Source organism: Brienomyrus brachyistius, chromosome 25 (genome assembly GCF_023856365.1).
Source record: "Brienomyrus brachyistius isolate T26 chromosome 25, BBRACH_0.4, whole genome shotgun sequence".
NCBI classification, from domain to species: Eukaryota; Metazoa; Chordata; class Actinopteri; order Osteoglossiformes; family Mormyridae; genus Brienomyrus; species Brienomyrus brachyistius.
Window position 1 is genome coordinate 2,177,626 of NC_064557.1, and position 235,029 is coordinate 2,412,654.

The 235,029-nt window shown below is 46.4% G+C and overlaps 1 protein-coding gene and 2 long non-coding RNA genes across 9 annotated transcripts; 1 reads left to right on the forward strand and 2 right to left on the reverse strand.

Annotated features, from left to right (window-relative positions):
* The first annotated feature begins 2,937 nt into the window (after positions 1 to 2,937).
* On the forward strand, positions 2,938 to 180,294 carry LOC125720558 (peroxisome proliferator-activated receptor gamma coactivator 1-alpha-like). 7 transcript variants are annotated; one of them, XM_048996102.1, is made up of 13 exons: positions 2,938 to 3,324; positions 156,309 to 156,488; positions 165,831 to 166,043; positions 166,975 to 167,097; positions 167,710 to 168,031; positions 169,497 to 169,542; positions 169,675 to 169,748; positions 172,116 to 173,055; positions 174,532 to 174,630; positions 175,584 to 175,704; positions 177,407 to 177,528; positions 177,799 to 177,950; positions 179,353 to 180,294. In XM_048996102.1, the coding sequence occupies exons 1-13, from the start codon at positions 3,244 to 3,246 to the stop codon at positions 179,454 to 179,456; spliced, it is 2,577 nt and encodes an 858-aa protein (XP_048852059.1). In that variant the 5' UTR covers positions 2,938 to 3,243; the 3' UTR covers positions 179,457 to 180,294. The 7 variants fall into 7 exon arrangements, with proteins under 7 accessions (XP_048852059.1, XP_048852057.1, XP_048852056.1 ...); XM_048996100.1 differs by lacking the exon at positions 2,938 to 3,324 and adding an exon at positions 28,122 to 28,335 and having other exon boundaries at positions 165,834 to 166,043; XM_048996099.1 differs by lacking the exon at positions 2,938 to 3,324 and adding an exon at positions 28,123 to 28,335.
* On the reverse strand, positions 144,697 to 145,703 carry LOC125720599 (uncharacterized). Its single transcript, XR_007385518.1, has 3 exons — positions 145,447 to 145,703; positions 145,284 to 145,366; positions 144,697 to 145,018 (listed from the first exon to the last, which is right to left on the reverse strand). It is a non-coding gene; the product is annotated as an uncharacterized LOC125720599 (long non-coding RNA).
* On the reverse strand, positions 164,587 to 212,284 carry LOC125720597 (uncharacterized). The gene is made up of 4 exons (XR_007385516.1): positions 211,996 to 212,284; positions 177,371 to 177,483; positions 177,023 to 177,081; positions 164,587 to 164,629 (listed from the first exon to the last, which is right to left on the reverse strand). It is a non-coding gene; the product is annotated as an uncharacterized LOC125720597 (long non-coding RNA).
* Between the last annotated feature and the right edge of the window lie 22,745 nt (positions 212,285 to 235,029).

The window sequence follows — 235,029 nt, forward strand, 5'->3', positions numbered from 1 at the left end:
GCTGTCAGATTTAGAAATTGAATATTATGTGCGTTGCGTAAGATTCAGGCTGAGAAGATTAACTTTTTTTCCGCCCTAATATCTTCAGCCCACGGAGAAGCATTGTGTACCCTTGGTTAGATTGCCTTTTCCGATTAAACCTAAATTTATGTGTGAAATGTAAGAATTATTTCGGTAGTAAGGAATTAATCTTGATTAGAGTTCCTGATCAAATCAGTCTATTGCAGAGTCACAAAGGAAAGGGTTTTTGCATTTTAATTTCAATGCAAAATGTACAATGAACCAATGGAGTGTTGATAAAAATAAATCTAAAAGAAGTTCCATATTTTTAAATGAAGGTTGATTTAATTTCCTGTGAAACGTTAGTCACCTGACCATCTGTTAGCGATGCAGTAAACATTTTATACGAGTTGCAATTAAATCCGTTAATTATCCATTGACTTACTAATTCAAAGGACTATAGTTTTGTGGCTGCTCTAAAGCTCGGGGTGGCTTCTGCAGTTTGCATATTAAGTCCAAATATTTTCTGGATTCACACAGCCTGCAAAATGGTACATTTGTATCAGGTCCGGTCTGCCCTATAGGCGACATTTGGTTAAGGGGCGCAAAAGTGAGTGGGGAAAAAAGCTGAAGGATTACGTGATGTCGCAGTTTTTTTACACTGAGGTTTCCCTACATTTTTTTTGTCAAACACGCCAGCGAGCTAGTAGGCAGCTAGACACACTAGGTCCCTGAAATGTGTTTAATATAAATGAACTTGGGGAGGGGGGCAGGAGAATCTCACCTATAGGGTGCCAGAACACCCTGGGTCGGGTCCGATATGACGCTTAGAGTATTTCTTGTTAACTGCAGAGGTATAAAAAAAGTGTATGAGTCAGTGTTGGTTAGGATTGGTATCCCTGTAATACTCTCGGAAGTTACAACAGTAACCCTAATACTATTTTAGGTACTTGTCGTCTTATTTAATGCAATTTGAATTGTTCTTTGGAGTTTTACTTTAAAGAACCAAACTTAATTCTATATCCATTTTACCTTTTCAGTTGCATTCGTTCTCTTGGGTCAACTTGAGTCAATTCAATTGACTAAAGTACAAACAAACACAGTCATTCTGGGAACTCAACCTGCAATCTTTCAATAACGTTTCATATAACAGCAAATGCTTGTTTAACACAGGGAAAGTGTAGTTCGGGGACATTTTTTTCTGCATCTTAAAACTCTCAACACCTCACGAATACTTCACACCTTAAAAATATTTTATTTTTTTGCGGTCATGAAACTGGTATTGTGGAGTGATGGATAAGCATTTCCTGGCCAGCAGGCACGCGGGACTGAAGCGCCCACGATGAAGCTCTTATTTGCTATTTTTCTGTCACACAGGAACAAAAATCCCTCTTGGCGACCGCTGTCTTCCTCGCAGGTACGACATGTGAAGCTACATTCTTCTTATCGCTCCCTCCCTGCATTGCTCCCTACAAAACAGCTTTAAACGGGTCCGAGATGAACATGACTGGAGTGAAGAATCCATATCAATACTGCGAAAAAAAAACCTTAGCTATAGTGTTTATTTTCACATTTAGCGGGAAAAATGCACATTGGTTTACATGAAACAAAGTATCAGTTTAAAAAGATAAGCAGTAGAACTGACAATAGTTGTATCTAAATATACGTAGGCGCCATCAACAAGAAAGGCAGCGCATCAGAACTTAAGGCACACTGCCACTCCCCTTTATTCCATTGCGTCATCTTCTGAAGTGGATGTGTCGTTTTGTTTTAGACCGGGTCCTTGTTCTCTATGAAGCCACTCAAGCAAAATTGAAAGGGGTTTAAAGTAACGCATTATGCACACCAGGAAAAATCTGAATAAAAGAGACAAAAACCGGCTAGGACAAAAAACATGCCCCCCGCTCAAAATCGGGTCAGGCTTCTTCATTATTCCGATGCCAGATACTAAAAATGCACCCCATTAGGAAGGGCCAGATAAACACCTCCAAAAGGACATAAACGACCATTCAGAATGGAGCCCGGCCGAACCGTGTGAATGGAGCTATAAGGTTACCCGCAGCAGCAGCAGCCCATGCTGGGGAGGAGAGCTGCACCCCGCTCGGCACAAGCAGGTGTTGGCGTGGCATCCATCTTAAAAAGGACGCGGAGCCTCCAAAGCCCTGCTCCAAGCCGTCATGCATCAGCCTTAATCTCCTCACCTGGAATTTCAGTCACTTTAAACAGGCGCCCTTTCTTAATTATCACTAATTAAGCAGGGAAGCTCCCCAGAAGCATCATTCGGGCTGTTTTGTAAGTCGACACGGGACCTCACCAGGACCAGGTGGAGGCACCGCGGTCTTAAATGATTACCCGTATCTACAGTTACACTTCCATTAAATTAGGACACCGGGAGTCAGTCAATCCGCTTCTAATTTTGCCTTTGGGCGATAACCTGCCGCTACTTGTGCTCCGATAGCAGCAGCTGAAGCGCCATCAAGCCAAGCGCCTCCAGACAGACGCAGGGGCGGCGGGGTTTAAACTCCATATATCATCCCGCTCCTTTCGCTTGCTTTAATTTGACCAATTATCCTTTTACCTGCCTGTGCTATTTATGCTATTTTCCTCTAAATTGCAGCACTTTTATAGCGCTGCAGGGCATTAAATTGTAAAACGGGGTGGTGGTGTAGGTGTGTCTATGAATATAGCCAAGGGAAGGTTCAGCGTTTAAGTTAGATGGTGCGTGAATTCAGGTACTCAGATTAAACACGGACTTAAGTCTCTGCGTGCTGGTGTGTAAGGGATCGGGGCGGGGTTGTCAAAACAGCCACCAAGTTTCATCACTTATTCTGGATTGACGTATTTCACAGCATACCCGCAGCGGAGGGGAAGCAACCTCCCATTAAAAGGGTGCAAAAACGCACGCCCGTCGCTGTCTTCTCCGGTGCGCCACCACGCCGAGCAGATTCAGAAGCCCATAGCAGCGATCGCTCCAGCCGCCCCTGCCACCTGTTGCTGCCACCATTGAATTATCGCCTTGACTGCCGGAGTGTGCATCCATAACCCGGGTTGCACGGCGGGGGAGCGCGTCCCGAACGCAAAGCGAAACGCAAGCCGCCCCGCCGAAGGCATCAGCCGGTCCGGGGAAGGAGGCGCACACGTGACAGGCGGCCGGTCCCAGTTAAACGCGCTGCGCATCAGACCGCACATTCCCAGCCCGGCGACACCGGTAAAAACGTCCGATCACTCCCAGAACCGTACGCGATGGAGGGCTATGCGCTGTCCGAAGACACCCTCATTCCCTCCTGTCTTCAAAACTTCACCGGGGAAAATGCGCACGACCAGGTAGGACGGACACTTTCTCAATTAAACTAAATGCCTATGACTTTTGTTACGGCGATCGACGTAGTGCCTTATTTGGATAAACGCGATATCTTTACTAAGGGGAAAAAGTCAGCCGAGCCCGGTGATATTTATACGGGTTAGGCAAAAGCCCCGCATTACGGCTATGTGTTCGCCTGGTCAAACAGACGGTTCACACGAACCGTGGCAGATTTTTCGACCGCTGTCAAAAAAAATGACACAAAGCGGTGACATGCGGGATCCTCGATTGTTCCCGCGTCATTAATAATGCCCAAGCGGTGTCCCCAAACAGGGGATCACCCCAGCCACTGGTTGATACGTGAGACGATGAGGTAACACTGCCTATGACAAAAAATATTTGGGTGAACTTATTTTTAATTTCTGAGAATTTACAAACATTTGTACCATACACGATCAATTCATGAATTTAATTCATTCTTTTGGAAATTAAGTGCTCATAACCCACCATAATGTATTTTCTACCAAATATGCACATTTATGAAGAAGAATAAATTACGGCTTTAATAAAGTTACTTTGTTTTCCACGTTTATCGGAAGCTTTGATGTTAGGTAAGTAGTTGGCAAGCCCTCCAAACCGTGAAGGCTGCCAATGAAGCGTTACACGGAGGAACTTTCAGGGGTATGACGGGTGTGAAATGATGCAGATTCCGCGCGGAGACCCAGAACCGCCACTCCGGGAGATGCGCTCCGCATCAGGACAGTGCTGTGAAAGTTCTTACTAAAATAATGTTATTATCTGCGGAATCACGCTAATGAACACCACGCAAACAAACGCACATCCAGTTTTCGTCTTTCAGCTTTTCATTGTTTATCCAGTGCTTGGCTGGGATGTTATTTATAGTGCAGACTGCAATTTAATGACTAGATAGGTGCATATGTAAAATCTCTCTGCCTGAAACCATATTTAATAATTTGTGCTCGATATTGCGTAAGCTCATTCCAAAGAAACCGGTCCTGTTTTTGAACGATAACAATATTATGATTCTGTAAGACGTTGCTTTCTTAAAAATGCATTTGACTCAGGTTGAAGCGCCCATCTTTCATGTACCTACCTGATATTCTAAGACAATAACGTCAATGTAGTGGAAAAAAAAATTAAAATTAAAAATTTAATTAACCTTCAATGATTGTTAACCTGCTGTACTGCACTCATGGAACAATATGAAAAGTCAAAGACCTTTGTTTTACAGCCATGTTTAATTGTAAGCTTGTTGCTCACCAAAGCAATTTAATTGTAAATAGAAAATAACTTCATTCTGCTGGGTATGGTCTGTAGTAACACGTTAGCTTGTGAACGCACCTCACGTGTGTCACAAGCTGGCAGGTCACTTTTTCAACGTGTTTTTTGACATAGCTAAAGTCAGAATGGTGTCGAGAATTTCCACGAATAAGGGGAATCTTTCGCCAAGAGAACCTGAGTTATGGGCATGTAACTCACAGTAAGAGATTGAAACCTGTATGAGGGAATGCGCTCTGAGAAGAGTCTTGAAGTTAAGCAATTTTGACACGAAAGCTGTGGCAGGAAACCAAAAACGAAGCGAAGTGATTTACCTGTCAGGAACGTGAGTAGGAATCTGCACCAATGATCTCAGTGAAATGACATAATTGCAAGAAGCAGAATATTCCGTGTCACACATTAAGGTAGCTGATGGCTTAATTGGGCCGAACGGTCAACGCAACGACTGAAAAAGCCTTCATTTGGTTTGAGAGTAAAACTCCTGAATGTGAGTTGTGGGTCAAAAAAAATTGCCATCCTTCTGCCGAGGAGAAGGGAGTAGCGGTTACAAGATGGCTCTGAGAGCCACGCTCCTTCACTGAGAGTGGATGGACAAGTACAGTGGTTATCCCGGTAAGTATCCGAAGAGCTCCCTGCTTCCTTCACTGAGAGTGGATGGACAAGTACAGTGGTTACTCCGGTAAGTATCCGAAGAGCTCCCTGCTTCAGGAAGGAGGGTGACAGAGCAGTGGTTGAAACGATGAACGTGTGTTTGAAATGCCCTTGGCACGGAGCCGGCCATGTCGGTAAGGCCGCTGTCCGCGGTGCTGATCCATCATCGGTCGCTCGCCCATCGCGACTTCTGAAATTCACACCCATCCGCAGCCTTGCACTTCCCCAAAGTCAGACAGCCCCACGTTGCTGCTCGGGGGGGGGGGGGGGGGGGGGCTGTGCTCGCAGATTTTAATCTGCCCTTACTGCAGTTTCATCCACTCCTTAGTTAATACTGTGACGTTCAATCTGTTTGTGTTAGTAGGGTTCGACATCACATTTTTTCCCATGTGTAGTTTTACAGCATTTAATATATACCTGAGTGACTTTTTTATTAAGAGGAAAATGTATAAAGTGATTTCAGCTTCATTTAAGTACCGGAATATAAAGGCTAATATTATGCGATCTGGCTTGAACGTAATCATATTGTCTCTTTCTAGCAAATTGCTGTTTGTGGATGATAAATTATCTAATCAGACTTGGTAAGAGTGTGCTTTATTTTATGGTGTAGTGCGACAAAACAAATGAGAGCGCTCTCTGACTCGCGTGTAGGTACACAGCTTCAGTAAATAAGGGGTGGGGGGAACCATAGCTCAGCAGCGATCCTTAGTGTTATAAATGACATTAGCAAATTTGTGGTTGCTTTGCGGATAGGAAATGACACGTAGCTTGTTGAGGAGCTTAAATTATGGCGAGCGTCTCGGCAAAGAGTAGGTTGAGACAGTTCTTTAATGCGTGGTGCGCCATACTATCTGAGCTCCTACACGATGATCAATGGATCCAAAACCATCTCCGGAGCAGAAAATGGTAATAATCCATGCTTAGCACCTCACTGAAAGCGTAATGTAGCATAACAGCGGATTCCGAAAGATGGATTGTTCTGGACAAGAAAAACGGCACCGCAATCAATTAACTTTTGAATAGAAAAACTACAATTGGATATGATGTTGTTGCCCAATGCATTAAACTTTGGTTTCTTCTGGGTTTGCGAAGTGGGTTTTTGGTTCCGTGAAATGTAAACAAACGATTTTTAAAAAGAACCTTAAAATGTTGTAAATCCCCGCTAGCCCCCGAATGTTGGGCTTGCCAAACTGAACATAAAAAAAAAATCTTATGGGGGGCGGTTCATTTTTATTTTTATTTTTTTAAATAAGGATTTTACAACTTGAGCTTGTTTTTATGATAACGTATCATCTCCGAGCAAATGTACAGCGAGCTCTTGTGCTCTGATCATGGAGCAGGCGAGTCCCACCGGGCTCGCGTAGTCTTATGTACGATGTATCACTGATAACGGCGGCCTATTTCTGGAGAGTGGAGATGCCTGTTTATCACTGAAAATTGAACCGGTGGTTCCTGTAAGGCCACTAAGGTAATTAATGTCGGGAAATGATGCAGGTGTTCAGAAACAAAATACTGTAGTTAGATTTGATTGAGTCGCTCTGTGTAAAAGCTTTAAATAATTCAAGCGTTAATCATTATCCAAGGTTGAGAATATAGACGGTCCAGTGGGAACTCTTTGTCTTCGGGAACGTGTCTGTAGTTTGTGGCCCGACTCCTAGGCAGGTGATTTAAATATTTGGCAGGATGCATGAGGAGTTACTGCCTTTCTGTATTGGGAGTGAGGTGAGAGGTTTGCTGGGGGGGAGGTACTTGTTTAATGGCTCCGTGTTCATAATCTGTGCCAAAGCAGATCATGGCCCCCATTTCGGCTGCTTTGCACAGGTGTTATAAACTTTTACCCACTCCGTTGCGACATCTGCCCTCGTGTGGGTCAGAGGTGGTGCCCCACCCTTCTGGTTGGGAAGCACGCCAAGGACAAACCCACTTCCAACTGAATGGTTTGCTGTGGTCTCTCAGCTTGTGTGTATAGCTGTATGCTCTTTGTCATCACATTAGCATCTCCTTGGGTCCCCCAGAGCGCCCCTAGCTTGTGTAATTACAGTCATCTTTTAGGTGGCATATTGGCAGAGATAACTGGCTGGGTTTGGTGGGGAGTGGCCGTGCACAGACATGGAGGCGGGGGTGGGGAGGCAGGAAGATGCAGTCTGGGAGTCCTTCTTTCTCCTCCCATCAGCAGAAAGTCTGGGTGTAGGGAGCTAATTGAGCTGGGAGGTCCTTCTGGAGCGGGGGAACCTCCTGAGAGAGGAGGCGAGTGGAGCAGAGCTGACTCCACTGCGCTGGCTGCTCCCTCAACGGTGTCCTGCAGATGAGCAGTTTGTGTCCGCATGTGCGTGTCTTTGTGTGTGTGTCCCTGTGTGGTGTCTGTGCGTGTCTGTGTGTGTCTGTGTGTGTCCTGGGTCTCTGCGTCTCTGTGTGTCTGTGTGTGTCTGTGCGTCTGTGTGTCCCTGTGTCTGTGTGCATGTGTGTCTGTGTGTCCCTGTGTCTGTTTGATGTGTGTCCGTGTGCATATCTGTGTGCATGTGTCTGTGTGCATATCTGGTGCATGTGTGTCTGTGAGTGTCTGTGCGTGTACCCTGCGTGTCCCTATGTCTGTGTGTGTTCCTGTGTCTGTGTGCATATGTGTGTGCATGTGTGTCTGTGTGCATATCTGTGTGCATGTGTGTCTGTGTCCTGTGAGTGTCTGTCGGTGTACCCTGCGTGTCCCTATGTCTGTGTGTGTTCCTGTGTGTCCCTGTGTCTGTGTGTGTTTGTGCATGTGTGTCTGTGTATGTGTCTGTGTGTGTGTCCCTGCATGTCCCTGTGTGTCTGTCTGTGTGTCTGTGTGCGTGTCTGTGAGTGTGTGTATGGGTCCTGTGTGTGTCTGTGTGCGTGTCCTGTGAGTGTCCTTGTATGCGTGTATCTGTGTGTCTGTCTGTGTGTATGTGTCTGTGCATGTCGTGTGTCTGTGTCCACCGTGTCATCGTGTTCGTGTGTGTGTCTGTCTGTCTGTCAGTATGCACATCTGTATGTGGTATCTTTCTGGGTGTCCATGTGTGTCTGTCTCTGTGTGTCTGTGTGGTCCATAAGTATGAATTTCTACATTTGTGTCCGTCTGTGTCTTTGTCTGTGTGTGGATCTGTATATGCATATTTGTGTTGTGTCAGTAAGTAGTGTGTTTGTGCATGTCTGTGTCCACCTGTGTGTGTGTGTCCATGCATGTGCAGGTGTGTATCTGTGTTCTATCTGTGTATGTGCATCTGTGTTTGTGAACGTGTGCTTTTTCCCGACATGAATGGCAGAGGACGGCCACGATAGCCGGCAGTTTCACACAGCTGCATCCTTGCATTCCTCGTTTCTGGGCTAATGTATGTAATCTGTGACAGTCACTTATTACGGCCGTTTGTGATGCATAATACGGCCGGCAGGCTTCATGATTAAGAAAGGCCCACGGTGGTTTATCGTCTTGTGGCGGGTTCGAGATCGTGGTTAGCGCTGAACTTTGTAGCTCTTCAGTTCAAGACACAATTAGGAAGGGTCAGCTTGTTGTTGCCTTTGTGGTTTGACAGTCAGGGGAGCGGAACCACGCAGATTGTTAAGGAGGGAGCCGCGGTGCTGATTGAGCGAAGACGTCCTCATCCTGGCAGCATGAGGCCCGCCCCAGCCCAGCCCATGCCTGTCAGTGTCGACGCACATCAAAAGCAGCAGTTTGAAGGGCTTGGGCTACGTGCCCTAATTGCTTGTGCATGGTGTGTGTAAATGGCCATCAATGCAAACGACTACGAGAATATTCAAAAGCCGTGCTGGTCACGAAAACTCAAAGAAAGCACTTTGTTTCCCCCTCATAGTTATCTCATGGGAGGTTTACCTCTAAAAAATGTTCTGAGGGCAGGAAGAAAATTGATTGGTTATCTCCCTGAACCAATCACATTTGTAGAGGAAGTGGGTCCAAGCAACTAGAGGAGGAGGGACTAACCAATCAGATGTCTTGGGCCCCCCTCCTCTAGTTGCTTGGACCCACCTCCTCTACAATGTGATTGGTCTGAACCAATCATTTCTCGTTCTGCCTTCAGAATATCTCGTTCTGCTATAGTAAAACTCTCACAAGCTCATAGTCAGGGGTGTGTACAAAGGAGCCCTAGCTGAATGCTGATTGGCCCCTAGACTGCCATTTCCCCTGTCATTCACTGATAGATAACACATTGTTGGCTAATGACAGAGATGCCCCCTCTGTATGAATAACGCCTGCTTTAGCCTCTTGCATTAAAAAAAAAAACACCCTAGAATCACCCTTGCTTAGAGTCATCTTCATAATGGTGCGTGAACTTTCACCTTCACCTTTCACTTTCACTTTCACTTTCACCCCCTGTTGTTTGCGTGAAATTGTCCCTAGATGTGACACCAGCCACCATGCAGTGCGTTTCCTTCGAGGAAGATATCCTGTATGCTTCAGGGAAAGCAGCTCTCTGTGTGAGGAGCTGTTGAGGTGGGAAATGGTTTAGTTATGATGCTGGAACATGTCATATCAGCCCCCCCCAGTTTGCTAAGGCTTGTGAATTGGATCTCACTCCCAGAGCAGGCGAGTCACAGACAGTGAGCACGTCTAATCACATCCGCTTTACAATAGGACATAATTTCCTCAAAGTTATTGCGATATTTTTGAGTCGGTGCCGAATAAAAATCTACCATCCGTAAAAAAATGAAAAAAAAATTACTTGTAGTTAAAACTTTGTATCTGCGACATTATTTGCGACACTGTAATTATTCTGTTAGCTGTTCCGTCCCTGGGAAAGACAGCCCTCACTTTAAAATTCATTGGGTGTAACAAGTGTTTAATTTATTTTGTCATTCCACGGCCGTAATGGAAATGTGAGTTTCGATAATGCATTTTGATGTTCTCAATTAGTTGCAATAAATTTAATGGAGTAAAATGAGTTAAGAATATGCCCATCCCTGGACTACGATTATTAGTGTTATTTGATAATAATAATCAGCATTTATACAGTACCACTGTAGTTTAGCAAATGTGACTCACCGCAGAACACACTGCGCAGAGATGGATGGATGGATATTCAGCAGCTACATGAACCTTCTGGCTGATGTACTACAGAAACATTAATCCAGTTCATTAGACAGGATGCTGATTAGATGGCCTGGTGTTTTCCCTACAGTGGCACAAGTGGGAATTTAGTCAAGGCACCGTGGTTAAACACTCCTACTTTTTTAATAAGTGATAACTTTAATGACAGTGGTGGCTGAGGACCTTGGTGCAGCATCTCAATTAAAGTCTGAGACCCTTAGAAGTTCAAAATCCCTTCACTACACTGTGATACGGGTTCTTTATTTGGACTAGTGGAAGAGCGCCCCCTTCTGGCCACGCTGATATCAATCCTGACGTTACCCCCCCCCCCATAATCCACTTCTCTTTGTATCCGTCCACGTGCAAGTGATCTTGCACATTCTTTGCCGTTTCTAAAGTCTGATGCCTATAAATGAGAGTCTGTTTTTCATGCCTCACGGCTACCCAGCTGCTGAAAGTTATGCCAACATGTTGATATCACTTCTATATTATTAATCAAACCCTCAATAGAGACTGCGAGCGAAATGAAGAGACGCGGTTCTTTTATTGATAGAAAAAAACTGGTATTTTCCCACAGATCAAAGTATCCGTCTTGTCTCGCAAACGTTTCCCTACGTGATGTTTTTTCAAAGACTTTTACAATGAAGATGTTAGGAATATATAAATTGCTCTGGTAAATTTGAACTTATGCCTTTGTTTATCTCATCTAGTTTGCCTTAGTGCTATTTTGGCTGCTGTTATTTATTAATTTCCATATGAATTATAAATGTGCATTTTACCTAATTGCACACTCGGGCTCTAAATGGGGCTTTACTCATCGTTGTAGAGGTGGGAGGTCTGTTTTAGGGTGAAAGCTGGGTATGAGATCCGATTGGAAACCGATGTCGCATCTTAATGCTGACATGGATGAACCGTTTTACATCATCAGATCACACGTCAGGACAGCGCAACCCCCATTTTCTCTTCGCTTTTACCAGTGACGCAGATGACGTTTCGTTAGCAATCTCGTTTCATAAACCGTGTCGGTTTGATATGTAATGGCTTGTTTTAATAAAACGTTACTGGTATAAACTCTAACGGCTCGTTCAGCTTTCCTTGGCTATTTGGGCGGCTTAATTGTCTGTTTAATTCAAAAGATATGCAAATTACCGTTTCCGGAATCGCGGTTTGGGACTTGACTTTTTTATTTTTAAGGTTTTCTTCATGGTAGCTATTTGTCGACCTGATTAAAGCCTTCCCCCCCACCGCCCCCGCTCTAGTATCTAGAATAATTTGACCCGGTCTAGCCTCGGATGTGTAGCGCTAAGCCTCAGCTTCTCGCGGCGGGCTTCGGTCCTCCGCTCCGATTCGGATTCGGATTCGGATCCGGATCGAGCGTTTCCGCGAAGCGACCCACTCCGTTTCCCGTTGCTTCCTCTTGCCCGGCACCCCATGCCAAGACGTCGCAAGAGTAATTTAAAAAAAGAAACCGTGGGCGTCTGGTTGAATACAAAACAGATGTGTTGTTGTGTCCCACGCAAAGTGAATTTAAAGTGGCTCCATTCGCGGCGGAATACGTCGAGCATTAGCTTTATTAAGGCACATTTTAAGCGCTGTGGAGGAGGAATTTATTTCAGGTGCCTCTCGGTGTAATTTACAGCCCTGGCAGCAGGCTGCTCTAATAGGGACACATTCGCTCGTTCCTCGGAGGGATGTTTTTTTCTACAACAATGAAGGTGACACAGCGAACCGGATCACATTTGATTATGAAAGCTGCTTTAAAGAAGCCTTTTGTGAGAACTGGGGACTGCAGCCAGTGTCCTGCCGAACAATGATCAATTCTCCCCCTTTTTTTTTACCCTCCATGCAGAACCTCCCGAGGAGTTTCTTTACCTTCAGCTGCTGTTAATGTCTGCATTGATATATTGGGAGCTCTGATCCCAAAGACCCCCCGCTTCGGTAAACGCAGGGAGCTGTCTGTTGTCACATTTTGCGAATTTCTGTAATGAAAAATAGACCCTCGCGTGGTCTCGCCTGATAGGCTGACTGATGGCTGCTTGGGTGTGGTCGTAGGCGTGTGGACAGCATGTTGGGGAAACCTGGTGAGATTCGGAACCGGTCAGTAGTGCGGATACTGATGGCAGGCTAAGCAACCACAGACTGGCACCCCCACTTCCTCTTTGGTGCCTGGTTGTTTCTGTTGTGGGGGGGGGGGATTCCAAAATACCCTTGTATGAGTGAGGTAATTGGGCGGAGGTGTGTGGCCCAGCTGGTTTGGGGACTCTACCTGTGATAGGGCGGTTGCCGGTTCAGATCCTGTGGTCAGCAGAGTGATGTCACCATCGTGCCTTGAGCAAGGCCTTAACCCATAATTGCTCCGGGGTCTGTCTGACCCCGCTGTCTCGGTTATATGTTGCTTAATATAAAAGCATCTGCTATATACAGATTAGACCTCTTGGTCTACTGGTTGATAGCATCCAGTTGTCCTGGCCTCTCTAGCGTCATTGGCTGTGTCCGAATTCAGGGGCTGCATCCATTTGAAGACCCAACACGTCACGGCTGTGCGACAAGACTGTCCTATTTCGAAAGCTTCTTCAGATGCGGTGTAGAAATGCGTCCTTCTTTTGCAGATGCAGCCCAACATATCCCGAGATTCGTCGCACGGACCTTCGAAGGACGCAGCCCCTGAATTCGGACACAGACACTTTTACTCTGTACTGGAGAATGAGCCCAGAATTCCCGTAGAGGAATCAGTCGTAGCCACCATTATCTGCAACACGCTCCAGTTCCTCCCGCCAGCTCATGACTGCATTGATCATGAGATTAAAGGCTGCTCCCTGAAAATTCCGTATTTTCTACCTCTTACAGCTGGAAAAATGTTAATATGGCCGTTCATGCATTGTTAGTAGTGACACGATGGGGCTCATTCTTCCCGGTGAGTCATGAAAATGACAAGCCGCCTCCTTGCCGTAGTTTTTAATCAGTGTTTGTGTTCTCTTTTGAAAAGAACGAGTCTGCTTATTGACTCTCCTTCAAGCTTCCTTTTTCAAATTTAGCTCCCTCAGATAAAGCCCCCCGTAATTGTGCCCATCTCTGACAAGGAGGGCCGCTCTCAGAGCAAAGAAATTAAACCTCTTAAAAGTCACTTAAGGCTACCAGACGAATTGTTGTGGCTTCGCCGTAATATAAATATCTGAATAGCGACACAGTTGAATAGCAAGGGGAGAAGGCCCACAATCAGCAGCTCAGAAATGATGCGCTCTAAAAAGCTGATTTACGATACTAGGATTTATGAGACGGCAGATTTTCCGTCACTTCAATTAAGGGGACAATATATATTGTCTGTCTTTCGTTGGCGCTTGTAGAAAAAAAGGCTTTACATTGTTTTTTTTCATACTGACTAAAGACTTAATATCCTTGCAATACTTACTTTCTGAAGGATAGATTACAGAAATTGCAGCTTGCCTACAGATGGCTAATTCGAATCACCCTGGTAAAGGCGGGCAATGGAAGCTTCTGGTCATCCATAACTTGGCTTGGCCCTACCTTTGGAGATGACTGGATCTTCATTGCATCTACACCCTGACCGACAGCATCTCGCTTCTGCTCGGCGCCCCAGGAGATGTATCTTAAATAGATTAAATGTCGATATTATCATCCCCTTTATGTAACGTGATGCATTATCCCAGCGGAAAATATCCAAGGGGGACCCCCCTCCGTTCAGAGTGAAAATTATTCAAGGAGGACCACAGAAAGAAATATCGTACCCCGCCGGGCCTTCTGACTGTCACATGGTAGCAGTGGGGAGTCCCCAGCTCTGCTCTGTTTCCATTTATGGGCAGGGGGGGGGTCTCTGGGTTAAGAACCTCTGGCTTGTGTGATGGTGTGAGTCTCTGCCTGTTTCAGAAGGATGTGAGGAGTTAAACCTGGAGGCTGCAGGTTAAAGTTCCAGGAATATTCTGAAGGTTTATCCTAGTGTATGAAGTTTGTCAGAGGTGTTGGGGGGGGGGGGGGGGGGGGGTTAGGGTTAGGGTTTGCTGATGGTAAGAGTTGTCGACTGGGGTTGTAAGATGTTTGTTTGAAGCCCCACCCCCCTGCATTTTTTGTCTCCTTTGGGGGTTCTCTGGTTTCTTATGGGAATCCCCTGGATCCTCCTCAATTCGGACACTGGTTTAGCCCAAACTTCCGCAGTGACTACGCAGAGGTGAGTAGTTCAGGTCCAGAAAGTAAAAGTCCAGACCGGGATTTTGTTTCAACCAGCCAGTTGAGCATAAAGAGTCACAGTCAAGGAATACTCAACTGGTTGGTTGAAACAAAATCTCGGTCTGGACTTTTACTTTCTGGACCTGAACTACCCAGCCATGTGAATATGAGCAGCTGTGTAAATAGCGATATAAATCACTGTAAAGGCGACCAGAATCGCTAATTCGATCATCTCGTGGTGTGGCGGTGATGAATCCAGCCGGGAGGTCACATGGGGTTCCCCGCTGGTCGTTTGCAGAACTGCTGGACCGGAGTCGGGCCTCTGGGGCTACGGCCTCCAGCTTCGGTGAGTCTCAGACAGCCGTGGAGCGGTGGGGGGGCAGTGGGGCGCCAAAGCCAGCCTGTCTAGGACCACATGCTGGCATCCGGGCCTCTGGCCCGTGTGCTGCATGCTCGGAGTGCGGCTTGTAGGGGGCGCCGGCCCACTTTCCTGTGCCCTCGGCGGGAGATGCCAGATGTGCTCTTTGAATCCCCCCCCCTGCATGGGTGGGTTGGGGGTGGGGAGGGGGGGGGCGGTGGTATAAATAAGTTTCTCCTCAGCCGGCTCAGGAGGAAATGAACAATTTGGAGGCCCAGCTGAGCTCCCCTTTTGGAGGTGCCGCCTTCCATCAGTAGGTCCCCCCCCCCCCCCCCCCCCCCCCCCCAAAAAAAAAAAAAAAACAGAAGATTGAGCGTCCCGTTGAGGGGATGCTCTGTGTCCTCGTAAACGTTTCGGAGCCGCCTTGCTCTCAGCTTCCCCGGACGCCGATGCCCCGTTACGCTCCGTTTGTTTTGATGGCGTGTTCGGCGCGTAATGGAAAATGGCCGTATGGAGTGTCCTTCCCATTAGAGACGTGTATTCCTGTCCTCATCCTGTCCTTCCTGTGCTCGCTGACTCGCCTTTGGGTCAGACGCCGCTCCGTTTGGGGATGGCCGAAGTGGAGGAGGGGTGGCAGTGTGGATTGAGCTCGAATATTACTGTCATCTTATGGTCACACTTGTAAGGTCGCACTCAAACGGTCCTACTCCTGTGATCATATTCACACAGTCACACTCCTGTGGTCAGACCTGTAAGCTCACAATTCTACAGTGATACTCAAATGGTCATACTCCTGCGGTCGCCAACCGTATGGTCATACTTGTACGGTCACTACCGTTTGGTCACTTACACAGTCATACTTGCACGGTCACGCTTGAATGGTCACACTTGCATGGTTACACTCATGGTCGCACTTGTACGGTCACACTCATATGGTCATACTTGCATGGTCCCAATTCTACGGTCACACTCATGCGAACGCACTTTTACGGTCACACTCATATGGTCATAATTGCATGGTCACATTTGTACAGTCACACTTGCATGGTCACACTCATGCTTACGTGGTCATACACGCACAGTCACTCTTACACGGTTATACTTGTACTCCTACTAATGGATGCCAGCCTGATGTATGAGTAACATGTGAGTCCAGTCGCTCTGTGATTGTGCTGCTGTACTGCACCAGACCTCAGCACTACATACTCTGATTGGTCGGTTTCCTCTAGTCCCGATTAGTAAGGTCTGGCTCCATGTTTGTCTCCATCCAGCTAAATGTGTCAGATGCTTCCAGTACCACTAAGTAGAAACGCAAATACTGCAACCTGACTGTCACACCTGACTCCTTGTACTCATTTTGTCTGTTTCGTCTGCTGTTTACCTCTTTTGCTCATTCATTCTTTGTTTATGTTATGGTATAGATTATGGTTCTATGTTATGGTTCTATGTTATGGTATAGATTATGGCTCTGGTCTGAGTGTGTCTCTAAATTACACAGTTTCCTGGCACAAATATTGCTTTTCCTTTTTTACACACACACACACACACACACACACACACACACACACACACTGAAGGTTCACTCTACAACATCCTGTATGTTCTTCTCTATGGGCTTTTGTGCTGATGACAGGGAGTCGTCCTTCCTTGCTGTTTTCTAGTCAGTGTTTTGGGCGCCCGGTTTCCCAAACAATCTTGATTATCTAATTGTTACATTGGCGACTGTTCCAGGAAATGGTCTGAGTCTCCCTCGCTTGTCCAAAAACACGCAGATTTCCTCTGCGCCATGAAAAAAAAACCAAAGTGAATTAGCACAGCGCCTCACGGTAGACTGAACTTATCTGAGTCATAACGAACTATTTAAGAAGCAGATGGCAGGTAGTGGGGGTCTGTTTTAAGCGGCTCTCAGCTCCATCTCTGCATATTAATGCTTCGCCGCTGTCACGACGAGCTGCCGCAGAAGGGCGGTATCTCCTCCCGCAGAGGACTGCTTCCGGGGTGCTCGACCCAGTGCATGCTGGGAAGGGTCACTCTGCACCCAGGCTTGCTGACCCCCCCTCTGAGGCCTAGCTTTCAACATTGTGACCGACAGGTCTTGACGCACTAAGCTAAACATAGAGCTTGTGATATTTTGCTATATTCGATGCAAACGTGATTCTAGATTTTTAAAGGTGGGGGCTTGGGGGGGGCATACTTCATATGGAAGGGACACCCTTATTATTAACCAACAATAACCAATAATAAGTGACAAGGGAAGGGGCACACTGCAGGCCAATCAGCTTTCAGCTGGGGCCAGTGCCCTGTGTAGCTCCGCCCCTGTATATGCATGGGTGCTTGTATATGCTGATGTGATGTCAAGAGGCCAGTAATGATTTCTCATCCTCCTGTTAAGGAGCCAAGCTGGGCGAATGTCTCCCAGCTCGATTCAGCCGAGCTGCTGGAGCGTTCTGGGCATCCAGCCTTCTGTCAGGAGGTGCTGAGTGATGAGGACGAGAAATGTCAGTGTGCGGAGATGGCCAGGCCAACCACGGGGGGGTGTCTGTCAGGGGTGTATAAAGGGGCGGGGCCACAGGGATACCGGCCCCAGCTGAAAGCCGATTGGCTCCGGAATGTCCCCTCCCCGTCACTCAACGAATCAAAAAATGCCATCAGATATGGTATGAATTATGCACCTCCTATGCCTCCTGTCTTTAAAAATCTTAGAATATCCCCTGATTTCCATGGGCGTTAAGGGAAGCGTCACATTCTCCTCCCTGAAATAGCCCAAAATGAAGTGGACCCTCGAGAGGAGGACCAGCGAAACCCTTGCTGCCATCACCTTATTAAATCATATTCCTGCTGATATGTGACCATACTGTTGATACATACATCTCCCGCCAAACGTGGAGGCAGTTGCCTTTTTAATTGGTTGTTTCTCTAATTCCTCCTTTATCTCCAAAAGGCTTTGTAACACTCTTAAGGTTCGCTGTCAGAGGAGTTAAACAAATAAGCCGTATGAAATCTAAGTCCAATTTAAGTATATCTTAATGGAATCTTGTGCAGAGGAGAATGCGTTAATATTCTTAAGCAGCCGGAACGGAGACACAGAGATAGGCCAAATCCTTTGTTATATTTCTTGAGAATATCAAAGAGGTGTGAAGGGTGAGATGTTGTCCTGCAATGAAAGTAGGTTTATGTTTTTTTTTTTTTTTTTTTTTTTGTTCTGAAAGTTTGGGTCAACGGCTTTTCCGGTCTGTGTTGCACAGTTCATCGGCCAGAAAGAGAAGCTGCTTATTTTCTTTCTGCGCAAATAAAAGGATGAGCCCGATGTGGGAAATGATATCTGGCTATGAGTGCACCCGGGCGATGTCCTTAAAGCGGGCATCTCCTCATGCAATGCGGCGGAGGCGTCCATCTTGCTTTTTCGTGGCAGGAATTGCTGCAGCACCAATGCATTTTTTACGGCCTGTTGCGAGGTTGGCTTTAATTTCACGGACGCTCGTTTCCCCCCCCGCATGTTTGACGAGCCACGTCTGGAACGTGTCGGACCATGGGTAAGTACGTTTTTTTTTTTTTTTTCTAGTGGAGGTACCCCCTGCTGGATGTGTCGAGTATGGCACGTGCGACCTTGCATCCGCCGAGGGCAGCCCCCGAGCGCGACTCCGTCACACGACCCTGGGAGCTTCCAGGTGGCTTTCATGCGGAGTCATGGAGAGGGATGATGAGGCAAACAGAGGAGGCGAAATGGGGTGACGGAGTGCACTGCTTGGGTGATTAGGAGTAAGTCCCCCCGAGGAGGGCACTGCCATCCATCAGCCACCTGTGCCACCCTCCTCTCCTCCCTGCCCTCATCCAGGCTGCATCGGCCCAAACACGAGGACACTGTGTTCCATGGCCCCGGTCAACGTGGCCCAGCTGCAGTAGGATTCCAGTACTGTGGACCTGAGTTTTACAAATGGGTCATGAATAACCATACCGACACCCGAACTTGGTACAGCAGACACAGGTCTTAAGGCACGCTTGTCAGGCATGGTGTGGATACCCAGTGGCCTGTATAGGGTATATGATTCAGGCCCACTGCTCCCATGACGCCCATTCCTGCTCCCCCTACCAGGCCTGGTACAACATTCCCAAAAAAGTGAGTGTGTTTGGGGGTACGATGCGGGGCAGTTTGGAAACACGACGAGTGGCTCTCGTGTTCCCCAGGATGCAGCGTCGCCTGCTGGCAGACCGGGAGGACACCATGTGGTTGTCGGATTGCGCGCGGCGTCCTAATGGCCACCCCCCCCAAGTCGTGAGCCCGTGCAGATGTTGCCGTAATGATGCGGAGGGCTCTGACGATCAGACAGAATGGGCGAAATTAGTAAAAATTAGCTTCTCATTACCCCCCTCATTGCTCCTGTAAGTGGGCGGCATTCTGGGTAATTAGAGAGCGAACTGAGTGCGGCTCTCGTGGCGCGTCGCCGTCACAATTGGTTGGTGGTAGTGGGCGGGGCCTCACAGTATCTCCCCCCTGCCGTGCTTCCCGGCCCCCCCACCTCTCACCTGATTGGGGGATGCCGAGGTGTCACCGCGACTCTGCCGGTGATCCCCGCCGAGGCTGATTCACGACTGTGCCACCTTGCATTTTCATGCCGCTAAACATTCCGCGTTCTCTATGAGGCCTCCGGGGAGCTAATTACCGCTCGAAGTGCGTGGGGTGTCGTGGGCTGAGTTTATTCCGACCTGAGAGGCATTCATCCATCTTTTGATGGGAATTACTCATTGAGGTCATTCTGCATTGCCTCGGATGCCTGTCTTGGACGTCGGGGGCTGAAAGGGATCATCGTAAAGTAAATATGATGCGTTTCTAAGATTTTGCCTTTAAACTGTGTTTTTGGACATTTTTTTAAGCCTCGAGACTGATGCCTGAGGCAGAAATGCAGCAACCTTTTAATCCAGACTGCAGAAGGGAGATTTTTCCAATCTATCTATGGGAGGCGAGGCTTTGGGGGTGGTGGGGGTGTTCTTACAAGCTGCCTGGGTGTGACTCTCCTCGGTCTCCTGGCCTCCTTAGTCCTACTCCTTGGCTCCTGCCGTCGTTCACAGTTAATCAGCCAGCACATGTTCGGAGTCCCTGTGGGTGGAGGGGAGGGGGGGGGTGTTTCTGAATTCTGTCGCCGAAGCCATGTCCAGATTGAACGGCGACTCTCTGCTTCTGTGAAACCCCAGATGTCGTGCCACCCCCCCCCCCCCCAAACCATGCCGGCCATTGACTTTCAGACTGTCACCACTAGCTAGTCAGCCAATCGCTGGGTTTTATAACGCTGGCAGCGAGAAACTGGGCCTTATCTACAAACGAATCCTAATTCCGTTCCCACTGGTCCTTTAGCCATCAGCAGACATGACGTTCACCTGTGGGGCCGCGCATTTAGACACCGGGGACGCTTGTGAACGTACACATCGAGAGAGAAAACAGTAAATAGACCGAGGAGGAGGATCACCAGTGAGTCACCGTTTGGCACCAGTAATGTGGGAAGCGCTTGTAGCGAGCGAGTGCGCTGGGGACCTTGCGGTAAGCCGGGGGGGGGTTAAATCTTTTCAGCTGGAAGAGCATCATGGGAAATCTGCTTTACGGCTTTTCTGAACTCCGTTATTTTGTTTTTATATTTTATTTTGTTTTCCTTCCTTGGCCAAGTGGTGGCGACATGGAGGGACCCATCGGACGTAGATGGTGCGTCTCTGGGAAGAGAGCGGCCTTGTGTTGTTCAACGGCAGCGACTCTGAGGGTGATCTTCTGCCTCTTTGTGAGCCATAACGCTCCTAATATTCAGGACGGGAGAGACATCGATTTCCACTAAGCCCAGGAAGTGAGACGGCGGCCGAAGCAAAAGGCGCGCGATGGACGCCCCATATGTGCGAGAACCTCAGCACATCATGGCCCAGGAGGAATCAGATTTCACAAGGCAATCCTGCGTCATGCGACACGCCCTTAGGGGGGTTTTCTTGGAGAATGACATGCTTTTGTGGACTCATGTAGGGGATGGTAGCAGCACGATATTACCACCTGCATTGCTGAGTTCTTTTCAATATCGATGAGGATCGATATCTCGGTCAAAGGGTTTAAAAGAAAGGCTTTGAGGAGGTACGCCTCCCCTCTGGGTCTGTCGATCTCTTCGATTTTCTATCCACGCTCAAATGACATGATGTGAGGACCTACAAAGGATCCCTGGATGAGCTGGACTGGACCGAGCAGGTCCAGCATGGCCCAAGAGCTCCTCAGAATCAGGCGAATCTAGGATGTTTTAAGGTGTTGTTGTTGTTTTAAAGGGGTCAAAATTCATATTCATATTAGCCAATGATATGTTTTGAATCAGAGAGTGACAGGGGAGGGGCCAATCAGCTTTCAGTGCACCAGTAGCCCCGCCCCTGCTCAGAACCCTTAGCTAAATGTGAGACGTGGAAATGAGAACGAGCTGCAGTTAATCCTGGCTCATGTTCCGTTTTTGTTAAATGTTTATCCTTGCGTGTGTTGATACGGAGAGACCTCCTCATAACCTAATGTGCTGTTTGCGTTATTTGTAGCATAATGCTAACAGTATAAAAGTGACACATATTTACCCTGCAACCAATGCCTTGATGCTTTTACCGCAAAGCATTCTGGGAAGACTGATTTTCCTTTTTATACACACACACACACACACACACACACACACACACACATATATACAATATGAAGATGCATCACATGCATGTTGCCCCTGTAACCTCAGTGATGTTTACCATCACCAGTGTTGGGGGTTTTCCACAGGACTTTATCATTACATTGTTGCATTTCTACATCATACTCAAGTGTCCTCATTTAACACTGTTGGAAACCTTTTTGCCGTCATCGCGATGTACGAGGCTGCACATGTTTTTTGAACCATTTAATTTCTGGTTCTGCTGGTTTTTCTGCAGGCCGCAGTTAATTGGACGTGTGTCAGTCACGGGACGCCGCAGCTGAGGGCTTCTGCCGTTTTTAAGTCTGCTGTCAGCTGGACGTCGCTGAAAATAGCTTTGAGCCTTCGCCAAAAATCTGTGTGTTATTTATCCGGGCCCAAAAGGACAGCTGATTCCATTTTATCTTAGCAGACAATCCCGTCGTCACGTTTGTGGAGCGATGACTTTTAAATGACATTTCCTGATTTTTTATTTTTTTTTAAGTTTTATTTTTGTGACCGTTGCCTCGTAAGCCGGCCCGGCTCAAAGACGGCTCTGACATAGCTACTTTCCGATGCCGTGCTGAGTAGGGTGGAATCTCGCCTATCCGGCTATAATTATCCCAGAGTGTTCAGCAGAAACCGGCGTAATGCTGTCCCGTCTCCAAAAATACATCCCCGTGCCCACGTCAGAAGAGACGGGGGCCAGACGCCAGCACGCACACTCTTGGCCTGTGGCGGGGCTCTCTGGAACTCTCCGCCAACTCTCTCCAGTGTGCATCAGCCGGCACTGAAAGGGAGAGACGGTGGCGAGAGTCCTGATGAGCCTCCTCCTCTGTTTAGGAGAACGTGAGGTTTATTTCGGGCCTGCCCCTACGGGTCTTGTGATGGCGCAGGCGTGACCGCCTCCAAACCCCCCCAGCACGCTGCCAGCGAGGCGTGGTGAGTCAGGCCTGAAGTAGCGTGGCCTCTGTCTCGCTCCTGCACGTCACGGCCGAGCGGGGACGCAGGTGTCCGTGCTCTGCTCAAGAATAGATCCGTCCACAGGACACACAAAACCCCCGACCCATAGCCCCTGATATTAATGCCCCTCCCCACTGGATTTAATCATGGCCCGCAGCCGGTGAATCAGGTCGTCCGAAAATTGTTTCCACTTCACGTGGATCACTGTCAGATGTGCGGCGTCTTGCTGAGGTCCACGTCACCCGCTGGTCGCGTGCTTGGAAACGATAGCAAATATAAATTCACACGTTGGCATAGTTGCCGTGATCAGGTTTAGGGTTACCCCTTACTTTATTAAAACCATCTTCCACCGTGCATGCTGAACCGCTTTTGGGATCAAAGTATGATGGATAGACGTTGCGGGATGGCCAGTGCGGAACCTTCCGGAATCTGCGAGGACTGCGGCCGCCTGTCCTCAGGGGAGGTCTGCGCTTGCGGAGCCGCCGCCGCAGGACCACAGGTGGGCGAGACTAGCATTAGCGCATTAGCATTAGTGTGCGCGCTGCAAAAGTTTCAATGTCACAGGGACATTTTTATTTATTCCGGAATTCAGGCTCCTCAAAAGTGTGAGGTGCCTGAGGTCCCGGGGCCTGGACAGTTTCCATCGCATTCACTTGATTAAGCGTCGTAAATTTAGCGGACATCAGTTTTTCATAATTGATGGCGCGGTATAATGGGAACTGTAGAGGACACTGTGTTGCGTAATGCTTCACGCTGATAGGTGATGTGTGGCTTTTAGAGAGTGAATTGAAGTCATCACGGCCCTTCAGGTAAAGGGAGGATTCCTGGTCGCGATGAGGTTCCTCGTTTCTCCCAGAGACCTTTTGAAGGGCTGTGATGGGGTGAGCTTCCTCGGAGAAAGTCTTCAGTGATAGCTGAGCATTCGTAAAGTAACGCTTTGAGGAAAATGGGCACACATTTAAATGCGTCAAACGGAACTGAGCAAAAGTGACCATTTTCTAGTTTTAATGAACCCAGATGCAAAAGGATGGCATATCTGTGTTTGTTTTCATTACATTTTGCATGGAGAATTCAGTCTTAAAGGGTTAGGATATCTTTGTGATGTATATTATGTTTAGGGTTAAGGCAGTGTTTCTCAGTAATTGTTTTTATTTTAATATTTTAACTGTGACCTGTATCCAATTGTGGCTTCTCCGTTTGAGTGCGAATGTGATGCGTGTCGTGCAGGAAAGTCTAAGGCAGTGCATTTCTATTCAGTCCTTGGATACCTAGAGAGTCCACATTTTTGCTCCCTCCCAGCTCACAATACACCCGAACCAAACAATCAAGCAATGAAGAACACAGAATACTTGGTTCAGGGAGCAAAAATTTGGACTGTCTGGGGATTTCTAAGGATTGGGATCAGAAACACTGAGTCGGGTTATCTGTGTGTTGATGTTTATTGCATTTGGGATGCGGAGATACGTCTTTATGAGAGATAAACACACACGCTCACACTGTGCATAAAATCCTACTTTGTACTCAAACTCCTACGCTTGCGGAAGAGGTTCAAAACAATGTATTACACCTGAAAGAATCGGTCTTATTTTGTTTCTTTCTGTCGTTCATGTTTGTTTCTGGCTCACACTTGGCCAGCCAGCTTCCAACAGCCAAACCCAGAACCAATGGACTAGATAATTAAAATGTAATTGGGACATTGTACTGTTCCTACTCAAAGCTTCATTCTGACTCATTATGTTAGGCTGTGGAAAAATGCAGACCCCTCTTCTCCCACAAAATGCGTGGTTGAAGACTAACAAAACAAGCCACAGAGTTAAACAGGCATAACCTTTTCAATTCAGACGTCGGATGTTTGTTCTTCGTTTCACAGTCCCTAAGTAATTATAGCTTATTTTGCATTTAATTATTTTTATTTTAGTTCTTTAGCTGAGACCTGTATCCAAAATGAATTGTGGCTTTCGTTTCAGTGGGGATATCATATGTGTCGCGTAGGAAGGTCTAAGGCCGCATGGGACACACTTGATGTCCGGACTGGTAAACGAGACACACTACAACTTCGTTATCATTTATGTTAGTTGTGTTTGGGGTTGTCCTTCACTGTAGCCTTGGCTATTCAAACATTCGTTATACACCTTTGCACACTTACATTGAAACTTCGTTGGAGGCATATTGGGCTCTGATAAGCCAGCAGACTTCCTCATATTTCATGTAAACATTAATCATCACTGCTGCAGTGCATTGTGGTCTATATACTTATATAGACTGCTTCCATGCTTCCAATCTGAATGATATGCGCGTCAAGTGTGCTGCACTTGGATTATGGAACGGGACACCCTTGAATACTTGTGCTAAGTGCATGCCAAGTGTACAAGTGTGTAAGTGTGGCCCTAGTGGGATAAACTGGGCAGAGCTATTGAATACCTGGTACAGGGTGTGCAGGGAGGGGGCACAAATGTAGACTGTCTGGGTTGTTCCTGAGGACTGGCAAAGGGCCGGTGTGTGTGCTGGTTTTTGGGGGTAACCTTTAGGTCAGCTGTTCAAACCCAGGTGTGAGGACTCTTCAGCCAATCAGTCCTCTAATTAGTAATCTAATTAGCGAGTTGCAGCAAAAGATTGGCCACCCCTGGGCTAAGGTGATGCCTCCACTGAAGTCTGCGGAAAAGTTCATGGAGAATGTTTAGTTTCAGCGGCATCGTAGATGGAAAAGGTGAGGAGCGTATAGGAGAGTTAGGATGCCATGACTGATCTTAAGATGTGGCCGTGCAGTACGAAGAGTGAGCACCTGTGTGTGTGTGTGTGTGTGTGTGTGTGTGTGTGTGTGTGTGTGTGTGAAGGCCACCCCCGGCTGTTAAATGTGTCCTGAGAGTCGGTGTCACCACCGATAAACGTGTGCTTTTGTATCCTAGGAGACGAAAACAGAATCTTGGCAAAAAATAGCAGTTTGGGCTAAACAAGATGAAGTGGCGAGCTTGTAAAGCCGTTCATTACAGTGACAAACGCGAGCGCTGGGCTTGGCCCGGCCCGGCCCGGTGGAGGGAGGTGGAAGGGAGGGGCTGGGGTTTATATGGATGTTCGGAGTGTTACTGTGAGCAGCACCTGCTTCTGAATGCAGCCTCGGGGTAATAACCGCCTGCTTAGTGTTGCTGTTATTGGCGTCCATTTACCCTGAGGCCTACATCAGCATACAGCACTCCTCCGCATCAACAATACCGAGGCCGGTTCACCAACTGATTAAACCTTAAATGGGACCATCTGCTTACCCCATGACAGCATTTACTCATGATGGAGAGCTCAGATAAATGGAATCAAATATTACAATATAGAATATTGATACTTTATTGATCCCAGTAGGATCGATAGTGTTTTCACGCACCACAGATACAGGTGAGAGGAAGCTTGGGGGTCAGAGTGCAAGGTCAGGCAGCATGCTGTGCCCTGGGAGCTTTGCTCCGGCGCCCGATGGTGGCATCAGTCCCGCTTCTTGCCCTTGGCACCGCGGGAGCCTCTTACGTGACGTTATCAAACGAAACGCTCCAAAGACCTCGGGAGCAGCTGAACTAAAAATGCGACAAGCCTGCGATTCGCGCTAGATAAACACAGGCTCCCTGGCGTGCCACAAGATCTACTTTTTTTTTTTTTTTTTTTTTGTCGTTTTCTTAATTGGGAATTTTATTGCTGATAATACAGCGAAAACAATGTGGCGGGATGGTTGAGCAGAATCCCGGAATGACATCGTCGCTGGGCCGAAGACGATGGATCCCGGGGAAATAACGGATGTGAGTGGGGAGGCGAGCGAGGAGGCGAGCGAGGAGGCGAGCGGGGCGGGGAGGCGCAGGAGCGCCGGGCAGATTGGGATCAGAACAGCCAGCCCTCGATTTGCTGACAGCGATGGATTATAGGACCAGCGCTCTATGCCGAGAATTTAAATGCTGCCCGTAACCATGAAGTAATTATGTGTGACGCGGGCACAGAAATGCACCGGAAGGCGGAAGGCTTAGCTACTGGATTCATCATCATCATCATCATCATCATCGTCATCATCATCGTCATCATTATCGTCATCACCATCGTCGACAGGCCATTTTGGAGGACAGATAAGACATGCTAAGAGGATGCGTCAGCTAAAACGGAGCCTCAATCTTTAATTGGTAGTAATTAGGGATTCAAGCACTAGGAATGCTGGATCTCTAATGTTTTTGTAATATGAATTTTGTTCGAACGATCTTTAAGGTTTTAATAGGAAGCGGTTAGCCTCGCCGCCAAAGCGATTTGCATAGCAGCATGTCTCTCTCTGGCCTGGCTACGTTTCACAGGGGACCTCAGCGTGGATACTGCATGAATCAAATGTCAAAAAGGCTTCTAATTTGTTCCGCTGTCTCCTTGGCGACAGACGCTGCTTTGCAGGGCCCTGTCAGTGGAAGCAGGGTCTCACTCACTTCCTGTTTTATTATTTATCAGCGTACCTGGGGAGGCGAGGTGGAATCCTCGCATCGAGCCAGCAAATCGGCACCCTGCCGGCTCATTATTCCAAATGATCTTGTTCACTTTGTGCTGCATGGTGCAACAGAGAGTCGGACTGAATTGGGACCCATTTAATCTCATATTTACATAATAGAAAACAAACAAAGCTGTCAAGAATGTCAGAAACAACAGGAAAGAGTCACTGCCAGCATCTCCTGTCTTTTTTATTAATGCCGGTTGCACGATAAATGTTATTTATATGTGTCTGGCGAGCATTGCAGTAATGCACGATTCTACAGGAAAGGAAGGACTGTTACCTCACCAAAAGACTGAAATTAGATAATAGGAATAGCAGCTGACTGACTGTCCATTGTCTGTCCACCCAGCCAATCAGAACCCAGGTCATATTCCATTCTAGATTCCTCTTTTCACACGAGTACATAGGGATTCTATATCAGTAACATATAACATCCGACACGATTAGACAGCACAAAATAAGGCAAAGGCACTATGAAATATCAAAGTAGACAAGGAACTGTTGAGATACTGTTAAGAAATATATGAATATATTATTATTTGAATATAAATATGACTGAAATAGCTGAAGCAGAGTACGGCAGAGTAAAGTACTGTGTGCAAAATGTTGCTCAGTCCAGTAAAGTGAACCGTGGATTATCACTTGGTATTGTGTTATTGGACTGCAATGGGGTAGAAACATGATGCTAATGTATCTTGGGCAAGACCGAAGGATCCCAGGTTATTCTGGAGGAACACAGTCCAAGATGTTTTAGGTGTGTGTTCGGTGTTGACCATCTCTGACAGTGTAGCTGAGTCCAAATAGAAAGTGTCGTCAAGTGCCTGTCTGCCGGAGAATAACTGGTCATAACTGAATGTAGACTATCCTGATGCAGAAGCTGACATCACTGTCGACCGGAATGTAAGTGCCGAAGCTGGCGGGCAGGAGTCTCCGGGTTGTGGGTGTCCTTTATGCTGCTCTGTGACACCTGCCCACACACCTACTTTACAAGACCTGATTGACAAGGCCCCCCCCCCCCCCCCGCCACATTTTACGGGTCACGAGTCACCTGTGTGACGAGAGTAATTGGAGCCGTTGACTCAGACGTAGGCTGTCAGGCGAGCCGGCCCGACCCCTAAGCGTTTGCGAGCGTTAAACGGCTTGGACACTTCATCTCCGCTGTCGTGCGAGAGAGTACCTCTGGGCCAGAGGTCCTGAGACTCCCAGGGCCAGTGTCCACCGGACCAGGGATGATTATCATCATCACCCATTGTGCCAACACTTCCCCTTCAAGCTGATTGCATGTTGAAAGGTGCTAAAATCAGTCCAGGGCAGCAGAGCAGTAGGAAGGACAGCGATGATGGATCTGTGCAAAACCCCAATGTACAGGTACGTTCCAGAAGAACCGTGTGCAACAGGCAGGCTAATGAGCATCCCAGAATAGCAGGTGGAAACGGAACCCCATGCTGGTTTGCTTTCTAAATATGTTTATGGGAACGTCTTGCATCTGCAGCGTAGTCGGAGCTCAGACGTAAAGCTGCCTTAGATCATAAATTGAGCAGTTAAGGTCATCTGGGATGGGTTGAGGAGACTTAGTCCGCCTGAAGGTATGTTTCACCTGGAGTCTGCAGTCTGACCTGCCGGAGAGATGTTAAAGTTTAATCTTAGCGGTGTGAAGTGTGCATCACATGCCGGTCTTTGATGAGGCTGAACTAACCCTCCAAGAGACGAATGCAGGCGTTTACTCAGCGGTTCACAGCGAAGAACCTTGCCGATGAGTGTGATGACCTTTCATTTTCATGTAGGTTGAGGAATAAAACTCCCTGTAGACCCCGTGTTAGTGTAAGAAGCTGCAGATGGGGGACTAACCTATACCCTTTGTCTCTAACCCTAACCTATACCCTTTATCCCTAACACTAACCTGTACCCTTTGTCCTTAAGCCTAACCTATACCCTTTGTCCCTAACCCTAACCTATACCCTTTGTCTCTAACCCTAACCTATACCCTTTATCCCTAACACTAACCTGTACCCTTTGTCTATAACCCTAACCTATACCCTTTATCCCTAACACTAACCTGTACCATTTGTCCCTAAGCCTAACCTATACCCTTTGTCCCTAACCTATACCCTTTGTCCCTAACCTATACCCTTTGTCCCTAACCCTAACCTATACCCTTGGTCTCTAACCCTAGCCTATACCCTTTGTCCTTAACTCTAATGTATACCCTTTGTCTCTATTTCCTTTGTTCCTGTACATGCCAACTACTATGTCAACACATTTTCACATTTCAGAATCAAAATCGTTATGCACTTTATTACATAAACAGTCCCAAGTACAAGAATTTTTTTCAATGTTAATGGTCACATTCAAGTAAAATATAGTTAATCACAAGCATAATGTAAGAGTATTAACATAGAGCAGGGCTCTTCAAATCTGGCCCTTGATTCCAGATCTAGGCTGTGTTTTCAGTTCTCTTAGGTAGTCAGATTAATAATGAATGACTCTGAATGGGCACAGAGGCCTCACACCTGGGTCACAGGTGAAGGAAGGCTGGAAAATCACCTTGAGGTCCGTGATTTGCCCTGCTCTGGCATAGAGCCACGAACACAGAGTACATACAAGTAAGCAAAACCAGATATTTGGATGAGGTGCAATTGGAAAAACTCCCCTGACAGTTGAGTGGTGATTTTTATAAATCTTCATTAAATGGAAATTAAATTATTATTATTATGTACACGGTGCAGCTCCATCCATTAACAGATATTTTTACTGGGGGAATCAGGTTATCCCGGACCTGCAGCCTTGGTTGGCAGATTGATTCCTGTAATTGGGCCCCTATCTGATGTCCTCTTCGTCTCAGACATGCCGCTCTGCTCTCCCCTTAGCTTCCTGTAAACCGGCAAATGCCTGCATTCGCTTCCCATTGTTTGAGTTTGATTCTTATTGGCCGGATGGATCTTCCGGTGCGGATCCTTGGCTGAGCCGGTTCTTACTCGCCTAGGCTGCCATCGCCGTCATTATATTAGAGGGCGTTGGGTCTCTGTTACCAGCGGCTAGCAGCAGCATGCTGACCATCCCAGGAGGAGATCCTTTCCATCGGCGTGATGTCACTGAATTGTTTTAGACACCGATATCGATCACGGCCTGTAACTGGATGCTGCGTCGGGGGAGATGTCGTTAGGGACGGTCCACCGACGTGTGACTCCGTGCTCGACGGGGCTGCATGGCGGCGTGGGCTGGCAGGGATCAACGGTACCGAGGTGGCCCGGTTTGGCGTCATCGCTGTGCTGAATGTGCGCATGTCCAGCTAGATGTTAGTGAGCCAGGGGGGTATACAGGGGTAGGTTATAAGGTCACTGACCCCCAGCTGAAAGCTGATTGGTCTGCTCCTCTGTCACTCACCGATTCAAGATGTATCATTGGTTAATGATAAAGGTTGCCCCCCCGTATAAATTATGGTTCTTCTTATGCTCCCCTTATTAAAAATATCCTGGAATTGCCCCCGGAGCCTGCCCCTTCTTAATCCTGGAATTGAACTTGAGTCTAAATCTAAAGTAGATAGGTGCTAACCAGACCCTGGGGCACCTATAGACTTTATTTGCTGTCTGCTAGCCTGTCGCTTTGATGTGGACCTCAGGATCATGGTAAAGATGAGAGTGTTGGACTTTCCCGGGGCTTAAAATACATCGATGCTGTCACTGTGAGGCCGCTGAGAGGGAGAGACCCTGTTTTAAGTTTAAATTTGCGTCGCGTAAAACAAGCCAACACTGTGATGACTGAGGAGTCGGATCATTACGGCTGTCGCTGATCTCAGAAATGTGGCAGGAAAACTGGAGCGATAGATAAAACCGTCGGGCTGGTTTTTTTTTTTTTTTTTTAAAGCTGTCCAAAGATTTAGTCAGAAATCCAATCGTCTTCGTTCCTGATAGAGCCCTAAAAAGTTGCAAACGGTGAGTGTTTCTGTCCCTGCTAGGTTACCCTTAGCATCTTTTCAGGAAGTTGTTTACAGTGGACTGGCAGTGATGTACTTATTTCCCTTTAATGACCCCGTGATAAACAAGGATGCCTGCAGTAATGAGTAAATGGCCTCAAGCTGCTCAGGGGTGGGTCGGCTTATTGGGGAGGTCGGGCCTCGCTGGCGTGGTGTGTTTTACAGAATTACGGTTCGGGAATTGATTTAACGGTTGGGGACAGAGGTGCAGAGTCGTGCATCCTGGCGCCCAGGACACGTTCCATCCCTCTGACGTCTCCTTCCCTTTTCATGGATGAAGGTCACCAGTAACGATCGATCGTGCCGAGCGCCTCTGGTCATAGACCTTTTGTGGGTAGAGCTTTTTGGACGAGTTGGTCAATTCTTGCTCTCAAAGTCATTCCAGGTTTGTAGAATCCCAAGCATTGTTCTCCAGCGGCAATCGAATAAAACGCAGACGACGTTTGTTATTTATGAGCGCTGACATTGGTTCCATAAGGGCTACGTGACGCGAATCGACGCCGGCGTTCAGGTCGTCCGTGGGCTGCGAGGATCTGCCGGAGACATCACCTGTGTGTAGCTGGGAATTTCTTCAGGAAAACAAGCGTTGTGTGTTTCCTCTGTATTCTCCCTTCATCTGCCGCTCCTGACTGCCATCTCATTACCCGGCCGCGTGCAGAATTTTCCGGGGGCTCGTGAAGCAGATCCCTCTTACACGAGCACGGGAATGCGGGAGACGCACACTCCGGACCGACCGCGTGAAGATGACCGGAGCTTTTTGTCTCGCTAATTCGTTCGAACGTATTTTAATTCGCGAAGATTAACCGACCGTCGTGACGTAGCACCTTTTTCCTGAAATAATAGAAATGAAATCTCGGGGAAGGATTAGGGAGGATGTGATGGCTTCGGCGTCATTATAAGGGCTACGTCACTGTCACTGGTGACACCTTGAACAATGGCGACAGGGGTATTCAATGCTCTGTGTCAGCAACCCCGTCTCTGCCTCTCCCAGAAGGTTCCGGAACCTGGCTGCCGGCCACGCCAGAAAAGGGGACAATCAGTCCGGCCTAATGGAACTAATTTCATCTCTCCTTTCATGCCGCTCCACTCGTCTCCTCCTCCTCCTCCTCCTCCTCCATGGGGCCTTCAGCTTTGCAGTCACGTTTCTTTCCTGCGCGTGATTCATTCTGCGCTATAAAGCCCCGGTCTGCCTGTCTTCCTGCTTTTCTCTACCTCCTCTGCCTATTTTGTCGCTCTCGTAAGAAGGGGACTGCCGTGTATTCGCCCGGGGAACCCGGGAGACCTATATTTTCCAGCCGATCCATGCGTGAACGCGTGTAAACACACCGTATTTGTGCACAGGCTGAGGAATGCGTCCTGGCCCTCCCGGAGTGAGCTTCCGGGGGCTAAGGCTGCAGATAAACTGATGAGCCTTCAAATGCGGACAGAAAATGAGTTTTCCCACAGATCCTTAAAGGGGTTTTTCACGTCCGCTAATTCTGAGATCAGTTTTACCGGCTTGTGAAAGGAGGGGTGTTCTAAAAATAGCGCCATAAATGCACGTATACGAATGAAGCTGGAATTTCTATTGAGAGTCTTCAATACTGCATGACTGAACGGCGTCATTCCTATTAAAAGCGGTTTGATACCTTCCCATCCATCTCTCCCTCTTAAACCCCCTAATAATAATTTGTATGGCATTACTGTGTGAGCGAGTGGTACATACTGAAAACATGAAAGCTTTCAACCTTTTCCTTTCCTAAGAAACCCAAATGGGATGTAAATGCACAGCTCTTCTGCGCATAAATTAGGTAAACGTGTGCTCCGTAAACACAGCGCAGACCGTTGCAGCGCAAGTGCATCTTCTCACAATTATAGAGCTGTCCTTTACAGGTTTACTGACAAACAGGAGAGACGCGAGTCATTTATTTAAAGGACAGCGATATTTATTACCTTAGACAATGAGCACTGCACCGGAACTTACATATGAGAAAAAATTGAAGGGTTTTGATTAAAATTGATTTCTCTGCCACTCGGAACGTGAGAAGTTAGAAATATTTTCTTGCGTGCCTGTGAAACAGAATAATTCATTTGACACCGAGGCTTGCTTGATAAACAATTAAATCCCCGTTACTTGAGACAGAGGTGACAGCGAGCGGGATATATGTTCCCTCTGACCACGTGGTTTTATAGAAATGAATATAGATTTCCCGCTGTTGTGTTTGTTATTGAGATGGTGCTCGGATGATCAGGTGCTAGAAAGATGGATTCGGATGTGAAGATGAAGCTCGTTTGGAAATGTTGACGCAGACCCAGTGCCAGACTTCTTTCTCTTTTCATAGGCTCCCATCGCTAATGATGCTATGGTTGTTGGTTCAAAACCTTGGTGCAGATAAACTGCAGCCCTTCTTTCTACTGTAAGTCACTTTGAATAAATACATCAATGAATAAAACATACACACAGAATGTTTGTTTATTTGTAGGGACTGTTTGTGGTCAACAGGGGGCGCCACGTAAATGTGCGGTTTTAGCGGTGATAAATTCTACTGCTGTGCAGGGAGGACTCGCCCCGGACCAGGTGGCATGGAGATCCACTTGTGGGGCAGGTGGGTTTAGGGGCCAAGGCGTATCTGGGTGCAGGTATCCGGAAGCTTCAGAGGAATGTAGAGCCTGAACGGAAGCGCGAGCGCAGCACCATCGCCTACGAACAGGAGCCCGGCCTGCCGCTGATTTATCTCCGTACAAAGAAGCTGCTCTGAAAGGCGACGCATCCGTCAGACTCGAGCTGAGACCTTGAGCTTCTCAACCTGCCGCCGCCACATTCATCACCGGGGCATCGCCCAGATGTTTCAAACCCTAAATCGTGCCGGCTGTCAGAAGTTTTAATGCATATTTTAACTCACTTTTTATTTATTTATCTGTCCGTTCACTCATTCATGCCATCGCGTGATGCAACCATGTTTTAGTCTATAGGCAATTGCTACAGTGTCCGCTCATGGTGTGAGGGAGTGGATGGGCTCTCGATATCTAAGGTCTGTCTTAGAAGCGTGTGTGTTTAACGGCCAAGTTTGGCCGAAGGATCTTAGGCTGAGTGAAACTGAGGGACCAGGTTTTGCGGCTCTCTGGGTTACGGTGCTGGTCAGAAGGTGGCTGGTTCAAATCCTAGGGTCGGCAGAGTGATGTCATCGTTGGTCCCCAGAGCAAGGCCCTTAACCACCAATCGCTCCAGCTACCGGCTGACCCTGCCCTAATATTTCTGGGAAGGTCTGTCCGGCTTTCCTGACGGGATTGAGGAATGACGTTTGAAGCTCAAGGCAACGTATGTACGCTGCCTGTGTCTCAGAGCTCCCGGATCAGCCAGCAATCCTGGTTAGCAAGAGCATGTTGATGTTCTGTCATTATCTTAGTTTTCTTCCACCCTCTAATATAAAACCAAGAAATAATAACGGAATTCAGCTGAGGCATTAGATTATAAATTAGGTTTGCGGCAGGCAACATAATGTTATTTAGATTTCTGTGTACGAAGACCTTGTTTCAATTCCCATCAGCAATGTGACAGAATCGAATGTGAATTTGAGCTGATAAAAGTAAATTGGTTTGTAATGTGTGATGCTAAGGAGACCTCTGTTTCGTGTGTGTGCGAGAGAGGCGATGTTTTAATTAATAGGTCTGGAATGATAACAATATTCCCTTCTCAGAATGATGCTAATTTAATAGGGTAATTGCTTTTTTTTCTTTCCGGAACATTCTGTTCTCTCAAATCGTGCTGTGTTTGTTTTTCTCTCCCCGTCTCTTTTTCGGATAATTTCAAAATGTCCAGGGGGGGGCGGGGGGCCTCTTAAAGAGGAGGTGGTTCCTCGTCTTCAGCTGCATCTGATCAAACGGCGGCCGTTTGGAGGGAATCTTCCAAGCAAATCGCTTTGACCCGCCGGAGTCATTCTGAGGATTTGCTCCTTGCTGTCTCATCCCTCATCCTTTGGGGTCATGAGGGGTCAGTTTTGCCCCCCCCAAAGACCCTTTTTATGTCTCCTGTTGGGGCGTCTTCTCCAGGGCCGGCATGGGCCTGAGCCGGCCTCCTTGCAGAGGCTAATGAAGCAGGATGACGACCTTGATGGCTCCCTGCCTTATTTACGCATTCCCTGCACGCGCCGCGCGCCTCGGGCTCCACAGTGAGCTGTGACTAAATGACTGCCATTTAATCAAAAGAGATGAGCATGTGAGATGGAGGCGGTCACCTCGGCCCGCCGTCCGAGTGTTCCAGAGCGATGACACGTGTCCCCAGGGTGTCCGTCGGAGTGAGAATCATAATAAAGAGGATACGGCCGCGTGATTGGTCCTGAGAGGGACAATCCGGAACCCGCTGCAGCTGGCTCCGCCCCCGTGATGTCATGCCTCTCGGCCCTCACCCCAACAGCTGCTGGGATGTCCTGCAGCTCCTTTTTGCTGTTTTATGAGCTGCAATTCATCATTGATCAAATTTCCGTTGGGACACTGGGGAGCCTCTGTCCTTTCCCTTTGTGTCCTTTCACTTTTTTTGGGGGGGGGAGGGGTGGGGGTGTCACATGTCCCTTCTGCAGGGATTCCCCCGGCAGCCTCTGTTGCCGTTCATCTTCTTCCTTGGGTTTTGTAAACTCATGCTGTCCTCCTTGGCTCCATCCGCGCTCAGCTCCATCCCTATTGGCTCCGTCCGTGCTCAGCTCCATCCCTATTGGCTCTATTTGTAACTGGCTGTGTCCCCATTGGCTCCGCCCGTGCTTAGTACTAAATGTCACTCCGGGGTCACGGATACAAACAAAGCAGCATTTCTGTTCTGATATTATTGCGTTGTGGCCTTTCATTTTCTTTGACAATAATATAAATATAATAAATTAAAATGACTATATCTTCGACCTACAGATTTTGGATGGTACCTTGTAATTTGGTGTCTTATTGCAACCAGAAATGTTCTGAATGTTTTGCATGTGTCACAGCTCTGCATAGGTCATTAGAAGCATTTCACAATGTGCCAGACTGTTAGTTGGGGAAACCTTTCAGTGTTTGACAGTGACCCAGTAATCCAGTTGATGCACCTTGTGCGCTTCGTGGTCAACACGCTGCTCTTCAGCTGCAAGATGGAACGTGTTGAAAGGCATCCCCTGTTCTAGAGTTTCAGGTGTCAAGTTTGGGTGGTTTGTGTTTTGCTATCGCGTAGGTGAAGGTTACCCTTGTTACCCTGGATTATCCCGCAGATTCACATCTGAGTCTGACTCGTTTGCAATTTTTGGTCTGCTTAGGAGCACGCAGGAGACCAGCTGTGCTCCATACCCTCCATAAAGTGACCTGCTGACTAACAGCGGTTCAGAGGCTTGTGTCATGAATATTTACAGCTGTTTGTTTCCCTTGACTCTTGAAGTTACCCTTCACATTTACGTTTGGAATTGTGCTTTTTTTTATGTGTTTTAAAAATTGTTTTTCATGCCTCTCACACTGGATCATAATTAATGCAAAACAAGAAAATAAATCTCCCGGACGTATTACAAAGGCTGTGTATGTTGCACTTTGATATTTAATGTGTTTAGTCAGCGCAACAAACTTCAAACCCTACAGCTGGGCTTGGTACAAACTCATTAATTTCTCTTCCATTGGGCAGATAAGAACACAACGTAATTCATGAAGCCGTAGATCTACAGGGATAAATCTCCTTCCTGTGGGTGGTGTTCTTGTCAGTAGAGGAGAACTGTGTATTGGTTTATGTTAATGAGGAAAGCTCTGATTGGCTGCATTTGCGGCTAGCAGGAGGGCAGGTCTGTGCAGGAAGCTGGTTGTGACCCTATTTTCTTTTGTTGGGAGACAAAGACCAGGGAAGAAGGTTTGCCAATTAATTAGTGGGCAGTAGTGGTTTAATGGTTAGGGAAGCGCGCTTGTCATTGAAAGATTGCTGGTTCGAATCCTCGACCAGCAAGGCACCACCCCCAAGCACTGCTCCCCGGGTGCTGAATTTGCTGCCCCCTGCTATGTCGTGGTTTCATTGTTGTGCGGTGTGTCAACATCGATCACTAAATTCTAATTTGTTTTCCTTCTTCTCTTTAAGAAGGCCGTGGTATGGGCTGTCTGGCCACACCGCCAGCGGCAGCTAATTGGAATGTGCCATTTGGTGCGGTGCATTCGATCTCGGGGGGGAGTTTGCGTGGATCGATCCCGCGGTTAACTCCCCCGGTTGATCTAATCGGAAGGGTCAATTTGGGGAGGACAGGTGCGAGCCGAGCGGGGGGGTGCGGGCCATGGGTTCGGTCAGAGGCGCGCGGCGAGGACGGCCCTCCTGTCATTTTTTTTATTCTTCCAGATGGTCTCTTCTTCACGTGATGCTCCCCACCATGGGGGGCGCATGTCAGCACGGGGGCTTTGTAAAGTGCCAAAGCACCAAAGAGATAGTCATTCGTTTATATTTCCTGTGAAATTAAATGCTGCTTTATTCACCATTTGTACAAGCTCAGGTACATTGGAATCTTCTTTTCACATATCCCATCATGCTCTTTTCACATATCCCATCATGCTCTTTTCACACATCCCATCATGCTCTCCTTTGAGGGCCACACACAGATGTATGTGCAATTCTCACGGAAAATCTTGCAGTACTCGCTTATTTCTGTAAAAATGTTGCAGGTTTGTTGGCTTTATAATAAAAGTCCATTGACTAGCAGTGTTTAACGTGTCTGCACCTTCTGCACAGACATTATTCTTATTGTCATAATTTTTTATGACTCATTCAATTCTGTTTCTCCCATTTTGCTATTGTAATCAAAGGGATACAACCAAACATTTGTGCTTAGTATGTTACTGCGGTCTTATTCTGTTAATTGTTAATTGGTGTTACTGATTAAAAAGCACCCGAATGAGACGGCTTGTCAATGAACTTTTATTTTGAAACAGTTATAGAATCATAATTTCAATTTATTAGTACATGAAGTTAACGTTTATATAACTACGGGTTGTTGCTAATGTGATATATATTTCTGTAAACAAATAATGATTTTTGTTGTAACACGAATTAGCAATATTTTTACTGCATTAAGCAAGCGTCCCAAGACTTTCTGTGAGCACTACACACACACACACACACACACACACATCATTAAAAGTGAAACTTCGGCTCTGAGCACAGGGTCAGCTGTCCATTCAACACCCCTGGAGCATTTCGGGGGGGGGGGGGACGACAGGGACATGCCTAACAGACATGTGACCTATTCTGCTGAGGACTAGAGTTCAGCCGGTGACTTTCCAATCGCAGGCACAGAGACCTAACACTCATAAGCATACACTGCCTACTCCAATGTGTACTTGAAGATGTGTGTATGTGTCTAGTCTACGATGGATATTTAACGGCAATGTACGCAATGGTGGAGTTAACAATGTGTGAGTTATAGAGTCTAGCTTGCTGGGAAATCCACTGGGATTCATACCGAACTCTCCCTCACTTTGCAGAGCAGCAAAAAATAAGCTTTGATTAGACGGCAGGGGATCCGTGTGGAAGGTTTATCTCGCAGATCCCGTCTCGTTAATGATATGAGGAGGTCTGCCTTTTTAGCGGAATACACCAGCGGATCCGAGGATGCGTACGGACACGCGCGTGGTTGAATCATGAGCCCGGTCTGCGAGGGCCTGTCTCGAGACACCGTCGAAGAACGTCGTCTAGCTGCTAACGCGATCTTTTTTCCTGCTGCCGCTCGGCGGTCTAAGCAATCATGGTCTGAGAAGGCTCTTGATTGCATTTCAGATCTACAAAATTATTCCTTGATGTCTAATGGAAAGATATTCTAAACGTTAATACCGCTAAGACTGATTGAGTCTCCCCGTATGGTGCTATACGCCCACGTGTACGGTGTGGTACCATTGCTCATTGAATTCCTGGTCCCAAAGTCGAGATTTCTGTGCAAGAGGTAGATTTAGATACCTATAGACCAGCCCTTAGCTGTGATGTTGCTGCAGGCCATCAAATCAGTGTCTGCTCTTCCCCAAAGACTAAACACTGCTAACTACCCATGCTACATGACATAGCTAATTGCATTTCTGGAGTACAAGGCCCCGTGAATGAGACTCAGGTTAAATCATTCTCATCTCAATTTGCAAACTGGCCTCAGACTCACTTGGCAGATAATTGTCCTGATGAAAATGACCCTCAGTTAAAGTACAGCGGGGTTTCGGATTTTCCCATGTGATGCTGCTCGCACATACATCTTGCTGTCTTTTTTACAGTATTTATCCAAAAGAAGACGATATCGAAGTCGACACTTTTTATTTTTGTTCCAAACTCTCTAATATTTCATCTGCACTTGGTGCCATATAAAGCACGCTTTAATTCTTCGAGGAAATTTGCATTTTTCGCCAAAGACAACATTCCAGAACAGTTCGCCTTGTGACTGACAAATGAGCGACAGTTTTGACCACTTTTTTTTTGCAGCTGACATACATCTCAGCTACCAGAAATGTACATTTTAGCTACATAAACTCTCAGCTGATTTGACTTCCACTAGATTCGCCTAGTGACTCCGTAGACCACAATAAGATCCAGACGGCGATATCACCGCTTTCCTTTTTACCTGGCTGGGGGAAGGGGGGGGGGGTCTGGCCCACTTTCCATCTGTGAGCCAAGGTCACTCATTACGGCGGCTGTATGTTCAGGTGAGGAATTGAAAATCCCCGTTCGGCAGCTCAGTTCCCGTGAGTGTCTTGTGGAAAGGAGATGTTGACACTCAGTAGCGGTTCCAGCCCTTGGCTCCTCCCCATTACCTGGCTCTATTTCCCTATTGGCTAACAAACATACTAGTGTCATACCAGTTTATCTAAGTACATGCAAAATATTCTATTCATAAAGCTATGAAATGGCTGCCTACCTTTACCTTTTGCATGTTTCTCCTCTGCTTCCTCCTTTTTCTAAACTGGGCACCTGATACCCGAGACCTTTCTTTATCCATTCGCATCAATCTGACACTCGCGCATCAATACATCACCCACCCCGCAACACTGCCAACCAACGGTCAGGACTAAACCAATTCGCCGTGGTGGTGTGCAGGCCGACTTTATGTTATTCTGAACGATGTTTCATATATCAGAAAAGAAAATGTCTGTGAAATTATATATGCGCAGTGTTATGGATGAATTTTTGTTTATCTCATAGTGTGACTGATTTGCTAATTGCCTTAGTGCCGGACAAAGTTAGAGATGCACCAGGTTCCCTTGCTCCCCCCACCTCCAGCTTCCAGTGGGGTGACCTGAGGCTCATAAGCCCCGCCCCCCTCCTCATCTTGTGTTTCTCAATGGTAGCCGGTCGAGGTCTCAAATTAGAACCAGGGTGTCCACTCCGCCAAGGTTTACTGACCCTCACAGTGAACGTTGACGAACGATAGAAAGCCGATTATGTCACAACTGTTTATTTTTTGTTTGCGGGCGCCCTGTGCCGCCGCCTGGCAAGATCCCGCCCTGGGCACCTGCCCATGTCCTCCATACCAAAATCTGCCACTGTGGAAGCTGGTTGGAGAAATCAGACATTGTGTATGTTGCAGACTGACTTGCTTGAGAAAAGTGAAACAGTGTTTTCTTTCACATCATGTTCTGCAAGGTTATTGGCCCCCTTAAAATCTCTCTGATGGGAAATTTTAATTAAACTTATATAACAGTGTAGAAGTTAGGTGTTTATCTTCATCTTTGACTGATCAAACGTATAGAAGAGTCAAAAAATGCGTGATACATTGAGAGGAACAGCTGTTCGGCATTAACTTAGGGCTAATACGTTGATGCGTTCAAGAGACTGTCTCCGTTATATTAACTGATAAATCGCAAGACTGCCTTCCGTTTATTTGCCCACAACAAAATCAGTCGTGGAAAAAGTCTGATAAAATAAAAGCAATTAACTAGAACAACATTAGCGGGGACTCGGTGCAAACACATGCCGACGGCTGACGGTCTGCTCCTGAGAGGATGCAGAAATGCAGGTCTCTAACATCCATTCTTTGCTGCTTTTATGATTTGCTCTAAATTATCGGAAATTATACGCAGTTCTCAGCTTAAGCGAACTCAATCAGCAGATTATTCCATCCCATTTTCACTACCAGTGTGCAGTCCAGTTGCTGTTTTACGGTAAATAATACATTTTTTAATGAATAACCTGAAATGTTACCATTTTAAGTGACTGCTGAAAAGTGAACAGTATTCCTCTCAGTTTTCTGAAGAATACTGTTTTACTTTTTTATGTTCGCCTGACTCTTAAATCGATTTATGAATAAACAGTCTAAAATCCCTGTAAAACATCCCGATTCAAGCCTCACATTAAGCTCTAAACCCCGGCCAGAGTGAACTTCCCCGGATTGAGGTCTGCGTCTGCATTTTCCTCCACCCTGCAGGCAGCATTCGCGTGCTTTCATTCATACACGCAAGCGAGATGCGCAAAAATACACCAGTGTGAATTTTGATAGTTAGGGCTATTTAAACTTTAAATAGTCCTAAATGGAGCTTGTAAGGCTTTTGATTCAACACTAATGACCATTCGTTAAAACGTCTAAAGCATAAAACTTCCTCCTTTTGTAGCATTGACATTTTGCACAAATGACGTCATCATGCATATATTATAGAGAAGTCTATCCATCCATCCATCCATTTTCCAAACCGCTTATCCTACTGGGTTGCGGGTGGTCCGGAGCCTATCCCGGAAGCAATGGGCACGAGGTAGGGAACAACCCAGGATGGGGGGCCAGCCCATCGCAGGGCACACTCACACACCATTCACTCACACATGCACACCTACATGCAATTTAGCAACTCCAATTAGCCTCAGCATGTCTTTGGATTGTGGGGGGAAACCGGAGGAAACCCCACGACGACATGGGGAGAACATGCAAACTCCTATAGAGTCTTTCTTGCATTTTCAAAATACTTCGATGTTCAGTATTTTTGTATTTTGATGCAAATTACATAATTTTTTATTAAGTTAATCAGATAGAAATTACAAATTGCAATTTTATGTTTAAAATATATATTTTAAATATATGTATCAGAAATGCTGTCCATCCCTGTGCAAGCGTACATTTCAGGTTTGGTTGTAATTGTCCTTTAAGGCCTCTTGACTGTGATTGGGCTTCGCGATGCTGTTGAACCGTTTCCATGTCAAGATCTTTCTAGAATAATACCTCAGATAATCAATGGCGCTGTAAACCGAGCGAACGTAGCTGCGAATCGATCGGCGACAGCAGGCCTATATGTACAGGTGTGTGTGGGAAGGTTTAAGACCCGTCTCCCAGTCTCCCAGTGAATTCTCCGCTTGGTACTGCCCTGAAATGCACATATGCGCTTTTCCAGAATGAGACACTAACATTTGATGAGGAGCAATCGGAGATTGAAGCCCAGGGTGCAAAGGAGGCGAGTAGAGGCAAGGTAGAGATGAGACGTAACCGCTGATCTGAAGCCTGCATACTTATCAGGAGCGCAGGTGCGATAACACGTAGCATAGCTGGGTTTACAATTGGTGTTTTTTTTTCTCTCCCCATTTCGGTTTTCAAAACCCATCCCGAGATTTCTGTCTGTGTAGACTTCAACTGAAATTTAAATATTCAGCAAAACAAGCTTGTAGAACGGAGAAGCATCTCCGGGGTGATGAAATATCCCTTCAACCTCAATTTTAGGGAATTTAAATAAATGATAATTTAGAGATCTCCCTGACAGAGGAAAGGGTGGGTTTCGTAACCACAGTCCTCGTCCGGATCCTATAGCTGTGCTAATTGTTTATCGTTTAGACGCCCATCTCAGTCCAGTCACTGCTGGTATTGACGTTAATCTTTATTCCCTGCTGTTGCTGTCCTGTCTTATTTGATTTTCGTTAGTAGGTTTTACAGCTGCACCATGTACTCTATAAATACTCACATTTGCTGAATCTATAGGGATCCTCGGGGGGAAATAAACTTCCCAAGCAGAGTCGATGATCCTTTATCCGAACGATTCCTGATTTTTAATTGGTGCATGGACATTCCTGCTGTTCTGTGTACGCTTGTACTGGTGCATACTGTCCATCTTTGATGCTGCCGTTTGCTCGGAGGCTGCAGCAGATTTTGTATTATGGTTTTTATTTTTGCGGTCTGCCATAAATATCAATACGACTCCATCCTGTGCACTGAAAAATCTCATGTAGCTTCTCCCAGCTATTGGCTTCTGCATCTTGCTAGGCGACGCGGGATCCCGCATCCCTTCCTGACCGGCTGATTTCACCCATGGATGCCGACAGGTCAGCTGAGATCACACACAAATCGATTTCCTATTTGTGTCGCCGGACATCAAAGCCACCGGAGGGAAAAGTAAAAGATGTTTAGTGGTGAGCTAGTCCTCTCATCAAAGGAACGGGAACGTCATTTATATTATGGAAATGCAATCACGGTAAATGGAATGTAAAGATCCTTATTTCAAGTACTGGGTGGCCAGTACACATTTATGGCGATGAGGACCTACAACCAGTTAAAAATGATCAGGACTGTCACAAAGTAGTATTGTAGTATTATGTTACTTTGTCTACGCTTGGTTGGTATCCTGGGGATACGATATACTGTGTTATTTTCGCCACACCTTGGTATTTGCCACAAAATTCTTCCAATCCCCCACCCCCCCTCTTACTACCCGCTTGGCGAATTTTGGCGCCAAGATAGCAAAACACAGAAACTGTGTTGTTTACCATCAAAACATTGTATGTACCAAAAATGTGATGTCGTCCATGCCCAACTTGTTCCAGTGGTTTACAGCATTCTTGTGTTTGGTATGATGTGCTTTTGCATATAGATGAGTGTATGTAATATATATCCAAGAGGTCCACTGCTGAGTGCAGCCTGAGTGGTTTTCTGAGCTTAGTGAGCTAGCGGGGGACCTCTGAGTGGATTTCTTTTGATGCCGATCCACGTTAATGCGATCAAGCCGCCTGTAAGCATTGTATTTGATTTCATGTTTTGTGTTCTGTGTTATTCAAATATCTGGCCTAATTACGGTAGATATCAAAGGTTAACTCCCTTTTCCCGGCGGCCCGGAGTGTTCGGGAGATTATTTGTGTTTCGACTGATGATTGTGGCGTGGGGGCACGTTACGCCGACAGCCACTGGGGTATCCATCCCTGCTATCGAGGCGGACACGCGCGCTCCCTAATAAGCGGACTTCAAAAAATGCGGACTCTGTGGGAAAATGGCCCCGCTGATAAGGGAACCAATCAGGGGATATAATTGTTGTCATGTGGTTTTTTTGTAGTAGCCTTCTGGCAAAATTAGCCCACAAGGAATATACCTCATCCTGGGGAAAAATTCCTGTAATTCTGCATTAAACCGTCCAGACCTTAGTTTTTCATCTGGAGGGAAAAAGGCAGGGTTGTTATGAAAAGGCTTTTTACGACGTGTGAAAGGGGATTATTATGGAGATGCTGCAGTCCACTCCCAGTCAGGGCTTTCTCCTCCAGTCTCTCTCCAGCTCTCTCTGCGGGAGCACAGAGTGAGTCCGAGGACAGCAAATGTATGGCGTGATGCTGTGACCCGCCCTGCCTGCTTTACTGTGCCCGGGGATAGCATAGAGTAGGTATGAACTGTTATAGATGTCTCGGCATAAATATGCAGCAGCGACCCATTCCCGACTCCTGTCCGGGTCACGCTGGTGCTGATGGGTAATTCTGTTAGACAGAGCACGCACCGCGACTGGGGAGAGCGAGGCCCGGTGACGACTGACACCCCGTCGCTGGGTTGGCTCTGTTCTGCATCACCTCCGTCCTTCGCGTCTCTCGCATAGTGACTCCGTCACAGAATAAGATAATGGTTGACGCGTACGTTTGCGTTTCTCGATGGTGGGTGAGGCATCCCCCGAAGAGAGTATACTTTCAGTCATCCTAAAATGGACTTATAACAGATGCATCGAATGGGGGCTGAAGCGTCTTGTGATAAAGTTGTAACATTTGTTTGACCATCTCTCCATTACTCATTTAGAGAAACCCTCTAAATGAGTTCATCAATAAGCCTGTCTTAATCTTCCCCCGCCTTCGAGCTACATATTGAACCGGTCAGATCGCCGCCCCGTTTCATATCAAGGGTCTAATGCATGGGTTTACCCAGGCTTCAGCCCAGGGGCCTCTACTAAAGAGGGGCCTCATTAACCTTGTTTAATTAAATTCTAAACCCACGCATATTTTATGGAATTGTCCGACGTTGAAAAATATGCAAATATCTGCAAATTTTATATGTCATCGTTGACACCCCTCCATTGGCCAATTTTTTATTTGGGTGCCCCCCTCCCCGCAGTTGACAAATAGTAGTAAGGGACCCCCTCCCAGCTTAAATAGCCTAGGGGCCCCTGACTATGCTAATGCACTTCTGACCAAGGTTGGTCTGAAGAGGGCATCCTCTGTGGGTGGGATCTTTGTGACAGCCTGCATTAGGGCACTGTAACGCAGGCTGGGGTGTTTTGCTTGCAGTTTTTAATTCCCCCCCCACACACACACACGCGAATCACCATGTAGATCCGCTGTGGCAAATGGCTCTGAAGCGCCCGGAGCTGTTTTGGTTCCATTAAATAGTGCGAACTCAAAGCATAACTGGATTTAAGGTTTTCAAGTGGAATAATTTTATAATTATCGAAATAACAATAATGTTGTATCTACTGGAGATATTTCTGGAGAAGAATCTCACAATCAAAAGAATTTAATTACCCTAATTCCAGAAATGACATGTATTTGCTAATGACTTATTGTTTAATATCAGTATTTGGGGTTTAACAATGCTCGCTATAATTTCTCCCGACAGCTGGTATTGTGCTGTGTGGAACAGTACGATCACGTTCCCACGTCAGACCAAAAGCAGGAGAAGCAGGCGCTGGGCGAGGAGCTGAGTTTTAAAATAAACTCGACGGCAATCTGCAACTGCAACAGTTTTTTTTTCCGTTTTATTATTATTATGTTCTAGGATACATCTGCACCACCTTATGGTTCTTTGAAGCATTTGATGGATTTCTGTTCTCAGAAGACGTTCGGGCTCTCGTAACTTACATGCCGGGCTCCATACGGAGGCAGTCTGGCCATTTCAGCACCGAAACGAGCTCCAGAGTGCCTCGTGACGTTGAGTTGTAAATCCCCCCCCCCTTTAAAAAACACAAAAATTTGAATATCAGTATGATCAATATCTGTCCAGCTCCACTACTTGAATCAGGATTACTTATATTGAACCTGGTAGAGGTGTATTCCAAACCAATGTATGAATTTCCTTATCTCGGGTGAAGTGAACATGCATCTACCAGTAGGGGCAGCATGGCTCAGGGGTATCCAGATATGGCGTAAACACATTTTTATCTCCCTTGTATAAACGCACCTCTCCAGGGGGATTTGGTCTCCCCGGATCCGCATCTACATCCCTGATGATACAAAGATACAATAAATCGGCCTAACATGAAACACCTATTAGCCTTTCAGTCAATCAATAGGAGTGGGAGAACTACAGCATTTAAAATAGTACTTCAGTGACAGAGTCGGTTTTTTTTGCGGTTTGCTGGAAAAAAAATTGGAGGCTCTTTAGAGCGATGCTGAGGGATCCTGGCAATTTTTAATGACGAATAATGCAGACAGTTGATACGGTGGGACTGTGTCCGCCTGGGAGATTACTGTGAGCCTACAGGGGGACGTCTCTGAGGACATTCTGTCCACTTCGGGGACGCGGAGGTGGTTATTTGGACAGGGGGCATGCGCTGGACTTTAAGTACCCATTTTTATCCCCTGTCCAGAAGCAGAGCTTCAGTCTGGTTTTAATTCCTGAAGCTACTGGAGTCTGCCGGTCCTGCCGGAGCTGCTCTTTACGTAAGAGCGGCTCGGCCTCTCAGCCTTTCCCCTCTTCCTAACAAATGTGTCCTAGTTTTGCAATCTGCAGATCCTGTCTGACCCACTAAAGATAAAATATAATTCAGAGAAAATAAAGGATAATACCAGATACTTTATTTACTTTCAGCTCATTTTATAACAAAAAAACAGAGACACCCCCCTGACACACACACAGTAAATATGCTACGTATGGGGAGTCACACCTTCTGAAAGGCCGGCTAAGCTTATTTGTCCCATTATATCGTGTTTTTTTTTTGCATCTGCGGTTTTTCCAGTTTGTGTCCTGGGGTCAAAGGTGTTTAAGGGAAAAGAATCACGTGATATGAGTAGAGTGCAGGGGGGGGGTGTTTCTGTGGGAGTCCCACCAAGTAGAAACCTACTGTTCTCCAGGGCAGCGGGGGACAGTGCTGTTTGGCTCAGCAGCAAATGAAGACCTGGTTGGGACTGATGTGTCAAGTGGGAAGTGTCTGGGAGGAGTGGGAAGAACGTGGGAAGAGTAGAAAGAAGCTGGGAAGGGTAGAATGAGCCAGGAGGAGCCTAGGAAGAGTGGAAGAATCTGGGAAGACTGGATATAGTCTGCAAAGAGTTAGGGAAGAGTGGAAAGTGTCTGAGAGGATTGGGAATAATCTGGGAGGAGTGGAAAGAGGCTGGGAAGAGTGGAGAGAGAGCCTAGAAAGAATCTGGGAAGAGTCTGCGAAAAGTGGAACGAGCTTGGAAGAGTCTGGGAAGAGTGGGTAGTTCTGGGGAAGTTTGGATATAGTTTGAGAAGAACAAGGGAAGAGTGGAAAGTGGGAAGAGTGGGAATAATCTGGGAAGAGTGGATATAGTCTGCGAAGAGTTAGGGAAGAGTGGAAAGTGTCTGGGAGGATTGGGAATAATGGAGTGGAGAATAGTGGAGAGAGCTTGGGAAGACTGAGTAGACCTTGTCAATAGTGAGACACATCTGGAAGGAACAGGTAGAGTCTGAGAAGAGTGGAAAGAGCTTGGGAAGTGTGGAAAGAGCTTGCGAAGACTGAGTATACCTTGGCAATAGTGAGACACATCTGGGAGGAGCAGGTAGAGCCTGGGAAGAGTGGACAGAGCCTGGGAAGAGTGGAAAGAGCCTGGGAAGAGTGGAAAGAGCCTGGGAAGTGTGGAAAGAGCCTGGGAAGAGTGGAAAGAGCCTGGGAAGAGTGGAGCACTTTGGCGCTATGATTGGGAAGAGCGCTATGATGGAGCAGAACCTCACCTTCCCCTTCTGTCTACACCCTTCCCCACCTTTCCTGAAGTTGCATCTGGGGAGAAGAAGGCTGGAGTTTCAGGAAGGGATGTGGTGTGTTGCCCTGTTTACAGGTGCACAGTAATCCTGCCTGCAGGCTGTACGGCATCAGCAGGAGTGTCCATGGAATTCACGCCCGAAGTGTTTCCTCCCGTTTGGAGGCTGGGGGGAAGGGGGTCGCCATGAGTCAGCGGTCCGTGGCTGCGACCATAGTGATGAATAATGAAGGACAAACACAGAGCGACAATAAAACGGCTTATTTTTAGGACGGCAGCAGAGCGCTAACCTGCCTTTTGAAATCTGTTTTTATCGTCCCGTTAATGGCCTTCATTAGAGCATGAGAAGTTCTGTGTGATGCCATAAATAGTGAATCGTGGAACGTCAGTAAATGAACGTGAAAGTAATCTGTTCCAAATGGGCCCTTATGTTAATTAGGCCTTGTGTACATTTCCCTAACTGCTTAATAAATTTCACTGATGAGCGTCCCTCATCGATACGAGTCACACTCCCCGGGGCCCCTGCCCTCTTCGGTTGGGCGGGGCGGGGGTGCACACTGCACTGTGGCCCCCATCCGGGTCAGCACTAACACGGATCAGAACAAACTCGGCCCAGAGTAACAGCACGGTGCAGTTGCAGGGAGACCGTCCCTGGATATTGACGCCAATATGGAGAGCTGTTTCCGACTGCCAGCCATTCAGGTGAAGTGAACAAAAAAAAAGTATATAAAATAACGTCCCAGCACTTTCGCTGAAAATGGTTATCGCTGTAGCGCCTCGGCGTTCTGGGGTTCAGCAGTTGCTGTGCAATTGTAGTAAGGCTTTGTTAATGTCAGCTTTTTGTTCTGTGCCTGAAAGCTGTTTAAAGTACAGCCCCCGTTTCCTTTAAACCTCCGATTTATTCTCCGTAGTGGTGATGGGGGCTAGCGGGGTGGGGGGGGTTAGGCGGGGTAGTGAATTTCCTCCCTGTGTTCCCCCAGCTTAGGAGAAAGGCAGCATCTTCTGTCTGTAGGTCAGCTAGCTGCACTACCCTATGAAAGCTGACATCGGCTAACTAAATAAACGTCTCTGAGCCTCTGAGGCAGAGTGTAGTTCTGATACAGTTTGTCGTAGCTGTGCGGTGTTTAAAAACATTCACGTATGAAATAAATCGTCCTTGACGGAGGGGTTCTCACGTCGCTCGGGTGTTTAGGGCCTGTGATTATGCTCCTTAGGATAAACGTCGATGTTGAAAGGGAGTGCAGCCTCCAGTCCGCTCCGGAAGTTTCCGGATTCTAATAGTGCGCCTGTACTTTAGTCCCACTTGCGTGATGCAAACTGAGTTGCGACATGGTCTTGCAGGAGCAGCTCTGCCTTAAAGTTAATTTCGGTGTCATGCTGAAGTCCCTGACCGCTGTATCTTTCAGTCCATTATCTTTTTCTTTCTTTATGATTATTTTTTTCTTCTTTCGGTGATGCAGTGGATCTTTCTGTAATGTGGCTCAGCTCCAGAACCACCCCCCCCCCCCCCCCCCAACCAAGATGGCGGCCTGGGTGCGGTGTGAAAATCCCAGGCTCCTGCATACAGCCTGTTTCTCGGATGGTCTTTCCATGCCCAGTACGGGGGGAAGCACAGCTCTCAAAGGCTTTGGCCAGGCCATCTGTGTGGGCCAGTGTGCAGACACGCTTGTTTTCATTTCTTTGAGTGGACTGTCCATTCATTTCTACGGGCAAAACCCCAATGCTGACAATGAAAACCTTAACCGCCACCCAGCCTTAAGCTTAACCATAAGGAAACCAAATTAAATACAGAAAGTCTTTTGGCATTTTCAGTTTTTTTGATTGCAGTGACAGATTTTTATGAAATTGAATTTAGTGATCAGTGTTGACACACCACAGCGCACAACGACAAAACGTGTCCTCTGCATTTAACCCACATGTGATGTCGTGACATAGCAGGGGGCAGCTAATTCAGCGCCCGGGGAGCAGGGCTCGGGGGCGGTCCCTCAGTTCAGGGTATCTCAGCGGTGCCTTGCTGGTCAGGGATTCAAACCAGCAATCTTTCAATTACAAGTGACTTTCACTTACCATTAGGCCACCACTGCCCACAGTGATATGCAGAATACTTTTTAAGTGATTTTAATTGATTTTAAGGATCACTGCCCCTAGGTTTCCCCTTGTGGGGACTAAAAAGGTGGTCCCCGTAATGTATAAATAGTATTTTCTTTTTTCCCCGACCCCTGTCCAGTGACCTTGCGATTATGTGTCACCTGACTGGCGTAGCTGATGCCTACTGGATACGTGAGTGTCAGGAACACCCACGCAGGGGAGGGGTGAGAGTGGGCCGGGTGACGTGTGCAACAGTAGGAATTAGCCAAAATGTGATAATTTCGCAAAGGGGGAGGCATTTCTGTTTACTGTAATATCAATCAACACGAATGCTGATACTACAGTATGAAAAATGTGGGTTTGCTTTCCTGTTCTGTCGGCTGGTGCATGAATCACAAGTAGAAGCTGCCACTGTCCTTACATCCCTAATGAGCTTTTTACCGTAATCCAGTTTACTTTAAAAATGTTGGTAGTACTTCGGATTGAAAAGCACAGAAGAGCTAGGTGACGGATGTACTCTTAATGAAAACATCACGATTCGGGGTGCCGCTGAGCGCTGGGCTGGCGGGAGGTGCAACCCCCCCCCCCACCCCCTGCGGTGCTCGCATTCCCAACAGAAAAATACTGACATTTGCAGATCGTATCATTTCTCCTCTCTGCAGTCTCCCGAAACGCACTGGAGCCGCGACGTCTCCCCTTGACATCTCAGTGTGACATTTTCCGGGAAAAAAAAAGGCGAAGCTGGTTTCCCGGGCCGCTGCCGCCTCGTTTGCCGATGTGCGGACTGACGCAGAACTGGGCAGGATTTCCCTGTAAATGTGCTGCGTTGAAAAAGCAGTGTTTCTCAACCTGGTCCCCAGGAAACCCCAGATGGTCCACATTTTTGCTCCCTCCCAACTCCCAGTACACATCTATCTAGTATTTGGTGTTTCTGATTGGCTGGGAATTTGGAGGGAGCGAAAATGTGACCCATCTTCGGGTCCCTGAAGACTGAGCTGAGAAATACTGTTGCAGAGGAGCCCCTTTCCTTATTGGAGCTGTTTCCTGTGGTGGGTTAAATGCTCAGCAGGGGCACTGTAAGGGGGGGGACTTAGGATGATTCTAGGGGCCCCTAAGTGACAGGGGCCCTAAAACACTTGGAATATAACTGGATTGGTCTGGATTGGGGGCTCGATATCTCTAGCGGCACCCCTGATGCTCAGCACTCGCCTCACCAGCGTGGGACAGTACAATGATGATAGGACAGGTAACGACGGAGAACATCTTTGTTTTCATTTTTCGAAAGACTTTGCAAAAGACCCTCAGAAGTCGTCAACCTCACAGTGTATTTTCACACCTTTAACTCTTTTCCGAAATACCGGTATTTGGTTTCGTTTGCCCTTATTTATAACCCCTGATTTTTATTTACCCCCCCCCCACCCCCCACCCCCTCCCTCCGAAATGGGATGATTGATTTGTTCCGTTTCACCTTGATAAGAAAAGCAATGGAAAAGCAAATTACAGTATGGACACCGGCTGGGTGACGCGCTCGGCTCAGATGGCTGGCTCTGAAATGGAGGTCGCGCTGGGGGGGGGGGGGGGGGGTGTGTACTCTAAAAAAATTACTTGGGGGTGCCTTCTCCATCGCGGGCTGGATCAGCGCGAATGACACTGTTTACCTCGCCCCTTCCTGGCATCTCTCAACAAGAATATGCCTGGACTGAAATGCAGCCATGATGCATGAAGACCGTCCATTTTCCTAGTAGCTGTTTTATTGATTTAAAACTTAGTGGGTTTTTTTTTTTTTGCTTGTCCTATTTACAGCAATAATGCAGCAAAGTACATTGTAACTATGTTATATTTAATTCTATTCAATTTCTTTTTATATAGCGCCTTTCACCCCAAGGCACTTGACAACTGTGTTGCAATCCATCATTTGTACGAAATGATGCAAGAAACAGGGAAAAAGAGAAGGTGGAAAAAAATGCCAGAAAACGATGGATGAGAGGATCCTTCTTTGCATACCGTAGAACTGGCTGGGTATTGTTCTACATGGCCTCATAGCAGGAGCGATTCTAGGATTATTTTTATAAGGGACCATATGAGGGACACTTGATACAGAGGGACCACCCTTATCATTAACCAATGATATGTTTTGATTCTGTGAGTGACAGGTGAGGGGGCACTCCACTGGCCAATCAGCTTTCAGCTCTGGGCAGTGGCCCCGCCCCCCCCTCACCACACCCTTTTTTTCCAAAGAACTCGAATGAGAAGATATCATTTCATGGTATCATCTTCCGTCGGGCTCGGCCCGCATTCTGGAGATTGCCCTGTCCCGTTACTGTTCAGCAGCGCTTCTTCGTGGAGAGGTCGATTCCGGAAATAGGTGCTCCTCTCTCGCCGCTGCGAGACACGCTTGTCTTTCCCCTGAGGAGGCACGTAACATTAAATTAAGCTTCCAGAAAATGCCGGTTTAAGTGAGAAAGCGATTGCTATTTCAAGTCGTTCTCCGGAGCGCGAACATCTTGAAGCCTTCACTGCACAACAGGGGGGGAGCTTCATTCTCTCTGCTTTAGCGAAAGGTGCTGCGGGGAGTCAGGGTGTCCCTGGGGTGCCTCCCACTTGGGGGCGCTATTGTCACCCTTAAATGTCAGCAGATCCTTTATGCCAGGCTTTGTGTGGCATTTTGGCGAGACTTCAGTCAGGCATGAGTGAACGGCGGGGGGGCTTGGCGCATTGTGCGGTGAGAATAGCGCTGCCTTTCCGGGCCCTGGGTTTGTTTTTCTGCACAAAGAGAGACTCGTACCTACACTACGCTACAATCTGCCCCACGTCTGGCTCTCCAGCCTCGCTCAGATCTGGCAACCCAGGACGAGCCCTATTAAGATGGCGGAATCTGTAGCGAATGCGGCCCGATTGACCTCGAACTCATATAATCCGTCACACCGCACACAACTGAGTCTCCGCGCGTGCAACGTCGATGGTCCGAAACTGGGAATCGCAAGTACTTGGAGACGGTGTATCTGTGAATTCATCTCAGGGGTTCTCAGCATGTTCCGGGAACTCTGAGTCATAATGTGGGGCCTCCCGAGCTGTAATTAATGCAAGAGGCTGCTGGAGGTGCTCAGGAGTGAGGCAGCTTTATTACCATGGTGCCAAGCATGGAGAAACAGAGGTTCACTCTCCGCCCAACATTCCGGCTCTTTCGTTAATAATTCAGGGGGCGGCGCCCACTAAGCCCTAATGTCAGTATTCTGTAGGGATGAGATCACATATTCTTATTTATGCTCACTGTGGCCGGAATCGCAGGTATTTCGGGGAGCGTGGAGAGGTTGGCTCTCCGGCAGGCTGGTGCTGAGGCCTCATGGTGGTAGCAAGCCTTTAAAAATGCAGCCAAGGGCGGAATGGACCGCGGTTACCCGAGGAGGGTGCGCCGTGGGGAAGCCTGTGCTCGGAAGCAGGCCTCTCCGCGGCTGCCCGTTTGATGCCCGCTTAGGTGTCTCTGGGCATCCTCTATCTGAGCTGCTAATCAGCCGCTGACATTAAGGGACGGCGAGACGAGGAGAAAATGGGGGACAGGCTGAAAGTGGCTCAGATTGGGGCTCGGCTGAAATGACAGCGCCGTGATTACCCAGCATTCATAGCCCCGTCAGGCCACGCTCTTTAGCGGCAGCTATTTACAAGAGACGAGACACCGGTGCGCACGTCTTCGCGCTGTTCTGTGGTGGGAAAAAGTTTGCGAAGCCTTCAGAATCAGCATCATTTCCTTGGCTCCAAAAATGGCATCTGCTTTTGATATGAGGGTGGTGTGTTGCACCTAAAATGTTTTTAGCCCCCAAATAAATGTGTATTTATTAGCTTAAGTCATCCTCCGTTCATCTCTACCTATACCCCCTGCTCAGTGGGTTGGGGTGCTGGACTTGTAGAATTATGACCAACCCCCAAAGACTGTATAATCCTGTTTTCTCCAAAATAAAATGTTTGTCGCTTTGGATAAAAGTCTCTGATAAATAATAATGTAGAATATTTATTGTCACAAACCAGGCGTGTTTACACACACACATTTTTTGTTGTTGTATCTTTATTGAACAAATGGTTTAAACAATCAACAAGGCCACTGATGGCGAAAGTGAGCTCACAGTGACGAGCAGCTAGTGGGACGTCCTTCATGAGTGACGCCTCGATACAGATGCATTCTGTAGATGTTGATCTGACTTGTTCGGTGGATAGGAGTTACCTTGGGCCATTCTTCTATACAAATCGGTTTCAGTTCATGTATATTTTCGTGATGTCTTCCTCGAATGGTCTTCTTCAGATCACGACACAGCGTCTCAATGGGACCGGCCTCGGACCGAAAATGTCTGATGTTTAAATCACTGTTTTGTTGGTGATGTTGCATGAGCCGGCCCCTTTTGAATTTTAGATCACAGACGGACACTCTGACTTTCTGCTATAAGACTTTCCCGCAGATTTGACTTGGAATTCGCTGCTTCCTCCATGATTACAAGACGCCCAGGGCCCCGAGGCAGAGAAGCAGCTCCACAGCGTTGCCTCCACTATATGCTTCACAGTTTTTGTGTTACACTTATGCGGCGTTTTGTTTAATGCAAGCATAACACCTTATGTTTACCAACGCTGGTGTCATCTGTCCACAGAACATTGTTCCAGTGGTGCTGTGGGACATCCAGGTAGTCTTTAGCAAACTCGAGACAAGCAGTGATGTATTTTTGGAGAACCCTTCTTGGGGAAGGTCCCATGAGTACCACCCTGCTTCAGTGTTTTTCTGATGGTCGACTCATGAAGACAGATGTTATCAAATGCAGGAGATGCCTCCAGGTTCTTAGCTGTCACTTTAGCTTCTTTGTCATGTGTCTGAGGATTCTGCGGTGTGCCCTGGCACTGATCGTTGTACGATGCTCACTCTTAGTGTGCCGGATTTCCTCCATTTCTAAATGATCTGCTCGACTGTGGATTGATGGAGGTCTGGGCTAGACTGGCCGTCCGGCATGTCAGGCATTTCTCCGGCGGGACGACGGGGGTTATATGCTCAGCAGGTCGATCGGCGGATTTTAATCGTAGGTATGCGTGTGTGGTGGGCCAGGCCAGGAAAACGTCCTGGGCCGATTTTTAATCTCAGTCCAGCCCTGATGGAGGCCCAAGTTCTCGGTCCTTTTGTGACCTTTTCCCATTTTAGGGGCTTCGGGAGGGGGGGGGGTCTCTTTTAAATGGCAGACTGGCAGGCCCCGATGGTATGTGTACCCGTGCGAGAGACTCACTTCCATCACCAAAAGCCCATTTTATTACCTCTGGATTACCCCGGCTAGGCTTACAATTTACACATGGTCTGATTAGAGTGAGGAACGTCCTTTAAAGTCACAGGGAAATTGTACTTGGAGATAATCCCTTTATAGTTGTTACTGTACATCAGAGGCGGACATTTCAGGTCCAGAAAGTACAAATCCAGACCAGGATTTTCTTTCAACCAACCAGCTGAGTTCTCTGTGACTGTCACTCTTTATACTCAACTGGTTGGTTGAAACAAAATCCTGGTCTGGATTGGTACTTTCTGGATCTGAAATGTCCACCCCTGCTGTACATACAGGGTTTGGTTGAAGCCCTTGGTTTATAAGGTTTGTTTTTACCCACTTTTATATATTTTCATTCCTCGGTAATGTGGTGCTGTCATGTGTCTAACGTACAAACATCCCATTATTTGCGGTCGTCTCGAGAATGTTTCACCGCGCATATTGCAATTTAGCGAACTGTATGCATGCCCTCCCTTTATTGGATCTGAGTGACTGTTCTGAAATGAGGAGCTCGATGCTAAATTAAGTTTCCGAACCTCCGGCTTATTTCCCTCAAATAAAATGCTTTGGAATCGTCGCCGTTTCAAAAAAGGCTTCAGGGGGGAAATGCTGCCCAAAAAAATAAGTAAATAAATAAATAAAGGATTTCCCCTCTGTACCGCAGGACTGGAAGAAGAAAAAGAAAAACTCATCCAAATTAGAACTGATGTTGTTATCATGGTTTGGACTGGAGGCTGTTGGCATAAGTCATTCACTTCATGCCAGAGAGTGACGGACAGAGGCAGAAAGGAAAAGACCACGATTATGTAGCAGCCATGATTATAAAGTAACCACGATTATACAATAACCGCAATTACATAGCAACCATGATTATATAATAACCACAATTATACAGTGACCACAACTATATAGTATCCATGGTTATATAATAACCACGATTATACAGTGACCACAGCTATATAGTATCCATGGTTATATAATAACCACGATTATACAGTGACCACAACTATATAGTATCCATGGTTATATAATAACCACGATTATACAGTGACCACAACTATATAGTATCCATGGTTATATAATAACCACGATTATACAGTGACCACAACTATATAGTATCCATGGTTATATAATAACCACGATTATACAGTGACCACAGCTATATAGTATCCATGGTTATATAATAACCACGATTATACAGTGACCACAACTATATAGTATCCATGGTTATATAATAACCACGATTATACCGTAATCACAGTTATATAGCAACAATTATTATACAATAACTATACTTATACAGTAACCATGATTAAATACTGTAGAATCCACAGATCTACAATGACCATGAGTATATGGCAACCACAATTATTTAGTATCCATGATTAAATACTAATGAAGATTATATAGTAGCCAAGATTATATAGTGACTATGAGTATATAGTAACTACAATTATATAGTGGCCATAATTATACAGTATCCACGATTAAACAGTAACTATGATTATATAGTGGCCACGATACTTAGGTCTGGTGGCAGTATCGGGGTTTGCCTGTGGCAGGAGGGCAGTGGATTCGTGCCCAGAGAAGGGAACATCTGAGACGATCGTGTCACCGGGGGTCCTGTGATTAATGCATCAGACAAACCCCCCCATACGCTACTCAGATCCCGCAATGACAAAGGGGCCGAGTAAACATTACATTAAAGCCGGATCTGTAGGGAGATCATCAGCACGGCTGCCGTTATGAGTAAATCAATTAACGTTGCTTTCTAATGGCTCTGAACATTACGAGGGCTCTCGTGTTCTTCTCTTTGAAAGAGTGTGTTCAGGTGTCACGTGTCATATGAGGTTAAATCATGCACCCAACTTGCTAATCCAATTACGGAAATTATATTAACAGATTTAGTCGTTCTGTCGTTTGCTTACTGCCACAGCGGCGCTTGAGACGGAAATCACCTGGACGTCCCGCGGAGGTGCAGCCGTTTAAGTTCACAGCTCAGACGGGAACCCGAGGAGCTGTGGAGCACAGTATGGAGGTGCCACTGCTACTGCGGACGATTTCTGATGACATCTGTGTGTGTGTGTGTGTGGGGGGGGGGGGGTTCATTTTATTTACATGCCCTAGCATGCAGGGGGAGCTGTCGGGTATCAGGGGGGCAGAACGTCTAAACCAGTTTCCGATGAATCGAAGGGAAATGAACTTTTGGGTCCACAGGAGGAGGGAGAGAGAGTCACTTTGCATCTTCAGGGTCCGGCCTCTCGGGGAGGAAATTGCAGGACCTCTGTTAGCTTCAAACAAGCATAATAATAGTAATATTACAATTCTATCTGTTTGTTAACTGCATATATACCATCTACTATCAATCAATCAATCAGTCAATCAGTCAATCAATCAATCAGTCAGTCAGTCAGTCAATCACTTAATCTGTCTGTCTGTCTGTCTGTCTGTCTGTCTGTCTGATTTGATTGCACTACCTTTGCTTGTTTGCACCATGTGTACAATCTTTGCACTTTAGCCGTGTCGCGCTAAATACATGTTCGTCGTGGTGTTTGTACAATGATTTCCCCCTGGGGTCAATGTAGTTCATCTAATATAATAAGAATCACATATGCAGAAAATCATCTAAGACTGTCATAGTATAGGTTTGTGTGCAGCCAATGTGTATAGCAGTTCAGTTTGCCTTTCCAGGATGGCTCAGAATATATGAAATGTTACAGTGAGACTCCCAGCAGGCAGTAATGTGTTTATACCGCATTGTAAACCAGGACAGAAATGCTGCATTATTTCGATTCTGTATTAGTTCAAGAAATTAAAATTATTGTGTATAGTCCATCTCACAACATCCAAGGCATTTAACCAAGGATTTAGCCATTGTTCCTACGAGGCAGGCGTGAAGTAAACTGCCCACAAGAAGATGTGTCTTCGTAAACTACAAACGAGATCGTCCCTGTCTCGTGTCACTAAATGCGATTGAGGGGGGGCTCTCAGAGAGTGGCTGTCACTTTCACAGGTATGTCACTAACAGTGGCCATCGCGTGAATTACCCCCGACGCTGGGGGCCTTAATGTCGCAATTCTAATAGGGAGGTACGCTCCAGGACGAGAGCCTATCAGCTACTGAACATCGGCGTTATCAGGATACTATGTTGGGGGGGGGACTAGCGTTTGAATTGTGTCAGGTGTCTTTGGGGGGGTGGAGGCTGAGGGATAAAAATTATCCTGGGTGGAGATTGATGGGGGAGGTAACCATAAAAAATGTTGACCGTAGGGGCGGGATTTCTGGGTCAGATTTACTCGCCTGCCTTTCTTGCCAGTTTGCGTTACAGGGTGGTCCGTTTAGACCCCCCCCCCCCTCCCCGAATCACAGTCCGCCCCTACTGTTGTGACCCGCCATCCATTTCCACCCTGCTCGTGTTTCATCTGCCCCAAGCATAACCCCAGGCTTGGGGGAAAGTGCTGAACCGGGCCATATCGATTGCCGGTCCGGGAGCACAAGGACAACTGGGCTGCGCTTCGGTTTCGGACGACTCTGGGACATCGGAAATTAGCGGAATACGAGCTTGGCTGGGAGAGCGAGGCCCTGTCGCTGATGTGGCGGCAGATTCCTGCGATATTCCCACAAGCCTGCATTCGCTGGAATACCCATAATCCCCTCTGTCAAACAGAACGTTTGTTTGGGGAATAAGCACTGCGATTTTTAGAATATTAGAATTAAATGTTTATAAGCGGCTCTGTGCAGTGACTGGCAGCTCACAGCTACGTCTGTCTGGGGCCCGCGTCAGCCCGGTGTCTTAACAGACGAGCAGCATCCTGACAGCACAAACGGCGAGCCGTGAGTGCGCCGCATATATAAATCCCAAATCACGCCCGCCGGATCTGGTCCCAGGTGCCGTGGGACCGCCCGCCTTTGTAGTCGCGGGGCCCTCCTGTACATAAGCACGGCGGTGAATCGTAATCTTGATAAAGTGCTCAAAAAAAAAAACCAAAAAGAAAGTTAATTGCGGCTTTATGGATGAGAGCAGATGTTGTTCTGCGGGGCTGCCATTTTGAATTAGCGTCGTCACCGTTCTTCTTCTTCAGCGTCTCCGACGAGGGGCCTTGGCGGGGGAGGGCCTGCTCCGGTGCACTTCCATGCTAAGTACAGCTGATGGGGTTGAAACGTGCGAAACCCAGCGTGTGTTAAAAACCTCGCCGTCCCCACCCCCGGGTCCTGTCGCCACTTATCTGGGGATGTCCGGTGTCACGCACGGCGCCGTCTGAGGTGATGGTGACGTCTTGCCGGGCGGCGGTGTTGTTGTCTGCTTTTCATGCAGCGATGGTACGTGTGGACATGCGTGACTGCACACACGCGGATAAACACACACATGGTGTTAATAAAGAGCCAGAGAGAAGACAGATAGCAGCAGAACACCTGAAGCGGCTTCTGCTCTCCAGGTTGAGAGCTCAGCCATTTGTTTAAAGTTTAGAATGTTTAGAATTAATTCTCCGCTAATGGCTACGGGAGTGTCTCTGTTGGTCCAGGGGCCACCCCACGTGTGCCGTGGCTCTCCAGCAGGACAGAACCTTGCCCGGACAACCCCAGGGTTCCGGCACTCCGGTTCCGTAATGATCAGGAGGGGGGCGGTGGTCGGCTATGCATATAATGACTTTCGGGGTGTCTGTCTGCGCTCGGCCCTGGAGAGGCTCACGACAAATGGAAACTACCGGACTGTGGCCTCCAGCAGCGACGTGATTCGGCTGGATGAGGAGCCCAGTGTTAGGTGGCCTGCAAGTGCTCAGTGAAGTGAAGAAGTAGCTGCTGTGCATCCCTGGTGGGGGGGTCAGTCCAGCAGGAGGAGCTATTTACTGCAGGGAACCAGATATGAGCAACTTTGTTTTTTTAAGGGACGTACATAATTTATACAGAGGGGCCAACCTTACTATTAACCAATAAAGTGCCTTGAATTGGTGAGTGACAGGGTGAGGGGATATTCTGGGGGCCAATCAGCTTTCAGCTGGGCCCAATAGCCATTTGGTCCTACTCTTGTTTGAAGTTAATGGAAATGAGTGCAGAAATACATTTATAGCAGTATTACGACTAATTAGTGCACATTTAAGTGTATTAACAAAAGAAACTTGCTCCATACAATGACTTTCCTGACTATTTCTATCTGAATGATTTCAAACTGCCAATTTTAGGAGGGGAATGAGCTAACACGGGATACGCAGCAAACACCCCTGCATCGTCACAGAGCCTAGAAGGCGACAGATGATATATAATGGTAGAAGAACCCCGGGACGTACCAAATGAGCTTCTGGGGGGGGAACTGTGGCAGCATTTCCATTGTGACTCACTCACTGCGGTCCTCTTCATTTATATTTTAAGCGACAGCCAGAGTGTTTTCGCTTATTTTCAAACATCTCATTTATTTATGTGTTTGTTTATTTTTGATGTTAATAAAATCAAAGCAAGTCAAGTTGTCTCATTCACGGTTGCATGATTGTTTCGGGTTTTAGTACGGAAAACATAACGGGGATTAATTATTGTTAAGCAGAAGTTTAATGAGATACCATTAACTGACGAGGTCAGGATCCCCAGAGATGCCATTTACACTCCTATCTGGCTGCGTACTTTTGCAATAATTGTCGCCGTGTTCTCCTGTGTCATGCAGAGTGAGGTAACCAATCCCATGCTTTGAGGTGAACCCTACGCTATGTATAGGTGTCTGGGGAGCTCAGTCACATTTTGTTGGACGCTTTCTATACTACGGAGAGAGACGCATCAAAAAGTCAATTTCATTCATATTAATTTTTCTTTCTAATTCCTGCCTCCTAGCGCTCTTGTTTCATATTGTAAAACAAGGATGTACAATAGACCTGAAGAGAATGAATTATGAGATTTAAACTACGTTTCTTGTGTTGGACTCGCTGGAAATTTCGCTATAATAAAAGTTTAAAGCTCGTCTTTTTTCATCACCGCGGCAGTAAAACGCAAGATGTCTTCATGCGCCCTGCCGGGCGGGGGGCGCGTGTGCGAGGGGCGGGCAGCGGCGGAGCTACGTCACACTTCCCCAGCCTCAAGTGTCAACAGCGCCGGTTCCGTGATCCTCGTCTCACTAACAAAGTCATTTTCACAGATGGTTGTCCGCATGAATATTCATGCACTCCGGATGGAAGCCGTACAACTTTGTGGGAAAATGCGGCGATTATCTATGCATAAACTTCCCTGGGAGTGCACGCCCTTATGGAGTTCGGGGTGACGGCAGGGGAACGGAGCAGGCTGTTGAGCTCTGCACTGCAGAGACCACCTTCTATTGGACAGAAGGTCCACTGCAATTACATCCTCCATGTCACCTGAGCTTCTCTCTTCAGAACTGGAGATATGATGGCAATGCCAGAGAAATTGGCTCTCTGTGTGTGCCTTCCCTACATCACATATGGTACTCTTGAGCACTCCAGTAAACCATGTACTGGGGGCGCATTCATAGTTTGTGGGGCCCCATTAAAAAAATTCTCTTGGTTTCCCCCCAGTGTAGTAACTGTTTGTGACCAACAGGGGGCCCCAAAACTCCAGGAGCCCCATGCAGGTGTACGGTTTGAGTGGTGGTAAACGCGGCTGCTGGCCATGTGACTCAGTTATGGCTAATATGTCCAACAAAACCCCATGGAGTTTTATGACAGAACGCAGCTTATAAGACAAATGGATCAGTTGTAGCAAACTATATATATATTTATGACGATAATTCTGACTTTAATGCATTTTTATTTGTGCTGAATGCAAGCGTGCAGCTACATGTATTTATATATCGAGAATGTCAGCCCTGAACGGCGCAGTAAGACAAGGCCCCGTGGTACCTAATTCATTCTTTTTATAAGCTTTGCCAGGGCCGTATCTGCTGTAGGGAGCTGAAGGAGTTAGAGGGAGACATTTGCTGCTTTGCTCTTTCCAAAGCACCATCTTTCAAGATCAATTCCTGCAGCAGCAGAGACAAATCAGGCCGCAACAGGGTGGATTGTCCCGCACTGAGGCGAGGGTGCGGGATGCTCGCGGGAGATTTGCTTGCACAGAAATGAGCAGAAGGAAAAATGATTGGTTCAGAGAGATAACCAATCAGATTGTAAAGGAGGTAGGTCGAAGGAACTAGAGGAGGCGGGACCAAGACATCTGATTGGTTGGTTCCACCTCCTCTAGTTGCTTGCACCCACCTCCTCCACAATCTGATTGGTCATCTCTCCGAACCTCTTGTGTAAGTAAAACTCCCATGAGCATGCGGGCTCCAGACTTATGACAGAGCAAGCGCATAGAATGGCCACATGCCAGACAGGTCATGTGACCTAAGGTCTGTGGAGCCCCGCCCCCCTGAGGGGAGGATGGCAATGATGTATGAGGGTCGTTCTCACAAACTTTATAATAAACAAAAATAATGCGGTGCTGGTTACAGTAAAATACAGTGCTTGTTTTTTGTGTAGTGATTGGTATCGCCTTAACATTTTAGGTATATTCAATTTGATACTCAAATAACTAGCCAAAGAGTCTCATTACTATAACAGTTTTAAGATGAAATATCACAAACCTAGATAAAATGTGTTTAAATAAGCCAACTTTATTGCATGTAATAAACAGTTCAGTTTTATGATACGATATATAAATGTTTTTTTTTTAATACTTCTCCATAACCATAACACTCTGGATTTCACAAAAGGCTTATTTGTTTGTTTATTATAGAAATAAATGGTATAAAATAAAACTGATTAACTACCACAGAGGCAAAATCGAGACTTCGGACAATGAAGTTGAATAATTTGAGTCTGCCTTCAAACTAATTCTTAAAGTTAGAGAAAATCGACGTGTTACAGTACTGAGTTTGATAGCGTGACCCACGCAGTCACGCATGCTGCCTGCATTCTGCTCGTCCTTTTTTCGTCGCATTGAGGCTCTTAAACTGGCCTCCGTGAGCAAACGGCAAGCTGGCGGTGAAAAATCACCGCTGGTGTGACGGTGCTTTTTTCGGGCTGTCACTGGACCAAATTTGATTCGCGCGGTGCCACGCATTTGGCTAGGCGATGGTTTATTGATCCAAGCATCTTATCGGGCTATTTGCAGAAAGGGCCCAGACAGACGCTTTATCACCCGAATGGCCAAGGGGAGCTTCTTTTGGCCAAATACGTCGCCTTGGGATGGCATTACCGAAAACACATACAGTGCTCAAAAATATATACAAGTATAAATATATAAAAAAACATTACTGACTGCCAAAGTGTCATCGATTGCAGATGCTACCCTTCTTGGAAAGAAGGAGAAAATGTGACAGACTGAACTTTCTAAAACCTGTTTACACTTCTGATGGTTCTGTTACCATCGTGGCTCATGTTCCAGCGTTTTGAGAGGTTATAGGGTCTCGACCCAAGAAGCCACTTGTGTGACACTTGTAATGTTTTCTACATCCTCACCAGGCCTTTCATTGCGGTTAAGAAACTGCTCAGCCTCAGCTGGTGGTTAAATATAATGTTAATGTTCGCAAACAAATCAGGAGACTGTAGCGAGCTAGCAGGTTAGCAGAAGATGCTGCGAAAGTGGCTCCTAATTAAGAAAGATTTTCTTTAATATTTAGTGTAGTGATTGCTTGTGGCCAACAGGGGGCGCCCACATAAACGTGTGGTATGACTGGTTAAGACCGCCGCGGCTCAGGGTCAGCCGTTTCTACTGATGTTTTATCCAAGACGAAGACGTTTTATAAACGTTAACCAGCGTTGAGCGAAACGCCTCTTTGGCCGCTTTGGCGTGTGATGATGTTCCATGATGTCGCCAAAGAGCCCATGGGCAAGGAGATCGAAAGAGTCTAGTGAAGAACCAGCCATGTTGCCGGATGCGTGAGATGCTGAGCTGCAGAATTGTGCACAAACACGTCACACGCTGCCACTGTGCATAATGTCCGCTCTGCTTCCTCTTTTACCTTCGCAGTCATCGTTTACGCGAGTGTGTTGGAGCTCCGTTCGAGCAGCTCGTGTTCGTGGTGAAACTGAGCGTAGGGCTTTACATCAGAGATGGTGGCGTTCCGTCGTTAGGCTCTGTGGCGAGGATCTCCGTTAAACACAGAAAATTAAAAAAATCTGCCATGATGGCGGCGAACGGTGGTAATGATTCCTTTTTCGGCGAACTCCTCGTTAAAGCTATGGCTAATTATTTCAGGTCCGTGACAGTTTGACTCGGCTGTCTCTTTGCCGAGACGATGCCCGCGTTTGTCTCCGATAGGGTAAAATGCTGGAGACCTCACCTAAATCCTATCGTGCCGATTCCTCGATTCTTCTGGCTGTTTCTGAAAGTACGTGTTTTTATCCGACGGTCTTTCCCTGCAGGACTTCGACGGGAGCCAATTTCCAGAAAGCAGAGGGCACGGTACACACTGCACACTGCACGCAGGCACACGCCACACAGACGGACCCGTGCTGCACACACTGGACCGATCGTACACGTCACACTTCACCACTGCTCATCTACAGCCGCTGGATCACCTCCGGGACCTGGGCCGCCTCGTCCATCTCCACTCCGCGAGGGGGGAGACATCTCATCCCATGTTCCATCCACCCGGCAGGCCAGAGATTAGTTACGGACTCCAACCCCAGCCCCTCGTGGGACTCCGTCTCTGGGCGGTGGCATGACGGGGGGAGGGGGGGGCAGTCGGTGGGTCACCGCACACAGAGTCACTCCAGTCCTGCTCCCCTGGGGCTCCTCGATGGTCCTCCTCTGCAGTATATCCTACCGGGAGTCACAGTATATATTTACGTAGAAAAAAAAAAAGTATGATATAGAGCTTGAAAACATAACAGATCTGTTTGCATCTGTGTCTACTTTCAGCGTTGCTCTTAACCTCGAGTGCTCGTGCGTGATACACAGTGGTGGGTATTCTAAACCTTTAGCCCACAAGAGTCATCCACGTTGCCGTGTGGGTGGAGAGTGGGATGGAGGCAAGGCGTGACACGTCTCTTTCTGCTGAATGCGTCGGGAGGCCTTTGGGCCTCCAGATGACAGCACTGGATTCAAAGCACCGGTACCCGCTGGCACATTGGCGCTGATGTTTTCCTTTGACCGCTCGCTCAGGTCACGTGGTCGTATGTAAGAAGCGGTGATTTGCCAGACTTTCATGTGTCTATTTTAACTCCGCCGGATGCAGTAATGTGAATTTTTGGAGGATGTCAGCGTGGAACTCGCTGTACCAAAGTAGACATAAACATTAGGCGAGATTGAGGACCGCAAACAAATCCGGCAAATGCGTTTTTAACACCGCTCTAGCGTAAATTGTGGTATTAAAGGGTAATTTACTCTAGTCTCAGTGTAAACAGCGGCGTCCGCCAGTGCAGAGTGACAGGCTTTTATTATAATTCCAGCCTACATTTTTAGCTATATTTATATATACAGGGGAGATCCTAGGATTTTTTTAGGTGTGGGAAAGAAGAAGAAGGGTCATAATTCATTCAGAGTGGCCAATAATATGTTTTCAATCAGTGAGTGACAGGAAAGGGGGCACCTTGTGGCCCAATCTGCTTCCAGCTGTGTGCAAGGCCCCGCCCCTGTATACAATCCCAGTCTATATAGCTATATAGCTCTCAGCCAGAACACGGCATGGAAGATGCTATCTGGCTCTTTGGAGTTTCAGTGCTGATCTGCTCCTAAAAGGGGCTCCTCTGCCTCAGATCGTACCACTGTCACATGCCCCCCCCCCATATCAAAGAGCCTGGCTGCAGATCTGGGCGCCGTGGAAACAGTAGCCTTCACCGTCACTGGCTGCGTTGTTATCCTGGACCCTGTTGTCCTGTCTGGTTCAGGACGTGAGCAAATGTCCTTAACGGCGGGGAGGCAAAAAAGGGGCTGTGCTGGAAAAGAAGAAGGAAATATGCTGATCTGAGAGCTGAGGACGACAAATATGTCAGCAGTTTCCTGTTCTGTGTCTCTGCTGTGGCAGGACAGGGCCGTATCAGGGTGGTGGGGGCGGGGGGGGGGGATGTTAGGCGGATCGACACGACCCCACATTTCATTTACACGTCCCGCATCCCTCCCGTTGCGGCTGGTGATTTGTCCCGCTTAAAGGCCAATGCTTGTGTGGGGAGGCGTCAGTATAGGTGGTGGTGGTGGTGGTGGGGGGGTGGGGGGTGGGCAGGAGGATCACGAAGGATTGGATGATGAGTGACGAAGCCATTACGAGCGCAGAAATCGAGCTGTCGGGAGTTAACGCTAACCACATTAGCGCGGGCCGCTGATCTGAGGTCAGAAGCTGCTGGCATGTTGATCAAAGAGGGCACCAACTCTGCATTAGCTCTGAGGCACATCCATGGCAACGGCTTTTAGTCTTTTATTCTTTTTTTATTCTTTTATTTTCCAGGTAAATATTTCCTTAAACATGGCAAGATGGTTGAATAGTGAGCTCTGTAGCCTCCTCCCTCCAGGGTTGGGAGATCAATTTCTCAGCCCTATCTGTTTTTTGGAATGGCTTGACCCATTTTTACCTATGGTCGGATGGTTGTTGGTTCAAATCCCATCCTCCTCAGAAGTGTCACTTGTGTGTTTATCCGCTGCAGAGGCTGTCGAAAGTTGCCAGAATGCAAGTTAAAGTGGGCCTATAGCAGATGATTTTTAATAAATCGGTTTTCATATTTTACATTTACTGTGTCTTCCCTCCAGGGTTGTAGGTTTGAATCCCATCAGCTGCCTGCCTGTGTGTGTGGCTCAGTGGCTTAGGCCTCTACCAGTGATCAGAAGATCAGCAGTTTGAATCCCATCCTCAGCAGAATGGTCACATTGTTGTTGAGCCCTTAAGCAAGGCCCTTCACCCCCTAGAACGTGCCCCAGGGGTTCTGTATAAATGGCTGACCCTGTGCTTTGACCCCAAGCTTTGCTTTCACCTGCCTCTGTGTGTATGTCTCAAAGGAGAGCAAGACGGGATATGTGAAAACTAAAGAATTCCTGTCTGCTTATACAAATGGAAAAAAAATGCATCATTTCTTGTTTAAGTGTGGTTTAAGTCTCCTGTAGCCCAAGAATGGTGAATGGGTGACTTGAAATTACCCATGGTGTGTGTGATAGGTTGGTAATCCCATCCAGGGTGTCCTCTGCCATGTGGCCTGTTTTTCTTGCAATAGACTCCAGGTTCACATAAGACCCTGTCTTGGACCAGCGTTTAAAAAAGATGGATGGGCGTTTTTATTTGACTGCTCCTACCATTCTGAAGCATGTTTTAAACATGTATGTGTGTCTCTCTGCCGGAGATTGTCTTTTCTTTCCACCGGTCCCTCAGTAGATGACTGGGTCGCCATTCCCGTGTCCGTGTGTCCGGGACGGAACGGATACGAGGCAGAGGCGGCGCCTTGCAGGCGTCTTGTATTATTGATGAGGGGGGGTCTCTTCGAGCCGGGGCTGATTTCGGAAGCAGGGTTCCATCTGTGGGTGCCCCCCTGGAGACGTTTCCAGAAACAGCGCATAGCAGAGACCCTTAAATTGTGGGTTTTGCCTCTAGGGTGGGGGTGGGGGGTGGTAGTGAAGAGATAAGCGGACGTGGAGGCGAGGGTGTTTTTTAAAATCATATATTGAAAAGAAATTAATGGCGAAATATCGAGACGCCCTTTCTCAGGATATATGTGAAACGTGTGAGTCGATATAACCCGCCGCAGTTTATAAAACGAGTCGGCTGTAATATTCCTGAAAGCCTTGCCATGTTCGACGCCATTCTTTCATTATTCCTTTGACAGTGATTGCAGTCTGCTGCCGAAGATTAGGATTTATTATCCGGCCGATACGGCCGATCTTCGAACGCCTCGAGAAGCGGCGAAGGGCGTTACACCATCCTGCACGGCGCACTTCAAATCCTGTCAACACTGAGCCTAACCCAACCTAACCACCTCAACCATGTTAACCGTGAGTGCTGTCACATGACTGTCAGGGATGCATACAGGGGCGGGGCCACAGGGATACTGAAAGCTGATTGGCCTACAGAGTCCTCCTCCTACCGCCACCACCAACCACCGATTCAGAACATACGGGGGTTGGAAAATGACACTGACACACTAGCCAATAGTGTTTGAGGTTTCACGCCTATATATGTGTAGCCTGGTGACCAGTTTTCACTGACTGCACGTTCCCTCAGTAAGAGCAAAGTGTGAAGGTTGAATTAGCAGAGCAATAGCACAGCTGTGCTTAATAAAATATTGCAATCCACACAACATAATGGGAGACATATCAGAGTGCAAAAGAGGACAGAATATTGGTGCGGGTCTCGCTGGTGCATCGGTGACCAGGACAGCAGGTCTTTGTGGTGTATCGAGAGCTCCGGTATCCAGGGTGATGTCGGCATACGGACCACGTCCAACAGGAGTAACTGTGGATGCAAGAGGAAGCTGTCTGACAGGGAAGTCTGGGTACAAACCCGGATTGTATCCAAAAAACATAAATCCACAGCTGCTCAACTCACTGCAGAATTAAATGCCCACTTCGGCTATCCTATTTCCACCAGAACTGTTCATCCGGAGCTCCACAGGGTCAATATTCATGGTCGTGCTGCTACAGCCAAACGTTTGGTCCCTCGTGCCAGTGGCAGACGTCGGTTTCACTGGTGCCAGCAGCACAAATCGTGGGATGTGGACAATGTGAAACATGTATTGTTCTCTGATGAGTCCACCTTCACTGTCCCACATCCGGGATAGGTGTGGCGAATTCCCAAAGCGGCTTAACACCCGCACTGTTGCGTACTCAGAGTGCTGAACAGGGGTGGATCAGTGACAGTTTGGGCTGCAAAATCACGGCATTCCCTAGGCCCAGTACTTGTTCATGATGGACGCGTCACTGGCAAGGATTACCGAACCATTCTGAAGGGCCATGTTCACCCAGTGGTTCAAACACTGTATCCTAAAGTTGGTGCCGTGTATCAGGATGATAATGCACCAATACGCACAGCAAGACTAGTGACAGAGTGGTTAAATGAACATGTAAATGAAGCTGACCATCTCCTGTGGCCTGCAAAGCTACCAGATCTGAATTTTTTTGAGCCACTTTGGCCCGTTCTGGAGGAGCGAGTCAGCATCAGCATCACGTAGTGACCTGGCCACTGTTCTGCGAGATGAATGGATCAAAATCACTCTGGCCACTGTCTAGGACTTGTATCTATCATTCCCAAGATAAACGGATGCTGTATCGGCCACAAAAGGAGGCCCTACACCATATCAATAAATTACTGTGGTATAACCAGGTGATTCAGTTTCATTGTCCAATCATTACTGTATCATTGCTTAATAAGATCGGCCGCTCTGCACGAATTATGGCCCCTCTTATGTCTCCCACTTAAAAAGAAATCCCAAGCTGACTTGTACAGTTCCTTGAAGTGCATGAACCATATCAAGTTAATGTAACAAATTCAACATTTTATTAGCACTGAACATGCCTGCAACACACAAATATAATGGATCCCTGCCACGGTCACATGACTCTTCATAGGACCAATGCCTTGTCGGATTTGTTGATTTATATAGTTCGATGTTTATAAAGGCGGCTTTGCTGCTATCTTTAATCAGAATCCAGAAGGGTTAAATTATGTGGTTTGTTGCAGATAAAGCCTTTGCATTTGTAGAGGGAGTTATGTTTCCAGATAATCTTTTAATCTGTTGCCTGTTAAACTGCCAGTAAGGGAGCAGATTAATTTATACGCAAAACTTTTTGAAACGTACAAAATGCTGTTGATGAACTCTTCATACGAGCGTATGTTCGGCTGGCTCATCATCCAGCGCTCTGTCACTTTAAGAACAAACCAGGTCACTTCTCTGTCAAGCAAGGGAATATATGGAGGGGTGGGGCAAAAGGGCACTGGTCTCAGCTGAACACTGATTGGCCCCCGGAGCGCCCCCTCCCCATTACTCAGCGATTCAAAACATATCATTGGCTAATAATGATGTTGGCCCCTTTGTATGAATTATATCTTAGTGATTCTCATTGCTTGGGGACCCTCAGGATCATCCATGTTTTTGCTCTATCCCAATTCCCTGAGAGTTGGGAGCAAAAATGTGGACTGAGGATTGGTTTGAGAAACACTGTTTTAGGTGACATTTGGAGTGCAGCTTAGGTAACGTTGGGAGTGTAGCTTAGGTAGTGTTTGGAGTATATCTTAGGTAACATTTGGAGTATATCTTAAGTAACATTTGGAGTATGTCTTAGGTAGTGTTTGAAGTATATCTTAGGTAACATTTGGAGTATACCTTAGGTAGTGTTTGGAGTATGTCTTAAGTAGTATTTGGAGTGTAGCTTAGGTAGTGTTTGGAGTATATCTTAGGTAACATTTGAAGTATGTCTTAGGTAGCATTTAGAGTGCAGCTTAGTTAACGTTTGGAGTATGTCTTAGGTAGTGTTTGGAGTATATCTTAGGTAACAATTGGAGTGTATTTTTGGTAACTTTTGGAGTGTAGCTTAGTGTATCCTCAGTAGTGTATGGAGAAGCACTCTGTTTGTTCAATTCTGTTGTGGCCACCAGTAAATCGATACTGACATTTCAGCACCGGAGTTGTACTAAAGGACACTCGATGGCGCAAGCGCATTGGTCACTGCCAACACTCCATTCCTAACCTCCATGGTAATTTATGATGTCCGTCCAGCTGTCACGCTTCCCGCCCGCTCCTCTCCGCGAGCAGAGATGTGGAATAATTAATGCGGCTGTAGAATCTTCTCTCTTCCTTGACACACTTGACTCCATTTAATAAATGATGTTCCATATTTTCTCATTCATTATAATGTCATTAAGACGTATTAATTCCCACGTCGCTTTAACCTTTCGCTCGCGTTACCGTGGGGACCTCTTGCTTCAGTTCATGCTGCACCTGTTCTACAGCTCTCGCCGATCGCGTCCCGCATCGCCGGGATAATCATGGCCCATTATGCGGCGGGCGTCTCCCAAACAAACGGCCACACGTCGTCTCCGTCTTCGCCGTTAACGAGGCTCCCTGTTGGCCTTGGATCTGCCTCCGTGGCTGGATGGCTATTTCTCTCCACGCTCCCTGCCGATTCCCGGACGGGATGTTCTCCTGCTGAGACTATCCCAGGCATTGGCGGGCTGGGAGATCACGCTCATGCTTACTGATCTCGGAAGAGCTAATCTGAGGGAGGCAGCTGGGTAAAGAATGTACCCTGGAGCGCCTTATGTTAGCGAGAAATCTATTAATAAAAGTAAACACCTCGCAGATGAGATGTAAGAAGGCTCCCTACAGTCTTATCATGCAGTAAAACCTGGAATCTGCATTATGCAAAATGCAACATATAACGCTGGCAGAAAGGCCAGACTGCATGATGCATTTTTCTCATGGCCTGTAAAGTCAGTTTGGCCTCTACAGTGCATTCGATGCCAGTTAACATGATCATGTGACTATAGCGAGAATCAGCTATTGGTCTGAGAACGACTCACAGTATTAGGAAAGCGTCCACGTGTATTCTTTGTCTGTCTGGTCCCTGCTGTGATAATATGCCAGGTGGAAATGTGACAGGATGCTGGTCCAATCAGCTGTGGACCCTGGGCAGGAAATAAACACAGCAGCTAACGATGTTATTGGCTGGCGGGTGGGAAGGATGCTCCTGATTGGTCAGCTCGCGTATCCAGGTGTGGAATTCCCGCTCTTTCCTATTTCTACTAATTTATTTATTTATTTTTGCAGATGCCAGCTTTCCGATGGAGTCGTAAAGCTAAACAGCCGCTGACACTTAGCAAGTTACGCGATAAGTATCTTCGAACTTCATTTTCAGATTTGCTCTCAGGCACTGAAAATAAGTCATTATTCCAAAATAATAAAGTGACTGCTTCTTTCACCGTGATGGTTTAGTACAATACGCCACTTAAGGAAAAAAAAAAAAAAAAAAAGTATGAAATTGGCAAGCTTTTCTAAGCCCTGCGAGTGACTTTGGCAGCTTTGGAAGGCGGTGCTGCAGTGAAGAGCGCGATGCATTTTTCATGAATATCTATACCTATGAAAATCACTATAGCTGTGCAACAGCATTTGATGTCAGTGGGGGCTTGGGGGGGGGCTCAGTGGGGGCCCGAGCCCCAACCAGAGGAGGCAGCTGTGCCACCTTACTTCCTGTTTACTACAAACACCTGAAATCTGTCATGTTTTATGCTATCCTGCTGCTCTAGACTAACCTGCCGTGCGCACGTTTTATCACACTTCCCAGCCTGCCTTGCTCCTCTCGGATCGTTTCGGAAAAGGTGGACAGGATAAGGCGCCCGCCCGTGCTCCATCGCTAAGGGCCGGAAATGGTGTGAACGGGCGCGGTTAAGCTAAATGCTCGAAGCAGGGGGGGCAGCAGGGGCCTGGATACCCTGGCAGATTCACGGCGGGGGGGCAGCACTTTATGGGGACCTTTGAATATGTAAGATTATGAAATTTAAGGCGGGCTGGGGGAGTTAAGGTTACGTTTTTTCAGGGGGGGGGGGCAGGATTTCTAGCCACACCTTTGACTCGTAGTCCTGATCACGTGAGACTGGCGATCTGCCCCCCCCCCCCCCCAGCAGATACAGCACCCCCGACCCCCACCCCCAGGAGCGGTGTACCCGAGAGGAATCCTCCTTCACCTCCCCTTCTCTGGCTTCTCGCTGTCCGGCGACAGGAAGAGTATGTGTTAAGATTCTCCCCGCCCTCTCCTGTGCCCTTTACCGTGTTTCGCAGTCAGGCGGGGGCTCAGGCGGGGGCTCAGACACCTGCGTGCCGCTTCGGACTCATTTTGTTGTCGGATTAAAGCAATTTCTTCAGCTCTAATGCCACTGTAATTAATTTGCACTTCTCTGATTGCCGGTAAGCCCGGCTATATATTCTATTACGTGGCTCGGCGTTCTGTGCCGTGCCGATTGCGGTGCTATTCTTAATGCCGAGATTTTATTACGAAATGTTTGAAGAGAGTTCTGGGTAGCCTGCTCCGTCATACATTATTAATGGCCGGTATGCATCCGCAAGTGAAGGCAATGAGCAGGGGAAGCGGGCGACCACCGCCGAGACTCCCCATCCTCGCTGGTCATGAGTCAGTCGGTGTTATTCAGCAACTGGATCCGGGTGAATGAGGCTTATCCAGGGCCAAGTTAATGTATGGGGTTACCCAGGCCGAAACCCAGGGGCTTCTACTAAAATGGGGGCTGGAGTAACCCCCCCCCCCCCCCCCCAGCTAGAAATTCTGGACCCCTTTAGAAAATGTCACCTTGGCGCCTAAGTGTGTCGGGCGGGGGAGGGGTGGGCGTACGTACAGTCAAATTATAATTTTTTCATTTTCAGAGGATCCCAATAAAGTGCTGGACCCCCCGAATCTGCCAGGATATCCATTCCCCTCCCACGGCCCCCGACAACATTACAGGAAATAGCCTTTAGCCACCATCTTTTTCGTTTCAACCCCACCCTGAAAAATTATTACGCTAAATCCATCTAGCGATTCCATATTTTTTGGGGGCTGTGCCCTCCCTAAGGGTCGAATCCTAGAATCGCCCCTGGTAAATAGTAAAATAGCCCAGGGCCCACTGACCATGCTAATGTGCCTCTGGACTTATCTCTGCCGTTGTGCCACTGGAAACTGGCACTTTGGAACGCGCTGTGGACCCATGAAAGAGCGTAACGCGCCATCGGGATTCTCCCGTCGTGTTGGACGGGTGCCTGTGGCGTTAATGAGCTCCATAAAAGACCACCTGTTCCGCGAGGCTCTGGTGGGAAGCCCCCCGCACCTCCATCTTTGCTCGCCGGTGTTTCCCGTAGTTTAGGGTTGCCGTCGCAGAGCCGTCAAGCCCGGCGCGGGACAGCAGACGCCCGTGATGGGCTGCTTCCTGTAGCCGTCGGTACCTGCAGCGACTTGGCACAGCTTCAGTCTGGCTCTTCGGATGAATCATTAGCGTTCGCTTGTTCTCGAGGGGAGCGGGCCACCTCCAAACGATTTCGTCAATTAAAAAGCATTTTAAAAACTGGAACGCGTACGTCTCGGAGAGTTTGAGTGCTAAAGCGGCGTAGGTCTGCCTGGCTTTCTTGGCCGAAGGGGGTCAGGGGGTTTGAGAGAAGTTCTAATGAAATGCTGGACCGGGTGAGTCCGTCTGCTGTGGGTAGCTGTAAGATGCCATACTGCCCACAGTATGACGCGCATTTACAGCTTTAAACCAAGTGAGACTTGTGTTCCCCGTTAACTAGCTGGTAGCTCAGCTGGGTGTTCATGATTATGTCTCCTGGTCCTTCTGCGGGATCGATTTCAGCTTTTCACCACCCGCATCGAGCGACGGCCTCTGGTTGAGTCTCAGGGGGTGGGTTGTGGGGGGGCAGCCACAGGAAGGCCAATGGGAAGCGGAGATGGGATGAGCTATTTGATCGCAGGGCCGTCTGCCGATCAGAACCGGCTCATCAGGTCCGTGGGTGGGCCTGTCTTCTGGCCGCATTTACCAGGCTCATTTACGCGAGGAAACCTGCGGCTACACCACGGTCACGTGACCGGAAAATTGAATTACACCGGGATGCGTTTTATAGGCAGTACGTCGGACGTTTCGGCAGATAATGTTTTAAGAATGAACACAGCGTGAGTCTCAGAATCGGCTCTGAAGCTTTCAGCACTGAGGACTTGCTGTTATAAATAGACGCACCAGGCAGTGAGTTACACAGACATCACTGACACTGATTTGAAACTGTTCGTTAAAAAACAAAGCACGACGCCGGAATTATAACTCGCGAGAAGAGGAGGATATAAGAGGAAAGGAATTATTGACTTCTGTGAATTGATCTGAGTCATTTCATTAATACTTCTCCCCTGTTGAATGAAAAGTTTCAGGTCACAGATAGTGTCTGTATTATCGGGAACTGATCGAGGATTTCATCATCTCGAGAGCTACGCTGTCAACCCGTTTTAATGTCAGCTAGAGACACATTCTGGTGCCGTACGAGGTTATAATTATAAAAAAGCATGTTTTTGTTGTAGGAGGCTACATTTGTTTAGCTTGAGTCAGACTTCAGAGGAGCATCGATTTTCGGTACCTTATAACTTTTATGTAGCTTCCTACTTTAGGCCGGTTGGCAATAAAGTCGCGTCCGGCTAATGCGATTCCAGCAGCATGTCTGGGGTGCTGCGTGTCCGTTAATCAGACCGGATTAGTTCCGGCAGAGCCGTGGAATTTTTCGCAGGCAAGGTCGGGAAGTCGGTGGGATTTTCAAATCACGATTTGCTATTTTTTTTAAGCTGTTAAGAACGTGTAATCAGTTAAGAAGCATTCAGTTTTTTCTTTCATAAATACAAAATTACCACATTAAAGGATATTCTCGAAATATTCTCGTTCTCAGCAGCGCAGTTTGCAGTTTTTGCCTCTTGTGGAGTTTAGCGCCAGTCCTGCCGAGTCCGGATCACCACATGTGGTCTTCTGTGACTGTAGCGTGTCAGTTGGTCTTAGCTGGTCTTCCTATCGTGTCTAACACACTGATGATTTTCATGAATAATATTAAAATCACTTTTATAATGCGCCTTCATCATACCCACAGTGAAGGGAATTGTGAGACGCAATGGTCTTCAATCTCTTTTTAAAGTGAGAGCTGCATTTGAAAAAAAAAAAAATTAAATCTGGGGAGCTACAGAGTCACTTCAGTATATTTTGCTAACCAGGGAGGGGAGGGGGTTCCCCTTGGTAGATTTTTGCCAAGGCGGGGGGTGGACGTGAGGGTGTTGTGATCAACGCTAAATGTAGGACATTGATCTGCCAATCACAATCGACCGGCTGGTCTTTATTTCAGCGGTGTGTGGCCCAGTGTGGCTAATGTGCTTATGATCAGAAGGTTGTTGGTTCACATCCTAGGGTCAGCAGAGTGATTTCACCTTTGAGTGCCTGAGCAAGGGCCTTAACCCCCAATGTTTGTCCCGGTAAGGCCAGTGGGTATGTGTCACACTGCTTTGGACTGTCGTTAGGGCTCGCTGCATAAGCAAATGCATGTGTATGTTTGGAGGGAATTGTTGATGGTGATGAAGGAGTGTAAGAAGGTAAGAAGGGACATTTTTTTCCCAGAGTTGAGCTGAAAGACCTTCATCTATCTGCATTCCTGGATGATGGATTATGGTGGATATTTCACCTTTCTGGTCAATGTGCTCTCTGTGACTGTATATTAACACGCACACAACACGGGGAGAGTTTGCATTTTAGCTAGTCTAATCTAACTTTCCCTGGAAGAGTTTTCGAGATTATATATGGCCACGTTCACCTCCGGGGAAAGATAGATTATTACAATTAATGGGTGATGTGGAAAGAAAGATTAATACAATGAATTGGCGTCTGTGGGTGTTTGTTTTCACTCATATTTTTAGGGAACAGTTCGCCAATGTTTTTCTTAGCAGTTCTATATTACCATTAATTTAGTTTTGTTGCAATGAATGATCTTAGGCTGTTTGTATTGATATTTCTGATTACGGTTTTTAAGTAGAACAAATGGCCTGTGGTCATTTACAGCTTTATAGCACGACGAAAGATCCGGCACCTTCCAGGGTGCAACCAAACGTGACATCAGTGCTCCTTCTGCGATTTCCCTTATATTGTTACATATTTGGACTTTATGGAAATTCAAAGGCTTTTTCTTTTCATGTTTTTCTGCTTTACACCTGCAATATTCTGATAAAAGTATTAAGCGGGCATCGCAAGGTTATCAGATAACAGGAATCTTCATAGGAGTAATCAAACCTTGATGAAATAAAGGAATGCATTAATCCCTGTGTCCAGCACAGATAGAGTTGACCTTAATTTAAATGATATTCACGGATGATAGAGAAATCCCGTTTTTTTCAGCGTTATGCACCCGCAAGCCTAATGAAGCTGCAAATAAATCTACAGAAGGATACCAGAGGGAATATTGACGGTGTGTGGTAGCGGTGTGTGCTGTGTCTGAAGGGCTACCTTAAGCAGTAACTTGATAACACAGTGATCAGTTAACAAGTGGGAGATCGGGGTGTTTGGGGGGGGGGGGGGGGGGGGGTGGTTAGGTTACACACATGCAGGTCGTCGCTCGGTCACCGGCAATCCTCTCTGACATATGACATAGACTGGTGGACAAGGACCTGACCTGTGCAAACACTATCTTTTGTTTTTTTTGTGCATGCTTTCTGTTGTATCCAGGGTGTCAGGGTTTATATATTTTCTCCCCCCGTGTCATTGTGGGGTTTTGTCCAGGCACTCCGATTTCCCCCACGATCCAAAAAAATACGGAGGTTTACTGGAGTTACCATATTGCCAGTAGGTGTGAGTGAATGGCGTGAGTGTGCCTGTGATGGGTTTGCTGCCCCATCCCGGGCTGTTCCCTGCTTTGTTCCCATTGGCTTCAGAAACCTTGAATAGGACAAGCAGTTACAGAAAATGGATGGATAACTGGAGTCAGAAACTGTAGCACATCCATCCTCTTCAGTCTTCGGTGCCACTGCAACACAACCGCGACGCTAAAACGTCTTTCATCTGTAGCCAGCCAGTCACGTTATGCTAATGGCCACCAATAGACTCTGTAGGCCCGGTAATTAGCCCCACCTCTGGACACGTCATCCTCCAATCATATACGGCTACATGTAGCAAAAAGGTGGTAAACAAGTGCTCAGGCTTCAACCAAGGCTTTTACAATGAACACTAGGTCAGCTTGGTGTGTGTTTCTTGGTTCATAACTTGGAATATCTCAATTGCTTAGTAATCTTTGCAATTAATTGCAATAAATTTTGTAGCTTGTTACTTCAATGCATAACCCATCGGTAAAAGTATTTTTTTTGAGTTAATGGCCTCGTCTGAGTTTCTGGAAGCAGACTCCCTCCTGGGTCCAGAGCAGATACTTCACATTTAGCAGGAAGGGTGGCGAAAGGCTCCTTAGCCAGAGCTGTACCTGACTGGTCCGTCGGCGGATGTGGCATCAAGGCAAACTGTCAGGGGGCGAGCGATCACGCTCATTCAGCTCCGCTAAACGGGCCACGTAGGTTCTGGCATTGCATCTGCTCAGAGACACGTGACCCCCCTCTCCCCCCACCCCCACCAAAACGCCAAAGCGCAGCGCTTTCAGCTGTTATGATTATGGAAGTAAAAACAAAGCACATTAATTAGGCAGTGGAGGCTCCTATCTGAAAATACCTGGGACGGAGTCTGTCGCAGTAATTAAGACGGCACCTGCGGTAATGAGCAACGGGTTTGATGAGGGTGTCACAGATTAACTAACTGTCTCTGCGCAGCAATAATTATTGCTACATTTCAGAGTTGGCCGATTCCGGAATTTGTCATTTGGGAGTGTTTTTTTTTTTTTTTTTTTTTAATCTTTCTTTCAAAAAAAAAGAGTCATCTTAGCATTATAAACTTAATTATCTTTACCTTTTTTTGTCGTACGTCTTCATTTGTCACGTTAATGCCTACAGTGGCGGTCTTTTTTTTTAGTGTTTGCTGGAAAATAAATTTGTTCTATGGATAATAAAATTAGCATGATGAAACCCATTTCATTATTTTTAATACACCCAGAGAGAGGTACGTTTAAATCCCTTCACTGGAAGAGGGGGGAGAAAAGACCTGGAATTAAAATAATGATCATCCGTTAAACTTATTAAAATGTATGTGTATATTAGTAGCTTATTTTCACGTGCTATATCCTGTAAACTAACCTAGACATTAGATAAATGATTGATTCACAGGGGAGCTTTACTCGTTAACACTTGACTTTCATTATAGCTGGCTCTGTTTTCACTACTGTTGGGCAGTTGACCTTGGAACCTCAGAGTTCTTCTCTTCTCCCTAACTGGGTAGTTCCTGGTTCCTCTCCTCCTTTGTCTTCTGGCTTTTTTTTCGTCCCTGCTACCCATTCCTCTGTGTCATGCACCATTCTGTATAAATGATGTATGGATCGCCACACACGCTTACCGAGTGTCCTGGGCCGACTCCGTTGTGAAAGTTGCCATATAAAACAGACCGGCATTGAAGTGCCTATAGATGTTATGTGGTGCCGCCTAGGTGATCGCGGCGGGGTGGGGGTTGTCGAGAACCCCACGCTCCCTGGCAGATGGGGCTCTGAGGAGTGCGTGGCAGACCCCAGCTGCTGTGTCTGTGGGTCAGACAGGCAATTATAATGGGAATCCACCTCTGGACCTAGACACACTCCTTAGGCTCAGTTCAGCTAAACACACAAACCATATATTTGAGCCTGACCGTTGTATAGGACTAACACAACACACATGTACGGCAACCTGGAAGCTATAGCTGAATGATGCAACAGCATTCACGGTGCTTTTACATAAGCATCAGATTTGACAGCCAAACCTACAAAGAACAACCACCGTGCTTACTAACCGCAATAAAACCACTAATAATACAAATTAGTGTACTACAAATCAAATTAATAAAGCAGACAAATATATCAAACATTAATGTCATTAGGCATGCTGCAAAGCATTCTGGGATGGGCATCCCGGAAGTACAGCATGCTGCAACTTCAGGATGCTACAATATACACACTTACAGGCTGGAAGCTAATGGCCAAAGTACGCTATCAAACTCAGCGTGGGCTCCGAGCTTAAATAAGCCCATGTTCTCAGACTGATGCCTGTCGTTTCGAGATTTATCTGTCACATAGAGTTAAACTCAGCACAATATGCAGTGACATGCAGACTGTGAATATAAGCATCAGAGAAATAAGCACGAAGAGACAAGTCATAGGACATTAAACAATAAACAATAATCATAAGTCTATAGTGTGCAACTGATTAAATTTCCAAAACTTGCTCGGTCAAGTTCGTTAGTGACATTTCTGTGGAAGTAATGAGTTTTGGAAAATTTTATGAAAGTTCTTCGTTGGATTACATGAGGCCTGAGTAAGGTTTGTTTTCCATACTGTAACATATGTAGATAACTTTAGCTCATTGGTGGTCTCATCTCAGAAACAACCGTAAATAGGTTCAGTTTCAGAAATTTGCTCGTCAGCTGCCAGTGAGATGGTATGCAGTGCAAATAGTTTAAGATTAAATAAGTATTGGCATCCGTAAACTCCATGTTTATGTTGAGGAGGCCGGGACGTTGGCATGTCGTGTCTGGGCTCACCTGCGCCCTCTAATGGGCTCCTATAGGGCGAGTTTCCATTTCCCTCCTCATCGACCAAATCCTCCGCCCGCACCTTCCCTCACTGAATGTTTCAGTACCTGGAATGCATCCTGTTCGGAATTATAAATTCATGTTTGCGTCTGCCAGTGACCGTTCCGGAACTCTGCGGGTATTTATTATTCCTTTGAGCCAGTAGAAGGCTTTGGTGGTGAGTGGGGCTGGGGGGCTGGGGGGCTGGCAGCAGAGAGTCAAGCAAAGGACCCCCCCTGGCTTTCAGAAGTAGCTCAGTGATTCTTTATTTTGTTTCTCTCTGGATGGATAATGGGTGGGGGCTGGCAGGTTTAGGTCAGCAGCATCCCCCCCCCCCCCCCCCGCTGCGAGCTCATCAGGTGTCCCTAGAACCCGCCCTCATCAAGGCGTGTCTGTCTTGTCCCGTTGCTCGCTGTCATGGACGTTATCCGAGCTCATGTCACACGCTGAGAAACGACGGCTTTGCCGGCAGACGCTACCTTATTGCTGATTGCTTTGATTTTCGAGATTCGGGGGGTGGAGGGGCGGTTGGGGGTGTCGAGGGAGTTTCGGCCGACCTCACCGACGCGCTGTGGGAACCTGATTGCTTTCAGATGCTCTGTGGTAGATTCCGGCCTGCTGTGGCTGGTGAGTGGGTGGGGGTGCATCGCACCCCATGATGGCAGCCTCGTGTCGTACTGCGTCGATGGCACACTGCGTATCTTCATAGCTCATCCTGCGAGGCGTGTTGCTCCCTGTGGCTTCATAGCCCCTGTGGCGAGGTCCCCTCTTGGGCTATGAATAAACACCAGCCTTTGATGGACACAAGGTTGTGCTTTTGTCCCCCAGGCAGGGGTTATGCATGGGCGGGGCCAAAGGGGCTCCGCCTCCCCGATGAAAGCTGATTGGCCCTCAGAGTGCCCACCCCCATCACTCACCTATTCAAAACATATCACTGGCTAATGACAAGGTTGGCCCCCTGTATGAAATATGGCCCCTCTTATGTGCCCACCATCAAAACTCCTAGAATCACCCCTGTCCCCAAACACACGACCGATCCTCCTGTCTGACTGACGCGATTTAATGCTTCTGTGTTTAATATGGCAGTAGAAGAAAACGTAAAAGACTTAAGCATTCTCCATTCAGGGAGCTTGCTGCCATGATTGTATTAAATAATGAATAGAGTTATAAATCATACAGAAGCCTGCCAGATTCATCCATATCTCTTTCTGAGAAACGGGTCCGGTCTGAGGCAGCAAAGGCTCCGTTATTTCAGAGCCATTAACAACGAGGCCAGAACGTGCTTCGTTAATTAAGGCCGAAAGACACAATATCATTCGTGAAGCGGACGTTTGTCTGTGAGTCATTGCCGATCTGAATCGTTGTTCCAAGGGCACGCGTTTAGGGAAGCTAATTCGCTTTGGAAATTTCTATGCGGCCTCCCAAACACCGGCGCTTGTACCTGTTGCAGTTTTTCTGATCGCTGTTTTTTTCCGTCTCTTGTTTATTTTGGGGAGAGGTTCACGCTTTGATTTTGTCTGAAGAAGGCCCGGGATAATCACAGCTGCTAAATGATTTGACTGATAACGGCAATTTGCTGTGTAAACATTGCATCATGATCCTGTAATTACCGCGGATCGCGTGAAGCAACGCGGCGGATTGTCGCCGTTTTATTTTGGTAGCTTTTGACGGAGCTGAACGAGACGAATATAATGAGCGATCGCTGTTTCTTGATGCTGTTTTGTGACTCGGATCTGTCAGGAGGGTGCTTGGAACACCATGTAAATAAACAAACAAATAAGGACGTCTTCCAGAGCGAATGTAAAATTTGTTGGTTTTATCGAGTGATGGGAATAGCCGATTAGGCCTCTGTACCTATGATCAGAAGGTTGTTGGTTCTAATCCAACACTCGAGCAGTCATCGGACATGGTCCTGAACCCCAGCAGAAATGCTCCATGGGTGCTGGATGGATCTACATGTGTCCTAAAAAAAGGAGAGCAAGAAGGGATTTGTGGAAAAAGCACAGTGCTCTGTTATTATACCTTCAATGGCAAATGGAGCTCGATTTGATTTCGAACCGAAGAAGTAACCAAGGGTTAATCCAGGGAATTGGCTTGAACCAGTGGTTGCCTGGTCACTCACATCACTCCCACCCGATGTGTTATTCTCAAGACTTTATCTCTTCATCAGAATGGGAGGAGACCGGACCTTTAGGGCCACAGTATTAAGGAGCGATGGCGAGAGAGAAGGTGGGGATGCTCCTATCAGACAGCTGTCCAGGGGTGGGGTGTACGTGTTTATTACTCTGTGCTGTCCCATGTTTGTCTGATCATCCCCTCCCATGCGATTATGGGTTGGGCGACTGATTATCCCATCCGGTGTCGCCCCCCCAGGGGAGCCTCGTGGGCACAGGCGGCACGCTCCCGTCTGCCACATGTCACAGATGGGGTGGTCATCTTCTCCCCCCAGCATGGCTCCTGGCCCTGCCGATTCGGGGGGCCCCTCGGCCAGAAAACATGCAAGCTGGCATGATTTTTCCCTGCGAGGTTTAAAAGCTCTCCTCCATTTTCTTGGCCCTTGTTTGTCCAGGGGAGGGTCTAAGAGGTGGTCGATACTTTTTTTTTTTTATTAGCAGCCCCCCAGATATAAAGTTTATAACTCATGTCATCAGCTTTGCAGGTCAGCCTTCTTAATCCATATTTATCTTCCAGAGATAACCCCTTATGGCACTATAGGTCAGCCCACGGTTACCATATTTGGTGAGACGAAAAAGAGGACTTGTCCGGGCATCAGAATATTAATGAGTTTTCCAGTGCACCGACCAATCAGATTGCGCTTCTCTCATGAATTTTAATGACTGTTCTTGGTCACTGGCCAATCAGGTAGCGCTCCTCTTATGAATATTAATAACTGTTCCCTAACCACCCTTTACCCTGGGAATCCCGGGCATGCGGTAACCCTAGGTCAGCCGTAGGTCATGGCTGTTCAGATGCGGAATCGTCCGACCGGGATCTGCGCATCTGAGAGCTTGCGTGAATTCTAGATGAGACGCTCCAGACCTGCGCTCCCCTCCGATACCCCGGCCTCGTGATTCCCTGCCACCCGTCTAACTTTCTCTTTGTCAAAGTTCGAAAGGAGCCATTCCGTCATTCTTCATCAGGAGCGGGAGACGCTGCCTCGTGCCAGACAGCGGCATCCATAAAGCGCGGCAGTGATGGATACAGGGGCTGTAAAGCGGATGCATAAAACACAAAACAGCAAGGCTGCTCTGCGTATTTATGGATGATATTATCAGGCCCTGCTCACCAAATCTCTGACAGACCTCCTGACTTAGGGATTACGTTAACTGTATGGCAGCGACGGACACGGGGCGCTAACCACATGCACTGAGCGCTAACCATGCACGCTGTGCTTTAACCATGCGCACTGCACTCTAACCATGAACACTGTGGTTTCACCATACGCACTGTGCTTTAACCATGTTTATTGTGCTCTAGCTACATGTACTGTACCTTAACCACATGCACTGCACTAAAAGCACAGGCACTGTGACACAACCACAGGCACCGCACGTTAACTATGCGCACTGCACCTTAACCATGTGGGCTACACTTTAGCTACGTGCACTGTGCTTTAACCACATGCACTGCATTATAACCACAGGCACTGCACCATAATCATGCACACTATGCTCTAGCTACATGCACTGTGCTTTAACCACACGCACTGCACTTTAACCACACGCACTGCACTATAAAGATACAGACACTGTATCTTTATAGATACACTAAGCTCTAGCTACACACACTGCACTTTGTCCACGTGCACTGTACTTTAACTATGCACAGTGGGCTCCCCAGTGGTTTAAATGTCAGTAGGCTACGCCTGGCTTCGACGTTACTGCATAGTAACACTGGCATGTATCGGATGGCTTGCATGTGAAATTGGGAGGTGTGAGCGCATACACAAAAAGGCCAACCATTTACACACGACTCATGCGGATTCCCTCTCTCTCCCCCACTGCACTGTGTAACGCAGCGTGTCGCTTAGTCTTGTGTTTGCAGCCACTCATGGATGTGAAATTATGGGCTGAGGGGCCAAGGCTGTGGTCCCTGGGGGGGGGGGGAGGGGGCTCCGTAGGTCCATTAAACACACACTGCGGTCCACTGCTATCCGCCAGCAGGGGGCATGTCCCGCTCCGCCGCTCGCTCCCTAGGATGTTTGGGCAAAGATAACGACAAGACACTCTTCACTGCAGCAAACAATTTGGGAAAATCGAATCCAAACGATGGGGCTTGTCAAACAAACACGGCAGGCCTGGGCCAGCGATACGGCCTCACGCTGCGCAGAGCTTCATTTGAGATGATTTTTGCGTTTTCTAAGGACATGGCTCCCATAACTATACTTCTAGCCGATGCGTTCAGGAATGTATTTCTGCTACAGAAACCAGGAGCTGCCCCCACCCCCCATTAAAAGTGTTATAATGACCGCCCCCTTAACGGGACCCCTCCCACCCCCTTAAGGGGACGCATGCTGGTTCCTCTGTGTCCTTTACTTCAGCTCTCCTGGCTCCTGCGCTTAACGTAACGCGATGGGGCGATTACGCCGTGGACACATTCCCGCCTCGCTGTGAAGGACGCCTGCCAAACCCAGGCCCTGCTGTCAATGCCGTAATTCCAGATAAGCGCCTGAGACGGACCCGGAAGACGGATCCGGGCTGTCCGACGGGGCCTGTTTTGGCTGCCTGGTACATCACGTCCTTAATCGGGACACTGTCCTGCGTGTAGAGAAACCGGGATGAAGGTTCTTCATTTATCCAAAAGGTTGTTGAAACAAACAAAAAAAAAAGCTTCCGGAATGTTCAGAGAATTATCAAGTGTTCGGTTTCGCCAGTGTGTTGGGGTGCATCGCAAGTTGTTTATAACAATGTGCAGCATGCGTATGAGGTGTTCATAAAAATCATCGCGCTGTTGACGCAAAGGGAAGTTTGTTGACATTTAATGCTTTGCGTTCATGGTCCATTATTGCTGGAGGGCTTGGGCGGACCCATGGAAGCGCATTAGCGGTGGTTTAGCAGATCAACGTGCTGTGCTGATGTCTAACAAACGCCGGTGTTCCTGCATGCCTTGAGACGGTCGGCGTCGGTGGTGGGCTGGTCTGGCCCGACAAATTGAGAGAAGAATCTCTTTGCTTCATTGGATAGTCCTTTCAGATCCGCGTGGAACGGTACTGAGTCTGACAAGAACACAGCTAGTACGGTACTGCAATTTTAGTGTCCTACTCTTATATTTCTCGGTAGGGGGGGGGGGTGCCTGACTGTCTAATAAGCACCATCTCCAGGCTGCTATGCCCCCCTGCCTTTCCCACAGTGGGGAGATCTGGGTGTGGTCTCCCTCCACTGCACCTGTTGGGCAGTGGTGTGTTGGGGGGGTCGCACTGGGGGCGTTATTCAGAGTGGGGCTTTTCCTGGTCCCCGTCCTAGTTGCTGGTACTCTGATAATGGGCCTTCATTAGCTGTGCCCCCCCGCCAATACTGCTGGGAGGGGGGCTTCGGATGAATGGGACAGGTTGCCAAGTCCAGGGCATGTGTTCCGCCCAGTCCAAGATAGAAAGGTGAAGGCGCCACATGATTCGCTTAGCTGGGCCAATGGGGAAGAGTCATCTAAATTTACAACTGATGCATCCCCCTTTTGTAAGCATATGCTAGTGATTAATGACGTTTGAAAACCTCAGAGATAATGGTGGCACGATAAGAAATCCAGAAGATTCTCTTTGACGGGAGCGCGCAAGCCCAATCCGTCACCTCTCCAGCATCTCATGACATCATCACATCATGAACTGCGCAAACGCAGGCCGACGTACTGTAAAAGGAAGCCTGATGACAGCTCTTTAAGCTACTGGGCGCCTCTCAGAGAAGAGAACGGGAGTGAGGCTCTTGTTTTGCACTGACCTCCTTTTTCCCCATTTATCGCAAGTTGAAGTCTGGAAGCTTCTAAATAAGCTGGAGAAGAGTCAGGCAGGAAACAGGACAGCAGCACGTGTGAGGGGTCCTCTCAAGCAGGACCCCGTAGGTCACCTGACTGGGATCAGTTTCTAAGGCTCACTGAATGCAAATATTTATGTCCTTGATTCCTTTGAGTGGTTTTTGAAGGTCCCACTTTAATCTTTTTCCAGTCTGTTTATAGTTAGCATTTATTTGACAAATTAAGATTTCGGATTGTCTGCGGTCGGCCTGCGATCCATCAAAATAAAGCCGGATCGATACTGCCAGGAGGACCGCTTTTGCTCAAAACTGTTGCACAAACTGAGCTTGATTAAGACCTCACTCTGATCTCAGTCAAGATGTGATCGAGCATTCGCACACACAGGTGGAATTGCTGAAAATCTCTGAGTAACAAAATGTTGGACTTTACTCATGGGCACGCCTGCGTATTAAATACGTTTATGCTGAGTGTAAGGTTAATGTAGTATGGCGGTGAGAGGTAGCTGACTCAGATAATAACTTTCATGAAAACCGTGCCTTGTTTCCGAGTAAAAATTAAGAATTAATAATCATCGTAAACTTTGCCTAAGGCAAAGAAAAGGCAAAATATTTGCATTTTTTAGTATTAGGCCGGACTTAATAGGACATAAGTGAAAGAACCATGCTTTGGTTTGGAGATCTTAATAATCGAGTGTGGCATCCACTGATATGTTTAGGAGCAGCTGGTCAATTTGACCTCAGTGTTACAAGGTAAATATGAGGGAAATTAGCGAGCAAACACATTGCTTGTAACTGTAAGCCTTCTTGACCCCATCATTGATTCGAAATTGATTATCAAGTCTGGATCATGGCGGGGGATCAGTCGGACTGCAGCTTTATTTGAGAAAGGGCTGAGAAATGCTTGTGGAGCTGCGAGGCGGGGCCTTCTGATCCAGCCACCATCTGTAATCCTCCCTCACTGATTGCTGTTAAAGATGTCACCTGAAGATTACGCCTCTGGTCCATTTTGAATCCGTTCCCTGCAGAAATCTACAGAGCCATTTTCAATTGGTGTGATTTTATAATATATGCAAAATGTCCCATGTATGTATTTTCCCCTGGCTGGCCACCCCTGGGTGGGACTGCGGTTGGCTAAAGGTTATAAAGCTGATGTTTCTACTTTGCAGCGTGCTTGCAGAAATATTATGGCCTCTGTTGAGCTTTCTGTGGGTGGGGATGCCATTCACCTCTCTCCTGTTTAGTAGCGCATCCGATAAATTAAGTTTTCAGTGCCGAGGAAAGTTTCCGGATTGTCAGGTGTGCCCGTAGAGCCCTCGGCGGTCCCACGTCAGCTGCTCGAGATGTCCCACCTCATGTCCGTCTCCTAGCCGTGATGTCCCTATTCGCTTATGGGGAAAACTGCAGCTGTCACCTTGGTGTAAAAGACCGCAGTCTGCTGAATGTGTAAATCCTGAACGCGCCGTGGTGATGCAGTGAATCAGAGCACAGTGTTTACATCGCTAAGCTCCAGGGTTGCAGGGTAGAATCTGTCCTTGCCTGCGCTTCCTTTTTGGCTTCCCTCATCACAGTATCTCAGTCGCCCTTAATGTATGACGAGGGAGGCCATGTGACGGACGCACCCTTGCTCTCGTACCTCACCTCATGCCCTGTGAGCTTTGGCATTGCCCCAACTTTGACCGGGCAACTTCACTGGACTACAGCAAATGGCTGAATGCATTACTCACCTCCCACTTTATGAAACTTTAATTTCTCCTGCATCTGCAGATAGATTCGAAGACTTCTAAAATGTATATCATGCCTCACGTTTATATACTGGCGGACAATCTGTTTTGCTCCATTCCTCCCCTCTGTATTGATTTTTTTTTCACCTATCCAAGCTATCTATATATTATCTTTTAATTGTAGCACTGAATCCAATTTTAAAAACTGAAACCCTTAATTTCACCTTGGAGGATCAGGAGTGCTAGATAGGAGCAGTGTACACAGTTAAATTTCACCCCCGATTGAGCACAGATAACAATAACTTCCCAGCTTATTCCCCTCCTGGGGTCAGAGTGGTCATGTGACTTTTTGGATGTTATCATGGACTGAAAGTGGAATGTATTTGTTAGGCATTATGCAGAAAGACGGAATGTAAATACCTGGGACCTAAAAAGTAATAAAATTATAATTGTGTATTTTGGATGGAAAGGATCTTGGACAAGAGAATCTTTAAAGAGGAGGGGGGGCAGGTTTGTTGTTTTGGGGGCTCCACTCCTCACCCTCCCCATCCCAGATGCTTCAAAACCTAAATAAATATCTAGCGAGTATAGTCAGAAGATCTTGTTGCGTCATCATGTCCTAAATAAGAATCTTATTTAATATTTAGTGTAGTGCCTTCTTGTGGTCAACAGGGGGCCCCCTGTGTCGTTTGTGTAGCGATAAACATCATTGCTGGTTAACACGTTGTTGCAGATTGATTAGAAAAGTCCCTGTGAATCAAACGTAAATAGTCTCTAAGTAAAGCACTCCAGCATTTTTGCCTCCAACTTTAAAGCACCATCTCTTCGAGGTGCCAGCACCCCTGGGCCTAAGTGGAGAATGTAATCCATCCCCTTTCCCAAGGAGCCTCGCTGCAGATTATCGGGTAACAGGCCACCCGCCACTTCGCGAAATGATCTGTCTCTCTGCGATGGACTCTTGCCTGAACTGGGCCGTTTCCTGATTGTGTCTTATGCCGCTCGAGCTAAGATCTAGATCATCGTGGTCCAGCTGGGTTGCTTATTGGAGACAGACGGACAAGGAGCCAAATGGGATGATGCTTCATTTTAGGCGGTAGTACAATATGGTTTCTGCCCTTAAGTAAGCAGGAAGGATTAAAGAAGAGAATAATGGTTTATACTGGTTTAGCTGAGGCACAGATGGGCCGCAGTGGATGCAGCGTCCAGCCTCCCTGTCTCGTGTCCGTTCCTCCTAACGCCTGGACCTCCTGTCATCACAGTCTCATTAGGTACTTTGCAGGAAGGAGAATGTCAGTAGCCGAAGTCTACCGCTTTCCAGTCCTCTTCCACTTATTCAATTTCACTGGACTCCCACCAGTGCTCAGGAGGGGGTTGGGGAACCACGGCTCCTGTTTGGACAGCGTGTGACTTGGGGAGGCGGGCGGACGGGCCGAGGTAATTTGATATGTGGCTCCAGCGCCTCCGTCGAAGAAGCACAGAGAACCTTAGCTAATACGTACTGTCTGACTTGACGGGGGTGATTGTACGATAAGAGCGGGGAAATAAGAGCGGACATAATTCATATACACGGGCCAACCATATCATTAGCCAATGATATGTTTGGAATTGGTGAGTGACAGGGCAGAGGGCACTTTGGGGGCAAATCTGCTTTCTGCCGGGATCAGTGTTCCTGTGCCCCCCCCCCCCCCCGTTTATGCCCCTGCTATTGGACGTGATGGGACCTGTCCGTCACCAGACGTGCCCCACAGAATCCGCAAGATGCAAAATGGCAGAGTGAGCCTTTCGCAGGCTTGTATATAAACGCCTGTCATTGCGTGCGTGCTGAATTGGCAGGTTTCTCCAGCCGAATAGAGTGACGTTTTTCAGGGAACAAGAAGACCTTTGAGCTTAAAGAAACTGCACAGAATGCAGAGAGTCCAGTTAAAAAAAAAAAAAAAACAGACAAGGCAGTTAAGGAGTACATTTACAAAAATATTACCTGGACAGATAAGAGAAACCCCTGTGCTAATTATAGATGCTATTAAGCGTTGTGGTAAAGCATTGTAGCATGTTCATTCATATTCATTGCAGGTAGTTAGTGTGTGGACACTCACTGGCGATAAGCTCCTTTCATGGTTTTTTTTGTCATTCAAGCCGAACATGTGACACGCGAAACTATAATAACATTTCAGAAGTTGTATCTGTGTAGCTATCGTGTTAATTCAGCCAATCACTTTGTTACGTTCAATGGGCCGGGCCGGGAATGAAATTCCTCATCGGCCGCGAGCCTCTGTGGGTCAGAAGCGCTACGCTGGTTTTTCGTCATTTGATGTATGGCTCTTTGTAGGGTCACGCTCATCCTTCACGGTTTTAAGCACGCTGGAGAGGACTTTCGCTTCTCCCCGAACGTCTTAACCAAGTAATTGTCAGTTACTCTGAAGCTCCTCGCTCCTTGGCCTGTGTGTCCCAGTCATGAGATTTAGTCTCTTCTTATCTTTATGTCTATCAGAGGATCCATTTCCCGTTCTCTCCCAAACGTCTCTCTTTGCATTTTGTGGCTGCTTTTATCCCAGCTAATGGGATTTTTCGTACCTCCCTGATTAATTTCAGGAGCCAATCATCTGCCATTTTTAAAACATTTACCTTAATAGAGGAGTCAGAAGGCAAGCTAATAAAGTAGGCCAGTATTGATTGGTTGTCAGCGTTTGATCACTGGGGGTCCGTGATGCTGATGATGACGAAGGTGTAGGCCTTTGCCGTTTTTCACCATTACTGCTGGGCGGACAGTGCAATTTACTTGAATTTGACCGATTTTTATGCTTTATTGTCTTGTTGCTCTCAGTGTGTTTTTTTTTTTCCACACTAAATAATCTGTCTCTTTTGCATTACGTTTTAATACTCGTTCACTCAAGTTGAGTGTCAATCTACTCACTGTCCCGCTCCTTGGTGGCCTGACAACATCGTGGCACTCTCTCCCCCCCCCCTCATCGCAAGATCCTGCTCGTAATACAACCTCGCAGCTATCTGTTAGTGACTTCATGGATGTGACGTGCCACCTCTACCCTAAAGTTCCGGCGTCTTTCATCTGCACAGCTCCCCAGAACTGCCGGATGAGATCCGTTCTGTGTGACAAGCTGCATGTTCTGACTATCGAGCCCATAACTATTTCAATTTTAAACTTATGTATAATAATAATCATATTTGGCACACAGTGCCTGTGTAATGTGTTTCCACTGATGCGTGTTTAAAATAGCATACAGTCGACAGGGAGTCGCTCGCTGGCCAATTTTTTTTTTTCTCCGGCACTGGAAAAAAAAACAACATGCAAAGAAGGATATTAGCATGAAACAAGCATTCAGAGGCCAAAAGAGAAATAATTACTATTGACAGATTGAACAACACATTAAATCCCAACAATAATTAGAAAGTCAAATGTAAAACAGTCGAGAGTCAGGAAAGGACATGTTTTGTCATCTAATTTGAGTTTTAGTATAATTACTTTTATTTTTACTTTCATTTTTTAATTTATTTCATTATCAACAAACATTTTAAAATTTATTTTTGTTGTCAGTCTCAGCCATTAATGCCTGGCTTCTCTTTAGAGAGAAAAAAAAACAAGACAATATGCTATTATTTTAAAACCAGGAGGCTCACATTGCCTGAGAACCTGGGCTTGTTTAGTTTAGTTTTTGTTTAAATGACATGTTGTATTTACTTATGTCAATTAATACTTTTTGAAGTTTACACTCTCAGGCTAATATTTCATTGTAAAAGATGATGGTGTATGCTTCAGGGCACTGTGATGATTGGTTGTCCAGGACTGGACCATGCGGAACAATTCCCGAAGAAAAATTCGAGATTCTAGATTCTTTCTAGATTCTAGATTTTTTACTGTCATCTCGCCACAAATGTTTGTGTTCCAGGCCCCAGGTGGCTACTGTAAAATGTTGTTTCTCTGGAGCCACTATGCAATTTGTGCCACGGCAATGATTAAGAAACAATAAACATTCAGACAATCAGTCATACATCTATTATAAACAATATATACACCTGTTTGCATATGGGCATACCCTAGCCATACATACTATATACAGGGACATACCCTAGCCATACACACTATATACAGGGACATACCCTAGCCATACACACTATATAGAGGGGCATACCCTAGCCATACACACTATATACAGGGACATACCCTAGCCATACACACTATATACAGGGACATACCCTAGCCATACACGCTATATACAGGGACATACCCTAGCCATACACACTATATACAGGGACATACCCTAGCCGTACACGCTATATACAGGGGCATACCCTAGCCGTACACGCTATATACAGGGGCATACCCTAGCCGTACACGCTATATACAGGGGCATACCCTAGCCGTACACGCTATATACAGGGGCATACCCTAGCCGTACACGCTATATACAGGGACATACCCTAGCCGTACACGCTATATACAGGGACATACCCTAGCTATACACGCTATATACAGGGACATACCCTAGCCATACACGCTATATACAGGGACATACCCTAGCCGTACACGCTATATACAGGGACATACCCTAGCCGTACACGCTATATACAGGGACATACCCTAGCCGTACACGCTATATACAGGGACATACCCTAGCCGTACACGCTATATACAGGGGCATACCCTAGCCATACACGCTATATACAGGGACATACCCTAGCCATACACGCTATATACAGGGACATACCCTAGCCATACACGCTATATACAGGGACATACCCTAGCCATACACGCTATATACAGGGACATACCCTAGCCATACACATTGTATACAGGGACATACCCTAGCCATACACGCTATATACAGGGACATACCCTAGCCATACACATTCTGTCTTTGTGCGATCATTCTAGAGAGTACTTACATAAACCTAGATGGTATAGCCTGCTACACATGTAGGCTACAGTGACCTTTGACTTTTTTTATAAGTAGAAAGAGTGCACACTAAAATAATGATTAAAAAGTGCATAAAGCAAAGTCATTTATCAGTTATTTATGTGTTTTGCACTCTTTATAATTGTATGTGCTATACTTTTTATCAGCTCGCAAGAGGTTCGCTTACACCAGAATCACCACACACATGACATCACAAAGGCTAAACCTTCACTAGATAATTTTTCAGCTCGATTGCGACCACTGTCCTATATGCTCCTGTAAAGCACTGGCCCCCCTGAATCTGCCAGGGTGTCCAGATCCCTGCTGTGCCGTGATTATATATGCATACATACAGTAATGGCCAAAAGATTAGACAGGCCATGCCTACAAAGGAGAATGATGATGTCACGTCACATGACCTGGTCACCTGACCTAAACCCAGTATTGCCAGTAGTGCATAATGACATATATGTTATTTTACAGTTTTGATGTCTTTACAGTCATTCTAAAATGTAGAGAATGGTACAAATAAACCTTTATGTGGGTAGGTGTGTCCAAACTGTACGCACATGTGTACTTATATTGAATTGAAGTCAAAAGCATCAGCTACCCTGTAGGGTCAAGCGGCCTGTAATGAAGGGCCGTTTAGATGAATGCCGTCCGTCGCTGTCCCGTAAGGCCGAGGCGCTGACCTCAGCGTAAATCGTCACCTTCACTGTGCCACAGGGGCCCTCGAATCCGAGTCCCACCGGCAACGTGTCCGGAAATCAGAGAGGGCAGGTGGCAGGTCGGGCCGTGAGCTCCGCTGAACATCGGATTAGCTGCGATCTCAGTGTGTGGGGTACACTGTGTATGGCCTCCTTTCTGGGATAATCACTCTCAGACGTTCGTCATTGTTTCTCGTCCCTGAGAGTGGCTGTGGGATATATAGGATCTGATAATCCCCTTGTTGTGGTACATTGCTCAGCGGGGAAGTTTGTCCGGTCTCATCCGGACAGTTTGCTGAGACGCTCCTGGGCGATGCGAGAAGCGTCTTCAGCTTCGATTCTTCATCCCAGCCCAGGTATATAAATCCGAGCCGGAAAATGGAAAAATTGGATGTGGACCTGAGCGAAAACGGCTTCTAGATTAAAGACACGCTGGCAGGAAATGGCTTAAACTGTACACAGCCTGTCGCCGTCAGAAGTAAACATCAGGAAAAGCGAATGATTCACCTGTAACGAGGCATCCGGCAGGATAAACTGGCAGCCGGAATAATCTGTCATATTTTTAATTGCTCTGTTATGGGCAAAATGCTGTTTGTATCAATATTAGGAGCGGCCATCGATTTCCGCCGCTATCCAGGTGGTATTATAGGGAGCTCACGGCTCGCATAATCGACTCGCGCTAGATCGATACTCCGTCGTCGTCTGTCAGTTTCACAAATTCATCAGTAAGTTTTACTCCCGCCTGGACAGTCCCAGGTGTCATCCCTTAGGTAACACTGCCGATTGACACCTCTGGTGGCCACCAGGAACAGGGTGACTGCCTGCGGTCCGTTTCTGTGCTGTGAGATGAAGACCGCAGTTCGACCTTTTCCCGGTTGACGTGGGGACATTACAGGTGTTTTGTGACTGAGGGGAGAGTAGGCCAGAAGAGCCCCCACTTTTGGGAATTGCTGCCCCGTGTCGGGGGAGGGGGGGGGCCGGATAAGGCTAACGATTTCACGTAATAGATAATCATGGATACAGGAATGGCATGTGGTTTTGCCGAGGATTTCTTTGACATCAGTCTTATTCATGTACGGAGCCTGATACAGGCTCCTTAATGCCCTCGCTGCCGGGGGCACCGTCCACATGACGTTGGGCTTGGGTTGGAGCCCACCCTCTGGGTGAGGGTAACAGAGCCATAGCTGAATTACCACCTGCTCTCCGCTTCCCAAAGGGGCTATCTCCGGTCATGCCCGCGAGGACGTCCGTCGGCTATTTGTAGCGGGAGAGTGGCGATCAAAGTGCCGCGTATCAAAGGACACGAAATCTTCCTCCTCGAGTGGTTCTAAAATGGGTGTGGGAAGGTCCAAATGAAGTAGGAGACTCCCGTGCAAGAGAAGGTATGTCAGTGTTGATCCTTTGTCAAATTGCAGACAGGGACAGGCAGACGTGAAGCGCCCAGATGCAGGTTACCCCGGTTACCCCCTTACACCGTCACTCAGGAATATGGACCCATTTGTGATCCATCCAGTACTAGACGCACGGGAACCCCGGCCGTTTCATAGCTGTCTGAAGTCTCCCTGACACAGCGAGCTCACAGGCTTCTCCGGGCTGTCAGGGCACTGATCTGAAAGGGCGTAAGCCATGCGTGATGTTAAATGCTTAATCAGACCTTGGATGACACTGACAGTTGTATCTCCCCCAAGTTGCGGGGGCGGGGGGGGGGGGGGGCAGATGAGGGCAGCCGGTGTTCATGACGGCGCCCCCCCAGTAGTCTGTTTGCTTCATTTCACTCATCGGCGTGTAAACGCGTTAAGATTAGCGTGACGTGTGGCTGTGCCTTCTTCCTGTAGCTGTCAAAGACGCGCGCTAGCTTCTCTTTTTAAAACAATACGTTAGACTATTAGGGAGTCAATATAGCAGGCTGAAATTCCAACGCTATTGCCGCTAGCGCTTCTGCGGAGGCGGGCGTGCCAGACCCCGGTTCCCCGCACGTACATGGAGACACAGCCAATTCCAGGCTGTCCTTAACCATCTCACCTTTACAGCTGCTTTGGGCCCGCGCCAGGAACCCGCTCTGTTGTGTCCACTTGGACAGCCGGTGGGAACGCCTTAATGCCCGTGACAGCCTTATAAATCAGGCCCGGCAACGCCCTCTGAAGGATCATTCTGCATTCGCTCCGCCAGTAGCTGTTTCTCTGCAGGGAAATCCTTTGTTTTTTCGGCTACATCTGTACGTACGTACATTGCACGTTTGTTCCTCTGTATTCCCCAACCCTGGTCACGGCCTTCCCCCTTCCCATGGCCACATCAAGCCCCGCCCACTTCTCCTGTGATCACATGTCTGTGGAGGCTGCTTATAATTAAGAGTTTGTCTCGCGTGTGCAGGCGTACACCCCCCCCCCCCCCCCATGCTGCTTTTCTGCACCTATATTAGCGCATCAGCACGCGTACGTACCCTAAAATGCTGCACATGCTCTATAAAACCATACGTCCAGCCCGCATCACTAGGGGAAAGGCCACTGTTATTTTCAGCTCTGCTCATATGATGAAAATGGTGCATAACATAATAACCTTTGCTGTTGTGCTGGATAAGTGGTTATGGAAGATGGATGGATGGATGAGTTTTTTTCTTTGTTATTCTCTGGCAAAAACATAAATCCCTTTGCTCTACTCAAAGGTTACTTCTGGGTTACGGCAGCAGGTCCTTGACACATTTGCACCTCCGTTTATCATTAGATTTCCTCTTGCTGTCTGTCCCCTGAGTGAGTCTGAAATGTGATTGGTTAAAAATCACATGTTAACCAGACCAGATGACAGACTTGCGTGGGGATAGTATGTGTCCATAGCTCTTGCCACCCAGTTTGACTTTTTCTTCCTAATGGCCTGTCAGTCGCTCTCTCTCTCTCTCTCGCTCTCTCTCTTGCTCTCTTTCTCCGTCCAGCATTGAGCCTCCTAATGGAAGTCTCTAGGTGGTAGGTGTCAACAGGGAACTGGGCAAACATGGGCTGGTCCAGCAGTCTGGACGGCGAGACTGGAACACTTGAGCCACATTTGTGCGGTGAGCAGAAGATGGGGCTGATATGAGGGGAGACACAGAGAAACCCTTGATCGCTGCCCTGCCCCCCCCTCCAGTCCATATGCCATCCCAGGGGATCTCTTGAGAGGCTGGAAGTGGGCCTACCCAAGTCCTGCTGCCCTGATGTTATACCTGAAAACGCTCCATTTGAGCCCCTGTTTATTACGGAAATATGTTCAGTCTCAAAAGTGCCAGAAACTCAGGAGAAAAGGGGAGAAAAAACCTAATGAAAAATGAATGGGCTCAGTTACTCAAACGGATGAGATTCCCCAGAGAAAATAAGCGGCTCCATTCTCGGGGAGTCGCGATTCCTTTGTAGCAGTCATCTTTGCCGGAATTGTGACGACCTCAGAATCTCACGATGAGCTGTTTTCGCACTGCTTTCCACTAGACCACGTAGCCCCTGGCAGTGCTGTTTACACGCATGAGGACGCACTGCATATCTGTATCTTCAGAGCTGCGCTGTAACAGGACTGGATGCCTTATATTTACGTAAATAACCACACCGCGGGCAAGACGTTTTTCCATTTTATTTAGTGGACACTTTTATCCAAATGTTGTTGTTTTTTTTTAATTGAAGGACGCAGGATTAAACAATCTCGGAAACCCTGCCCAGGGGACCAGCAGTGAAATTTCCCTGCCTACCCTAGGATTTCAACCTTCCGATCACAGCTCCCTAACCAGCTGCACCATACACCGCCCACCTCGTCAGTCACAGAGACAACCTTGGCGAGCCGTAGAGACTGGTTTCCATCAAACTGGAGCCCCAAGGCTGATATCTGGGTACGGATCTAGTGATGGAGTGGCCCGTTAGTCTCGGCAGTGTGGGCGGGGCCAGGCGTGCGTTCGCCTGACCGCCGGAACCCGCTGATGTTTAAACACAGAGCGCCGTTCATCGATCAGGGGGAGCGTGGCTCGCATCAGGTTTCTTCCCGTGGTCGCCATACCGCGCTCTCCGCTCCCAGTTATTTATTTATATATTTCTCCCCAGTTGGCTTCTATTTTTGGCATGCTGGCTCTGCCTGGATTGGTGGGGGAGCACGGCGAGGGGGCCCCCATTTGGGCACGGAGCTCATCGCAGTCCGAATGGCATCATTCTCTGCTTCTGCTGCTCACGGTCCTTTCTGTCGAGCCGGGCGGATAATTCGATCGTCTGGCGAGATCCCCAGAATAACGAGTTAAATAATCATATCTATAATGATTTTAGGCCGGTGGTTTAATTATACCGCAGCTGTTTCCGCGTTCCCTCCTGTCACCGAATGGGTTAAAGCTGCTCGTTTGCTGGCTGGCCCTGTTTAGCTGGAGGCTGGCGGGCTTTTCTGGCAAACACCATCTCCCAAAAGAGCTCGACACTCCCGTGGCTGTCTGGGCCTGCGCCGTCCCTCCTCCCGGATGCGGCGGCCAGCCCTGGTGGTGCGTGGACGCCCGGCAAATGCATCACTTGGGCATTTCCTGCCCCTATGCATTATGATAATTCAATTAAGGAAACACGAGTTTCATTTCTACGTCCCGGGCAATCCATCTCACTGACGAGGGCGTGTGGAGACGCTGTAAGACAACTTGAAGGCAATACCTCGCTGTGCTTGATTACACTTCTCTTCTGATTGTGTTTATTGCATCTGCAATTAATCTTTGAGGCAGATACTGTGGTGTTGCTGCTGGCCACACACGTATTCACTCCGGGAAAAGTTCTAGAAAATGCAAGTCTGTCGCCATCCTCGTCACCCTTTCTTACATATTCTTATGTTCGTAATTAGTGGCTCTGCCCCCTTGTGTATCCATTAAATGTTTGGGGTGACACTGTTGTGTGTGTAATTTGAAAGGGGTGGGATAAGGGGAGTGGCTTAGTTTTCGAACAAATGAGAGATGATGGGATTCACAGAGTGTCGCGCGATAAATGGATCCTGAGCCTGCCGGCCCGGCCCGGCCCGATCCATGGCTCTAGGGACTCCTCCAGCTCTCGCTTGCATCGGCCCAGTTTCGGTGCCGGTTTCAGTTTAAATCTATGTACCTGTCTGAGTTCAACACTCCGCTACAGGATCTTGAGGCCACATCCTACTGATGCCTTCGGCTTCCGGCCAGCTTTCCTCCCGCAGCCCTCTAGGGGGCGCCCATATGTGTTTGCTTCGCATTGGCTAATTGCCGTCACCCGTCTCGGCGCGTTGCCCTTTTTCTAAGGGTGGGCGTGGCCACCTCCATGTCACGTGGATGCGTTTGCTCACCCTTTGCATTTCTCTTGCCTCGGGGGTGGGCGGAGGGGTGTTTGGTGCTGATCCGTTTTGCAGCCAGCCCGGCTGATCCTGATGCTTGGCTCCTGCGTTACCTACCGAGTCCGAAGCAGGAGGGCCCTAATTCCCACAGGATTAATGAGGCAGCTTTATCTCGTATACAGGTCCCACTCCCCTTCCTGGCAGCGAGAGGCCCGATAGGTCGGCTCAATTGAGATAGTGCCTCTGAATCTAATTTTTTTCCTTCTCCCTTAATGGATTTATCCCATTTAATAAGGTCAGTATTCGCAGGGTGGCCAAAATACCTGTAAATCTAAACCTGGGGGCCTGTGGATCATATAGCGCTGGGAGATACCACGTCTGACTGAAAGGGGATTCACATATTGGGGTGAGAGTGAAATGGGCTCTTCCTTACCTGTTTTTCAAAAGACACCGGCCTCGTGTGTTAGTTCCACAGTGTTAGCAACCCCGCGCTATTCTCGTCTCATCGCCGTACCCCGTCTCCTGATTCATGCTGCCTCCTGGTTTTTTAATCATGCGGATTTCTTTGGGGGGAAAAAAAATCACACAGAGATTGCGAGCCCTTTTGACCGCAAGTCTTTGCGGACAGGAGCGCTGGAGAGGGCAACATTCCCGTGCAGTAAAACATGCTTCCCGTGAGCGTTAGTGCATCGCCGCTTCGGCTAGGTTATTACGGCGTCGCCGTCCGGCTGAACGATCGGGGCGTCGTCGCTGAGATGCACAAAGGAAGACGTGATGCATTGTCTTCCCGCAAAGGCAGAAGCGAATTGGAACAAGCAGAAGCAGTCACTTCTAATGCAGCTGGCCCTTAAATGTGATTCAGCCTTATCTACCGATGGGCTTTCCTGGGCCTGAAATGATTGTCTCGCTCAAATAAACAGATTGAGCGTACCGTGGCCCCTTCGTTGTATATTGAAATAAATCTTTCAAATCAGATTGTTTTTTTTTTCTTCTCAAGCCATTTCTTAGGCTGCCTGCTCCGCTTTGAAGCTGTCGCTCATAAATTTAGCCGCTACGGGGTATAAATCTCCCTCCTGGAGAGCTCTTGGTGTACGCTGACGGCAGGGGCGACGGGGGTAGGGTGGGAGGCAGCCTGCTGAAGCGCTGGGGGCTGCTTCTCCCCACAAGCACCCCGGTCTCTCTTTCTGTCCCTCATTTTAAGCGAGAATGTGACAGAGGAGGATGTGAGGGGATTTTTACCGTCTAGCCCATGGTGATGAGCAGCCAGACACACCCCGAAGGACCCTGGTGGGTGTTTGCACTTTTCTCAACCATCCTTTGCTGCTTGTCTTTTAGTTATATAGTTTGTCTATTTGCATTTTAAGATGCAAGGCTAATCATTTTTTTATTATTATTTTTAACTTACCAGACACTTTTATCTGAAGCAACATGCACTTTTTTTCTGCCAGTTCCTGGAGCAACTGGGAAAGTTGCTCAAGGGCCCAATGGTGAAACCATATTGCCGATTCTGGGATTCGAGCCAACAACTTTCTGGTGACAGACACAGCATCCTAACCCTCTGAGCCACACAACATCGTTATGAACAAAAGGAGACAAGCACCCGTAATATTGCTATTCCTTTTAATGCTCCATTAATTATAATGCACTGTATAGTGTGTCCTGGATGCCTATTCGCCATTTAGCTTACTTTAATTCCCTTTATCAGACCCCATAAAGGCGTATAACGCACCGTCAGTGGAAAGTGGAGGATGGGGGCAACACTGATCAGCCTGTCAACAGAGACTTTAGGAGGCTAAGCTACAGTAGCAGCTGATATGTCTTAAAATAACATCACAGTCTCTCTGCCAAATTGATAGGATGCAATTTAACACGCTCCGCACGTGCTCAGTCGAAAGTCTGCTGCTAAAGACTGACTCCGCCCTCTTCTCAGTCATATATTGTTGCAAGATTTGGGAGAAATGGCGAAAAGCTGCAACATCGTCCCTAATGCAACTGGAAATAATATGTAATGTTCATTACGAAGCACCTTGCAGTGCTGCCGTAACTTACGAGCCATTTGCATTCACCGATCTTGCATGCCAGTGCACTCATATCTAAACATGACCTTTCACCCAGCATGCATACACTACAAGCTCGTAACACCTCGCTTAATTATAGTGACCCTGCACTGGAAATTACTGCTAACGGGAAACCATACTGCCCTCTCTGGGCAACTTCAATATGCCTCTGTGATACTTTAACTATATCACTTAGTGGTCAGTGAGTACACACTGGGGTGCCCCTTGGCCCAATGGCCTTTAAGTCCCAGAATGCACCACACTAATGTAAAACCATAGCTATATTTTTCTGTTATTCGCGATTATTGCTTCTATCAAGTACCTATTCATGGACTAGAGGGATGATTTACAGTGATCCTGCAACATAATGACCTTCTCTGGTAAAAATTCAGACTGAGCAATACTATCAGATGGGTTCTCAGATCTGTCTCATCAGAAAACCTCTTCAGATCGTCGCCAAGCTGTGCCCATCCTCTGTTATGAGGACGTCTTTGGGTTATTTGACAAATAACCTTTTCAGGAAATGTATGAAACATCGATAAACAATTAAATTATTATTATACGCTAGCGAACAAAGGGAAAGCACTTAATTTTATTCCACTCTTTTGTTCTGTATATGTGCCAAGAATTTATCTAATAAACACACCAACAGGAATGTTCCGTGTACATTCAAATCAGCACGCCTACACGGCAGGTACAGTGAAACCTCTGCAAATAACCTTTTATGTAGAATGTGCGTGATGCGCTGACAGTTAATACTCGGAGCCGCTTAAGTAAATCGGGAGTTTTTTAGGAGATGTGAGAAGAAAACCGCTAGTGTGACTTTGTGTGTAACGCGCTAATATTACGATTCACAAAAGCAGCAATCGTGCTGCTGCCTCGATTCGGGAAGAGAATACGCCATAAATAAAATATTTATAAAATCAGATTACCTGACAACGAAAATCAATATCACATTTCATAAACGATACGTACGCTCCCGCACTCTCTTCTCCACACGCTACTCTCGGCGGGAAGACAACATGCCCTGTCTCCTGCTCCGTTTGGCTGAGATCTACTCCAGTGGTTAATTAAGAAAGTATAGGGCCCATTATCAAAGTGGAATTGGCAGAGAGTGACGGTAAAACATCGTTAAACCAAGGCTGTTATTGCCATAAATAACCAGGCGGTAATGGGGAGACTGCTGGTCTGTCTAACTATTGTTGCATAAATACAGAACTTACAGTGGGTTTCGGCCGATAACAGGTTTCTGTGTGGCTCGGTAGGTTAGGATAGTGGGTCTGAGGTCAGATGGCCGCTGGTTTCCCAATTGCTCCAGCACTGTGTGGACTCTCCTTTTGCCACAGCAAGAACAAAAAGATGTAAGTCGCTTTGGATAGAAGCATCTGTTAAATACATTAGGCCTAACCGCAGTGTTTTATACTGGGGGGTAAACCCAGTGCTTAGAGTCTGTTTTTTGAAAAAATGCTATGATAAGGAAACGGAAATATTGATTTTACTTGTACAAGCCTCCATTTTGAAAAAAAAAAAAAAATTTTATATTGCTGAGTTGTTAATGAGATGTTTACTGAACTAAAACGTAAACTTTAATTTCAGAGGGGGATTACCAGTCTTCCTTAGGTATACAGTCATGCAGGATTTTATTTGTGTAGTGTAACTTTAATAGTGTTTTTTTAAGGCACAACATTCTATAATGCGCCCAAAAGTGATGACTGCAGCATCTCGGTGCAGACTGTGGCACCTTCACACCATATTTATCCTTTTGTCGTGATTTTTATTTATTTTTATACTAAAGCTTTAATGGCAATGTTCTAATTATAATTGCATGGAGGGTTTGAAATAGGTTGGGATGCTGTGTCTGTTATCAGATGGTCACTGGTTCGAATCCCGGGGTCAGCTGAGTGATGTCACCATTGGACCCTTAACCCCCAGGTTGTTCCAGTATCTCAAAAAACTGTCACATTGGATAAAAATGTACAGTGAATGAATGTAAATGTATGCCTGTGCAGAGTTGTGTGGTGTCGCGCACAGTGTTGTTGGGGGTTTTAGGGCTGATATGCGGTCAGCAGGAAAGGTATGCCTCATATCAGGAGTGCCGCCCCCGATCAGGTCTCCGGGCAGCGCAGGTACTTATGGGGTGAGTGTCCCTGTGACTCCTGTGAATTAGCGTCTGCTGATGAGTCAGCCCTGGGTGGGGGCGACGGGGGGGGGGGGGGGGGGGCACCTGTGTGATCCTATCGATCGACCGTGGGATGCCTGCACAGGTCATCTCTGTCCCGGAGGGGAGGACTATCGATTTCACACACTGTGGCACGTAACGGAAACGGGGGCTTTAATGTCGTTTGGGGGGCACTCTGCCTCCCCAGTGAGAGCTCCCCAGGAATGACCACCGATGGCTCGGCTAGTAAACAAACGGGCTCTGCTATTGGCTGAAATGTCTGCTGGCTTCTCTGCTGTTTGCTAGCTGTTTATGAGGTCTGTGGTACTTTCCTTCTGTTCTCTAAACAGCCAGCGATCAGTAATTAGCTAGCGGCCTCTGTGCTATTATGTTATCTGGCCTCTGCGGAGGTGGGGGCCGCGGCAGTGCCTGTCACAGGCCTCCCTATATCACGCCGCTCCCCACCATCATTGGTGAGTCAGCCCTCTGACACTGTTGTGTCATTGTTATTTTCTTTTTTTTCCCCCCTGAATCATGGTTTTATTTCTGTGGGAAAAATAAAACGTTCCTGTTTTTCCTGAGCTGTTTCTCTGGCTTTTGGGAAAGATCCACCCCCGTCCCAGATTCCACCAGAGAGAGAGCTTCCTTATGCTTGCCTTCTGAGTTTGACTTTTGGGGCTGTAAAAGTCACGAATAAGAGTCACGAATAAGAGTCACGACAGGAGGCCCGGTCATCGGATCCACCCCCATGCGTGAGATGGTCGTGGTTTACCTTCGGGAAAACACCGGCAAGTGACTGACCTCCTCGCAGCCTCACGATGCCCATTCACTGTGCCGGGAATTATGGGAACTGACATTCCATAAGGTTGGGTTGGGGGAGCTGCCTGGTAAAGACCCTCGGATGTCTTTCCTGGTATGTCACCTCCCATTGATAAGCAGCGGGCTGGTAGTTAGCCTGTGCCGGCGTCCCTCTGCCAAGCCCTCATGGTTACATTAGCGCTACGGTGCACTCATGGTCACCTTTAACCTTTATCACCCATGTGACCTCTGCTGCTTCTATTCGTTACACATTTTCTTCTCTATTTCCGTGGCAACGATCCTGTTCTCCAAAGTAACTGGCCGCTACCGTATCGCCTGCTATTGCAGGCCATCTGTCTCCACCCCAACTTTGGATTCACCGGCTTGGGAGAGATGGTGAATACCGGTATTTTGTCATATCGAATGGGACGATCAAGGACCTGGCTGGAGTCTGCAGCGTTTTCTTTTATTTTACTTTTATTCCAGTCATTTTAAGATCATTAACACTGGGAAAGGTTATTACCAGAAACCAGATAATACAGTAAACAGTAAATGATACGTCTAATTAAAGTCAGCGATGCAGGGCTTTCTGGGGCCCTAAGTGAAACATCAGCGTGACCGACATGGCGGATCCTCATGCCTTTGATCCTGCTCTTGTGCGGTTATGGGAGGCGTCCGGATTGTCAAGGGGCAGCATGCGTCGCCAGAATGGAGCGTGTTCGAGTCCCACTTCTGGCCAGGAGCATAGCTAAACATTTTGGGACCCCCCCCCCCCCCCCACCTAATTTTTTGTATAATTTTATATATTCAAGAGCCCCTATAAAGTGCTGAGCCCCCTGTATCTGCCAGGATATCCATGCCCCCATACTGCTCCCCTGCTTCTGGCCCCTATAACATTATATCCTAACGGGTAAATGTAAGCTGTTCATGCTGAACAAGGGAAACGAAATTTATGAATTTGCAAAGGAAAAAAGCCATTAAAAATGACAAAAGATGTTCAGAGTTTCGGTTCAGTATAAAAGCAGAGAGCTGCCTCTGACTGGCCACTTCATCTTATAGTCACTTGGCCTGTCTGACAGGGGCGGGGCCACAAGGGCACTGGCCTCAGCTGAAAGCTGATTGGCCCTCAGAGTGCCCCCCCCACATCACTCACTGATTCAGAACATATCATTGGCTAATGATAAGGTCAGCCCTTTTGTATGAATCATCCCCCCCTCCCCCCCTTAAAAAAATTCTAGAATCTCCACTGCTGCCTGACACCGTAGTAATTGCCCTGGCAGAAAGGGGGCACAAACGCAGGGCAGAAGAGATGTGGAGAAACGTTCCTGCCGCCTGCTTTGTTCTGTTAATGAGACGTTTCCGGAACATTTCCTTTCGGCCCGGATCTCTGATCTGTTTGAAGCCACGCGTTTGATCGAATGTGGTGGAAGACAGATACATTAAGATCCTCTTTTTTTTCTTTTTTTTTTACACACAGTAAAACTTTTTTTTTAATATCCTCTGAGCATGTAGCTCAATGGAAACTGAAAAGGTCGGCGCAAATCAATGAGATGAGTGCAAAGGTCACTTATCAAAGTTCCCGTTTTTTGGGACAGCGGTGCTCAGAACGAGCCGTACTTAACGCCGGAGCGCAAGACAGTTGTTATGTCATCTAAACATCACAGGTGGACTTTACCCTGCTCACGTATATTAATTAGGACAGTTGTTTTTTTTTTTGCCATTGACGGCTTTGTTTTTATTACAAAAGGGTACAAATGCCTAAATCAACGGAACTGATTTTATGGGGAGTGCCGGAGCATTTAATCAATCGTTTGATTTATCAAGGCAGCGCACCGTGCAACCCAAAGGCTTCGGGACCGATTTCCGGCCCGTTAGCTTGGCGTCTGCCCCCACATGACCCAAAGTGTGCATCTCTATACACTATATGACCAAAAAAAACGGTTTAGAATGAACTACGCAGCCCACTACGCACCCCATGAGACCCAGACATCATTTACAAGTCGTTTATTTGCATAACGTCATTTGCTGAGGTTCTAGCTATCAAATAAACATAACTGTGTTCAGTCACACAAATTATTATTATTAATCAACATGATGGCAGTGCAGTTACCTACAGACAGCTTAACCCGGGAATTACAGGCAGAACCAAAAGTGAAAGAAGTTGTTTTGTCTGGAATATTTGATTATTACTGTTGTTTGTATATATCTATATATTTTTTTGTTTATAGCCTAAACCATATATTAATCCTGGCAGAGGTTTTCGGTGAAGACAGACACAGATATAACATGTAAAGAATGATTCCTGTGTGTTATAACAGCTTCCTGATGGTTGACTGTAACTTGAATAGTATTGCTACTTGTCTTACGTTAGTGAGCATCAGTATGTTTTTTGCTGTTTTGTTGATGGACCAGTGATGGAAAATATTTACTCATCATAATTTATTTTACGTAATTGCACGACCAGGATATGTACGTTCAGCAATATACGGAGTAAGTCAAGTATCTGTGTATTTAATGCTATCAAGAGCGAGGATTTAGACAAGGGAGAACTTGTTAGTCCTTCTTCCCGATAAGTGTTCCGTGTTTGTCTGAAGCTCTGCGGTCATGGTAAATAATATACTTTCAAGTGACGAACAATTCATTACCCGCCACGATGCGGTGCTTTGTAATGAACTAAATTCATTAGTGTGGCAGTAATTACACACTTGTCTAATTAAAGATCTCAGCACTGAATATAATTTGGTTAATTATTCACTGTGCTCGGAGTCAAGTGTGATAACCCTGAATTGTCAGGTTGGAGGTTACCACCCTGACCCCAGGGAGCCATTCGGAAACGTTATTGTTCTGTGGTTCAATAAAATAATGGCAGAAGCTGAAAGTTCTTTGGCTTCTCTTATGCTAATCTGACATCAATGGGATACTTGTCATTTGGTTGGATGTTCAAAGTCATGACTGTATGCGACTAAATATTCACTTGGACCTACTTTCCGTCTCCTCTGCCCTTTTCTTCTTCGTTACTTGGACACTGGCTTTGACATAGATGACGGGTGCTGTGGCTATCTCGTAATGCTCTTTGGACTGAGCAGCTCGCCAAATCGGCAAATCGCTGTTATAATGGTGAATGGTCCCTGACACTGGTCCTAGCTTCAGACACTTGTGTCTGTGTGTGTGTGTGTGTGTGTGTGTGTGTGTGTGTGTGTGTGTGTGTGTGTGTCTCACTAATGCGCAGTATGACCTTCGTGCTTAAAGGGCTCCTGCTAAGCAAGCGGTTCCTGTTAGGGGCCCCCAGCCACCATAGAACTGGAGCCGCTGGCTCATGCCCCCGAAAGCGTCGCTGTTAATATGTCCTAGAGATGGGGGCGCACACAGGGAAGCACCCAGGCAGCGAGCCGTGAAATGAGAGGATTGGGAAGCTGCGGAAACTCCTCGGAGACGTGGGGGTGTGGGTGACGTTGTGCCTCGTGATGTCACGCCACAGACGCAGTTGGGAGGAGTTGGATGTTCAGGTTGCCCCCTTTCCTCCACTCCTTTCCCCTACATTCAGTTCTGTTATCCTCACCTGCTCTCGGCTCCACTCCTTCTCCCTTCCCCTCCTCTCTTCTACTCCTCTCCCCACCTGAATTCAGCAGACCTGTATGAAATGAATGTCAGGGGTGTAGGGGGTGCAGTAGATTTTGGAGGGGGGCGGGTGGCAGTCTTTGAAGCCCTCCCTGATCAGTGCGCTGTTCGTGCTGACCCGGCAGGAACCCAGTGCCGGCCTGTGGCCTCCTGGGGCCTTGAAGCCGAATGTCGAAATTTGCCACGCCCCCCCACCCGGGCAGCCGCCCCCCCCGTTCATCCTCGTCCAGCCCTGTGCACTCCTGCCTGTTTCTTTCGCCCACTAGGATCTGAAGCTGTTTCCAGGGTTAGGGTTTGGAGCCTATCCCAGACAGCACAGGGCCCGGGTCCACCCTGTGTCTATCACAGGCCACACATACACATGCATAAAACAATTCGAGCCAACAACCACCAGCACAATGCACTGCCCTATCATGCCGCCCTATAACCTGTATCTATAATAGGTATGAGGTATAAAAGGACTGTGGTATAATATTCAAATCCTGATATTTTCCGTATTAATAAATGCATGCTGTTTCTCACACACGCTCAGATTAGACAGACGCCTCAAAATGCTCCTTTATTTGAAGTCTGCAGAAAACAGGCATCACATATCAGCACATTTCCCAATGACATTTCCATTTGTAAATGAACTCGTTAACAGCAAGATGCGAGCGCTCTGTGGGCCGGGTGACACGCTTCATTATCATATTTCTGAGATGACGCCAGAGAGGAAGTGACATTTCTCCGTGAGGTTGTCCGGTCCCTATCGGGTGGCACGCCTGCGATTCCCGGCAAGAGAAGGAGCCTTTAAAACGGCAGCAGGCTGGGGAAAATGCCGGTTCACAGCAGAAGATCGGCATTGTTATGGGAGATTACTGCGATTGCATTCCCTCGCCCACTTCGTCTGCAGCTGACAGCTGCTCGTGTTGGGGAACACGCCGCTTAATCCCACACGCTAAATCACGTCTAATTGAAAAAATACACTAGGCTCAAACTCCCTGCGATTTAGAACATTCTAGAAACACTTTACATTTGTTCCGTATAGTGAGAGGCATGGTATTATAAATTGGAAAGCAAGAAGTGTACATTCGTAAACATGATGCTTATTTAAAAAAATATGTACATAGCTGGCACAATTATAAAAGTGAGTTTAGCGAGCGTCAAAGAAAGCCTGATTTATTGTGACCTGTGTGCCTCTGGACTGGGGAAATGACTCTGATGAGGAGCGTAACCGGTTCGAGGTCTCCGGTGTGAAGCCAGTAATAATGTACTGGAGCCAACAGTGTGTGTGTGTATGTGTGTGTGTGCGTGAATTATGTATATATTATATTGTGGGAGTGTGGGGACCAAATTCTGACACTGTGGGGATCATTGTTTCTGTATCCACAAGGGGAAATTCAGTTTTATACAAATCTTTGACTGCAATCAAAAAATGAAAAATGCCCTTGTATTATGTTTGGTTACTGTACTTGGTTAAGGTTAGGGCTGGGTAGGGGTTAAGGTCGTCATGTTGGGATTAGAGATTTCTCCATAGAAGTGAATGGAGCGTCCCCACAAAGATATATTTACCAACCTGTGTGTGTGTGTGTGTGTCTGTGAAAATTCCACTGTGAGCCTGAGGGTGAAGGGTTAACCCGTATGGAGTGAGTCCCCCTTCTGTCGTTGCCATGGCACTGAAGAGACACCAGAGGGGTCTCCTTACGCTGACTTTGACCGCTCCGCAGAAAACATGTCCCCGCTTGACGGAGTGAGACAACCGGCCTGGAGATTTATGTGGCGACGGAGAATGAAATATGAAATATGGGACAAAAGAATGATAGTCTGTCAGGTCATTAAGGTCCGTATTGAAGCCGTTATATTACCCCAAACGGCTCCTGTAGAGTCGTCTGCCCTCCATCTGCACAGAGAAACACCTTTTGCGTTGAGATGAATTCGCTAAGGTGTTCATGTTAATGTGATTACATTTATATAATGCAGTCAGCCAGGTACACCTATATATACCGTGGTAGCAAGTGTAGAGCACACACACTGCTCTTTGGGGGTAGGCTGTGTGCTGCTGCAGAGGTGGAGTGCAGGGTGTATCAATCTTGAGCCGGCCTCACGCTGGGCGTCTGCAATCTGTGCCGAGTGATTTCTCTCTAATCCTCTGAAGATCAGCTCTGCTGTAGGGACCTCAGCCTCAGAGTCATACAGCACTTTCCTTGGCTCAGGACTTTTCTTCTCTCTCTCTCTCTCTCTCTCTCTCTCTCTCCATTTTTTTTCCAGTTCCCAGTTGCACAGGAACCGTTTCTGCTTTTTGTTTGTGGTTCCTGTTTATTTATTTGTTTGTTTGTTTGTTTGCAGAGGGGGGTGTGGTGCCAAGGTGTTTAAACCCCCGAGATAGTCCACATCTGGGGGGCTACTGTGAAAGTGCTAGAGGACACTAGAAGCTGGGGCCGAAAATGCGACACCCCCGCCATACTGCTCCTATGCCCCAGTCTCTTAAATTAAACAAAGCTTTATTTACCATTTGCACAATTATGTCAGAATGTGTTTTTTCACAGATTATTTTAGTCATACATACATGCATATATAGAGGTGAGAGTGACGCTTGGGGTCACCAGGTGAGCTATTCATCCCCTGAAGCATTTTGTGGGGGGGGGGGGGTGGTTGGAACTTCTTCAAGGGTCTGACAGTGATGTGTTTTTTCTGCTGAGAATAGGATTCAAACCCATGACCTTCTGGTTGCAGGCACAGGGGCCTAACCTGCTGAGCCCTATGACCTTCCTTGCACTAAGCTTGATTCCCATTTCTCCTGTTCGCATCCCTCTTTGGTAAATAAAAAAATAACAGGTACCTCCTCAGTTCCCCAGATGGGCTCCAAAAAGCCTTCACCGTCAGGCTGAATCCCCCCCCCCCCCACCCCCAGTGTGGATCCTGGGCCCCAACGAGATCCCAGAATGCAGCTCTGTGGCTGGGCTCCGTTTTCTTGTCACGTGACCGCGATGCAGCACTGCTCCTTGTATTTTTACACGTACACTTAAAAACTACGGAGGAGCGCGAAAACCCCTCAACAGAAACTCCCCGTGTGATAGATGAGGAGGCGTGAGGACTCAGAGGTAAGCTCCCGCAAACTGGAAGCCGTCTTAAGTCTCAGGTCCCTTAGCGATGACTCACTGTTGACGGTAGGCATGGAGAAAGTCTTGAAATGGCCGTTCCGAACGGGGACAGAGTGCATGGCTCAAGCATTCATCGGCGAAGAAGACGAAGATTACTCGCGACAGGTGCGGTCCGGTTACAGGCTGTGTGCTGGGACACGGCGGTACTTTTCGGCTGAGAGGGTAGTAGCATCCAAGTGATGGGGCAGGGGGATCTGCTTCGTGCCTCATCGAGGGCTGTCGTGTCTGACCTGCGTCCCACTGGGGAGGGGGCGGGTTGGAGATTTAGTCCACTCTCTGGCTCTCTCCATCTCTGTCTGGTGTCCCTGCCTGACAGCTTGTCCCAGGGGGGTCGACAGGCCCCCTTTTAATTACTTCCCCTGATGGGCGGTCCCGACAGCTGTCCAGGAAGAGGTAGGCCACTGTCTCGGAAGCCAGGCAGCTGCCCCCTTTAGAAAGGATGCAGTTATGTCATGCTTCAGCGAAGCCTCCAAGTGAGCCAGCCTGCAAATGAGCTTGTTTCGCTGCCACGGCAACGTGGAGTGCGAGAGGTTCCGTAACTGTGGGAGTAAGAGGACAATAAGATGAAGTGTGTTGTAGTATTGGTTCTGTAGTATTGTTTTAGCATTATTGTCATACTGAATTAGCAGTATTCTAGCACTGTAGCATTGTTTTAGTAGTGTTGTAGTATTTTTCTGTAGTATTGTAGATTGTTTTACTCTGAGTATGTTTTTACTCAGGAAGTGAGTATACAAAACATCAGTGATTCCAAAGAGTTAATGTCGGGTTTAAAGACGGCAGATGTATGTTTTTAGGTTGGGACTGGTACAATGGAGGCTTCTCACGTTCATTTGCATGCGTGCTTGAAATATGACTGCTGTTTTCTCCAGCTCATAAAAGGAACACGTGCCGCCACAGCTTCGTGGCACTGGGCACGGCCGTGCCCGCGGCAGGGACAGAATGTGAGCCTGAGTCACGCGTCTTTCCTCAGCACGCCGGTTGCAGTCAGGGTCCGCCCGTTTCCACCGGATGGAGTTTCAGTCCCATGACCAGCTGGCGGACTGCCACCGGATCCAAGTGGCTCACGGCTCGCCCGCGCGTGACCCCTGCCGTCATGCCTGAACTGTGGCCTCCTTATCCTCCCCCCATCCCCCCGTGCAGGTGTTCTGTTTTTTTTTTCTTCGTTTATCGTGACTCCAAAAGCCACGCCGGTCAGATCCTATTCCCCGCGAGCAGCACTCTCGGCAGACAGACGTAGCAAAAAGCTGCCTTATCTCCGTCCCTCTCGATATATAATGAATGTGTTTAAATATTAACTGCGCATAAACGCACACGCCGTGGCAAAATCGCTTCAAAATCTAATCAGCGGTTATTAAGATTGGAGGGAACGTTGTTGCCTTAGGAGATGAATGACAATTTCCCCTTGAGATCTGTCGAGCATAATCCGAGACCTTTATTGTGGTCTCTGAGCTCAGAGCTGGAAGGGTGTGTATGTGAACCTCCCTGCGGTCCTGCCCAGCAGTGCCATGAAGGCATGGGGAGCCCGTTTGTTGGCGGTCTGGGTGTCTCGTCCAGTCACAGATCAGCCCTCGGTGACAATAAGGCAGGGGGCCACCGTCACCAAAGACACCAGCACTGCTGAGGAGGGCATAGCGTGCCGGATTACCGAGGGAAGCGGAGCCACGCATGAGTGCAGCGGGGAACATTTCGGGATGGGAGCGTTCCCTCGGAATACCATGATGCTCTGACACTTAATCCAGGACAGTAAACGTCAACAAGGCCGTCGGTGCAGCTCAGCTGACCCGAGGCTCACAGAACTGCTTACATCCAGCTCCTGGAAGTTCGCCGAAAGCCTTTTTCCCAGAATAGCCGTGAGCTGTTTCTAGCGAGAGGTGGCCACCTTTGAGAATTCCGGGGTTATTCACCTGCCTCTATATTCGGAGAACTGCTCCACTTAAACGGGAGGTTAATTGCTGGTGTTTTCGTTTAACGGTGTAATAAAACCTCTGTCCTGTTAGGCGTGTGTCATGTGGTCGTGCCCGCTTACCCAGTGGCCCCACAATGCACATCAGGATGTGCCAAGCCTCAACCTTGCCGCGCCCAAAGCCGGTCCCCCATGGGTAACTTGCGAGGAATCCACCTCACCGGGGGCCCCACCTGCCGCCTCGAATTTTCCCGGCCGTCCTTTTCGGCGTAGGACTATCGATTTCGCCTCGGATGTACATTATTTTCCGCACCGGCATTAGTTTTGAAAGCATGACGGGAGATGGATCGATGGTAATCATACTCTGCCGGCGATTCCCTGGCTCCATTACCGCCTCGGGAGCCTCAACGAGCCCGCTCAGCGTACCCCAAGTCGCTGCGTGAATCCTCGCCTGCGGACGGCGTGGGTCGGCCACCTGGGGGAATCGCATGGGGACCGGGCCTTATCTGAGCCAACCCGCGCATCAATAACACCCCCTGTCCCCCTGCGTCACTTCAGATAAAGGCAGGATGAAGTGGAGTGTGTGATATAGCATTTCATCGCTGCTATTCTGGGATTATTTACATACCCTTCTTATTAGAAACCCTGTTCGTTTCATTTAAATAAACGTCGCTTCTCTGCCAGTTAGTTTTGTCTTTTAATGCCTTTTCCCCTGTGATAATAGCAGCAACCAGACAAATGGTACAGAAAAGTGATGATACTGGAGATTTCAACCAGGCAAATAAAGTCTGATAGAGGAGGAGATGCAGGGAGACGGCAGCTCGACTTAAGCTTGGAGGAGAAGCGGGCGAGCAGGCCCGTAAGCTCATCCCCAGTCCTGCTCCTGTCTCTCTGTGTATCTTGTGGAAATTTCCGGAATGGATCGGTCAAACAACACCGACTTTCGTTGAAAAACAAATACAGTATTTTGCCAGATTTGGAAATGAGACGATCGTATGCGTGTTTTTCTTTTCTTAATTTCCCTTTTGCTGTCAGAAGGAGGAATCCTTCATAATTCACTCCTCAAGACTGTGTAGAGGGAATAAGCCCACATCATTTTAACGGTGGCTGGTTTGATCCTTCACTTAGTATTTCTCGTATGATTTACCGACTTTGTATCTCCTTTAAATCCACTGCAAATAGCGACGATTATGGCTCCGCAAACGGCGTATTAAAACAATCATCATTCTTAAATGTCAGCCGGAAATGTTTCTGGGCATTTTTGATCTATGCTCTGTTTGATGGATTATGCGAATTAGCCCTGTAATATTTAATTAACCCTGCGATGAATCAGTGTTTAAAAAATGTGCCTCAGACGTGGGAAATCTAGTGGTTCTCCCGCCGTTCGCCCGCGTAACCCCGGGGATTGAAGGTGTGGACCTTGTCTCCAGATGTCTGCCAACTAGCTACTGGCTGCCGGTGACTTTTAGGGCCCTGTGAGTTGCATGTACCGCTATTAGCTTTAGGGAGAACAATGCTAATTCTATTAATTAGGCTTACGTATTAGCGTGATGCATAAGCGCCTGTCAAGTTAGGGATGGAAGGTATGTGGAGGTCAACATAATCGGGGGTAATTCTGGGATTTTTTTTTAAGGTTTGGGGACCGTATTTCATACAGAGGGACCAATCTCACCATTTGCCAATGATATGTTTTGAATCAGTGAGTGACAGGTGGAGGGTGCACTCCGAGAGCCAATCAGCTTTCAGCTTGGACCAGTGCCCCATGGCCCCGCCCCTGTATATGCCCCCTGATGTAACTGAATGTGGGTGTGAAAGGTCACATGTGCAGCCAGACTCTCAGCTCTCTAGGCGGGGAGCAAGTACGGCGCCACCTTCCGGCAGTCATGAACACAGATGCCATTCCACGGCACAATATGCTCGCCCTCGCAGCCATCAAATGGCTTGTTGGTCAGCTTTTAATCGGCACCGCCAAGCCGCTTGGCGGCACTCCTTGGAAAAAACGCAGCCTGTGATTCAAAAGACTGGCCTGTTTCTCGTGGCTGTCCATAGCGACTTAGGGATGTAACGTAGGCGCCAGGGAATTATGGGTAGCTGATGCATCACTGTCTCTCCCGCGTCCTGATCGATGTGGTAGCTGGGTGTGATGAGCAGGTGCTTTCTGCTGAGCTGGAAATCCCGTTTAATCCTGCCAGGGTGACGGAGAGAAGGGCGAGTGGCCTCCAGGGAAGATGGAGACGGCGCTGGGGGGGGGCAGCCATACGGCGTTAACGCCGGCCCTCCGCTGAGTGCTGACCACACGTCCTCCTGCTTTTTAAGCTACTGAAGTGCCTTCATGCAGCTGGCCATGTGACCAGCTTTACACTTTAGCTGTGTTCTTGTGATGCCTACTTCCAGCGGTTAACGGCGAATTTATGTCGTTCATCTCTATCCAGTGTTTATTTATATGTGTGTGTGTTTTAATGCGGATCCGCAGAATATTGTTTAAATTCACTCATCGGGCTTTAAGCCAATGAAAACATCTATGCATCCATCCATCCATCCATCCTGCAACCACGTGTCCAGTACAGGAGACAAGGGGGACATGCTGAATACGACACCACTGCATTCAAAACATGCTAAACTATATTTTATTTATAAATCTTCGGGGCCCATGTAGCAGAGCCACTCATTCATGAAGTGGTTTATCGTTTGAATTAAGCGAAATGTGCATTTGATCATGTTTATGATTTGGGAGGGGGGGGGGGGGGGGGAGAGACTCCCAAAACATAGAGAAATGGCTCCTCAGAAGAATCATGCGCTGTCTGTAAGAGCAGCTGCTCCCTATGGGTGGAAGATGTCATATTTACATCATGTGGGCCAGTCGCAGGTCGCCACCATTGTCATGGAGGCACCTGGCAGTCTGATATCAAAGTCCCATCAGCACTGTCACGCAAGGTGGAAATGCAGGGATCCTATTGGCCAAAAACATCTGCTCCTCTGTGGCATTTCACGTCCCAGCGACATGTCACTGCTCTCTATGCAGGTTTAGCCGCTCCTTACAGTCACCCGTCCCACAAAGATCTAATTTCCTTTGTTCCATTGCCTTAGAACAGTAGTTCCCAATTCCTCAGGGACCCACAGTTGGTCCATGTTTTTGCTCCCCCCATGCTCCCTGCCTCTCCCAGCTCCTGGTAGGGAGTTGGAAGGGAGCAAAAATGTGGAATGTTCCCTGTCCTCAAGGAATGGATTGGGAAACACTGCCTTAGAATTTCCCAATTCAAAACCCCTTTCCTGGTGTCAGCGGAGTCTGGCTTGGTGACTCCCAACTTAACCTCAGTGACACTCTGGCAAGAGACGCGTCTGGTTTATTTCTGACGGAGAGCACCTCCACTGCCGGCCTCCACAAATATACTTTGGGGTCTATTTATAGAGGGAGGGTGGGATTCCGGGCTGGCGATGGACCGGGGGCACTTAGTTCGCTGGGTCCTTCTACAATTATCAAGATTTTGTGGATTAATTGGGTGGGAAACAGGCATTATTAACTCAGGAGTCGCTGGGGAGGGACTGGATGATCTCATCCGTGTGAATGAACCCTCTGACGTGTCACCTCTGCTCAGGAGCGGATGCAATCCGAGCAGATGGACGATGCATGATGAAGACGGCAAGTGGCGGGGGGAGTTGGGGGGGGGGGGGGCACAGATGGGTGTGGCAGAGGGTGCAAAGGGCACAGGTGGACAGGCGGGCCGTGGGGGGGGGGCTCTACGACGACAGGTAGATTAGCAAAGGTGATCCGACGGCCAAATGGGATATTGTTAACGCCCAATCTGGTAGATGATGAACACCAGATTTCAGCTGGAACGCTCTGCCGAGGGAATGACAATTTCGGATTTGTGTCTGGAGAAATGGAATTTTTCAAAATAAGAGTCGTGAGATGCGGGTAAAATATACAGGAGCCAAAAGCGAGGAGAATGTGAGATGTGAGCGAGTCAAAGACACTACACACATCACGCTCAGCACTCAAAACATCTCAGCTCAACTCCCCATGGGGCCTGGAGCTGTCAGGGAACACAGTTAGCCACTAGAGCCTGTTACACCCCCACACACACATCCTGTAACCTACATCAGAGGCAGGAACCCAACCTTAGAGTCCTCTATCCATTTCCTCTCTAGATCGAGACCTCTTGGCCGACACAAACTATGTCTCAAGTTAGATGCTTCTTTTCCCATATCCCACCTTCTTCGTTTTTGAGACGTAATGAAACTTTGGCTCCAAGCATAGGGTCAGGTCATTTATTTAGCAGCCTTTGAACATCTAGGAGGGTTAAGGACCTTTCTGAAGGTCCAACATTGATGCGACTGTTCTGCTAAAGCCGGGGCTCGATAAAGGCGACCTTCCGATCACAGGCACCAGAGCTTAATCCACTGAGCCGCACACGGTTGTGGCATATATATGGCTACCTCTTCTACCTCGCTTCTTTATACGGTGATGCTGTAATTACGTGTGTTTCTGTAGTGGCCTAAGCTGCCATTTACCGACAAGAGAAACACGAGATACGTCACTGAATAGAAATAAGAAAAATCCAGACTGCAACTAGCAGCAGGACTGAGTTGCACTTCTTGTGTAAAGATTTGCCGAAATGCCCACATCTGCTGAACTACAGGAAAATACTGCGTATGTTTGTATACTGTTTATTCCTGCGGCACTGCCACTTTAAGACTGGAGAGATGTACTAATTTTATCTTCCATGTACTAATTTTATCATGCTATGTTTTGTTCTGTTTTGTTCTGTTGTGTTAATATTGTACTAATTCTGTGTTTATGTTGTTCTGTTATGTTAATATTGTGCTTATGTCGTGTTTATGTTCTTATGTTCTGTTACGTTATGATGGGTTGTAAATAGGCAGCAGTGATCCCTCTGTCCCCTTTTTTGCACTGTAAATGATTCCAAAAGTCTATCTTTAGCACTGCAATGTTTGTCCTGCCATGAATGTTGTACTGTGAGTTTAGGAGGCGTGTTTTTTGTTTCACTGTGTACTGTACATGACTCAGATTACAATAAAGCCTGACTTACTTGATATACGGCTAATGCACAGGTTAGGCTTTGGAGGGAATCAGACTTGGCGATACTTTCCGCACTTTGCGACAAATGACAGAAACAGTTTACAAGCGGATCATGTAATGCAATTATATAAACCAGTGAGGAACAGGCTGCGGCCAGACCCAGCTGGAATCGGCTCATGTCCTCTTCGGAAAGTTAGCTAAAAATGCTGGACTCAAATGAAAACAATTTGCATAACTTATGCATGTCAGAAGTATCTTGTAGTTTGCGTCTATCAGTTAGCTTGAGCTTCATTATCATTATCAATCATTAGGTCATGGGGCCTGGAACCTATGCAAGCCTGCATCGGGTACAAATTGGGGTACACCCTGGAGGGGATGTCAGTCTATCACAGAACACTTGCACACCATCATACTTGGGAGCCGTGTGATAATGATGTGGGATTTGAACCAATAACCTTCTGGACATGGCCAGAGTCCTAACCTGCAAATCCACAAACCAGACCCATCTGCTCTGTGTTGTTAATGTTTGGCCTAATTTTAGCATGATTTAAAAATCGCATTGGCCTCTATCCTCCATGTTACGTGAGTGGTGTTATCTACACTCATCAATCTGAGCAATACAGACCCAGAAATGAAAATCACAACACCATCATGATTTTACTTTCTCCTCCTTTGGTCTCCCGGGGTGAATATTGATCTCTCGCTTTATTCTCTGGATAAAAGTGGATTTGCAAAAGTAATCACTAAAAGTGAGGGTTCTGTTCTTGCCGTTTGGAAACGGCACATAAACACAGACCGCTCACAAACCATTTGAGGAAGCTTTAATTAGAAGCCAGCTGGGATTCTTCTTGTGAAGCAGGTTTGAGAAAATGTGTTGAGTTGCAATTTCTCCAGGCATACATGTGGGTTGTGCCATTCCAGAATTTTCTGTAAGGGCAGAGAGTAGGTCTGGGGTAGTGTACCGTCATCTGGGACTTTTCTCCTAGTGTGCAGATCCTAAGGTCCTAAGTCCAGGTGGTTTTGGGTTGTCCTGGAATTTTGAGAGATTGTTAATTAGGCTCAGATCACTCTGTTATCTTGGCCTAGAGAATTTGCAGTGGTCTCACACTTTTTGCCAGTGCCACCATCAGTCAGGAGACTGAGGACGGTTTGAAGGCGATGAGATCACGATGGGATTACCACCTTTATTCCCCGCTGTGTCCGACTAAATGGATTTTTTTTTAACGACACTACAGAGTCACAGAGAGATTAGCGTGATGGCATTCTTGAAAACTGAAACCTATTAATCAGGACTAAAAAAAAAATTAAAAAGAAGAGATCATTAACCTACATTGTCGTAATTTATGTGGTATGGTCCCTCTATCCTCTAATCCTTTTGTTAATATCGTGGCCTTTTCTGGTATTCTTACATCATATTACTGTACATAATTCCGCAGAAAAAGGTTTTTTTTTTTTTTTTTTTTTTGTAAATGAGGCTTGTACTGTAGGTTTTAAATGTTTTTGCCTTCAGGATAATCCCCTTCCTGAAGGATACAGTAGTAGCTCCGATCCTGGGACAGGCCATTAGTCGCTCATGCTGTGTTACTCATTAGAAGTACTTCCTGTTGCTCTACCTCGCCCCCTGCAGGTCGCTGGAGGTATCGTCCTTGCGGTTGCCTCTCCCCTAAAATTAGCTCTGCATCTTTATTTACATGCAGTTTACTTAGCAGATGCATCATTATCTAAACCAACATGCAACTGAGGAAGATGGATCAGAACACACCTGGACCGATGGGGGTGGGGGGGCCTTGCTCAAGGGCCAGACTGCCCTGGGATTCAACCCTGCAACCTTCCCATCACAAACACAATGTCCTACCCTGAGTCACGCACTGCCCCATATTTTATGGATGTGCTGTTTGAGTGATGGTTGTCTGGGGGGCTGGTGGTCACCCTACACTTGCTGTTGTCAGATGTCGACTGAATCTGAACAAACCCCAGACACTACCGGTGAGGCCAGATGGCAGTAAATTGAGGGAGGCATTATCCTGACGTGGCCACACGGGGCGCTAGAGAGTTTGAGCACCAAGGGTGGGCACTCATTGACGTCAGGGCTCCTACATTCACAAAGGAGAAGCAGCGTCACTGGAGCTATCGTTCAGGCCTCCAGCACTGTGGTGGCTTCCCTGAGACCTCCTACTGTGAACCCTGCCCCGCGCAGCCCCCACGCCCCTGCCCTCCTCCAACCCCCCCCCCCCCCCCCCCGCTCCCCGGCAGGTTTCTCCTAAGATCCTGAGGCTCCTTCTTTGCCCCCATTGTTTGTGAATGTAGAATCGGCTCAGCTGCGGCAGGACGATTACCTGCCGCTCCACGCTTGAGAAGACCAGGAATGAAAGTGATTCATGACAGGCGGAATCCCCCCCCCCCACCCTGCCCCCCCATGCTGCCGGTTAAGGATTATCCCTCTCTAAACGAGGGCCGTTCCATCTCTCCGGGTTTTTAATTATGATACCGTTCTGAGGGTCCGCTCATGTTGATCAGGCCAAGTGGAACTGTGGGGGGGGGGGGGCGTGCTGTTAATAAAGCTCGCACACCGGAGGACAGCGAGATAAACCGGTCTTCCCCCGGCTCTCCCAAAACCTTATTTTATACACCTCTGCGGTCATTAACATTTAATCATTATCCGTGCATGGGCATCGTGAGGAAGACCCATCTGAGGAAGGTGATAATCCCCAAGCCGCAAAGGCTGCCGTGTGTGTGGGTTATCGCAAGCGTTTCCCTGGCTTCCCCTCTAGACATGTTTTATTGATAAGGCATCCAAGACAGATGGGCTCGTGCAATTACATGTCCAAACAATTATGCCCTGCGCCCAGGCAGGGGAATCCGAGTATGTTTTTCAGCTAAAAAGAATCAAGAAGCGGCGATCTAATCCAGCCGGCCCGCTCGTAACGCCCGCTAGCTTTTCACACGCGCTTGGCATTCCTTTAAAACACCGCAGCGGTAAATAATTGATGTCTGGTATTACTAATTCAGTCCGTGAATGTCAATCAGATTCCTTACACGTCCTCGGAATTCCATCAAAATGAAAATGGCAAAGGCTTCCCGACCGTACACGTGACTGTACCCGAGACGCTATGTGAGGGAGATGAGAATGAAGCGGGGGCAGATTTGGGGAGCGCTGTGGCTCTCCACGTTCCGATACTGCGCCTGATTTCCCTCTGCGGCGTTTTGTTCTTCGTTCCGCTTTTCCAAGAGATTAAATTACTTCCTTTCCTCGCCTTGTGTCCGGCTGGGAGTGCTTTAGCCCTCCTATGTTAATTTACGGCAGTTCGGGCACACCGCGTAGGCAGATACGTCACGGAATTTCATTCCCGACCATGATAAATGCCAATACTGGTAAGACTAAGATGTTACCAACACCCATATTTTCTAAAGGTTAATGGAAATCTTTAACTCCACTGTCACACGGGTCCCTCTGAATGTCACCGGGAAGCTGTCCGGATAAGGCCTCAATTTGGTCCGAGCCTCACAGTGATAATACCCTTTATACAGCAGGGAGGGGGGGCAGGATGGGGGCTTAACCACAGATGCCGGGAAAATGACTCCGATGGTCAGTTACTCAACAGTCAGGTGAGACAGGCGTCTCTGGGGAACGGTCCCCCCCTGCCGAACCTCGTCACTGGGGATTGGCTGAGGTCTAAACGGATCTGTAACGCGCCAGCCAATGGCGGCTCAGGCTGGCCTATGCCTCAATGTTATTCACGTCCTTCTCGCTGGACAGATTAGGCACTGGATTTTCTGCTTTCTGGCCCCGGTGCAATCGCGCAAGAGCATAAAAATACATGAGATATATCACTCGGGCGGCTGGCTGCACCCGAGCCATGAAAACGGCTCCTATAGCATGGGGGGAGGGGGGGGGGGCTGCGATGATCCATCAATAGCAGCCAGCAGAACGCTGGGGTGAAGCTGGCCTGTGATTGATTACCCAACCTCTCCGCAGCTGATCACCTGTGGCCCGCACCCAAACAAACAATGTTGACTTGTGATCAGTGGACTTAATATGGAGGTACGCTGCCCTTTAAATCTAGGAACACAGATATGTACCCTATTCATCATTCCTTTTATGAGTTCTGATGGGGTTTGATGCTATTTGTTTTCTCAAATGCCGATCCGAGATCGAACTCGTTAAGTTTTTCCATTATTGACCAGCGCAGAGGGCAGGTTAGGCCTTTGTACATGTGACTGGAAGGTCCCCCGATCAAATCCCACCTTTGGCAGAATAATCATTTCTATTGGGTCCTTGAGCGAGGCTCTTAACCCCCCTGAAATGCTCCAGTGCTGGATGGACGGCTAACCCTGTGCTCAGACCTCAAGCTTCACCATCAGCTGTATATGAGTGTGTGTGTGTGTGTGTGTGTGTGTGTGTGTACGCCTCAAAGGAGAGCACGATGGGATATGTGAAAAGAAGCATTCTGATGTACCAGTACTTATATTTGTCCAAATGGCAAATGAAATATCATTTCATTGTATCTCAGGTAAATTGGACAGAACGTTAAATCAATTTTATTTTTAGTAAAACACAAAAATAGGGCCACTTGCCCTTTAAGGACAGCGATCAAAACAGTGTCCAAAAATGAACTAAAGTGCCCACAGCTCCGTCCCCTGGGCAGCAGGCTGCAAATGGCACCCTGTCATTATCTCTCGCAATACGCTCTCTCTCACTCCAACCGTGCTCCCCTGGAATTCACCCCACTGACCCTATTTAAAACCCTAACAAGTCAATTAGTCCAATCAGGGCCAGCTGAGTTTCATTAAGTGTGGCACTGATCATCAATTGCCATGGAAACACTGGAGCTCACCCAGACCCCGCCCTTTGCTATCGCGGTATGTCTCAAAGGGCGGCAAGATGTACTCATGTACTCATATAACTGAGCAAGATGTACTCATGTACTCATATACCTGAGCAAGATGTACTCATGTACTTATATATCTGAGCAAGATGTACTCATGTACTCATATACCTGAGCAAGATGTACTCATGTACTGATACGTTTGCAAATGGCAAATAAAGCATCATTTCATTAAATCTACAGTATTATCTGATTGTCAGTATGGAGAACCCTGACCTGGGCTGTCGAGTGTGGGAGACCCAGGTTGAATCTGAATTCAGGGGCTGGATCCCTGATGTAAAGACTCAAAGACTGATTGTGTGCTTTCAGATGTGGTATAAAAATGCATCCTCCACTTGCCGAGGTCTGAAAGATCCACCCGATGGATCATGTGGAGTCCAGCATTGTTCGGACCTTCAAAAGACCCCTCAGTACTCCAAGGAGTACTCAACCTGTCTTCTGGGGGGTGGTGGGTCAGCAGTAACGATGCACCCAGACATCATAATCATCATCTTTATATGGCGTCTTTATCCATCTCAACTTACAACATAAGTTTAAAATTTACAGGATTTGAACCCATAACCCTCGCCATCCTAACTCAATTCTCTACTTGTAAAGCTATGTTCCACAGTGGTGGACTTACCAGGTGGTCTATCATCCCGTGGATCTACTGCAGATCAGTGGCCATCACAAAGCTCTTCACTTGGTATGGTGGCATCACACAAGCACAGGTAGACCCACTCGAAAAGACACAGGAGAAAATATATATGCATTGTGAGCAGGAGACAGGAGAAAACATAAAAGTTTCAGCTATAATTATTGTCTGGTTGTCTTTTATTACCACGTTTCCTTGAAAACAGGCATTGGGCTCGTCATAAAAAATAACGCCTGTAATGAAATATTTACAACTAAGCTGTCATATATATTTCCAGTAAATGCTCATTACATAAAATATGTTCGGCTTTATATTATGCAATAAAAAATAGTTGTGTGGGCATTTTCATTTAGCAATAAGTTTCTTCGCCAAACACCAGGCTTAGTGAGCTGTTACAGTAAGTGTTACATTAAATGGCAAAGGCAAACACGTCACATTTAAACGCTTTGGTTTGGGTCGAACTCAGCACCGCTGCTGCGTAGCGAGAAGCCGATAACGTGCACTTAACACCGAGATTATTTAAGTTAGACCCACATCATTTCCACACAAGTTCCCACAACTGACTTGACTGTTGTGTGAGTATCGTGGCGTTTTCCCCAGTCCTTACCTTCGCCTTTGTTGAGAGCAGAGTCGTCGCTCATCCCGTATTTTATGAGGTGCTGTGTCCCAGGATGCAATTTGTCCCATTTTATGTAAATACCCGCCCCTCCCCCCCTCCCACTTGGCAAATTTTATTGCCGGTGACCACCTACCCCCCCCTGCTCAGTAAAATTTATTGGGGAGACCCCTAGGTTTGGCAAATTTTATCGTTGGCTGGGGGTTGGGGGTCAGGGCCATAAGGGTAGGGGTGTCCCATATTTCTTCGGAATGAATGCGCCAACCCTACTTGAGGTGAAACTAGTGAAGGGTTAGGGTCATCTATTAACCCAGCCTATCATGTTTTTAGGTGTTTCCACTCGATTTTTAGGGCGATAAGATATTAGCTGATGGAGGAGGGAAGCTTCGGAATGAGAAGATGGTCATAATGGACAAACGCGCCCCAGAGAGAACGAGAACATCTGAAGTGAAGGACATTCCGTCTTGAGCCCTTTCTTTCTTCCTTCCTTCCTTTTTCGCTCTAATTTTTCCCCTCGGGTTTCCTCGGCTCTGTCCACCAGATTCGCTTCCTGCTCCGGTTTATTCCAAGACTGGCTGCTCGGAAGACTGTCCTGCAGGAAAATGATGCAGGTCCCTGTGCTGAAAATTAAATTCCCAGACCTATCCAGTGACCGGAGACCCGTGTGTTTGTGTCTCTGCCGTCTGAATTAAGAGGCACCAAGTGAATGATGCTATATAAGGCAACGCATCACCTGATACGCTTTGAGTCGCCTGGCGGAGCAGGAGTCGGGGGCATGTCGTCGGTGCTCTTTGTGCGATATGTGATGTTTTTATTAGCTGGTTTCCATATCTGACAGCAACCCGGCTAATAATGCAGAACAATGCAGATGTGCAGCGGGGAGCGGCCCCACCTTTCAGCTCAGACGCACTAACGATGCCTGCATTTTCCGGAGCCTTGCCTTGGCCGCTCTCTCGTCCGTGGTCCTCTATCTCTCCTATCGGCCTTTTTCCACATGTCTGGGGGCTGATGGTGTCGCCTCACCGCTCAGATTCACAGATACGCCACTCCGAATGAGCGACAGAATACCTCTCCCTTGCAGACAAACTCACGAGGCAGGAAATGCTTCGGTGTCAGCCTTGGAAAAGGCACATTTTTCGTTCATTGTGTAGTTCAGGCTCTCGATGGATGCTTTCAGGCAGATTGTCTGCGGACACGATGAGCCGGCGGACCCTGGTAAACAGCAAGCTGTGAGCGGGGAGGACAGGAGCGATCTCATTAAGAAATCTTTGTGCATTTAGTGTGTCACTTATCACCCGAAGGCACGCTGCTTGTTGGATGGTATTATGTCTACAGCTCCTGGCAAGCTCTTTTCATGCCAAGAAAGGGGAGTAAACCAGAAAGAAGATTAGCGTTCGTGAGCCAGTAGGCCGAGGGCATAATGATGTCACATTGATGCGGTTGCTTGTTTACCTCCCTCCGACGGTCAGTGCTTAGGCCTTTCCAACATTTAACTTCTTTTGGTGCCGAAATAGAAAAACAACGTAGATGTCGAGTTAGGATCTAGGATCCTGAAAGTGCACCTCACTCTGTTTTGCAAAACTTCATGTGGATTGGGCTCAGCACGCGCTTGAATGGGCAGCTGAGGATCGTGGGTCCCTAACTATTGTGGGCTCGAGGCTGGCAAGAGGCCATTTCACGTATGTGATAGGGAGGTGCCTGGGATCAGAAGGTCACCAGTTCGAGCTCGGCCTTGGTGGAACAGTCGCATGTCCATGGATCTTTGAGCAAGGCCCTTAACCCCCAGCTCCCGGGGCACCACCAGGTGGCTGCCTCATTGCTGTGACCACAAGCTTGCCCTTGTGTGCGTGTGTCTCATGGAGAGCAGGATGGAGTCGGTGACAAGAGAATTTCCCCACAGGGGAAATCAATAAAGTATTATTCTATTCCACACAAACACTAAAGTATCTCTAAAGATAAAGCTAGCCTCTGCGTCTAGTTTAAAGGTAAATCTCACCATCCGTCGGGTCAGACCGGTTCTCTGGTCTCAACAGGTGGTCTTCAATGGGTCTGAGCGTCTCACGGCAATAATAAAAGGCTGCCTCACAGGCGATCTGGATAATGGAGAAGCCGAAGGAAGCTACCTTTGTCCTCTGAGACGACGGTAAAGCAGTCCTGCCTCTTTTAGGTTACTTCACATATTGGGGAATATAGAATATGTGTAATGTACGGCGGTGCATTAAATTCACAGATAAATCAATCCGAGATAAAACATGAAGCGGGCAGGACTGATGAGGCTCTTCTTACGGTGCCTCATTGGCTGTGAGATCAGGATCGTTTAGGCACTGGTCTGCAGTAGGTATTCGGGCCTGGGCCTGAGCTCCAGCGTATCTCCACCGGCCCAGTAACTGCCGTCCTCTCTGCAGATTAGCCGTTTCTATCAAACTTGGCCCATTTTCTTGGCCGCGAAGGTGAAGTGAAAGGGAAGATCGTCGGAGTCCGAGTGAAGATAAAACAGCTTTAATGCGCCTGTCGTATTTATATACTGTATATGATGTACTGACGTGAGGAGTGTGTGAGCTCTGTGGAATTATCTGGATTTCTGCGTGAGTGCTCCATAAAATGTGATCCGATTGTTACTGTCCTTGAATCAAATTCTTTTGTGAAGAGTCGGTAACAAAAGCTTTGGGTTTTTATATGATATATACACACACCAGAACAGGGCAAACCCATGCATGAATCAACCCATTGCCCTCTTTTCTTAGACCAGTTTTCCCAACCCAGTCCTCAGGGACCCCCAGCCGGTCAACATTTTTGCTCCTTCTCAACGCAGTCGTACCAGGTATTCGGTGTTGGTAGCTGGGAGGGAGCAAAAATGTGGACTGGATATGGGTCCCCAAGGACCGGATTGGGAAACACATCTTAGGCATTTACATTGTTAAACACTAGTCACATCGATTGTGTAGATGATTTATTTAAAACACATATAGAAATATGCTACATTGTTCGTGTTTGTCAGATAAAACTGCCTTTACAATTGTACCTCAGATCCGATCTTATTTTGGAGCCATTCCTGCAGAAATCCATTCACTGTACTCGAGCCTGTATTTTCATTTTTTTCCCCTGGCATTTCACAAATACCTTTTCCCTTTCTGCTCCTATGTGGACCTTCGGCTTGCTTCTTGATTCTTCCATCGGTGTGGAAGCCTCACCACAGCTGAAAGCTCTCATGTGGGTGTGAGAGACATAGATCTGGGGTCTCGAGTGTCTCTGAGGAGTGACCACGGGATTCCACCTAATAAATCATTGTGTCCAGTTAAAAGACCAGAGGGCCTAGGCTGCTCACCAGCAGGGTGCTGTGACCCTCCCTTACATCACGGCATATTGTTGTGCTTCTACATCTGTTGCCTCATGGTCTGCTGGCTAACAGGCCCGCTGGTATGTCTGAAAATAATCTGGACTTTGCATTGTGGGTCTCTTCAAAACATCACCCATTGGCTCAGCTGCCCAGGGCTATAGCAGTTCATTGGTCGCCCATTGAGCATGCTCTCTGATGCATTTTTTTTCATGTGTCCTTTAAACTGGAAACAATCCAGCCATAACTAGGTCTTAAAATATTGGATACATTTCCTGGTGTCATATGTTGTAATCTTTATCCATATAAGGGCTGAACTCTTCTCTTTGATATTTAAACCCCACAGAGACACAATATGCAATCATTTGGAAATGAGTGAATGAATAAATGAATGTTTACTTTAACAAGTATATAATTAGTATTGATTACTGCATTTTCATAGCTGTCTGTGTCATACAGATTAGAAAGAATGTCAAGACAAACGCTGATAAGAAAATCACACAGAATTTTCTTTATTGACACCGTAACAAATATTCTTTCCATAAACCAATGGTTTTATTCTTAAAGGATCCTCTGCTTTGAAGACTCACACATCAAATAGTGCTTGTAATGTCTCCAGTGTCTCTGTCATTCACAGCGACCACTGATGGTGTGTTTTGCTAATCGGAAATCGAGGCAGAAATGCCCAGTATGATGCAGGGTGGTTATTCAGCCCAATACTGGGTGGTTATGTAGCCCGGTGCAGGGCGGCTACTCAGCCCGATACTGGGTGGTTATTCAGCCTGATACTGGGCAGTTACTCAACCTAGTGCAAGGCGGTTATTCAGCCCAATACTGGGTGGTTATTTAGCCCGGTGCAGAGAGGTTACTCAGCCTGGTGCAGGGCTGTTAATCAGCCCAATACTGGGTGGTTATTTAGCCCGGTGCAGAGAGGTTATTCAGCCTGGTGCTGGGCGGTTACTCAGCCCGGTACTGGGCGGGTATTCAGCCCAATGGATCTCTGGCCCCCTTTTTCGGTTCATAGCACGAATCAGGAGGCAGATTGCAGCTGTTAGCTGTGGATTAAAATGAAGCACGTTTGATATCTATCTTCTGGGCTGGGATGCATTGAGTCTGCACACTCTACAGGGTTAATGCGCTTGGTTTCAACGGAGACGGAGGTATGATGGAGGTTGGGGCTCCGAATGGGAGGGGTGTCTATAGGGCTTACTTAATCGATGTGTTTACTGGACCGTAGAGTGCAAGGTGTGGATCCTTTAATTCGGCAAGGCAATGACTAATCTGCAGAACATTGCTGACGATAGCATATAGTGCAACTTGGATATCCTGATGCATACAGGTGCGTCATGCCCAGACCTCAGTCCTGGAGACCCGTTTGCACTTCCCTGGAATGACTGCTCGTTGATACATGTGACGCCATTCCATGTAAGAGCTCGGTTTTGCATTGAGCGGTGTTGGTTCATCAGGCCTGATCTTAGCCACCATGCTAAGTTTGCTGTAGTAGATCGCAGTGGTAAGTTAAGAAGCAGACTTGAGTACTGGTGTGTGAGCCGGCCAGTCCGCATGCGCGAATCGCCTCTAAATGGGCTCCCGCAAAATCTCAGCCGGAAAAATATTCATGCAACCAGCAGCTTTTCCTTTTCGACGTTTGCTGACGTGTAACTTTTACCTGCAACAAAAGGTGAGCAGGATCCTTCCTTGATTATGAAACTCTTCTCATACAAACTGCATCTGCATCGTCGGTAATTTTAACTTAGGGAAGTTCTTAGTGGCAGGCAATTGATTTCACGTGGAGTTTCGCTTTCGCTTTTTGCGCCAGTAGTGGCTCATTATCTGCCGCATGGTTTTATGCTTTTGTAGCTTAGCTGCATGGTGGGTCTCTGGGCCCTGCAGCCCCGGCGCTCTGAGTGCCCTCGGGTCCGACTCTGCCAGTCCCTTATTTCATCTGTGGATGTGCCCTTGGCTGGCCTCCCGAAAGGGGTCCATATCCACGGACTCCGTGTTCCCCGGCGCTCCGAACAAATGCTGGCACGCAGGCCGTGTCCCCTGTGACCTCGGCGAGCGAGGCCTGGAAGGGTGGCCTCTTCAGAAACCTGAGCCGTCTGTGCCCCCCCCCCTCCCCCGCTCTGGCACCGCTGGCTGAGCGTACCGGGACTTTCATCCGGGGCTGTTTCGCAGTTGACATGCAGTAAATCTCCCACTGCAAGTCCATCAGCTTGCTCTGAACTGTATGTCCGGAGTACGCCGAACATCGCCAAGGCACGACTTTGAACACGGATGCTTTAAGAGCATGTTTATGCTCTTGTTTATTTTTAGTCTTCCTCATAAATCGAGGTGTTGTTTTGTACTCCAGCATATGAGACGATACCCTGAGCTATAAGTCTTGGATCTGACATTTCTAACATGGACGGCAAACTCGTCCTTTGTATCTTGTAATGTTTTATCCCCCTAAGAACTGTGGGATCACTCTTCTGTGGGGAAAGAGTCTTGCAATAATAGATCATGAGCTTGCCAGAAGATAAGATTTTGCACCAAACCACATATTTGTTGTTGGTGATCATATAGAATTTGGTGGCAGTTATAACGTCCTGCATTATTTAAGTTAGTATTAGACATGAAGGCGTAATGACCGTAGAAAGGTGTGACACTTGAAGGTCCTTATTTGGGTTCTAATGGAGCTGCAGAGATTGTCTACATGACCCTTTACTGAGCAAATGTGGATGTAGTCTTTAGGAGGGTGTGATGCATAGCTTAAGTCAGCTTCGCGGACCTTTACCGAAGTTTTTCCCGAATATCAGACGCACATTTAATGGCAGATTTAAAAAATGTATGAAGGAATAGTTTGTCATTTAAAGGGCGATGAGATAAGCTGACAGCTAAAGGCATATATACCCGCAGATCTGAATTTCCTGCGATGGTATGTCCCAGATGAAAGGTAGCTGTACGGTTCATGGCTTCAGCCTGTCTTATATGCATACAAGGGGCGGTAAACATGCGCAGATGTAGCCTGATGGAGATGCAGACGCGTGGATGGTTTGAGCCGTACCAAATACCGACCTCTGAAGGGGGGTGAGAGGATGGTCATGTCCAAGGCACCTTCTTCTCTGCCAGGAAGAAGCCCCCCCTCTGTGACAGGTGTAGGCGTTCCTGTGTCTGGCCAGGACAATGGGATGTTTTTCGGGCCAGGAATGTGAGTCAGGTGTGGCCGACTCTCAGCGCGGTGGCTAAGTGAGGCGGCGTCGAGCTGAAGGGTAAACTTTGGCTCACGGAGGCAGCCATGTGTCTCGGAGGCGTGCGGGAACTTGGCGCGGAGCTGGCTCTTATCTGCCCCCAGTGCGACGACTCCGGTGTTGACAGCCCCGGGGACTGCGAGGGCCCCAGCATCGGCTGCCATACGGACGCGCTCGTTTACCCGTCACGGGGAACCGGCTGCCCGCCCGCTTTCCCAGTATCTCTTATTTATTCCAAAATAAAAAGCCTGTGATTACTTTCCCAGTGTATAAAAGGGAAACAAAGGCAGTCATCTCCGTGGCGTGTCGCCCCCCCCCCCCCCCCGCGCCCCCACCCCGGCCACGGCGTCGGTGTGCAGCAAAACCACAATCAAACGAAACAAATAGCTCCAGGTCCAAAGTCGGAGGAAAAAAATAAAAGTCTGAAAGTCAGAGATCATACAGTCTGAGGCTGCGGAAATTCAAGCCTCCCGAGACACACACACACACACACACACACACACGCACACACACACACACACACACACACACACGCACACACACACAGGTTTGTAATTATATCTTTGTGGGGACTCTCCATTCATTTCTATGGGGAAAACTCTAATCCCAACATGACAACCTTAACCCCAATCCAGCCCTAACCTTAACCATAAGTAACCAAACAAAATACGAGACTTTGACAGTTTTAGTCTTTTGATTGCAGTCACAGATTTTTATAAAATTGAGATTTCCCTTGTGGGGACCAAGAACAAAATAACAGGTTTTTTATCACATCATGGAGACATTTGGTCCCCACAACATAATATATACATAACCAACCACACACAAGCTGCATTTAAATGCCACTTTCCCACTGCGATACTTAAGGCACAGTTCTCTGGTTGCCGCTGGCTCCGTCCCAGGCAGATTAAACATACATCATTGTTAATCTCGCCTGAGAAATGGGAAGAGTATTCGCATCATCAGAACTGAGCTTATGTTTTCTCGACAGGGTGTTGGGGGCCCTGCCTGTGATTTATGACTCACTCATGAGTGACGTGCCAATAACTCGCAGCTCTCATTCTATCTCGAATTAATTGCAGACCGGCAGGCTCTTCCCGCCTTTGAAAAGGATAAAAAGCTGTGGTATCTCTTTCACATTAATGGCGAAGCCTTGTAAAACAACAGCAGCCTAATTGGTTACCTTGCGAGTATAGTACCGTGCAAACCAATCAGGATCCAGAACAGAAACGCAGGTATTTGGGAATGATACTACACCAAGTACAACTGATGAGAAGTCGTGTGGCGTTAAACTTGCAGTGTTATGGAATTAGAGAGCATTTGGTTTTCTCCTGACAAAAAGGTTTTTTTTTTTTTTTTTTTTAAAAAACCACCAATAAGGCTTCATGCTGGAACAGATAAGTGTGCTGTTCATTAAGAGGAGCTATTTTAAGGGGAAGCATTTAAGAAAATAAAAAAAGCCAAACTGGTTTCCTGTCTGGAAAGAAAAGTAAGCAATTTTTACTAAATACACGTTTAATTCAAAGGAAATCCTGGCACGTTGCTACGTGCGCTAATCAGCCTTGGAGCTTGGCGTAGCATTTCAAAAGCGCAGTGTAATTAATCACTTTACTGTGAATAAATTCCAGGTTGTAATATGCTATGCATTCAGACCCTCACACGTCCATTATGCTTAGATCGGTTACCCTACAAGGCGTTAGTGTGCGGTAATAATGAGGAGGGCCCATGTTACCGCAGTGATGAAGGGCTTGTAACTTCCCTTTCTGACGGAAGGTTCTAGAAAGGTTCCAGCCGATACCATCACATGTACGGCCCGGTCTCTGCACTCTGTGCATCAGATAACGGCGGACGCGTGCACCTGTGCTCTCAGCATTTCCACCTCGCTTTAGTTTCATAAACACACCTGTAACGGCACAAACCCGCCACCAGATTTAGATCTTTAGCAAAACAGCTGCGTTTGCAGGGATTTGCTGGCCTGTGGGTGGCATTCACGCAGCACACGTCATTCTCTCTGCGAGTGATGCCGCGGTCGCTGATGGCTTTCACAAAGCACAAGGAGATTCGAGACTCTTCACCCTTTATTGGCATCTCGTCATACAGCGTGAGGACATGTGCACGCAAATACCTGTGTACCACACAGCAACCAGGAAATGTTGTGTCCCAAAGGCCGTCGTACAACATTGATGAAGTAAAGAAAAGCTAAACAAATATGACAAGAAACAGCACACGCTTATCCTTCGCACCTTTGCCAAACAGCCGTACATCCAAAATACTAACAAAAAATATTTCAAATAGAAAAACAGACTCCAGTTTCCCCCCACAGTCCAAAAACATGCTAAGGCTAATTGGACTTGCTAAATTGCCCGTAGGTGTGCTTGTGTGAGTGAATGGTGTGTGAGTGTGCCCTGCGATGGGCTGGCCACCCATCTTGGGTTGTTCCCTACCTCGTGCCCATTGCCTCCGGGATAGGCTCCGGGCCCCCCGCGACCCAGTAGGATAAGCGGTTTGGAAAATGGATGGATGGATGGATAAAAAAGCAGGACATAAACCTGTTCGGATGTGCACATACCAGTTTTTTGTCTTAGTGATGTAATGTACCACAACACGCCCATGTAAAGCGCCTTGAGGCTACTCTAGAGAAAGGCGCTATATAGAAATAAATTGAATTGAAATTGAATACAGATTTGATTCTACATATACCTACAAATTTACATGCATACATATTGCACAGGAAGGTAACGGCATGAACAAGCAACATATACGATGGCGAAACATTAAACGTAGCATGAGCAGTGAAGCAGGTGGTTGGAAGCTTTAACACCTGTTATTAACGTTAAAGTGAGTGACGCTTTTGTGGGCATGGAAGGACAGGAGCAGGTGTGGCATTGTAAATCACAGAGAGGATAAACATGCGTCGGGCTGACGTGCAACGGCCTCATGTCAGCCCTGAGCATGATGAGGGTCCCTCTCCTCCACCTACCATTCAGATCCCTTTAATAAACACCTCCTCTTTAAAATGCCAATTTCATTATCACTCAGTCCCCGCTGGTTTGATCCTGGAGAAGAGTCGGACTGGATCTGCCATCTCCCAGGCAAAAAAAAATAAAAATAAATCAGACCTTAAAATATATAGGCCGGACCTATATACTCTCCCTCCCCCTCCACCAATCAGAATCTATGTCATTCAGACCAAAAGCATTTCAGCAGCATTTCAACGAAAGCTGTCGTATTGATCTCTGTGACTTGCATTCAAGTGCGTATGAGAGAATTATGAGGTCCTAATGTTCACCTTGATGCTGACGGTAATTAATTACTCAGGCAGACCCACCCACGATAAAGGGTCTCGGTCGACCAGGAGAAGCACGTCCAAGCTTCCTGAAGGCGCTTATAAAATAAAGTGTTTAAAGTCGCACATGCCCATTCTTCAAGCGAAACAAGAGGGCGTGACCCCCGGCAGGCGGGCGGCGTGTGGTTGGACACGCTCCCTGATGAAGATGCGTGTCTCCGTTGGCCCTGGGACTGCACCCCCGGGACTGCCTTGCACCCGCCCAAGGGGGCTTTTCAATCCATTTCCGACATGAAAAATTCTATTTTGGGTCTTGGGGTGACAGGCGATAGTTCATCATTTGCTGCAGTTTAACGCTGGTACCGGGAACCCCCCCCCTACTCTCTCTGCCTTTAACAGCTGGAATCCTTCTCCCTTCAGCTCTGGATGGTTTCCTGTCTTGCAGCGATGGGAGGCATGCGATTAAGAAGGATCTATCTTAATTACTAGGAGAGCCTATTTTACTTAAACAGGTGAAGTCTGCGTGTATTTTTTCTTTCTTTTTTTGTGGGGGGGGGGGGGCACCACAGATGATATGGTCCCCTCTAATGTAGTCAACAAAGGGTCCATTAAGAATCAAATCGGTGTCAAACCAGACCCAGTCCCTGATAGGCTCATCTTCAGCAGAAGAGCAGAGATGCTCTTGTTAGCTGATCTCTTTCTATCCTGCGACACAGACTAGGACTCAGCTAGTGGGTGGGGGGTTGACAAAAAGCAATTTAGTGGCCCAAGTCCCCAGGATGGGTCTTGCTCTTGAACTCTAGGGTAAATGATTTGGCTTCACCTATAAATCTGAAATGAAAGCAACTGAAGGTTCATCCATTGGCGCAGGAGAGAGTCTATATGGACCTGGGCTAGTGGACATTTGTAAAAATGCAATAAACTCAATACATTGTTTCCTCTCATATTATTTTAGTTAGGAGAAGAAAAAACATTTTTTTTTATTTTTAATTTTTTTGCTTGACAGCTTGAACAAAATCAATTTCGTTTCAAATTCATAGCAAATAACCCACAATTAGCTAATGCCATCAGAACACTGAGGCTGCCACGGTCTGTTTCAAATTGACAGCACGACCTCAGTATTTCATAAAGAGAGATATCACAAAAACAGCCGTATAGCCGCGGAATTACGATATTACGGTAGCTTTTGTTCAGGCCTCTCGACCAAGCATGGCAGGCCACCGCGGCGGGCCACTGGATTTCAAAGCCGGCCTTCCCCGCAGACGCACGCACCTTTAATCTTGGTGTAAAAACCGACAACCGCAAATAGGCTTTTTTTGTTTCCTTTTCCGCGCTAGAAGGTAGAAATTCGCCATCAAAGGGGATCGTTCCGCTATCAATAATCCCCCACCTCAGAAAGGGGTTCTGCAGATTGCCGGCAGTGTGACTGTGACGTCTGCGAGCATTTACATTTATTTCTATTTGGGTGACACTTTTGTCACAGTTTGTGACACTAAAGCGACACACAAGTAAGGCAAACAGAACCCTAGAAACGTACATTTTGTTAGCTACTAAGCGTAAGTGCAGCTAGGCTGAGCTTCCTGTGAAAGCCCAGGGGCCGGTGTCAAAAGAACTGGAGCAGGAGCTAAAGAAAAACACTCAATCAATCAATCAATCAATCAAGAGGTTTAATTGTCATGTACACAGCTGAACACATACATGTAGTAAAATGTAACCCTGCTTACTCTGAGCAATTGTGCATAATAAGGAAAGAGAGAGTAACATATAAAATATAAAGATAACAATATGAAATAAAAAATATATGAAATATATTCAGCTGTACATAATCTATACATAAGTGACAAAGTCAATGCGCTGTAAAATATAAAAGCAATGTGCCGGAGACCTGAGATCCGGAAAACAAAGTCGGAAACTAATAAGACAACTATCCAATGAGCGGAAAGTGCAACTTTAGAGCATTCCGGAAACGAGGGGTGGTGTCAGGCCAGTGGAGGTGTGCCTGGTACGGGTGGCTCCGTGAGGTGTTTCGTGAAAGGGGATATATAAATGGACGGACGTGCGGCAGGAAATGCAGAGCTTTGGCTTCACGCCCTGTGTTTTCGTGGCTAACCATTTCTTTCTGCTCCCAGGCCTTGGCCGGGACAATGCGAATCGGGCTGTCTTTTGTGAGGGGGAGACAGCAGGCTAGGTTTACACCGCATTGAACATAATTAAAAACTCACAAAATGTCCATGTATGTCTCTCTGCAAGCTTGTACATCGATTTAGTTGGAGTGGGGGTTAGGTGGTGGTGGGGCTTAAATAACGCAATTGTGTGAAGTCTGGTAATCCACCTTCCATTTTCTAAATTTAATTACGCTCGGATCAATTAGGAGACGGAAGAAGTTTTACAGACGACTGCTTCGAACTGTGCAGGAAGCTTCTGGGGAAGTGGATGCGGCTCTCATCAAATGCGGAGGAGACTTGGTGGTGGATGTTGAGGGACAGCATCACAATACGTCAGGAACTGTGAATGGTAGCACATTGTCGCAATAACTAGAGCAGCATTGTTTATAAGCAGAGTGGGAGGTAGTTGGGGCTGCAAATCAGCTCCCCCTCGTCAGACAGGTGGGCCAGTTTCTGCCTTCAGGGACATGTCATTTTTTTATGGTGTTATCTGCTTTGCCGCATGACCTGGGGAAGGGTGGCCCACACACGCTGCCGAGGCGCAACGCCCTCTGGCAGTCTTACAGCGCCAAAGCCGCGCGACAGCCAGACAATATCAAACCGATTCCTCAATCAGGGAAATAGACACAGCGCCCGCACAGCGCTGGCCATTAAGAATAGTAAGGAAAGCACTTACATTAAATGAGCCGGCTACCCATTGCTCTCAAAAAGACAGATGATTTCCTGAAGGGAATTACTGAGATCTGGCCCATGAACAAAGCCCTGCATATTAAACGAGGCGATTCTAGGCAGGAGGCATAACAGGGGTCATAGTTCATGCATAGCAGCTGACCTTATCATTATCCAATGATATGTTTCGATTCATTGAGTGACAGGGGAGGAGGCACTGCAGGGCCAATCAGCTTTCAGCTGGGGCCAGTGCCATTGTGGCCACGCCCTCATACGCACCCCTGCTTATTACTAAATGACAGACAGAGCTTCTTGCTGCCGCCACCTGAAGGTGGCGCTGTGCTGTGCTCCCTGAGGGCCACACACCACGGTTCGGCCGCAGTGCCTCAGCTTCGCACGCCTATGGACTGCGGATGGCGTCAGCGTCAAGCTGCGTCAGAAGGGCTCCAGATGGCTATGTGCCCCCGCCCACTCTCTCTCTAGCAGGGGGCTACACTCACGGTCCCCAGGACGGCCTGGCTGTGAAACCAGGGGGGGGGCAATCATACTGCCACAGTCCTGCCTGAGAGTATCACTCCTCTCCCCCTCAACCCACAGATGGAAAAAAATAAAAAATCAGTCTTCCTGCTAATTGATTTTACCTCTAGATTGGCTCACTCAATAGATTACTTAAGCCCTTTGGAAATATTGTTAGGGGAATCTTAGTCTTTAGTGCGATTTAATTGTAAATGTTGACCAGAGCGGGATGGACGGGTCGCGTTTTAAGCAAAGAGAATATCACTCGATACGCACGAGTTTAAACATTAGCTGTGCAAATACCCTCAGCCACACATTTTAGAGCCGATTCGGGGTTAAACACTCGTCATGGTAACGCTGTTTTTATTACTGTATTATTGCACCCCGCTGGCTGCTCCTTTGCAGGGGCGATTCTGGGATTTCTTTTTAAGGGTGGGGGGAGCATAGAGGCGACTGAGCCTTAGTGTGGCTCTGCCTCCTGAAGAATGAGATGCCCGACCCCCCCCCCGCCTCCCCAGGGCCCCACAATAAGATTTGCCAAACAGGGGCCATGAATTATATGCAAAAATACAGAAAATAATTCTTTAGGGGCGCGCTGAGCCAAAACAATAGGGTCTACAACCAAGAATGGGGCCAAACTCATCATTAGCCAATGATATGTTTTGAACGGATGAGTGGCATTCCGCAGGCCAGTCAGCTTTCAGCCTCTCAGGACCCGCCCCTCTATATGCCCGTGGCTGTTTTGGTGCAGGAGTGAGGGGTTCCTCTACATGCACGTAAAGCTGCACAGTGCTGTTAGACTAGGAGGGTCCCGGAAAGGTTGGCCCTGGGGCGAGGTCGGGAGAGGCTACGTCCGGCACCTGCCCTGAACGTGGCCGCGATTCGCCCAAGGAGACGAGGCCTGGGTTCTGGGACGGCCTCCATTAATAGCAAGGTAACATTCAAGGTTGTGAGCTTGGGGATTGGCGGGGGGGGGCAGGCAGGGGGCAGGCGGACGTGGCTCGGGCAGCTGTCGGTTAGTCAGCTGACGAGCCGCGGCCCTGCTGGCGTGCTGGGGGAGAGCACGTTGGAGCGGTGCGTCCATGGTGACCGCCTGCTTTTCCACCGCAGAGGGCATGGTCACATGGCTGAGTCACATGGCTGAGTCACATGGTTGAGTCACATGGGTACCTCAGGAGCTCCAGGACGACTTCATCGTTACACAAACAGCCAGATATAGGAAAACCAAAGTGCAAAAATGCAAAGAATCTCAAAATATAGTTGCATATATATGATCCACACATTCGAACTTGATTTATATGCAGTGTTTTTTTTTCGTACTTTTTGGTAAGTTATGGAAATATTAGAGCTAAATTGATAAAATAATGAAAGAGACACATGTGAATCAAGCTTGAATTCCTGCCTGTAGCTAACTTTCTGTCTTAAATGAATAATGCCGTTTTTCAGCATCGTGGGTAGTACAGGTTAATTCATTCATCCATTTTCTATACCGACTTGTCCTATGTTGGGATGTGGGAGTATGGAGCTTATCCCGGAAGCTATGGCTGCAAGAGGGTTAGGACAGCTAGTACGTCTTTTTCTTAAAAAGGAAATTATGTCTTGAGGTGCATCTATAAATGAAAGAAGAATTCTGACCATTTGAAAGTGACATGGAGGTGACAATAAATCATAGCAGGGTGACAGTTGTGTCAAACTGGGTGGGGTGGTCTCAGGAACAGACCAAGGAGGCTGAGGGGTCACAGGAATGATTAGATCAGGGAGGGAAGGTCTCCGGACCAACAGCTCTGTCCTGGCTGCAGCGAGCCCCTTGGAATGTCCCACATCGCACGAGCAGAGTCAGGTGACCTCCACGGCTCATTTCAGCTAGTTTGGGTGTCATTCAAGCACTCAGGACAAAATAGCTCGAGAGCAAACAATGGAGATTAGTATCAAAGTAAAGCTTATTTAGTGAACTAGGTAGGGTGATTTCAGGGCATGATCCTTGCCTTTTTATTTGGAGGATAAAACATTTAGCATATTTAAAATCGGTCAGAAGAGAGCAAGGTAACAGGTTGGCAGGCACACGTTACGAGGAGCTCCCCGTTTGGTGTGATTTTCTCCGTCGGATTTAGCAAAGTCACTCACACAGGTCTATATTAATGAGGAACAAGATTGCTTTCTCTCGTCCGAGATTGACCTTACGTCTCTGTTGCACCGACGCTGCGACCTCACTGACGGTCTGCAGCAACAGCATGTTAACTTTGCTTTCCTCGAGCTCCACGCGCCCACAGATCCGTGGAGATACCCAGAGTTCATCTCTCCTCTCTCTCTTTTTTTTGTACCCGTGGTTCTTTTTCCAAGTTATTAAACCTAATTAGCTGCCCCTGCGTCGTACATCGACAGGACCTGAATAGTAACTGCCTATAGTGACAGTCTGGAAATGTCATATTAATGCCACTTATATTGAATGGAAGTGTGAAGGACTATGGTGATGTTGGACCATTTCCTGTGAAGGTAAGGGACGCTTCTCCTCGGGGCGTGATGAGAATCCAGCGGGCGATGACGGAGCATTTCGCATCGGCGGACACGGGAGGTGTGAAGCCGGTGAGATCTTTATGGTCGTGGCTTTTGCATCATACGCTCATTTGGCTAATAAAGCGGGCCCGAGAGGCAGTCCACCCTCCCCCGTGCACTTTTACGATAGGTGTTATTCTTCAGGACAAGCTATCCATATGGTTCGCTTGCTGGCCCAGAGGCAGCCTTTTAACAATCTGCTGCCCTATTTTTTTCCCCTAGAAGAGATGATTACCACCCTGAGAGGTAAAACTGGAGGCAATTCAACTGTCAGAGCCAATAGGAAAGAATCATCCATTGTGATTAAGCTACGATCCCTGGTTTGTATCCAACATTCACAAGCGTCCACAGCCGATTTGCAAAAGTCCTCATCGTGCTTGGAATTGATTTCCTTTTTTGACACCAAGCTTCTGTAGGTTTCTTAGCACGTCTTGTCTAAATCTTACGTGCACAGCTTAGGAATATTTAACTGAAGCCATCAGGACTGTACGTTTCTGGGAATTGAGATCAGAGATCTCTGTAGGTATGATGGGTCATGTACCCGAAGGTGGAGAGTTCAGATTCAGAAAGTACAAATCCAGACCAAGATTTTGTTTCAACTCTTTGACTGTGACTCTTTAAACTCAACAGGCTGGTTGAAATGAAATCTTGTTCTGGATTCGTACCTGCTGGACCTGAACTCTCCACCACTGCGTGTACCTGACTAATCGTGGCGAATGATTCATGCCAGAAATAACGAAAGGCTGCCACATGTGAGGAAATGAAAGTGGAACCGGCTTTCAGGAGGGTTGCTTGAGTGGGAGTGTTGTCTGGTGGGGATCCCAGCGAGGCTCCTATCTACTGGAGTGGTCCCCACTTCCTGCCAGGAGAGTCTCTGGATGTTTGATAAGGCAGCCTGTTCTCTCAACTTCCTCTTCAGCGAGCTGCTTGTTCATCTTTGTCAAGCTGTCCCTTCGCTTTTCCTGGGAACGTTTCCTTTTGCCCCTGCAGTGAATCAGCTTGCAGAAGTCGGGGAATTCAAATGCATCCAATCAGCTAGTTTAAGCCTCTAATGCTCTTGTGCGAAAAGTCCTCTAGAAGACCTTATCAGGCCTACGCTTCCTACTCAAGTTTTAAAGAAATCCACTTTGAGTCCTCTTCCAGTTCTGAAATAGCCTTCAGCTTGGGAATCCGTCTCGCAGATGCTTGTTGTGGTGGAGACGATGCAGCTTAATTATTCTTAAAAAATGTGTTTAGGCGACAAGTTTCTCTGGTTGACTGGGTCGCCTTCCTTAGAGATTTTTTTTTTCTGGTAAGTTCCTCGTTGTGTACTTGGCTCACACACAAGACTTGGCAAATAATTAACGGCACAAATAATTAAAGCCTGTCACAGGTGATGGGCCACAAATAGAGTCGTGCTTTTGCGTTCAAATGTACGAACTGAGTGAAATCAAAGTGCATGAGCTAGGTGGCCCTAATGCATCAGAGAAACCCTTTTATGAGTCCCAGGTCACATGATGAAATCCCCCTGGCCATGTGACATCACTGCCATGTGACATCAGGTGGCACTGCAGTCTTAGAATAGTGAATGCAAATGGTAGTTATAATATATATGATATTGATATATAACCATATATTGATATACAACCATATCAATGACACATGAATTCCATTCTTGGCGAGTCCTCTCTGTACATGAATATTGTTTCAGTTATTTGTTTTGCAAAATTGCTGATTGTTCAACTGAGTTATGTTGCGTTTTCTTCGGGAGTAATTCTCACTTGCAGAAACAAACATTAAGATTCTTTCAATATAGCGATTAACCTCCGAATTCATATTACCGCTTCAGTAAGGTTAGCTGGCTCTTTTTATGATAAGAAGTATGGTCAAAAATTTCTAGAAAATGTCTTTTTGATGTTTTGATATATTAGCCTAGATAAATTGAAGGTCTTGTACGCCCACCCCACCCCCCCCCCCCCCCCATATGGTGGCATTGGGGCTGTTGAGTGGACAGATGAAGAGGTCGTAGGTCACACCAGTTCCAGTGGGTGGGGCTTGGACCAAAAACTGTCTGCCTCCTCAGCAATGATGCAACACTCCATGACAGGTCTGAAATGGGCAGCCTTACGGTAAATATATTTAGGCTAATTAGTGGTTCGTTTAAGACAGCTGAGCTTATTGTAGGGGTCGCACGGATGAATTTATATGATGATGGTCTTGAGAAATGAAAGGTGCTCGAATCATCAAGCATTTCAAAGCAGATTCTCAGGATATAATGTCTCGTTTATGTTACAAGCGTATGTCTGGTATTTTACTTTTTACTCTCCAGCATGCCACAGTACGGAATGTAATTATAATATGTATAAACATGCCAGAATATAATTTTCATATGGCTTTAAAATTAGGTTATTCAGTAGTGGACAAATCTTTCCCTGGAAATCTAATGTGAAAACCATCATAACTTAAAACAGTCGATAAACAGTAAATCATATTGCTTCATTTTGAGAATGTGATGTCCTCATGGCCGGCCAGTAATTAACCTCGTTACAGAAAGGTATAGGAAGCCAGACACAATTCCATTTTTTAATGGAACGGCTCCAAAACAGTTAAGAAAGCCCAGATGGTGAGTCCTCTCTGTACTTGAATATTGTTTCAGTTATTTATTTTTTTTGCAGAACTGCTGATTGTTCACTTGAGTTGAGTTGCGCTTTCTTCAGAATTAATTCTCACTTGCAGAAACAAACATTAAGGTTTAAGGTTCTTTCAATATTGTGATTAACCTCCAAATTCATGTTAACGCGGCAGCCAGATTAGCTAACTCTCTTTCTGATAAAATGTATGGTCTACAATTCCTAGAAAATATGTCTTGTTGCTGTTTCATATATTACTTATATAGCCTGGAGAAAATCAAGGTCTTGTATGGCCCCCCGTCCATATGGTGACATTAGGGCTGTTGAGTGGGCAAATGAGAAGGTCAAAGGTCACACCAGTTCTAGTGGGTGGGGCTTAGACCAAAAATTGCCTGCCTCCTCAGCAATAACCCTACACCCATCATCTGTCTCTCAGGTCCTTTAGAAAGACATTGGGCCTATTAAGACCCAATTTCCAAACTCCTCTGTTAATCGCTCATCCACCTGCCCCCTTAAAATCCTTGGATCAGGGGTCCTTTTGAGATTAGAGGAAGACAGAAAGGCGTCCATCATGCCTCACGGGAGACTCCGGCGTTTGGCTGGATCCCACGCAGCTGACGGAGGTGCCCAGGTTAACTCTGGCTTTTCACTGTCCTCCATCAGCATTCGCAATCAGTGCTGCGTCTGCCGCCAGGGCCTGGTCCCTCGGGTAGCCGGCTGGATCTCGCCAGCCGAGACCCCCCCCCGTTAGCCCCCCCACCCCCGTTAGCACGGCGACTCCGCCTTTGTGAGAACAATTGCGCGTTCCCAAGATGGCGGCTTCCGCTCACACGCCCCTATCTTCTGTCACCGTGTGCGGGACGGCAGCTCCGCTATCGAGTTAGCCAATGCTAATGCTAACACCAGGAACACATGGGGAGAACGTGGGCTTCATCCAGCCCCTCCTGGCCGAGTGACCCCCCCCATGTATATTTACAGTTATAAACAGACACACATGCTCTTTGGAGGTGCATTCCTGCAAGTCCAGGATTCCTGATCAGAACAGAAGCTTCAGCCAAGTTCCACTAGTGCTGCTTAGCACTTACTAAATCTAAAAGGTGGGCATGATGATATAATGCTGTGCTCACCTTCCTAACACCGCAAGTGCATTTATTTTTCTCCTTAGACTCTTCGCCCAGATTAAAATCCAGAAAGCAGTCACATTAAACGCACAAAACCCTAGCCTTGTTCCGAATGTGAAGAGGTCCCCCGTTCGTCCGGCTGTTTAAACGTCAAAACGAGCGTCGCATTAAGATGCATGTTTTACTCCAGCGGAGGTCCCCCGTTCGTCCGGCTGTTTAAGCGTCAAAACGAGCGTCGCATTAAGATGCAAGTTTTACTCCAGCGGGGGTCTGTAACACGCCACTGTGCCCCTCGGTCATTGATACGCCTCCGTCCTGTAACATCCAGCCTGACTGCATTGTAAACGTTTCGGGCATGAATTGTACCCAGGCACATGTACTGTATAAACACAGAACGTCCACCTCTGCCACTGCCAGAATGCTATTTATAACCTGGCTGCCTGCTGTGGACGTTCACATACCGACAAAAATACACCCGCTTTGATGCACTTTTATAGGTGACGAAGCTCCCCTTTCACTTTTGAGTCTGGCAGGGACCGAGCCGGCCAATGTGCCAGCCAGCTGGAGGCCAAGCGGGGCCCGGAGCGCCAAACCAAACGCTGCAGACCATTCAATTCGACCCCTCGCCCACACACACCATGGGTGAGAAGAGCACGGATCTTTCGTGCGGTTGCAATGCTGCACACGTGTGTCGTCCCTCACGGCGCCGAGAGATCGCGCATCCCGGGCAGGAAAAATGATGCGATCGCACACTGCCAAGGTCCGTGGAAAATAAACTGCTGGCCCCTGGCCAGGCCCAGATGTGTGTTGGATTTCAACTTCTGCGTAGATCCTGTAGGGCCCTTTTGTGGCTGTAGGGGGCGTGCCCGCTGATGTTGGAGGGTCCGGCTGTGGCGAGGGTGGACGTGACCAGGGAAGTGACCGCTGAGTGACCGGCTTTTGGGCCTTTTCTATCCGTTGTATGTTTATTGACAAATCCGTAGTGGATGCAGACCGGCCAGGGGAGGGTCTGTCAGCTTGGCAACACTCTCAGATTATGCATATGAACTCTGGTCCTGTTATCATTCCTCCCACATTCTTCTTGTTAGACATTTTTCCCCTCCACTGTTCAATGGTATCATCTCAGTTAGCATTGTGCGTTTTAAAGCATTCGGTCCCAATTTCACATTTTCAGAAATCCCCTTGGTTGTTATAGCAAATTAATATACAAACAATTAAATTAAAATAAAGACAAAAATATGAATATATCTTTGCTTAAGCAGCTTCACTTTTCACTTTTCACTTTTTCTTACTGTTTTCTAAAGAGTAAGAGAACAGACACAGCGATTAATTTGGGGACATGTATAAGAATTTTTAATTATATTTAGTAGCAAGATTAAACAAATAATGTTCGCCAACGACATTAAGTGTCGCTGGAACTTGGAGAGTCAATGATGAGATCATTTTTCATTCTGATTCTCTGTCACAATCGTACGTTCATTATTATGACAACCTCTTTCAGATCGTCTTTCTGAAATGTAAGAATGGACGGTCTGCGTCTTTTAGGGAAATATTATGATAATTTCTTTTTGTGTGGCGCAAACATCCTTTCCACATATGTAGGGAGTTCTCTTCCAGTCGTTTATCTGGAACGGATCTGTAGTCGTTATCTCCCTGAAGAGAAATTACAAGGAATTGTGGGAAATGGTCACTTCGTGAGCGGACGGAGTCTCATTGACAGTCCGTTCTGCGTATGTAGGGGACATTGGATCTGAGATGCCTTGGGGACCAGATACGGAACAAACTGGATCACTATGGGTGTTCTCCATCCCACAGATATGCTTAAAATCAGCCCGTAAATCCAGGCGACAGCATTAAGCTTCCGTAAACATGTTTGTTTTCAGTGATGATGTGGATCGCGGATAAGCGACGTACTCACAGAAAGCGCCATGAAAGGAAATCCATGGCTGACGAGGTGCTGTCACATGGATTCGTTTGGGAGAAGCGCTGATTTCAAAGAATCTTGCAATAGCGTGGAAGATATTTCAGAAGATAACCAAATCTCTTTAAAAAATAACACAATTCAGCAAGAAACACCTTACCTCAAAATACGCTCGTGTACAAGTGTCATGTTGCACAAAAACAAGCCCTATAAAACCATATTAGGGAGCCGGTGTTGAATTGCAATCAAGTTCATGGAAAATGTGACTCTGTAAGTCTATGGAAACATCGCAAACTTCCCGTAAGCCGTCTTCATTATCAGTAGATTTTCTCGTCATAATAATTGACATAAATATTTCTGTTTACCCAGAATGTTATGTTACCATCGTGTCAGTCAGCTTGACACCCACAAAGGCTGGATGTGGGCTCCTGCAGGATTTTTTCCTCACATGTCAGATGATAAAATGAAAGGGGGGGGGGCAGGAAGGAGAGAATAATACCAGGCAAATGCGTGAGTCCCACAGCAGGTGGTATGAAAGCCTGGTGACCCAGTTTGTGTCACACCCATGTGACAGACTTTACGAGGAAGCCCTGGACAAGCCTTGTCATGCGGTGTCTCCTCTTCACACCTTATCCTTTTATTATCGTTATTGTAATTATATTCTTCTTCTTTGTCTTGTTATTAATTATCATTATTATTATTACCATCTAAAGTTCAGGTCCAGAAATTACAAATCCAGACCAAGATTTTGTTTCAACCAACCAGTTGAGCGTAAAGAGTCACAGTCACAGAGAACTCAACTGGTTGGTTGGAACAAAATCTTGGTGCGGATTTGTCCTCTCTGGACCTGAGCTTTCCTCCTCTGATCAACATAACGAAGAAGATGCTGGTAACTCAAACTTGCTCCACTTTTGGGGGATACGCCCTCTGCTTTACAGGAACCATGGCTCACTGTACCACCTGTGTCAGCTACCACAGGTCAGGGGTCGCTCTTGGGGAAAGTCCAGGCCAAACCGCACCGTGGGTTTAGCGTCCATCCGGCACTGGTCCATCATAGGTTCTCAGGAGGGGCAGTGGTCTTTGAGGGACAAGTGTTAGAGGAACTTCGGGGTACCCTCCACAGCACTAAGTGATTAGATTGATTTGACAGCACTGATAATATCCATCCATCCATCCATCCATCCATCCCTCCAGCCACATTTCCTGGTCAACATTCCACTAAAGACAGTACTAGCTGGTGATTTCCAGTATTTGGTGTCAGAGTATCCAGTATGATCAAATCCGGTCCGTACCGACAGATGTGTGGCTGACATCAAACCAGTAGTAATGTATCACACTTTTATGGGGGCTGCGTGACACACACCCACGTGCTCCTGGTGGGATAATTCCAGGGTATTTTCTTTGGCTGGGACAAGGCACAAGGGCGATCCCAGTTGTTTCATTGTGCTGGGAGGGCTGGGGGGGGGGCACATAATTAATCATTTGGAGCAGAACTTTTTTTTTTTTTTTTTACTAGCTTCAGTTATTATCCTGATATGCATAATATGTGTGCAAATTCATAGTCCTTACATATTTGTATCTGTTAAGCAAATAATAATTAAAGCATTATTATTAGGTAAACATCCATTCTGTAATCCTTCAGCTGAATTTACTGCAGCAAAGGCAGGGAACCAAAATACCGCTTCCTACTGATTAATGCCTCTATATCCTCCATTTAATAAAACATCTCCTCAAATCAGCATTCGGATGCCAATCGAGGTCACGCAGACTGTGGAGCCTGTAGTTGGGAGTCCGAGGAAGGAGGAAAGGTTGCTTCCTTGTACTTAAATTACCTTCCTGGTGGCGATCATCACAGCTGGGGTGCTTGTAAGGTGACGGAGGGCAGAATCAGTCCTGTGATGGACTAGCCTGTTGTCACCTACCATTATATGGGGTCATTAAAGTAGTCTGTCATCTCCAGTTTATTCAGGGAGAATGGAGAGTACCAAGCAATAACCCCCCACCCCCCAGCAAATATTTAAAGGGGCTGGCCAGAGGTGGACATGCAAGCCTGCAGTTGAGATTCTCAAAAAGGCCACGAAAACAAGAATTCTAGTTATGGGACTGAGATGGACTTCCTCTGGGTTTGTGTGTGTGTGTGTGTGTGTGTGTGTGTGCGCTCACAATCCATGTCTGTGGGTAGTTTTTATTCCAATGCGTATCTTAATAAGTCGTTGTCGTTTTCATTATTCTTGCAGTTTACATGAGCATATACTGTACATACAGTGTGTATATATTTATGCACATTTCCGCTGAAAACTTTTGCATTAAAAATTGCATGCCTTAATACACAATGAAATAGCAACAATTTTAGGGAGGAATTTAATCCTTTAATGGCAAAAGTATTAAAATGATGGATCAAATTAGGTAATCGAAGGGGATGGACAGAGGGGGAAAAAATATGTATCCAGACGATTCCAGGAATGAAGTTTGCCAGCCCTGACCTAAGCAGTCGGGACGGATTGTTTTTACCGAGTTTGGCGACCAGCGTGGCGCATCGATCTGAAATCCGTAATGCCTAGAAATAGTTTCCATTTATATGTAGCGGAGCATGACTTTGGGTCTATTTCGGTGCCTTTTGACAATGATACTCAGTCATGGAAGGTCATCCATTGATTGACTAAAAAAGTATTTTTAAACCCCTCCTGCTCTCTGCCTGCTTCTCTCTCGCTGGCTGGAGCCTCTTGTCCTGACCACCTCCCCCAGAGCTGGGACATTCGCTGTGGAAGACCTTTCAAAAAAAAAAAAATGGAGCATGGCTAGAATGCCTCCCCCCAAGCAGCTATTGCTGGTGGCTCCAACCATCCCCCTCTCCCCCCCTTAACTCGGCCTAATGGTACATGCTTGTTTTAGGGTGATGAAAAGAAAGTCTTTCTGCAGGCTACAAGAAAAGAGAAACACAAACAAACTGATGATGCAAAGGATCCCGCGAGCGTGACGTTCATTCATTGTGGCTGCGTCTTACGCAGACCCAGGGAAAAACGAACCGGAATCTGCAATTAAGGTGTTTTTTGTTTTTTAATTCTTCAAAATAATAGGACAGCTGTCTAGGACACGGGGCCACTGGGCCGTCATTCTTGGGGGGCGGGGTATCGTAGCTGCTTGTGGTTTTGTTGGTACGGAGCTCCTGACGGCACACAGTGTACCATAATTGACCTAATTCTTCCCTGGCGGTTACCATTGAGGCTGTATAAGTAGCTTGTATTAGTAGACTTAGTGTCAATTTCGTTAAAAAAAAAGCCCACAATTATATGCACGCAGCTCGGCATTTGTTTATTTATTTATTTTCACGCCTCTCTGCCGAGATATCGCTCCCGCTCCTTCCTCTTAATTGTCTGGTCTTCTTCATGTTCCTCCTCCTCAAACAGCATCTGCCCTCTAGTAGCAGCCTTGCCAGCTAACGTAGACGGCTGGAGACGGGCGAGGAGCGTCCCGCTTTCGTTCAGGTGCCGGCAAAGTACTGCGCACTTTTTTTTTTTTACTTTTAAAAATCCACCCCCACCCTCTTTCCCCACCCTAGCACTGTCTGGCCTACCAGTGATGCCCCCACGCTGTTACTGGGGAAATCGGGCGCTGTTACAACCCGTCGATGTCAAGAACGTCAAAATCAAGTCAATGGTTTATCAGACTCAAAAGGAGTAGAGTGCAGTGACAGGCAGCTTCTGACAGCTCTCAGGTTCCGGAAGGTTCACTGTGTGCTTTGTTTTTTTATAGGGACAGTCAGTGCTGGCAAGACGGTAGCCGTCTATCTGGAGACCTGATATCATACATTTGGCTTCTCTACGAGAAGCATGTAGAGTGTAAACGGTCTCCCTAACTTAGACATGAGCTGTTCCAAAGCCGAAGCTGGGCATGTGCTCAGTCATTTTAGCACTGACCCCTAACACAAAGTCCTTCTTGATTTAGCGCACGTGAGGACGTCTGATGTTCTTCCAGTCAGCTTTTTTGAGGACACCAGCAAGTGAACACCGTACCTCAAGCAGAGGCGTGCCATCATTAAATGATGAGGGTCCGGCTTGTTCTTGATCCTTCATGAATACTAAAGTATGGATGGATGGATGCTCTCTCCGATCATGATGTACAGTACAGTGCTGTGCGAAAGTCTAAGAAAATGTTTAAAGCTATTTTACTGAGTTCTAAGTGTGTATTTACGCTGAAAAAAAAACACAATTTAACATTAGACCATAAGCAAATTCATAGTGCCACAAAAACTAAGGAACAAAAAAGTAAGATTTTCCTCTGTTCCCCAAAAAGTTACAGATATCTCACCGGATGGCTCCGCTTCGGTTCCCTCACCTCTCCCCAGGGGCACCTCAGCCCTTCCATGCGTTCATTAAATGCCAACATTTCACTTATCTAGTTTACCTAATTCATTAAATAACTCAATGAGGTATTGATTAGCCAAACGAGGTGTGCTGCATTTGTCGAGTCAACAAATATCAACAAATACAGTTGTATCTCACGGTTGCTGCAAATACTGGAGCAACATGACACTTTGACAGACATAATATCATGGTTTTATGCTGACCTGAAAGTCCATCCATCCATTTTCCAAACCGCTTATCCTTCCAGGTCGCGGGAAGTCCGGAGCCTATCCCAGAAGCTATGGGCACGAGGCAGGGAACAACCCAGGATGGGGGGCCAGCCCATCGCAGGGCACACTCACACACCAACATGAAAATCATTTAGACATAATTTTCCTTGCCTAAATGTTGACAGCTCTGACCACATAACCCACGATTACATCAAGACAAATCCTGACAGCCCCTTTACTATCTGAATTCTCAATCTAAGCATAAAGTATACAGTTTGAAATTTGTGTATAGACACTGCTTTAAAATTTTTTATTTTTTTTTTGGGGGGTGGGGGGTACAACCAACACAGTGAAGCCTCTGTCCCTGCAGACAGGTCTGTGCTCTTCATGCAGTTCCTGCAATTTTCATTGCCGGGCAGTTGACAGGATAACATTATCAAATAATGCCACGCGATTTCAAAAGGTACTCATTCTGTTTGTCCGCTGAAATTACTCTCCGCTGGTGGACTTCAAGTTATTATGCTAATTATTATGTCGGGGCAACAACATTAACTTGATAAGTTCTTTAAACAGAATGTCATTTTTTCAAAAATGGTTTTGCATTAACTCGGTGTTGATATAACATAATAGAGTGTCGAACTTTATTTCCTCTGCAGGCTGTGTGTTTAGCTGTGCCATCAGGATATATGGCAAGCACACAATAGTCTATTTAAGCCAATAAAAGCAGAAGAGTATAACATGGGGTTCTGCCTTAATATGCTTTCAGCAGCTACGTTTGGATGGAACTGACAATAAAATTAGCTCTTTCTGGTCGACGTTATTAAGAGAGAAAAGTCAGGTTGATCCCAGTCCCTCGACATGATATTCAGATCTAACAGCTACTTGGAAGAAACATTAAAATCAAAGAAATCCCGTGTTCTGTGCAGGAGAAGAAGCAAAACCGACATAGAAATCCTGCTGTCCAAATATGATGTACACCAGTTACGGTTGTCCTCCGAACCAGCAGGGGGCGACTGCCCCAAAACAGGTCCAGGTTGATTAAAGTTGTACAAATGCAACCTCATTGTTATCCGTGACGTTTTTGGAGTTAGTGAAGCAGCTGTGGCTGCATGTGGCTCAGCATAACCTAGTAGTATTAACTAAGATACTCACTCTGTCCTCCTTTTCATGAGTTCCAGTCAATGTCTTTTCTTATCCAGTTATTTGCCTCCTTGTTTTGTTAGTGTTCCTCTGATCTCTGACGCTTCCACGACGCGTTCACTTGGTTCCCCTGGTTCCCCTGATTTAGTCATCCTCCGGTTCATCTTCGTCGTCTGTCTGCCGCCGGGGCTGCCGTTTACTTCAGGGCCCCTCTGATGAGGAACGGCAGTTACTATGCTGTTACACACAGCTCCAAAGACAGGCCCATAGTCAAGGATGATGTTAAGAGTGGGAACCAAGAAGATTAAAATAAAACCCCAGAACAGAGCAGGCCCTGCCCTGACAAAGGCCAGGAGCGGGATAGCGTGCATCAGGATACACGGTATGAGAACTAATAATTATAGAAACCACCACCAGCTATGTGTTTACTGTAAATGCATAGACAGACCACCAGGGCACACATGCTGCTCCAGTGACTGATGCATACGTACCTCATTAGCAGCTCCGGCTAATCCGTAATCCCACGTTTTACAAAGGATCTCCTTCACAACAGTTTTGAGGGCTTGACGTTGGATGGTCCTGAGCCGCTTCTCCTCAAAGGAGTGAGGTGCTCGTCTAGCTCGTCCAGCTGAAAATATCGCACAGAAGGAGAACTTTGTGATTGTTCCGCTGCGGACGCGGCACTTGCATGTTTTCTTTAATTAATTACTGCGTTGTGTTTTTTTTTCTCTCACTCTTCTTATAGGCCTATTATATTTCTGCTAATTTTATGCGTCCAGCAACAAAACAATGGGTTATTTATGACAGGTAGGCTAATTGACCACATGATGATTACATGACAGCTGAACCAGAGCAAGTTTATGGCTTCCACACTAATCTTCGGTTATTGTTTGATGTGTTTTGTGTGTGTGTTTGGTACACACAATGTGTTGATACTGCCCGCCTGTTAACCGACTGATCTTTTTATAGAGGGTAGTTTTAATTTATCCAGACAAAATTTAGGAATAGATGGCTTTCTGGGACGCATTAACAATGTAATTACACCTAGGTAAGTCAACTTTCTATCCGTAACAAGAATAAATGACCAAAAAAATAAAAAAAAAATAAAAAATTAATCAGAGAGAACGGGAGAAATGTTGTAGAGCTACTGGTGAGAGACTGAGAAATGGCTTGGCACGACCAAAGTGGTGCCGACACTGAATTCAATTTGCCGATAAGCATAAAGAACAAAAAAAAATCAAAAAACAAACAAACAAAAAAAAAACAATAAGACAAGGAACAGCAGTTCTGCTTTCGGTCTCCATATAAATAGTGCAGTCCCATGCTCTATTAAAACAAGTCAGCACTTCCTGAAACACATTCCGAATGACAAGCGAGGAAACACTCTTCACCTACCCGGAGGATGAAAGACTACCGGCTGTGGGGCGAAAGGAAGCCGTTTGATTTACTGTCTACACAAATTAAACGAGTATCTGAGATAACGGAGGGGGGGGGGGTGCACAGATTTCTGTTTATTCTCAGTATTCGCTTTACGAGAATTTAACATCCATCGCCTCCTTCGCTTAAAACAGATGAGGCGAAATTGCATGTATCTCGATCTTTTAGTGACTGATCTTAATGTTTTTGCATACAGAGTCGTAATGTTTGTAAACGGAACTAGCTGCTGCTGTGATCCCCCACCCCCAAATGATGCGTGATGATTTCAGACCCCCGATCGCCTGCAGACCCGCTTTGCCTTTTCCGAGCGCCGCCGTCACTGATGCCCGAATCGCGGTGCTACTTGCGCCGCTTTGACGTCAAACGTCAGCAGTTTAATGTGCCGGTCGACGCACCGGCAAAGCATATGGATCCCACCGTGCTCCCGACGATCGGGGGATTTAATCGTGGAAAATATTTACTATGCGTGTGCCAGAGCCCGCCTGCCTGACGGGACGTCATTGGCTTCACTCAAGTAGTGAGGAGGGGGCGCTGGAAAGAGTCACTCCCCTGCCTACTTTTAATAGCTTTGTCATGTGATGGCAGGCAGTTGTAAGACAGGTGCCTTCAGTTCATTCTCAGTTAGGGGGCAGTTCCCTGAGTGAGAGCAAGTGAAAAACCGCTGGATTTCCTTTTTTTTTTGCTTGATTTTTTTTTTTAAAACACCGTCATTCATTGCGTGGATGGCGTGGGAAAGGTGCAACCAGGACTCTTTGTGGAGAGAACTAGAGGTAAGTAGCATAAATGAAATGTTAGTAAACTGTCATTTTTTTTCCTCCCCCCCCTGGGGGAGGGGTTGGGACGATTTGGGAAGATGGGCTGCAGAATGGGATCAGAGTTCGGTATTTTATGTTGGGGATTTGCCTGTCAAACAGCCCGTTGCGCGGAGGATGGGGGATCACAAAGCGTGCGAATGGTAGGAATGAGAGAGTATAGCGTGTCTGTTTTTTCATGTGCAGGGATAAACTCCTTAGTTATTGCATACCTGCTGGTCCCGGGCTGCTCGTTATCTCCGTACGATGCCCTGCAATTGGAAAGTATGTCCACATGTTGTAAGGCTGACGTGAAATATATCCGATCGCTAAGTCTTTCCAATGAAAGTGGCTGATTGCCATAATTATTTATAAGTCAGGTACAGTACAACTTTTATTTCAAAACGACGCCCCTGTCACCCTAAATATAGACTGAAACACTTAACAACGGAGTTAAAATCATTATTTACTATCCAGTTACGGAAATACAACCAATCTCCGGTACAACAGATCCGAATGAGGAAGGTGCATCTTTCCCCGGCTGTACGGCGGCTATTCGGCGTGCGGGTCTCTATAAGCATTAATTGCTCGGGAAAATAATTAAGCCATAGTTGTAACATGTCCAACAGTTTATCCCGTCAGTGTTTACTCTTACAAGGTTAACGTTGGTAAAAAAACAAAAAAGATACCAGGTGCCTTATTCTTAATAGCGAAATAAGTGAATAAGGTGCGTCGTGTGTCACTGGCATGATGTTTTACACACACACACACACACACACACACACACACACACACACACAGAGAGAGAGAGAGAGAGAGAGCACCGATCGCAGCACAGCATCTAAAAGCATGCATGGGTACATCTCTCTCCCTAGCGCCGGTATTAAAGACGCTGTCCTCCTTGCCGTTTGCACGATGCCATTTAGACAGCGACACCAGCGCAGCTCCCTTCGTTAAACCTGAGCATCACATCTGGGCTCGTTTTGTCGGCGTCCTGCCACGAAATCTGTCAATAAGTGTCGACGCTATTCGCAGGAAACCGCTCCACGTTTGCGTCTCAGTTGGCTTGCCTGAGATATTAATTATCTGGATCTTGCGTGAAACCTCACATGCGCCCGAAGTTATTTGCTGCGAGCGCCGGCCTCCCGATGCTGCCTGATCTTCGGACGCTTCCAGAGCAGCGTTTCAAAGCGCTGGGGCATTAACAGCCTCCACTCGTCGCCTCGCCTCTGGTCTGTTATGGTTTTGCTAAAACGTTTTTTGGTGAAAGCCACAGGGGGGTCGTAAATCACGCAGTTTAATTACCAAAGGCCGTTACAATCAGTGAATTGCTCCTACGCTCCATCACCATCATCATCCCCACATAGCTGTGGTATTAAGTGTCTTACGCGTTCGCTGTGTATAAATCAGGCAGCATTTCCGAGGTGGTACCCAATAGCCCACAATCTGGTCTATCGCTATCCTGAAATTAACAACAGAAATTAAGCTTTTGTTCACACACACACACACACACACACACACACACACACACACACACACACACACACACACACACACACACGTGTTCTATCATCTGGTGGTGGAGAATTCAGTTCTTGTTGTAGCCAGTGGTGTTTAGTGATTTGCTTCTAAAGTCCTGCACGGTAACGGGAGCATGACTAAACTGCAGATGTACAGTAGCACATGATTCGACCACCCCCCCCCCCCCTTGTTTTGCATTGTGTACTTTAAATAGAAATATGTATTTGATGTGGGGTATCGTTGCCTTCCTTGAAGGCCTTCAGCCTCCGACCGATTGCAAAGCTTGGCTGATAAGGCTGAAGTTTAAATCTGACTCATACCAGCTGTGAGCGGCAAAAATGGTGTTTGGCTCAATTAGATCAAGTGCAACTGAGCACGATGACGGCTGGATCTGACATCTCGCTGCTTGGTGTTTCAGGGACTCATTTTTAACGAAATCCCAGTCTGCTCTACAATAGCTGCGGCCGGAATGGAAAGATTAGTCTGTCTCTCTGAGACTTGGTGTGCTGCTGCCTGTCCAGGGAGAAGTTAAATTATGTGTGCATAGGAGTTTATAGTGGTATGTGATAAATCATATTGCAAACCATTGAAAAAGTTATGTCTCAGCAGAGAATTCCGTGAGAATTGCATCCATCCATCCATCCATTCATCCATCCATCCATGTCACTTATCCAGTATGGGGTCATGGTCGCACTGAGATACATGTTTTCCTCTGAGCACATCCAAACTGTAAACCTTCACAGAACAGTCACTGAGCCCCACACAATCAAACCCATCTTGCAAAACAAAACAAAAAACACTACTTTGAATGTTATAATACACGTTTAGGTTTGCAGTGTTTGACATGATTGCACAACCCTGCAATTAACATCAAGTAGCGTGTCAGTGCGCTGAATCTTTGGGCTTGAAAGCTTTTTTTTTTCCGGGAACTCGTCATGCCTTAAAAGCTGGACTGCCTTTGTTATAAATTATATAGACCCAGATAACGATTAAAAAAAAAAAAAAAAATCTGCAGATTCTCCGGTCACGGTTCTGTGGCCCTGGTGAACCTGATTTGTATCCTGATTGCAGTGCAGGAGCTGGCAGTTAGACGGACGTCATCTTGGCCAATGAATAATGAAATTGCAGTGGGGCTTCAGTGTCACGGAGACTCGTGCGACGCTAAACGGCACTTTGATTCCGACGGGCAGTTGATCACGCCGAAGTTAACTTGCCCTCCAGCCGAGATGTGCCGTTGGAGGAGCTGACTGGCTGCCGGTAGCATGGCTAAGACCCTGAACCGCTTATCAATTTAAAATGTTCCTGGAAAATCACTGGCTAAATTGCAGGGACATTAAACTGTGCGATACATCACTGAGTCTTCTGAGCAGTAGAGTCGTAGGAAGAAAAAAGAAAATAGGCGAAACCAACCAGCCTTCATAAAATGTAGAGACAAAAGGAAATGCAAAAAGTCATGGCAGGGAGAACATTCTACAGATGCTGGACTTTGAGATGTTCTGGTGGAGATGCTGTGCAACCTTCATCCCTTTATATCCCGTGTTTTGTGCTGTGCTCTTGCAGTGTGCCGCCTTGGTTGGCGAAGACCAGCCCCTCTGTCCAGACCTCCCAGAGCTTGATCTCTCAGAATTAGATGTCAGCGACCTGGATGCGGATGATTTCCTGGGTGGACTCAAGTGGTACAGTGACCAATCAGAAATCATTTCCAGTCAGTACGGCAATGAGTCGACAAACTTGTTTGAGGTAAGGATACATACCAGTTGCTACGCAACCAGTTCTCCTCTGATGTAAACATGCACGATCCATAATCTGCTGAATGGTCGTTTTCATTTTGTTTTGCTACCGTTTGCTTGCTTTGCGTGGGAAATTCCTAGGTGCCGTTGGCTCACGTGACACCTGGTTAAAACTTCCATCCATCGTGTGGCTGGGAAAATGAAACAAGTATTTATGAACGACATCTGTAATGCTAATATATCTTTGAATGGTGTTCAAGTAGTTTATAATAGCGGTATCATAAAACCCGTTTATTGCCTGAGGTTATAAAGTGTACTGTAATTTCTTCAGAAGTTCAAAGTATAAATATGGAAGGTGTAGTATATGAAGTGATCTAGTGATCCTCTTTCCTTTGACAGCATTGCAACAAATCCAAAGCAAGTAATTTGAATAAAAAATTTATCAGTAGATGTGATGATGGGAGCAGTGCCTTATATAAACCTGCCCACGGTTATAGGTCACATTGTGAAACCTCTTTAAAGGCGCAGAGTGAAACTTTAAACCCATTGTTCTCCTATGTTTGCTACATTATAGGAGTAAAGTCCATAACAGTAGCAAATCAGTGATTAAGCTGCTTGTTCCTTTAACCCAAATGGATTTGCACCACGTATGTGAAAAATACGCTCGTTGCACTTTGCGATAAAAACACATTAATTCCTGAACACGATGATTAATATTAATTCCTAATCTGTTTCAACCTCTGAGGTGCGTTTTGTTGCAAGTGTGTCCAAAGGTAATTATAGTTTATATTCCCCGCTGTAAATTCTTTGCTATTCAATAGCAATTTTATAAATGGAGTGGCTGAACTGCTCAGAAATGAATCCCAGCCCCCAGGACTTTCATTACTGCAAGCTTGGTTCCTGCTCTAATGTTTGAACACGATACGGCCGGCAACTGATAATTAAGGCTAGGTGTGTGTGTGTGTGTGTGTGTGTGGGGGGGGGGCTGTGTTCTGGTGCTCCACTGAAAACCCAAGGCTTCCGTTTTCACCAGCAGGATCTGGGGAGAGCTTGGTGTAATGACTGGCAGGTGTTTGCGATGCATATGCTAATTAAAATACATCTCATTATTTCCTCAGTTTCCCTGTTAAAGCTTGTTTGTGGCCAGTAAGGGGAGTTGTTGTGTTGTCGGTCACTGAATTCATAATATAAACGTTAATGCAAGAGAGAATATAGTCTTGGCATTGGTAGTAGGTGTATTACAGCCTTGACTGATGAATTATAATATTCAGCGCTATAAGTTTTTAGTTAAAATTTATGACAGCATCCACATTTGCTCATCCTGCATCAGCATGTGTTTTCGCCTTGCATTTGACTAATAAATGACCAGTTCCTCTGCAAAGCGGCCTCTTATTTTCTCTGAAGCTATAAGCCCTGTTTTCCCGGGGATCCTTGTGACTGCAGTTAATGGGTGTCCAGGGAGGCTGAGTTTTTGGACCACGCCGTGAGAAGCCCTCCTCTGTCGTGTTCTGCACAAATTCTCTTCCGAAACTCCAGGAAAGGCCAGGGGACACGGGCATGACGTAAGGGCAGAAAAGCCTCTCAGGGTAGGGAGGGTGAAGAGGGGGGGTCATCTAGAAGCAAAAGACCGGGCTGAAATCAAACATCCCAGAGCTGTCACTGTTCCCTGTTGCCTAGTGGACCACAATGCTACACTTCACTTGTTGGTCGTCTACCAACACGGGTCTTTACTGGGAGTCTGAGGAATCGACCAACAATGCGCAGGCTTGCTGACTTCTTGTTTTGGAGGGAATCTGAAGGAAAATTGAAGGGGCAGACAGCCATGTTTAGAGTGTGGTGGTCAGCCAAGTTGGGGGGTGGGAGGGGGGGGGCTGTGCTGACAGAATGCAGGCTGTGGATACAGGTTTCTTTTTTATCATTGACAGGGAAGTGATAAGAGCTGTGCACTGTATAGCTTCAGTTGGCTGCCGAGGGGCTGGAACTGAGCCCATATCCTTGCAACACCGTTGAACCCGGCGGGCTTTGAGGGGCTTGGGGCAACTCGTTCGTCTCCGAACCGCAGGGACCGCGCGTCGAACGGGGAGCTGTCCAACTACACGGGTCAGCGCCCCTTCTTTTTGGACCGTGACAGGCATTTTGGGAATAGCAGCATATGTTTAAAGTGAAACCGCTCAGCATCTGCAAACGCTGTGATGTCATAGGGCTCCATAGGGGGTGCGTGTCAGGTAAATAAACCAAGGCACAGCCCCACCTTACCTCACCTACACAGGAAAATGATCTGGTATTACTTCCAGGATGTGTACAATATTTGTTGCTTTTTTGAAGTACCCAGTGGTTTGGTAACTTAAGCAGCAACATCCAGCTAAGACATGAACTGATTTCATTGAATAGATTGACAGCAAAACCGTCCTGGCATGATATATCGTCTATATCTATATATTTTTTTTATTGATCAACTGCTGACTTTAGCTGATAAATCCATTGGAATTTCTAACCGTAAAATTGATCTTAACTATCCTGCCTACCGCTGGAGGCGGTTCTTACAGATAGTTTTCTGAAAATGTCAATGACATCGCTTTCACAGTGGTCAATTGTCGGACTGGTGTGTCGTATTCCTGCATGGCTGAACAGCAGGAAATGCTCGCTCGATGCAGCTGTTTGCTTACGGCGCATGTCCGAATAGGAATCCCTGCAGCTGCGGCCACTGTGTTTTGAGTAGGTGTTGCTTCACTGTGTTACCCTGGCTACATGCTGCAACCCCCCCCCACCCCCCACCAGGTGAACATTTGGGCTTGAAAGAATCAAGGCTCAGACATGCAGCATGACTTCCATGTCAGCAGAGTCTTTGATCACCTTATATTGGTATCGCTGTCCTCTGTCGTCTTTCTCTTGACCAGACTGGCTTAGCCCTCTTCCTGTTGGTTATTTCTCCTCGGTTCGATCTCATTGGTGGTTGACGGTACCAGCTGACCGTAATCTCACTTTGGCTTTTGCATCCTCCTGTCCCCCATTACCGCCTGGCAAGTGTACACAGAAGTGAGGACCAAACGTAACTCAGCTGTGACTTTAGGGCTGATCTCTTCACTGCCAGTAGCGCTGCTTTTAACAGCGGTGGTGGAGCGGTGGGGGCGGGTGGTGTCTTCTCAGATCCTGATGAGCAAACCTCTGGGTTTTTAAAGCAGGACTGGTTACTTTAGATTTGTGGGTCGAACGGGTGCTGAAGCAGGCAGTAACCCCAGAGCTGTGGATGTGCCGAACGCCTAACTGTACCACGACGTCCTTCTGGGCTATTCTTAGCAGCAGGGTAATCTGCTTTAGGAGCTGTTCAGGACAGCCCTTCCCAAACCTGGCCCAAAAGCTTAGCTTCTGATAGCTTCCTTTTTTAAAGAGACCAAGCTGACAGTTCTGATCCTGCGGCAGTTTCCTGCTGAACCTGTTCCTTCCCTTAACCTATTAATCTGTTTATACAAAATATCCGTGCATTCACTATACAGTTACAATTCTCATTTTTATGTCACGTTTACAGCTGCTGTGGGGTTGTGGGTATATGTACATAAGGATACACGGATGTTTATCCTTCACTTTGTAATTATTACCTGAAATCCTGTAGATAGTATGGGTGAATTTTGTTTTTTCAGTATTTATTGTCATTACGTATAGGTGTTTGCATTTGGGCTATTCAGTATTTAGTGTAGCGATTAATTTCAGTACATCAGTATAAATACGTAGAACATGTATTTTTTTCAATTATAGTCACTATATCTGACAAGAAGAATTTCCATTGACCCCCCCTTCTTGGACAGAACAGTTGTTCTTCATTCAATACCATGTGATAGTTTCCGCCCAGGGGAGGGTTATTTAAGGACGTAGAGCCACTTGTTGCGGTAACAGAAAGGCATGCTCTTTGACCACTGCTCTCTGGGCCACCAAGCCATTAAGATAATGTGGAGACCGCTTTAACTTTGATGAGCCATTATGATGTCTTATGAGTCAATGGGGGTTAGTCTGCATTGAGACGGCTGTGACCCCATGGGCAACCAAAGGCCCAGTGGGTGCCACCACGTCCTCGTTCTCACCTTATAGCCCAGTTCTCGCTCTTGTGTGCGATTGCGGTCACGTTCTGTTCAGGCTGACGTAAACATCCAAGTATATGTGGTTTTGTATATGTCTCCTGAGCAGGGGTGTAAATCTGGTTATGGATGCTAGGGACATGTTTCTAGCAGTATTTCGGGAGTTCCATGTGTGTTTGTGGGGGGGGGGTTGGGCTGATTTAGTCCCTACCAGTGCTGAAACGAAACCTACAGTACGCTCTTGTTTCTCGGCGCACTCAAGCTAAAATCCTTAGCTTCTGGGATAGACCCTGGACCGCATTGGTCGTAACTGACAAAGCAGTGATTGACATTAGATTGAAAACAAATTCTTCTAGATTACCAAATGAACGCCAAGTCAAATGAACGCTGGTTGTTAGTCAACAGGCTTTGATTATAGAGGGGTTGACACTGTGTGCATCTTACAAAGTCTCTTGCTACTGTTTTCTTGGTTTACGTTCCCTTATAGCTCACTGCTGGAAAAGCCGGTGTAAATAATGTTAAAGAGCTAAAATAAAGATCTGTCAAGAAAGACAGGTAGTTCCATACTTTCACTTTCAAAGTAATGATGATGGTAATTTTCGGAGTCCTCAAACAAAATGCTAACAGGAGCGTTTCTAAGCACGCTCATCCAGACAGAACGTGACATAATACGAGCAAATAAACGAAAGCCAGCACTGCAGTTCCCTGAAATAAAATGCCTTTCATCTGCATTTTGTTCTTTCCGAGAGATGCCTACTGGGGCTAAGAGATATTTGCCATTTTAAATCATCCTTTTCCTGCAGTACTTTTCCCACATTAGTAAAATAGTTAAAAAGAGTTTGCCGGAGAATTCGCAATCCCCCCCCCCCCCCAGAATTTACATTTGAAACATTGCATATTCCTCCCCACTCCCGGCATTTCTGGCATGATAAAGCCGTAATATGGAATGGAAACCAAAGAGTCAAAAGATGAGTCATCAAAGATGTTTTATAATTACTTTTAAAAGAGGGCCCCAGCCATCTGTCATGCAGATACTTGAAAAGCCTCGCCGGAAACTGTGCAGTATTAGGATACATTACCCCAACGCTGTTCGTTTCAGCCTTATTAGTTTGCTGGTTTAGAGAGAGAGCCTCTACCTTGCCTGTGTTTTGTGACTAATCCCCCCAGCAGACTTGAGTCATCCGCGATCTCCGTTGCCTCTCACTAAGGTGACGCGATCGTCCCGAGGCCCCCGCTGTTGCTCGGCCTTCTGTCTTAGTGTTTGCTCGGAACTTGCTGGAACGCGTGTCGTGCCGCTGACAAGCCCGCCAACCAGCTTCAGTCCGCAGCGTCCAAGAGGGCTGGCCACACAGATTCCCAGCCATCGCCGTACCCAGGACGTCCTTTAGGGGGCGACAATGTAGACGCCGCCTTTGCGTAGTGACCGTCACCTCGCGCTGACGTGGATTTGCTAGTCCCCTGAGATGCTGTCAGATCATGACGCCGTTTGGCGGGGACCGGACCCGCCTAATCCATCAGATTCAGGACTTGTAGAACAATGAGGCACCAGCAGGCTTTGGCTTTGCTGGGTTCTGGCAGTCTACAAGTTAGGCCAGAGTGAAAGATAAGGTGGTACATTAAAGTGCCAGTCAGGACGCTTTCTCATCCCTGGTCGCGGGGAGCTGTGGTAAAGCATGCAGCACTAACCGCTTCCTAAATCTGAGCCCATGTTCTGAAACCCAGTGATAACAGGGAAGTGGTTTAGACCGCTGAGCCCTATAGAGCTCTCCTGATATCAGATGTTCACTTCCGTCAATTAAGAGTTTGCAATGTTTGTTTTATTTCCGTGTGGTCTCGACTGATTTTAGGTTATATATTCCCTATATGGATTATGGAGTTTTAGGAGTGTCTGGCAAACACCAGGGCATTGTCTGCATTTCACCTGGTAGCTGTATTTACATTTAAATGTTTATCAATGTGTGGTCCGAAGGGACTGCAGACAACAGTCTGCGGAGATGTTTTCATTGCACTCAAACAGCCATTTAGACTTGTTTGCACAATGCCGGGAACCTGTGACGAGAAGCTCTCCATGATAAGTGCCGTTGTGGTGTACAGTGCGGTGAAGTTATCCTGACATAACCGCGTCGGTGACCGAAAGGGTTGACGCTGAAGGGGATGTGGCCGTGTGTCCCATGCTCTCTCTGCCCTTATCTAGCTGAAGAAATCGAGAATGTCACTGTAATGAGGGCTCTGAGGTTGGGTTCCCAAACCGCAGATGATTTGCTTAGACAAAAGTCTTGTGTCCAAGTCTCAGTCGGCTGGAAGGAGTTGAGAATTCTGGTGGTTATTTGGGCTCAGGTAATGTTAGGAAGGATTCACCAAAATGGCAACACATACGTGGAACACCTTAGCTGTGTTTTGACGGAAATATTTTTTCACTCCTTGTGGAAACACTGTCTGTTGCTATAATTGGACTTCTCATTTACCCTAACTGCCTGGGCTAAGTTAATTACCCGTGGATCAGTCATGTTCTCTAGTCCTGTTAGATTTTCAAGGGTGCCGGGAGGGTTACAACTGCGTCACTAAGTAAAATGACACATTTTTCAAACTGGCAATCGATCTTAAGTCTTTAATATACACAAACAGGTGCTCCTGACATTTCTGACAAGGTATTTAAATGATGCATTGTCTGGATCATGTGCGTTTGAGCCGAACCACAGAGCAGTAGGTAGACAAAAATGCGTGGCAATGTTCACCTGACGTTCTGTCAGATCATGGCAAGCTTACCATTCTTTACAATTTTCATCTTTTTAATAGGCTTTTTTTTTTTACTCATCCCTTGTGCGGAGATCGGGAACCTGGAGTATTTGCATCTTTGTTCCTAATGCATCTTGCTATCGAGTCTGCATTTGTTTACTTTTAAGGAGCAGATTTAGTTGCAAATACCCTTCGAAGAAACAGGCTTTAATTGCTGGTTCAGCTTTACATGCCAGCAGATTGGCAAGCAGTGGGTCGATCATATGTGATCCGTCTTTCCTGAAGTCACGTCCATCTGTTGGGTCTGTGTGGCAGCATAGTGTCGCAGCAAAACCCACGCGCTCCTTTCACAACTATGAAATGTGGGCCAGGGTTAATGAATGAAGAGAAAGGTATTACTCATTTTTGAAACCTAGAGGGCTTGACTGACAGCATGAACATGTGACCACATCCATACAGGATTAAAGATACTTCCAATATAGTTAAAATTACTACAGGTCAACAGAGTAACGGTGCACTTTTCCGATGAGTTGTTAATGTATGTTTTCAGAGCAGCCCTGTGTTTGTTTAGGACAACGTATATATGACAAGGTCAATGTAACCGTCCTGCTGTGGTAGACTTATTTGCTTATCTACTTCGTCGAACTTCTTCTTGTACGTTAAATGTTTGCTTCTAAAGTAGGACATTTCTGTCGACTTAAAAGACCGGACACTGAGGTAAAACACGGTCCCGTTATTTGCAGCATGAATAACGGTAGAGAGGTGCTCTCCGTTTTCAAAGTGTGCCGCTTTCTTTAATGTCTGATTCATTGGTCAGTTGAACCATTCTGAGAATAAAAAATAAAAAAAACACCCACAGGACTGGCGGCCCTCACTAAACCAAACCTGAGTAATGTGTTCAGGCACCGCAGTTAGATTTGATGCTAAGCTTGCGTTAATTCAGTAAAGTCTGTTAAGTGACGCTTGGTTTGAAGGCTGAAGGACAATAGGAAAGATGAGATAATTCACTTTATTTATTCCTCTTTGTGGCTACGAGGTACCACAGTCGATAAAGCTTGCCTTACTCGCTGGATATTTTGGCCTTTGCTTGATCTTTGCAGTGCTACAGAAGAGGATTCTGGGACTTGGTGGTTTTGCACTAAGGTTAAGTGAGGCTATTCTGAGGAAGTGCCCCTCCCACCACATGGGTGCGGTCACGGCCGTGCCGCGCATCTCCCGCGCCCTGACGCGTTGGCATGTGGGAGATGGCGGTCCTCTGCCGAGTGTCAAGGGCAGGCCGGTACAGCCAGGAAGCATCTCAGAGCTTCATCGCTTGCAGTAAAGATGTCGCTCCCTCTGCGTTGAACTTGGGAAGAGAGAGAAGGCAGCCAACCTATTTATTAAAACCCCATAAACCTAAAAAAAAACCCACCTAAGTCTGAGTGATTAGACTTGGATCACTATCTAAGTGATCCTCAAGAAATTAGTGTTTTTATAAGGTCTGGAATGTGAAGACGGCTTCCAATAGCACTGTAACACTGTGCTAATTAACAGGAGACAGTCTTAGTGGGCTACCAGCATGACTCAGCTCGAGGCAGCTCTAGTTGGTATTTCTGCATCCTTGGATAGAGGCTAATCATCTGCGCATTAATAATGTTGTATGATCAAAGTGAAGGGTGTCTAACCTGTCATAGTGCCCAGTTCCCATCTTCCTCACTGTTATTCCCAACTCATTTATAGCAAAAATAACCCCGATCCTGTGTGAGCTTTTGCTCGATCATATGGAAAGCTAGTTTTACCTATAATGATGTGTCATTGTGGGGGATAATATATTGGACACCTACAGGGGGCTCCACTGAGGGGCCTAGGATTCAGGCATGACCGTTATCAGCTAAAGCTTTGTAGTATGAGAGTGCTGCAAATGTAAGTCCGGTCTGCAGGCCGTCAAGATCATGTGACACCTTGGGCAACCTGCAAGGTAAGTCCCGAGAGTGGTGAGGCCCCTCTTCTCTTTATAAACGTGCATCATTCAGATCGCTTTAGCGAAGGACAACCAGCCATGCTAAAGGATTACGGGTAAAGCCGCAAGTGGCATAAGTGTGTAAGCAATTCCGGTGAAGGCCATGCGCTAAGGTGCGGTGTGGCGTCCCAGAGATCAGCTGCCGCCTCCATGACCCAAAACACCCCTCAAAATGAGTTTATTATTACGCATCCCAGCTCCTGCTACTCAGTCTCTCTTGAAGCCGCTCTTATTCTGCGTTAGCCTCTTCGAGCATCTTTCAAGTGTCTAGTTACCATGGTGATTATTCCGACGTGTTGGTATTTGTGGAGAGAGTCGTCAATTTCTACTTCATTATCTGTATTTTTTTTTCCGTATTTCCCCCCCTGGGCTGCTCACTCTGTGTCTGATTTGCTGATGGTTTATATGGGGAAGAGAGATGTTTGGCTCGACACCATGCGGTCAGATTTAAGGAGAGAGCTAACTTCTTTTTTTTTTTGGATTGGTTTTCCTTTAATAGTGGTTGTAAAAAAACTTTTTTTGTTTCTTCCCCACCTCTCCCCTCCAGAAGATAGATGAGGAAAACGAGGCCACTCTGTTGGCCGTGCTCACAGAGACCTTGGATAGCATCCCGGTGGACGAGGATGGGTTGCTGTCGTTCGAGGCTCTCGCCGATGGGGATGTCGAGGCTGCTGGGGATGGGGAAAGCACCGGTACACAGGGTTGCTGCTCCGCCCCAGACGAGTCTCCCCCCACCTCAGAGGCTGAGGAACCCTCCCTGGTAAGACCCCCCCCCCCCTCCCCCTCGCTGTCAGCCATCCCAGAGCCAGCTAGTGCCTTAACTAGGTGGAATGGAGGTTTACCATCAGTGATGTTTATTAATGGGCCTTCTGACAATTTTTGTTTATTAAGCGGTGTACAGCACCTGCGCTCATGATGTGCATCTTAATGCTCAGAACGCAGGGCAGCCCTTCGTCTATATAGCTTTTAAAGGGCAGCTGATTTATCGTGTGGTTCTAGGGGTCTGCAGATTAATTTCATTCGTAATTGAATATGTGCAGGATCAGGGGGGCTTAACAGTGTCCTATAGGGCTGTAATTCAACAGTATTATAGGTCTGTTTAAATCTTTAAGTGTTTTTAGTAGCAGGAGCGAGATACTGTTATTCAATCAAACAGCTCATTAAATAAATTGGGTAATTATGTTCTGCCATTCTGGTGGGGAGTTTGCAAACTATGTTTGATGATTCTGGCAAGGTGCTGTAATGGTCATTTTCAAAGAAACAACCCCACTTTCTCTCAATTATCAGTGGAGAGAGAGGACAACCATTTACTTAATATGCAGATACTGTATAGCGTGGTGTACACTATGATCAGCACAGTGTTCTGATTGGTTCAGGTCCTGGATCAGCCTAATTCTGGCATCGGTATATTCTTACATGTAGCCAAAGCATTGCAGTTGAGTTTTAAAGTTGAGGGTATAGCACGACTCAGTCTCGGATTCAGTCTTCTGGGACATCTCGTTTTCCACCTTTGCCAGCCTGGGTGGCTCTTTGGCTATTTCCATGAACCCAGAAAGATAGGAGCTTCTTTGATTTGTAGAACATGTCTGAACGACAAATGCAACGAACGTCCGTTCCTGAACTGTCTCGATAATTAAAGGTTAAGTTAAAGGTTCTCGATTAAAAACATGCCTTCTGTCACCTGTCCATAGCTGAAGAAGCTCCTTCTGGCCCCAGCAAACTCGCAGCTCAGCTACGGTCAGTACGCGGCCAACGGCACACAGCCGAGTACAGCCAGCGCCCACCGGATCAGGCCATCATCTGCTGTCAGCAAGGTAGCTACCATCTGCAGACATGCCAGGGGGGGGCGCTCTCACGGTCCTTTCTAGCCACATGCTCATATCCATCTTCACTTCCTTCCCTCCCGTTTCTCTCGGCGCTGGCACTGAGGAATCTCGACCATGTTACAAAACCGCCTCCTATGTAATAATGTTGATGTCTGCAAATCGTTATTATATTTTAACCGAATCAATTTCCTGTAATTACTGACCTCCTCTGTAATGTTTAATAATGGAGAAGCATTAGAGAATCACGCTTTTCCATTAGAGAGCTACAATCGCTACCTTCAGGTGCTAATAAGCGCCCTCCTTAATAATGCTTCAGATTTTTGACTTAGTCGGAAAACGTGGATTATTGATGCCTTCATCATTGTTTGGAAAAACTGTATCGTGGCCCTTTCAACGTGTCACCTGATGTTTTGTGCCTCCTTGTCTGTAACTGAGACCCCTGTGAAAAATCACGAATACGAAATTCGGTAAATGTAGCTTTGAAGTGTTTCCTTTATCTTCCCAAAGTTTTCCAGAACCCTCTATTTGCTGTGGATTGCGGCGTTTGTAGCCACGTGTCCCTCATTATGATGGGTTGAGCGTTTCCGTGGTTCTCCGCAGGTGGAGAGCCTGCCGAACGGTAGGCCGAAGGGACCCCCGGTGCGCCGCCCCTGTGCTGAGCTACTCAAGTACCTCACGGCCAGCGATGACGCCCTCCAGACCGAAGCGCAGAAGAGTGACAGGGCCAAGGCCGCGGGCGCTCCCTCGTCCTCACCCTCGCCTTCATCCTCCTCCAGCTCCTCCATTTCATCCTCATCCTCCTCGTCCAAGAAGAAATCCTCATCCTCCTCATCTTCAACCTCATCCTCATCCCAGCAGCAACAACAGCAACAGCAGCAGCAGCACCACCAACCTCAGAATCAGCAGCAGCATCACCAGCAAGGTGAGGGCATGGCTGATGAGGGGCCTGGGGGGCGGAGCTGGACATGCACTGGGGGGCCCACACCCTCTGCTTTTACCGTCCCACCCTATAGAAGCAGTAATGGCCACCTCAAAAAAGGACACAGGAGACCTCCAGGCCAGCACACAGCCCAGGCAGCTGCCAAATTTATTAGCTGCTTGCATTCGTATTCCCTCCGCCCTAGGGAGATGGGCAGTGCCAGCAAAGTGGGTGGTACGCCAGTTAGTGAGCGCCCCCACGGGGCGGAGGGCGGTAGGTACACCTCGGACCCGGTTAAAGTGACTATCTGGAAAAGACAAGAGCAATCTAAGCAGGCGATTACACCCAAGCGACAGCCTGCCCCCCTCCATGGCGACGTCAACCCACGCCCCCACACTCTGGTGACCCTCCTTATGCCTAGAATCAGTGACCCAGGTCCCTCTGCGGGAGACGTGCTTACCGGACAGGCTGAGAAACAAGCCATGGCGCTCCCGTGCCCCAGAGAACTGGGCATGGATGGGGGGCATTATGACCAGACACGGTCAGGGGGCTGGGTAGGGCAGGAAGACTGCGCCTTTTGCGACGGCATCCCTGACAGCCACATGCCAAACTCACTGAGGATCCCAAGTCCCATCTTCCCAGACTCTGGTTCCCCATTGGGAGACTCCGCCCCCTTCATCATACGAGACCCGCCCCCATTCAGGCAGGCAGTCCGCAGTCACCCTGATGACCAGGCCCTCCCTCTTTTAGGTAATCATTACCGTGCCGCTGCTCTGTCTCCATCCTCGTGCTGCCTTTATCTGCTTCCGTGCTCCGCTCTATGCTAACCCCTTCACTAATTTACTCATTTAGAGAGCACCGGTAAGCTAACAAGTCCATGAACACAGTGGGGCGGATGCTATGAGATACAGAGGAAATGAGCAGGACAGGAGCAGTATTCCATATATTCCGTGGGCATTTAGGCATCAACCGATTTCAAGGTGAACGTGTGTGTTTAAGATGCAGGTTAATCCTAACCCTCAGTCACTTTGGGCTTTCTTCTCTCGCCGAAGCCACAGATAATTAGATCCTCAGGCATCTGCACAGACTGTCTCAATTTCTCTTTTGTCCGCGTCTTTCGTTCCACGCATGTGAAAGTTCTCTCCCCTTGTGGGATGCGGCGAAGGTGTAAGCTCATCATCTCCCTACCGTTTACGTTCTTTGCGTCATTTTTAAAAAGTTATTTTTTTTTTCTTTGGACATGCTGTTGATTACAGAGATCAGGCATCGGGATTCTCAAAAAGTATTTACCGTTACTTTCCATCCCACGGCGAGTTTCAGGAATGAAAAGGTGTGAGATTCTTTGAGTTTAGTGATGTGCGCCGTTGAAGGCTTTAGAGGAATGAGTGTGCAGTTGAACTCTGACTTTCTGTGATCTAGTAAAATGATAATTACCCAATAACTTCCCATGCTCCTTTGTATTCTACAGCCAAACCAACCACCCTGCCACTTCCTTTGACCCCTGAGTCTCCAAAGTAAGTGAGAGAATTTTTAAAAAGGAAATTCAAAGCTATCGCTGTTGTCTCATTCCACGTATAACCATTTAAAAGTGAGTTCTAGACCCTACCCCTAAGTCAGAACTCAATGATGTTGGATTTATGTTTCAGCGACCACAAAGAATCACCGTTCGAGAACAAAACCATTGACCGCACATTGAGCGTGGAGCTGTCTGGTACTCCAGGTAAGAAGACCCTGTGTTCGATAATCCTATCGATACCAGCATGTGGTCGCATTGATTGTCCATAGAAAGGGATCAATGGAATATGTATTCTGCCCCAGAAAGCCATGGGGGAATAAATCAACTTGCTGTTGGAAAATGAGAAATCAGTTTTCTAGGACAGAGTATGCTGAGAGGCTGAGATGGTGATGCTGCTTCTCCCTGAAAGGGGCATAAACAGCCCAGGGTCCAAGGTGAAGGAGCCTACAATGAGTTTTCATGAGCCTCCATATTGATCACAGTCCAGCTTCCTCTTCATGGGAAGTGCTGACTTCCCAATGACGGCTTAATCTTTGGCTTTATACACTGTCCCTCCTTGATCCCCTTGCACTTTGACCGAAACGCTTATTTACCTGATGGATCGCAGCAACACAATGATGCATTATTATTAGTTTAATTGTTTTTTTTTCTTCATTAAATCGGTGTGCAGATATCATCTAAATAATTTGTCTTGAAAATAAAGGTCATTAATGACGTTGGTCCAATTTTAAGTAATTAAAAGAGAAAACTAATTGTAATTTAAACTTAAACTAAAAGATCACGGTGCTAGGTATACCTGCTTTTTCGTCATTAAGGACGTTTACCCTCTTACCCACAGTCCTTTGCGGTGGTAATCATCTTGATACTGTTCTGATGTATTCATAGGTTTCCTCTTTGACGAACCACTTTGTGATTCCTAAAACAGTGGATGTTCAATATGTTGAAGGTCTAATATACCTGTACGACTATTTAGACTTATGGTAACACTTATAACTAGTCTACATCTTTTTTGGCAAAAGTGGCAGTATTTTGGCAGTCAAGCTTTTTGCAAATGCTTTGGGTTGTGTCTGTGTGCAATATATAGAGATAGGCGGTTGTATGCAGGTATTTGACATTAATTACATCTTTTTCTCCGATCTATAGTCAAAGGTGTGCTCTTTTCAGAAGGACAGACCTAAATATAATTACCTAGTATGGCAGTCACAGCAGTCATGTTAAATCCTCTGTATGGCTTTGATTTATCCATAGTTAAAAAGGGTATACGCTGTCACTCACCCTGATTTAAGGGTTACAGGATTACATGCTTCAAAAAAAAAGTCATTTCAGACGAAAACCAATGCAGATCAAGCCTTTCAACTGCTAGATTAGGTTGTCCGGTACCGTCAGGCGTTTGCTTGAAACCTTACATGAAAGGAGTGTTCAGTTCGCTTCTCAGTTAATGTGCCCTGAGGGAACCTGTGTAGGTTTTCCAGTGGAAATCTGTTTCATTTAAGATTAACTTGCTTTAATTGTAAAATTGGTTGAAGGCTTGCCGGGGCAAGCGGCGTATATGAACTTTTAACAAGTCCCGTCCAAACGTAAATGGAATTTTCCAGCAGGACGGATATCAGCTTAATTAAACATTTCCTTAGGGTTTGTTATATTGACAGTTATATTATGCCGGATTTGATGGAGTACTATCCCTATAGAAAAAAAATGTTTTGTTTTATTGTTGTAAAATTAGATTTCAATGTGTGACATCAATGCCCTGACCAGGATAAGCAGTTGGAAGGATTCTTGGTTTGATATTGATGCTTTAGGTATAGGATTCCGTTATACAAGTAAAGCAAATACCCACACTGGTCAGGAAGGAAGGGGACCTTTAGAACACACTATCTGATGGGCCAGCCAGCTATAGAACCAAACTTAACAGTAGTGTGGCGCAGGAAATGCATCGAACCAGCATATCAGGAGGTGGATGCTCTCTACAAATGCAGTTTTAGTGGTGAAGCTGGAGCAGTAGAGCCTAGCTGGGTTTATCATACGCCGGCATACATGCGCTTGTATACTGGATGGGTGAAGCAGCCCCTCTCTGGCATTAACGACGGCGTGAGCAGACTCGGAGTCGAGTCCTCCTGAGTAACAACCATCTGTCCCCAAGTAGAGCTGCCCCCTCCTCACTCGCTTAGTCATAGATCCGTGTTTTAATAACCACCGGATTGCGGTGGGAAAGCTTTTCTCTGCCCATGACTGCTGGCCGGAATCCAGAGGAGTCAATGTAATATTTCTGGAGGATCTGGCTTTTGTAATTATACCACTAGGCCAAGGATGTCAGCTTGTTTGTTTGTTTGTGTGTTTGTTTGTTTGTTTGTTTGTGCGTTTGTTTGCAGCTCTGGGTTTCGGCAAACTTTGGAAGCATTTTAGCTATTTAACCGTCGCTCTTTTGCACCTTTTATTTGACACTGTCACATTAAGCATTTAATTATCATCATTAGGAAGAAGTACACAGACTATGTCTGCAGTCAAGCTTTTGTTGACATTCCAAGTCCAGAGGGGTATTTTGAATTAATTTCCATTCTTGTCGTCCTCCAGGTCTAACACCGCCCACGACGCCTCCTCACAAAGCTAGCCAGGAGAATCCATTCAAGGCTTCCATCAAGACTAAGCTGTCGTCATGTGGGTCCTCCGCCTTGGTGGGCACGGGGGCTCACTGTGGTGGGCCTGCTCCCTGCTTCCTGGCCGTGGGCCCGGCCCGGAAGGACCGTGAGCATACAGAACTGTTTGCCCAGCTCAGCAGGGTGTCAGCTCCGGTTCCACCAGGTCAAGAGGAGCGCAGAGGCAAGCGGACTGCGCCTCGTGTCTTCAGCGACCACGACTACTGCCAGTTCACCGGCGCCAAGCGGGGCCTTGCCCCCTGCCAAGGGGCACTGGACAGCCGGCACTGGGGGTGCGCCACCTCTGTGGCTCTGCTTTCTGCCTCCCCTTCCCTGGAGGGACATTTGCAAATGGCGTCCTCTGTTGTGCGATCCCCGGTGCTCGACAGGGAGGCTGGGAGGCTCGAGCAGCCCTCTCGTGCCAGGCCTGCCGCGGGGGGCTGGAAACCATTGGAGGATATAGAAATCAGGGCGGAGCTCAACAAGCACTTTGGTCACCCAAAACAAGCCATGTTCAGCGAGGAAGCCAAGGTGGCAGAGGACCATTACTGCCAAACAGCAGGGGGCATCTTTGCGGGCCTTCCCCTGGAAGGGGTCCTGGAGGACAGTGAGGAGGAAGGCGAGCGGCTCTTCTACCCATGGGAGGACTCTCACCTGGGGCTGCAGTTCGATGGTTCACCCTCTTGTTCTCCCTCCAGCTCCCCATCGCGGAGCTCTGTCTCGCCATCCAAGGCCCATCCCAGATCTGCCTCCCAGTCTGGGTCCCGGTCCCGGTCCCGGTCCCGCTCCAGCTCTGCTTCCCACGTACCTCGACGTCGCACCCCCTCCCGGTCTCCCTACTCACGCTCCCGCTCCAGGTCTCCTCATGCCTGTCCGCGGTAAGAGTCCTGCTCGTACCGTGGTACTCCTAATTCACGGATGGGTTTTTATGTTAACCTACACTGTTGAGCTGAACAGTCAGTTCTGCTGAGTTTGGATAATGAGGAGAAAATCATTATGAGAAAGAGTTTGATGAAAATTCTCCTTCCGCTTCCCACACAAATATCCCCACTTGGAGCCTCGTTCTGTTGTGTTTGGACAACAAACGGAAGATGTTCCACTCCGAGGTTTTGGAAATGCTTAGAATTCCGGCTGGCTGAACAGCAGTGCCGCGCTGAATCACACGCCGGACATAACGTGGCACACTTGCGACACCTGTTCCCCCTGCAGACACGCAAACATTTGGACAAGATGTTTGAAGGACGTTTCACATTCACAAACTTGAGCTTAAATTATACTTCGGCTAAACAGCATCCAGAATTCAGCAAAACGTCCAGACTATTCCTGCCCTATCTTACCCCTCACCCACGCTCTGCCGGAATACCTCTGTCAGCACTTTCTATGAAAACATTCTCCAACCGTTTGTCGTGACGTTTTTGAAAAGTTACCTTTCAAGGCCTCTAAAATAGATGGATTCAGTACATCTTGCAACTCAGGGCAGGAGAAGCCTGAACCTTTTCCGTGGGCCTTATTACTTCTTACACAGTTACTGTGACTTTAAATGACTTGATGTTCCCCAGCTTGAGTTAAAGGCTCCAAGCAAAGAAATCTTGAGCTCTGGCTGCAATTAGTTATGTCTGTTATTTAATCTGGTTTTATTATTTTGCCCTGGAACCATAAAAATAGTGCTTCCCTCCGTGACCTTTGACCTGGAAACGTAATTAAAGCTGTAGTTTAGTCAAATAACAGGGGACATATTACAGTACAAGTGGATAGAAGAATATAAAATATCACTTTACGGCACCCTGGGATTTTGAGTGTTACGTTTCTTTATGGTTTCTCGGTGGACTACTGTCTCACATAATCAGACTTCTCCCTGTAGACATGCTCGTCGTCGTCCCGTTTGCCGCATGCCAAGGAAATTCAACGAGACAGAAATTGTCACACGACCAGAGGTGGAGATTTCAGGTCCAGAAAGTACAAATCCAGACCAGGATTTTGTTTCAATCAACCAGAATCCTGGACTGGATTTGTACTTTCTGAACCTGATATCTCCACCTCTGCACACGACCCACCCATTAGAGAGGGTCATCAGTAGTGCATTAGATGGACCACCACGAGAAGGATGAACTTGTTCACTAGAGTTCATGAATATACACCAACATCCGATGAGAGAGAATACATTCGTTGTGCATTATGTTGCTATTCACATAATCAGTTGTTTTTTTTTATTATTAGATGACCTTATAAATAGTCCCTGTAACCTAGAATCTGTCTCTTCTAATTATAGTGTTTTTAATTAACTGTACAAATTGGTTTTTCATTACACGTTACACTGGTATAATTAATGTGTACAACTGTGTGTGTTTGCTCAGGACCGGCCAATTTGTGGACAGCCGGAGCAGAAGGGCCCAGAGAAGCCTGCATGCAGAGTCGAGGTCCCAGTCCAGATCTCCATCTGATCGGAAGCCTGGGTTTGTGTTTGCCGTTTGTTCTTCTGTGTATGTACAACTGTTATGTGTCATGCGGGACACCCTGGTTGGTTAGGACCTGATCCACAAGCAGGGTTTCTCCATTTGTCATGTGTGCTTGATTATGCCATAATATTTATAAACCTGAGCATCTGCTCCTGGTAACTCAGCCTTGCTGTGACACAGAAGAGATTCAAGAGGCACTTAAGTGGTGAGCGGAGGAATGGATCGATAAGTGACCAGAGGGAATACACAGGCTGCTAATATAGTTAGCACACTGAGCTACAGACTTTTGTGCGAGACAGCAACACAGAGGAGATGAAAGCCACTCGATTCATGCCAATTATGCTGAACAGCAAGAGTAGCGGAATATACCCTTGTAGATTAATAGTGGGTCTTAATTTCTCCTTTCTGTTCCAGTACATAATACTATAAATGTACCTGTTGGAAACTTTGAACACAACCTTCAAGCCCCAGAGTTTAAGACTCTTAGCCGATCACCTTTTCTGATTAAATGGGAATCACATGGTTTCCGACTATTGGAAAGTCTCTGGGATTGTGGTATACTGGATTTTGGGTTCGGGGTTATTTTCTGTAAAAACATCATTATATGGAGGAATGATACACTTTTCTGCTCATTTTATACTATGAATGGTATGAATGGTTGTCTGACCCTGGTTGTGATAGCTGACTCAAGCACCTATTCTTCTGTATAAATTGTGACACTTTAAAGCGGTGTCTTCCAACCCAGATGGTCCACGGTTTTGCTCCTTCCCAGCTCGCTGCCAGTAGGGAGCAAAAATGTGGAATGTATGGGGGTCCCCTAGAACTGGTCTGGGAAACACGGCTTTAAAGGTTCTTAAGAGGTCTCTATCATCCGATATGTGCACCGGTGTAGGGTGACAGTGCAGGACAATCGGCATGTTTCCCGTAGCAACCCAGAGTGATGCTCACAGGTACGACAGCTATGAAGAATACCGGCACGAGCACCTGAGAAGACAGGAGTATCGGCAGGACTGCGAGAGGCGGGAGTCGGAGGGAGCCGAGCAGAGGGAGAAGCAGAGGCAGAAAGCCATCGTGAGTACCGCTGTCCCCAGACCTTTCCTGAGATGTTTGACATGCCCCAGAGCACGCTTCGTTGGCTCTTCATCCCTGAAACTTGGGGCTCTCGGCGAAGCGTGAGGACATGTAAAGCGAGTCACTGAATTATTCATGTAACACACTTTCCTCCCCCTTGTAAACTTCAGTGTTATAGGCCTCAGGTGTCTCCAAGCTGGCCCAGATAGCTTTAGTTGTATTTGTGTTGTAACATAAACAGCGTGTTCTCTGAGAGAACGTGATAGTGAGCCGATCCAGTAAATGACGCCATCTCACAGTAGAAAGGTGTTAGCTTCTCATATCACTGCTGGCCTCCCTAACAAACATATCAGGGTCGGTAATTTCAGATTGGCTGGATGAGGAGATAAGGGAGATGACTCGATGGCTGCATTGAAGTTCGGTATCAAATGTGAACATTGTTTTTCAGACAGTTTTGTGTGCGTCATTCTACTCATGGGATTCCACACCATATGATAATGTATCTTTAAAGATATATATACTCCAGGATAGCTAGTCCATTGCAGGACATGCACAGTTACGCACTTTGAGCAGATCAAATGTCAATTTACCTAAGTACATGGGTTTTATCAACATACGTATCAACATTTTACGTCACCTTGGAATTTAAGTACAATTCCAATACTCAGGAACAAAAGTATAAAGGACGGTAAAAATCCCTGGACGTCGTTCCTGCCCTGCCTGAAATATCAAGGAGCAATCGGTTGCATCCTCGCCAACTTGAACAATCTCATGATTCACTGCATCCTGAGTTGGTTCTTGGGAGGCAAGTTAGCAATAATGCTCTTGCCAAGAACACAAGTGTGTTCTTTAAGTTCTTGGTATTGATAAACACCCCATGCCTTTGTACTATGGGAAGAAACCCATACAATACAGGGAAAATGAGTCCATACACATGGGGGTGGGCTTTGAACAAGCCTGGTAGTGTATTATTTCATTATTAGATTATAAAAATAACTTCAGTAAAGGACTTACTGATTATGTACATATCGAAATATGTTAATTTGTACCTAGAATATATTACTGCATGCTAACAAAAATCTGAAAGGCTTTGTGGTTCACAGTTCCAGATAAGCTTGTGATCTGAATTTTGGTCTGAGGTTTTGCTCCTGGTTTTCAGCTGGAATTTGAGTGTGAATCAGCATCTTCACTTTTACCGAGTCATTCTGCTTCCACTCAAAGCATCTTTGGTTATGGTTCTTCCACAAACACCACAGTATAGAGCAAGAGGTTTGAGGACTGAAGCCCAGATCTATCTTGGTATTTATTTATAACTTACCTTTAGTGTGCATACTCTTCCTAAAATGGCCTTTGGGTTAGGTGAAGGAAGAGAGAGGTCTGAGGAAAAGAAACAATAGATCAGGATCTAGGTAATATATATTTATCTGTTGGCCGATGCCTTTATGCAACTGCATATTGGTTTGGATATACAGCAATCCTGACTAAATACTTCATAGAGCACTTGACCCATGAGAAAATGAAGCTCCATGTACAGTATGAACAGGCTCCATACCCTTAACTACAGCACTCAACTCCTATCCTGACGACCTCTAGCATCAAAGACTGTATCTTTAAATCGTGTCATAGTATTATGGCTACACCATAACTCCATCAAAAAAAAACTCACGTTGACAAGACAACCCTCCTTTCTCTCGGAATCCAGGAAGAGAGGCGTGTAGTGTACGTGGGGAGACTCCGCTCGGACATCACGTGGACAGAGTTGAAGCGGCGCTTTGAAGTCTTTGGAGAAATGGAAGAGTGCACCGTTAACTTGAGAGATGACGGGTAAGGCTCCAGGGGATGGAAAAGCAATCATCTCGGACGCTTGTTCACTTGAATTCTTTTCCCTCTTTCCTGATTAACTGAGGCCGGATGCTCTCCCTTTAAGTGGTGTTTATTTTGCCTCAGAAATCCTGAGCTTCAGAATCTCCACGTGCATCGTCATGAGATTTATTCTTTGTGAAGATGGGTGGCAATCTGTTTTATTTCGTAGATCTTAAGATAGCTTGTATGGCACTGTTAGTCCCTCAAACAAAGGCTTATCTTTATATCCAGGGACAACTTTGGCTTCATAACCTACCGGTACACTTGTGATGCTATGGCGGCCCTTGAGAATGGACACACTCTGCGTAAATCAAAGGAGCCGCACTTCGAGCTCTGCTTCGGTGGACTCAAACAGTTCTGCAAAACCAATTACACAGACTTAGGTAAGAGGTTCCGGAATGCCGAGGAGACACTTTCAAATGGTCTGAGGTTTAAGGGGCAGCCCATTCACAGAGGGCCTATTGCTGAGCATTCCAGTTTAGGTGTGATCTTATAACGCAATTCACAGTGCGCTCAGGAGCGTCAATAAGGGCAGTGCTTCCATGCCTTCCATCTTTCATGCACTCGTTCCCCAGCAGTTAGAGATCTCAAGTGAATTTCCCGACTGTTGCTGAATAAAACCAAGACCCTCAGTGTGAACCCTGCGTCCCAGCACTATGATTCAAGCAGGGGATAGGGGTTGGACAAGGACACATGTGAGCAGTCTCTGTCAGTACGATATTCTGCAGGAAGCATTGTGGAAACACCATGTGTACAATTGGGTTGTGGTTGTAATGGCTCACAGTCGGATGAGGATTCCGTGGTCGGCCCATCACGAAACCACTGCTTCTCATGTCACCTTGACGGTCTGTTGAGTGAACAAATTTCTTTAAGATTCAGTGTTTAGGAGTGGAGATAATGTGCACAGGGTGTGTTGGGGCAGGTGAGCCGTGGCGATCCATCTCCCCTTGAAATTTGGGAGTTATTTTAGGGAGGTTTATTACTCTGTTGTGCCCCCAGATGATCAGTAGTCCTACTGAAATAAGAAGATGCTGCTCGTTCAGCATTTTTACATTGACACCCAACTAGACATATGTGTAGGGATTTAACTGAATTTCAGCTGATAGAACTATTTTCCCCTCCAATTTTAAGGAATAATGAAATAAGTATACATTTTGATGATAAAAGAATTAACAGCAGATGTCTTATAAAGAATTTTAAATTGTCGTGTAGTGATAATCCTATCGAGTTTTTTAAAAAAAAAATTTTAAATGCAGGTCCATCCATCTGCGAAATCATTACTCAGTGAAAATAAAATATATAAATTTGAATATCCAATATCTGTCTGATCAGACCACTGCCTCTGAGAAAGATTGTGGGCAGCTTTTGGTAGTCACTTCCTGTCACGTCAAACCACACACACGCCTCCCACTTCCTCATCCTAACGTCGCCGCGTTATCGATAAGCACATTTCCATTTCGATTTTTGACTCTTGCGTGGTCAGGCGCGCTGAGGGGTAGCTTAGGCATGTCAGTTAAATCCGAAGAGGCTTTCTGAGCACGTTAACATCCCCTGGCTGTGGCTGTCACACTTAGGGCACAACTCAAGATTCTTGCGGGCCTTTTATAATCCCCTCGTTTACCATGAATGCTGAGTATCCGCTTGTTGACACCGTCATCATCGGCTATAAGATTCTACCGCCGGTCGCGGGGGTGGAGAGCAGCCGCGTGTCGGCATTGGCCCTGCAGCGAAGGGCACGAACCCACACATCCGCTGAAACTCACGCACGACTTGTCGTCCTTGCAGACTCCCATTGTGAAGACTTCGACCCGACCTCCGCTAAAAGCAAGTACGACTGCATGGATTTCGACAGCTTGCTGCAGGAAGCCCAGAGCAGCCTGAAAAGGTAACTGGTGGCAGCCTTGTCACCAGAGGGAGAAGCAATACCTCACGGATGTATCCGTCCTCGACTGCGAGGCCACTGGAAGTTTTACGCTCTTTGAATGAAGAAGAATATATAGTATGAATGATATATAACACAAAGTTTACATGAACTAAGCTGCTGGTAAGCCGGGAAGCAATGATATCAACTGGTGAAGTCAATAATATGTCATATCATGATGCAGGTCTGTAGACGGAATATAATCAAAATGCTAACTCTCTTTGTTCAAAAAAAAAAAAAAAGATAATTGCAGCTTGTTCAGTTCTTTTTTGTTGTGTTTTTGTGGAGTTTTTATCTACTGTTTGTATGTGGTGTTACATTTAGCATTCGGGGGTGAACTCTACCTGGGGTCTTTCAGATACCACTGTCATCCATTCGCCAGAAATATAGTTGTGTATTTGAAAATATGGAATATGTTCAGATAAATTACTATTTTTATTTTGTGTACATATCTGACAAAAGTTCTTTATTTGTTACAGCTATGCACTGTAAAACGCAGCCTTTATAAAAGATGAGATTTTCTTAAATAAGAATGTTGATCTGTAGTTACTATGATGAAGTTATCGTTCTACATGAAGTTCAGATGACGTGATATGATTGTAAAAACATACTGAATTGAGGTGATTTTTTTTTTCTCAAAGGGGAGATGCTGAAAATTTTTTAAAACTTTATTTTGGTGAAAAAAGCAGTTGTTACAGATGTCTATTGCAGTTTGTATAGTTTTATCTGTTTTTAAATATTCCCCACTCAGTGTTTTCCATGTAGAACAACTAGCATATAATACATTTTTACATATTTTTTTTTTTCGTAATTAAACCACAAAGGTCTATCAGTAATTTTAATTTGAAAATAAATCAGCAGTCTTCACTTTCTTCAGTTTTTATATATACAGGAAATTCTTTTGTTGTTTTGTAATTATACTCTTTTTTTTAGGAAACACGGTTTTTTGAACAACCTAGGTTTACCTCGCTGCTGCCCCTGGAATCCATTTATAGATTTAATTTTTGTAAATTAAAATATTTATATTCTTTTTTTCTCCACGCGATGGGTGGTCCGCTAATTTAGCTATTTATTCTGTTATTAAATCGTGTTATCGAAACATCGGTGGAAATATATCGCAAAGACATGGTGTTATTAAAATAGCATTTTCTATGAAGAAACGAATTATTCGAAGTCATCAACAGCGAAAAGCCTCGTCAGAAACGCTGCTTCTGCGTAATTTATCTATTATTTTTAAAACAAGTTGGCTGCAGCTTTAAACACTTTTTTTTGGCTCCCAAGTTCCTTCTTTTATAACTAAAGACATGAAGCAATAAAAAAAATGATTTTACCTTATTTTTCCATTTTATGTGTTACGCTGTATTTACGTCTCCCCCTATGTAAACGCCAAGCTAAGGTTTACGCCTTCATTTTGAGGATCTCTGTATCTTTTTTGGAAACATTTCTATTATAATGATGCCGTGAATAATAGACAATTTAACAATTAGATGAAGAATTGTTGAAGGAAAATGAAACCCCCCCCCGACGTGTCATTTTGCTTGTAAAGTAATTCTCGGATCACACGCCTTGCCCAGCTGCTCACAAAGTGTACGTATCGACTTCCAGTGCGTGTGCATACTGTAAGCATTCGTGACAATGTAAGGATTTACGGTGTGTGTCTGTGTGTGCAATTTTAAGATTCGACTTTTATAATCTCAACATCTTTGGAAATCTTAGCACTTAAGTAAAACAGTATTTCAGTGACAAACTGTGTGAATTAAGAAAATATTCAGTGTTCTTCTTCGCCTGGTCCAGACAGCCCGGGATCTTCCTGATAATCTGGTCTATGAACTTCGAATCCGTCAGATACGCTGGGCCATACAATGAGGATACTAGCTCACCCCTGTTTAAAATGCATTGGATTAAATCCTGTGGATCACAGAAATGTTTTTCTGAGGTAAAATGTTGGTGCTGACGGCATGTTTTACATCTTCCATTTGACATGTACAGACGACGCAACTCTGCACACGTTTCATCCTTGTGCAGCTTGGGTTAGGGTGTCAATGTCCCATTTGGAGCGTGTGACTTTAAGCATAACATAAACATGCTTTGTAAATTGCCTCGAGCAGCAATATAATATAATTTGAATACTGCGGCAGGCATTTGGGTTATGTGAAGCACAGAGCAACGTCATGTTTGTGGGCAGAGTTGTAGTTGCCCAGGAGACCGGTGTAGAAGAGGGGCATGGTGGGATTTCTGTCGACTTTTCGTCTTTTCTCATGCTGCCTTCCCGCCAACCCCTTGCCAATGCCTTCGTGTATCTACCTATTGTACGACTTTCTTGTGGATTTTATTTCTATGTGCGTTATTCATCAACCTCACCAAGCCAATAAAGGGATACCTGTTTTAGCTAAAACTGACTCTTATTCTGCTCTTCATTCATCTCATGGAGAAAAGCGCAGGCCTCATGCTATAAGGTACAGTACGGGTACAGTGAGTAATGCAAACAGGCAAGATGACCATTCAGTCAACATGCACTTCTTTAAACCCTAAGGCAACACATTCTCTAAACCTAAACGTAAGCTAAACTTAAACTAAACCTAAGCATATCCCTAAATCTAACAGCAACCTTAAGCCTAACTCACAATCCTACAGGCAGCCCTTATTCCTAACTATAGCTAGGGCAACAGGCTGGTGCAAGCTGGCAAGACGACCCATGCAAACCCTAACCCTATGTTCAAATCAAACCCTAAATCTAAAGCCAAGCTTAATTCTAATTAAAGCTATATCTCTAAACCCAGCTCAAACCCTCATCCTTAACTCAAGCCTAAACTGCAACCTTAAGCTAAGCGACGGGCGCAACACCTGCAGACTATAGCGGTTCCTGTGTAGCATTATTTCTCATGCTTTTTATGCGTTTGGTGGCTGCCCTGCTCTGCAGAATGACTGCCTGGGCCCACCTCCTCAGACAGACCACATGCCGGCAGACAGCTCGGTGGCCTTTGCCAGTGCAAGAGATATATGGAGAAAAGCCGCGTTAAAATTTAATGTCGGTTGCAGGTGGGCATGGGTGGCCTGATTGTGTTTTTTATTAAGCAGGCGATTTAGCCGAGGAGTGCAGGCAGAAGTGCTTTCATTTGGGCCGCGCAGTATGTGGCAGAAGGTGTTCTGAAGAGCGCCCTTTCCAGCAGAATGGACAAGGAACAGTGTCCCCAGAAGGTTCATTTTGCTACGGGCCCCTTTCTTACCCGCATGCCTGACTCCAGCGAGTCATTTACTGTTTTACATTAAAGGCGGACGGCCCCATTTCCTACACCTTATAGTCAATTTCTTGGTAATCTCCTGCTTTTATTATAGCACATTTTAGCTATATATGTAAGGCAAGCTTTTATTACACATATAGCTAAAATATGCTATAAGCCAAAACAGGTACATGGCACAGGGCAGGATAGGGCCCAAGAGAAACGTACTGTTATGGTAATACGCGACATAAAGGTGCAGTTTGCCTTAGCGAATGAAACGCTGGAGAGCTGTTGCCTAAACAAGGACACTGTGGCCACAAGACTTTTAAACGGTTTTTTGACCTTTGAGATAAAAAGAAACCAAAAAAAGCTGCAAGCACTGATCCGCACATTAGATGTGATGTTCCATCTACCGCCCGGTCTCCTCCGAATAAGCAACTTTCTTAACGTGCACTTTTCCATTTGGCCCATGTCAAGTTGTCATCCTGCGTTCACATCGCCGTAACTGACGGACTAGTTGTAATAAAATTCATCTATCTACTTAGACCAGAATCCTATCAAACATATATTAATGAATTCCCTCTTTCGTCAAAACAGTATTGTGAGATCACTCAGCTCCAACATGTCATACGCGGTGTGGCTTGAAGAGTATAAATGAGTTACTGTATCTGACAAAAGGCGGGAGGCCCTCCGTTTCATTTCATTCGTTGAAGCAGCTGCTGTAGTAGCACAACTATCCTCTATTTTGCGGATTTTACCCTGGTTTTGTTGAGTGGTTAAAAAAAAAAAAAAAAAAAAAAAAGAATTCAATGCAAAAAAATCTTTCCATTTAAATTCTCAGTAACACTTTATAAATTACTAAAAACAAGACCTTAAGTGAACACGTTCTTAAATAATAATGCATTCATAAAGCATTATAAATATGGCTATAAATATTCATCAAAAAGCAGACTAATATAGCTATACTTGCATTATGAATGCTTTATGAAGCTGCCATAAGTAATGCATAGATACCTTTATAATGCATTATAATGGTCGGTATAACCATTAAGGATACTTTGTACTGCATTATAAAGGAATAGAAATGATCTATAATGCATTATAGATGAGCTTCATAAAGCTTTCATAATGCATAATACACATGGCTATAATGTGTTATGCCTTTTTATAAATATTGATAGCTATGTTCATAATGCATCATGAATGTACTTAAAGAAAATGTTTAATATTATCAATAATAAAGTAAACCTATACTACCTCTTTACTATAATGCAGAATTCCTTACTCATTCCTATTTAAATAACATGAAAGGTTCTAGCCGAAGGAGTCTTCCACTTAAACGCTTTCCAATCTGTCAAAAGGATTAAGCTATATCCTTGTAAACAACAATTAAGTCACTGAAATAACATTTCGAAACAATGTCATGGATGTTTTTAATTGAGTTTTTTTTTTTCTTTTATTGAGTAATGAGACACAGGAAGATGCTATTAGTTTCCTTCCCAAATCACCAGCGCTGTGACTGACTGAACACTCCTCAAAATTATAAATGGCTTTACGCTAAAGAGAGCTGATTGAGCAAAACGTCCCTGTGTGCTCTCAATCACCGGTCTGGCATCAATTGTCAGCAAAAGCAGGCAGTGCATTGTTGGGAATATGACCGCGACGCTCGTATTAATTGGAAACAAGGGGCACCCAGATCAAAGTGTTGAATTAAAATAAGGAGAGAATAAATGAACTTCGCCCGAGACGTGACATTTGCTAACGAGTGCGCCTGGGAGCACTGCATCCCCGTTATTGGCACAGGCGAAGTCAGGCCTGCCCGACAGCGAGAGCAGGCTTTGGAACATTGAGCTGGGTCAGCCTTAGGGGTGCTGGGACTTCAGGGAGGAAAAAAAACATCATCCCTACTCTGGACCACAGGGACTGCTGCACTGACGGCTCGCAAGCGGCTCGCAAGCAGGGCAAAAGCTACTGTGTCATCTGGGGAACTGGGGTAAAAAAAAAAGCCTTGGGAATCCTGGTATTTATCTTCTTTACCTGGACGTTTTTAGGGTATAGCTGCTTCGAGTTCCAATGTAAAATGAAAGAGGTTCATGTCACCCATCAAAATCAAAATGGACGCCCCTAAGTCAAGGTGAATACCTCTGGCAGGTCGCAGGTCTGACGACAATATTGAATGCTGGATACAAATAAACAATTGAAAACCAACAAAATAGTAATAAAAAGGGATGAAGTAAAATGCAGTTCTGGAACACCAAGCATCACCAACAGGGGTGTGTCTATTTTCCTTAAGTAAGCAAAGGCCCAGTTAGCTACATGTGCAATGCTATATCGGATATAGCGAGGCTAATAGCTATAGCTACGGAATAAATCAAGTGGGTATCTGCTGTAAAGCTACAGGAGAAGCACAGAACACCAGCCTTCCTGTCTCTGTCCAAACACGTCCCGAGCCCCCTAAACTGCAAGAGTAGATCTGCTGGCTGCAGCAGCTGAGGGGCCCTATGGGCAGGTGAAAACCAAGCAATTCACCAAACGCATTCGTACAACCAGGCAAGCACTTCAGGTTCCTTCACGTGTCACTCATTTCAATCACGGACTCATCGCAATTCCCTGCTTTGGTGCCGTTTCCTCTATTTGCCTTTTCGATATCGGCCACCATGCTCGGCTCGACCTCCCGGTGTTACTCGCACCTTCCCACCACCTGATCTGGGCATAACCGCTCCTCCATTCCACGGTCACCGTTTGTATCCCGTCGAGAGCCGTGGGTCCGTATTAAAGACACTCAGCGTAGATACAGGTCAATTTATATGGATGATGTATTGGATACAGTACACAATGTAAGTAAGCTGTAACCTGCTTTACCTGGCAGCGATGACACAGTGGGTACAGTTAAAGTGTCACTGTGACGTGCCGGCTGTTCTGCCAACCCTGGCAGCTCTTAACACTCCCCACGAGGACAGCAGCAGACGGTTCTAAGGTGCAAGAGCCAGTACGCAATGTTCCCACAGGACTCAAAGCTGTGTGACAATGAGAACAACCCTGTGTATTTCTGTTGGCCTGACAGTGGCGAGCATGACACAAGCTGGATAGCTTTGATTGACTGCATTGTAATTTCATCCCGCTCCTGCCAGAAATTAGACAAAATATTTATGGTGTGAGATTTTTTTTTTCCATCTCTTTCAACAAGGATGTCTACTTTTTAATTTATTGCACTAGCTAATCCTAGAAGTCATTCTTGTATCGTCTGAGTCCAAGTAATTTCACTCCCGAGTCTTTGAGATCATTGTCTCTCAGTTGCTGCTCCCTCAGCTTAGAGCTGGCAGAGGGCAACAGTACGGCCAGATCTCCAGAGCACACCTCTGTGAGGCAGCAGTAACCCAACCTGTCAAGAGAAGACCTCCAGCTGTTAGCTAGGAGTGCCAGTCACCCACCCAGACCTGTGTGAAAACAGTATGTGAGACCCTTTATATGTAGAAGGAAAAGGAACTATTTGGGGAAAAAAGTCACCCTTTTTGTACTCAGTTCAACTTCTCAAGTTTAAAACCCGCACGGATCAATTCGGCACAAAGCTCTTGCACACTACTGTCTCTGCATCATTGTAGCTCAGATCCAGCTCTCTCAGGTGTGAGCGGTTTAAGAGAGCTGAGGCCAGGATCTCACAGCCTACCCGAGTGAAACGACAACCCGACAACTTGGGAAAAGAACATGCCCTGCAGATTTGTATCGTCCTTCGATTAGATACTGTGGCTGGGCTTTGGTTTGGAGGTTTGGAGTATTCACGGAAGTCCACTGTGTAACTTAGCATTTACGCATTTCATCCTATTACTTTAGTCACAAGGTTCATCTCCTCTTAAGGAGGACTCATCTTTTTATAGTCCTTAAGCTATCTAGACTGTTTTTTTCTTCTCATGTATATATTTGTGCATAAAACAGTAGACAGGTATCTTCCTAAAGAGTCAGGTCATAAAGCAGAACTCTTGATACATCTCAAACTCCTCTGTAAAGATTTCTGTGCAAACTACACAGATGCTTAACTAACAGTGCCATAACCTTTCAGACCCACTTTATAAAATATACGGTTCCCCTTTTCCAGTAGGAGAGCTCACCAAGTTCGAGAGAACTTTGTCTTCCTATAACAACTTTTTTTTGCATTTATCTCATAGTTCCCTTGATATTTTCCGTTATGCTTATTTCAATGAGCAAGAAGTGAGTCTACACTTCTTTCCTGACTTCACCTATTAGTTGCTCAAGGACAGTCCCTGAAATCCAGCAGAAGATCGGTATGTGGCACATGATGAACAGGCTCCTTGATGACTTGATGTGTGCAACTACTTTGCTGCTCAGGGTCTGGTCTCTTGATGAAGTATTCTTCCTTCTGTGCATCATTAAACCCCCGTACCTCTGTCAGCTGTTGGATGCAGTCAGGAGGGATCTGATTGGCTGTTGCTGGCCCGGGAGGTTATCCAGAGGAGAGGGGAGGGAAAGAGATTCCCTGTGATGAAGTGAGATAATGGCATGACAACTGAATTTGACTCCCCACACATTGTTTTTGAAAGGCACCATCATAACAGTCTTATACGTCTCCCACTTCATACTGTGAATTGCTTGCATTTTCAAAAAGCTTCACAGAATGTTCTTATATTTAATTCCAAGTCGCATTACACAAACAAGAACTATTAGAATTCAGGTGGACTTTGTCTGATCATTTTAAACTTGAACACTAGAGCCGGTCATTTAGAAAGTAGCAGGTGAGGTATGTGAGCAGCCCCAGACCAAATGGTCCAACAGCGGACCAAGCAGGAGCGGCTGACACAAAATTAACCAAGTACGTACGTGAACCCGTCATCACCTCAGCTGAAAGGCATTCCAAAAAATACTGTAAAATAAATGCGTTGCAGCATACTTCGGCGAAAGCACTGCAGAAACTAAGCTAATTACCACAGCAACGGGACTAACATGGGTCATCAGTCATGTGGTATGAACAATAAGGCTCATTCACAAAGGAACACATCAAGGCAGGGAAAAAATGGTTTAAAGATGAGTGATTCAGCAATTCGACAGTAATCAGTGGGATAGAGAAAAAGTGGATCGGTGTATAGGAAGCTAGTTAGATGTGCTTTTCATTTACATTGCAACAATACTGTAGGGAGAGTATTAGGGTTATGATTGCACTTTAGGGTTGATACTTGGGTTAGAGTTACCATTTGGTTTATGGTTTTGGTTGCGATTAGCATTAGGGTTTGTGCCAATGTTAGCATTAGAACAGGGCTATGCTTAGGGTTAGGATTAAGGTTATAGTTCAGGTTGCAGTTAGGGTTAAGGGTGGGGGTTAGGTTTGGGTGTGCAAGAAATGCACACAATTCATGTGCACATACATTAAATAACATGCTCAATAAATACTTAATATCACTGATTTTTACCTGTACAGGCTACAATAATAACTAATTACTTTCTCACAACGACGCAGATTTACGTACATGCGAAGTCACCACCTACCTCCGCCGAAGGCTGAAAAAGTACCAAGGACAACGTACGTAAGCGTCTAGAAAATTTATGGAATTTTCCTCATAGGATGGAAGCTCGCACACAGATGAAAAAACGTGAATGAGAAACTGGTGCAAGGGGAGCGAAATTCAGTGCGAGTGCGCGGCAAATGCAGAGAGAGCTATAAGAAGACATTTCAGAGCAAAGCACCCTACAACAACCCAAAATGACCCCATTGCACTGGCCCACGACTACAAGGATACAACTAAGGAACTGAAGTCCACTGTCATCAGAATGAGGCGACCGATCTGTTCCTCTTGACCGTGGGATATTAACTGCAGTTGAGGTGCATTTCAGCAGTGCCCTTTAGTCATCTTTTTTTGTCGCAAAGTGTCTGCTTAAGTATAAAATGTGTACTATCTGCAAATCTTGGCCTGGACAAGGATTCGAGCAGCACAGAACGATTACATTTACACACGAGTGCTATACTTTATCTCTCTTGCTGATTTTAATGCATCTCAGCTGCTAGCAGCTTCATCCAATATATATTTACAACAGTATGGATTTTATATACAATCGCTTGTATTTATGGCGACATTTAACTTACTGCTGCATTATGCCACATGTAACACATTGTAACTGCCATAAATATACCTGTTATCTAATTGATTAACTGAGTATTAGTAGGAATTGAATTACTACCTAAGATTGCTGCTATAACTGCTTTGACCTGATGTGGTGATATAGAAGAATGAAGCTCCTTTTCTCAGAGAAGTGTAATCGCTATGGTAGCTACATAGTACAGGCCTTCACGTACGGCAGGTACGTTTTCCTATCAGGGTCATTTTAATGCATTATTACGCTACTCTCATTAACTTCAAATATCCCCAACCCCCACTCTCCATGATTGAACGCATTTTACTGGAAATTTCACAGGTTTAACTAGGTATAAATCTGGCTTTTCTATAACATCACCCTAATGTGATTTCTGTAGTTCCTGCCAATGTTACTCTAAGTATCCCAGACAGAAATCTCTGCAGGGCCACCTTCCGGAAAGAGTAAAACTTTCAGAGAATGTCAGTCACAGTTCTTCAGGAGATCTGAGGCTCGTCCCCCACCTTTTCTAGTGTGAGCTCAGTCCGATGCCATTAGCTGTGCGATTCCTAAGCCCAGGACATGAGCCGGAATATTACGATAGGAGAGACGCTCGAATGGGACGATCATCTAATATTTTACATTTACTAGCAGACACTTTTATCCAAAACGGCGTACAATTAAGAAGGCAACCCCTACAGCAATTGGGGTTGTTCAAGGATGTGATGCTGACATAACTGACCAAGAGATTTGAACCAACAACTTTCTGATCACAGGAACAAAGCTCTAAACTGCAAAATCACTACCAGAGTTTAGATGCAACTCACCTGATACAGATAATCAGGACCTTCAATAGCATCACAGTATTAGAGCCAACTTAGCTTCAACATAGCTGGCTGCAATACTTACCTGGACCAGTTGCGTTAACGTAGGGCTGCATCTAAGCTCTGCAGGGTGGCAGGCCTCCAGGGGCAGGGCTGGTGACCGTTGGTGTGGACCATGCAATGTGCCTGATATAAGGTGCCACTGGCTGTTAATGACTGATTGCAGTGCAGCGTGAGACCCAGAGAAGTTTGATGCAGGAGATAAAGCAAGTCACTTGCCACAGTGGCCTTTGTGTAGATCCTGGATAGTTATGCACGTGTTACCCAAGGAACTATGGTCAGGACCCAATGCATTGTGGGTAATATTTGCGAACTGCAGCAGAGACACCATGGTCCAAAACTAATTAAAAATAACCTAAATATAAACTAGTTACTTTATGACTACACATATACGGCATATACTATCGGTTTTGGGACTTCCGAGCAGGGACATTTTGGATCATCATTTGAGATCAAGTGAGGTCTTCAAAGCACAGCCAGAGTATTTGCTGAAAAAGACAAAATCTGCTGATCTCAATACAGCCCACTGAGCTTTTTCTGACACCACAAAGGACGCTAAAGACTAGCCGCACTATTATAACAAATTTGTTGTATAAATTACTGCCCGCTTTTTGCAGCAGCTAATTGTCACGGAACAGGCTCTTTTCGGAGTTTAGGCTCTTATTGCTGAAGAGCAGTTCATCGTAACTGGTGTCTGGCCTCCTTTTTCACAGAAAATTCGCCGATGTTCTTTTGTTCTTTCTAATATTATTCCCATTCATGTTGTGATGAAGGATGGAGTTACCATACAAGCTTTTTTTATTCCCGCTTTGAAGTAGGTTAAAACTCAAAGCCAGATGCAAATCAACGGGGACGACATTTAAATCTGAAAAAAAAAAAATATCATGGCATTTCAGAATTTTAATCCCAAAATACAGTGTGCGGGGTAAACCATCAAATGAAAGCACTTTAAAAACATGATGAGTTTGAGAATCCTTTAAAGAATATCGAAATATTGGAATATCCGATACATTTCTTATTTCCATTACAGGGAATATGAACTGCAGATAATCGATGGTTTCTCTTAGTAACCTCAAATAAACGGACATAAGGTGAGAACACAGATTCCTGGGATGTCTGTAGTAATCGTTACATCAGGGAGTAAGCATCTCCCAACATACCACCATAAGGTCAACAATGATTAGGAGCGTAGATGACTGGTGATAGACTAATGAGCAAGCTGAGTGTCCTCACATGCCAGGTTTTCCTCTTGCTGACAACACAGTCCATGCAAAGGTGTAAACATGGGTATGTAGAGCCCATTTTGACTCAAAAAGAGTAAATAACTTCAGTAACGGAACAGAATAATACACAATGTTAAAGGCCACAATGCACTAATATAATCATCAGTCACAAATTCCTTTCTATAAAATGCTTCATTACAGTGATTTAATCTCTAGAAAATTCTACCACATCTTCACATGAAAACATGAAGCAATATATATTGCCTAGTTATATTGACACAATTTCTGAACATTGCGTTTTACTGCTGCATCTGGTTAATGGAAAATCATCGCCCAGGTTCATCATTTTGAAAACGCTGTCTAAATGTGAAAATTAAGACATTACAATGCACCTGCCGTTAAAACATAATTAATATTTTAAAAAATGCAATGCATTAATCCACTGGGTTATAAAATAATTGAAGTGGTCTTTTATGGATTCATAATCTGTGAAAGGCTAAAGATTTAATTAACCTTACTTCAACACTTAAAAAAAAAAAACATATAAAGAAAATGTACTTAAAACTTCCTACATTTAAAGTGATTGCACAGGTGTACAAATAACCTGTTTTATATTTTTAGAACTCTCTATTGGTCATTTATAACAAAAAAAGCTCTGATGGGTGGGATTTATTTAATTAATTGTACTCGATACACAGACGACAGCCCACAACAGGAGCAGGCTTTAAACAAGATCCCTGCAAGATCTGGGCAGTTCTAAGGTAAACGGAATGAAATTTTACACAATTGGATGAAATAAGGAGGTTTTCGCGGCATGCTTGCGCTTTGCAGTTTGGCCCATTTTCCCCGCCTGAACCCCACACGGCACCCAGCTCCTGCTGCGAGGTTCCCACCCTTCTCCAGGAAGCTCACTGGCCTAGCCTACATCTAAGCACTGAAATCAGGCTAGCAGCCCCTCTCAGTCAAACAGAGCTGCATCACGAAGGCACAGATGTAGGTCAGCGGCAACGTGCTCACTAGAGCTTTGCTTCTGCCACGTTAGCCTACCCAAACAGCTTCCCCTACCGCCATCGTCACCAAGACATATTGCATGCAGCAAACCTATATATCCTGCATGATAAATGCCAAAGCTCTTCTGAAGTATGCATTCTATTATACAACTAATTTATTCTAAGTGGGTAGGTAGGTCCCATAACGTTGACCTTATATGCACCTTTCAGACCTCGTTCATCCGTCTTTCGCAAAACTGCAAAACGCAAACTGTCCATCCATCCACGTCAGGGTTACAGGAGCCCAACGCAGACAGTAGAAGGCTCAAGGCAAACGCCACGAGAGACCCACATGACAAGAGAAGACGACACAAACCCAACACACAAGGGAAAGGGGGATTCGAACCACAGAGCTTGGAGATGTGCGACAAGTGTACTAGCCACTGTGCCATCCAAATCATCGCGATTAAAAGTGATTAAATGTGGTTTGGAGGGAAAGAAATAAAAGAAGTCAGAAGACTGGTGGGCCTTATTTCATTGGTTGCCACCTCTAACGCCGAGGCAAACAGATGGGCACATCTGCTCCGCCCATCACAGCGCAGGAAAACCATTTTCTTCACGACATGGGGGGGGAAAGAATGTTGAAACTGCCTGCGACTCTGTTTGCATTCGTGCGTCTCGCTTGGAAGGACCTTCAAGCCAGATCGCGGTGCCGCGGAATGAAGAGCAGCTGCCGACGGTCGTCTCTCAGCGTCGGCTGGCTCGGAGCGCCGGCGAGCGCCCGCGGTCTGGCTCGGAGCGCCATCAGGAGATTACGCGGCTTGTTGCAGACGACTAGCCTCATTTGTCAACGGCGCACTTGGGTCTGCGGCACGTGTCTTTCACACCTCGGAACAGCAGGAGCTAACTGTGATCCTGTCCTAGACATGTGATTACATTTAGCTACTTAGCTCGTCCAGATCGACTCACACTTTGCCCCCGTTTCAGTGCTTGGATATTTAAAGGGAAGTATTACAATATGACCATCAACCACAGTGTTACAACTCCACTTTGCTTTATCCAACATAATTTATACTGTCTACAAAGCATTACACATTCTGGAGAAGGGGACCAAAATGAAGACATGTATTTAAGATGCAGTCATAATGTAGATTAAAAAATAAATGGTACTTGAAGCCAATATGTGCTTAGATGTTCTATCCATCCATCTTATAACTACAGCACAGGACAGACACACATCCACATGCAAAATGCAGCTTGAAGAGGCAAATTAGCCTCTGGTTTTTTCATCTGCGGGGAGGACACTGATTTACAAAGACGACGCAAGACCCACACGCATTGAAGAAAGGATTTAAATCCCCAAACCCTAAGGGTGTGAGGAGACGGATCCCACCCCCACCCCCCAATACTGCCAATCTGGTCAGGTGACATTGAAATCTACAGAGCGATTCACGGTTAGTCTGAGGATCAGTCAGACAGCAAGCGTGTTTTCATTTTAGGTTTAGCTGAAATGAGAGAGAATAAGAAAGTCACTCTTTATCAGCTGCAGGAGAATTGATTCAAGTTTGCCATTAATTCAGTAAGTTTCACCTGGCCCTTTACGCAATACTGTAAAACGTCCTTCAACAGTTTGGAGTTGCGCAATAAATAAACGCTAAATAAACTACCGAAAAGCACAGAGGCAGCAGGTTTTTGTTGTTTATTTTTTATACTGAAGCCCCAGGAAACGTGATGTTGAGGAGGTCAAACAGGAACCACTGCATTTTTCGTACCGGTTTCCAGTTCACGTCAGGCGACGTTAATCATCTGGACAGTGGAGATGTTCTCCATGCATGAGCCTCTGCCTCTGGGCCTTTAATATTTCAGTGCGGAGCAGGGCCACGGTCAGGGTCTGAAGGACTACATGTATGACGTTCTTTCAGAAAAAAAAACTAGCAACCAAGAACATTCATTTAAAGACAAATCTCCAGTTTCACCCTAAGAAAACATACCTGTAGCATTCGGGAAACAACAGCAGCTGTTTTAGGCTTTTGGTGGCCTGTCACACTTAATTAAATCTCATCAACCCATTTCCTCCTTTGGGGAGTAGCAAATAAATTTTTTATTTTTTTTTGGAAAACGCGCTGTACTCAAACGGGAAGCCCAAAAAAGTCTAATTACTGACTGGGCGTTTATGAACTGTGGAAGGTATCTGTGCTTTCTGTGCCTCATTTGATTTAGCTCTTGTTTTGTACAAATCCACCTGCTAAGCCAAAATACGAGGCAGACAGTTAATCTCCGATATCCATCCGTCCATCCCTTTATCCGAGCGGTTTCAGTGGGCAGTCACCTGGTCGAAGTTGCAATGACTTGGAGACATCTCAGGAAGCATGGGGTGTACGCCAGCCCCCTGCGTGACTAAATCCCTAAACTATCCTGCAAAAATAATTATGTTGACATTTCATAAGCTGACAATATGTACCACTTAAATAACAGTCTGACTAATGCATTTTCACTAATATATAAGAAGGCAGTTTTCTGCTGCATCTCCGTAAAATCACGATGTTCGCATGCATGGATTTTGTGTTACGCCGTTACATCCATTAGCCTGGCTGTTGCTAACAAAGCCAAACAATGACCGGGGAAGCTACATTCTATTTTAATTCTCGCTTCATTTGCATCGAGAATACAGACAGAAGAATACGCTGTCGATTTAATATGTGATTAGATGTTACGCAAATGTCCCTGCATTCCTGTACGGGCAACCTCGTGGCTCAGACCCAGATTAATTCAAGTTTTTCTGCTTAGAAAATCACGTTTTGAATCAGTCGCAAATACCAGCAAATTTTTCCACTCTTTTTCATTTTTTAATATCACAAGGCAAAAATAAAAGTGACGTTCTTACGGAATATGAATGAAGGTCTTCAGTATTTATGTTTTTTTAAACAGTCCCCAAGGTGTTGGTCTGTTAGAGGTATTAGCCGCACAAGGGTTAGCACCTGAATTTGGCATTCATGAAGAGATGCCGGGGATTACGCAAAGAACACCTTGTACTGCTAAACTCATATTAATACAAGAGCACAGTCAGCCATAACGGTTTCATTTTAATGCAGCTCTGATTGGTTGGCAGATATACTTAAAGTGTCGAACCTCTACATAGCAAAGTAGCTGAAGGACATACCAATGACGGTCTCCCCTGTCTGGCATACTGCTCTTCACCATTTCTTGACCGTGTGGTCAGTGCTGGGGAATGGTGAAACAGAGGTGCGGTTAAGCGAGCGGGAGATGGTCAGTAAGTTTTGGGGAACCACGGCTGCTGGGCCAATGTGATCCTCAGATTCCACTGAGCTGTACCCTATTGGAGGTGGTGTGTAGCACAAGGGGTTAGGGTGCTGTGCCTGTGATCAGAAGGTTGTTGGTTCAAAGCCCAAGTTTGACAGAGTGATTTCACCATTGGGGCCCCCTGAACAAGACCCCTAATCAATCATCTGGAGATTGGAGGAACCTGCTTTCTTCACTGTGCATCACAGTGGACAAAATGGACTAAATAAATGAAATAAAGCACTGCATGTCGAGAGCTGTCAGTAGCAGTAGGGGCATCCACAGAACTGGATGGAAACTGCACTCGGCTTCGAGAAGCAGATCTTGTTTTTCGCTTGATATCTCGCTTTATACATATTTCCGATTGCAAAGGGCATAATGCGTTTTGTTACACGATTGCTTGGCTGCAATTAGGTCAAGTCTCAAAAGAGCCGGGGAGGGAGGCTTGTTAATCTGCTCAGCTTTTTATCTGCCAGGCTTTCGTCGTTTAAATCCAAACTTTTGCTTCCCCCGGGCACATTTTATGCACGGCAAACACACAAGAAAAAGGCAACCTTTACATAGCCCCTTTCCCATTCGTGCATCTCGACGTTTTTATATTTCTAAAACCTCTAGAGATTTCTAATACTATAAAATGTAAAACTCAAGTACCACTGCATAAATCTTATATAATTCGGAGAACAAATCTCAGTGTTTTCTCATTTTAATGTAGCCATTATATTCCAAATAGTGGCCCCATAGAAAAACTGAAAATATTCCCCGGAGATCTTGCATTTATTTATTTTTTTAAACATAAGTAGTAGGTAGTTTTATATAACTTGTATACGGGAACATCATCGCTGGAGAAAAGCAAACTATTCACGTAAAGCAAATGCAGGTACCAACGAATAAAAGGAGCCGGCAAACAAATATTCGCCAGTAAACTCTGGCAGCTGTTTTTCTTGGTGGTTATGTGCATTAGCTGGTGTTCCTGTGAAGACTTGCTCCGGGCGAGACAGTGAACAGAACCATGTGACACCGGGAAGGGAGGATTTGGGACTTTGGGTGACAAGAGAGGCAGAAAAACAGCTGTTTTTGCTTCAGCACTAGGGAAATAGAAAATAGGCACAGGGTCTTAGGAAGGATGTCGGAGGGGTGGATCATGTGATCTGGGCTGAGAGAAACTCCGGAACCTTCTGTTTTAAAAAGGATTATAGACGCAGGTGCAACGAATGACTGGACACCTTGGACCTTGGACACCCATACCGGCCCCCATCTTAAAGTGCCATTTTTAGATCAGACGGATGAAAGAATCCGGTGTTCGACCAGGACCTAGAGCTTGGTCAATTATGGCAAAAGTCATACTCACGATTATTTTGGCCAGTATTGAGCCTAGGTTAAATAATCACGATTATTTAACACGGTTACTCATTGACTTAACTTATCATCAGTAAATATCATGCACTTACTGAACTTCCAAAAGGCTTGCCTTTTTAACAGTGGATTTTCTTGAACTCTAAACATCATTCAGCTGAGAAACAAATAAAAAGGGGCTGGAATGGGGGGGTCGCCACATTTAGAATAGCTTTATTAGTCCCTGTGGGGAAATTCTCTGTTTGCCCAATCTTGCTCTACATAGAGGTGAAAGCAAGCTTGAGGGTCACAGTGACAGGGCAGCCGCCTTGCAGCACCTAGGGAGCTGGGGGTTATGGGTCTCATCCAAGGACCCACGGACATGTGCCGATTCTGCTGAGGCTCGGCTCAAACTGGCAGCCTCCTGATCACAGGCACAGAGGCTTAGCCCGCTAAGCCACTCACTGCCCCCAGTAACACACAACAAACGAAGGTCATCATCGAGAAACAAAAACGCAGCACGAAAATCATTTTCTCGATTATTTTGTTTTGATTATCACTGGAAGCCAAAATCCCAATTTGACATTAAGATTTGAGTGATTGCCCAACCATACCAACTCCAAAAATTCTAGCCTTAATGCTATCTGGCTAAAGTCGAAAATGAACCATTCCAAAACAAGGACAATTGCAAGCGGCCGCCAAATCTGAAAAGTAATAACTGGATAAAACGCTAACCCGCGTGCTCATGGTCAAGCCATCACAATCTACAGGTGCCAGTTCGGTCAAATTTCTGCGGTTTGAATGTAGAGAGAAGTTTCCAGGAGAAACTGAAATGTGGTCGGAGCTGCAGAAATTCTCCATGGTGGGAATGGTCAGAATCGTGAAGGAAACATGATAAGAGGCCATGGAGAGGATCTTCACAATGTCATCAAAGCAGAAGGTGGACAAGCACCTATAGGCCGTGAATAATTTTGGTGTCAGTGTTGTTTAAATAACACAGCTCTGAACGGAAAGGCAAAGTCTGCCAATCTTTTTCCAGTGCCGCTTATTCACGATTCATCTGAGCCAAAATAAAATATTACACAACCTTTTCTTTATATTTTATTGGCAACATTTAAGCGAGGTCATGATGAATCTGGAAGCTACTATAATCAGTAAATAGTATTGTTCCTGTAAGTACACAACTTTGTTATTCAAGAACAATAATGTTCAGGTCAGTATTTACTCAGAACTCATGTTTTTTATCTCTTTGATAATAGCGAAAAAGCAAATTCCACTTTCACTCAAAAGAACAAACAGAAATTTTCATCAGAAGCACTATTTTGATGATTTTTCTGAGGGAAAAAAAAAAAGATCTTTTTAGGTGTGTTTCCATGAGTCTTTCAAGCGCGGTGATTGATTTGAACATGTCAGCATTGAAACCTGAGGAACCCAGTAGAAAACCATAAAACCACGGCTCCTGGTCCCCTGGTAACGTCTTTGAAACCCCTTTAACCTGTCAAAGAAGGTGTGACTATACTGGTTCGCGTTGGCGCCTTGCAAGTTCTGAGCAGAAGAAAACACGACGAATACGAGCTCCTTCCCTCCCCACATGCCATCTTTCTGAAGACTAAGCCTCCTTCAGCGCAAAACCAAGTAATTTCTCTTCAAAGCAGTGAATCAGCGAGAAGCGAGTCCGGCTCTTCACACCGAGAGCTGCCACACTGTGCTTCTTGCACAAAAAAGGTGGGGCAGAGTCTGGGTGGAGGCAGGGGATTCAAAAGGGTTCTGACCCCCCAAAAAGGACCTCCAGCCGTCACATAATCACCTACCTGACCTACCACTTTATTGCAAAAAAAATAAAAATATTCTTACCACCCAAAAAGTTACATGTGCAATTAGCTGGTACAAGGCAGCCAACCGTGCTTTGGGAATGTCCACACATATGACATCTCCCCTTGGGTGCAGATAACGTCCCTGTGGGAAGATCTACATGTTCCCCAATTCCCTCAAGAGGGGCCTGCTTGAACTGTATCTCCACCAGGAGGCCGACCTTTATCCTGGTATCACCGAGGCTACCAGACTTTACGCTTTGGGAAAACAACCAAAGGACCTACACATTTGACAAGAGGTTAGGGGTTAAAAATAAAGAAAACACTGCCCTCCACCTTAAGACAGCTTCAAGAGATGTTGACGATGGCTTATAAAAACGACATATGAAAACGACCAGAGCCTTGGCACTGCAGACGAGAGTAAACAAGGTATAACACAAAATACAACATACAATGCAAAATGCAGTAACACCGAGTAAACACTGCAATGTACAGTGACCAAAGGGATAGACAAGATATAGGTGGATGGACTGAAAGGACAGAATGTGGCAGGGATACTGTTGCCATGGGAGTGCAGTGGCAAGTGGCTCCCATTTGTAGGGTCCTTAACATCTTCCTGAGGTTACTTTCTGGGGTGAGAGTGAAATCTCCGAAATAAAGACCTCCAGAAGTGACATGCAGTGACTAACGGCTCAGAAGCCTATGTTCACAGGGTGAGAGCAGAAATAAGAATGAAGATTAAAATATCAAGGGCCTTTTAACAGGCCGACTTTCTTCCTGATGATTTAAAATTCCCATCGCAGCACTGCACTGAGACTGCAGCTATAGAGCCCCGTGTTCTCACACTATCCCTCTCTAAGCATGAAAGCTGCAGTTGCTAGGAGACCGTGAAAGTTAGTGTCTCATGTTATAGGTTTCATGATTGGAACACCTCAGAGGTATTTGATATAAAATTCACAAGTCAAACATAAGCAAGTATGATGACGCCCTGTGTTTGCAGTCAGTCGCTTCGGAAAGAAATCGATGGCTAATACAAATATCCCATTCATTCGTCAGCTCTGGGTTCAGACTCCATCATAGTGCTTGCACTTTATGGTTGTTCTGGAAATTATCTTTGTAACCATATTATTTTATCCAATCTATTACTCAGTGTATTGGCAATATGCTTTCAAAGAGCTTTCTGCTTTTTAAAAAAGGAAAATTAAACATGTATAATAATAATAATAATAATAATAATAATAATAAGTTATAGTTGCTGGCACTACTGCTTTTTCAGCCCTTGATATATTATTGCAAACAATATAAGAACAGCGACATAAGGCAACAGGCAATAACAATTAATATCAAATATAAGTGTTTACCACTGTAATTGCATTTTAACTACAGTGTAACTGCTACAGATGGATGCTGTAGCCCTCAGGGAAGCGAAAGCTCGTGCTGCATCTGACGGCGTGTTATTTGAACGCTGGCTGTACTCCAACAAGCCACATCTGAAGTATGTTAATGCTGAGTATATTAAAGTACGATGTACTTTGAGCATACATAAACACTTATTCGACAATCACAAATTTCAACTTTTAAATTGAAACGCTCCTTCAGCGAATGATTTTTATGCACGGATTGGTAAAAACAAGTTTAAAAAAAATGTCAAAGCCACGTTTTACTTTATAAACGTGCACGATACACCCAGTTCCCTTAAGGAAATGCAGCTGTTTTTAATGACTACATGTACATGGTTATGCAAAGGATTTGGATTAAATTAATGACCTGCTGCAGTGGGATCTTACTGTTTGGAGGTGACGTGGGTAACTGGCAGAGATGGAAACAGCAGGCAACACTCATTTGTGCTACGCTGGGTTTTTCCGTTACAGAGCGCCGCATGCTGAACCGGAGTGCGTGCGTGTGACTCTGGAAAATGTTGGCCGCACAGAAACACAGCGGGCGATCTGCGCGTCGACAGTTAAAATATCAGGATGGCTTACAAACCTGGAAGGCGCAGCAGATAAGATTCGGACAGCACTGTCAAACAGTGCATCTCTTAACTTAGAATTATAAGTGGTTTTTATTAAAACGCAGGTGGTTTTTGCCTTTAAAAAAATCAAACCGTTATTTAATACCTTATTTATTGTCGTCACTGAAACCCCAGGGGACGAACTCACTTGATAGTTTTATTAATTTCAATAGCTGCAGCGGTACCAATCAAAACTAACTGTTGCTGACAATGTAGCTAACGGCAGACCTAGTAAGCATGGCAATGGTGTGTACAGACACATGCAATATGAATCCCTGCATAACCCTTAATAAAACCTGTATGCTGCTGTATTTGGGGCAGCCGTTTCTTCAAATTATTCATAGGTTGTCAATAACCTGCAGTTAGAGCCCAGTTCTCCAAGTTGACAGGAAATGATGTAATGTAGGTGGAACAGACCACTGGCTCTTGCCTTGAAAACGTGCTTCGATGGTTCCGGCTCAGTCGGGATTCATCAGGACGTATCTCACTGGTGCTTACCTCCAAACCTTCCCATCCATTTACGTGTAGAGTCTCTAGTTGGCCAAGCGGGATTTACAATCGTTAGCCACTTGCTAAATTTACAGTGCCTTACGCCACACATGGACCACTTCCCCCAAACACGTTAACACAGGACCGGAGTGCTGCAGTTTTCAGAATTTCCCATTTAACAGCAGATGAGGCGACTTCCAATTCCAATAAGCATTTTAATAAATTGATTACAGCCTGGGAATGAGAGCAAGGGTAGGGAGTTCCGCGTAAGGAAAATGCGGGGATTTTTCCAGACATCCTCTCATAAGTAAAAGGTTAATTCCGATACATTTATGCAATAATTTGGTTCGAGCAGAAGACTGTGAATCTGGTTTATGCTTTAAGCTCACTGGTTTCCACTGTACCACAAAGCTTAATAATAATTATTATTCAGATGGATTGGTTCAGCTGGGGCTCCAGGTATAAATCAATTTCTCATGAATGGATGACTAACAGTCTCCACCGTAACCCTTGATTAACCACTGAGCCTCAAAGACTTCATGTGATTACTATACAAAAAAAAAACTCATTTCACATTTCAATTTCAAATGAACAATACTTCTTCAATGAAGAATATCATAGTTTATGTACACCGAAGAAAAAAAAACGTCAAGATGTCATCTTAAGTCTTTTAATTTTTTCTTTAAAAATGGGAACAGTGCCCAATTGTCATCTTAGGAATGAACCGGACAGAAAATTCATTGTCCTTGAAAAGCAAGTTTTTTTTTTTTTCCCGAAACGTGAATTAGATAAAAATGTGCTCAGCAGCAGATGGACATTAAACTAAGAACAGACTTGTTCTTTATGTTGTAAAGCAAACCACATTCAGCCTAATTTACATGTAACAAAGCTTTTCCTTGCCTAATTATCATATTTATCATCATAACTGATAAAATAAGCAATACTTTGACACTTTTCCTGCATTCTGAAAAATTACTTTCATAAGCGGGTGATTTTCAAAGCACTGACATGAGGCTTCCATTGAAAGACCTCAATCTTTTTCGCTCCTGCTATTGAAAGCTCGAGTAAGTGACCTTAATGACGAGTTTGATACTTGTTTTGCATTAACTGAATAATTCACTTGCCGTTTACATATGACTTACATACGATGAAATTATCTTTTTTCCCCCACCTCCACATTTTTTCAAACTGAATTAGGTCGGACACTTTCATAAAAAAACTCTTTTGTTGATATGAGCCAAAGATTCAAGGCCGATGGAAACCATGATGCTGGCGTCGCAGTTTGGGTCCGTTTTGTTGCTTCAGAACTCAGGTGACTTGCCATCTCATACTGAGTGGCCACTTTATTAGGCGCATCTAGTTAGTACCAGGTAGGATGCTCTTTTTGCCTCTAGAACTGCTTCAAGGGTTGACAAGCTGTTCATTCAGAGATGCCGTTCTGCACACTGCTGTTGTGCAGAGCTGTCGTTTCGGCACTTGTGGCCTCCCTGTTAGCTTTAACGAGTCTGTCCGTCATCCCCTGACCTCTCTCATTAACAAGGTGTTTTTAGCTCCAGACCTTCTTCTGCCTGGATGCTATTTGTTTATAACACCCATGTCTGTAAATTCCAGGTAGCATATTGTGTGAAAATACCATCAATTCGGCCTTTTCCGAGAGGCTAGATCTACAATGTATGGAACAAGCAATCGCACTCGCAATCACTTGCATCAGGCTTCTCAGCTGTTCATAGTGGAACTTGCTTAAATGGAGGAGTAAGTGAAGCTCTTCAGCTGCCGTCACGTGATTCAGGGGCAGTTTATTTACACGAGCAAGCAGATGTGCATAATTAACTAGCCGCTCTAGCACACACTTCCATAGCATGAAGTCAGACCGCAATACCCATAAGACCTTGTGTTTACATAATAACAAACGAAAGAACAAGACAAAGGCATGAAGACAATGGATATTGTTACTTGCTACCAACCCTCAAATTCAGATCTGCTTGAAATGATTCAGTGTTTAAAAACAAGCAAAATTGCAAACTATCAGAATACAAAGAATACTGCATTTCTCTTTAAAGCCCAGACTAATTCAGCACTCCCTGCGTGTCAAATTATGATTTTATCCAATATGACTTTTCGTTTCTACTGGAGGACATTACCTCCAGTAATTTGCTCCAGGATAAAGTACCTTTCTTAACTACCCTTAACCACTACACTGCCTACCACATGAGAATTAATCAGAAATAATGAAATTCCTTAATCAAATCTGACTGCTGGAATGCCTGATTACAACAGATGGATTTTTGCTGCATATCTGTGTTCACATGTTTCTTGTAATAATACTTCCCTCTGCAGGAGTAAGGCTTTTACCACACGGTCACCGAGTTCTATCGAAAGAGCATCCATTAGTTTTGGAACCTGTGTACCTAACTAAACGGATACTCTTATTTCCACTGCGCTGGCAGAACGCAGAAGAAAGGCACGCTCTAAGGGTCTTCCAAACTGAAAGGATTTTTTTTTTCAGTCTGAAATATTAAAAAAAGATCTACCTTTAAAATGACTATTGAGTTGCTACATCCTGAAAAGACCTCGCTCTCCAAAGAAATTTTCAAAGGCTCAATTCTTTACTCAATTTAGATACTGTGGGATCCTTTTGATTCTGATGGCCCTCACCGGCCAGTCGTGGGATTCAGAGTGCCTCGGGCTATCCTCGGGACTTTCTGAGCATGTCCATCATATTATTCGCTGCACAGACTCATATTGTTCATTGAATATTGCTGTCGGCCTTTCAAAGGTTGCCGTTTCAAAGCCCCAAAAAGCGATGTAACCGGTTATTCACATTTTCACTGTTTCGAAGGAAATGGTTTCTATGCTCGTTGTCGAAAGGGGTAAAAGTCGACCGCATGAGCCGTTCAAGCCACATCCCCGTCCAATACGCAGTGAATGACCAGAGCGGCGCATGCAAAAATGCGAGCGCAGGAATCTGTCTGAACTGCAGCTCTTCAGCATTCCCCTTCTTCCTTTAGAAGCAGTAATAATTATGAACAATCAGCCATGAAAATCTATGTGTCCCGGCATTTACTGCAAACATTTGTCGGGTGCTGTGAAAAGTAGCGAATTATTCTCATAAATCTTTAACGCACGTAATGGGTGCGTAAACATGAGGAAAGCAAGGTGAATTAAACCGGCGACTGCACTGATGGGGTTTGACTTGATTTTAGGCAAGTGCAGAAATCTCACGTTAATATAAAAAAGATTAAATACATTTATTTGTTTTTCTTACAGGAGTGAAATGCACACATTTTCAACGCAGTATTTGGTAGCTGTTGCTATAGTGTACATTTTAATTTGACAATTATTAAAAAAATTGACAGGCCAACCAGGCCTGAACGGAAAATATCAGCCATTCTCCTTGATGTCTAATTCCAAAAAAGGTCAGTACTATTTTCTGGTGCATCAAGCACTTGGTTTTCATTTCACTGATTGAGATCACAGGTACTACTGTGGTATGTTCAAATGACCTCGCATGGTTCAAATTCAATCAAAACGGAGGTCGATTAAATCGCAAACAGCACAGACCCTGACAGGGGACACTGTTAAAAACACGACGCACAACAGACAGACCGTCGCAGTCTGTGACATTTAACTGCTGACTGCAAGAGGTCTAGCAAACATTAATATTTTAATATTCTAAATAGCCTGTCAGAATACAACAAAGCATGCCTTTTGTCATTGTCATGAAACAACCTTGCTGCATACGCCATCACAGACGAGCGTGTGCTTTTTACCGCTGCGTCTGGCTATGAATCACCTAGATGCCGATTTACCGAAAGATACCGTCGCTCGTCCTTCTAAATGTTGAAGTGCTCACTGAGGCTTTAACGTAAATAGTCTGCTTGTTTATTTTAACGTGAAATTTCACAGTGTTCAACGGAAGCGACGGTAATATTGTAAAGAACCTCGAAAATGACTTTAATGTCAATTTGTGCTTATTTTAGTTCACGTTCTTAGTAGGTCAAATTACAGAAAAGTCCACGGAATGTCGTGGCAGCATATTAAAAAAATGGAGTTAATTGCATGATCCTGTCCCAGTTTCCTGAAAGGAAAACTGGATTTTGTTCCATGGGAGAAACATGCTTTGGGAGTTAATGGCAGCTAACAGTTAAAACCCAGGTGGAGAGAGACAGAAGGGAATCGATTTTCTGACACCATCGTCAATGTGCGCGTCTTCCATTGCCATTAGGTTTGTTGGGTTTAAACCAGCCAAACAAGTTGAATGCTCAGATGATCCAGAAAATTAAGTATACCAGTTAGTCAGGATCATTATTACTTGCTGTTCTCCATATTGAAATGCTGAGTTTTGACCAAAGTTTCCAAACTTATCCGGTGGACGGAGAACCGTTTGGGATTTTTAGAAGCATCTTGTTCTCTCCTGGCTCCGAGCCATAGGTCTATCACTCACCTTCCTGGTTTGCTGCGACCGTGAAACAAACTGATCAAATGCGTTGGTCCCAATTTCAGCTGAAGATGTAGCGGCAATGCTCAGATAGGTGTGCGGTATGACCCTTTGATCTTACGCGACGCTTTGACAGAATATGCTTCCCTTCTTCTTTGGTCACGTTGCTCCTGATTTTAGTGCAATCAGAGTCCATTGTCTCCCTTTCATTACTTAGCCGCACTTCAAAGAGAAGCCGATGATCGACCATGGTCGGAACACATTTGCAGCGATTTACATGCCTTGTTATATGTCAAGGGCTGTCTTTTGTCGCTTGCAGTTTGAGTGCCTCTATTATAAATATCTTGTCTATTGTATTCAAACCAGTAGTTATTCGTAGAATCGTAGCCTCCTGGCTGAAACCGACGCAGACTCACATATGGCTAAGAAGCATCGCTAATGCTCACACTGCTAATTACATTGTTTGCCAGGATTTTATTGCCAAAAATAGTATGTCCTCTTGCTAGAGGAATCAATCCTGAAAGGGACAACCGGCATGACTGAAGCCTTATCTTGCGAAAGCCAACATTTACATGCCAAAAAAGTGATAGATGCATTCAACTTGACTTGTGCGTCATTCACACTTTCCCTGAGTCTCCGAAGTCTGAGAAAACAAGCATCAGTTGGGGCTCAGACTATAAAAATTAACAGCTAAAGAACCGGTGAATAATATTTTGGAAAGTCCTCTCACACCTGTGACGGATACTCCAGTGGACAGGCTGCCCGAATCTGGCGGTGAGGGTAAACACACTATGTCAACACCGAAGACAGAGACCCACTAACACTACCAGCCTTCATATGTAGAGGAAAAAAGCCCCAGCGATATGAAACAGTAGCAGTTATTAAATGGTGGGAGCAATACAGTGGAAGAGCCTATTTCCTAAAAAGCCACAAGAAGCACAAACCATCTTATTTTTTTTTATTGTAGTAAAGTAACAGAATAGTTCCTAAGTATTACTGAGGAAGGTTATTTCCACAGGTCTTGAGAATCCCATTTCATCAAACCACGCTGTTCTGGAGGCGGGGGTGTTCTGTGACTCTCTCATTCCTCCGGTTCGATTGAAAGCATGCCTTGCGACTGCAGGCAAGCGTAATTGCTCTGCTTCTTGGAGGGAGAGAGTCAGGCACGCTCGACGTGCCGCTCGACGTGACGTCGCCCCGCCAGAGAAGGCAGGCCGATGCGCATCACGCCGGCTGTTAAAACCACCTTACAAGAGACAGCTAGAGGCCTTCTGTGTCTCGGCATCAGGCCTCAGGGTATATATGCAACTGGAAAGGTATAAAAGACTCCATGTATTTTCTTTTAGTACAGCAACTGTGCACGTTCATTATAATTGCTTTAATTACTGAAGCTTTACTGTTACACCCAGCTTTAAGTAACCAGGAGCAAAGAACGATGGCTTTGCTTTAAACGTCGGGCATTGCATTCCTTCTCAAAACCATAGAGATTGACGTTCGTTGTTCTGCAAACGTTGACATTCTTAGTTTCCATACATTGGGCACATTAATCATTCTGTTTTGTCATAGGACAAAACCAGTCATGGGGGGGGGGGGGGGGTGGTTAATCTCAGAGATATAAACAGATAGAGAAGCACCAGGAGCGAGTCGTTTTTTTTGTGTTTCCATATATCCGGCCAATTATCTTGCCACAGCAAGAGGTGGAGGGAAAGATTACCTCAGACAGGCATAAGTCAGCCAAACGAGGCAAGAGGACACAGGACTTCATCCTCGCGTTACTAAATACTCTCACCGTTTTCAGGCAGTCGTTTCCAAAAACTCACGCTGGCCCTCAGACGATTTTTAAGCAAACGAGTATGACGTACGACGCCATTCCAGAACCTCCTACAAAGCGATTGTCGAGGAGTGCCTTTACTGAAACTACCCGGTACCGGCAGGCGCGTAGATTCAAACGGGCCGAGTTCAGCTCGAGGTTCATCGAGGCCGTACAAAAAAAAAAAACATCAAATGTGAGCATGGAAACGCAGAAACCAGAGCACAAACATGCATAGGGGCCATCGCGAAAAACAAATAAAACAAACAGCAAGGTCAGCACTTGTGTCCCAGTTCTGAGAGATATGATGCTTTGTATAATTTGACAGTTTTAATGAAGTCAGAGACGCGACAGCGCGAGCTGTGGGTGAAATAAACAGAACTTCTGACCTGTAGTTTCCATATATACCCAGTCAACAGGGGGCAGTGTGTGGCTCTATAGGTTACAATGCCATCGAAAGGTCCCGGGTTTAAAACCCATAACCAACAGAGTGTCACCGTTGGGTCTTTGAGCAAGACCCTTAATCCTAAAAACGGACACAAGGCCAACCCTGTGCTGTGACCCCAATATTCTCTCTCACATGTATGTGTGTCTCCAGGGAAGAAGGGATTTGGGAAAAAAATAATGGCCATATACCTGTACAAATGACGAAATGAAGTCATCGTCATAATCATATAGGGAGAATGGGATTCCCTTTAAGACACCTGGTCGAACATCAGCAATCTTCATTGAGACACACACGACACAGGAGGGTAGACGTCAACGTGACAGAATCCGCAAGAGTGCATCTGCCACCCTCTCCTCATGGTTAGTCTTTGCTTGGGATTTATTTCTGAAAAATACCAGTAAGAGGTAGCTGAATTATGAAATCACCCCCATGTTAGGAGGATGCTTCTCTTTCATGTCACTGACAAGCGGGGCCTGGTATTTGAGGGCTCGAAGCCTAAAAAAGCCTTTAGCCTCGTCCCTCGGAGGTGCTGTCGACTCCATTCTTCCGCCTTGGTTGGGTGTTTGAACGCTGTCTCTGATCCTGTGATAAACTGGCATGCCGTCTGTGGCCCCCCCTACCTTTGGCCCCGTGCTGCCTGGGATAGGCTCCCTGTACTGCGTAAGAGATTGCGAGTCAGATGTTGCTATTCGACAGCTGGGGAAAAGCTTTAGCTCAGCGGTAGCCATGTCGAACATGCTACAAAGGCAGAGGAGAGCAACACCACATCGTGTTCTGGAGAGCACCAACAACCCATGCCACCACAAACCACAGTACTAAAGTCAGACACGTGAACATTACAACACGGATAAGTTACCATGTCAGAAAAGCCTTCCCTAAAATAATCACCTCATTAAAAGTATTTGGTATGCCACTCGCTCAGATAACAAAGACGTCCGATACTGGCAAATGACTGCTATTAAGGCTAATTGGCCCTTTAATTGCCAGTCTAGCCAAACATTTTTTGGTTGTTATCCATGTGAGGACACTTGATGGATTATTGACCCACAGCCCGGACTCAGCAGGTCAATTAGTGGCCGTTAGATGTTCGGCGTCTGGATCACATGGCAGGGAACACTAACCTGTACCAAAATCCCCGGGGGGGGGGGAACGACCGTCAAGATCCACACGTGGACCTTTCCGGCTGGGAGCTCAGAGGACGGCTGCAGGTAGCCGCAGGAGAAATGAGGCTTGGAGGCAGCGGTGGGAGGGATTACTGTGCACTGTCACTCACCAGCTGGTCTCCCTCCTCCACTGGAGGGACAAGCAGCTCGTGATCGATGGCTGACAGTAATCCCACTCACCACGGCTTTTAAAGCCTCATTGCTCCCATGACTACCTGAAGCGTTCCTCCATCACGCCCAACACTGGGGTGTCACCCTGAAGGCTGGGCTAGAGAGTTGGATCAGAAGGTTTGGCGGTACAGCAGTGCAGAGGACAATGTGTGCTGTCGCTTATATTAACCGTGTAGGACAGAAAACAGCGATGGCCCATCGTGGGTTTCAAAGAGTTCTTGAATCACTAATCATGGTGCCAAGTAGAGATATAACCGGCAAGCTGCATCCTGCAGTCGTCAGAAGAGGGCCACTAGCCTGTCATTCCCCACCCCCCACCCCTCCCCCCCAAAGCTGCAATCCCTGCAGAACTTCTTTCCAGACTGACATGGAGATTCCTGTCACAGCAGGACACACATTCCACGCAGAAGCCTGGAAATAGCGATCCATCTGTAAATGTGTTCATTCACGCACTTTTGGAAAGGCCACATATCTAGGCTGGATTTGGATGATCTGGGTGTATTCCAGGAGTTACAGGGCAGAGAGGTACACGCTGGATGGGATCCATCACAGGGAAATTAAAAGTATCACTGATAGTTCTCATAATATCCATTATTGTACTTAATTAATCATTCCTCTTATCTAGCTTACGGCTGTAGTTATTCATATTTTGCTCATGCAATAAGAAGGATAATATTTTTAATTAGTTTATGTAATAATGAATAATATACAGGCATCCCGCCAGTGTTAAAATACACACGCTCCTCTACTTACGAACTTTCAACTTATGAACTTTCGGACATACGAACGAAGAGGACCGTAAGTCCAAATTGTATTCATTCGGTTACCGTTTCCTGTCCGCAACATAATTTTTTTTTTCTGCGCATCAATTCCGGGTACTACAAACTTCTGGCCGCTACTCCTGCCGCGTAGCAGCGTAGCGTGCGCACTCTCAGCATCCTAGTTCTTTGTACTTGCGTATACCTTTAATTTGATGCCGAATAACGACTTACAAACATTTCAAATTACGAATGGCCGTTCCGAACGTATCTCATTCGTAAGTAAAGGAGCGTCTGTATATGACTTCAGAGGTCCTCAAGGTGACTGTCCATGCTGCCTGTGGTCACCCCAGAGGGTTAATGGAACAGTGACATTCACTGGAGCAGGTTAGACAGGCCCGTCTAAAGGGCTCCATCATATCCCAGATAGTTCTGCTCTACAGCGCCACCTAGAGGGACAGGCTCCCCCGGATGCTGGTTCCCATTGGGTACGGGGATGCAGGTCGGACAGCGTCCTCCAACCTCGGCATACTGACACAGATCAGAAGACATGACACTCCATCACTCCATCAAGAAAGAAAAGACTATGGGGCTTGACGTAAAAAAAAATAAATAAAAAAAAAAAAACCCTGAAAATAACATCAAGAGCGGCTACAGCAATCCAAGTGACAGTTTAGAGAATGAAAGCTTTTATTTTTCCTCTGTTCTCCTCTGTTTCTCCTCCTGGCCATAACAAATCGACGGGGCGGTCACTCTCTGGGGAAAATACACAGGCCACTTCATGGCTGATGAAGGTCTAATAGAAAGCACCGGGGGTCTGAAGCGGCCATTTTGTTTCTGTGACTTGCATGACAAAAGCAACACAATCAGATGACGACCATGTCTGTCTCCACTACCTGAGATCGGCTGTCGCATAGGGGGCGCTCCTGAGACAGGTGGAGGCATCACACTGGAAGGGTGGGGTCCTGAGACGAATTCTGGACAGTGTCTCCATTCAGGGGCCTCAACCAAGTTTTAGGTTGAATTTTAAACAATGATATTAGCATCGTAGCAAACAATCCTTCCATCCAATCATCTTCTAGCTGCCTATCAGGGCCAAGTTCATCAGGGGCCTGGAGTCTATCCCAGGCCACGCAGGGCCCATGGCTGTGGTATACCCTCGATGGGATGTGCAGACATACCAACCACGGGCATTTCAGAGATGCCAATTAACCTAACTGCATGTCTTTGCACCCCGAGGAAACCTACGTGATACGGAGAGAGCATGCATAACTCCACACACCCAGAGCAGAGGTGGGACTTGCACCTTCAATCCTGGACAGCATCACTGTTACCCACTGAGCCACCCGAATCAGTCGTTTTTCGCCATAAGCAAAGCAATTTGATCAACTTACAAGTTGAACATAGTATTACGCAACAAAAAAAACTATAAAAAAGTACGGGATAGTACGTGACACGCAAAAAATGCAGCTTTGTTACCTCATTAAGTATGCTGGCCACGATTATATGCTAAGAAGGATATTGTGCCCTGGATAGAGCTGAATGACCAGGAGAGCATTCAAACATCAGTGTGTGTGTAGCCCCAGCGCAACATGACCATCAAAACTCATATTAAGAGGCAAAGGCCATGTTGGAAGGTTCAATCTGCCTCAGCAGGATCGTGACGGGTAGCATCAGAGACCCAAATATGCGACAAAACAGCAGATTAAAGCTACCATTCCCCAACGAATTGTACTCTGCACCATGTTCATTTCTGTGAAGGATTAAACTGCACAGGTGCACACTCTGTACCACTGTCAGCCGAATAAATGTAATACACGATGCGTTTTCCTCGTTGCCAGACACCCTTTGTACAAAGGCATGCAAACATTATGCATAGTAATATTAGAAGCGAAGATCAAGTTTAACAAGACAACAGATATCGCAGAATTCATCAGCACCACTGACTCGGCAAATATCACCAAGGAATTTAAAAGTAGCAACAGGAATGTTTGAATGGCACAAAAATCCTTCCCTATGAGTGTATCCTTTTAAAATATAATCCCGACTAGATTTTTATATAAATATTATTGGACATATGTATTCTGATGGCAATTTACATGGGGATGTAGGTTACATTTGTAAAACGGCAGAGCGTAGACGGCCCAGTGTGGCAAGGGTATGGTGCTTGGTGCAGGGAAAGTACCGCTTCAAAACAAACAGGGAGCTGTGTAACTGGGAAAAGACGCAGCCGCAAGCCGCGGCCCAGCCTAGAACAACAAGCCCCCGGCAGAGACCCGCCTCTCAAAAAAGGCCGCAGATCATCCACAGGTGGATGAGGTCGGGGCCTCACGCGGTTCAGCTCACGCCCCGGATCCCCTGCACGCTCGTGCCCATCTTACCTCGCCCACTGCAAATCGTTGTTGTCTCCGTGCTGGTCGGACTCCCGAATCAGACCCCGTTCCCTGGCACTGCCGGGTTGTTTAGTAGTAGGTGAGCTGGGGGCTACCGGTGCTTGAGAATAAAGATTGACGTTTCGCCCCCTCCCGGGAAGTGAAGCGACTCATGCTTCTCCGACTGCTTGATACCAGCGCACTCTTACAGGAATGCAATATACTCGTGGATAAATATACAGTATCTGATTATTTTTCCGCCTTATTTCAACGGGAGCAAAGCGGGAAATCTGATTACTGGGTTTCCGTTCCGCAGTCACGCCCAATCGGTGTCCCCTTTCCGGTTCTGCACCCGGTTCCGGATCGGAAACCCCACCAGCGCCTGTTTAATCTGAAAATGGATACCATTGATTTAATGCCAGTTTTGAGGCTAGAAGTTTCGTAAGGATGCACACTGATTGATTCACTGTCTGCAGAAATGGCAGATATACTGTTAAAGAGAGTAACTTAGGCAGACAGGTTATTAATAAATGCTGATGGGCTTGAAGTGTTAACGGCCACTGTTTGTTATTATGATTATTGGGGGGTTTTCTTTGGTTTTGTTAATGCTTCTCTTGAAGGTTGCTTTCCTCTTTATAGTAAATCTTTGCAAGGAGACTTCCCCAGAAAGGGACAGTTTTTTTTTTTTGACGAGACCCAGATCTTCAGCTCGTAAAATATGACGTGAAATATGAATGGGAGGGTGAGGACCGTCGACTACGTGAGCAGCGTAAATCATGACGGGTTGCACGGGGGTATTAAAAGCAGCCATGAGCTGATCACACACTGTATGTTAGCGTTAGCGCCATATGTCGCTCATAGGGACTAAGACGATTTAAACCGCATTCGTTTCAATACTGATTTTTATCGCCAAGCTATACTGTACGTGATATTACCTCCTCCCTTTTTGAGATAATCTGCTGATAATCTGAAAACTATTTATGGGTAAATACATTAGATATACGGAAAGCACGTGACTTAAACCTTAAGTTTCCAAGCGTGGACTGGCCATCGGGAAGTTATGGAAATTTATCAAGGGCTCTCCGACCTCCCAGGTCGGCAGCAAATTATCAGAATGGTTCCTCTTGACAGCAAATTCCTGGTCCACCCCTGCGTGCTGCTTTACGAACATGAAAATAGAATTTTCCGCTTTACACTGCCTTTTATTACATTGCACTTATGGAAAAGTTTATTGTTGGACATTGTGAGCAGAGTAATTAATATTTTAATGCACTGCATTATCTCAAAAGGTTACTTGATTTTAATAAACAATTCCCCATTTTGAAAGTTGCTTGTGTCATTTTCATAATGAATCGGCTGAACTTTTTCATTGTCGCTAACCCGGTGATAAATTTGTTTGGTAAATTAATTTCTGTTTTACGAGCCGGCTGGAAGTCTGTCTGTATGGCAGCTTTAAATATTAATGCAAAGATCGAATTTGTCCCCTTTTTTTAATACTGAATCGTGACTGATGACTAGAGGAGAAGGTGGATATAGTTTTTAAAACTTCAGATGCTTGCATTTTGTTTTACATTTTTTGCTTTTCCCACTAAGGGGGGGGGGGGGGCTACTGAATTTCAAGGGTAAGGTTTGACGAGTGACCTCCAGTCATGCGAATCCCATCCAGAATAGGATTTCTGTATTACGTAAATAAAATCAAAGGAAGCACAATGTAACCTCTTTAGCACCAAAGGGTAGAAGCAGCACGCATTTGTAGAGTCGCCCATTCCTGTCTCTGCCTTGACACACTGAGGACTTTTCTGAAGATTTTTTTGATGGGCACACACTGCTGTATGGGTGCTCGGGCTCTTTTAGGCTTTGGCCAGTGAAACGTCTGGATTCGTGCTCGATTAGGAATGATTAGGTCTGCCGGCTCCTATGTTCTCCCCCCGTCACCCTTAACTTGCGGAGTCCCGCTCAGTGCTACAGCTCACAGCTGTGGACGCTGGTGATGTGTGTGTGCTCTTTCAAAAGACCACGATTTTCTCCGCTTCAAGTACATTCCCATTTCAGCTCTCACGAGCAAAAAAGCTGGCCCTCCTGTCCTGATCCATCTTGGGCGTATGCAGGGGCGGGGCACTGGCCCCAGCTGAAAACTAATTGGCCCCTAGAGTGCTGCCTCCCCTGTCACTCACCGATTCAAAACATATTATTGGCTGGTGATGAGGTTGGTCCCTTTCGTATGAATTATGGCCCCTTTCATGCTCCCCACCTTAAAAAAAAAGAGAAAAATCCTAAAATGGCCTCCGCATGGAATACATCTGAACTCGTGCTGATCTGTAGCCATGGATTTGGGACACGGGGTGAGGAATGGTTACAACTCCCTGCCATTCATATTCACACCTCATCGTTAAAAACGCTCGCACTTATCCAGTAATCTAATGGAAGCCCATAAATCCTGTTACCCTGAATGCATCATGATGTCCTTCAAAAGGCTTACCCCCAGACACCAATTACATGGAAGCCAAACTTCCAATAATTCAGCATTCCATTAATTGTTCACCAGTCTGTGATGCTAAATTTGGTTGCCTGTTTATTTCTTGTTTATTAACATTATTATTATTATTACTATTTTGTCTCACGCTAAGGAACCCTCCAGAAATAATAGTACTGTGGGATCGAATCTTTTATTCATGAAATATACGTAGCTATTACGGCTGCAACATAGAGACTCTTCAAGGTAGCGTCCAGAACTGCATATTAAGCCCAGTCTTATTGCGAAACTTGAGCATTGTTCAAACATGATTAAAGAGTTAAAGAGCCTTCAGCTGGCCTGATTTGGGGGTTGGGGGGGGGGGGGGGAATACATTTCCTCTTATCTTCGCCTCCCAATTTTCTCAGCCAAACCATCATTTATATGTTTTTCTGTATCCTGTTGTGCCCGCCCCCCCCCCGCTCATGAAAGATTACGCACACTATATTGTTTACTGGTGCATGCCTCGAGAAACATGGGATATATCCCAAAACTAATTGAGTTAGTGAAGCAGATGTATTTAAAGAGCCTTAAAACCATATTAATGCAATAAAGAAAATATTTTGCAGCTTCAGATAAGCTGGTAAGAGGTTCGGATATTTTTCTGTGTTTTTCTGTGTTTTGGGATCATACTGATTTTTTTTCTGATCCTTTCAAGCTTTGTACAACAATGAGCCAATTCAACAAATCTATATCTACATTTGCATATATAAAGTCTCATAGCAATGTTACTTTTCATATTTTTGAGCTGGACATGTCTTTACATTTCCATATTTGAAAACATTTTGTCTAATTAAAATTTGATGTTAACGTCTTTTTACTGTGGAGAGTTGCCAAATCGTTTCTTGCTCGTTCATCCCAGATACAGCAATATAATTTTATCTCCTTGAAGACTTCGTCCCTTGAAGTCTAAACAGCTGAAGACAGACAGATGTGAATTTTTTTATGCAATCCTACTGTGTGGAATTTTTTCTTAGTATTTTTAAGCAGCTGAATTTCCTATAGCTTACTATTTGAAAGCTTACTGTTAAAATTGTAGACTTATATGTGAAACTATTGCATCTAATTCATCCGTCCTTGCACCCATCCATCCATCCATCCATCCATTTTATGCATGCACTTGTCCTGTTCAGGACCAAGGGGGTCTGGAACCAATCCTGGAAGCTACTGGCACAATGCAGGGAACAACCCAGAATGGAGCATCAACCTGCATCTAATCCAGTGCAGCAGGTGAAAATAATCATTATAATATAATAAAATATACAATACAGTGAAATACCCAATACACTGGTATGAACCATGCACTTTCTGGAAATTTCTGCTCTCGCATGTGCCAAATGGCGTGTGACATGCTAGCAAGATGCTCAGTGATGAGAAGTCTCTCCCGGCCAATTCCATCTGCCTCTGTGCGGCGTCCGCCCTCCTCTGATCTCCAGCGGCTCCGTGCCGCACTTCCTGCAGCGATCTGCTGTAGCCACGAGGAAGTGATGTGACTTGTCGCGGACGCCGGCTCTCTCCTCTCCTCCGGCGGGGCTATAACACGCGCTGAAAGGGAAGCTGGCTCTTTCCTCTCGCTCCACCGCCAGGAGCGCCTCTTCCTCGCCGGGGGGGGGGGGGGGGGGGGGCTTTGAACTCCACACTCCCAGTTATCTCCCCCAGAGGGGAAGCCCCCGGATCAGAATAAGCAGGAGGTCAACCAATGCGGCGGCTAAAAGCGGGGAACAAAGGGGGGAGGGGGGGGGGGGACCTAGTGGGATTCCCCAGCGCCAGGCTTTGAAACACGCCAGACCAAAACGGTCGCGGTGACAGCACTGCGTCTCCACAACCCTTTTCAGCAGGATGGTGGGATATATTTTTAATGATCGCTTCTTTTCAAGGATGCCACATTTGTTTTGAAATTCATACAGCTGTGCATTAAAAAAAAAAAAAAAAAAAAAAAAGTTTCAACTGTCAGCCCCCAAAACAAACGCGGCTAATCTGCATAAAGTTAATTTTGAATTTATGTCTTTAACTTCTCTGGAGGGATTTTACTACGAATTCCCGTTTCTGCCCCATTGCCGTCTTTATCCATCCTAATTAAAGTGCACTCTTGAAGTTTAAATCCCGCAATTCCATCATACTTTATAGTCTTAACAGAATTACTGACAGATGAACATTCCCTGAATTAAGCTCCTTAATTATAGGTTTAAATGGTTGATTAAAGAGCCACGACTGTTCCCCTTGATGAGCATACTGTATGGATGAAATGCAATCGGTGATTTCTCGTTTGATTGAAAACCTAATGTGCACCACCTTATTAATTATGAAATCATGAAATACATAAAGTGTTAGGCGTGCAAGGTGACGGAGGAGGGCCAAGCTTAGGGTATCCGTTATTATTGTGCTATGAATCGCACCTTTGGATGAACTGGATCTAAATGAGTAACGGGGATTGACAGGCCAATTGGAGCCTGTCTCTGTTGTGACGTCACCCATGGCATTCTGGGAACGAGTTTAAGGAGCTCTCACCTGAATGCAGGTAATGGGATCTCATGTTGAAGGCTTGATCAAATTATGGATTTTTGTTGCACGAAATATGAGTCTGTTCATCTGTACAAATTCCCACCTACTCTTTCCAACATGTTGCCTCTGAGTATTCAGCAGCTGGCTGCGAAAAGGAGATACATTTGTTTTAAGCTTTCCGTGACAAGTCTGGCGGCTCAATTGGTGAGTTCCCTGTTGCTTTGCATCTCCAGAGTTGTGGGTATGAGTCCTCTGTTCCTTGTGTATGTAGAGTTTGCTTGTTCTCTGTTTGTCACATCACTTTCGTCCAGGTACTCTTACTCGTTCTCAAAGCCAAACACTTCGGCCAATATTTCTAGATTGAGTGTGCGGTATGCGCTCTGTGATGGAGCAGTTGCATATCGAAAAGGTAGATGTTATGGGCCTCTTTTTATAGTCCGGACTGCTGATTCGGAAGCCTGTCTCACCATAGTACGCCGTGGCCTGTCATTCGCATTCTTCTGGGCTACGGCCGTGCTGGAGGCGAAAAGTGACACATCAATATGTATGTGGACCAGTAAAGCCGTTTGATGGAGCTTTCTCAGCCTCCCCCATAAACTCCCCTCTGAACCCCCCCCCCCTCCCCACCGAGATGTATTAAACCTGGCATGCTGTGTCTTATTCCACTTGTTTGCTGGAGAATGTTTCCATCGTCATCAAGGCACCCCCTTCCATGTCGTGGCATCCCCGCATTGCCGAGTGCACCATCTTGCCCCCCCGTCTCGCCCATATACACCAGTGAGGGCCACCACATAGGGCCACCACACAGGGCCATCAGAAAGGGCCATCAGAAAGGGCCACTACACAGGGGCACCGCACAGGGCCATCAGAAAGGGCCACTACACAGGGGCACCGCACAGGGCCACCACATAGGGCCACCACAAAGGGCCACTACACAGGGGCACCGCACAGGGCCACCACATAGGGCCACCACACAGGGCCATCAGAAAGGGCCACTACACAGGGGCACTGCACAGGGCCACCACATAGGGCCACCACACAGGGCCATCAGAAAGGGCCATCAGAAAGGGCCACTACACAGGGGCACTGCACAGGGCCACCACATAGGGCCACCACACAGGGCCACTACACAGGGCCACCACATAGGGCCACCACACAGGGCCATCAGAAAGGGCCATCAGAAAGGGCCACTACACAGGGGCACCGCACAGGGCCATCAGAAAGGGCCACTACACAGGGGCACCGCACAGGGCCACCACATAGGGCCACCACAAAGGGCCACTACACAGGGGCACCGCACAGGGCCACCACATAGGGCCACCACACAGGGCCACTACACAGGGGCACCGCACAAGGCCATCAGAAAGGGGCACTGCACAGGGCCACCACATAGGGCCACCACACAGGGCCACCACAAAGGGCCACTACACAGGGGCACCGCACAGGGCCATCAGAAAGGGCCACTACACAGGGGCACTGCACAGGGCCACCACATAGGGCCACCACACAGGGCCACCACAAAGGGCCACCGTACAGGGCCACCACACAGGGCCACCACAAAGGGCCACTACACAGGGCCATCAGAAAGGGCCACTACACAGGGGCACTGCACAGGGCCACTACACAGGGGCACTGCAAGAAGCCTGGGGCATGTTTTGCTATGAAAATCTCTTCCCCAACACTGCATCCAGGTGGCATTACTAACCTGCTCTCCAACCCCAGTTAGCGTGCACCTCCCGGGCAGTGTGCTCCTTGCGATACTATTTACAGTCGATACATTATTCACTAATTCAGCTGCTCCGCGGCGTGAATAAAGCTGCCCGCTCTGCCTGCTGGCTGCGTCGCAGCCTGGAGTTTTTAGGTAGCTAGCTTTTAAAAATAGACTAAATGTTCCCTGATGTCAAGGAATTTTCGGAATGTCACGGGGGGGGGGGGCGAGGCCCATACTAAAACTTCCATAAACCAGCTGTTATACGGCCCCTAAGATGCTTGATGTTTCCATGTTCGTTCCTCCTACAGAGAGTGGGCGGGGGCGGTTGCGAAGGCAACAGGACGATTCTGACACCCCCTGTGTTCATTAAAATCAGATCAGAGCCCGTTTGAAAAAGCCGCGACTCTCTCGCGAGGTCCTCGGCATCGGCACGAGTGGAAATGCAGGCGCAGCAGTTTTATTTCCGTAATGCGTCGCGGCTTTTCCCGTCGGGCTTACTTTTATTGTTTAACCGGGCATAAACGTCAGCGGCACGCATTGTGAAATTAAAACGATTTGGTGGCATTAGAGCTGAACAACAAAAAGGCAATTTGGTGTGATTGAAGGAATGATGTAGCCACAGTAAACAGATAAGCGACAGGGAAATTGGCTAACAAGAAACGTGGCCGACTCCTTGCAGGAATTACTCACGAACTGTCCCCCCCGGCCCGTGGGAAATCAGCCGTCACTTCCGCGCGATTGTTTCTGTCACGAAACGGACACTAGCCCGGCAGAAGGCCCCCTCCCATCTGTCTTGTACGCAGTCTTTTATCGCTCGTCAAAGTGATATAGTCTTCACGTTAATTCAGTAATGTCCCGGTTGAGTCTGTCACCCTCCGTTTGCCAGTTATCTGGTGAAGGCCTGTCCGCTCCTGTAATGACCAGCTTTCATGGGCGAGAACAATAAAGTGGAATCTGGACACGTGTGGATCTGCGAAGGTCAATTAATTTTTTGGAAGTGCTTACCGTGTGTGCATAGTTTTTAAGGTCAGGGAGGGGGTGGGGCATCAATGCGGCCATAATTTATACATTGGGGCCAACCTCATTATTAACCAATGATATGCTTTGAATGGGTGAGTGACAGGGGAGGGACACTGCGTCGGCCAATCAGCTGGGTCCTTTGCAGCTCACAGGCAATAGAGGACAGATTGACGTGAAGCATGAATCTGAGGGGGCCACGATACCTCCTGACACGTCGAAGAGGGGAACCATTCAAACGGACACGTGTTTCGATTCCCGTCCTTCATTTAAGTCAGATATAAACCTCTTGCTGCCATCTTTTCTCCTGCAGCCAGCAAAAACTCATTTGAAACATCTACTGCATTAACTGTTTATTCTAATCTAAAACGCCTTGTAATGCTATATTAATAGCTTTATACGCATACATTTATTCCTATAAGAGAACAGGCAGTGGCGTTGGTGATGTTTTGATGTATAAATTAATATGTCTTTTGATCTATGAAGCTATTCACAACGTAAAATAAACATCTTTTCATATCCACTACATTATGGGCTGCTTTGACAAACACAAGACCTGAATAACCTATTACTAGAATGATATGTTTAAACAGCAGTTCTCACTATTGCAATCAGACATAATAAAGCTCGAGAGCCACATAATACTGTACATTATGCCTGATTGCAATAGTGGAAATGCTCCCGAATAAATCATTTAGGTATTTGCAATGAAACAGCACCATTACAATCATCATCAAAATGATAAATAGAAGAGAAGGCGAGGGACAATGTTTATTTTAATTTTTTAGGGTTCCGGTCGTGTTCCGTAAACAAACTCAAGTGTAAAACACAGACGAACCTGGTTTCTGCAGGCAGCTCGCATGCCAGCTGAGGCGATCCCATCTGTGCGGAGGCACGGCGACTCAGACTGGCACAGGGCCCCGTGCGGGGAGCGCACCGCTGAGCCGCGAGTGACGAAACATCCCGCGTGGTACGTGAACAGGGAGTACACCGAATGAAGCTTCCTCTGAAGTGCGAGGGGACCAGGGGCTCGAATTTGTGTTCGCTCTGGAAATGAGTGGTGGGCCCTCAATGTCCACGGTCCGCAGGATCGTTCACCGATGTCTGTCACTGACTGGTTGAGCTGGCTTGTGATTGGTTGGCCTCCTAGTTCGTGGAACGAGGCATTGGTTGACGGCATACAGTAATCCCATCCTCCATTGGCTATGTGTGCCTACTTTCACTCTTCAGGAGTATTACTGACATCCTTAATCAAGCTAAATACCACTGCTTAATATTGTGAACAAAGATCGGCGTCTCTCTGTCACTTGATGACATGTGCTAGAACATATATGACTGGTGTAGCTGTTGGAAAGAATATAAGCATGAGATTGATTCCCAAAGCTCAGCATTGCCTAAACTGTTATCTCTCAGGGCAGATTCTTGCTCCTCCTTCCACAAGCTCAGCTCCGCCCCTTTGTTATACTGGGCTGTCCACTCCATACATCATTTCATCGTTCGTTAGTGACATTCTCAACTCGCTTGATGATTATTTTCACTGACCATCTTAATTATGTTTGAATTTTAATTTGCACAGTTTTGTTTGAGCTATGCAAATGAACCAAATTGAGTTAAGAAAACACATTTCGCCTCCTCATTAGCACAACCGCTCCTTTTAGCGGCTAATGTTAATTATGTTCTCGATTAACATACAGGTTGTACCTATTAATCGACGTGACGTGCACATCTGTACTTCATAACAGCCCAATCAGGCCTAATTAATTAAAAAGTTGATAGTAATTAAGCGGGTGATGGCTGAGAATTGCTGGATTACACCACACTGCAACTTCATGAAGATTTGACATGATTACTGATTGATAACATCAGGTACCTGCTCTGTTGACGTCTCATGTTATACCACCTGCTGGGATGACAAATGATATTTTGATAGACAATTATGTTACTTCAGGCCCATTTTGGGATTTTATCTAGTTTATATATGGAAAAGGAACTCCTGCATTGATAACAACAGCGGTTCTAGGATACAAATATCCAAGGATGCACCAGAAGAGCGTTGCCTGCTCGTGGTACAGATGAATGTTCTGGATGGGCTCTACAGAGGAAACGCCAGTTTGCCCACATGGAGAAAGACACGTGCGTCTGCTGTGTTTGACATATCGATCGGGGGCGTTTACTGGCCCACCCTCCTGCATCCTCTTGCCTCCAGCTGACGAGGAACTTCAAAGGCCACATTAAGGCATGCTGGTTCCCCTTGATGCAGCCTACCCCAGAGGACATTCACCCCCAGCCCTTGTGTGTGTCGAGTTTGCACATTCTTCTCCTGTTGTCCTGGGTTGCCAGCAGGTACTCAGTCCAAAGAACCATGATTTAGGCAAATCGGTTTCTCCTCACTGGTACCCCCTGCCTGCCGTCCCGTGCCTCCGGGGACAGGCTTGAGGTTCACTACATCCTTCTACGAGATAAAAGGTTTGAAGAATGGACACGTAGGGTGAAACCATGGTCCACCTCTAACAGCATCTCCTGTTCTGTTCTCTGGCAGGTTGTGAACATTGTAAAAGTGGCAAAAGTAACAATGAAAGGTTGCTGCATCCTTAGGGTTGTTGGCATTAAACAGTTATGCCCAGGGCAGTTCCAAGAGTGTAGAGAGACTGGGTGCAGGATCTGCATTGGAAATGACTCTCCTAGAGTGTAAAAGGGCACACACCAGTGCTGTAACTCCATTGTGTTCTCGTGCAAGGGGCTGGGAGTTGATTTTGAAGAAAGCACCAATAACCTTCTGGTTCCCACAAGGGAAATGATCTATTTTTCGCATCAGCAGAGTCCACTGCTGTGCTTTGAGGCTTACATTGTGGGCAAAACTCCAGCCTTAGAGATAGACACAGAAGCCGAGGGTAGCTTGCTCAGGGTGTGTGTGTGTGTGTGTGTGTGTGTGGGGGGGCAACCATGATGCCTCCAAAGTGTTGCTTAAACCTGAAACCTCCCCACTTTTTGGAACATTTTTCAGGTTCCCATTTGGATAACCTCGATTTTATAAATCATCTCTCAATACAATCAAGAAAGAAAAAATACCAAAAGTCTTGCATATTGTTTGGTTACTCGTGGTTAAGTTTAGGGCTGGATAGGGTTAAGGTCATCATTTTGGGATTAGAATTTTACCATTGATATAAATGGAGAGTCCCCACAAAGATATAATTATAAACCTGTGTGTGTGTGTGAGTGTGTGTGTGTGTGTGTATGTACCCATACCCATTCATGGACTTTTTACTTGTGCCGACAAGTGCTGCTTGAATCTCAGTGCTCCCGCTCCTATTTGAGAGGAACATGTGACTTTAGTGAGACACAGAAGGTCTGGATGAATTGGGTAGAGGGGAATCATGATGCAGAGAAGTGTGCAGATGTGATGGAAAATGTTGGCAGGATTTGAAAGAACATCCGCTGTAAATGACGTGGGATTCCTAAAATGGTGAGGCAGTCATATATATTTTTTTTAATAAATGTCAATTTTGCACAGCTAAAAAGAATATATCGGTAAGTTTATACCATGTATTTTTCATTTTTCGTACCAAGAAAGGTGATTCCCAGGTAATTCCCCAAGCGTGAAAGGACAAGACCGAAATAGCACTTTCTAGAAAGCCCTAAAGGGGAGATAAGGAGCCCTGAACCATACTTACAGAGATCCCCCTAATGCTGAGTGCAGGGTAAGTCAAAAATAGATCTAGGGGACGTTCTTGACCAGGAAAACGGCCTGAAAGTGATGCAGTTGTATTGTTCTTGAGGGGCTCACGTGTTGCTGTAACTCAGCACTCTCTCTGTCAGAGCCCTGTATTGACAGCTGCAGTAGCCCCTCCCTGCCAGCTCCCCTCTTATCCGGGGATACACGTTCCCCCCTTTCCTCTGTTCCTTAGTGGGGCCCTCCCTGTATGCGTCCCAGCATCCCGTGGTTGGCCCAGTCTGAGATGGCATATCTCTCGTATCAGGGCTCCAGCAGACAAAATCCAGACCTTTCGGCACATGGGAGTACTTCAGGATAGCCGCATGTGACCCGCTCCAGATGCATCCAAAAAATAAAAATGTACACTGGCTGTAGATCTTGGCTCCGTCCTGTAGCCTCAGCTGACCAGGTTCCTCATTCCTCATTGGCTGAGCCTCCACACACGCCGTGCAGGTGGCCAATTGGATGCTGCCCCGCCCAGGTCTGGTTCCCAGCATCCTCTTGCTCATTGACTCATCTATTTTTACCAAGGACGCCATGTGCACTTCAGTAATCCAAAGCTCTTACAGGCGGCCGACCGGGAGAGCTTTTAGGGTACGCTCTGGACTGGTACCACACAAGCAGGGCACTAAATATAGGCCTTGTGCAAAGTAGGTGCTATCGGCCGCTAATCAGATTTTCTGTTACACTCTTTTGTTAGCTTCTGACGAAATGTAACCCTGAAAGCAAAGCCTGTGTATGAAATACGGGTTTAATTTGAAAATTCAGAAGTCGTATTGTTAAAAAAAAATCATCGCAAAGAAAGGAGACTTTCCTGTTAACCCACTAACCTCAGACGAGAGCTCTGCCATGTCACTGAATGTAAATTCTGAGAGATCAGTCTATAAAGTGAGGGCAGGGCCTATACTGAGGGCAGGGGCGATTGTGGGATTTTTAGAGATGGAGAGCACAAGATTGGCCTGCATATAAACGGGTTAACCATATCATTAGCCAAGGATATGTTTTGAATCTGTGAGTGACATGAGAGGAAGCCAATCAGCTTTCAGCTGGGACCAGTGCCTTGAGGCCCCACCCCTGTATATGCCCCTCCCTAGGGCTGCATTATTCACCTACAAGGGACCAGCTGAGTTGCCTTATACTGCACCTTCCACATGGCCTTACAGAGATTGGATCTCTATGGGATCCCTATCTTTATCTGGGGATCACTTCAAACTCTTGGGATGGTTTACATTATGCAGATGCGTAGGCATGGAGATGCATGTCGAACACCTCAGCTCGTCCCCTTGAATTTGCCGAACATCTAACAACAGAACGGACGGCCCGCCCGCGGCACAGCCAATCGGACGTACCATTAGTCACCGTCTTTAACACCTCAGAATAGAGACATTCTTTCCAATTGAACGTGTTCCTGTACATATGCACACTTAAGGAGAAAATACCCGTCCTTTATTTAGACAAATGAGAGGGAGAAAGTGATTCAACAGCATTGTGACAGAGAGACACCTGCTTGTCTTCCTACAGGCTGAACCGCCTTAAACACCTGCCTCACGATTTGCGCTAAATTTAACGTGATGACTGTTGTTCTTACTCCAAATAGGTCTATGCATTTAAGTGCCCATGGTCTCAGGTGTCCAGGTGCTGGGATATCTGTTATGGATGTTATATCTTATCCCGTCCACGTGCAGTTTAGTTGCATGTGCAAATAATTGGTTTCCACGTAGGGCTGGAAAAACAATCAATAAACCATTCTTCGCCATATCAAAGGTGATGAATGCTTGCTCGCTATGGAATTCCATTCCATGGAGATGAAACCAATTTCTGCGGCCGCGGCGAAAGATCATCCCAGAAGGAGGTGCGTGGTTAGCTTTTAGCCGCTCGTAGAAGTCAACTGGGCGCAGCATAAAATCCGGATTCTTTAACAATCGCGCATAATTTGTGAAGAGCTGAACAAACAGAATAGGATTCTCCACGTGATGTTTAGGAGCCTCTGTGTGTTGTCCATTAAGCTTCTTATGAAACACATCTACACCGAGCAGAGCTGTGAACCCGATCAGACTCTCCACCATCTTATTCCAAGACATAATTAGAGCACTTTATTCCGTTTGAGTGAGCTACTCAATAATGACAGTATGTGGGAGAGGAATCTGGTCTGAGAGCTTCATTACAACTTTAGAAAGTTCAAAACACAGCCCCAATGCACTCTGGGATATTTATTTATGGGTCTGATGTTCCTAGAACTCTGCCTTTCATTTGTTCGTAGTCGAGTGCAATTTATAAGGAATAATTTATTTCATTTCCTGAGTCACTAAACCTCGAAATGGGACAAAGCTCGTGTGTGCTTTCGGGTTTCGCAGGAAGTACAATGATTGTAGGAGGCTTAGCCCCTCTAGAGGAGCTTCACGCTCGAATATCTCGCTACTGAGTCTAAGTGTCGTTATGACGACTCGAGGTAGACGCTTTTTCCAAACTTACTCTGCCACAAAAATGACAGCCGATTTTATGTACGCCATGAAAACTAGCGCCCTTCTCGCTGTTGCCACTTAAAGAGATCTTCTGAACTGCCGTATTGTGTGAATATTCATACCCAGACTGCCTGGCTCCGTCTTGACTCCCATTGATTGGTGGCCACAGTCGTCTGACACATATTGACAGCAGAGCTGTTCGCTGGATGGCCCCCGTCGCTAATGAATATTCATAAGCACCTGCCTTCATCCGAGCCCCGAAGAATCAACAGTGCGGAGTCATGTCTCTCGCCGTAAAGTAGATGGATCTGATATCTCCACAGTGGACTGTGGCCTCCAGTATGAATTACAGGCACTGAAGCCCTGCAATGTCTCTATTTTAAATTGGCAATAAAACACAGACCAGCGTTCAGAAATCTCAATGCGTGACCTGCCATAGATGATAAAAAATGAAAACGAATCTGGGTGCGATCAGAGATCTGCGCGTTTTGGAGCGCAGAGACCATTTCAATCAGGAAGCCCCTTTGATCAGTCAGTGATGCTGTAGCGATACAGGGGAAGGCTTTCTTATGACAGGGTCACTTAGCCTCACCGTAACGTGATGCTAACAGGACCTCATACCATTGGTGGCTGACAGCCCAGTGTGACATCGTGACGGCCAATGTTGCTGTGCTTCTTTCCCATCCTGCTCGTCGCTGTGAGTCATAAGTGGAAGAGAGAATATACGTGATACGTGTAGCTATATGTAACGCGGGCCAGCGGTCGGTCGGGAAAGGTACGGCGATGGATCGTGCTGATTGCGTTGCCATGGTGATTTATCACCAGTTCACTGCATATAGACAGTTGCTTAGTTAATGGAGCCCAGCTGGCCCTCCTTATCTTCAATGGGGTAATCGGTCCCCTCAGGGCCAGCTGGGTGGTTAGTTGGCTTTAACTCATGAATTAGTTTTCTGCTTTGGGTAGGCAGATCCTATGTGGTAATTAAGTGCCTTTCGATGTGTTTTTTTTTTCCAATGCCTTTTCTTTATTGTCGTAAAACAACGTAGGATTTGCGTACTTGAGGTATAGTGCCTATGGGTCGCCGTCTAGCTCATGGCCTACCGTGGTACGTAGCACTCGACCTTTCTTGTATTTGCTTTGAGGGAGTTACAACCTGTACCAGAAGCACAGAACCTCCATTGAGGGCAATCAATCACCCCCGTGAGATCCATCTGATTATTGCGTCTATGCATGCCCCCCCCCCCAGGGCATTTCACGTCACACGCCTTCTAATAACGTGCCTGAGAATAGTTTTAGGATAAAGCCCGGCTGCGTTTGCTGCCAAGGGCTGCGTCAGCCATTCAGTCGGGCCCATATAGGAGGCTGGTGTTTTCACAACACGAATCGTCTACATGTGGGCTATTAATACGGCTGCCATGGCCGCTGGGGAGCACCGGCTGTCTGCGTGTTTTCTTTCAGCCAGGATCTGGACGAATGGACTCTCTAAAGCCTGTCAGGGCCGCTTTCACGTCGACGGCGCCGTCCGGCGTAGCCGATTGGCCGTCGTTCTGGCACGGCCCGTCTCGCAGCGCATGGATGGCTCCACTCGGACCCTGGCGCCACCGCCGTTCGCCTAGGGGCCCCTCAGATGTGCACGCTAACACCAGCACGTTAGCTTGGCCTGCTAGCTATACTGCGCTCGGTTGATAGGGGAAGCCTTCCCCAGTGATGAGTGAGGACCTACCCCCTGCCAGCCCTCCACAAAGCCTGCACGCACCCCCACCCCTCCGCATTTGATAACAGGAGAGCTTTGTTTTATCACACGCTTCTCTTGTGTGTGGTGCATGTGTGCAGACTAGAGGCGGGGAAACGGGGTGGGTAGGTGCCTGTTTGCTTTCTGTCCTGAATCCCAGCTGGGCTGCTGGCAATCCAGGACGGTAGAAATCTGCCCTGGCCATAATTACTTGACCCTGTGGCTCCTTTCATCTGGAGAATGAAAATTTCTGAATATGAATGGGATGGAATTATATTATCTGCCAGTTTAAAACACACATGCTCGGCTACAGAATTCCGTGGTTCACAATTACGGCAGTAGAAGGTACAGAACAACACCGAGCACCAATAAATAAGTCAATCATGCCGTTACGAATAACGCAACCTCTAACAGACTAAAATGTGCTTCCGATATTCCTGGAGGTCATACTTAAATAGTATATAATTAAACATGTATAAATAATATATTTCATAATTGAATCGAATTAAAGATAAATTTTGTTTCAATAACTCTGACTGCTAATGCAATAAACAAACATTTGGATAGCTGCATCTTTAAACACCGGGAGAGGCAATATGTTCAATTTGCAGGGCAAAGAAAAATAATTATTTCAGTTAATTAAGTAAGATGTGGATGGCTAGAAGCTAAGGTTATATAAAATATGTAATAGTTACATCAGAGCTGGAGGCTAACAAATAAATAACCTTTTGATTTGAGTGGTGAAACCATCTTCGTGTCGCAGTATGTTTGGAAAAAAAACCTGTTTTCATTACACTTTGGTGGATCCTTCCACCATTACCTGCTTGGCAGCTAGCTAAATCAAACGACAAGGGCCTTCTTGGAAAACCAGCCAGGAGATACGATGGAAACCCCTCTTAGGTATAACCACCGACCTGCGAGCACGTGTGACGTCTTCACTGTCGACTCTGAGACCACCGCAAAGCGCTCGCTTGCATCCAGCTGTGCAGCTCGCTGGGGATTACGGTCGACTAACAACCTGGCTGAGGGACGGACGCCTTATTATCCCAACGGGCGACCGCGGGGATTTAAAGCTGGAAACAAGTGACCTTAAATCCCAGCAAAATCCAACCAATGACTGGAGGATATAAACCATAGAATAGCGTGGCAGCAGATTATGACAGGAGGGGCCAAACATAATCTTCTCTGTATGCAGGGCCTCCCCCTAGTGGCTGCCCATGGAATTTCCATATCTGTCACATAATTGTTAAGAATATATATATTATATATATATATAAATTGATTGCTAAAAATAGAAAACAGTTGTACTGGACACTAAACACCATACCCATTGACTGAGTTATTAATTTTTTGTTTTTTTCTTAACTGAGCTGACAACAAATAGAACTAAATTTAAGGGAAAAAGGTTTGATATATTGGCAATGCCACAGACTGCAGTAATAATTCTGTTATATGACACTGATCTCATTTGCAGACACCGTGACACATATTGGTAACTGTATATTTCATTAAAATTTGCACTCATCATGCCGCTTAACTCTGCTTGATTTCTGCAGTTCCACAGAAATGAGCTGCATTGTAATAGGTGCGCTGAAAGAGGTGGGCGCCGTGGTTACCGCTGCACTGGGGAGTAATGCGGGCATCCCTTACCACAGAGAATTTAAAAAGGATCATTCCTGAGACAAGCCTGCGAGGGTGCTGCAGATTCGACACGGCTTCAGCGAGGCAGTGAGGTTTCCCACTAAGTCTCGCGCAGTGACTGAGACCTTACAGGCCACTGCCCTCTAAGTAAATTGCATGCATGACCCTGCGATTTGCGGGCATTCAGACACTGGTGACATTGAGGTGTTGAGGTTACGTCTTTGAAATCAGACGTAAATAATACTCCGGTAAATAATACATGACTGGAAGAGGCCCACCCACATGTGTGTTGGTCTTTAAGTGCGAATTTGCAGTCTTCGAAAGGTTCTTTTAGAGGGAAGCTTAGAAGTGTTCCTTAGGACTGACTGGAGAGCCAGCAAAGGTATTTTGTTTGTGGTGCTTAAGGGTGAATATACAATGCAATGCAGAGGGAAGGCCACCGGATCGCCGGGTTCTGGGGCAGCATGCATGAGGATGGATGCGTGGCGTGAGGAAGGATTTGCTCTCGGCCCTGATGTGGCTTCCACTGGTGTAAGACACCCCCTCGGCCCCCGACTCGCCACCCCCCCGCTGAAGCCTGCAACAAATTTCCCAATCGGCGCCCTGCAGTCAGTGTGTCACTTTGAGCGATACTGACACGCTTTCCCTGGGGAGTGAGGGACTCAGAGTCCAGGGGAGCAGGGAATTAATCCTGTTCCGTTGTGGGGAAGGGGTTTGGGGTGGGAGTTGGTGGCCAAGAGAGTAACAGAGGTGGATTGAATGGTGACTGTTTTTTTCCGGACACGGTATCCATGGCTGGTAACATTTGCAACACCATAACACCGGCTCCAGTATTAACATCCATTCTTACTATTTCAATTTGTGGAAGGTTCCTGAGAACGACGAAAGGTCAGGATTAGTTATTGACAGGTTCTGTTGTTAAAAAAAATGAAAGTGGACTCTCTACGGTGTGCGGCGTTGACCTTACCACCGCAGTCGACCTTTAAAATATATAAATCCAGTAAAACGCTTCTCATGATATACGGCACATGGGGGAAATACCGGTGTGGGCCTTTCTAACATTAAAGTATAATTTATTGTTTTTAAATGAATTTTTGGGGCATCACAGCGGTATTGGTAAGGGGGGCGTAAGAGCACATGTGGAAGATTGGGAGGGGCCAAACATTGTTTGATGTTCCTCTTGTCCCGCAGGAGAATGAAAGATAGAGATCTGATGAGTCAGAAGCAGCGCTAAGCCCTTCCGTTCCTGATGCATATTCACGCGGCCTTCGGCATGTTTACGTCGGGTCCCGGGGTGTCATCGGTGCGGCTGTGAAAAGGTCAGGAGCACCGGGGCTCCCTGCACACGCGACCAGGCCTGTCTCTCAGTCCCCGTCAGGTCCCCGTCCGCGCGCCAAGGTCCCCGTCCGAGCGCCACAGTCTCTTGAGTGATGACTCAGCTGCCTGGAAATGGGATCAGCCCACGCGGGCGCCTCTCGTGCTGGAGTGTCTCTGTACGAAAAGCTGCATGGGGGGGGGGGGGGGGGGCAAGGTGACACATGCCTGCAGGAGATCGGCCACCCCGGGACTATTTGCAGTCGACGGTGTGTAGGGGGCGGTGGTGTGTCACCGGTGGTGTGTTGCTGCGGGGGTGCGTCACGGCCTCACGACACAGTCTCATGCCCCCCAAAGGCTGGTGTCCCTCACTCAGACGCATTCACGGTGTCCCGCATGCCCTGCGTCTCCTGGGATACACTCCACGCATTCTGCAACCATGCATGGAATAAGTGGTTCTGGAAAATGGGCAAGACCAGTGGATGGAGAGGTCTATTTTTAGCGTGCTGCTGTAGGTGGTCCCTACCCGACACCCTGTGCTCTCTGGGATGGGCTCCAGGCTCTCCGTGACCCTCGGCTGGTCGTCATGGAAGCGGACGCATTGATGAAGGGAAGGATGGATGTCACAGATGATATTTTAGAGTTCTGAGATTTGTCAGATTTTCCAGGGATTGTACCGACATTATCTCATTATTTCCAAATTAAACACACAGATAACCAGTTTTCTTAGGCATTTTGGATGCAATCAAAGGAAGCCATATTTTTAAGCAATATATATCAAATTGTATATTAATAAATGAATAAATGACAAAGACATAGAAGCAACATATATAACAGTCATTCGATACAATATATAAAAGTTTTCCTGCTGTTCCTGTTATTTATCCATTATAATGTTACATACTATTGTGGTACTTAAGTGTTACTATATTTCCCGAATCCCCCACTGTAGCATAGTTGTGATTTACTCCAGTCCTGCTTTACTGCCTGTTAACAAGAGCAATTCAAGTCAAGTACCTTTGCTCAGAAAGGCCAGAAGAACATCTCACCTGAGGTCCTAAGCAACCTCATCAGTCACGGACGTAACTGATTGCCCATCATTTCGGAAATGGCCCAGTTTAACAAACGAGGCTCTCGAGTTTTACGCCCTAAGTGTCATTTGATGGTGTTTATACTGAAAGCCCAAACAAAGCATGCTAATCGGCTGTTCAGGAACGTCCCCTGAACTCAACGATGAAATTGATGCTAAGTGACTTGTTAGCGAATGCAACTTAACCATGGGGCCGACGGATCAGAGATGATTTTTCTGCTTACGTGTGACCAGTCATATGGCTTGCTGGTAAATCGACAGATCCTTAACGGCTTGAACTGACAACCTTCTGGGTATGAGTGATAGACTTGGCCGCCGCACTACCTGCTGGCCAAGCAATGAAGATTAAACGGCAGGAACGTTGCTCGCAGCCTCAAAGCTGAGCTTCTCTCCAAGCCCGTTAGGGTTCTTCTTTCACCCAATTACAGCCGTACGGTGATCTGCCCACGATTGCCTGATGAATTGTAGTCATTTACATTTTATCTACAGGCATCAGCAGTATTTGTCCGTGCAGGGAGGCGGATAGACTTTTTGTCCGCCGCATCATTTATAAAATCTGAACCTGTGCAGGTTTGCTGCCGAAAACTGAGTATCCAATCAGAGGCGTGAAACAGGAAGTCATCAGGGCTGAGATGAAGGCCCCAGATGGCCCGTTTGTACGAAACGCCACCTTGATCGCATGGTAAGGTGTGTGAGGTGAAGGGTGATTGCTGGTTTAAACATTAAGCTATTACATGGGCTAAGACAGAGCTTATCGCGTCTTCCGTAAGGGGAAGAGTGCAGCCTTAATGCTTTTGGGGAAAGCCTATTATTTCTCTCTAACGAGCCGCTTTTGGTGTGATTCATACCGGGGTGTGCTAATCTCCCCCCATTTGACACGGAAACAGCTCCAGAATGCTTGGGCCATGCGGCGTTAGCGGTGTTGATATTAGCCTGTTAACAGAACCTGCAGACAACAGGGAGCCATAGACTGGAAGTAATGCCTCATAGGAGAAATCCGAGGACAGTGCTGGGCCACGTCCTGTGCTAAGAGTTTTTCTTCCTTAATCTGCCCCTTTCCAGAAATATTCACGCGTCATAAATACGTAACTTCAATCTCTCTCCACAGCAGTCGAAATATCCAGCCATAACCCCCTGTACGAACAAGGAATTATTACGCAATTATGTTACTATTTCAGTCACCAAGAAGGCTATGAAAGACTGTGTTGCTTGTATATGACATTTTACTGTTTTTACATAACTGTTAGCTTCTGACTCATAAACCAGATTGTTCTTATACAGTACTGCCCAAATTCGACTCCTGTGTGTATGTCTGACTAATACATTTTATACGACTAATAAGTAATAAGAATCTTACTACATAGAAAGTTTTACTTTGTAAAAATAAACCAGAAAAACTCCTAGGAATATGATACTTTAGTGACAGGCACTTGCTGGTTCCTCATAAAATCATGCTGCTTTACAGCACTGAAGTCATTTAGTAATTCAATTCCGGTTTTTGCACTACTGACTGGAAATAAGTGAAAATTCACAGCAGCTATCATTTTAACTGTGAACTGAACTGAGAAAGCACTTTTAGCATAGTGAGCTGAAACTATAGTAACTAAAGAAAAGTCTGCCCCGAGTGGTGAAATATGAGAATGCATGGTGACAAGAGTCTTTAGGCGCTTTCATACCGAAGTTCCGGAGCCTGAAGTTCCGGGGCCTGAAGTTCCGGAGCCTGAAGTTCCGGGGCCTGAAGTTCCGGGGCCTGAAGTTCCGGGGCCTGAAGTTCCGGGGCCTGAAGTTCCGGAGCCTGAAGTTCCGGGGCCTGAAGTTCCGGGGCCTAGTCCTAGTTTAAAGTCCCTGGGCCGTCTCGACCCGGAACTCATAGCTCTTGGCTGCTTTCGTTTGTCACTTTCAACAGGAACTGGGACCTTTATGTTTATGTTTATGTTTATGCTAAATAAACATGGGAGTCGCAAAAAGTTAGTTTGTTAAATTTCAAATACACTTTGAAACTACAGCGCCATGCCAAAACAACGGAGGATAAATAAGGCATTTTGTTAGTCATCTGTTAGTTACTGAAGGAGACTGTTTGTGATCAAAAGAGGACAGCCTTTTATTTATATTTTACTTGTATGAGCCAAAACATGTTTGTGATTCTCATTAAATCTTGCCAGCCGATCGATCTTTCATTTTTCACAGAATACAACATGGTGCAACATTATCCCGCTTAAAAGCAATAGCAAATTTCACCGAAATGTATTCTTTCACCAAATTTTCTGATTCAGAAATATGCAGATGCAAGCAAAAAATGTATAAATGTATTCATTTAATGTAATTGGGGTGCAAAAATAATTCCATCTAATCAATTTTTGCTCCAATGTATTTCCTCTTCTGCTTTTCCGCCTAACTTCTAAGCCAGCAGTGCTGCTTGTTGGCATCAAGCCATCACTGTCCGCCCCTCCGCAGCAGTTAATGTCCGAAGGAAAAGCACCGAGCCTCATATTAAATATACGGTTCCAGAACTACCTCCTGGGAACTACAATCGGGCCAAGTTCCTGCAGTGTGAACATGACAAAAGTCCTCGGTTCCGGAAACCGGAAAAAAGTTCCAGCAGTGTAAAAGCACATTTGTCGAGTCGTTAGCAGGAAGTTCCCTGATGGTGTCATAAACTTAACCATGGCTCCTGGAGGAGATCGCCAAACGTTCCACGAATAATGACCTAAGAAGATGGTGAGGCCACTCTATCCAGTCTGCCCTGTTCATGTGGTGCTTCTGTTCCACATTTCATTTATAGCTCCCATAGAAGCTGACACCTCTGGGTCTGTCAGGAAAAGTCTGATTGAAAGGCAAACCCTCGGCTCAGAATGGGTAGAGGTATCACCTCGATGGGATGGACAGCAGCTGAAGGGCACCGTTTCGGATAAGGTAGGGGGCATCAGGGACGAAAGCAATCAGCACGATCTCTCTCGGGAGGAACAGGGTCAGCTGACACCTCCAGTTGCGTCCCGATGAGCGAGAAAAGTGGCTGGCTGCCATGTATGAGATGGTGGGTGGGGGGGGGGTGGGGAATGTTCCCAAGGTGACCATAATGGATTACAGTGTGTAACATTGATCTGCTATATGACACAGACTCTCCACTCTGATTGGCTTCTAGTCGATGTCATAATCAAAGTCAGGTCTCAATGACTGATAGTATCCTCCTTTTATGGGTCTCATACCCAGAGGTGGAGATTTCAGGTCCAGAGAGCATAAATCCAGACTTGGATTTTGTTTCAACCAACCAGTTGAGCATAAAGGGTCACAGTCATAGAGTACTCAACTGTTTGGTTGAAACAAAATCCTGGTCTGGATTCGCATTCTCT

What these genes read in the sequence shown, in the direction of transcription:
- LOC125720558 (XM_048996099.1), top strand. Translation starts at nt 28,249, where the DNA reads ATGTTGAAAGGTGCTAAAATCAGTCCAGGGCAGCAGAGCAGTAGGAAG. An exon ending in TTGACCCCTGAGTCTCCAAA is followed by an intron (nt 169,543 to 169,674) that starts GTAAGTGAGAGA and finishes TTTATGTTTCAG; the next exon opens with CGACCACAAAGAATCACCGT. An exon ending in GGAGCTGTCTGGTACTCCAG is followed by an intron (nt 169,749 to 172,115) that starts GTAAGAAGACCC and finishes GTCGTCCTCCAG; the next exon opens with GTCTAACACCGCCCACGACG.